The following is a 260,845-nucleotide window of genomic DNA, read 5'->3' as shown; positions in this document are numbered from 1 at the left end:
AAATTTGATATTAAATTGTATAGGAAGACGTATGAAATGGCTTGTCGTCTAATGTTTACGAAAGTGGATATGAAGAATCGAGATTTAGACTGTTGTTGATGAAAATTTTACTGTTCCATTTGTCTAGATGTCATGAAAGATGCCAGAATGTGCCATAATCAACACAGTTTTGTCGTGAATGTATTGAAGAACATCTACGAGTTAATGCACAAAGATGTCCTCAATGTCAAGATGATTTAAGTGTGCACGCTTCATCCAGCGCGTGTTATAAATAATATGATTTCAAAGTTAAAGATCAACTGCGACTACGCCAGTCGTGGTTGTCCTGAATTATAAATGTCGAAGATCTTGAAAGACATGTTGAAAATTGTGGCTTTGCTCCAGTGTTGTGTTCTAATGAACGTTGTGGTCTGAAATAAACAAACGAGACAAGATTAAACATGAAACTGAATTATGTGAATACAGAAAAGATTGCTTCTCACGACTTTCGAGAGATTAGCGAAATGTTTCAACAAGTTTTGAAGACAAAATGGAAATGCAAATGAACAACTTAAGCAGGAAAATAGACGAAAAATTTTTGAAGCGATAAAAGATTTAAAAGTGGAAACCGTTGACATCTCAGTATAAAAGAAATGATGGAATCAAGAAGAGAAATAGAAAATGTTGAACAAAATCTTTCTACAGTGACCAAAGAAATGATGGAATCAGGAAAGAAATAAAAATGTTCAACAAAATCTTTCTACAGTGACCAAAGAAATGAAAAGAAATAAAAGCCATGATATTTCAAATATTGGAAAAGATGAATATAAATGAACAACATGTTCAAACATTGACATCACCAACTGAAATGGTGATGAACTCTAAAAAATGTGATATTTTGATTGCTGGAGGTTAACACGTGGTTCCTTAAAGTGTTGAAATATTTTCATGGAAGGAGGAGAAATGGTTTAATATTGCATCAATGGAAAATGAAGACACAGGGGCTTCATCATTTATTTATAATGATAATTTATTTGTTGTTGGAGGATGGGCCTGCACGTCAATGGAGACATTGAATTTTAAAAAGTTTCCTTTGACATGGACGGTGTTTCCTGAAAAGGTTCCTTATGGATGTTATGCTAATCAAACTGTTGTTTATAAACAACAAATCTTTCACATTGGAGGATACATTGCTGGTAAAGGAACATCAGATTTGATCAGTGAAATAAAGATTACAGGTGCAACATCTAATGTTTTGAAGAGTTGTGTCATATGCCTGAACACGCGTGTACCATGGAGCTGTTGTTGTTGATGATAAAGTTCTTATTTTTGGAGGACAGGAAAGATGAGAAATTTGTCCAGTGTTTTGGAATTTGATCCAAGGACTCTTACATTTGAAATGCCTCCATTACCTCATCCATGTAGAATGGCAACAGTTCAATGGAGAGATCAAGTTGTTCTTCTTGGAGGTTATGATGGAAGAAAATATTTGAACAGTGTTATCATGTATGACACTAAGACAGTAAGATTACAGTCTTACCATCCATGTTGGAAAAAGAGATATGGGTGTTGTGCAGTTATAACAGATGATACAATTGTTGTCATGGGAGGTGTGAATGATAAAGGTAATGTAATTGTGGAGTGTTTCAAAATGGGATGTAGTTCTTCATGGAAATATCTTCCTTCAATGAACGAACCACGATATGTCCATAGCGAAGTTTTACCTTTTGGACAAAAGTATGTATAAGTAAGCGTGCATCAAACGTTATAACTTACACTAAAATTCTTGTAGCTTACACTGGATGATAAATATGTAAAGTTAAATGTGTAAACCTTTAAAGCCTGTTGAAATTATTTCTCCACTGATTCACTTTAATGATATATATATGTATATTGCAAGTTGTATCATAAAATACTATATACAGCACATGTCTATCACAAACTTTGGTCACCAATTAAAATTATATATTTACATGTTATTTATATAAATGGCATTTTTTCAAATATATTACATGGCTTTGCTCACATCATTATTAAATTATCGTTGAATTTGTTTTCTATTTTTAGTATACAAAAAGCAATTTGCTTAGAGACTATTTACATGGAGTACGGTAACCCAGCAGAAGGGTTATCCTAGAAATGAGTCACCCTACGTGAATATGTTTTATAAGTAGCGTTCACACATGCGCACTAGGGGCACCTACTGTGGTGGTTTACCCTAATAACACCGTCAATTCTATTTAAGACTACACCAAACTGGATATCAATTTTCGTTAGTACTGCCATTATTATTATACGCAACAAAATTTAAAACGTGACATACTTTATATGCATGGTAAAATTACAAGAATGAAACTGCACCATTAGCTGTTGGTGTACTGTACTTTGACCATCTACGACGAGTATACTCGTTGAAGCTTATGTCATTTCTTGCTTTTACTGGCTAAAATGACATATGACAAATTGTTGCCTTCAGATTGAAAATTTTGCCACCTTTCCAGTTTCTCTCAGACAACAAAATAACGGAAATTTTATGTCTGGCAACTGTACTTGAAGAACGTGACGTCATCAATAATACAGTCGCCATGTTTAGGGTTTGTAACCTGGTTTTGTACGTCAAGTACATTTTGGCTTTTCATTTTTTTTGCGTTTTGGCTGCATTTGATATTTTTCATTTCAATGGACTGTAATTTTCTGTCATTTAAACCATTATAAGATAGTGGGACAGTCACAATGATTTGTGCTACACAGTGAAATTTAATATTCCTCGGACGAAAAGATTATAACACACAAATATACCAGCAAAATGTCCCTCAGTTTAGCAAGTTAATATTTAATAATAATGAACAGTTATTAGATGAAGTTGAGCATGATATCTAGAATTATTAAGACCGAGGTCAATGTCATCTGCCGAAGCAAAGCTGGGACGGATAACGTTGACAGAGGTATGAATAATTGTTGATATCATGCGAAAACTGAAATGAATAATTGTTTATCATTCACCTCAACAAACTGAAATATTATTTACACTCATCAATGTAAAACATTTGAAACCTGCCCTTAGTTGTAATTGTCAAACGGTTTTTCGAGTTCTTCTTGTTTAAATATGCTGTAAATATGTTCGAAAACCAGCTTCGTCGCTTTTTAGTGTTTTCTGCATCAATTTTGTTCGAAATCTTTCGCTTATTGTTTTTAGAAACTGTGGTAAACATCACTTTATTTGATTTTTCAAATTCGGCTTTTAATGGCGTCAGTCAATAATGGTAGAAAAAATTTTCGTAGTAATGACGTCATATCTACAGATATCTAGAATTAGAACACAGCCAAAGTCACTCGGCCAATCAGCGTCAGTATTTTGATGTTCCATATGGCATAGTGGCTAAAGTTCAAGAAGTGATGTAAGCTTTAAAGCTCAAAGGAAAATGCGAGATAAGTGAAAACAATGGAATACAATTAAAGCAATGGTATTCACTAAATCTCATTTTTAATCCTATATAGAGAATACTAACAAGATATTGTTTTATTGTTCACTTCCTTATTAGTATCCTCTAAATAGAAAATTAATGAGGTTAAAGGATACTAATGACTGTCGTAACTCCACATTACATTTCATCTCTGAATAACTAACAAGGTGATGAAATTTAACGCGTTTCTAACGCATCTCGATGATGTAAATATATTCATGTTAAAATTAAAATATCTCTTACGAAAAATTGGAAAAACTAATAATTGCTCACAAAGTTAAAAGCAAACACATGTGTATTACATAAAATGAAACAACATACGTGTTTTCCCATGTTCAATAACTTTTAAAGTACGTCGTGTATTTGTCGTACTAACGCTTCTTCTTCTTATCTACCTCAATTTTCTTTGGACTTGAAACATCCACTGGAGCAGGTTGTTGAAGTGCTTTTAAAACTGACATAACCAGAGTAGAACTTGGCCTTTGCATCATCTAACAATGATGTGCTTCGATAATCAGTCCGAGACATTATTGTTTGTTCATCAATGAAAATGTTCCTTTCTTAGGGTTGTTGGGCACGTAACCTTTCCAAAATCATTTGAAAATCTTCAACCTTTCATGTCAATGTAATCTACCTCGCACATTGCTGGTAAATATTTATAGAACGTGTTAAAATTAACCGGTTGTGAGTTATACCAATCCAATGTCCCCTGGCTTATAACTTTCGAGAGGTTTTGAACTAAAACCTGCCTTTACATGGAACACATCTCAAATACTCGTTGAAAACAATCATCAGCTGTAAACTAAAGATACTTGTATAAGAATACAGCATCTTAATTAAGTACCATAAGTAATCCCTTTTTGCTTTGGCCATGCATTGTTCTAAGACGGTGCCCGAGTAAGTAAAATTTTATCTAATGAGGGTTTCTCAATCCCATAGAGCACATGATCGTGCTCTACCCTTACTAATTTGCAGGTAGTTGACCAAATCACTAGCAGTTAGTCATCTAAAATATTTCATTCAAATTCATGTAGGTTGGTATGAAGAAATGTCTAGTACTTATATGCTCAATGATTAGGTACGGTGTCAAATTTTAGAATTCCCGTGTGTATGAGAGTCTTTGTACTTCTGTCATACAACGGCGGTCTTTCATCAAACATTATAAAATAAACACAATGAAACACGTGTGCTGATTGGTCTAGAGCTGTGTTTGCATTAGCCTGTGCAAAACACGTCTAAGCTCTACCAATCAAATCAATCATAACAATCAACCAGTCAATGAGAATGCAATGGATCATGAATACATTTTAGAGGAAAAATTAAAATGTTCGTCTGTTTTGCAATATTGTTATTATATAAAGAAATAAAGATATTTTCCGTGTTTACACTGACGTGCAAACCTAGAAGACGTTTGTAAGAACTCTCGAGCATGTGCAACTCTCGATCTGATGCCGGGCTTGCACTGATCTGCTTCAAGTTCTCCCAAACAGATCTTCGGTTTGCATAAGCCTGTGCAAGCACAGTAAACATCTTTTATTTCTTAAATAAACACAATTCATACTAGGAATCAAAAGGTAGCCACTAAAATGAAATCTTAACCTTACCACCTGTTAATACTATTGGTATGGGGCAGTACATTGTCAAGGCACTTAACATCATTGGTGGTGATCAGTCATGGTATCACTCTAGTAGAACGGATAATGAAAATGAGTAATGTGGATAAAGGACGTGGTGAGGGGGTGATTTGGATTACAGTAATGACGGTTTGGGATAAAAATGATGGTGAGGGTTAATGTGTGATAAAGATAATGGTGGTGAGGGTGATTGTGGCTATGTGAGTTTTGGATAAGAACAAGACTTTACGTAACATGAATGACAAACCTCTCCCCAGGAGCTCTCATACTTTCAACACGAACAATTCACGGCGAAGTTTTTGTGGTTTCATAGCAAACAGCTTTGGATTGTAGTAGAAGTTTTGTTGGCTCATATTTCAAAATCTATAAATAAAACTTTTTATGATCCATACTTACGTTCCCTGATATTACGATATTTACATAAAGAGTATGAAGAAGAATTTTTGCAATTGGGATATCAAGAACAAGTATGCGCGGGTTATGGGGTGACTGGGGAGCAGGCTTTACTAATTTAATTATTGACAATATCTTCAACTACTTCATAATCTTTATAGTGTACTTTTAGCTAAAAACGCAACTATGACAACAGATCGTTATTTAGATTTCTGTATTTTATTGTTACGGAGATAGCTGTTTGCTATGGTGTCTTTCCTGTGTGATAACTTAATAAAAAGATAATGAACACAGTTTTACTCTTGCTTTGAGGCATGTAGTAAGCCACTGTGGTTATCCTACCTGAGCTATTGATTTTACAAAGAGATTTGACAAAGGCAATCTAAAAGTAAAAAATAAAACTCTGTGTTTATAAACAAAAAACAAACTTCTTAAAATCACATCTTTATATGATTGGTTGCTTTATCATGGCTGCTTAATGTATCGAGCTTAATTGTTGTGGGCAAACCATGTCGATCAATTTGGTCAAATGCATAAATCTTGATGATATACACACTCAGTTTAGGGTGTACTCCAAATTTCTTCGAGAATTTACAAAATACGGTTTGAAAATAATAACAACATGGGAGGTTTGAATTAAATCAACAGCTGATTTCAAATTTTATTAATATTTTATGTATCATTACACTGAACAGTCAATGATAATACACAATTTCGTTCACAAATTTACCTTTGGAGTAGAAAATCTGCTATAAATCGTTCAATTTATTTTCTTGCTCATCAATCGACATGGATGTATTTTATGTAATAGGGCAATGTTGCATTCAAATGCCTGCCAACCTTGGACTTCTCGCTTTCTATCGGTGCCATTCACCAGCCTACAACTCTATATATCTGTATATCTTTAACATAGGCAGAAATTTTGCTCCGATATTCAAAATTTGAAGTGAAGTAACAAATATTTCAAAACATTGCTCCTTAAATTCTCAAATTTAGCGCGGTCATAATCAAGTCGTTTTCAGAATCGTGACTAAAACACCACACGAGTATATACGAGTACATGATGTACGCTAATATACGAGAATGCATACGAGTAATGCAAATCAACATACGAATACATACGAAATGGCATACCAGTACATGCGATAGCCATTTGTACGATGACGTCGGCTATTTTCTGGTCAACAAATGATAAACGCTTACAATTTCTTCCAATACATTGATATTTGCGTTTTATTTGCTTGGACTTTTGGGACGTACCTTCGTGGATTTAAATACTGAAAAGGTATTTTACTTTCATAAAGTACATTCATTTGTATGTTTGAGTTGATTTGGTATGATATAATTTTTGAATTTGCAGTGTTTTTGACGCATACTGGAATACATGTTGTAAACGATTAAATAAGAAACGTAAAATAATGTTTTTCAAAACGTTTATATAGAAATAAATGTACATTATATATATTTGAATCAAAGAGAGTTGCACTGTGTTACGTATCATATTATTAAAGCGCAATTTCAGCTTACTTTTAATGTTTTAAAGTTCTAGCTGATATAATTTGAATCTTTTAACTTCGAAAAATCAGTATCTTAAAGACCAAAATGAATGTATAATCGCTTTCATAAATATTTTGGGTGAAAGTGTGTCCAAAAAGCTATCCAAATATTGGCAAAATTTAAGTGACGAAATATCTGCAGCAAATTCAACTAAAACATACAAATCAATGTGATATGAAAGTAAAAATACCTTTCAGTATTTAAAATCCATTAGATGGTGCCCCAAAGAATGCCACCCACAAATACAAAATAAACGCAAATATCAATGTATTGAAGAAATTGTGTTGTTTATCATTTGTTGACCAGAAAATAGTCTATGTCACTCGTATGTACTCATGGTATTGCCTTTGTATGTTACTCGTATGTTACTCGTATGTATGCTCGTATGTATAATGTGTTACTCAATGTGCTTTCATGTATATAATGCTCAAAATGTAACAATGGCTCAAATGTTTGCTATCTATGTATAATGGCACATATGTTACTCGTATGTTACTCGTATGTACTCGTATGCTCGAATAGTTTACTCATGTACTCGTATGTGCTCGTATGGTGTTTTGGATGCAAGGAAACCTCGACTTGTGATTTGAAACATGTTTCCTTGTGGTGCAATATGATCATCGTATCTAAAATGATTAGAAATATTGACAATCAAATAAACGAATGAAATGAACAGGATTACCCAAAACCGAGCAGTTTCAGAATTTCAACCAGTGATTTAGACTAAACAAATGTAGTTTTTGAACTGAAAACGTAACAATCGTCTTGGATTAACGTTAATTCATTATAAGAAGACGTAATTTATTTTACTACAACAAATAACCTTTAATTAGGATGTTTTCACCGAGAACGAACTGCCTTATGTGATTCATCGCCTGACCGGCAGGCATCGTTGTTTTTGTTGATGTGCTTCATTGCATTATTTTGTTTTATCTTTGTCTTTGTTTTTGCTTAACATAAGTATTTAATATAAAACTAGGCGTTGTTTTGCTTTGCTTTCAGCTTCCGTGTTTATCAAACGTCGACTGAAAATTTTAACCTATCTTTTAGCTTGAACTTTTAGTGATAAACAAAATTTCAAATCAATCACACTGTATTAATTTTGGCATTAAATTGTATAGGAGCGTATGAAAATGGCTTGTCGTCCTAATAATGTTTACGAAAGTGGTATCAGTCGAGATTTAAGACTGTTGTTGATGAAAACTTTTACTGTTCCGAACATTGAATGTCATGAAAGATGCCAGAATGTGCCATAATCAACACAGTTTTTGTCGTGAATGTATGAAGAACCTCTACAGTTGTGCACAAGATAAATCATAAATGTCAAGATGAAGTTTAAAGTGTAGCTACGCTTCATCCAGCGCGTGTTATAAATAGCAATTTCAAAGTTAAAAGTCAGCTGCAACTGCCAGTGTTAAAAGTTTGTCATTCTCGTATAGAATCTTGAAAGACATGTTGAAAATTGTGGCTTTGCTCCATGTTGTGTTCAATGAACATTGTGGTCTGGAAATAAACAAACAGAACAAGATTAAACATGAACTGAATTATGTAGTCACAGAAAGATGGCTTCCGACTTTCGAGAGATTAGCGAAATGTTTCAACGAAGTTTGAGATAAAAAAATGGAAATGCAAATGAACAACTTAAGCAGGAAAATAGACGAAATTTTTGAAGTAAAGATTCGTGAAACCATTGACATCTCAGTATAAAGAAATGATGGAATCTGTGGTAGAAAATGTTGAACAAAATCCTGCAGTAAAGAAATGATGGAATCAGGAAGAATAAAGATGCTCATAAATCTTTCTCCAATTAAAAGAAATGATGGGATAAAGGGAAAAGAAATAAAGATGCTTTGAATCCTTCTACAGTGACCAAAGAAATGATGGATCAAGAAAATAAAAAGATATTCAAAAACAAAATCTTTCTACAGTGACCAAAGAAATGATGGAATCAAGGGAAAGAAATAAGATGTAACAAATCTTTCTGGTGACCAAAAGAAATGATGGAATCAAGGAAAGAAATAAAAAGATGTTCAACAAAATCTTTCATGACCAAAGAAATGAGTAGGATCAGGGAAAGAAATAAAAGATGTTCATAAAAATCTTTCTACAGTGACCAAAGAAATGATGGAATCAAGGAAAGAAATAAAAGATGTTCAACAAAATCTTCATAGTGACCAAAAGGAAATGAAAGCCATGATGTTTCAAATGTTGGAAAAGATGAATATAAATGACAACATGTTCAAATTGACATCACCAGTGAAATGGTGATGAACTCTGTAAATGTGATATTTTGGTTGCTAGGTTTTGTGGTTCCCAAGAAGTGTTGAAATATTTTCATGGAAGGAGGAGAAATGGTTTAACATTGTGAACAAACGTGAGGCTTCATCATTTATTTATAATGATAATTTATTTGTTGTTGGAGGATTAGGCTGCATCAATGGAGACATTGAATATAAAACAGTTTCCTTTGACATGGAAGACATTTCCCACAAGCTTCCTTATAGATCTGTGAGGCATCATCGAACTGTTGTTTATAAACAACAAATCTTTCATTGGAGGATACATTTTGGTAAAAGATGTCATAGATCTGATCAGTGAAATAAAATTACAGGTGCAACATCTTATGTTTTGAAAAGAGTTGTGTCATATGCCTGAACCACGTGCCATGTGAGCTGTTGGCTTTGATAAAGTTCTTGGAGACAGGAGAAAAAGATTACAAAGTTTGTCCAGTGTTTTGGAATTTGATCCAAGGACTCTTACATTTAAGGAAATGCCTCCATTACCTCATCCATTGAGTGCAATGGCAACAGTTCAATGGAGAGATCAAGTTGTTCTTCTTGGAGCTCGTGAAGGAGAAAATTTTGAACAGTGTTATCATGTATGACTGTAATAAAGGAAAGACTACAGTTTTACCATCCATGTTGGAAAAGAGATCCTGTTGTTGTGCAGTTATAACAGATGATACAATTGTTGTCATGGGAGGTTCGAATGGTACAGGTAATTATCTTAATTCAGTGGAGTGTTTCAAAATGGGATGTAGTTCTTGGAAATATCTTCCTTCAATGACGAGCCACGAATGCGTCCATAGGGTTTTGGACAAAAGTATGTATAAGTAAAAAACGTGCATCAAACGTTATAACTTACTAAAATTCTTGTAGCTTACACTGGATGATAAATATGTAAAGTTAAATGTGTAAACCTTTAAAAGCCTGTTGAAATTATTTCTCCACTGATTCACTTTAATGATATATATACTGTATATTGCAAGTTGTATCATAAAATACTATATACAGCACATGTCTATCACAAACTTTGGTCACCAATTAAGAATTATATATTTACATGTTATTTATATAAATGGCATTTTTCAAATATATTACATGGCTTTGCTCACATCATTATTAAATTATGCGTTGAATTTGTTTGGACTATTTCCCATGAAATATACAAAAGTTTGCTTAGAGACTATTTACATGGAGTACAGTAACCCCAGCAGAAGGGTTATCCTAGAAAGCGAGTCCCCTACGTGAATATGTTTTATAAGTAGCGTTCACACACATGCGCACTAGGGGCACCTACTAGTGGTAGGTTTACCCTAATAACACCAACATTCAATCACTTCTTAAGACTACACCAAACTGGATATCAATTTTCGTTAGTACTGCCATTATTATATACGCAACAAAATTTAAAACGTGACATACTTTATATGCATGGTAAAATTACAAGAATGAGGAAACTGCACCATTAGCTGTTGGTGTGCTGTACTTTGACCACCGACGAATATGCTTGTACGAAAGCACGTGATAAATTTCTTGCTATTTACTGGCTAAAATGACATATGACAAATTGTTATTGCAACTTCAGATTGAAAATTTTGCCACCTTTCCAGTTTCCTCTCCAGACAACAAAATAACGAGAAATTTTATGTCTGAGAACTTTGTATTCTTGAGAGGAACGTGACGTCATCAATAATACAGTCGCCATGTTTAGGGTTTGTAACCTGTTTTTGTACGTCCAAAAAGTACATTTTGGCTTTCATTTTTTGTTTTGCGTTTTGGCTGCATTTAATCTTTTTCATTTCAATGGACTGTAATTTTTATCATTTAAACCATTATAAGATGGTGGGACAGTCACAATGATTTGTGCTACACAGTGAAATTTAATGTTCCTCGGAAAAACGATTATAAAGCACAAATATACCAGCAAAATGCCCCTCAGTTTAGCAATTAATATTTTAATAATAAACAGTTATTGGATGAGGTTGAGCATGATATCTAGTTATTCAGACCGAGGTCAATGTCATCTGCCGAATCATTGATGGAAGAACTTTGATCTTTTTGGAATCTTTCAGCATGGAAACAATGGTAATCGCTTTAACCCTCTAGAAGCCGGACATTTTTCGAAAGTTTGCACATCTCGTTTGGTGAGTGCTGCTCGTGAGCAGCGGTTCAGAGGGGTTAAAAAGTGATTTCTGTTTCATCGTTATTTCAAACACCTTGCATCATTTCAAGTACTTCATGTTACGCAGTTTATGGTACCAACTTTTTTAAGTATAGACTTCATATAACAGTTGTTTATCTATCTGCGATAAAATTACCGCTGTCATGACTCACGAGGGTTTGTCTGTATTGTTAGTTATTCATATTGAAATTACTATTTTGCTATGGGCAATATCTGGTGCTCTTTATGAAATGCCGAAATATGCGACACGTTGGAAAACGGCGAAACGGAATTGGTATTAAAGTAAATGACTCTGAAGATGACAACCTTTAAGGTTGTCGATACGTCAACGGCAAAAGCAATCTTCTGGACTATACCAACCTGGACAATCTACATTTACAAGCATGGAATTCATATTGTTTTGCAAAATGTCACCTCGTAACATTTAGATCAATGAATGTCCAGATCAAGACTGCCGCATTTTTCAAGAATAATGTTGTTGAAATTTTGACGCTCTTTATCAGTGATGAATGGAAGCAAAGCTAAGTTTGAGATCAAATAAAGCGCTAAGTATTGAATGATTTCGATTCGTGCTTCTTTATCGTTAACTGGTCTCTTGTGACCGTTCGACATTTTGTAGCCATATGTGGGCATTAAGAATAAAAAGTTCCTGCTCGTCCAAACGCTTTCTTCATCACTTTATTAGTTGTTACGCCATCTGCATAAATGGTTAAGCATGGCATAGTGGTTATTTTTACTTTACATGGTATAGCTACAACTAATAGTTCACCAAAGTTTGAGACTCAAAGGATAAATATTTTTGAAGATATGGAGGTTTAAAGTTGATGCTACTGATAACGTATTGAAAATGCCCGACGAGCTAGCGACAGCTACCGATGTCGTTGTGACGTAATAGTTGACATTAGCTAAACGCGGTCAATTGCGCGCTTCGTTCAAAAATATATTGGTAACTTAACAACACGACAATTTAGCATTGAAAATATGGTTTGTATTATTCATTGTAAAGCGGTTCTTCTAAAACCACAAACACAGCAAGGTTTCTTTTTTTGTTTCCCGAAAACAAGCGCATTCAGGATATTGGAAAAATCCCCGCAAAATTAAACCAGCAAAATGTTAACAACATTTCGAGTTCGTGAGCTGGTACAAATTTACGTTAATCAGTAGGATGGACAGCAGGACGACTAAGAAGGATGCTGTATCCACGATTTTGAATACTCATTGGAACCCACAAGTGTAATATCTAAAAGGGAAGCAATAACAAATGTTAAGAACTGCATTTGAGAAGAGGCCGAAGGCAAAAGAGCCAAGGAGATGAATATTATAGTTATAGTTAGCAATATTTGTTTACATTTATCAAAAGCTGCTATATAGCATTACCAAATTGAGAGGACAATTCTATAATTTTAGATTATTAACATTACGTTCTTACAGAGAATATGACGACTTTCTTGTGGACGGCTTGACCGATGTGTTAGAGCAATGGCTCAAATATTTTGACGTTTACCTCAAGAATTAGGTCGAAAGTATAAATATGACAGCGAAACCTGACTTTCTGTGGTGGCATTCAATAATGTCGTTTGATCTTTCTTTGTTATTTTAACTCATAAAATTCCTAACATTTTGCCGAAGCACAATGAAATGCAGCAGCTGTAACAATCCGTCCGCAAAAACACAAAGGTCAAGAACCACTCAAACAAAGTGCCAAAATATGATAGAAACAGAAATTATAGACTTTCCATTCCGGCCGTTTTGATTTTGTAGAAAAAAATCAGCAATACGATAATTTTATGCTAAGGTACGGAGGTTGAGGATGTTTAAACAAAAAATCGACAGACGACGTCATGTGAAATTGAACATTTTGAGGATAGCGCTGTATGGTGTGATACAGAAAACACGTCGACGATGAGCAATAGCAACAATGGATCTGACTCAATGTTCAAATGAGTTAAGCGAAAATGAAAAGAATCCATGGAGGCAATACAAGGCGGTGTGTATCAGATCACCTGACTATTCTTTACATTGCTTTTTCTCTGTTATTTTCTCAGAACGTTACGTTTATCTCTCTCTGATTCTGATGGTAATTTTTTATGTTATAGGAAGATGTTCAAAATGAGAGAAAATACATAGTGTTTGATAGTTGCCTGAGACAGTGAGTCAATGCCCATGTTGTGGTGAAAGTTGTTGGGCAAACAGGCTGGTAGGCATGGTTAACATGTAAATGTCATTGTGGTTATGTTCGAGACTGGAATAGCCAACACTCTGCATGGGCAAATGCCTTTGGGTAACTTGGTCTTCTGCCAACATCTTGTTTGTTGTGGTTTGTAGCCCAGCAAAGTTCTTCAATTCATGTTTACTCAAAGCATACAATTTCTGTCGAGCGCAAATGAAATGAGCAATGTTGACATGTTTCTGTAGTATATGTAAGCATATACAGAATCAATCAGAAAGGTGTTAGGAATAACGATACATTATATATGTGTATTAAACTGGACAGATATAAGTCATAGTGCTAATTGGGATGGCACTATGTGCTATTGTTATCTTCTGTTCTGCTTTGATACCGCATGGTTTTAGGACAAAAGCTCATTATATAACCCAAATAATTAAATATATGTTGTTTTGTTTTGCACAATAATAAATTAACAAAGAAACATTAACTTAACGGAAGATGAAGATGTGATTTGCAGTTATGTGCCAGATATGGTTAAATAAGCTGACGGTTTGGAATCTAACAACATTTTGAACCCAGCAGTTCAGGGTAAGCAATTCTTTAACAAATCATGAAAACATAGTTAAGAATATCACATAATTATGTTAAACGAAGATAAGTGACCAACTCTGGATGGAACAAAAAGATGTCAGGCAGTTTGAACATGAAGTGAGCACAGACATGGCGCTCAAATCGAAATCCTACATTCATCACAAGAGACCAAAAATGAAACACTACTTTGATGTATGGCATGTAGCAAAAATTATAGATTGTAATAACAAACCAACCTTTTACACATTTCATCAATAATCAAAATCAACAGGAATTAAAAAAGAACATTTGGGCGCTCGAAAAGTGGTTTGCAAATTGATTGGGCCCAATCAATTTCCAACCATGCATACTGGTGTGCTGCTTCCAGCAATGGTTGATGAAGAACTTGTCAAGGCAAAGTGGTTGTCAGTTCTCAACCATATATCTGACATCCTGAGGGACAGTAGTGATATTTAAAATATGATGAACATGTATTTAGGCTAGAATGTGGATAAAAAAAGGAATTATTGTAAGCAATAAATTTCAAGGTAACATCAACATTCTTTTTTTTTACGGTATTCATGCAGTCACCGGTTGAAAAGCTTATATTTGGTTTCTCTTTGATTGTTCAGTCGATATCTCATGACAGATCAATGGAAGAACTCAGTTATAAAAGTTTATCCATCAGGGTTTCCATGGGCAGTAATTCTTTTGCACCAAAACATACTTAATTTTTTCTACAGATCAATGTAAGCAAAAGATAATATCAAAACAGTTGTGTGATTTGTAAAAGAATGTCATGCAAAAGCAATAAGTTGCAATATTGTGCAAGCATAAACAACATTCATTTGTGATTGTTATTGCTTCATCACTTCATTTCGTAGGAATGAAACAAAACTCTGAAAACAGAATAATTGAAGACAGAATTGATTTGGAGGTAAACTTATGGAATTCAAAGCGAGGGATATATCAAACCAGTGAAAATTGAGCAGCACTTAGCATGGTTAGCACAGAAAAATAAACACTTTAATTTGGTGAAATAGCATAAATGTTTGCTTTGCGGACGGGACTTGGTGAAAAAGAAGTTTTGTACTGCAGACGCATTAATCCAACACTGTCCAAAGAAGCTCTTGATGTGGCTGGAGTGAAAGATCCTGTCCATTGAATAAAGTAAACAAATGAATGATAAAAGCATGATATGGCTTCCTAAAGAAATAACGTTCCGCAGAAGGGCATAATTGATGAACGGGGCTTTTCGTAGCAACATAAAGCCCCTACCATTCAGTAGTGTTGAGGATAATCAAATCCTTTGTATGATATCCGAAGGCGATAACGGTTCAGCACAAGAAGGTCGCGCTTTTTCCCCGGCACAACCACCAGACCGTCACTGTCGGTGGCAAATATTGCTTTGATAAAATTTTGTCTGAATGTATCGGCGTGCAACTTCTCGACATACACGTAATTATACTTCTAAAAGGTAATATTTACTCGTTTTGTTCTCTGGGCATGGTTAAATGTCATGTGTGTATACGACCATAGATGTTTTTAAGCATTTGTTGCTGTGACTCTTATCTGGTATGAAATATGATCGCCATGTATCAGAAGGATCAGTGTTGCTTACCTCTTGGCAACATATACTTTCCGTCCTGTATCCATGACCACACAAAAAGCCGCATAAAGATAAAACATTCGCTTTTACTTTTGGAAAAATGAACATCAATAAATTAACTAACCATTCAACATTTCCAATCTTATGAATATTCATCTTCGATGACGGAGAATTGTCATTACATGACATGGGTGGCCGAAACTCAAACAGTTGTACCTTAACCATTGTTATTGAAAATATCATAATCAACTTTATTTCGAAGAATTCATTAATTTTTTAATTAAATAAAAATAAATAACTAACAAACTACCTAATAACAGAACACAAGTTGTAAATCAGTAGGCGTCCTCGAAAGAATAACATTTCAAACCTAATTGCGTCATCATTCCCAGTTCTGAACTTTAACAATCTCACGGCGTTTGTAATGGTCATCGAACATCGATGTTTTTATCGATTATAACCTAAATATTTGGATATTTGGACGACTTTGAAACTTGAGCGTTTTATTTTCACTGTAGAACGTATAAAATCAATTTGTCTTCTATGCATGTGCTTATTGTAGAATATTTCAGAATGTTTCCTCAAAAGCAAAAGTTGTAATATAATTTTTTCTATCGTCTTTAGCTGTTATATGCGGATGCGATGACTCAGACTTTTGTTTTTACTACTTAACGTCATCAAACACGACATGCGCAGAACGCGTTTAAAAGTAAAATATGGGGTTATTGAGTCTTATAAAGACAATTGATAGCCTATCAAAATTTTGTCTTAAGAGGCAAGGTAAGACTATAAAAGTTTTACCCTTGTATCATTCAAGTGAAATTTTCTCATTAACAACTGTACTACAATTTATTAAATTGTATAGGAAGACGTATGAAATGGCTTGTCGTCCTAATGTTTACGAAAGTGGATATGAAGAATCAAGATTTAAGACTGTTGTTGATGAAAATTTTTACTGTTCATTTGTCTGAATGTCATGAAAGATGCCAGAATGTGCCATAATCAACACAGTTTTGTCGTGAATGTATTGAAGAACATCTACGAGTTAACACAAAGATCCTCAATGTCAAGATGATTTCTGTAGCTACGCTTCATCCAGCGCGTGTTATAAATAACTTGATTTCAAAGTTAAAGATCAACTGCGACTACGCCAGTCGTGGTTGTCCTGAATTTATAAATGTCGAAGATCTTGAAAGACATGTTGGTGGCTTTTGCTCCAGTGTTGTGTTCTAATGAACGTTGTGGTCTGGAAATAAACAAACGAGACAAGATTAAACATGAAACTGAATTATGTGAATACAGAAAGATTGCTTCTCACGACTTTCGAGAGATTAGCGAAATGTTTCAACGAAGTTTTGAAGACAAAATGGAAATGCAAATGAACAACTTAAGGGAAAATAGACGAAAATTTTTTTGAAGTAAAAGATTCCGTGAAACCATTATGGTAAAATATCAGTAGAATGTTTCGCTGAATACAGTGACCAAAGAAATGATGGAATCTGTAGTAGAAAATGTTGAACAAAATCTTTCTACAGTGACCAAAAGAAATGATGGAATCAAGGAAAGAAATAAAAGATGTTCAACAAAATCTTTCTACAGTGACCAAAGAAATGATGGAATCAAAGGAAAGAAACAAAAAGATGTTCAACAAAATCTTTCTACTGTGATTGAAATGAAAAAATAAAGCCATGATGTTTCCAATTTGGAAAAGATGAATATAAATGAACATATGTTCATGAATTGAAATGGTGTGATGTAAGATGTGTGCTGGTAACTTTCAAGGTGGTTCCTCAAAGAGTGTTGAAATATTTTCATGGAAGGAGGAGAAATGGTTTAACATTGCATCAATGGAAAATGAACAGTGGGCTTCATCATTTATTTATAATGATAATTTATTTGTTGTTGGAGGAGTGTTCTGCAAGTCAATGGAGACATTGAATATAAAACAGGACATGGACATTTTGAGCTTCCTATGTATGTAGTGGTCATCAAACTGTTGTTTGTAAACAACAAATCCTTGTCATTGGAGGATACATTGGTAGTAAAGGATATTCAGATCTGATCAGTGAAATAAAAATTACAGGTGCAACATCTTATGTTTTGAAAGAGTTGTGTCATATGCCTGAACCACGTTATGGCCATGGTGCTGTTGTTGTTGATGATAAAGTTTTTATTTTTGGAGGATGGGGAAAAGATGGCAAAGTTTTATCTAGTGTTTTGGAGTTTGATCCAAGGACTCTTACATTTAAGGAAATGCCTCCATTACCTCATCTATTGACTCAAATGGCAACAGTTCAATGGAGAGATCAAGTTGTTCTTCTTGGAGGTTATGATGGAAAAGAAAGGTTGAACAGTGTTATCATGTATGACTGCAAAGCAGAAAGATTACAGTCCATCCATGAATCTGGTGTTGCATTATGCAGAATGATACAATTGTTGTCATGGGAGGTTGGATTGATAAAGGTAATTATCTTAATTCAGTGGAGTGTTTCAAAATGGGATGTAGTTCTTCATGGAAATATCTTCCTTCAATGAAAGAGCCACGATAGCATTCATAGCGAAGTTTTACCTTTTGGACAAAAGTATGTATAAGAAATTGCATCAAACGTTATAACTTACTAAAAATTGTAGACACTGGATGATAAATATGTAAAGTTAAATGTGTAAACCTTTAAAGCCTGTTGAAATTATTTCTCCACTGATTCACTTTAATGATATATATACTGTATATTGCAAGTTGTATCATAAAATACTATATACAGCATGTCTATCACAAACTTTGGTCATTAAAATTATATATTTACATGTTATTTATGGCATTTTTCAAATATATTACATGGCTTTGCTCACATCATTATTAAATTATGCGTTGAATTTGTTTGGACTATTTCCATGAAATATACAAAAGCAATTTGCTTAGAGACTATTTACATGGAGTGCGGTAACCCCAGCAGAAGGGTTATCCTGAAAGCGAGTCACCCGTGAATATGTTTTATAAGTAGCGTTCACACATGCGCACTAGGGGCACCTACTAGTGGTAGGTTTACCCTAATAACACCAACATTCAATCACTTCTTAAGACACACAAACTGGATATCAATTTTCGTGGTAGTTATTATTATACGCAACAAAATTTAAAACGTGACATACTTTATATGCATGGTAAAATTACAAGAATGTGGCTGTTGGTGTACTGCTTTCTTCATCTGCGATGTAGAACGTAAATTTCTTGCTATTTACTGGCTAAAATGACATAAATCAAATTGTTATTGCATTGATTGAAAATTTCCAGTTTCCTGGAACAACAAAATAACGAGGAAATTTTATGTCTGAGACTTTGTATTCTTGAGAGGAACGTGACGTCATCAATAATGTCGCATGTTTGGGTTTGTTACCTGGTTTTGTACGTCCAAAAAGTACATTTTGGCTTTCATTTTTTTTGTTTTGCGTTTGGCTACATTTGATATTTTTCATTTCAATGGACTGTAATTTTTCTATCATTTAAACCATTATAAGATGGTGGGACAGTCACAATGATTTGTGCTACACAGTGAAATTTAATGTTCCTCGGAAAAAACGATTATAAAGCACAAATATACCAGCAAAATGCCCCTCAGTTTAGCAAGTTAATATTTTAATAATAAACAGTTATTGGATGAGGTTGAGCATGATATCTAGAATTATTCAGACCGGGTCATGTATGTACCGAATGTTGGAAGACTTTGTTTTGGAATCTTAGCATGGAAACAATAAGTGAATTAACGCTTTAACCCTCTAGAAGCCGGACATTTTCGAAAGTTTGCACACATCTCGTTTGGTGAGTGCTGCTTGACGGACACAGTTTTCTGTTAAAAATCTTTATTATATTCAAACACCTTCTATCATTTCATGTACTTCATGTTACGCAGTTTATAATTTCCACACTTTCTTAAGTAGACTTCATATGTGATTATTTATCGTCAAATTACCTTATCATGATACGGGGTTTGTCTGTATTGAGTTATTCATATTGAAATACTATTTTGCTATGGGCAATATCTGAATGCTCTTTATGAAATGCCGAAATATGTGACACGCTGGAAAGGCGAACAGGATTGTGTGCAATGAAACTCTGAAGATGACAGCGCCAGGTTGTGAACGTCAGTCAACAATGCGTCTTCAGGATATACCATCAGAATAACGCTTTAACCCTCGAAGCGGACAGGATTTTTGCTTCGTTTGGTGAGTGCTGCTCGTGACGCGTTTTGAAGGTTAAACGATTTCGTTTCATCCTTGTTATGTTATTCAAACACCTTGTATCATTCATGTACTTCATATTACGCAGTTTATGGTACCACTTTTTAAGTGTAGACTTCATATAACAGTTGTTTATCTATCTAAGATAAAATTACAGCCGTCATGACTCAGGAGGTTTGTCTGTATTGTTATTCAGTATTGAAACTATTTATGGTCAATATCTGGTGCTCTTTATGAAATGCCGAAATATGTGACACGTTGGCAAACGGCGAGCAAATTCTTATTAAGTAAATGACTCTGAAGATGACAACCGCTAAGGTTGTCGAAACGTCAGTCAACAACAAAAACAGTCCTTCTCAGGACTATACCAACCTGGACAATCTACATTTACAAGCATGGAATTCATATTGTTTTGCAAAATGTCACAGCGTAACATTTAGATCAATGAATGTTCCAGATCAAGACTGCTCGCTGCATTCTTTCAAAGTCAATGTGCTGAAATTTTTGACGCTCTTCATCGGTGAATGGAAGCAAAGCTAAGTTCGAGATCAAATCAAAAGTACGCAAGTATTGAATGATTTCGATTCGTGCTTCTTTAATTAACTGGTCTCTTTAGTGACCGCAGTTCGACATTTTAATAGCCAATGTGGGCATTAAGAATAAAGTTCCTGCTCGTCCAAACGCTTTCTTCATCACTTTATTAGTTGAGTTACTTGCTCATCTGCATCATATATGGTTAAAGGACATGGAACATAAAATTCGGATTATTTGGTAAAGAGGTACGCTGTCGTAAGTTCACCAAAGTTTGAGCTCAAAGGATAAATATTTGAATATGGAGGTTTAAAGTTGATGCTTTACTGATAACGTATTAATGCCCGACGAGCTAGCGACAGCTACCGATGTCGTTGTGACGTAATAGTTGATGGCTAAACGCGGTCAATTGCGCGCTTCGTTCAAAATATATTGGTAACTTCTTAACAACACGACAATTTAGCATTGAAATATGGTTTATTGCGCCGCATTTAATTGTAAAACGGTTCTTCTAAGAACCACGAAACACAACAAAAGGTTTCTTTTCGTTTCCGAAACAAGCGTATGCAGGATATTTGTGAAAAATCCGACACAAAATTGGAAACCAACAAAAGAGCTCAAAATTGTGCTCGCAACATTTCGAGTTCGTGCTTCGTGCAAATTTCAAGCTTGATGCAATCAGTAGGATGGACAGCAGGACGGCTTCGCCTTAAGAAGGATGCTGTACCCACGATTTTGAATACTCTGTGGAACCCACAAGTATAGCATCTAAAAGGAAGTAGCCAACAAATGTTAGAACTGCATTTGAGAAGAGACAGAAGGCAGAGGTGAATATTATAGTTGTAGTTAGCAATATTTGTTTGTTATCAAAAACTAAAGCTATATGAACATTTCTATAATTTTAGATTATTGACGACGTTCTTGGAACGACGACTTTCTTGTAGGACGATGTGTCAAATCGGGATGTTTGTTGCCTCAGGAATCTAAGATGAAGACAAAAATATGAACAGAAACACAAACAAATACAGTGGTAACTAATTCAGACTAATGTCATTTAATCTTTTCTTTGTTATTTTAACTCATAGAAAATTCCTTATACCTTAGAAGCACAATGTGAAATGGTAAGCAGACATAACAATCGTCCGCAAAAACACGTAAGGTCAAGAACCACTCAAACAAAACTTACAAAAGTGCCAAATATGATAAGTAGAGGTATAGACTTTCCATTTCGGCCGTTTTGATTTTTAATGAAAAATCAACAATACGATAATTTTATGGTAGGGAGGTTGAGTTAATTTAAACAAAAATCACAGCACACAGACGACGTTATGTGAAATTGAACATTTGAGGATAGCGCTGTATGGTGTGATACAGAAAGCACGTCGACGATGAACAATAGCCACAATGGATCAGACTCTCAATGTTCAAATGAGTTAAAGTGCACATACAGCCTTTTCCAAATTCGTTGAACTTTTAAAGTTTAGACTGTGGAAAATATGATTCGAAGAAAATTTCATAAAAAATAAAAACAAAGAATTTTTGGCGGTTTGAATTGAAACTGCTTTTGAGCTCTTGTTCGGGGACAAAACGAGAGGTTTGTGACGTCATTTAAGGAACGTATAAATGCGCTGCACAAAACAACGTGAAATAACAATTCTTTATATATTGCTTTTAGAAATTAATATAAAAATTGTACGAAAATGTCGACATCCGATTCATCGATTATTTCTCCTAACGAAAGCTTGCTCGTCGTTAAAAATGGTATGCGATGAAGTGAAATGCCTTTCTCCGAACTGGCTACGTTAGAACAGCCAAAAACTGCACATCGATGGCTGTGTTTGTTTGTATAAACTTGTAAGTTGTTTTGGCAGTCAGTCTGTGTTCCTTAAATGACGTCACAAGTAAGTCCCATACCACGGATTAGAGCTCTCGACATTTTTTTACAAAACGTTGAAATTCAGGTTTTATTCGAAATTTGCCGAAGATAAACAAAAACGAAAAAGTTAACTAAATTCTGTAGCGGCATTTGTATTATTTATCAAAATCTATTTGAGAATAAAAACTAAAATAGTTGTATGTGCACTTTAAGCGAAAATGAAGAATCCGACAATGACAATGTGACGTTAGTACCAACTATCCAGTCACCTGACTATTCTTTGCGCTTTTCTCTGTTCTATGTTTCTCAAGAACGTTACATTTATCCTCTGATTCTGATGGTAATTTTTTATGTTATAGGGAAGATGTTCAAAATGAGAGAAATACAAAGTGGTTGTATTTTAATAAAGTTCTGTTCTTTGATAAACAAACTTTCATTTCTGTCAGAGCACATATAGCTATATTCAATGTTTGGTACACTGCTGTGTTTCAAATTGTTTGTATGCCAAAAGCATCTTCTAGAATCAATCAGAAAGGTTTTAGGAATAATGATACATTATATATGTGTATTAAATAAGTAAGATATCTGATCATAGTACTAGTCACATGATCTGGTAGCACTTCTTATTGTATGCTAATTGATATCTTTTGTTCGATACATGGTTTAGGACAAGCTCATTATGGAACTTAAATAATTAAATATATGTTGTTTTGTTTCTGCTTCAATAATAAATTAACAAAGAAACATTAACCTTGGAAGAGAGATGGAAGATGTGATTTCCTGGATATTGTGCCAAGTATGGGTCATATAGCTGCATGGATTTGAATCTAACAACATTTTAGACACACTTGTTCAGGTAACAATTCTTCAACAAATGTACATAAAACATGGTTAGAATACTCACATAATTATGTTAAACAGTCCAATGAAGTGACCAACTCTGGAGCAATGGAACTTGAGGAATTAAAAAGATGTCTGGCAAAGTTTGATGAAAGTGGGATGAAGGTGAAGTCAATGACCACAGACAGACATGCTCAAATCAAATCTTACATGAAAAAACAAAGACAAAAAATCTAGCACTACTTTGATGTATGGCATGTAGCAAAAGGTATAGATTGTAATAACAAACCAACCTTTTACATTTTCATCAATAATCAAATCCAACAGGAATTAAAAAGAACATTTGGGCAGCATCAAAAAAAGTGGTTTTATTGTCAGATTGGGCCCAATCAATTTCCAACCATGTATACTGGTGTGCTGCTTCCAGCAATGGTGATGAAAGAACTTGTCAAGGCAAAGTGGTTGTCAGTTCTCAACCATATATGTGACATCCATGAGGGACATAGTGATGTATTCCCAAAAGTGAATATGATATGTTAGAGCCTAGAATGTGGATAAAAAGGTATTGTAAGCGAATAAATTTCAAAGTAACATCAACATTCTTTTTTTTTGTTAACTAACTTCTGATCTTAGGTTGAAAAGCTTATGTTGAGCTGTCTTCGATTGTTGAGTCCAAGTATCTCATGACAGATAATGGAAAACTCAGTTATCAAAAGCAGACTTCATCCATCAAAGGTTTCCACCGAGTGGTAATTCTTTTTGCACCAAAACATACTTAATTTTTTCTACAGATCAATGTAAGCAAGGTAATATAAAAATGATTTGTGTATGATTACTTAAAAAAAGTCATCATTGCAAAAGCAATAAGTTGCAATAGTTGTAAACATAAACTTAACATTCATTTGTAGATTGTTTATTGCTGCTCTTCATTTCAATGAGAATGGAAACAAAGCTCATAAAATGAAGAATGATGGGGAAACAGAAGAGGAATTGATTTGGAGAGTGGCTTATTCAAATTCAAAAGAAGGGCAAGGGGATATCAAACCAGTGAAAATTGACAGCACTTATGGTTAGCACAGAAAAATAAACTTACTTTTCTCAAAGTGCAATGCAAAGCCAACATAAATAATGATTTGCTTTTCAGGATATGTTAAGGACTTGATGAAAGAAGTTTTGTACTGCAGACGCATTAATCCAACACTGTCCGAAGCTCTTCATGTCTGGAGTGAAAAATACCACCTGTCCCATTGACTTGCCACAAATCAAAAATCAGCAAAGCTGAAGCCATTTAAAACATAAATGTCGCTTCTATATATAAAAGATAATAGAAATAGCGTTCCACATGAAATAAACATAATTACAAATGAACAGACTTTGTCATACGCCATAAGCCCTACCATTCAGTAGTGTTGAGCATATTCAAATCCTTTGTATTCTCCAGAAGGCGAAGGAAATGCTCGGATTTTGTCTCCAGCACAAGAAGGTATGGGTAGTCTGTACTTTTCCCAACTTGCCATGCACCCAAGCCGTCCACTGTCGGTACAACGTGTAGCGTTATGTTTCTTGAAAGATACAAAATTTTGTCTAAGATACTTATCGGCATTATACACTTCTCGACATACACGTAATTATACTTCTAAGGTAATATTTACTCGTTTTCTTCACTCTCAGGTATAGGTCCAATGTCATGTGTGTACGACCATAGATGTTTTTATGACGGCTTCGTTTGTACACACTGTGGCAAACTCTTCCTCTTGTGTGATGCAAATATGATCGCCATGTATCAGAGGATCAGTGTTGCTTACCTCTTGGCAACATATACTTTCCGTCCTGTACTCATGACCACACAAAATCCACACTCGCACCTAAAAGATAAAAACATTCTTTTTACTCTGGGAAAAACAATGAAGCATCCATAAAATGCAACTAACCATTCAACATTTCCAAATCTGTGAATGTATTCATCTTCCGATGACGGAGAATTGTCATTACTATGACCACCTTGCGCGTTGGCCAAAGGCTCAAACATGGGTTTTGTTATTGATGAAAATATCATAATCGGCATAAAAGAAGAATCCATTAATTTTTGTTAAATAAAAAACAAATAACTAGCAAACTACCTTAATAGCAAACTACCGAAAGTTGTGCTAGTTGTAGAACGATATAAGAAAAATGCTTGTTTATGTCAACTATTACGTCATTCATTCCCAGTTCCCAGACTTCAACAATCTCACGGCGTTTTAGCAATGGTCATCGAACATCGTGTTTTATCGATTATAACCTAAATATCTTTTGAAATATTTGCGGACGACTTTGAAACTTGGTACGTTTTATTTTCACGCCGTAGGCATTACAATAAAATAAAGTTGTCTTCTATCTTGCATGTGTCCTTTAATGTAGAATATTTCAGAATGTTTTCCTCAAAAGCAAAAGTTGTAATATAATTTTCGTCTTTAGCTGTTATATAAGAATATACGGAGAAATTGCGATGACTCAGAACTTTTGTTTTTTACTACTGTAACGTCATCAAACGACATGCGCAGAACGCGTTGTAAATGTAAAATGGGATAGCCCCATTGAGTCTAATAGAACTCAATTGGCCCTATATCAAAATTTGGAGGCAAGGTAAGACTATAAGAAAGTTTTACCCTTGTATCATTCAAGTGAAAAATTTTCTCATTAACAGCTGCTACAATTTTGATATTAAATTGTATAGGAAGACGTATGAAATGGCTTGTCGTCCTAATGTTTACGAAAGTGGATATGAAGAATCGAGATTTAAGACTGTTGTTGATGAAAATTTTTACTGTTCCATTTGTCTGAATGTCATGAAAGATGCCAGAATGTGTAATCAACACAGTTTTGTCGTGAATGTATTGAAGAACATCTACGAGTTAATGCACAAAGATGTCCTCAATGTCAAGATGATTTAACTGTAGCTACGCTTCATCCAGCGCGTGTTATAAATAAAATGATTTCAAAGTTAAAGATCAACTGCGACTACGCCAGTCGTGGTTGTCCTGAATTATAAATGTCGAAGATCTTGAAAGACATGTTGAAAATTGTTTTGCTCCAGTGTTGTGTTCAAATGAACGTTGTGGTCTGGAAATAAACAAACGAGACAAGATTAAACATGAAACTGAATTATGTGAATACAGAAAGATTGCTTCTCGACAGAGATTAGCGAAATGTTTCAACGAAGTTTGAAGACAAAATGGAAATGCAAATGAACAACAAGCAGGAAAATAGACGAAAAATTTTTTTTGAAAGGAAGTAAAGATTCCGTGAAATATTGACATCTCAGTATAAAGAAATGATGGAATCAAGGAGAAATGTTGAACAAAAATTTCTACAGTGACCAAAGAAATGATGGAATCAGGAAAGAAATAAAAGATAACAACAATCTTTCTACAGTGACCAAAGAAATGATGGAATCAAGGAAAAAGAAATAAAAGATGTTCAACAAAATCTTTCTACAGTGACCAAAGAAATGAAAGAAATGAAAACCATGATGTTTCAAATGTTGGAAAAGATGAATATAAATGAACAACATGTTCAAACATTGACATCATCAATTGAAATGGTGATGAACTCTGTGAAAGGTGATATTTTGATTGCTGGAGGTTACTCAGTTGGTTACTCAAAGAGTGTTGAAATATTTTCATGGAAGGAGGAGAAATGGTTTAACATTATCAATGGAAAATGAACACAGGATTTGCTTCATCATTTATTTATAATGATAATTTATTTTTGGAGGAGTGTTCTGCAAGTCAATGGAGACATTGAATATAAAACAGTTTCCTTTGACATGGAAGACATTTCCCACAAAGCTTCCTTATGATGTTGAGGTCATCAAACTGTTGTTTATAAACAACAAATCTACATTGGAGGATACATTTAGGACAGATTTGATCAGTGAAATAAACATTACTGGTACAACATCTCATGTTTTGAAAGAGTTGTGTCATATGCCTGAACCACGTTGGTGCCATGGAGCTGTTGTTGTTGATGATAAAGTTCTTATTTTTGGAGGATGGGGAAAAGGTATGAAAGTTCTGTCTAGTGTTTTGGAATTTGATCCAAGGACTCTTACATTTAAGGTGCCTCCATTACCTCATCCATTGACTGAAATGGCAACAGTTCAATGGAGATCAAGTTGTTCTTCTTGGAGGTGATGATGGAAAAAGATTGAACAGTGTTATCATGTATGACACTAAGACAGGTAAGATTACAGTCTTACCATCCATGTTGGAAAAGAGATCCTGTTGTTGTGCAGTTATAACAGATGATACAATTGTTGTCATGGGAGGTTGGAATGATAAAGGTAATTTCTTAATTCAGTGGAGTGTTTCAAAATGGGATGTAGTTCTTCATGGAAATATCTTCCTTCAATGAACGAGCCACGATACTTGTCCATAGCGAAGTTTTACCTTTTGGACAAAAGTATGTATAAAGTAAGAACGTGCATCAAACGTTATAACTTACTAAAAATTCTTGTAGCTTACACTGGATGATAAATATGTAAAGTTAAATGTGTAAACCTTTAAAGCCTTGTTGAGAAATTATTTCTCCACTGATTCACTTTAATGATATATATACTGTATATTGCAAGTTGTATCATAAAATACTATATACAGCACATGTCTATCACAAACTTTGGTCACCAATTAAGAATTATATATTTACATGTTATTTATATAAATGGCATTTTTCAAATATATTACATGGCTTTGCTCACATCATTATTAAATTATGCTTGAATTTGTTTGGACTATTTCCCATGAAATACAAAAGCAATTTGCTTAGAGACTATTTACATGGAGGTACGGTAACCCCAGCAGAAGGGTTATCCTAGAGCAAGTCACCCTACGTGAATATGTTTTATAAGTAGCGTTCACACATGCGCACTAGGGGCACCTACTAGTGGTAGGTACCCTAATAACACCAACATTCAATCACTTCTTAAGACTACACCAAACTGGATATCAATTTTCGTTAGTACTGCCATTATTATTATACGCAACAAAATTTAAAACGTGACATACTTTATATGCATGGTAAAATTACAAGAATAGGAAAACTGCACCATTAGCTGTTGGTGTACTGTACTTTGACCATCTACGACGTGTATACTAGTACGAAAGCACGTGATAAGTTTCTTGCTATTTACTGGCTAAAATGACATAAATATGACAAATTGTTATTGCACCTTCAGATTGAAAATTTTGCCACCTTTCCAGTTTCCTCTCAGACAACAAAATAACGAGGAAATTTTATGTCTGAGAACTTTGTATTCTTGAGAGGAACGTGACGTCATCAATAATACAGTCGCCATGTTTAGGGTTTGTAACCTGGTTTTTGTACGTCCAAAAAAGTACATTTTGGCTTTCATTTTTTTGTTTTGCGTTTTGGCTGCATTTAATCTTTTTCATTTCAATGGACTGTAATTTTTCTATCATTTAAACCATTATAAGATGGTGGGACAGTCACAATGATTTGTGCTACACAGTGAAATTTAATGTTCCTCGGAAAAAACGATTATAAAGCACAAATATACCAGCAAAATGCCCCTCAGTTTAGCAAGTTAATATTTTAATAATAAACAGTTATTGGATGAGGTTGAGCATGATATCTAGAATTATTCAGACCGAGGTCAATGTCATCTGCCGTCATTGATGGAAGAACTTTGAATCTTTTGGAATCTTTCAGCATGGAAACAATAAGTGAATTAACTTTAACCTCTCTAGAAGCCGGACATTTTCGAAAGTTTGCACACATCTCGTTTGGTGAGTGCTGCTCGTGGGCGCAACGGTTTCTAGAGGGTTAAAAGTGATTCTCGTTTCATCCTTGTTATATTCAAACACCTTGTATCATTTCATGTACTTCATGTTACGCAGTTTATGGTACTTTTTGTGTAGACTTCATGGTTATTTATCGATGAACATAAACGCTGTCATGACTCACGAGGGTTTGTCTGTATTGTTAGTTATTCATATTGAAATTACTGTTTTGCTATAGGAAATATGCGTGCTGGATAAATAGACACGTTGGCAAACGTGAAACGGAATTCATTTTAAAGTAATGACTCTGAAGATGACAACCGCTAAGGTTGTCGATACGTCAGTCAACAACAACAAAACAGTCCTTCTCAGGACTATACCAATCTGGACAATCTACATTTACAAGCATGGAATTCATATTGTTTTGCAAAATGTCACTACTCTCGTAACATTTAGATAATATTTCCAGATCAAGACTGCTCGCTGCATTCTTTCAAGTCAATGTTCGCTGAAATTTTGACGCTCTTTATCAGTGATGAATGGAAGCAAAGCTAAGTTTGAGATCAAATCAAAAGTACGCAAGTATTGAATGATTTCGATTCGTGCTTCTTTATCGTTAACTGGTGCTTTAGTGACCGCAGTTCGACATTTAATAGCGAATATGCAGGAAAAAAGTTCTGTCGTCCAAACGCTTTCTTTATCACTTTATTCGTTGAAGTTACTTGCTCATCTGCATCATATATGGTTAAAGGACACATGCAACATAAAATTCGGATTGTTATTTTTGTACTTTACATGAAGGTATAGCTACAACTAATAGTTCACCAAAGTTTGAGACTCAAAGGATAAATATTTTTGAAGATATGGAGGTTTAAAGTTGATGCTTTACTGATAACGTATTGAAAATGCCCGACGAGCTAGCGACAGCTACCGATGTCGTTGTGACGTAATAGTTGACATTAGCTAAACGCGGTCAATTGCGCGCTTCGTTCAAAATATATTGGTAACTTCTTAACAACACGACAATTTAGCATTGAAAATATGGTTTATTGTGCCGCATTTAATTGTAAAAACGGTTCTTCTAAGAACCACCAAACACAGCAAAAGGTTTCTTTTTTTTCGTTTCCCGAAAACAAGCGCATGCGAGATATTTGGATTGAAAAAATCCGACGCAAAAATTGGAAGCCAACAAAGAGCTCAAAATTGTGCTCGCAACATTTCGAGAGTTCGTGCTTCGTGCAAAATTTTGAAGCGATGCAATCAGTAGGATGGACAGCAGGACGGCTTTGCCTTAAGAAGGATGCTGTACCCACGATTTTGAATACTCTGTGGAACCCACAAGTGTAGCATCTAAAGGAAGCAGCCAACAAATGTTAGAACTGCATTTGAGAAGAGACGAAGGCAAGAGGTGAATATTATAGTTATAGTTAGCAATATTTGTTTACATTTATAAAAACTAAGCTATATAGGCATTACCAAATTGAAGACAATTCTATAATTTTAGATTATTGACGACGTTCTTGCAGAACATGACGATTTCTTGTAGACGACGACCACGATGTGTCGACATCGGCTCGAAATGTTTGTGCGTTTTCCTCAAAGGAAGTTTGTCTAAGATGAATGATGTCAAAATATATGTAGACAGCGAAACACATACAGTGGTAACTAATTCAGACTAATGTCGTTTGATCTTTTCTTTGTTATTTTAACTCATAAAAAATTCCTTAACGTACCTTAGAAGCGCAATGTGAAATGCCAAGCAGCCATAACAATCCGTCCGCAAAAACACGTAAGGTCAAGAACCACTCAAACAAAAGTGCCAAATATGATAAGTAGAGGTATAGACTTTCCATTCCGGCCGTTTTGATTTTGTGAAAAATCCAGCAATACGATAATTTTATGCTAAGGTACGGAGGTTGAGTTCATTTCAACAAAAATCACAGGCGAGGACGAACATTTTGAGGATGGAGCAGCGCTGTATGGTCTGATACAGAAAGCACGTCGACGATGAGCAATAGCAACAATGGATCAGACTCTCAATGTTCAAATGAGTTAAGCGAAAATGAAGAATCCGACAATGACAATGCAACGTTAGTACCAACTATCCAGTCACCTGACTATTCTTTACATTGCTTTTCTCTGTTATATGTTTCTCAGAACGTTACGTTTATCTCTCTGATGATTCTGATGGTAATTTTTATGTTATAGGGAAGATGTTCAAAATGAGAGAAAATACATAGTGTTTGATAGTTGCCTGAGACAGTGAGTCAATGCCCATGTTGTGGTGAAAGTTGTTCCATTGTGACCAAAACGACTGGTAGTATGGTTAACGTACTAGCAAAATGTCATTGTGGTTATGTTCGAGACTGGAATAGCCAACCTCTGCATGGGCAAATGCCTTTGGGTAACGGTCTTTGCTGCCAGCATCTTGTTAGTGGTAGTAGCCCAGCAAAGTTCTTCAATTCCTTCGTCACTCAAGCATACAATTTCTGTCAGAGCACACATATAGCTATATTCAAACAGCGTATTTGATACCCCTGCTGTAATTGTTTGGCATGCAAAAGCATCTTCTAGAATCAATCAGTTTAGGAATATGATACATTATATGTATTAAACTAAGTATAAGATATCTGATCATAGTACTAGTCACATGATCTGGTAAGCACTTCTTATTGTATGCTAATTGATATCTTCTGTTCAGCTATACATGGTTTAGGACAAGCTCATTATGGAACAAATAATTAAATATATGTTGTTTTGTTTCTGCTTCAATAATAAATTAACAAAGAAACATGGAAGAGATGGAAGATGTGATTTCCTGGATATTGTGCCAAGTATGGGTCATATAGCTGCATGGATTTGGAATCTAACAACATTTTAGACACACAACTTGTTCAGGTAACAATTCTTCAACAACTGTACATAAAACATGGTTAGAATACTCACATAATTATGTTAAACAGTCCAATGAAGTGACCAACTCTGGAGCAATGGAACTTGAGGAATTAAAAAGATGTCTGGCAAAGTTTGATGAAAGTGGGATGAAGGTGAAGTCAATGACCACAGACAGACATGCTCAAATCAAATCTTACATGAAAAAACAAAGACCAAAAATCGAGCACTACTTTGATGTATGGCATGTAGCAAAGGGTATAGATTGTAATAACAAACCAACCTTTTACATTTCATCAATAATCAAAATCCAACAGGAATTAAAAAGAACATTTGGGCAGCAAAAAAAGTGGTTGCAAATTGTCAGATTGGGCCCAATCAATTTCCAACCATGTATACTGGTGTGCTGCTTCCAGCAATGGTGATGAAGAACTTGTCAAGGCAAAGTGGTTGTCAGTTCTCAACCATATATGTGACATCCATGAGGGACATAGTGATGTATTCCCAAAATGTGAATATGATATGTTAGAGCCTAGAATGTGGATAAAAAAAGGTATTGTAAGCGAATAAATTTCAAAGTAACATCAACATTCTTTTTTTTTGTTAACTAACTTCTGATCTTAGGTTCAAAAGCTTATGTTGAGCTGTCTTCGATTGTTGAGTCCAAGTATCTCATGACAGATAATGGAAAACTCAGTTATCAAAAGCAGACTTCATCCATCAAAGGTTTCCACCGGTGGTAATTCTTTTGCACCAAAACATACTTAATTTTTCTACAGATCAATGTAAGCAAGGTAATATAAAAATGATTTGTGTATGATTACTTAAAAAAAGTCATCATTGCAAAAGCAATAAGTTGCAATAGTTGTAAACATAAACTTAACATTCATTTGTAGATTGTTTATTGCTGCTCTTCATTTCAATGAGAATGGAAACAAAGCTCATAAAATGAATGAATGATGGAAACAGAAGAGGAATTGATTTGGAGAGTGGCTTATTCAAATTCAAAAGAAGGCAGGGATATCAAACCAGTGAAAATTGACAGCTTATGGTTAGCACAGAAAAATAAACACTTTTCTCAAAGTGCAATGCAAAGCCAACATAAATAATGATTTGCTTTTCAGGATATGTTAAGGACTTGATGAAAGAAGTTTTGTTACTGCAGACGCATTAATCCAACACTGAAACTCTTGATGTCTTTGGAGTGAAAGAAATACCTGTCCATTGACTTGCCTAAATCAAAAATCAGCAAAGCTGAAGCCATTAAGCAACATAAATGTCGCTTCTATATAAAAAAGATAATAGAAATAGCGTTCCACATGAAATAAACATAATTACAAATGAACAGACTTTGTCATACGCCATAAGCTACCATTCAGTAGTGTTGAGCATATTCAAATCCTTTGTATTCTCAGAAAGCGAAGGAAAATGCTTTCCGGATTTGTCTGCTTTGAAGTACTGGGTAGTCTGTACTTTCTTCCCAATAACTTGCCATGCACAAGCCGTCCACTGTCGGTACAACGTGTAGCGTTATGTTTCATATTTGTTAAATAAAACAAATAACTAGCAAACTACCTTAATAGCAAACTACCGAAAGTTGTGCTAGTCGAAAACGATATAAGAAAAATGCTTGTTTATGTCAACTATTACGTCACTCATTCCCAGTTCCCAGACTTTAACAATCTCGGCGTTTTAGCAATGGTCATCGAATATCGTGTTTTTATCGATTATAATCCTAAATATCTTTTGAAAATTTTTACGGACGACTTTGAAACTTGGTACGTTTTATTTTCACGCCGTAGGCATTACAATAAAATAAAGTTGTCTTCTATCTTGCATGTGTCCTTTAATGTAGAATATTTCAGAATGTTTTCCTCAAAAGCAAAAGTTGTAATATAATTTTTATTGTCTTTAGCTGTTATATAAGAATATACGGAGAAATTGCGATGACTCAGAACTTTTGTTTTTTACTACTGTAACGTCATCAAACACGACATGCGCAGAACGCGTTGTAAATGTAAAATATGGGATAGCCCCATTGAGTCTAATAGAACTCAATTGATAGCCCTATATCAAAATTTTGTCTTTTGAGGCAAGGTAAGACTATAAGAAAGTTTTACCCTTGTATCATTCAAGTGAAAAATTTTCTCATTAACAGCTGTACTACAATTTTGATATTAAATTGTATAGGAAGACGTATGAAATGGCTTGTCGTCCTAATGTTTACGAAAGTGGATATGAAGAATCGAGATTTAAGACTGTTGTTGATGAAAATTTTTACTGTTCAATTTGTCTGAATGTCATGAAAGATGCCAGAATGTGCCATAATCAACACAGTTTTTGTCGTGAATGTATTGAAGAACATCTACGAGTTAATGCACAAAGATGTCCTCAATGTCAAGATGATTTAACTGTAGCTACGCTTCATCCAGCGCGTGTTATAAATAATATGATTTCAAAGTTAAAGATCAACTGCGACTACGCCAGTCGTGGTTGTCCTGAATTATAAATGTCGAAGATCTTGAAAGACATGTTGAAAATTGTGGCTTTGCTCCAGTGTTGTGTTCTAATGAACGTTGTGGTCTGGAAATAAACAAACGAGACAAGATTAAACATGAAACTGAATTATGTGAATACAGAAAGATTGCTTCTCACGACTTTCGAGAGATTAGCGAAATGTTTCAACGAAGTTTTGAAGACAAAATGGAAATGCAAATGAACAACAAGCAGGAAAATAGACGAAAAATTTTTTGAAGTAAAAGATTCCGTGAAACCATTGACATCTCAGTATAAAGAAATGATGGAATCTGTAGTAGAAAATGTTGAACAAAATCTTTCTACAGTGACCAAAGAAATGATGGAATCAAGGAAAGAAATAAAAGATGTTCAACAAAATCTTTCTACAGTGACCAAAGAAATGAAAGAAATGAAACCATGATGTTTCAAATGTTGGAAAAGATGAATATAAATGAACAACATGTTCAAACATTGACATCATCAATTGAAATGGTGATGAACTCTGTAAAATGTGATATTTTGATTGCTGGAGGTTACTCAGTGGTTCCTCAAAGAGTGTTGAAATATTTTCATGGAAGGAGGAAAAGTGGTTTAAGATTGCATCAATGGAAAATGAACACAATAATGCTTCATCATTTATTTATAATGATAATTTATTTTTTGTTGCAGGATATCGCTGCAAGTCAATGGAGACATTGAATATAAAACAGTTTCCTTTGACATGGAAGACATTTCCCACAAAGCTCCCTTATGAATGTTGGTATCATCAAACTGTTGTTTATAAACAACAAATCTTTCACATTGGAGGATACATTAGTGGTAAAGGAAGATCAGATTTGATCAGTGAAATAAAAATTACTGGTACAACATCTTATGTTTTGAAAGAGTTGTGTCATATGCCTGAACCACGGGATGGCCATGTAGCTGTTGTTGTTGATGATAAAGTTCTTATTTTGGAGGATGGGGAAAAGATGGAAAGTTTTGTCCAGTGTTTTGGAATTTGATCCAAGGACTCTTACATTTAAGAAATGCCTCCATTACCTCATCCATTGGTTGGAATGGCAACAGTTCAATGGAGAGATCAAGTTGTTCTTCTTGGAGGTTGATGATGGAAGAAAAGGTTGAACAGTGTTATCATGTATGAAACTAAGACAGGTAAGATTACAGTCTTACCATCCATGTTGGAAAAGAGATAGGCGTGTTGTGCAGTTATAACAGATGATACAATTGTTGTCATGGGAGGTTCGAATGATAAAGGTATTTATCTTAATTCAGTGGAGTGTTTCAAAATGGGATGTAGTTCTTCATGGAAATATCTTCCTTCAATGAACGAACCACGATACTTGTCCATAGCTGAAGTTTTACCTTTTGGACAAAAGTATGTATAAGTAAGAAAACGTGCATCAAACGTTATAACTTACTAAAAATTCTTGTAGCTTACACTGGATGATAAATATGTAAAGTTAAATGTGTAAACCTTTAAAGCCTGTTGAGAAATTATTTCTCCACTGATTCACTTTAATGATATATATACTGTATATTGCAAGTTGTATCATAAAATACTATATACAGCACACGTCTATCACAAACTTTGGTCACCGATTAAGAATTATATATTTACATGTTATTTATTATTTTTCAAATATATTACTTAGCTTTGCTTACATCGTTATTAAATTATGCGTTGAATTTGTTTGGACTATTTCCCATGAAATATACAAAAGCAATTTGCTTAGAGACTATTTACATGGAGGTACGGTAACCCCAGCAGAAGGGTTATCCTAGAAAGCGAGTCACCCTACGTGAATATGTTTTATAAGTAGCGTTCACACATACTAGCACACTAGTGGTAGTTTACCTAATAACACCAACATTCAATCACTTCTTAAGACTACACCAAAGTGGTAGGTTTACCCTAATAACACCAACATTCAATCACTTCTTAAGCTACACCAAACTGATATCAATTTTCGTTAGTACTGCCATTATTATATACGCAGCAAAATTAAAACGTGACATACTTTATATGTATGGTAAAATTACAAGAATGGGGAAACTGCACCATTAGCTGTTGGTGTACTGTGCTTTGACCACCTACAACGAGTATACTCGTACGAAAGCACATGATAAGTTTCTTGCTATTTACTGGCTAAAATGAGATATGACAAATTGTTAATGCAACTTCAGATTGAAAATTTTGCCACCTTTCCAGTTTCCGCTTAGACAATAAAATAAGGAAGACATTTTATGTTTGGCAACTTTGTATTCTTGATATGAACGTGACGTCATCAATAATACAGTCGCCATGTTTAGGGTTTGTAACCTGGTTTTTGTACGTCCAAAAAAGTACATTTTGGCTTTCATTATTTTGTTTTGCGTTTTGGCTACATTTGATATTTTTCATTTCAATGGACTGTAATTTTTCTGTCATTTAAACCATTATAAGATAGTGGGACAGTCACAGTGATTTGTGCTACACAGTGAAATTTAATATTCCTCGGACGAAAAGATTATAACACACAAATATACCAGCAAAATGTCCCTCAGTTTAGCAAGTTAATATTTTAATAATTAAAACATGATATCTAGAATTATTAGACCGAGGTCAATGTCATCTGCCGAAGCAAAGCTGGGACGGATAACGTTGACAGAGGTATGAATAATTGTTGATATCATGCGAAAAACGAATTGAATAATTGTTTTATCATTCACCTCAACAAACTGAAATATTATTTACACTCATCAATGTAAAACATTTCGAAACCTGCCCTTAGTTGTAATTGTCAAACGGTTTTTTCGAGTTCTTCTTGTTTAAATATGCTGTAAATATGTTCGAAACCAGCTTCGTCGCTTTTTTAGTGTTTTCTGCATCAATTTTGTTCGAAATCTTTCGCTTATTGTTTTTAGAAACTGTGGTAAACATCACTTTATTTGATTTTTTTCAAATTCGGCTTTTAATGGCGTCAGTCAATAATGGTAGAAAAAATTTTTCGTAGTAATGACGTCATATCTACAGATATCTAGAATTAGAACACAGCCAAAGTCACTCGGCCAATCAGCGTCCAGTATTTTGATGTTCCATATGGCATAGTGGCTAAAGTTCAAGAAGTGATGTAAGCTTTAAAGCTCAAGGAAAATGCGGAGATAGAGTGAAAACAATGGAATACAATTAAAGCTTAATGGTATTCACTAAATCTCATTTTTAATCGATATATAAAGAATACTAACAAGATATTGTTTTTTTATTGTTCACTTCTTTATTAGTATCCTCTAAATAGAAAACATTAATGAGGTTAAAGGATACTAATGACTGTCGTAACTCCACATTACATTTCATCTCTGAATAACTAACAAGGTGATGAAATTTAACGCGTTTCTAACGAATCTCGATGATGTAAATATATTCATGTTAAAATTAAAATATCTCTTACGAAAAAATTGGAAAAACTAATAATTGCTCTCAAAGTTAAAAGCAAACACATGTATTACATAAAATGAAACAACATACGTGTTTTCCCATGTTCAATAACTTTTAAATTACGTCGTGTATTTGTCGTACCAACACATGCTTCTTTCTTCTTATCTACCTCAATTTTCTTTGGACTTGAAACATCCACTGGAGCAGGTTGTTGAAGTGCTTTTAAAACTGACATAACCAGAGTAGAACTTGGCCTTTTGCATCATCTAACAATGATGTGCTTCGATAATCAGTCCGAGACATTATTGTTTGTTCATCAATGAAAATGTTCCTTTCTTAGAGGGTTGTTGGGCACGTAACCTTTCCAAAATCATTTGAAAATCCTCAACCTTTCATGTCAATGTAATCTACCTCGCACATTGCTGGTAAATATTTATAGAACGTGTTAAAATTAACAGGTTGTGAGTTATACCAATCCAATGTCCCCCTGGCTTATAACTTTCGAGAGGTTTTGAACTAAAACCTGCCTTTACATGGAACACATCTCAAATACTCGTTGAAAACAATCATCAGCTGTAAACTAAAGATACTTGTATAAGAATACAGCATCTTAAATTCAGTACCATAAGTAATCCCTTCTGGCTTTGGCCATGCATTGTTCTAAGACGGTGCCCGAGTAAGTAAATTTTATCTAATGCGAGGGTCTCTCAATCCCATAGAGCACACATGATCGTGCTCTACCCTTACTAATTTGCAGGTAGTTGACCAAATCACTAGCAGTTAGTCATCTAAAATATTTCAAAATTCAAATTTCATGTAGGTTGGTATGAAGAAATGTCTAGTACTTATATGCTCCAATGATTAGGTACGGTGTCTAAAATTTTAGAATTCCCGTGTGTATGAGAGTCTTTGTACTTCTGTCATACAACGGCGGTCTTTCATCAAACATTATAAAATAAACACAATGAAACACGTGTGCTGATTGGTCTAGAGCTGTGTTTGCATTAGCCTGTGCAAAACACGTCTAAGCTCTACCAATCAAATCAATCATAACAATCAACCAGTCAATGAGAATTTGCAAATAGATCATGAATACATTTTAGAGGAAAAATTAAAATGTTCGTCTGTTTCGCAATATTGTTATTTTATAAAGAAATAAAAGATATTTTCCGTGTTTACACTGACTTGTGCAAACCTAGAAGACGTTTGTAAGAACTCTCGAGCATGTGCAACTCTCGATCTTCGGTCTCGGGCTTGCACTGATCTGCTCTCAAGTTCTCCCAAACGAATCTTCGGTTTGCATAAGCCTGTGCAAGCACAGTAAACATCTTTATTTCTTAAATAAAACACAATTCATACTAGGAATCAAAAGGTAGCCACTAAAATGAAATCACTAACCTTACCACCTGTTAATACTATGATGCCCTTCGGAGCATTGTTGTCCAAGGCGCAACATCATTGGTCAGCGGTGATCCAGTCATGGGTATCACTCTAAGTAGGAACGGATAATGAAAATGAGTAATGTGGATAAAGGACGTGGTGAGGGTGATTGGGGGATTACGGTAATGATGGTTTGGGATAAAAAATGATGGTGAGGGTTAATGTGTGATAAAGATAATGGTGGTGAGGGTGATTGTGGCTATGTGTTTTGGATAAGAACAAGACTTTACGTAACATGAATGACAAACCTCTCCCCAGGTTTTGGAGCTCTCATACTTTTAACACGAACAATTCACGGGCGAAGTTTTGTAAAGTTTCATAGCAAAATAACGACACAGATTGTAGTAGAAGTTTTGCTGGCTCATATTTCAAAATCTATAAATAAAACTTTCTATTTGATCCATACATACGTTCTCTGATATTACGATATTTACATAAAGTATGAAGAAGAATTTTTGCAATTGGGATATCAAGAACAAGTATGCGCGGGTTATGGGGTGACTGGGAGCAGGCTTTACTAATTTAATTATTGACTTAATATCTTCAACTACTTCATAATCTTTATAGTGTACTTTTAGCTAAAAACGCAACTATGACAACAGATCGTTATTTAGATTTCTGTATTTTAACCATTACTTGAAGATAGCTGTTTGCTATGGTGTCTTTCCTGTGTGATAACTTAATAAAAGATAATGAACACAGTTTTACTCTTGCTTTTGAGGCATGGTAAACCACAACTGACAATTATCCTACCTGAGCTATTGATTTTACAAGAGAGATTTGACAAAGGCAATCTAAAAGTAAAAATAAAACTCTGTGTTTTATAAAAAAAAACAACACTTCTTAAAATCACAAACATCTTCAGCGGATGATTGGTTACTTCATCCATAACAACACTTAATGTATCGACTTAATTCTTTTGCATTATTTGTAGACAAAACCATGTAAAATTTTTTTAGGTCAAAGCAGACGTAATCTTGATGATATACACCTCAGTTTAGGGTGTACTCCAAAATTTCTTCGTGGGTACAAAATACGGTTTTGAAAATAATAACAACATGGTAGGTTTGAATTAAATCAACAGCTGATTTCAAATTTTATGAATATTTTTATCCTTAATAATTACATGAACAGTCAATGATAATACACAATTTTGTTCACAAATTTACCTTTGAGTAGAAAATCTGCTATATAATCGTTCAATTTATTTTCTTGCTCATCAATCGACATGGATGTATTTAATACCGTAATAGGGCAAAATGTGCAGTTTAATTCCTTTGATTCTGCCTGCCAACCTTATTTGGGACTTCTCGCTTTCTATCGGTGCCATTCACCTTCACTGCAACTCTATATATCTGTATATCTTTAACTTAGGCAGAAAATTTTGCTCCGATATTCAAAATTTGAAGTGAAGTAACAAATATTTCAAAAACATTGCTCGCTTAAATTCTCAAATTTAGCGCGGTCATAATCAAGTCGTTTTCATAATGGTTTCCATCCATCAAAACTACATTTATATCACAGTATACGGGAGAAAGACTAGGACCTGATCAATTTGGCTGCATACCATGTGTACACATCGGTAGCAAAATATCCAAAATTTTTATAAAATGTTACTTCGAAGAATTTACAGTTGCTGCATGGTGAAGATTTAAAATTAAATGGATTCATAGTGTTGAATCTTGTATCATTTTGTTCGTCTAGTGGAATCAATTCTAATGTCTTTAAATGACATCGACTTTGTCAAATCCGAATTTGTGATTTGAATTAACTATACTGCAAATATGGAATTGCTATCAGCAATTGCTATCATTTCCCTGTAATGAATCTTTTAATAAAAAGTGGAACTCGTATAGGTAGGGGATAACCTTAGCAGTTTATTTGAAAAATCTTTCATTTAAGATAACGGACTTAGTTCATTCAAGTTAGCAAAAACTAAAACTGAAAAATTTGCATATTTCATAATAAATATGACGTTTACACAGCAGTTTCATTTTGCATACCACAAACATGCAGCTAGAAGCACAAAGTTTATCAATTGACAATTGAGTTTACTAATGACTTTATTATTGTCACACACATACATAAATGCTAATCAACTACATATTCATAGTTACTGCTAGTTTTACGCAAAATGCCATAAGGATTTTGCGACGTACTTAAAGTAAGTTTACAAAATACATCTCGTGTTTATACATGAAACTAAGCTTTCATTTCTTCACAGAAACATTATATTGTCCATTTATATTTATGATACTAGAAACTACATTAGCTGTTAATAAATGAGTGGGTGTTGGCAATGAACGTTTTACATTAGATGAAAAGAAAAACACAGAGTATGATAAAACAGAAAGCGAAATGAAAATTTGGCCTGTTACTGATGTTGTGTTCGTCATGGAAACATGACCTTTCTTTATTACATAATCTATTCCCCGAGCAAATAGTACCAAACTTAACAAATTTGAAGTCTGTTCCGGAACAGTAGTATGACTGATTTCCAAAACTAATTGTGGCTTTTCTATATGAGCAAAACGTATATCCAGCAGGTACGACAAAGTACCATTTCTCTTGGTACTCATAAGTGTGTACGATTTTTTGTGTCCTTGATGCAGAAAAAGATATTTTGAATTTTGCTACGATTTTCAGGGTCAATCCGACAGATACCTGAGATACTTTAGTTGTTTTTTTGTTAATTGTTAGTTCATAACTGCAAGGATGACTTTTTCCTTCTATCCCAGGACACGCATAGGAAAAACTTTCGTCGTAACAAACACTTTTACCAGCTGTAACACTGAATTTTTTAGACTTAACCTGGGGACAATCTTCAATGAATATTTCTACGTCTTCATTTTTTCGATAATACACTCGTGCTTTATTTGCCGGTTTGTCCAAAACCACTTCTCTTCTCGAGCTTCCACAATACCAAGAGAAATTTTGTCCACTAGTCTCGAATTTAACATCGAGTTCGCCCTTAAGAACAATTTGATTTTTGACAAATATAAAATCAGGATTTTGACACTTTTCTTTAAATGATGTAATATTTTTGCATGTCTGAGCAGAAAGTGCACTGCTTTCATGAAGAAAAGAAGCTACCAATAATAATGTCCAAGCTCCTGATACAATTCTGCCCATTTTGTTTTATCTACGCCAATAATCAGGAAAATATGATTTCTTTTGCTGTTATGTTCCTTTTTATTTATGATGCATGGAATTATGGGAATGAAGAAGACTATTGTCTCAAATAATAGATACGTAATTAAGAATGAAAGAAATCAAGAAAAATATACTCTGTTCCGAATTGTTACAGAACACCAAACTCCCGTTGTTACAACAAATATTTATTAAACAAAAGACATTGTACAAAAAATACGCTCTTCACTTTTTGCACCTCGGGGCTCAATTCATGCCTTGTTTTATCCCTGTTTCCCGAGCTTATGCATATAGCCTGCAATCAGGCATAACTTTATCAACACAACACTACAGAATAGGTAGAAAAAGCCAAAGAATAAAATTCATGACTTACCACGCCAAGTGTAAAATTAGTTGAAGAAATAGAAGGATCTATTTGATTAATTAAGTTTGTATGTATAGGAGAATGGATACGCATCTAGAAAAAAGATGGAGAAGAAGATATTGCTGTAATGCACATAAAAAACATTAAAATTATTAATCAGTTGTAATAAGGTAAGATGTTGTAATAAAAAACAGCGATATTGGAAACAGAGTTATAGTCAAATAAACAAAATAATACGAGAAGGTATGGACAACCGATTGTACGTCCGAGATTAAAATTCGCATTTTCTCTACAATAGCAAAATAGACGTCTGATAGACGTCTTGCAACTAAATGAACTGCTTGAATGCTAACTAAAAACGCTTCTTAAGTCAAATCCTCTACTGAAACTTTTGCTAAACATTCACCTTATCTTCAGCTTTATAAAATACTTTACAAGGTGAACCAAAACACGTCATGACATCCTGAAATGGAAAATTTTGTACAAAATATTCTTTTTCAGTAGCTATAAAAGTTTAGACCCCAGTCTTCCTGGTTCCACTTGCAATAATAGTGTTTTTCAAAGAAAACAGACAAAGAGAACTTTAAAAATGTCTATTATAAAATGAAGGGATCTTTCACGGGTGGCAGAAGAGGAGGGCGATAACGAATAAAATATATATATAAAGTAAATGGTTTGAACCCGGAGTATCGTTACATGTTTGTAAACGTCGATCGTCCAGGTTGGTATATTCCTGAGAAGGACTGTTTTTGTTGTTGTTGACTGACGTTTCGACAACCTTTGCGGTAGTCATTTTCAGAGTCAAAATGGCTCTGAAGATGACTACCGCTAAGGTTGTCAAAATTACTCTGAAGATGACTACCGCTAAGATTGTCGAAACGTCAGTCAACAACAACAAAAACAGTCCTTTTCAGGACTATACTAACCTGGACGATCGACATTTGCAAACATGTAAAAATATATATATATCTCGTTATCTTTGTCGTTCCAGGTTGTGGTGGCCTATTCTAGCACACTCCCCAAAAACACGTCAGTTCAGTATATTTATTTACCTACCTACAACAGATCTATACTATTGGAATAAAAGAAGAAACATTTGTTGCAAAATCATTAAGTCTACGTACCTGACACGTGTCTCCAAATTAAACCGTTCTTTCAACAACTTTTTTATTCAGGTCTGGTAATGTACCGAAGCTGTTTCCTGAAGGAAGAAATTTTTAACGTATAGAAATGGGAAAAGGTGATGAAAAATGTTTAAATGAAAAGTACTGAAATATATTCACTGAACAACGTGATGGAAATTAAATAATGACTATGTAAGAGCGAGGTGATATTGAGTAAAGGAGGTGAGGTAATGAGCAACGTTGAGTGAAGGGGTGGACAATGTTGAGTAAAGGAGATGAGGTAATGAGCAACGTTGTGTGAAGGGGTGGACAATGTTGAGTAAAGGAGATGAGGTAATGAGCAACGTTGGTGAAGAGGTGGGACAATGTTGAGTAAAGGGGATGAGGTAATGAGCAACGTTGAGTGAAAGGATGGGACAATGTTGAGTAAAGAGGGTGAGATCATACTGAGTGTTAGCGTCATCCATACCTTCTGAACAAGTTTAAACAGAAGACCTGTTACTTTTCCTGATTCCCTCAAAACTTGAACAGATTCTGCATAGCAGTTACCATAGAAACATTGAATCGCATTGGAGGGGCTCTATATAAACAAAGAACATTGAACTGTTTATGGTGTGTGATGATAAGTTTGATGTGGACAGGTATCACAAAAATATAAAAACACCAACGCAAACATCAGGGATGAATTTAAACAAGAAAGTTAATGTTGTCTCACATAGAACTTTCTTACCTATATCAATTGTTGGACACATCAATAATGCTGGAAAGTTGCCATGGAAACACTTCTTTATCACCCCCCCCCCTCCCCTCGGGAAACACAACCTGCATGCAAATTGCAAAATCCATTGACCCAACAAAGGAAATATTTATACAGATTAATCATGACAGGTGATAACATTTGCCAAAGGAAGTAATCAGATTGTGTTCTCCAGCTGAAGATTTATAAAGATAAAATATTAGAACTTAAATAGATCATTATGTCAAAGACTATTATGGTTTTTCATATTCACCTTGTATCTTTTCTACCCAATTCTAAAATAAAGTTAGCCAGGGAGGGTTATGTTATAAGTTGAGTTTACTAAGTATTTGAAAACAGCAATTTCAATGACTATTGGATTTCAGGAAACATCAAACATTGTATACTTATTGCGTTACATTGTTTAGTTTAGCTTTGTATTCTATTACCATTAAGGAATTGTTCACCTTTATATTTTGTTCTTCATTTCAAGTGCATGTTGTAGCACCATACAGAAATGGTTCACCATTATATTTTGTTCTTCATTTCACATGGCTCAAGTGCATGTTGTAGCACCATACAGGAATGGTTCACCATTATATTTTGTTCTTCATTTCACATGGCTCAAGTGCATGTTGTAGCACCATACAGGAATGGTTCACCATTATATTTTGTTCTTCATTTAGCATGGCTCATGTGCATGTTGTAGCACCATACAGGAATGGTTCACCATTATATTTTGTTCTTCATTTTACATGGCTCAAGTGCATGTTGTAGCACCATACAGGAATGGTTCGCTATTAATTTTGGTGCTTTCACTCTGCTCATGTGCATATTCAACCATCATATAAGAATGGTTTACCATTATTTGTTTGTTCTTCCATCACTTGGAGTGTTTGATTGACTTAATAATAAATGATTTTCCTTCAGTTGGTACAAAAACCTTCATTAGGCTTTGCTGTTGGTCATGCTTTCTTTACCAAATGAAATACATCATCTAACCCAATATTGTTAGATTTCATAAGGTAAGCAATGACAACAGTCGAAGACCTGGACACTCCTGCTTTGCTGGACATTTAAAGGAAAATCATTTCATTGGCTACAAAATTTTTGCTGCATAAGCAACAATTTTTAGTTTAATGGCCATCATCTTTAAGTTACGTATGCCTCAAATGTGAAACACAGCCTTCAATTAACATTTCAACAAGTTAACAGTGAACATGCTGATTCAGCATTTGGTTTTTTGTAATCAAATTAATATCCTCCATAAGAACATAAATTGTGTTGACAAGCCTGTAGCAAAACCTACATGTTTGTATGTGTTGATCATTCAGGTTAATTCAGTTGATGTTGACTGATGTTTCACATCCTCAGATGTAGTCATATTTCAAGCCAAGTTCAAAGTAAATAATTATTGCTAAGTATGTTAAAACATCAACATGTACTAATAAAAATATTCAAAGTTTAATTCATTCAAATGAAAACCTAAAAACTTACCATAATAACCTTCACAATACACACATTTAGAATATCAATGGCCATCGCCATTTTACACTTACCAATGAACCAAAACCTTTCCATCCTCCAGTCCTTTTCAATGAATGAGGACAGCTCAGCAAAATTCTGATCTATTCTTGTGTCAGGTAAATCCAAAATTTCTACCATTTTGTACTGAAACCCTGAGAGAAAATCAAAATATGACATAAACACAAGAGCCTAGACTAAAATTTGAAATCCAGCATCTAAGTTATACTCACATTTGGAAATTGATTTACAATTCCTGTGGCAACATTAACAATATGAGTAATTTTTTGCAGCCTTAAATGTTCAAGATTACAAGCTCCACCTTGTGAAGAAATGTACAAGTTGTCTGCTACATGATATATCTTGTCGTCAATACTTGTATCTATGCAATAACCATCAACTTTACCAATTACTACACAGACTTTGTCCCCACAAGTCAAGTTGCTTGTTAAAACCTGAACAAAGAAGCGAAAAGGTTTAAATCTACTTTTATTAATCAAACACACTACCAAGTACATTCATACAAATTAAAAACTAATACCTTTGTGCCATCAGTATGAGTTAAACAGTCGAGAAGTGCTTCAGTTGCTGTCTTTTAACAAATATTTCATCAGCAAAACTCATTCTCACTCCCCAGTAATAGAAAATTTGACCCTTATGACAATTTTATCCGCACATTTGATGAATATTTTAAGGATAAAGTACGAATATACAATGTATAATAATTAATGTGAGGAAATCGTCTGTATCCGTTCTCTTCTGAATTAAAGATGGTATGTAGTATGTAACTATATGAGTTTGTAATTATGCATGTTTACGTGAGCATGTTCATTGTTTGAGAGTTATAACACGTAGAAATGACATCGGTGTACCAAATTTGTTTCAATGAAATGAAGATATATCGAGGTTTCAGTAAATTAACCTAGGTCGAGGAATAGGGTAGTAATTCGCAACCAGAAAGTTTAAAGGAAGGGGGGGAGGTGCACATTAAAGAAAAACAAACTCGCACTGTTGATATTATAGGCAATTGAACAAACGTTAACATTTTGTACAACACAGAAAGCACAAATATAGAGCCTACCTACCTTAACTTTGCCAATGCAGGTAACTGAGACATCGAAGTACAAAGAAACAAACACGTGATTCAGTGACAGTTAATAACATGGAGACCTTATGGATGTATGGGCACATGGAGGTGTAGTGCACTGGGGTGGCTACGGCCTCTAGTTCCTGCCACTGACCTGTAATTCAATATGAACCCATTAGTTACGGCCTAAACTATTTTAAAGATTCACTACTTGTGGTCTGGGACAAAGGAAGAAACTTGCAGACAAGAAAGTCTAATAAGTGGCCAACTGCAGGCTAACTGCGAAAAGGAATCTCTCATCACCTAAGGTATTCTTAACATGGTCATTTTTCCCACTCTTGCAACCTTTTGTCAGTTCCATTTAGCATTTTGAATGTTATCAATAATTTGTTTGTTAAAACATAGTAACAAAAGATGTCTAAACTTTTAATTTGCAAATCGGATTCAACAGTCTTTGTGAAATATGTTTTACTTGTGTCCTGAAACATGTTTCCTTGTGTTATAAATATATGATCATCGTATCTAAAATGATTAGAAATATTGACAGTCAAATAAACAAATGCAATGAACTTAGGGTGCCACCCAAACCGAATGAGTTTCAAATTTCAACCAGTGATTCAGACTAAACAAATGTAGTTTTGAACTGAAAACGTAACAATCGTCTTGGATTAACGTTAATTCTGCATTATAAGAAAAGACGTAATTTTACTACAACAAATAACCTTTAATTAGGATGTTTTTCACCGAGAACGAACTGCCTTATGTGATTGACTAAAGCTCCACTTCTTTGACCTTAGAAACTTTGACCTCAGTTGTGTTTTTGTTGATGTGCTTCATTGCATTATTTTGTTTTATCTTTTGTCTTTGTTTTGCTTAACATAAATATGTTAAAATATAAAACTAGGCGTTGTTTTGCTTTGCTTTCAGCTTCCGTGTTTATCAAACGTCGACTGAAAATTTTAACCTATCTTTTAGCTTGAACTTTTAGTGATAAACAAAATTTCGTCAACTCCTGGATTAATTTTGGCATTAAATTGTATAGGAAGACGTATGAAATGGCTTGTCGTCCTAATGTTTACGAAAGTGGATATGAAGAATCGAGATTTAAGACTGTTGTTGATGAAAACTTTTACTGTTCAATTTGTCTGAATGTCATGAAAGATGCCAGAATGTGCCATAATCAACACAGTTTTTGTCGTGAATGTATTGAAGAACATCTACGAGTTAATGCACAAAGATGTCCTCAATGTCAAGATGATTTAAGTGTACGCTTCATCCAGCGCGTGTTATAAATAACGTGATTTCAAAGTTAAAGATCAACTGCGACTACGCCAGTCGTGGTTGTCCTGAATTTATAAATGTCGAAGATCTTGAAAGACATGTTGAAAATTGTGGCTTTGCTCCAGTGTTGTGTTCTAATGAACGTTGTGGTCTGGAAATAAACAAACGAGACAAGATTAAACATGAAACTGAATTATGTGAATACAGAAAGATTGCTTCTCACGACTTTCGAGAGATTAGCGAAATGTTTCAACGAAGTTTTGAAGACAAAATGGAAATACAAATGCAAATGAACAACTTAAGCAGGAAAATAGACGAAAATTTTTTTTGTAAAAGAATCAGTGAAACCATTGACATCTCAGTATAAGAAATGATGGAATCTGTAGTAGAAAATGTTCAACAAAATCTTTCTACAGTGACCAAAGAAATGATGGAATCAAGGAAAGAAATAAAAGATGTTCAACAAAATCTTTCTGTGACCAAAGAAATGATGGAATCAAGGAAAGAAAGAAAAGATGTTCAACAAAAATCTTTCAGTGACCAAAGAAATGATGGAATCAAGGAAAGAAAAAAGATGTTCAACAAAATCTTTCTACAGTGACCAAAGAAATGATGGAATCAAGGAAAGAAATAAAAGATGTTCAACAAAATCTTTCTACTGTGACCAAAGAAATGAAAGAAATAAAAACCATGATGTTTCAAATGTTGGAAAAGATGAATATAAATGAAAAACATGTTCAAACATTGACATCACCAATTGAAATGGTGATGAACTCTGTAAAAGGTGATATTTTGGTTGCTGGAGGTTACTCAGGTGTTTCCTTAAAGAGTGTTGAAATATTTTCATGGAAGGAGGAGAAATGGTTTAAGATTGTATCAATGGAAAATAAACACTGGTGTGCTTCATCATTTATTTATAATGATAATTTATTTGTTGTTGGAGGATTGGGCTGCAAGTCAATGGAGACATTGAATATAAAACAGTTTCCTTTAACATGGAAGACATTTCCCACAAAGCTTCCTTATGAATGTTGTGGTCATCAAACTGTTGTTTATAAACAACAAATCTTTCACATTGGAGGATACATTGAAGGTAAAGGAACATCAGATTTCATCAGTGAAATAAAGATTACTGATACAACATCTCATGTTTTGAAAGAGTTGTGTCATATGCCTGAACCACGTTGTTACCATGTAGCTGTTGTTGTTGATGATAAAGTTCTTATTTTTGGAGGAAGGGAAAAGATAAGAAAGATTTGTCCAGTGTTTTGGAATTTGATCCAACTCTTACATTTAAGGAAATGCCTCCATTACCTCATCCATTTGTGCAATGGCAACAGTTCAATGGAGAGATCAAGTTGTTCTTCTTGGAGGTTATGATGGAAAAGAAAGGTTGAACAGTGTTATCATGTATGAAACTAAGACAGGTAAGATTACAGTCTTACCATCCATGTTGGAAAAGAGATCCTGTTGTTGTGCAGTTATAACAGATGATACAATTGTTGTCATGGGAGGTGAGAATGATAAACGTGAAGATCTTAATTCAGTGGAGTGTTTCAAAATGGGATGTAGTTCTTCATGGAAATATCTTCCTTCAATGAACGAGCTACGACTTGGGTCCATAGCCGAAGTTTTACCTTTTGGACAAAAGTATGTATAAGTAAGAAAACGTGCATCAAACGTTATAACTTACTAAAAATTCTTGTAGCTTACACTGGATGATAAATATGTAAAGTTAAATGTGTAAACCTTTAAAGCCTGTTGAGAAATTATTTCTCCACTGATTCACTTTAATGATATATATACTGTATATTGCAAGTTGTATCATAAAATACTATATACAGCACATGTCTATCACAAACTTTGGTCACCAATTAAGAATTATATATTTACATGTTATTTATATAAATGGCATTTTTCAAATATATTACATGGCTTTGCTCACATCATTATTAAATTATGCGTTGAATTTGTTTGACTATTTCCCATGAAATATACAAAAGCAATTTGCTTAGAGACTATTTACATGGAGGTACGGTAACCCCAGCAGAAGGGTTATCCTAGAAAGCGAGTCACCCTACGTGAATATGTTTTATAAGTAGCGTTCACACATGCGCACTAGGGGCACCTACTAGTGGTAGGTTTACCTAATAACACCAACATTCAATCACTTCTTAAGACTACACCAAACTGGATATCAATTTTCGTTAGTACTGCCATTATTATTATACGCAACAAAATTTAAAACGTGACATACTTTATATGCATGGTAAAATTACAAGAATGAAACTGCACCATTAGCTGTTGGTGTACTGTACTTTGACCATCTACGACGAGTATACTGTACGAAAGCACGTGATAAATTTCTTGCTATTTACTGGCTAAAATGACATAAATATGACAAATTGTTATTGCACCTTCAGATTGAAAATTTTGCCACCTTTCCAGTTTCCTCTCAGACAACAAAATAACGAGGAAATTTTATGTCTGAGAACTTTGTATTCTTGAGAGGAACGTGACGTCATCAATAATACAGTCGCCATGTTTAGGGTTTGTAACCTGGTTTTGTACGTCCAAAAAGTACATTTTGGCTTTCATTTTTTTGTTTTGCGTTTTGGCTGCATTTAATCTTTTTCATTTCAATGGACTGTAATTTTTCTATCATTTAAACCATTATAAGATGGTGGGACAGTCACAATGATTTGTGCTACACAGTGAAATTTAATGTTCCTCGGAAAAAACGATTATAAAGCACAAATATACCAGCAAAATGCCCCTCAGTTTAGCAAGTTAATATTTTAATAATAAACAGTTATTGGATGAGGTTGAGCATGATATCTAGAATTATTCAGACCGAGGTCAATGTCATCTGCCGAATCATTGATGGAAGAACTTTTGAATCTTTTTTGGAATCTTTCAGCATGGAAACAATAAGTGAATTAACGCTTTAACCCTCTAGAAGCCGGACATTTTCGAAAGTTTGCACACATCTCGTTTGGTGAGTGCTGCTCGTGGGCAGCAACGGTTTCTAGAGGGTTAAAAAGTGATTTCTCGTTTCATCCTTGTTATATTCAAACACCTTGTATCATTTCATGTACTTCATGTTACGCAGTTTATGGTACCACTTTTTTAAGTATAGACTTCATGTAACAGTTATTTATCGATCTGCAATAAAATTACCGCTGTCATGACTCAGGAGGGTTTGTCTGTATTGTTAGTTATTCATATTGAAATTACTGTTTTGCTATGGGCAATATCTGGTGTTCTTTATGAAATGCCGAAATATGCGACACGTTGGCAAACGGAATTCCTTTTAAAGTAAATGACTCTGAAGATGACAACCGCTAAGGTTGTCGAAACGTCAGTCAACAACAACAAAAACAGTCCTTCTCAGGACTATACCAATCTGGACAATCTACATTTACAAGCATGGAATTCATATTGTTTTGCAAAATGTCACTGCTCTCGTAACATTTAGATCAATGAATGTTCCAGATCAAGACTGCTCGCTGCATTCTTTCAAGTCAATGTTCGCTGAAATTTTGACGCTCTTCATCAGTGATGAATGGAAGCAAAGCTAAGTTCGAGATCAAATCAAAAGTACGCAAGTATTGAATGATTTCGATTCGTGCTTCTTTATCGTTAACTGGTCTCTTTAGTGACCGCAGTTCGACATTTTAATAGCCAATGTATGGGCATTAAGAATAAAAGTTCCTGCTCGTCCAAACGCTTTCTTCATCACTTTATTAGTTGAAGTTACTTGCTCATCTGCATCATATATGGTTAAAGGACACATGCAACATAAAATTCGGATTGTTATTTTTGTACTTTACATGAAGGTATAGCTACAACTAATAGTTCACCAAAGTTTGAGACTCAAAGGATAAATATTTTTGAAGATATGGAGGTTTAAAGTTGATGCTTTACTGATAACGTATTGAAAATGCCCGACGAGCTAGCGACAGCTACCGATGTCGTTGTGACGTAATAGTTGACATTAGCTAAACGCGGTCAATTGCGCGCTTCGTTCAAAATATATTGGTAACTTCTTAACAACACGACAATTTAGCATTGAAAATATGGTTTATTGTGCCGCATTTAATTGTAAAAACGGTTCTTCTAAGAACCACGAAACACAGCAAAAGGTTTCTTTTTTTTCGTTTCCCGAAAACAAGCGCATGCAGGATATTTGGATTGAAAAATCCGACGCAAAAATTGGAAGCCAACAAAGAGCTCAAAATTGTGCTCGCAACATTTCGAGAGTTCGTGCTTCGTGCAAAATTTTGAAGCGATGCAATCAGTAGGATGGACAGCAGGACGGCTTCGCCTTAAGAAGGATGCTGTACCCACGATTTTTGAATACTCTGTGGAACCCACAAGTGTAGCATCTAAAAGGAAGCAGCCAACAAATGTTAGAACTGCATTTGAGAAGAGACGAAGGCAAGAGCCAAGAGGTGAATATTATAGTTATAGTTAGCAATATTTGTTTACATTTATCAAAAACTAAGCTATATAGCATTACCAAATTGAAGACAATTTTATAATTTTAGATTATTGACGACGTTCTTGCAGAACATGACGACTTTCTTGTAGACGACGACCACGATGTGTCGACATCGGCTCGAAATGTTTGTGCGTTTTACCTCAAAGGAAGTTTGTCTAAGATGAATGATGTCAAAATATATGTAGACAGCGAAACACAAACTTATACAGTGGTAACTAATTCAGACTAATGTCGTTTGATCTTTTCTTTGTTATTTTAACTCATAAAAAATTCCTTAACGTACCTTAGAAGCACAATGTGAAATGCCAAGCAGCCATAACAATCCGTCCGCAAAACACGTAAGGTCAAGAACCACTCAAACAAAAGTGCCAAATATGATAAGTAGAGGTATAGACTTTCCATTCCGGCCGTTTTGATTTTGTGAAAAATCCAGCAATACGATAATTTTATGCTAAGGTACGGAGGTTGAGTTCATTTCAACAAAAAATCACAGCACACAGACGACGTCATGTGAAATTGAACATTTTGAGGATAGCGCTGTATGGTCTGATACAGAAAGCACGTCGACGATGAGCAATAGCAACAATGGATCTGACTCTCAATGTTCAAATGAGTTGCGAAAATGAAGAATCCGACAATGACAATGCAACGTTAGTACCAACTATCCAGTCACCTGACTATTCTTTACATTGCTTTTCTCTGTTATGTTTCTCAGAACGTTACGTTTATCTCTCTGATTCTGATGGTAATTTTATGTTATAGGAAAACGTTCAAAATGAGAGAAAATACATAGTGTTTGATAGTTGCCTGAGACAGTTAGTGAGTCAATGCCCATGTTGTGGTGAAAGCTGTTCCATTGTGACCAAAACGGCTGGTAGTATGGTTAACGTACTAGCAAAATGTCATTGTGGTTATGTTCGAGACTGGAATAGCCAACCTCTGCATGGGCGAATGCCTTTGGGCAACTTGGTCTTTGCTGCCAGCATCTTGTTTAGTGGTAGTAGCCCCAGCAAAGTTCTTAAATTCCTTCGTCACTCAGGCATACAATTTCTGTCAGAGCGCACATATAGCAATATTCAAACAGCGTATTTGATACCCAGTGTTTCAAATGTTTGGCATATGAACCAAAAGCATCTTCTAGAATCAATCAGAGAAAGGAACATTAACCTTGGAGGAGATGGAAGATGTGATTCGCCTGGATACTGTGCCAAGTATGGGTCATATAGCTGCATGGATTTGGAATCTAACAACATTTTAGACACACAACTTGTTCAGGTAACAATTCTTCAACAACTGTACATAAAACATGGTTAGAATACTAACATAATTATGTTACATAGTGCAATGAAGTGACGAACTCTGAAGCAATGGAACTTGAGGGATTAAAGAGATGTCTGGCAAAGTTTGATGAAAGTGGGATGAAGGTTAAGTCAATGACCACAGACAGACATGCTCAAATCAAATCCTACATGAAAACAAAGACCAAAATCAAGCACTACTTTGATGTATGGCAGCAAAAGGTATAGATTGTAATAACAAACCAACCTTTTACACATTTCATCAATAATCAAAATCCAACAGGAATTAAAAGAACATTTGGGCAGCATCAAAAAAGTGGTTGCAAATTATTGTCAGATTGGGCCCAATCAATTTCCAACCATGTATACTGGTGTGCTGCTTCCAGCAATGGTGATGAAGAACTTGTCAAGGCAAAGTGGTTGTCAGTTCTCAACCATATATGTGACATCCATGAGGACATAGTGATGTATTCCCAAAATGTGAATATGATATGTTAGAGCCTAGAATGTGGATAAAAAAAGGTATTGTAAGCGAATAAATTTCAAAGTAACATCAACATTCTTTTTTTTTGTTAACTAACTTCTGATCTTAGGTTGAAAAGCTTATGTTGAGCTGTCTTCGATTGTTGAGTCCAAGTATCTCATGACAGATAATGGAAAACTCAGTTATCAAAAGCAGACTTCATCCATCAAAGGTTTCCACCGAGTGGTAATTCTTTTTGCACCAAAACATACTTAATTTTTTCTACAGATCAATGGAAGCAAGGTAATATAAAAATGATTTGTGTATGATTACTTAAAAAAAGTCATCATTGCAAAAGCAATAAGTTGCAATAGTTGTAAACATAAACTTAACATTCATTTGTAGATTGTTTATTGCCGCTCTTCATTTCAATGAGAATGGAAACAAAGCTCATAAAATGAAGAATGATGGGGAAACAGAAGAGGAATTGATTTGGAGAGTGGCTTATTCAAATTCAAAAGAAGGGCAAGGGGATATCAAACCAGTGAAAATTGACAGCACTTATGGTTAGCACAGAAAAATAAACTTACTTTTCTCAAAGTGCAATGCAAAGCCAACATAAATAATGATTTGCTTTTCAGGATATGTTAAGGACTTGATGAAAGAAGTTTTGTACTGCAGACGCATTAATCCAACACTGTCCGAAGCTCTTCATGTCTGGAGTGAAAGAAATACCTGTCCCATTGACTTGCCACAAATCAAAATCAGCAAAGCTGAAGCCATTCAAGCAACATAAATGTAACTTTTATAAATAAAAGATAATAGAAATAGCGTTCCACATGAAATAAACATAATTACAAATGAACAGATTTTGTCATACACCATAAGCCCTACCATTCAGTAGTGTTGAACATATTCAAATCCTTTGTATTCTCCAGAAGGCGAAGGAAATGCTTTCGGATTTTGTCTCCAGCACAAGAAGGTATGGGTAGTCTGTACTTTCCCAACCTGCCATGCACCCAAGCCGTCCACTGTCGGTACAACGTGTAGCGTTATGTTTCTTGAAAGATACAAAATTTTGTCTAAGATACTTATCGGCATTATACACTTCTCGACATACACGTAATTATACTTCTAAGGTAATATTTACTCGTTTTCTTCGCTCTCAGGTATAGGTCCAATGTCATGTGTGTACGACCATAGCTGTTTTACGACAGCTTCGTTTGTACACACTGTGGCAAACTCTTCCTCTTGTGTGATGCAAATATGATCGCCATGTATCAGATGATCAGTGTTGCTTACCTCTTGGCAACATATACTTTCCCGTCCTGTACTCATGACCACACAAAAGCCACACTCGCTTAAAAGATAAAACATTCCTTTTACTTTGGGAAAACAATGAAACATCAATAAAATGCAACTAACCATTCAACATTTCCAAATCTGTGAATGTATTCATCTTCCGATGACGGAGAATTGTCATTACTATGACCACCTTGCGCGTTGGCCAAAGGCTCAAACATGCAAGGTTGTACCTCATTGTTATTGATGAAAATATCATAATCGGCTTATTCAAAAGAAGAATCCATTAATTTTGTTAAATAAAAACAAATAACTAGCAACTACCTTAATAGCAAACTACCGAAAGTTGTGCTAGTCGTAGTTGTGCTATGGGAAGAGCTGTATTGATGAGCCTTTAATCCAGAGATTACATCGTGGTGAGTGCGTCGTAAAAAACTCTGAGCTGTAGCCATTACGCAATTTTCCGTCCCTCTGTCAGTTCTTATGATTGTTGGGCAGCTTTGTTGTTCTTTTACACAGTTTAGAAACAAGTTTGCAATAACATTAGGATTATTATTGCTTTTTGTGATCTCAAGCCACATGATGCGTCGACTAAAACCGTCAATGCATCCGTGAATTGGGAATCAAAAGGTTTCAATTTATCATATCCGTCAGCGTGCCAACAATGATTTGGCCCTGGATTCAGGTATACTCTCTTTGGAAGTCGATGTGCTCTGCGTAATCTTGACCCTTCAGGGTCGAGTTCCTGAAGGATTGATTCTACAAATTTACGAGGAACACACATTTCGTACTTTCGTTGTAGCAATCGCCACATTGCTCGATACCCAAGCAGTTGACCACAACCATCTAGTTCGCGCTGAATGCATTCCCTTACCTGATCTCGAGAGGCATTATAATTCCTTTTACCCAATCCAAACTGGTACAATTTACTTTTAAGTGTTCTCATACACATTTTTATGCCATGAAACTTCTCCAAAAACTCTAAAATAGTTCTATATTTGTAGTTTTTCTCATAGTAATATCTTATGGCTTCCTCCATATTTGCGACACGGCAGATGTTATTAATGATGCACTAAGCATGTTTTGAAAATGTCGAGTTGCATTTGAGTATTCAATTTGTTTGTGTGAATTTGCGTATGTGTATTTGAATTTGTGTTTGTGTATTTGAATTTGTGTTTGTGTATTTGAATTTGCGTTTGTGTATTTGAATTTGTGTTTGTGTATGTATTTGTGTTTGTGTATTTGAATTTGCGTATGTGTATTTGAATTTGCGTTTGTGTATTTGAATTTGCGTTTGTGTATTTGGTTTGTGTATTTGATTTGTGTTTGTGTATTTGAATTTGCGTTTGTGTATTTGAATTTGTGTTTGTGTATTGATTTGCGTTTGTGTATTTGAAGTTGTGTTTGTGTATTTGAATTTGTGTTTGTGTATTTGAATTTGCGTTTGTGTATTTGAATTTGCGTTTGTGTATTTGATTTGCGTTTGTGTATTTGAATTTGCGTTTGTGTATTTGAATTTGCGTTTGTGTATTTGAATTTGCGTTTGTGTATTTGAATTTGCGTTTGTGTATTTGAATTTGCGTTTGTGTATTTGAATTTGCGTTTGTGTATTTGAATTTGCGTTTGTGTATTTGAATTTGCGTTTGTGTATATGAATTTGCGTTTGTGTATTTGAATTTGTGTTTGTGTATTGCACTTCTGGGCCACCGTAGGAATCCAAAATGAAAACAAATATACTTTGATTTTTCACGGTCAGTAATCATTATCGTCTTTGTATTTTTGTTATATAAAACAGGCATTGTTAACATAACAATTTGATTTTAAAGAACCATCAATGCTGATGACTCCTGAATCACCAGATCTTGCAAACCTTACAAAATCTACCATAAAAGGTGCATAAAATTTTTTATGTGAATTATATTTAAATAAGTAGTAAGTTATGTTTCATTAATTGAAAATGATTTTTTTTTGTAACACTTGTTGACGTGATAAATTTATTACCAGTTTACAATTTGCTTTAATAAAGCAAAAAAATTTTTCATCAAATTACTTATCTCTCAAGTTTAGATGGTAACAAGGAGTCGAAGATGAAGAATACTCAAAATGATAATGAATCAAGCAGTTTTTCACGTCCTATAAGGCAGTCTGCTGAAAATGCAAGACAATCATTACGTGATATGGTAGAAGATATGGAAAAGTCAAATGATGAAAAAATGAGTGAAGATAGTGCTACTGATGATGAAGATAATATTGATGAAAGAAATGTAGAAAGTACAAGTGAAGACACAAAGGTAGTAACTAGTAGTGTCTCGAGCAAAGATATTTATGTCAGTAAGTTTTATATATATATAAAAATGGCCTCTACTTTAAAATTAGCAAACCTTTGTAGTTGAGAGTAAATTTAAAGTAACTTGTGGTTCATATGACTCATAGTTTTGTAAAACATCTATTGGTGGTGATAAAGTATTTTACCTTATCCCAAAGCAATTTATCTACAGTCAATTGATGAATTTTTATTTTGAAGTAAAGACCTTTGAGTGTGTGTTTTACCTTGAAGAATATAAATGTTCTGTTTCTGAAGAATCTTTGACAATGTGGAAGGAGGTACCATGGCATGTTATTTTTATCAGCAGCACATTTTATGTATCGATTGATCACATGCTGAATGTTTTGTGTAGATTATTACACAGAATTCAGGAATAGTGTCTGATGTTTACTGTGATAAAGTTACATATTTTTTGTGTCCTCATCATCATGGACTTTATTACAAACAGGTACAAAAACTAATATCTCAATTTCTGCTTGACAGTTAATTATGCAATTTTGTACAATAAGTTTTAAAACAGTCTGTGGCATAATTTACGTATTTGGTTTGAATTTAGATTATCAGAAATAAAAGTCTTAATTTTCAGCATGTAATGTATTCTGAAAGAAATATGATTTCATTTATTTCGTTTGACTTTTGCCAATTTTTTTCATCTCCAGGCTCTTTCTGAAGGAAAACGAATAGTCACGTGTCATTGGTTGAATGATGTAATTCAAGGGCAGAAACTCATTCGTCCAAAATATCCAATTCATTTACCTGTTCCATTTAAAGATAAGGTTCAACGATGTCGAAGTATGGTATGTATTGAACGTATTTTACAAAGGTCAGCTGCGATATTTCATTGTTTTGTGATTATTTTTTCATTGTATTGTGTACTCATCTTAACCTAAGATCTTTAACATATCTTTGGCGTTTAGATCATTTCTCTCACTGGATTTCAAGGCATTGAACGAGAGAAACTGAAAGATATGGTTGATCTTGTTGGTGCTAAGTATTGTGGATACTTAAGTCGATCTGTCACACATCTTATATGTAAAACGTAATCGTCTCAAAATATGTTTTAACAAACTTTAACTTTAACTTGAACAGAAGCAAACTTCAATCTTTATTAAGTTTTCACGTCTTCAGAAATTTAATGCTTCGTTTGCGCATTTTTATAGTGACAAATCTTTGAAATATGAACGTGCTAAGGATTGGGGCATAATTTGCACAAACGCTGCTTGGCTCTGTGATATTGTTGCTGGTATTTTATCTCATATATATTATTTAATTTTTTTCGGAAATTATTCTCTGTCCATCAATTTATAGGATTTCACCCAATTACTTTTGTGCTGTATCTTTGCGAATATATTTCTGCTTATTCGCCGCAAAAATAATGAATAAAATTAAATTTTCTAAAGAAATACATGAAAATTTTCTTTGTATGAGTAAAGTGGGTTTTGTTTTGTAAGTGTCGCCGTATAAAGTCGCTCATTGTGGATTCATTTATTCATTCATTATTTGTTAACCGTCATGGCTAACTTCTAAAATAAATGTCGATTTCTTCTTTGGAAAGAACGCAGGAAACCTCGGGAATAGCACTCCTCATTTTCACAGACCATTCCTTCGTGTTCTTTTGAACTTCTTTAACACGATTCTATGCGAGGAAAGCAAGTTCAACTCTTTTACGATTTGCCATTTCAATAAAAACCACGAGTTTTTCTTTTTAATTCATTACAACACAACAAAAATACAACGCATGCGTCGATTGGTTTGCTTAAGTTTCATTAGGGAGCTTTAGCAAAGAGTACGAATTACGTCATTTTGGCGCGAAAACATTGTGACATCAACAACTCGTAGCCGTCATCAATCTGAGTACGATATCTATGATGTCTTTTAAAGAAACGAAAGTAGGTATATTTATTTATTGTGCAAGAACTTAGTTTACAATACTTTTTTTTTGACCTTCCAAGCTTTATTTCAGTACCTTTTTATGAACGCAGGTTTACAATAAAAACGAAAATACGACCTGCAAAACTTCCATGTATCTGGGACGCAAAGTGAATTATAAAAAGACAATAAAGTAATGCAAATATACAATCCATAAAAGGTAGAATAATGAAGATTTTTCTCTCTAAACAGTCCTATACCAACGCTAAATCAGTATTACGAATTCATCGATATTATTATTAACAAATAGAGCCGTAGCTGCTTCTCAAAATGCGGTGTTTTTCACAGGAAAAAGCTCGTTCTGTTGTTTACGGCTAAAACAACCATTTGACGACGCGACAACGACCACGAACTTCCTCGTGCCATTCCCTTACACGGTCAAACTTCGTACACGTAGTCGTACTCTTGCTAAAGCTCGCTATTAAGTTGAAGATTTTAAGTTTCAGTTGAGCAGATTAAGTTTTCATTAGTCTGTGCAAACCAATCTGTGATCAATCAATTAAATTAATTAAAGAGAATGTTGCAAATCGATCATGAATACATTAATGAGGGGGTTAAGAAATTTCCTTGAAATTTTGTTTGGCATTATTGTTATTTTATGAAAGAAAAGAATTTTTCCATGTTTACACAGGTTTATGCAAACCACAGAGACGTTTGTAAAAACTCTCGAGCAGGTTCAAACACGGCAAATATCTTTTATGATAAATAGAGGTGAAAAAAAACATTACCTCTATTATAGTCTTGTGTTTCAGAACACGCTCACACCCATTACGTAAAAATGATTTTAAAGATTCTTCTTCTCGCTTCAACTCTACTTCTGTTGATTTTAATCTTTACATAATTGAGGTAACATAAAAAATGAAAATATCACGATTATTTGAAGTGAAATTCATGATGAAATCCCGTAACAGTCAAAATGAAACATGCTCATAATTACTTTCTCCTCAAAGTACCTTTCTTTGGCATCCTCGAGTTTCTTTCGTTTTCCCGACATTTCTGTTTGATTATCCAATCTCAATCGATCTATCAGATTACGCTGATCTTCAATTCCGTCGGACAAAATTTTTAATTCTTCGTCGTATTGCTGAGAAGAATCAATGATCAACATTCACGTAGAGATAAAGTTTAGAAAGTTTCGATGCACGATAAACGAGAAGTAGCCAGATTTTGCAATACAGCAAGTATTTCAGGCAGACGTTAATTTTCAAAGGTAAACAGTTTGAAAATCCTGTACCGAATTGAAAATTATACGAAAAACATTTTCCGAAAGTGGATTACTTTGGAATACGCGATCAAAAAATGTAGACAAATGGAACGCCAAAATGTTTCAAAACTGATCAAAGCGCCACATTCCATCGGAAGTGACGCTGCCACATAATAATTAACATCATTATAAACCGCGTTCGTGTGCAAGTCACTGATCTGATAATAGACTGGATATAGCTTCTACAGCAAAAGTGAAGCCTAATTATATATGCAAAATTAACTCCCGGGTACCACGGCGAGATACACATTACTTTAAAAATGTATGGCGGATAACGTTTACAAACATGGATTTTCGAATATTTAAGACCTTTCGCGACTCCTTACTAACCTCAAGTATTAGTCATGGATATAAAGGTTATGCGAATCGATTTGACATCAAAATGATTCCTATAGCTGTAGAATATCGACGTTAGTGTTGATTTAAAAGTTGTACATGCGAGAATGTATTTTGTCCCATCGTTGCCAATGCAAGATAGTTCACTGCTCGCTTTCCAATTTCTGAGGCATTTATGATCTAGTATACGTTTCAGTTCTTTAGAAATGAGGCGAGTTACTTTTTTTATCATTCTTTCTTTATGTTGAGAGATTGTTGACATTTTATTTTTACTGTAACTTCATTTTTCATGAGCAAAGTACTACTGATGCTTAAACAAGACAAGTTTATTTAGTTTCTTTCGCACTTTATCTTTAGTTTCCATTTCTGTAGTTGTTTTCTCAAATGGTAAACTCGCAATTTGCGCTTAATTATTTAAAGAAGTATGATTTTCATTGACATTAAAATCCCACAAATGCGTTCTACACACATTAGGACACTTTAGTAAACTGCTTTTGAAACATCAAGGTAATTTAGCCAGCCAGGTATGAATTTGGAGGCCCTTTAAGAGTGCAAAAGCTGGGTGCATTGTTTAATCTTTATAATCATCTTGGTTTTGGTTTGTCTCTTAAGCAGATTTAAATTATTAACAGCAACATAAGACTGTGTCCACAGTTTATAATTATAAGTGTATCCAATTGTATCCAGTATATCAGTTTCACATTGTCTTGTGCTAATTCCTTTACAGCCATGAACACTGCTTCTCAGCAATAGTTTATTGTCTACAGCTGTAAATTGTTCAACTTATCGATTATTAAAGTCACACTTTACAAGTGGAATAAAGTTCTTGTCTTTCTTATTACTACAAGACTTAAGACTGATGATCAAACTATTGCTGAAAAGGATTCTAATGTCAACTGCAATTCATATTTATACCATCTCTAACTACATTCATATCTTAAGAATAATTTTAATCTTTTGGAAAATATTTAAGGCATTAATATTACATTCATACGAACTATGATCTTCTGGAATTTGCTTAGCACTTAGAAGAGGAAAATGAAATTTACTGAATGTAAAAAGGCAGTAATATCGTACATGGCTGGCTATATTGCCCAGATGGTGCCAAAGAAAATAAACTGTCCAGTTTGTCATGAAGCAGTCGGTTAAGAAACCATAAAAATGAGTCTGCTTTCTTGACTTTAAAAGACAGGGGTAATTTGTTTAAGCCAACAGCAAGTGTTATAGTAATATGCAATGAAACAGAGAGATGCCTTCAGAGAATGTTAGCAGCTACAAATGGAAATTTACTGCAAGGGAAAGGAATTCCTGATGGTATTGCTTTGTCTGTAGTAAATGGTATAGATTTGAGGACCACATTCAAGGATCTCGACGCAGACATGTTGAATACTACTGTTCACGAAAATCATATTTACTCATTAAGACCATATATAAATGTTACAGCAAGGTGCGAGTATACCATTTGAGAAAAACAACTACAGAAATGGAAACTAAAGATAAAGTGCGAAAGAAACTAAATAAACTTGTCTTGTTTAAGCGTAAGTAGTATTTTGCTCATGAAAAAATGAAGTTACAGCAAAAATAAAATGTCAACAATCTCTCAACATAAAGAAAGAATGATAAAAAAAGTAACTCACCTCATTTCTAAAGAACTGAAAGGTATACTAGATCATAAATGCCTCAGAAATTGGAAAGCGAGCAGTGAACTATCTTGCATTGGCAACGATGGGACAAAATGCATTCTCGCATGTACAACTTTTAAATCAACACTAACGTCGATATTTTACAGCTATAGGAATCATTTTGATATCAAATCGATTCACATAACCTGTTTTATCCATGACTAATACTTGAGGTTAGAAAGGAGTCGCGAAAGGTCTTAAATATTCGAAAATCCATGTTTGTAAACGTTATCCGCCATACATTTCTCGAGTAATTTGTATCTCGCCGTGGTAACCGGAAGTGAATTTTGCATATATAATTAGGCTTCACTTTTGATACCTGCAGAACCTATATCCAGTCTATTATCAGATCAGTGTTGCCAGTCCATGTACACAGTCGTACCTATTTTTAGTTTAGATTTAACCAGTTTTCAAAACAATAAATTTGCTTAACACTTCTGCCGGCATTTATATTTTCCCGCTAAAGTTTTCGCCATTATTGAAGAGCAACGCAGACATTCAAACATCAATTTTCAACGTCAAAACTGCAGTCGAAAAGCGAAAATATTAAGCGATTCACTGATAAAGAACTCTTCCCGAAAAACCACCATTTAAGTTCGGATCATCTGCCTGGTAAAACCATGAATATGGCAATTTATTTTCTTTGTTGTAGCTGAGAATTGTAAATGAACAGTAAAACGGCTATAGCTTTAGTATTGACCTAACATACGAAATACAACAACGCCTTTGGTAACTCCCACTAACTAGCGCTGTGTGCTTGAGCCGGTGTTTTGATGTTTTTCCAAACTGAAACAAAAAATACAGCAAACATACGAAGTTATTGTTGATGAAAAAGCAAAAACTTCAAAAAAATCGAGTATTTTATGTATTAAAAATAACATGACGCCATTGTTGCATTGGTAACAAGATAGTCCAAGAATGACTATTTTTTTACTATAAATCGATGGTGAGCCAGGCCGCAATATCTTCTTCATCATCAAAGACGTCAAAGCGAGTTACAGAGAAACGGTATCCTTCGAAAAATCCGGCAAACAAACTTTCTAACGGAGCCTGTTTTAACAGCAGTCAGAGCCGGATTTTGCTTGGCCGGAGCGCGAGGTGAAAACGCGGAGTTTTACACAGTAAGACCGCTAAATCAAACGAATTTTCGTTTCGTCTAACAGTTCGAGTTATCGGGGTCTACTGTATTTGCAGAAACAGACAGTTAGGAGAAACACTTCCCTTACTCATAAACACACCTGTATGTTCCAGGCCAATTCTTTTTCCACGGTGGCAGTCTTATCATTCGAACATTGTATATCGTATTGCTTTTCGCTTATTTGCTCCTGCACCTATGATTATTAAATGTTAGGATTTTTTCATAAAGTCCAGCCAACTTCATGAAAAATATGAAAAATAAAGAAGCATGAACACATATATTGACAAGAATACCAAGTCAAGTTTTTCCTTAAGCTTCAATGTGTCTGCGTCGTAGCGAAACGTTTCCTGCGTAAATTGCTGCTTCACTCGAAACAATTTGATCTGAAAAAAAATCCATGGATGGTCATTCGCCTCTTCCTCGATGACGAAAGAACGGAAACTTTTCGTAATGGCCAATGAACGGCGAGCAGATCTGGACATGAGAACGCCCGCCGTTAGCAGGCTGTTTTGGTTACCCCAAAAACCAATTTTGGTTACTCAAAAACCACAGTAACGAGTTTTACGCTAATTTTACATAGAGATTTCAGACCTCTTACCTCTAAATTTCTAATAGGTATTTAGTACCTAGATATTGTTGAAAAGAAACCAAAACCAAAATTTCATTGAAACCAATTCAAAGCAAACATACTGAGCTATAAAAACATTGCTGTAGTTCAACAACGTACATTTCTACACCACTGAATTAAATATATCAATCGTATAATTCTACTGCACGTGTAAGCCACGTGTTACCACAAAATCTCTCGCAAAAAATCGCGTCAGGTTACGGCAAAAGTTCCTTTGCGGTAACGCAGCGGTAATATGGTTTTTTTTTACCACAATTCCGGAAAGCCAGGTCAGCACACCGCAGTATTTAGACAACATGACACAGGAAGAAGCATGCCATTATTAGAGATGTACGTTTGCAGAAGAAACAGCTCAATTTTTTTCTTATTATTTTAACCTAATATGTAATTGATATAATCAGGTGTAGACATTCCTAAAAGCTGGTTTGAGGACGAACTAGAATTCCAGTGCACGCAGCATGGCTTTTGATCGCGTCAAACCGTCCACTCGCGTAAGTACAATGTAATTGCAATATTGACAAACCGTTAAATGACCTCGAACATCCAACGACAATCTACCACCGCTCAACTGCAGCTCGTAATCATTGCCACAGGCGTTTTCAGCTGAGCTTGGGATTAGTTTTACCTGACGACATTTTTCGTTATAATGCTCAACTTTTTCAAGAACCTGCCAAAAGGCAAAACTAACAGTCGTGAGACTATCACGAAACAACTCATTTCAAACAGAGAAAACAAAAAGGACAAATAATCTGTTCTAAGCGGTTTCCCAGTATGGACGGAGTGATGTTGTGGGGAGGGAGCAATAACTTTTAAAGACTAAAATGCTTGCCTCAATTAATAGATATGAAACCTGCATAATGTACACCTTCTGTCGTTCTTAACTATGACTATTTGATAGAGTTCTGTACTATTACGGTGTTAAACCTTGACTGTTTTGCAACTTTTGTTCTGGATAGAATGTGATGGGAAATCTCATGCTATAGGGAGAAGGCACCTCGATATTAACCCCTATATAAATTTCCCGCCAGTGGTTGTTGTCAGTAAATTTCAAATATACCTGCTCGTATCTGCGCGCATAATTCATTTCGGTCGCCCATATGTTTTCATCCAGCGTATCTCTTCTTTCATGGAGTTTTTGTAAAATTCTCCTTTGCTCGTCAGCTTTATATTTCATGCGTTGCACATCAGCCGCACTAAGTTCTTGCTTTGCAAGCACTTTCTAAAAATTCCAACGAGAGAACGAAAACCTTCTTGATTCATACGATAAAAGCCTGCAATACAGTAAAAGATAAGAATATTGATCAACTGTGCAAAACCTCCAACTGCTCTTTCTCTCTTGATGTTGCTGTGTACTCCAGATCTAAGATATCAAACTTCTGTCAGTCGATATATTTTGTCAGAAGAAAATAAGTACTATACCCTACCCTTAGCCTTCGCATAATTTACAAATGGACTTATACATGGACGCTAATATAGCGGGGGAGGGGGAGAGGCAGAAGTATTGCATGGACTATATTATACGTACGTACGTATTGAAGTGATCTATAAACATTACACAAGTAAATGGGCTTATCTACGGGTCAGCGTATAAGCGGTAGGGTTTTCTGTGAAAGTGAGTTGAGTTTCACGATTGGGGTGACCTAACTGGACATACTCAGGATAGGGCTTGTACATGAGAGGGGTAGTTCACCCTACGCAAGTGTAAGAGGATGCCTCAAGACACCACACTGCACTTACTGAGATCATTCAATTTTTGTTTGTTCTGAATTTTTCTTTCCTCAAGTTTGAGACGATGCTTCTCGAGATCAGTGATGTAGGTCTCGAATTTAGTCCTAAGAATCGAAAACATCCCCAGTACATGTTTCCACAAATTAATACAACGTAGATGGTGGAAGCAAGATCACGGTAAATCTTCGCTTACTTGTCGAGACATAGTGTTCTCTTTTGTTCCACTAATGCTTCAAGCTTTGACTAGGTTAAGTATGAATATGTTAAGACTGTTAGCTACACATCTATCAACTGTGAAAAGATGGAGATAAAGGGGAGGTAAAAAGGGGGAGGGTAATTTCAAAGATAATATGAAATACAAAAGTATGTATTTATAAAAGCGGAAGCGACCCCCTCCAACCAAAAGGATGCATGACAAATTTCAAACACGTAGCTCACTTTAACAAGATGCACCTTTAAAGGGATGAACGTGTATGGGAACATTTGTGGAAAATCCTTTAAATTAATTTTGCACAAATGAAGCTCCGTGCAAGAAAAATCACAGTACGAGTTTTGGCCAAATAATCTGAATGAAAATCGGAAAACCGAGCCATTCCTAGGATCGAGCCAAATTATGTCATAAATTATGTCACAGTAATTTTTCACAGTGATGGAGCTTCACCAGTGGCCAAAGTTTTGGCTCTGAACAATTTATATGAGCGATTTTCCAAAATGTTCACACATGTACGTAAAAGTACCCAACCGTTTGCGATTATTTTGCTCACACTCACATTTAGAAATAAGCAATTTGAAGTTCTCAAAATTTCACGACACAATATCTTTCCTACCGGTTCACTTTCAAGTCTCGCCAGTTCTTCCTCCAGTAGCTTGTTTTCGTGACTCAGCTCTTCGTTTTCTGGAATATGAAAATCATAAAATTGTACATTACAAAGTGACGATGCACATAATTTTTCAACAATACACATTTACCAGCAATAAGTGGAGCATTCTTGTTTCCTACATTAATAGAAACAGATACATGCATAAATCTTGTAGGTCACTACCAAAGGTTACAGGAATTGATGCAATGACAACTTCACTCACTCAGTTCTTCATATAGTGCTTCTGTGTACTCATCCAGATTATCTAAGTCTTGACCGTAAATAAACGCTTCGTACGCTTTCTCAAGGTAATCAAAATACAACTGCGGTAACAAGACAAAGGTGTACATAGTGAGACATTAACAGTGGCAGAAACATCTGCTGAATACAGAGATGGATCTGGAATGATTTAGTAGTGGTTGCTTTGGTTTAGATTAGATTTTCTGAAGATACTTTGCAGGTTTTGCCCCATCATGTCAGACATTTACATTTCGCTTAATTGTTTGGTATATTAATACAATTCATTGGAAAATCAAGCATAAACATCCCATATATCTATGACTGTCACAGCCATATTAAACTAGGTACATTTGAAACACATGTTATCACATGTTATGGCATTCAGACTGCAAAGACATTTTGATAGAGATAAGAACTTACCTTGTCCTCATCATTCATGGGAAACAGACATTCGTCCATGGTGTCATTAACATTTTGAGCCAACTGAAAAAAAAAGAAGAAAAGGAAATTACGCTTTAAAATGTTTGGGCAAACTCATCAATCTTCAATTTCAATTTGTACAAAATTCAACCTTGACAAGTTCCATAAGCCAGTGAAGTGCACCAAGGAGCACTGGCCATGTGTGAGGTGAGCCAACATTTGATAACAATGTTTTGTGAATGGTAAAGGGGTACCCTAGAGTCTTTAAAATTCTTGGTACTTCCTCGTCAGGTTTTTGTTTCAGTTTTGTATAGTTTTCCTTTGGACTGATATGGCTATAAAGGAACTGTAAAATACAACTGCAAAGTAAATTGCAAAGTTCATAGAGATTTCAGGCTCGGTAGGTCACAAACATTGTGTGAATTATGTTATACATTGATTACTAGAATGCAAATTGGAATATTTGTCATATGATAGCAATATGATGTTTTATATCAATGCTGCATCATATTAATGCTGTATTTGTTTCGATTGGATGCCCAGAAGCTGCATATAAATACTAGTATCAATTTGATTGTGAGACAGGATGTATGTTTTTCCAGAAAAAATTTGAATATATTTTCTCAAATAATACACACACTGGTCACCAACGTGAAATGATTCAACAGAGATCAACATACTAACGGAAAATACTTTCAGGAACTCTTTGCTTGTTGGAATCGTCATTGTCTTCATGGAGATTGGATGCTGGTAATCGTTGACCGAAAGAAACTGAACAGACAAAAACAATTCAAAAAACTACTTTTACCATATTGCCGACATTTTAGCAAATACCTGCAATATGTCTTGTATTTCTTGATGCTGATAAGCTGAAAGATAAATGGCAATACAAGTAACTTAACTGATGAAAATTGCTGTTTGTCAAATTGAAGATAAAGCATAATCTCACATTTATCACTTAGCGGTCTTGTTTCTTTTATCTGCATGTACGATTCACGTCCATATTGACTTGATTTTCTGCTAAAATTCAAATGAAAAAAGCACACATAACTCCCACAGTATTCACAAGTAGAAGTTCCTGTAGCACCAAGAGATAGTAAGCCAACAAAACAAATAGTTATGTTAACAACGTACTATACTGCTAATATACGTTATGGTACAAACATTTTAAATCCCATAAAGCAAACCTGCTAGCTCCAAAAGATGTTTTCGGACGCGATATGCCTGACAACCTTGCACCAGTATTAGAAAGACGACCGCCCTGACTAATCGACGATCTAGATTGCTTTTCTTTGGTCGGAATTCGGCTTCTATTGCCCTGATTTGTCGAGCCAGAAGTTGAACTCCTCATTTTATAAATTTTTCGTATGATTTGCTGAAGTAAAAAGCCAGATAACCGTCTCTCATGTACCTCGATAAACAAAAATTTCAAATTCCAAAATGCCGCTCTTTTTATTTAAATAAGTTGTCGTCACCAGGCCACGACCAGGCCTTGGCTTGCTCGGAGTCTCGGACGTTGGAAGAAGTCAAGGTCAGAGCAAGGGTCGGCACTAGATCGGTTAGCACTATTTTCCACCCAGCAAACCGCCCTTTACTTTGAAATATAATATTTTACACAATATAATATTTTACGCAATCTAATATTTTACACAATATAATATTTTATATAATATTTTACACAATCGTCGAAAAACGACATATTTTCCAGTCTGGATTATAAGTTTATAACTTAAGGTGGTTGCATGAAAATTTATACTGCAACATTTATCTGTAAATATTTCCATATATTGATATTAAAAAACTGTATTATGAAAATATAAAATTACTCGCCATCTCAAAACGACCTAGCACCAGTGCATGCATGGTTTCCTTTTAGCTTTTGGTTCTTTCCCATTAGCCGCCATCTTTAATTTATTTCCGATTGTGTAAAGTAAAGGGCGGTTTGCTGGGTGGAAAATAGTGCTAACCACGAGGGTCTGTCTGTATTGTTAGTTATTCATATTGAAATTACTATTTTGCTATGTGCAATATCTGGTGCTCTTTATGAAATGCCGAAATATGTGACACGTTGGCAAACGGCGAAACGGAATTCGAATTAAAGCAAATGACTCTGAAGATGACAACCGCTAAGGTTGTCGAAACGTCAGTCAACAACAACAAAACAGTCCTTCTCAGGACTATACCAACCTGGACAATCTACATTTACAAGCATGGAATTCATATTGTTTTGCAAAATGTCACTACTCGTAACATTTAGATCAATGAATGTTCCAGATCAAGACTGCTCGCTGCATTCTTTCAAGTCAATGTGCGCTGAAATTTTGGACGCTCTTCATCAGTGATGAATGGAAGCAAAGCTAAGTTTGAGATCAAATCAAAAGTACGCAAGTATTGAATGATTTCGATTCGTGCTTCTTTATCGTTAACTGGTCTCTTTAGTGACCGCAGTTCGACATTTTAATAGCTAATGTATGGGCATTAAGAATAAAAGTTCCTGCTCGTCTAAACGCTTTCTTTATCACTTTGTTAGTTGAAGTTAAATGCTCATCTGCATCATATATGGTTAAGGACGCATTTGAGTTGATCTTTACTGGGTTTTAACAGGTTATTTTCATCAATTTGACAGTAAGTATCAAAAAGTCAAACAATGGCATTTAATAAATAAATTGTTTACTTCCCAAATTTAAATAACATTAACGAAACTGTTTACTTTCCAAATTTAAATAACATTTCACGATTCACTGAATCTCGACGAGCCGCACTCACATTCACAACTTTAAAATCATCCAGGCTTAATTTTGGACGCTTTTAACAGGCGGATTTGGACTCGATTGCTTATGTTTTCTGGACGCTGGTAGATTTTGAAATTAATCCTCAATACATCTTTCCACATATGTCGTGTCAAAGCTTTTAAATTAGGCAGTCGCTGTTAACAATACATATGAGAAGGAATTCTTACAAAGTTAACTATATTTGCTTACCCGTCTTAACTTGAATTATTCAACTAACGACCCAATAATTTTTGTTTGTCTTAAATTAACATACAAAACTGTTCTAGAGTTATCAGTTTATGAAACAGACACCTAGAAAGAAAGAATTTTGTTTTCCTCCTGTCGGAGTTTGCTTAATTTTTGTAGCACGAAATATTTCATCGCACGAGTTGTAGGGGGTCACCATACATAAAGTCTACCAGTGGATTTTTACGTGTTTTTAAAAAAGATCAAGCATTTCGTTGAAGAGAAATTTATTGATATTTAATTCATTGATTTAATTTATTGAGTAAAGCTATTGCAACTAGGTTGGAATGAAATATTTGCACGACATTTCTTGACGATTACATTCGAAGCTGTCCCATTTCCTGGTCAAATGTAAAGTACAGAAGCTATAACTATAACATTATCCGTTGCCATCCTTGAATATATATTTGTACTAATTGATCAATTCTACATCATAAAACGTCGGTCATAAAGTAAACGGTTTGGACTCGGGAGTATCGTTACATGTTTGTAAATGTAGATCGTCCAGGTTGGTATAGTCCTTAGAAGGACTGATTTTGTTGTTGTAGACTGGCGTTTCGACAACCTTAGCGGTTGTCATCTTCAGAGTCATTTTGACCTGGACAATCTACATTTACAAACATAAAACGTCAGTCTTTGAACTATTAACTGATTAACTGGAGTACTTATCGTGATAGAGCTCCTGCCTTGGTGAAACGCTTTCATGTTCCTGGGCTATACCAAACAAACCTCAATCACAGCATTATAACACACATTATATATACAGGTGAACCAACATTGTATGAACGGGAAATTTACATCACTTTGAATTATTGGCAATTGAAGTGTCATTTTGCGTACACTTGTCTATCGATACTTATGGATAAAGTGAATAATATATGTAGACTATAAAGTAAATGGTTTGAACCCGGGAGTATCGTAACATGTTTGTAGATGTAGATCATCCAGGTTAGTAAAGTCCTGAGAAGGACTGTTGGTATTGATGACTACACGAGGCCCATTTGATTTTTCCAATGATCAAATACCAAACAAAATATTGAGAAAGCGTCAAAACCAGAACGAGTGAAAATTGTTTCAAACCTAACCTATATATCTTTTATTTAACAGCTTCAATTATAAGATGGTTAAAAACCTTCGAGCAATTTGAAATTCCATACGGAAGCCCGAATGCCAGCTTTTGAAGCAAATGACATCTCGGCAAAACAGTTATAGCGAGTTCTAGAACATCGTTGTTTTGACACCGTTTAAGCAACCCTCTTACGAATCATCTAATGTAATGTCACGTGGGATTCTCACATTATCAAGAGGTATCTTAAAAATTTGGTCTCGGAGATCATTTTGTATAAACTCCTGTGAAGTTTAATCAATTTTGAGTTCCACGCTACCTGATTGGCTCATGTGCAAACAGTAAGCAAAGTTACTGATTGGTCCGCAATAGAAAGGCTGTTATGTCGCAACCGAAAAAATGTGTCATTTTTGATACGTGCCACACTTTGAAGAGTCTTTCGAGGTGTAAATGTTACATTTGGAGAGCTGATTGTCACATCGGAGTTTTGTGAAGACAATGGATCGTTGCGTCGCGTTAAAGTTTTATTTTTGCGGTAAGTTCCAGTTTCAGGTACAAAGTCAACCCGTACAGTTAATTAAGCTGCTTTAAAGTTCCTTGATACCTTGCTACATCGTGAGTTAACCATCTACGTGAACAAAGTTTAACATTTTAATAGCTATTCTATGTGCACAAAGAGTTGTAGTTGTACTCGTCAAGACGGTCTCTTTAAATTGGTTGATGTTGCTGTTGCGTACCTGCACCGACTGTTAAACAATTTTGGAAATGCTTATAATGTTTCCCCATAAATTCTAAGCAGTTCAAACTACAATATTTTTATGCGAAATTTTTCTGCTATGACGTTTATAAGATAAATGTGATATGAGATGTATGATTTAAAATCTGACAAATTTACATAAACGTTTTACGAAAGTATCGCTTCTAAGTGTGAATAAATGATGGTTTATCTTTATCAATTTGAAAGGCATCATTGTGCTTGATAAGGTATATCTTTTCATTATTCAGCATAATTTCGTGTCTAATTAGTGTATTTAACAACCATGAAAATTATTTAAATAGTTTTGCACGCTCTAAAGCCTAGTGGGTTTGGACCCCCTGCCAAAACCCTCTAGCAATTTTTTTAGATAATGAACTCTCCCTGTCTCAAATACATTTCATTGCATATATCGTGTCAACAAGATTTAAATCAGTGATGCTCTCTGCTATATTATATGAAAAAATTTCTGCAAATTTAAACGAGATTTTCAATTCATAGTCTTAACTTAAATTATTCGACAATAATGCTAGAAATAACTTGATTTTGTCATGAAGTAATTAGTAATTTCTGCAGAGACTGCTATATAATTATTTTGTACAATTTTTAAGGACAGACTTAACAAAATGAACTTTTGTTTTGTCTGTTTTGATGTTTACAGAATTATTCAAACTCACACTTGAGAAATTAAAACGTTGCCTGAACGTAAAAGTATGGTGTATTCATTCAGTATTTGTTGTCATCAGAATACGAGGATCTAGCGATTAACTGACTACAGGCAGCATTTCATTCTCTATGGATGAACTAGTCAATGAGAATATTTACTAAAGTCAAAACTCCGTCTGCAATACACAGTCCCATTGGTCTAAATGAAAACGGACCTCTAACTTGTCGAGAATAAAATTCTACCTTAAAAAGACACTCTGTAAATTCTACTTTCGTAACTCGTTACTTAGTATGTCTTAAAACACAGAACGACTATGCATCAGTTACTCTTACACAAATCAATAATGTGTTATTGTTACAGTAACTTTATATGCATCAATACTTAAAGGATTCTTGATATTTTATATTTTTCTTTGTGTTAGGTCTTTCCACAGTTTTTCCTGGAAGCACCAATGCTGCTGCAGTACAGTCACCCTATAACGTGTTTTATGTATTTGGCGGTGATTTTATTTATATCATTGAACCGGAAAGCAGAAGGTTGATTGATACAATAAGCAATGTTTCGTCACCAGGAATTTGTACAAAGGGTTCAAACCGAGTCTCGATGTAAGTCTTCTTTCAAACTTCTTCTTCGTTGATAAACTTAAAATCATTTACTAGCTGCGATATAAAATACGGTGTTCGATAGTATCCTAATGATACAAACACAATAGAGACAGTGTTTTATACAGTTTGATAGTTTACAGATAAAATATCATGTATCTTACTTTAGACAGTAAATCACAGTGATTTTATAGCTGCAAGACGCCACTTAAAAACATATATCTGCGTTTCATTTCTTTCTTTCTATGTTTTTTTATGTGTTTTCAGCAACGAGTGCTGGTTTAGTGGTGCGCAGGTCATCGACGGACATGTTTACGCCTTGGATTATTTTGGAGGTGCAGTTAAAGTAATTGAGGCGAAGACACGACAGTTAAAGAACACCATTAAAACAGATGCATTGCCGGTTGGTGTGTATGATCTGCGTTGGCTGCGGGAAGCCTGGGTCCACTCGTGGAGTAAATCTACACTTGACGTCATCAAGACGGATGTGGGCATTCGTACCCATAAAGCTATAAAAGCCCACGTCGACCCGGGTAAGAAAAAGTTGTCGTTTTGGAAAGTACATATGGGAAGTGCAAGATGTCTTCAATTTGGTCCATTCTGATTTATGTGATCTAAAATGCCTCTTCATTTTCGAAATCTTTTGCCCATTTCACCTTATGATAAGCATGATTATGAAACGCTTCTAGAACATACATTGATCTTCATAAAGTTGATGAATGATGTAATACAATTCATAGTTAACTTTCCTATGTTTTGACTCTCTCGTTTACCAAGTTATCGCCTGCTTCTTGATTGGACAAACATGAAAGTCAGCTACACGACACTAAAATTTCTTACATCGAAACTACAACAGCAGCACTCCTTAAGACCTGCGTAACACTTGCATGTGATGCGTATGTTTTCGTTTGTAGAACAAAACAACGCAAGTGCAACAATGTTACAATGGAGAAATTTTCGTGAGATGGAAATGATACCTAAATATAACATCACTTATAACAAAGCATTATGTGATTAATAATGTCTTTTTAGGATGGACCCACGGTGATATGATGGCCCATGAAAAATTGTTGGAAGGTCACTATGGTTACGTCACTCACATAACCAACACGGGAATGCACAAGGTGAATTTGGTTGACAAAACATACGTCAAATTCCTCAATTTCACAGGACATGGCTGCACAGGTACATGGAGAATGGCCTTCTCGCCAGTTAATCATCGTATTTACGTCGAATGCAGATTCGGTCGCTATCAGAAGTCAATACTGGAACTCGACCCTTCCACTGACAAAGTAACATCAATCTTTCCATTTCCTGGTCAACCATACGCCTCCCCAAATGGTCATTATATTGTCACACTTTATCGCAGTGGAGACATCAGTCGAGTCAACATAATCGATCTGTCTGGACAACATAGCAAGATATACCATCAACGTGATGTCCCAGGAGGTGTAACAGACGCAGTTTTTTATCCCAAAAGTACAAATCCCGATTCTTATTATGTATTCATGGCACTTCAAAACACAAATAGGATGGCGGTCATTGATTTGGAGTTGGCTTCGCAAAGAGACAACAATGCTTTGAAATACATCAATGACGTTGATTTTGCGGACACGACTCGTTTCCGTCGTTCGCGAAAGTTGTTCATAAACGGAAAATGGATCATTTCGGCCGCGTCGAGAACGAACACAGCTGTCATCGTTAATGCTGAGACCCAAAAGGTTCATGGGAAGATTGTAAATATTGATCACGGAGATGAAGCTATTTGGGTTCATAATTCAGGACCAAGTGGTCCTAGGTCCTTCTTGGTGATGATTTGGCTTTGTTTGTTCTTGAAATTTTTCTTTTAAAATGTGAAACTTTTATACCTGTTGCAATGGTTTTTGTCGCATCTCAATTCGTCGCCAAAGCACTGTATGCGAGTAAACGACTATTGTTTATAAGTTTGCAATTCTGTCAAAAATGTTTTATTTTGTATAATGAAACATCCGTCATTTTAGTGTTTCTGTGTTTATTGAACATGCAAGCTTGGTATTCGTATTTCAACATTTTTACTCTAAAACAATAATTTTATTCAATAAATTGTACTACTTTATATAAAAATGTATCAATTATTTTTTCTCGACCAATTGGATCAATTAACGAATTTTTAATTCGCTTTAATGAATGTGAACAAGCAAAAAAATTAATTCATATTGCCCGCATATTATTTCTAATTGCCATATTGAAATAAGTCGTTATCATTGTTTGTAGCAATAATGAAGATCCTACCCTTGCATCAATTATAATAATCATTTTTCAAATTTACGGTAAATTGTAATGAAGTAGTAACAAGCACATTCTTCGGCAATGCATTTGGGAGAAAAACGATATGGGGGCATATATATTTTCTTCAAATATCGAGTTCTTTGGATAGCTTGTACCAAACAAAGAATTGAAAATTTATTTTCACAGAAGAATTTAAAGTTTTTTTTGTACAATTTTCTTCTATCATGAACAATAAGGATTGTACGATGGAGATTTGATCGACACCAACGCCGCAGAAATTAACGTAATGCTCTACTTAAAAATTACTTTTGGAACCATGGAGGAACATCAAGTAACGTATGCCTGGAGAGGGCACGTAGTCCGGGAACTCGAGCATAAGGATCATCAAAATTCACGGTAGATATGCAAATTTCAAATTAGTCACTGTACTTCAAGGACTTCAAAGACTGTACTTCAAAGACTGTACTTCATTTTGACAGGAAAATTTGTACAGGAAAAGTTCTGGCGTTTAGTAAATAAAGTGTTTCTTTCCATATTTCAAAATTATTTCACAATTAACTAACTCCGTGGAGCCGCACTCGTGATGACAGCCCCCGCAAAACAATTTAGCATAGCTTAGATGCAAAAACCACGGGAATTTGGACCCTGCAGTCAATATTTTCAAGTAGATGTTGAAGTCTGTCTTAAATACATCTTGTATCATATTTCTGAGTTATGAGACAGACAAAGTTCTGCAAACTTTATTGACATTTTTGATTCGTATTCTTTAATTTGAATTATTCGACACTTAATGCCTTAATTTTCAATATGAACATAAATAGCCCAACATAATGCTTTTAAAAAAGCCATCACAGTAATAAAATAGATAAGGATTTATTAATAACGTTTCGTCTTTAACCTTAAATCCTTATTAATAAATCCTTATCTATTTTATTACTGTGATGGCTTTTTTAAAAGTCTTATGTTGGGCTATCATGTTCATATTGAAAATTCGCTTTCCGCCTGGCAAATCTCTGGCCACGATTTTAAATAATGCCTTAATACTATAAATCATGAAAATATGTAAACAGTGCATGGTTTTTTTAAATAGTCCGTCAGCAACTTTTGTTAGCAACATAGTTGGCAACAATTGCAGAGTAGAACAAAGCTCTTTGTAATAAGTAACCTCTGATTAAAATAGACATATAAAAGTTCAAAAATGTATTTTTCAATACAGGGAATGAGCCAAAATAGGCAATGGAAAACATTGAAAACAATACAATCAAAACATATGGTTTATGGAAAATTCACAGTGATTCACAGCCTGTGATCCTTTTGCCTTTTAAGTTTAGCTATGCTGCCTTGCTCGCTCACTCAAGGCTCGCTTCTGAGGTAGCATATTTTATAGAAAAGTGATGTGGAACACAACGATAAGAAATAGGTACAAAGCGCGTTCATGTGAGTAACCTGACAATAAATTAGGTGGCTACAGAATAAAGTAGAGATGATTACAGCATATCATTCTACTAGAATCATCAAATGATAAAAAGTACACAAGAAACCGCCAAGGCTCTTTTCATTTACGATATTTCAGTATTTAACTTCAGCATTTTGGAATTCGCCATTGCACTTTTTGTGCATCCAAACTCAATTCAACGTTGTTGCATCCTTTTTGCTATATTCAAAAGTCTTAGCTTATTTAAAATTCAAATGATCACAATGTGTAATTCTCACGTGTAATTGTCACATTTTAAAGAAAAATCATAAAATTTTGTTCACCGCTACCTGGTTGGCTCATAGGCAAAATGTAAACGCGAAAAATGATTGGTCCAAAAGTGGTTTCCTGTGATTTCGTAACCGAAAGCAATATAAGCGGTATCATTCTTTACACATATCCCAATTTTAAGTGTTGAACGAAGTGTAAAAGGAATTTTGCATTCGGACTGTTAATTATCTCGAATCAAAGCTCTTTGCATCACCTTAAGGCAATGGATCGTTTCGTCGCGTTGAAATTTTTAATTTTTTGCGGTAAGTTGTAAGTTGGTCAAACCAGAACATGCGCAAAGTTAACTTATATTAGTTGACGCTCAACTCGAACGCAAGCAAATGGTGCATTGCTTTATGTCATCTCGCTGTATTATCAACTCGCCACATTTGAGACTAAAGTTGACATAGGTGTTCTTTGTACATAAAGAATTATGGCTCTGCTTGTCCAAGCGATTTCCTAACCATCAATTGACATTGATGTTGCGAGCCGGAATCTTTTTATTGACGTGCATGAAGGACTGTTTACATAAAATTGGCCAACGTGGCGGTTGGGTTACTTCGCAAATGCTTATAATGTTTTCACAATAAATTATTAACTGTTCAAACAAAAATATTTTCATATGTTTTTGATAATACGTGATGTAAGCAGATATAGAGCTCCATTTAAAAGATCTCTTATCCCAAACTACTTCAACTTTCTATATTTAACAGAAGAAGTGGAGATCCAGTTCGATGAATGCAGTTCGTTCATTATTAATTCTCGAGACGTAGAACGACTATTGGCTATTTTAAGTTCTATCTATAAATAACTTTGTTATGATGACAATAGCTTATTTGTTTGTGTATTTTTATTTGAAAGCAGATCACGGGAATATTTAAATGTTTTTTTCTTTTTTCCACTATTTGAGGTATTGTCACAGCTTTTCAGGGAAGCACCAATGCTGCTCGAGTACCGTCACCCTACAACGTGTTTTATGTATTTGGCGGCAACTATATATATATCATTGATCCAGAAACCAAAACAATGATTGATAGTATAACCCATACGACGTCACCAGGATTTTGTGCAAAAGGAGGTCCCGGATTTTCAAGGTTAGTCTAAGTTGAAACTGATTGAGCTGCTACCAGCTGCGACAATAACACAGTACTTAAAAATATAGCTGCCACAGCAGATGCATTGCAACATTGCAATTGATGTTAACATATATAGAAAGAGTAATGTTAAGGCTACAATTGACGTCACATTGTTGCCATGTTAACGTAGAATGCGATTCTTACTTTCAACCATGCCTTTGAAATGTTTTTGTGCGTTCGTTTTTAGTGGAGAGTGTTGGTTCAGCGGTGCACATATTGTTGGTAAGCATATGTACGCTTTGGATTATTTCGGAAACGCCGTTAGAGTGTTTGAAGTAAAGACAAGAAAACTTATCGAAAGCATTAAAACCGATGCCAATCCAGTGGGTATGTATGATCAGCGATGGCGCAAAGAGACCTGGATTCACTCCTGGACTCTGTCCACACTTGACGTCATCGATACAGATGAACGCAAACGGACTCACACAGCTATAAAAGCTCACATTTCACCAGGTAAGAGTAAATTGTGGTTTTTAGAAAGTGTGACGTGTTGCCAAGCAGCTATTGTCGACATGACCCTCGTCACTTTAAAAACTTAATATGCCAACAATCTGTTGATGTACACATTGTAAACGTAAGTGTTCAAATATAAATAGTCCAGAATATTTCCTGAGCATTTTCAAATGTCCTTTTAGGATGGACCCACGGTGATATGATCGCCCATGAGAAATTGTTAGGAGGTCGCTATGGTTATGTTACTCACACAACGAACGAAGGAATGCACAAAGTGAATTTGGATGACAAAACATACGTCAAATTCCTTAACTTCTCGGGTTATGGCTGCACAGGCACATGGAGAATGGCTTTCTCTCCTCATAATAACCGTATTTACGTTGACTGCAGGCAAAATCGCCGAGAATCGAAGACACTCGAATTCGACCCTTCAACTGACAGAGTGACAAGAGTCTTTCCATTTCGTGGATATCCCTACGCATCTCCAAATGGTCATTTCATCGTTTCGATTTATCGAAATGGACGAGACGTCAGTGTTATGAACATAATAGCCATATCTGGAACGACGGTTAACCGTTACCCTGAACATGCTATTCCTGGAGGTTTGACAGATGTAGTTTTTTACCCAAAGCGTGAAAATCCAAATTCCTATTATGTATTCGCCACTCTTCAGTACACAAATAGAATGGCTGTGGTTGATCTGGATTTGGCCTCGAGAAGAGACGACAATGCTGTAAGATACATCACTGATGTTGATTATGCGGACACGACTCGTTTTCTTCGTTCTCGAAAGATGTTTATGCATGGAAAATGGATTATTTCGGCCGCTTCTCAGTCAAACACTACGGTCATTGTTAATGCTGAGACCCAAAAGATTCATGGGAAAATTCCTAACATCGATAAAGGAGATTATGCTCTATGGGTCCCTGATCCTAATTCCGGAACAAGTGGTCTTAAGTCCTTCGTGGTAATGATTTGGTTTTGCTTGTTCTTGAAATTTTTCTTTTAAAATTTGAACCTTTTCCCATTACAATGGCTTTTTAGCCGCATGTTATAATTCGTTTGTAAAGCACCGTATTCGAGTAAAACACGATTGTTTTAATATAACGTTGTAAATCTGTAAAGTCTTTTATTACTTATAATTCTAACAAGCATTTTGCACTCAGGATTTAGCATTTAACATTCATGTTTTTGAAATGGACATTCGAACTTGTTAAAATATTGATACATTTATATGAGTTGTTAATATTGCCTGTTGCTATATAAATTCTCTCCGTCATATTAAACAGTTTCCACTCTTTATAGTTTCAGACTTCAATATTTTCGATCATTTCTTGTGGCTATGGACATGGGAAGATCGATAATTGGGGAGGAGGCTCCTATTCATATACGCATGTTATAATCCGTTGAGAATAATGGATTCCAAAGGGATTTGAAAATGCATATCATTTTTAAATGCATATCACTACTGATTTTCATCGCATGAAATTAATCATCCAATTCTAAGCGTCCTTAAAGTCTGAAGTCTGTATGTCTGCTGAATATGCTGGTTTAAAGTATGGACGCACGAAGATGGACGACGTTTTGAGGGGAGGGCTTTTGAAGAGCTTTCATAAATAATTTCATCGAGTTTTCGACTCGAGTCTGCTTCGAGCCTTCTTCAGAATATAGGAAGGTTTGTTTTGTAGACGTTCAGAGACGTCTTATTGTAAATTAACTTAAAAAAATTAAAAAAAAATAACAAAAATAACAGCCTATACTTTATATTCGCGCTAACTACATCTGCAACTTTTTATTGCGGAAAAGATTATTAAAAATTAGAGAAATAGGTAAATTCTGGAACGCTTATTGAGTTTTATCCCTGTAGAAACCGTTTTGTTAACAGACGAAAAAATAAAAAAGCAACGATTTTTCAGACTGTGACATGTATTTCATATACATGACGTAATCTATGATTCAAATTGTAGTACTGCCTGAAGATTGCAGGAAAACGCAAGGCACAAAAAGAATTTTCAGACTTTGTCAGTCAAGACAATGGTCACAACAGGTCCGTAGATGTCGACAATAAAATTCATTTCATTCTTCTACAACATAGACCAGGAATTTAGCGGACAGCAGTTTATAAATTTGAAATGAATTTTAAAATTAATACTGAGGGTGGCGTTTAATAGAGTGTTTCCTTTCTATATCTCAATTTCTTTTAACGTTTCACTGAATACCGACGAGCCGCGCTCCTGTTGACAACCCCCGCAAAACATTTAAGCATATTTAGATGCACAAGTCAAGCAAATTCGGACTCCCAGTCTATATCCGTTTTACCTTAAACTAACTTATAAGACCATTCTATAATGATAAGTTTTATCGAACAGACACCTAAGAAGAAGGAATGTTGTCATTGACAAATAAGATTTTTGTTCAAATTTTCAACTCCAAGCCGATCATATCATACGAAATTTACGTCGTCAGGTCGTCAGTCATATAGGGCAAAAGCTAGCATGCCACGGTACTGCCTATTACTTACTGGTGAAACACATTTTATCTAAGGTTTGTAGAGGCGTTTTCATTTTTAATCATTAAAATAAAATTCCCAAGCACAACATTATAATGTAACCTATTTGTCTGTTGCAATGTTAAAGAAGTCTTCTTTCTGGGAGAATGTGAACCAAAATCATTTAACTAAAAATTTCTACCTTTGTAGAAAATGCAGACAAGCGAAGCAATATCATTTGTAATGCTAAAATTAGTCTATATGGAATATTTGCACAGCCATATATGAAAGCCTTAAACAATTAAAACCTATATTTATGGTATGAACCTGACCTACAAATTGCCACATCATGTAAATATGCAAGTATAACTTTGTATTGTCTGCATACTCATCAACCAACTTCAAAGTACATCAAATGAAATATCTATCGTATCAACCTAAAACCTACAAATTATTAGCAGTTTATTTATAAAAGGTCCAGTGATGTGGCTATTTATATGGAGAGAACATTTTTGCTATTATGAACCTAAGCAACAGGTGATTTTCTTTGTAACATTTCGCAATTCGAGACACGTCGACAAGCGGCGAAACGGAATTTATATTGTCTTACAGGATGTTAAAGCTCTCTTTCTATTTTAATCATTCAAAAATATTTCACATCAAGACTGGTCGCATTTATAGAAGTCGATGGATCCTTTTCTCGCAGTTTTGATTTCTATTTTAAGTTTAAACTTAGACAAGCAATTTAAAGAATCTTCATATCAAAGGAGACGCTCATTCTGCACTGTTTGAGCTCAACTTGAACGCACGCAAGTATTGAAAATTTTCATTTCATCCTTTTCTATCGTTTACTATCCATTTGGGTGGCCACCGTTTAACATTTTAATAGCTTATGTATGCGGATAAAGAAGTATAGTTCTTCCAAACAGTTTTTTCCCATTAGTTGATGTTGCATTTGCTCATGTGCATCAACCATGTAATCTGCATTGCTCGTCAGAAGACTTGCTCATACGAAAGTAGCTTAAAGGGTTCTAATAGATATTCACCATTAACTGGAAATTTCTGCAAAATAAGTTCAAGCACTAATTAAATAAAGTCTTCCTTTCCATGTCTCAATATATTGTCCAGTATATATACATTTACCGACTCACCAACTCCCAAGAGCCGCGCTTTTGATGACAGCCCCCGCAAAACACTTTAGCACAGCTTGGATGCAAAACCTACATCTGCACGCAAATATCAAATTTTCTTTTAAATACATCTTGTTGGATTTTTGACTTGTCAAACTACTGAAACAAACGAAATTCAGGAAATTGAACATTTCGAAATCTCGATTTGTAGTTCTGCAAGGTATTTTGTTCATTTTCATTTAACTTACAAAACTGTTCTATGATCAGAAATTATATCAAGTAGACACCTAAGAAAAGGAAAATTGATTTTGATATGGAATAATCAGAAGTTTGTTTAAATTTTTGGGGTTAATTAGATCAGATAGCATGAAATGCCTCATCGCAGGAATTGCAGGGGGGCGAACAAAAATGAAGTTTATACATGCATTTACACGAATATATTCGAGTTATTGCTTTAGAGGAATTCATCTTTACATTGATTTGTTGCCTTATTCTCCAAAATGCAATGACATGTCAGAATTCGATGTTTACCTAAGTGCAATTCGAACTTTGTCCTTTGAAAGGAATATTGGAACAATTTCCCAAACAAAATAGTTGATTCTACAGACATTTACTCCTGAAAAAAATCAACCTTACGTGGGCAAATAATATACTTGCGCAGAATAAAACCAAAGTGGGGGGTACAAAACTTGACAAATTGTGCTGAAATGACACTTTAAACAATCTGATTTACATTTTATGGTCTAATGCTTCGACGCCTTGAGGTTAAATTAACATTGCTCCCATTTAGGTTGCGTGAATTTCACAAAGCTTTCTGAATCTTTCAAACACTGGTTGTTAGGTGATGGCGCTAAAGATAAAATGAAGGACCACTGCCTTGAAAGACACGCGCATAACACGATTTCGCGATTTTGTTCGTTGTTGCCACGTTTCCTTGCCAAGAGAAGGATAAAGATTATTCGCGAATACAAAAGGAGAAAACTTTTATACTATCCATTGCTGTAATAATATTGTTTGATTTATATTTGATTTGGAATTGTGGATAACATTGCGTCTAAGAAGTTATAAGTAATTGATTTGGACTAATTTACAGTATATATTGTACATATGGTCAGTGATTTGGGGCATTAACTAGTGTATCTATCGTCATGGAATTGCTGCCTGTAATTTTGGCATAACTTGGTATTTCAGCGATCTTTTTGACGAGATATTTTCATTCACTTTCAATTGTGATAAGAGGCAAATTCCAAACACAACTTCATTATGCACCGCGTTTGTTTGCTGCAATGTCAATAAAGAAAAATCAAACGAACAAACGACTACAAAATGGAGCGAATCGATTCAGTGGCGGATCCAGAGTACGTCAAAATACATTACTGCAGCACATTTTGGCGTATATTTCCATTTTAAAAACCTTAGAGGCAAACCATTAGTAAAACTATATTCTTTAGAAATTAAAAACCAATATTGTTTTCCTGAATGTAATTTGAATTTTAAAATTGAGGAGTTATAATTTATTTTGACGTACACTGAATCCGCCGCTGAATCGATTCATCGAATCATTCTACAGATTAGAGCGAACTCAAAGATACTCCTTTTAAAATATCTGCCACCGTGACGATTTCATAGTAAACTTTTATTAATTTTAACCCTTTATTGCCATTTTTTTACTCCAGTTTTAATGTACATAGAATCTTGCTCGGGGTACATAAATATAAAATGCTTATATATCAAGACGTGAAAATTAACAACCGCTGTCATGAAAGACTGCATGTAAAAGTTCTTTGCATTCAACGCAACACAGACAAAAAATCTTTATATAATTCATAAGAAAGTACTTTAAGCCAATAAAAACACAATCTGTGCAACGACATCTAGAAAAATCTTGGGAGGACATTGTAAGAATACTATAAATAAATCTTTTCATCAACACCTGTTCATCAATTTTCAATGCTAAGCAATTTGATTGGTTTAAGAAAAATGTAAACAAAATTGCTGATTGGTTCAAAATATGAATAATTCTTTATGTTGCAATCAAATGTAATATAGGTGGCCTCATACTTGATACGTTTCACATTCCAAAGTATCTTGCAAGGTGTCAAACGGTTTGTTACATTTGGATTATTAACTTAAATCAAAGCTTTGTGAAATAATTAAAGACAATGTATCGTTTAATCACGCTGTCGACGTTTTTGGTTTTTTGTGGTAAGTTATTAGAACAAGTGCAAAGTCAACTCGTACAGCTTAGTTCGAGCTAAATTCGAACGCAACCAGCTTTTCATACCATAAACGGTCCACTTCTGTGTACACAACATTTTAATAGCTTTTTATGAGCAATTTAGAATCATAGTTGTGCTTGTCCAAGCGGTTTTTTAGCATTAGTTGATGTTGATGTTGCACCTGCACCAACTGCTAATGACGCAGTTGTAACATGAATATTTTCATATGACGTTTTAGTTGTCATGACGTAATGAAATGTGTCGTAAGCGGTGCGATTTAACATATGAAAAAGTCGCTTCAACGTTTTATACCGAATTCTTGCTTTTATTTCTTCATGACGTAAGAATTTCAGAATCTTATCTTCGTCAATTTAAAATTCAGTACAGAATATATCATGGTGCTTAATAAAGAGTTTCTTTTTCGCTTTTCAAAATGATTTCACGTTTCGTTGATTTACAAGCAGCCGGAGTTACGTTTAAGAACTGAAAATAATTTGCACATTTCCAAACATAGATTAAAGACGAAATATTATCGACTCTGTTTCAAAACTGTTGTTTTTTCATCGTGAATATCAAGAAAATTAAATGTCGATATTTGTTTATTTATTTAATTTTGTATTTCCTAAAGTTTGCTGCTTGTTTTGGTGTTTGGTCTTATTTGCTTAGAGAGAGAAATGTAAACAAATGAATGATTAGTCAAGAACAAACTTCCATCTGGTTGAAACCTCCATTTGGGCAAATGTTCTTCATTAATTTATGCCTGTATTCTTTCTGACAGTAGGTCATTGGAAAATATAGTTATTAGAAATATTTTAAAGCAATTAAAGAAATATTAGATAGTTCTTACATTTTATATTTTTTCGATGCCTTTTCACAGTTCTTCAATCAAGCATCAATGCTGCAGTAACACCGTCACCTTACAATGCATTTTACGTCTTTGCTGGCGATCATATTCACATCATCGAACCAGAAAGCAGAACACTTGTTGGTACAATAACAAACATAACGACACCAGGACTTTGTGTGAAAGGAGGAAGCAGGTTGGTCATGTCAAACTTATTAACTTTATGAAATTAAAATCTTTTATTAGCTCAGCTCCAATACAAAACAGTATCTGCAGAGTATAATTAACAATAAAAACACAGTTAAATGAAGATATGATCTTCGCACTTTGCTGGACAATTTAAGCAATTGTCTCATGAACCTGAAAAATGCAGGTGACTCAATGGAACAATAAAAACAATAAAAACACAGTATTCTTATTGTTTTGTGACAATGTTTTACTGAACTAGTTTGATTGTTGACATCACTTAATTGTGATACAATATCATTTGTCGTTGAGTAGAAAGTAAATCACGGCTAAAATTTTATGCTAACTAAATAAAACCACAGTGATTATGTGGCTACATTACGCCACATAAAAAACATACTGCTGTCATGTTAACGTCTGGAGTGTGATTTTCGTGGCAAGCTGTGGTCAACGGTATATCAATTCGACAAGATATATTACGTAATAAAGTTTCGAAACCAGGGAACTCGCATATAAAGTAGATGTAGAAAGTAGATGTACTACCTTCGTCAATAATTGGCCTTTGTTACCTTTGACAAAGTGCATATCACAAAGATGTTAAATCATAGATGTCTGGTCATGAGGTGGCCAACTGAAACCAGTAATCTGTTTAAATATACAGAACCGAGCCAAAGCAAAGTGGTGCGACTGTTTATTACATTTACTGTGGTTCTTCTGAAAAACATCACGTAACTTCATCAGTTTCTTCTCATTTGCACAGAAATTAAAATTTCTACTTTAGTTACTTGCACACCGCATGTACGCGTTGCGTACCTATTTTAGGTTATCAGGTACACTTCTGCTAATGCTTGTCTATAGTTTGTAATGTGTTTTTTTTATCTTAGCAACGCGTGTAGATTCACTGATGCCAGAGTCATCAACGGACAAATGTATGGCTCAGATTATTATGGAAGTGCAATAAAAATCATCGATTTGAAAACACAAAAAGTCATAGAAAGAATTCCAACGGATACTACCCCCAGATACATGTATGATGTGCATTGGTACAATGAAATATGGGTACACTCGTGGACTCTCTCTACATTTGCCGTCGTCAAGACGGACAAGCGCATTCTTACCCACAAAGCTGTACGAGCTCACACTACCCCAGGTGAGGAAAATTGTGTCTTAATACAACTTCATGGAGACGCATCGTGTTAAACTGTCATCCTAAATGTCTCTTTCGATCTACATTGTGTCTTCATTTCTGTAAATCGTGACGATGCATTCAATTAGATTACTGGCAGCTCTACACCTTTAACCGCATCATTGTTCCTACTGGTTGGAAAATACCATTTAATGGGATGCGCTACACAAAAAATTTAAATGAATAGCCCTGCTGTATGTTCTCTATACTGTGTTGACGTGTTTACAAATCTTTACAATGTCGTTTTAGGATGGACCCATGGTGATATGTTGGCAGATGAAAAGTTGTGGGAAGGTCGATATGGCTACGTCTCTCATTTTGGAAACGATGGAATACATAAAGTAAATTTGGTAGACAAATCGTACGCAGGATACGTGAATCTTTCAGCATACAACTGTACAGGCACTTGGAGAATGGGTTACTCTACTTATAATCAGCGTGTTTACGTCGACTGCAGACAGAATCGCCGCGAGATGCGAACACTTGAAATGGATCCAACAACTGACAGAGTAACCCGAGTCTTCCAATTTCCAGGAAATCCCCACGTTTCTCCAAATGGTCGTTTCATAGTTTCGGTATACAATCGTTACGGCGTCAGTACTGTCAACATACTCGCTCTGTCCGGAATGGACGTAACGCATTACCCTAAACTTTCTTTCAACGCTGAAGGTGCAACAGATGTAGTTTTTTACCCCAAGAGTACAAATCCCGATTCCTACAATGCATTCGTGACTTTTCAAAACACAAATAGAATGGCAGTCATTGATTTGGATTTGGCTTCCGACAACAACAATAATGCAGTGAAATATATCAATGATGTTGGTGAAGTAGACACAACTCGTCGACGTCGTTCGCGAAAGTTATTTATTAACGGAAAATGGATCATTTCGGTGGCATCGAAATCCAACGAGGCCGTCATCGTTGATGCCGAGACCCATAAGGTTCATGGGAAAATTCCAAACGTTGATACAGGAGATTTGGTACTTTGGGTCAATTCAGGGTCCAGTGGTCCCAAGTCCTTTGTGGTGATGACTTGGCTTTGCCTGCTCTTGAAATTTTTCTTCTAAATCTGACACCTTTTTCCAGTTACAATATCATTCTTTTCCTGTCCTAATTTGTATATCAAACACTGTATTCTACTAAATACACACATAATGATGACAATTGTCGTCATGTTTTCCTAATTACAATTTAGCATTGCTATGATCATGTTTTTGATATGGACATCCAAACTTGATCATTTCGTTTGATTAAATTAATGGACAAGTAGCTTAAAATGCAATCCTATATTTCATGATTACTGTCAGCCATATAAAAAAGTATGAACTTATGACTATTCATGTAGAATTCATCTGATATTAAATTATTTCTTGTGGTAATTTTGAATCAATTTGATCCGGATTCTATTCTGTTGGCGTTGAATTGCTTGTGTATCTAGTTCAGTTTTCAAAAGCATAATTTCTTGTGGTACAATCGTCTGTATCTGATATTGCTGAATTTATCAATCAACACTTTACCATTTAGCATTCCGCCACTGTCTTCCACTACATAAAATTAAACATCATATTTTCTCATTCCGCTTTGAATTTGATGATGGCCGAAGTGCCATTATTAACTAAATTAAAGAATAGCTTTAAAATTAGCATATGAAATTTGGTCGCTTTTACCAAAATTTGTACTTCTGCTGGTTATTTTTAACCAATGTGTAATTTTAGAATCTTGTATAGGCGATCGAATATTGATCACTGAAATCGGTGGCAAAACAATAAAAAGTGTTCTAGAGTTTTCTAAAATCTTTCTAGCAAAGGTAGTCTGTTATGTTAATCAAGGTTTGTTCGACAGGCTAATCAATTAGTATCCAAAGGCATGGAAATGGATGTAACGTTTTCTTCGTTAACTAATTTTTAACAAGGATCCATGAATAAAAGTGGTGAAGAAAAGATGCAAAATTTGATAAAACAGCAGGGTTTTTTAAAACTATTGTATCAACACACAATTTATATTTAATTGCACGCTGTACTTCAAAAAATCGTGTTCTGAGCACGTTTCTCCAGCTGGATAAGACATCTCTCCGTGCGACTCCCCCAAATCGAAATTGACATATGATAATTTTTCTATTTACTATTGCGGACTAGAAAGAACTAGTTTCATGATGTCTCTCCTTTATAAAATATTCTAAAATTTGTTTCGGCATAAACAAAATTTGTATAAACAAATTTGTCGGTATAAACAACACATAACAAAAAGACTGCTTCTAATTTTCATTTCAAATTGTAAATCGAGATCAAATATATATGTTCTTTCAGTTTAAGTTGTTGGCGGCTCAATTAAGAAGGTTTTAGTGAACTGTGATTCATACTGAGATTATTTTTTTGTTGTTTTAATACAAGCAAAGGTGTTTGGTGCCTCTCTTTGTGACATGTCGAAATATGTGACACGCTGGCAAACGGCGCGGGGAATTCATATGTTGTCTCGTAAAATGTCGAAGCTCTCGTTAAATGTTGAATACTAAAAATAATTTCATATCAAGTCTTGTTGCACTGATAGAAGTCAATGGATCGTTTTCTTCAAGTTTTCAGCGTTTATTGGTAAGCTTTATAAATTTCAAATGATATTCAAAACAGAGGAGGCGCTGTTTCAGCACGGTATGAGCTCAACTTGAGCACACGCATATAGTATAGTTTCATTTCATTCTTCCACAACATAGACCAGCAATTTAGCGGACAGCAGTTTATCAATTTGAAATCAATTATAAAATAAATACTGAAGATGGCGTTTAATAGAGTGTTTCCTTTCTACGTCTCAATATCATTTAACGTTTCACTGAATACCGACGAGCCGCGCTCCTGTCGACAGCCCCCGCAAAACATTTAAGCATAGTTTAGATGCACAAGTCAAGCAAATTCGGACTCCCAGTCTATATTCGTTTTACCATAAACTAACTTATAAGACCATTCTATAATGATTAATTTTATCGAACAGACACCTAAGAAGAAGGAATGTTGTCATTGACAAATAAGATTTTTGTTCAAATTTTCAACTCCAAGCCGATCATATCATACGAAATTTACGTCGTCAGGTCGTCAGTCATATAGGGCAAAAACTAGCATGCCCATTGCGGTGAAGTTGCTGCCTATTAGTTACTGGTGAAACACTTTTATCTAAGGTTTGTTGAGGCGTTTTCATTTTCAATCATTAAAATAAAATTCCCAAGCACAACATTATAATGTACACTATTTGTCTGTTGCAATGTTAAAGAAGTCTTCTTTCTGGGAGAGTGTGAACTAAAATCATTAAACTAAAAATTTCTACCTTTGTAGAAAATGCAGACAAGTGAAGCAATATCATTTGTAATGCTAAAATTAGTCTATAAGGAATAATTGTAGACCCATATATGGAAGCCTTAAACAATTAAAACCTATATTTATGGTATGAACCTGACCTACAAATTGCCACATCATGTAAATGTGTATTGTCTGCATACTCATCAACCAACTTTAAAGTACATCAAATGAAATTTCAGGTTATAAAAATGAAATATCATTAAAATGTTTCAACATTACATTATATCGTTGCCTTAGTCGGCAACAAATCGCGTGAAGAGTACAACAAATTAAGGCATTACCAAAAAAACGGAAGCTTTCCTCCTGAGAATAATTCAATTTTTGTGAGAATTAACGCTTAGACGAAAGGGGTGTTATTTTAAATAAAATCTGTCGAAGAAAGTCTCACAGTAGAGATTAAAGAATTTCAAAAACCTTTTAAAGCACACTGACACTAACAAAGCACAACTGAAGAACGCATACATGAAGTATCAAAAGCTTCAACTATATAAACTGTTTAGTCCTAATGCGTTAAATTTGTTTTTATTTCACAATTTTACATAAAGCTAAGCTTTCCACACATTGTAATTTAAACATAAAGACCTTCGTAGAACTTCAATAAACTTTTCACCGTTCTGAAAAGTTGTTTCTCGTTGTGACATTTTTCTTTAACTTAAGCCACTTTCACAATAATTGCCAATATTGAACTGGCAGAAGTCTTTGAACATGGTAAAGCAATTATAGAGGAATAAAGGGGAAAGACTCCTGATTGAAAGGAACGAAAACTACCAAAATAAGATCTTCATTGTATTTTAATTTACCAAATTCAGCGATAGAATCCTTAAATATGGTTTAAACCATATTTACGCACATTTAAACCATAGGTCTTGTATAAACAGAATTCACGTTGTCTGTGAACCCTTTAGTCTTATATACAGCCCCCAACAACTGAACAATTTTAAACAACAAAACACTTAAAATAAAAACTACGTGAAACTGTAAAATACTTTTTCGTAGACTCATTCAAAGTTCGAACAAGCCAATTCAGCGCAAGTTACGTGATGGTACATTATTATTGAGAAGAGTATATAATAGATCAAAACTGTTGCCTCGCTTGCTCGCTCCTCGCTTGCTAGCAAGAAAGGAATGCCGAACATAACGAAATAGATACGCAGTGGATGTTTGTGCTCGGCCTGACAAATGAATACGCGACTTCAAAATGCAGTGAATCGATAACTCAAATCGTTTCTGAAAATACGAGCGAAATCATAGATACTCTTTTCATGCTTGCGTATTCGCTGGCAAATGTCTTCCACTCGTGACGATTTCATTGTAAGCTTTTATTTATATTAATCTTCAGTGACATGCTTGTGCTCAGTTTTAATGTGCACAGGACCTGTTTAGCCCAACATGCATAATATACAGTGCATATAGACACGTAATAATTGATAACTATTGTCATGACAGTTGCGAGTGGTGTATAGTCAACGCAGCAAGGACGAACAATCGTTTAATCCTTTATGATTAAGTTTAAAATTGATAACTCCTCAAAAACACGATCTGTGGAAAAATCTATGCAAGGAAATCGAAAAATCTTTGGAGAATATTCTACAAACACTTCAATACAAAATGTCAAGTTTCTTTCTATTATCTTCTGTAATCTATGCAAATTGCTAATACTAAGCAATTTGATTGGTTTAAGAAAAATGTAAACAAAATCGCTGATTGGTACAAAATATTTTGCTGAGATGTCGCAATCAAATGAAATATAGGTGGTGTCATATTTTATACATTTCACATTCCAAAGTATCTTGCAAGGTGTCAAACAGTTTGTTACATTTGGATTATTGATTAACTTAAATCAAAGCTTTGCGAAATAACTAAAGACAATGTATCGTTTAATCACGCTGTCGACGTTTTTGTTTTTGTGGTAAGTTATTAGAACAAGTGCAAAGTCAACTCGTACAGCTTGGTTCGTGCTCAATTCGAGCGAAACCAGCTATTTAGGATTTTATGAGCTATACCATAAGATGCACTTTTGTGTCCACAATGTAACATTTTAATAGCTTTTTCATAAGCACAAAAAATTATAGTTGTGCTACGGTGCTTGTCCAAGCGGTTTCTTTAACATTACTTGTTGTTGCGCACCTGCACAAACTCCTAATGACGCAGTTGTAACATGAATATTTTCATATAACGTTTTATAGTCATGACGTAATGAAATGTGTTAGAAGCGGTGCGATTTAACATATGAAAAAGTCACTTCAACGTTTTATACCGAATTCTTGCTTTTATTTCTACATGACGTAAAAATTTCAGAAGCTTATCTTCGACAATTTAAAATTCAGTACGGAAGACATCATGGTGCTTAATAAAGAGTTTCTTTTTTATTATTCAAAATGATTTCACGTCTTGTTGATTCACAACCAGCCGGAGTTACGTTTAACAACTGAAAATAATTTGTACATTTCCAAACATTGATTAAAGACGAAATATTATCGACTCTGTTTCAAAACTGTTGTTTTTTTCATCTTGAATATCAAGAAAATTAGATGTTAATATTTGTTTATATATTTGATTTTGTATTTCCGAAAGTTTGCTGCTTGTTTTGGTGTTTGGTCTTATTTGCTTAGAGAGAGAAATGTAAAAAAATGAATGATTAGTCAAGAACAAACTTCCATCTGGTTGAAACTTCCATTTGGGCAAATGTTCTTCATTAATTTATGCCTGTATTCTTTCTGACAGTAGGTCATTGGAAAATATAGTTATTAGAAATATTTTAAAGCAATTAAAGAAATATTAGATAGTTCTTACATTTTATCTTTTTTCGATGCCTTTTCACAGTTCTTCAATCAAGCATCAATGCTGCAGTAACACCGTCACCTTACAATGCATTTTACGTCTTTGCTGGCGATCATATTCACATCATTGAACCAGAAAGCAGAACACTTGTTGGTACAATAACAAATACAACAACACCAGGACTTTGTGTGAAAGGAGGGAGTAGGTTGGTCATGTCAAACTTATTAAAGTTATGAAATTTTTCTCATTTTTATAGATATTACACTTTTTATTTTGGTTACTACTGCATGTACGCGTTGCGTACCTATTTTAGGTTTTTAGGTACGCTTCTGCTAATGCTTGTCTATAGTTTGTAATGTTTCTTTTATCTTAGCAACGCGTGTAGATTCACTGATGCCAGAGTCATCAACGGACAAATGTATGGCTCAGATTATTATGGAAATGCAATAAAAATCATCGATTTGAAAACACAAAAAGTCATAGAAAGGATTCCAACGGATACAACCCCAGATACATGTATGATGTACACTGGTACAATGAAATCTGGGTACACTCGTGGACTCTCGCTACATTTGCCGTCGTCAAGACGGACAAGCGCATTCTTACCCACAAAGCTGTACGAGCTCACACTACTCCAGGTGAGGAAAATTGTGCCTAAATACAACATAGTGATGAAAAACTACACAGGTTTAGGGAGACGCATTGTGTTAGACTGTCATCTAAAATGTCGCTTTCGATCTACATTGTGTCTTCATTTCTGTAAATCGTGACGATGCATTCAATTAGATTACTGGCAGCTGTACACCTTTAACCGCATCATTGTTCCTACTGGTTGGAAAATGCCATTTATTGGGATGCGCTACACAAAAAATTAAAATGAATAGCCCTGCTATATGTTCTCTATACTGTGTTGACGTGTTTACAAATCTTTACAATGTCGTTTTAGGATTCACCCACGGTGATATGTTGGCAGATGAAAAGTTGTGGGAAGGTCAATATGGCTACGTCTCTCATTTCAGAAACGATGGAATACATAAAGTGAATTTGGTAGACAAATCATATGCAGGATACGTGAATCTTTCAGCATACAACTGTACAGGCACTTGGAGAATGGGTTACTCTACTTATAATCAGCGTGTTTACGTCGACTGCAGACAGAATCGCCGCGAGATGAGAACACTTGAAATGGACCCTACAACTGACAGAGTAACCCGAGTCTTCCAATTTCCAGGAAATCCCCACGTTTCTCCAAATGGTCGTTTCATAGTTTCGGTATACAATCGTAACGGCGTCAGTACATCAACATACTCGCTCTGTCTGGATCGGACGCAACGCATTACCCTCAACTTTCGTTCAACGAGGAAGGCGCGTCCGATGTAGTTTTTTACCCAAAGCGTTCAAATCCCGATTCCTATTACGTATTTGTCGCACTTGGAAACACAAACACGATGGCCGTCATTGATTTGGATTTAGCTTCAGTAAAAGACAACAACGCTGTGAAATACATCAATGACGTTGACTCAGTTCAACCAAGTCGTTGGGGTGCTTCGCGATATTTATTTATAAATGGAAAATGGATCATTTCGGTGGCGTCAAAATCGAAGACTGCCGTCATCGTTGATGCCGACACCCATAAGGTTCATGCTAAAATTCCAAACGTTAACTCCGGAAGATTGGCGATCTGGGTAGACGATCCTAATTCTGGGACAAGTGGACCTAAGTCCTTCGTGGTGATGATTTGGCTTTGTCTGTCATTGAAATTTTTCTTTTAAAGTGTGAAACTTTTTCCATTGCAAATTACATTACCTTTTGTCGTCACATCTTCACTTTTTCAATGAAGCACAGCTTCGATTTTTTACACAATTGCTATTTATAAAAAACGATTTTTAGATTTGCCTCAGCGACAAAGTCTTTTACCACTAAACTTTATGTAACTCTTCGCTTGGTGTCGGCATATAAATTTCATTTCATTGTTCAACATTGAGACCAAGCCGACCCAAACTTTTACTCTTAAAATGTAAATTTTTCAAAGAAATTATAATTCATTTCTTTAGAAAATTACTTCCACATTACATTCATTATATTTCAAGAGAATGAACACCAAAATGTTAACATTTAGGGAGTACAAAACGGGCTGCGTTTGTACATTCTTTTACTTCAACTTGTTAGCAATTTAATGATAAAACCTTGCATTTACTAGTATAATCATATTGATTACTGTTTTGCTGCTGTGATTTATAAGCAATAGGTTGTTGTTGGTTTTCTTTGTGACACGCAGGCGAACGGCGAAACGGAATTCACATTATCACGATGGGTGTCAAAGCGCTCGTTAAAATTTGATGACTAACAAAAATTGCACGTTAGGTTCGTAGCACTCATAGAGTCGACGGTCATTTTCTCGCCCTGAAGATTTTCATTGGTAAGTTCAAGTCCATGAAAGCAGTTAAAATCAAATTCAAACCAGACAAAATGCTGTTGCTGCACTGTTTGACCTTAACTTGAAAGCACGAGAGAGAAATATGAAATGAAATATGAAATGAAATCATTATTCAATGATTTCATTTCATATTTCTATAACATGAACTTGTAACGACAGTTTAACATTTTAATAGCTGTTCTATGTGCACAAGAATTGTTATTCTGCTCGTCAGTCCAAACGATTTCTTCTTCAATAGTTGATGTCGTTCATGCTGTTGCTCATCAGCACCGACCATGTCGTCTTCAAAGCTCCCCTGAGATGTAGCTAATATGAACATTTATAATAGGTCACGTCTATCAGTTTGAAAAAAAATGTACAGAAAAAGTTCTGGCGCTTAAATAACGTGTTTGGTCACTATATCTCAATATTATTTAAGGATTGACTGAATATCCGCAATCATGTTGACAGCCCCCGCAAAATATTGGATGCACAAACTGAGCGGATTTGGACTGTACACAGTCTATATCTGTTAGTAAATATTCTGCAGTTGAACTTTAAAGACATTTGATCGACAATCTTAACAAGAATTGTCTACAATTAACGAAATCATTTTTTTGTTTTGTCATAAAGTAAGAAGCCAACAAGATTGTTCTTTGATCTCGAATTCCATCAAATAGACACACAGGAAGGGGGGATTTTGACCTATGAAAAGTTTGTTTGAATGTTAGACTACTAAGCCAATCAGAGAGCTCCAAATGCTTTATCGCAAGAGTTGCAGGGGTCAACGAAAATAAAGTCTGCACGTGGATTTTCACGTTTTTTTTTAAAAAAATCCAATTTTGTTGTTTGACGCAAAAAATCAATTCACCATTTCGCTAAGATGTAATATGCAACAGAACCCGCCATACGAAAGAGTTGGCACACCGGAAGTAAAATTGCCAAGCGTCCGCCATTTTTGTTTCGAAAGCTAGGAACAATGAAATGACTAATTCCAGCCAGAAGTCTAATTGAATATACAAAATCCTACAGCATAGCAAAGTGGTCCCACCGTTTATTCTCTATACTATGTTTTGACGGATGTTTCCCTCATTACTTCGGTTACTACTGCCTTACCACATGTACGCTACACGTACCTATTTTAAATTACTCGCTACATTTGCTGATGTCTGCTTGTAGTTTGAGAAGTTCGGCGTATTTTTGTAGCAACGATTGTCGGATCAGTGATGCGCAAATCGTCAACGGAAATTTATACATAGCAGATTATTATGGCAATGCTGCTAAGATTATCGACTTGAAGACACAAAAAGTAAAGGAAAGAGTTAAAACTGACACCGCACCAAGATTTATTCATGATGTGCATTGGCTAGGGGAAGCTAGGGTCATGGGAAAATTGTAAATGTTGACACGGGAGATTCGGCAATATGGGTCAATTCCGGACAAAGTGGTCCCAAGTCCTTCGTGGTGATGTTTTGGTTTTGTCTGGTTTTGAAATTATTCTTTTAAAATGTAAAACTTTCTTCCTGTCACAATATCATTTTTTGTGATATCCTAATTTGTTGAGGGAGCACTGTATTTGACTAATGCCTAAAACCGTGTCAAATGACGTTTCATATCCTTGAAAATGTTTTTACTGCACATAATGACAACAATATTCATCTTTTTAGCGTTAAGTATTTAGCATTTCGGCGTTCAACATTCATGTTTTTGAACTAGATGTTCAAACTTGTAAAAGCATTCGACTTTTATGATTTTTTTCTCGGGATTAAATCACTTCGCTTTGTTGCTAAGCGATAGTCTATTTTTCTCATGTTATTCGACTGGTTTGCGAGAAATTGATTAATTTGATTTTGAAAGACTTTGCGCGTGGGCAAATCAATTTTCCATCATTTTACGACTTTCTATAAAGTCATTTCTTTTTCCCATATTAAAATATAAAAAAGAAGCTAAACTGCAAACCTGTTACCGCCATTGCAGCATTCAGTAACTTGTACCAAACCAACGATTGACAACTGATTTCGGCAGAAGAATTTTAAGATCTTTAACCACAGTCCGTCCATCGTCTTCCATCTGAAGATATAACAAAGATTTGTTTGACTGACATTTAATTAACATCCAAAGGCAGAGATATGAATGCAGCGCTTGTTCCTCTCGTAAACGAATTTTCAAACCACGAATAGTCATCAACAGAGGTGGAAAAAGCATGATATTTTTGACAAGAAGACACTTATGCCCGTAATCTGAAAGCTCACTCAAACTAACACTCACTGAGTGCGGCATAAAAATCACTTCTCACTAATCAACGACAAAACCATTTCTCCATCAACGGCAAGATTTTCGCTAGAATATTTCAAATCAAGCAATCAGTGAGTGAAAACATCGTCCTCGAAGTATTACGAGGTGATGTTGAAGCTCCATTGCACTCAGTGAGCGTAAGTGTGATTATACAGCACAGGCGTAAAATCTTCAGACGACAGAACGGTTTGAAAGTTTCAAATCTAAACAGTACAGTTAGTCCGGCATAACGACTGTAAATAAAGATTGAGGAGTGTTTTCTTTGGCACCGAAAAGCGTCACACTTTCTTGAAGCGTGGATGCACTTGGGAAAACGACGTGAGGAACTTTCGCAGATGATCAAAACTCGTGTAACATCAATGATCATCTCATATCGACTATATTTAAAATGTCTCGCGACAACACATATAATATCCACAGTAATTTTATTATATTCTTCTCAACTGCACTAAAAACTTGTCTGTTTTTAATGAGTAAAAAATTTTTTCGAGAAGAAAGAGCAGAAAAAAGTGTAAAACAGTGACACATTAAGTCCCCAATGTCTGTTTGTACAGAGTAAAAGATACTGTCGAGAAGAAAGAGCAGAAAAGAGTGGTAAAATAGTGACACATTAAGTCCCCAATGTCTGTTTTACAGAGTAAAAGATACTGTCGAGAAGAAAGAGCAGAAAAGAGTGGTAAAATAGTGACACATTAAGTCCCCAATGTCTGTTTTACAGAGTAAAAGATACTGTCGAGAAGAAAGAGCAGAAAAGAGTGGTAAAATAGTGACACATTAAGTCCCCAATGTCTGTTTGTACAGAGTAAAAGATACTGTCGAGAAGAAAGAGCAGAAAAGAGTGGTAAAATAGTGACACATTAAGTCCCCAATGTCTGTTTGTACAGAGTAAAAGATACTGTCGAGAAGAAAGAGCAGAAAAGAGTGGTAAAATAGTGACACATTAAGTCCCCAATGTCTGTTTTACAGAGTAAAGATACTGTCGAGAAGAAAGAGCAGAAAAGAGTGGTAAAATAGTGACACATTAAGTCCCAATGTCTGTTTTACAGAGTAAAGATACTGTCGAGAAGAAAGAGCAGAAAAGAGTGGTAAAATAGTGACACATTAAGTGCCCAATGTCTGTTTTTACAGAGTAAAAGATACTGTCGAGAAGAAAGAGCAGAAAAGAGTGGTAAAATAGTGACACATTAAGTGCCCAATGTCTGTTTTTACAGAGTAAAAGATACTGTCGAGAAGAAAGAGCAGAAAAGAGTGGTAAAATAGTGACACATTAAGTCCCCAATGTCTGTTTTTACAGAGTAAAAGATACTGTCGAGAAGAAAGAGCAGAAAAAAGTGTAAAATAGTGACACATTAAGTAGTAAATGAAAGAGTCTTTTAAACATATCCTTTAACACCCCAACATGTCCATGAGTTGGTTTCATTTGTCATCAAGTCTTACCCATATCAATTTCATCCCAACTAATCCCCTGTCATCCTTGTATTCGACGCAAGAATGTACTCCACCACAGTCAGTGTAATCAACTACATAGCGAAAAATAAAATGATCATGGAGATACAGTGAAAAAAAAGATTCGTGTAGTTTTCATTCTATGAAATGATACTTCTTCTTTGGCCAATTTGAACCTTGCTTTGTCTTCTCAGCATACGGCACACAACTATTACATCTTACCTTCGGTTTCTTCAACTTTCTTTATCTTGACAGCAGAGCTAAGAGAAGGAGATGTCCTAAGATTTTTCTCATCGTTTTGCTCTTTTAGGCTTTGTACATTTTAACACCGAGTTTTATTATAAAGCTTAATTTAGAGAGGCAGACTGAAGTTTTACATGTTTGTAGATCACATCGTCCAGGTTAATGCAGCCCTGAAAAGGACTGTTGGTGTTGGGGTCGACCATTGAACTATAATACATAAAACCAAATCATGTATTTCTTGAGGCCAAATCTTACACCCAAACAGGCGTGGGTAGATCGATCAATTTGCACTCCGCGAGAGAATTTCGAAACACTAAACACGCGTGTCTGGGTGTAAGATTTGGCTTCAATTATTTGCTTCAGGTAGCGTTCCATGTATTTTAGTTCAATGGTACTGTGTACTGCCATTTCGACATCTTTAGTCATATGACTCTGAAGATAACTACTGCAAAGGTTGTCAGTCAACACACACGATCACCAACAGTCCTTCTCAGGACTCTACTAACCTGGACGATCTACATCAACAAACTTGTAACATGTAACGATACTCCCGGGTTCAAATCATTCATTTTGGACAAGAGTCTTCACACCTTCGGAAACCGTTGATACGTTTTACTTCAAATACCTGACAACCCACAATGGTCTTTCATGTTCGTCCATTAAAGTCAAATCCAAAATGACCACATCCTTCAACAAAAAATTAAACACAAATGATCGCGTGATAATATGTTTTCTTGTTTTGAAATTGTACTTGTCACACTAACATTTAAAATGTTTTTAAACAGCGTCGTTTTCCATGGGAGCGATGCGTGCATGTCGAATACACCTTCTTCATCTTGCCCGCTATGTAACACCAAACCTTCGTCTTTAAATGATTCTTTAAATTAAATTGATATTTATAAGATCAGCAGGGATTTTGACTTAGAGTTTTCTCTACACGCTGTCATTTACAATATACGAGGAATATTTTCATCAAAAAATACCGGTTCAGTTCTACTCATTACTCACGCTAACCTCTATACAATTCTCTGTAATGATTGGACCAAATGATTTTCCGTTGATTACGCAGCTCTACCGTTAATGAATAACGTCTTAGTCCTAAAAATCATGGCACAAATCAAATGTGCATACCATGTGTGGAAGTTCATCTTACAAGTTAGTGAAGCACTCAAACGGACGGTTGCTGATAGTGGTAATGAATGAAGTTTTGACATTCTCAACGGTGGTCCAGTTAACATTAGAGAGCTTTAGCAAGAGTACGACTACGAGAACGAGTACGAAGTTTGACCGTGTAAGGGAATGGCACGAGGAAGTTTGTTGTCGTTATCGCTTCGTCAAAATTTTGTTTTAGCTATAAACAACAGAACGAGCCTTTTTATTTTGAAAACACCGACGTTTGCGAAGCAGCTACGGCTCTATTTGTCAATAATGATATCAACTAATCGGTAATACTGATTTTGCGAGAACATAGGACTTTTAGAGTGAAAATCTTCACTATTTTAAATTTTATGTACGATATATTTATGCTGTTTCATTGTTTGTTTACCTTTCACTTTGCGTACGAAATACATGAAAGTTTTCAAGGCGTAATTGACGTAATTCTTACTCGTAGTCGTACTCGTAGTCTTTGTTAAAGCTCTCTATTAAAACTTGGATGAAAACCACAAATAAAAAAGACACCCAGTACAGCTATCATTAGAAGTTTTCTTGATCGATGAACGTGGACAATGAACTTCGATAAGTTTTGGAGTTTACTCCAAGGTTTAAACCGTTTACTTTTATGACAATACCATATTGCGAATCCAAGTCATCGTAGATTGGCTTGTGAGGAGTGGGTACGTGGGGACTGGAAACGAAAGAAATTGGTCACGTGACGAAAACTTATAATGGAGCAGTACTATCTCCGGGAGGGGGATCGTATTAAGGTAATGGGGATCGACTTTATTACCGAGTAACTTTGACAAACCTTTCTTTCGTGGCTTGTAAAATTTTCTCCATAAGCTGAAAGTATGGTAAACAGATCGAGATCCAGGCGAGATCACCACCATTCTGTAAATGACAAAATAGATATGCGCTATGGCACCAGGCCTCTCAACAACATTCACGTGACATTCACGTGACATTCTATACGTGCGAGACGAACGCACGTTGCATTGAAAGTTTATGTAAATGAAAGGCTATTCAAAGGTATACATATATACGTATGTATAAGCTTGAAGATTTGTAATCCAGGCATATTTATGGTTAACAAGAGTTTCTCCAGATTTTTTATGAGCTTTCGACTCGGTGCTTCGAGCCTTCTTCAAAATAGAAAGTTATAAGTTGTTTCCAACTATCAACGTATTTACTTTTCATGATGCATCCCAGATTCCGTTTCGTTTACTTGAGTTACATTTTGTAGCCAAGTTGATAAAGCTTTTTTACAAAGGTTTCTCCTGTCATACACCTACTGTGCTTTTCACATTTGAAAAATAGCACAGCCAGAACTTCATTCCTTTCAATTTACAGTTTGAAAGTCTCAAACTGGGTCTAGTATAGGAAGGGCTACATTCCAATCAATAAAATGCGTGTTGTGTATACCTGCCAAGAGTCGCTCCAAACGGCCAACATTAATCCAGGCTGGATGGTATGAAGAGTGATCAGAGTTGTGTCGCTTGTGGCATTATTCCTCGAGAGGTAAAGATCTGAAAAGTTGAACTTGCTATAGTAAGCAACAGTCATGAACAAAATGACGTTTAACTCGCCCCCAACCAAAGTTTGTTTCGTGTCAAGCAAACATTTTCCAATTGATTTCATACCTTTGACTCGATAGGAAAGTAACAAAGCTTGTCTTCTAGCACTAGATAACGTACAGAAATCAACAGAAGTAGATACAAACTCACTTTTAATAATGGTGGCCTCACTCAGTAGTGGATCAACGGTAGGTCAGAATACGTAACTGAAAATATACTTCATTTATACAATTCTTTGAAGCAGCGTGCGAATTAGTTCAGAAAAAACGATGTGCAATTTTTTTGACTAAAGTGTTTCTTTATAGGCATAATCAAATCGATATTACGTTAATTATTATATAGCGCCAATTGCTAAGTTAATAATTTTAAACGTAAACAAATTCATATGATTTACGACAGTGTTTTTCGTTAAAACCGCTGATTTTTGCACATCGTTTGAAAAAGTGTTGTGCAATTGTTTTCATTTTAGCTAAAACGATGTGCAAATTGCACATTGCACACCGTTAATTCGCACACTGCTTTGAGGCTTATCATATTGGAAGTGTCTTAGTCTTAGAGCAGTTTCAAATATGAGCCGAACGCACTTAAAACAAAAGAATTTTATAACATTTTCTTTTTGTCTTTTGTCGGCGCTTGTACAATGCAAGGTATGTAAAAGGCTTTAAATATTCTTTAGAAATTTCTAAACAGCAACACAGTTAAAAAGTCCTTTAGCTTTTAGAAGTGAACTTCTATAATTTATTTTTACACAATCCCCAGATCCGCTTCTGGTCAATAATCAGTAAAAGTTTTAAATTGCGTTTAATATTTAAGAGGCGAATATGGGCAAATTTGACATTCTTTTCACCTCAAATTTTGCACAATTTTTGTGAGTGAAACTATGTAAAAATGTTGCAATATTGATTACTTAAAGGATAACAATTAAATAAGCCGAGTGATGAACAAAAAAACACTTGAATTGCCTGGAGACTGGGTTAGAGTTTAATAGGCCACGAGTATTCTGGGTAAAATGAATTCCGTCAATACCTATTCTTCTGTGGTGTCCAGTCTCTGTGATAAAACACGGCCGTGCTAGCTGAGATCGAAAAAGATTTCAACTTTGATATGTTTGGAAGCTGTAAATTAAACCAACGCGCAGTCAAAGAAGAGGTAAAATAAAACATGTCGTCGTGATGAAATGCGTGGGAGCAGCCATCTTTATCGATGAACTCCAGTCGCCATTTTAGCGATAGAAATCTAAAAAGACAATTCAATATTGCCAAAATACACCTTGAGAATACTCCAAAGAAATGAATTATAAAAACAAAAATCCTGTAGTGGTGTAGATAGCCAAGAAACTTGTTTATGCTAGGTAAAATTTTATCATTAACTTAATCATTTGTTTAGAATCCTATTGCTTTAAAAGTGAGTGAACATAAAAATTCACATAACGTAACCAAACTTCCGGTCTGGTTACGTCACTGGACTCTTGTCATAATTTCCAAGAAACTTTGAATTGTCAAAATGTTTGATAAGGGTGATAGCGGTGTTTTACAAACATGGTGATCTTACTTGAAACATTTCTCCATGGCTGATGACACACGTGATCCGAGTTGTCCAATAAACGGTCGAGCTTTCTTCAAGAGAGACATTGCTTTTTTATCACGGTGGAGCACGGTTCTAAGAAAGTTGAGAAATTTTAAAAATTTGAACGTATATCAAAGCTTGAGATAAGCAGAAGATGGGATATAAAATTTCGTGTAGTGTTGTCTTGGTTTCACGTAGTGTTGTCTTGGTTTCACGTAGTGTTGTCTTGGTTTCACGTAGTGTTGTCTTGGTTTCACGTAGTGTTGTCTTGGTTTCACGTAGTGTTGTCTTGGTTTCACGTAGTGTTGTCTTGGTTTCACGTAGTGTTGTCTTGGTTTCACGTAGTGTTGTCTTGGTTTCACGTAGTGTTGTCTTGGTTTCACGTAGTGTTGTCTTGGTTTCACGTAGTGTTGTCTTGGTTTCACGTAGTGTTGTCTTGGTTTCACGTAGTGTTGTCTTGGTTTCACGTAGTGTTGTCTTGGTTTCGGGTAGCTCGCTCTGGACGTGATATCAACGAAAAACGATTTCACATCTGCCTAAAGGATTACTTTAAAAAAAAACTGTCTTGCCTACGAATGATTTCACGTTTCCACAGAAATATTCCCGACTTTCTTTCGTCGGGAAGAAGAGAATCTCGTACACATCGAGGAAAGTTATTCAAATGATTCAGCCATAATGTGCTATGAAACAAAGTTCAAGTTGAAGATGAGAGAAAAAACAACTCTAAGGAGCTTAGATCAAAACAAATCAACATAAAGACGACAGTATACTGACGATTCATCACTGATAACCCTCCAGCTCTCGCAAACACGGGCACATGTCAGGAGTTCGGATGGAGTGAGAAAACGAAATATCTTTGAAATAATTTCGGGAGGTAAAACTCTAAAGAAAAGAAAGGTAAATAATTTGGTAGTTTCGTTAGGGAAAAAATGGATTTCTTCTTGAATTTTAAACTCAAAAATTAATTATTGTAATGTACTGGTCACAGTGGGATGGTAAACTCTGAAGTTTTGAGCTGTCGAATTGTGAAGGCTTGAATCTCTGCAGGGAAAATAACGAGTTCCTGAGTTTCTGTAGTGAGATTTTGCATAATTTGTTAGAAAAATATTTAGTCAAATGGAACTATAACTATAAGTTATCGCCCCTTCGAAATTTCACCCAAATTCAATCTTTTCAGGAGGCAGTTCTTTAGCCAATTGAGGAAAGGAGAAGCCTCTTCTTTCACCCCTCCTGTCTTTGCCACAAACTTGTCCTACCTTTTAACATTTCGCTTCGTTTTCCCCTCATGAACTGTCGAATTTTTCGCTACCAAACTAGAAGTTCCACCATTTGCAGGAAGATTTTTCAACTTATTCCTATTGCCGTTGGTGTCTTTACGTTTTGTTTCAAATAGGAAGAGAGATGGTCGTTATGGCGGGACATTTCAGTTTCATTTGCTGAAAAATGATTTTCAAAATCCAATTGATGGATTCATTTTAAGCGCCATCTTCGCGTCTCCTTAGATACGAGATCTCATTCTCATTCACCAAATGGCGAAACCATGGGCACAACGGAAAACAAGAAAAACAGGAATAACCATTTCAAGTCTTTATTTTTCAACGGGTAAATGAGGTTGAGTCTAATATGGTGTGTTCAAAGTTCTGAAATCATTTTTATGGCTTACTGAACTTTTTCCTTTTCATATTGTCGTAATACTTGTTAGAAGGAAGTTTGAATTCAATTGTCATATAAAATCCTTTGAAGGATCACTGTAAAAGATCCATATCAGCCTTTTGGATAGTTAGAACCTAGTCTACCAGGCCGCGTGAGAAGTAAACATTCAACAATATATGATTTTAAACTCCATTTCTCGCCAAAAAAGGTAGAAATTTGTGGAACTCTTGTACATTTGAAATGTCTAAGGTAAATGTAAATCCACCCGATCAGGAAAAAGCGCAAGAGATGATCGTACCCAATGAAACTGGCGAACCTAATGATGTTAAAGACTTGACAGTATTCGTAAGTACTTGTCATACAGTAGTTTCGTTTCCAGATGATGTGAAAATTTTTGTTGATTCTTAACATCATTACGATTTGATTCGTTTTTATTTCAGGTGGAAACGCTGTTGCAACAAATGGTAAGTATTGAATTATTGGGCGGAATTTCTTATTTTATAGCTCAAAGATTCAAGTACATTTCTCGGTTGTACAAAACAGACACATAAAACTCATTTCGTTGTCAGACAGTCAAATACTACATAGCTACCACTTCCTTCATTCTCCTTTTCAATCTTTTCAGCAAGAGAAGTTCCAGAACATGTCTGATCAAATCATTAACAGAAGTATCTTTTTAAAACAATCTGTAAGAGGGAGGTGTTAAACTGCTTTGGCCAATGCACAAATTTTGACTTTTCACAGGATGAGGAACATAGTTTCTGTGTGGGGCATAAAATTCAAAACATATAGCTATGTTTTGAGAGATTTTGGTTTCCCTTGAATGGATCGGTAAATAAAATAAGTACATAATGGAGGGCAATTGTTGGCAAAGTGCTTTAGCTTGCATGCATTGTCCAGTGACATTGGATTACATCAGGGGTCTCCAAACTTTACAGCCAAAGGGCCACATGAGCTTTCATCCAGCATGTTGAGGGCCGACGAACCGTATAATGCTGGTCAAAGAACGAATATTTTAACAAAACGAAGTACATTACACAAGCTTCATTAGTTAAGAAAATATTTATTTAAAATTTAAAGGTTAAATTTCAATGAAGAGTAATATCATAACTAAATCACAATTAGTCTGGTCAGTTTTCTCAATGTGAGTGGTGAAATTGGCTTTCTTAAGTGTCTCTGGGCGGATTGAGATTATATTGGAGACCCTGGATTACATCATTATATTTTTTAAAATGTTGCAAATGCATTTCTTGCAGGCAAATTATTTCAAATTAAGCTATACAATCTTTATGTGAATATATATTGTTGATAAAATGAATACTTTGAATCCATGAGTTTTGTTAAATGTATGCAGACATAGATCCTTCAGGTTAGTTGAGTACTGAGAAGGACTGTTGGTGTTGTTGTAAAAATGTAACAATTCACTCTCCTTCTCAGGACTCAACTAACCTGGACGATCAACGAAAACATGTAAAACATACATACTGTTCATAAACAAAACATATGATTGCAACTAAAGGCAATGTTCTATATAGTTTATGAATCCTTAATTTATGTCTCAGTTGATGAAATGGGATCAAGAATAGATGATCTTGAAAAGAATATTGGTGAGCTTATGTCACAAGCCGGTGTTGATGAGCCAGAAAAATGACCTGATATTAAAGTAGGCGCTCAACATTTTTTATGTTATATGTATTTATGTAAAATGTAGTCAGCAAGAAGGCTGGATTGTGTGAAAAAAGTAGTCGTGGATGTAGGAACTGGGAAGGTTTTAAATTGAAATGCATATATAACTGCATAAGTAAACATTGAGAAGGCGTGTAAAAATTTTCTTTATCTTTATTTCACACCATAATTTTAAATTCACTCATGCTATAGACACATATGATCTTGTTTGTATAAATTACAATAAAAATTATTTTGTAACATCCCTAGGTGCATAATCTTCTTAAAGTGTGAATATTGTTACACCTTTCAGCTTCACAATAACCAACTTTTGTATATTTTCTTGAACACAACTTGAGCAGATCTGAACTCCGAGGCACTAACAAATAAAATTTTCTGATATATGAACTTTGTTAACAATACATTAGAATACAATACAGTACAAAAATTACAATTGAAAAGAATACAACATAATACAATACAATACCATACCATAATGTACCATACCATACCACAATATACCATAATATACCATACCATACCATACCATAATATACCTTACTATACCATACCTTACCATACCTTACTTTACCTTACCATACCATACCATAATATACCATACCATACCATAATATACCATAATATACCATACCATACCATACCATACCATTTGCCATACCATACCATACCATACCATAATACCATACCATACCATACCATACCTTACCATACCATACCATAATATACCATACCATACCATAATATACCATAATATACCATACCATAATATACCATACCATACCATACCATACCTTACGAAAATATACCTTACCATAATTACCTAACCATACCTTAACCATACCATACCATACCATACCATACCACACCACACCATACCTTACCAAAATATACCTTACCATAATTACCTAACCATACCTTAACCATACCATACCTTACCATAATATACCTTACCATTCCATACCATACCATACCATACCATAATATACCATACCGTAATATACCACACTATGCCATACAATACAATAATACACCATACTATAATATACCATACTATAATATATAATGACCAGAAGAATTTGAGCAATTTCACTGATTGCCACGTTACCTGACTAATGAGGACTTGAATTAATGACGTAATAATCATGTCCGTACATCATGAATGCGATTGGTTGGCCCATAATGAGGGATAGCCACACAACAAAATTACCATATACAGTGTTCTTTGGTAGCAGACCAGTTAAGGTTGCCAATGGTATCTGCAAATGACGTCATAAGGTTCAGGCATGCGCACGACCAGTTAAAAATTCTGGTATTAATTACCTGAGCAGTAATACCAATGAATGCCCACGGTCTGAACATCTGTAAAGGAATACTAACCAGGAACTATGAAGAGAAAGTTGGTCGAATTTTGCACGGTCATTTTTGGTTACTTTTTACTGTCTATCAGAACAGTGACGTCACCATGTTGTTCAGACTGGGGGGGGGCGATGCACCCGTCAAAGGTGTGGGACTAAAATGAAGGTTCGCAGGCATGCCCCCCTTAAAAAAATGTACGATCGTATGTTTCCTAAAACGCTGTTTCTCTCGGGCAAGTTTTAAAATAATCTGAAAGACAAACGCTTTTTGAAGAACAGCTTTCTGCTAAACATGTCAACAAGTGTATTCAAGGCAATCTTATAGACGACGACGCTTGAGGATTGCTGTTTATTATACCGACTTTGCTGTATGACCGATTACAGATTGTTTTTATGCTGTTTGAAATTGGATTCAATGCATACTCCCCTACATTTCTTTTCATATTTTTTAAACCTCATAATTGGTGTTTCGAATAACTGAGGGGGTACACGCCTCCCCCCCAGTTCCCAACCTGGCGACGCTACTGAGTCAGATTATTGTCACGTTCTGTAAATCTTAATAAAGTTACCCTTGAATGCAAATGTAATGAACTCGACCCAAACCCTAACCTCTTGGCCAAACCCAATTTCAATAAGTTGTTGATTACAAAAAAATAATGGCTACAACGTTCGGATTGGGTGATACCAAAGCTCGCTATACTTTTGTGTTTCCACTTCAAAATTTTGCCATTCAAATGAAAGTTTTGTTCGTAAACAATTTTCACGAAACATGAAAATTTGCAATGTCAAGTGGAAGTTGGACAGCTTTGTGAAATACATTACCTCGTGGAAAAACGCGGATAGTAAAAACACGAGAACACTTGAGGTCAGTGGGTTATAACCACGTCGTCTTAACGGGAAGTAAAAATGCCTGCAAAAATTAGTGATTATTCATATACGTGGTCGAGAATTCTCTAAACGAATGTAGTCTTGTATACCGTTGTGCCCATCGATGTACCGGGATGTTCCACGTTTTCCAAAATTGTTGAATCGTACTGGCGTTCCTTAAAACAAAAATATAAACTCGAAATAAATAAAAAATTCAGCTAGAGCTTCTTGGTTTATCCATTTCACCGGAAAACTGAATCGATCTATCTATTTTCATATTCTTAACTGCGCATGCTCTAGGATACGTAACACTGCACATGCTCAAAGATAGGTAACACTGCGCATGCTCTAGGATACGTAACACTGCACATGCTCAAAGATAGGTAACACTGCGCATGCTCTAGGATACATAACACTGCACATGCTCAAAGATAGGTAACACTGCGCATGCTCAAAGATAGCTAACACCGCGCATGCTGTAGGATACTTAACACTGCACATGCTCAAAGAAAGGTAACACTGCGCATGCTCAAAGATAGGTAACACTGCGCATGCTCTAGGATACGTAACACTGCACATGCTCAAAGATAGGTAACACTGCACATGCTCAAAGATAGCTAACACTGCGCATGCTGTAGGATACTTAACACTGCACATGCTCAAAGACAGGTAACATTGTACATGCTGAAAAATAGGTAACACTGCGCACTCTCAAAGATAGGTAACACTGCGCATGCTCTAGGATACGTAACACTGCACATGCTCAAAGATAGGTAACACTGCACATGCTCAAAGATAGCTAACACTGCGCATGCTGTAGGATACTAACACTGCACATGCTCAAAGACAGGTAACATTGTACATGCTGAAAAATAGGTAACACTGCGCACTCTCAAAGATAGACTACACTGCGCATGCTCGACGTAACAGCCAAAAAAAGGGCAAGATAGAAATGCAACGTTTACTACGTCTTTGTCGTTCATCTTACCACCAATCTTTATAAAATGTTCTGTCGCCAAATTTCAAAATTTCAGCGAGAATATTCAGAAATGAATGAAAGAAACAGTAAAAGAATATAAGCCACATCATGTGGTTGGGAACCTAAAATAAGTAAAGAAAAAAATTAACTTATAACTTTACGTGCTGCTTGAGTTGATTGTAGGAAGCATGGATAAGGGCAATTCAACGGATGGCAATGTTTTTGATCGTTCAAAAACTCTCTTTAAAGGATTAAAATTACGATTGAAATTGGACAAGCGTTCGATTAAAACTTCCCATTCAAGGAAACCTAAGTTTCATTTCTGTGAAAAAATTTAACTACTTTTTTATATACGCACGAAAAAGTGACCCTATGATGGAAAAATTACCCTTTGGTGGAAAAAGTTACCCTTTGGTGGAAAAAGTTACCCTTTGGTGGAAAAAGTTACCCTTTGGTGGAAAGTTACCCTATGGTGGAAAAAGTTACCCTTTGGTAGAAAAGTTACCCTTTGGTGAAAAAGTTACCCTTTGGTGGAAAAAGTTACCCTTTGGTGGAAAGTTACCCTATGGTGGAAAAAGTTACCCTTTAGTAGGAAAAGTTACCCTTTGGTAGAAAAAGTTACCCTATGGTGGAAAAAGTGACCCTATGGTAGAAAAAGTTACCCTTTGGTAGAAAAAGTTACCCTTTGGTAGAAAAGTTACCCTATGGTGGAAAAAGTTACCCTTTGGTAGAAAAAGTTACCCTATGGTGGAAAATGTTACCCTTTGGTGGAAAAATTACCCTAAAGTGGAAAAATAATCTATAGTGGAAAAAGTTACTCAATGGTCGAAATCGCTATTCGTGATCTGTCTAAATACAACTTATCCTCTCCCGCGCCCTTCAAATTGTTTTCTTTGTATAATAGTTAAACGAGTCATACCGCTAATTTCATTATACGTTCAACTACTCGTGGATAATCCATTTCCTAAAACGACAAATGAACATATATCTACTCAATAAACACTCAAATTGACTTTGTGTGGAACAATGCTCCATTTTGAAGCAAAGCCTCTAAATACAACACGTGGTTTTAGTTTGGAGATGAGATCTCCGAGACTGTGTACTCTCAAAGTTAGTGTTGGAGACAAGGTCATTGAGATCGTTCACTCTCTAGGTTTTTCTTGGAAATTGTGTGAGAGATTATGTCTACGAGGCTGTGCACTCTTTATGTGTGTTTTGGTAATTTAAGTCTCCGAGATCTTGCAATCTCTAGATTTGTATTTTCGTCACTGCGTTTCTAACACCGTTCACTCTGTAGGTTTATGTTGCAGACTAGGTATCTAACACTGTTCACTCTGTAGGTTTATGTTGCAGACTAGGTATCTAACACCGTTCACTATCTAGGTTTATGTTGCAGACTAGGTATCTAACACCGTTCACTCTGTAGGTTTATGTTGCAGACTATGTTTCTAACACCGTTCACTCTGTAGGTTTATGTTGCAGACTAGGTATCTAACACCGTTCACTATCTACGTTTATGTTGCAGACTAGGTATCTAACACCGTTCACTCTGTAGGTTTATGTTGCAGACTAGGTTTCTAACACCGTTCACTATCTAGGTTTATGTTGCAGACTAGGTATCTACCACCGTTCACTATCTAGGTTCCTGAGATTGTGTACTCTCATGTTTCGCGTTGGTTGTCTCTGTGACCGTTAACTCTCAAGGTTTGCGTTGGAGGTCAGGTCTCTCAGAATGTAGAATTAATATTGATGAAGTCACTTCTTCCAACTCAAAAATCAATGAATTGCAACTTTCCACTTACTCGAAATGGTTTCAAAGAGTTGGTGATCGTTGGAATCATCCACTAAAAAAACACCAACATCGGTAAATTGATGTAGTCAAAACACGGTTTTAGTTCATATATAAGCTGAAATTTGTTGTGTTCATATACCTGTTGAATAATTGCCAAAATAACTCCGATGAGGAACAGCTAGAAGCAATGAACGAAAAAAGTGCATAACATACGTTAGAAGCTGTGGAAAACAGGCTCACTTTGTAAACTATACCGTCAACAGTCAATCTAACACCAATTCAAAAATACAACAGAAATCAGGCGTTGAAGAATTCTAGTTTTACAATCTACAAATATGACAGCCCAACATTTAATTTTTAAACCATTATGGAGAACCGTGGAAAACAGTTTGAAGCCAATCAGTTATTTCATCTAACGAGACCTCTTCAGTGAGAAACTGACATAATCCCTAAGTGTGTATGTGTTATAAACAATAGCTTTCTTCATTTTAATTCACATAAAACTTACAAATTCTGCTGTTCTTCGCAAAAGAAAACGTATTCGTATTCTTTTGGTTCTTGGAAAGTTTAATTCGTAGCACAGCGTAGGAGCGGCCAAAAAATAATACAAATCTGTCGAAGAGTGTTTAGGTTTGATTTATTGTCGTGCTTGGGATAGACGATTAATTTAAGAAGACAAGTTTCTTTAACTAAACGTGTTCTTTCATTTCTACTTTATGTTGTCGAACGTTTCAATATCCTTAGCTGTAGCCATCTTCAAAGTCAAATTACTAACACTTCTTCACGAGTTTAAACTATTTACTAAGAAAGATTTCGAAGAAATGTTTTTGGATACTTCCTATGGTCTTGTGTTTGCAACAAACACCTCCCCCTTTGTTCTTCTAACACAAAGTACAAGGTTTCTTGTCGAAAAGCTGGGATGACTTTTCGACAAAGCTCGGGGACAAAAAAAAATGGTCGATATTCTTGGAGTACATACACGCGAATAGAATTTGTCAAAGATAAACATGCTAGTCTTTTACAAATAAAAGAAGCCTGCGTGTAAAGGTTTCGTGAAAAATGCCTACAATACCTTTTTGAGTTAAATTTTCAGGATACTTAACAAGATTTAACGTGTGCGTCCTTCCATTCTTTGCCTTTTCTATATCGAAAACCATTACAAAAGAACTTTATCGACTTAACACTCATTGGATATTCCATATCTTTAATTATCATTAAAATTAACAAAAAATGTTCAGCGAAACACTGTGAAAAGAATTAAATTATCATCGTCAAATAAGATACCTTCAGTTGGACTATCCTCAACCGAAGAACGCAATGGCGGCGGATTTGTCATACTCCCTTCTCTTAACCATTTATTCACAGATATATATGAAATGTATTTTAACCATAGAATTGTGTACCAGATTAGCGCGATACTGGAGTACCCTAAAAGTTTGGCTTTTTTAGATTTTTAATCGTTCAAGTAGAACAATGAAGAACTTCTTAAAACTAAATACATGAAAATTAAATTGTACTTTTAAACATCCTCGAATTTTAGTAATTTAAATGTAACGAAAATTATTCCTTTCGGATTAAACATTATCTTTCCTCTGACATTTCTATGACTATTGTAATAAGAACCATTTATATATTAGAAAGTTTACAAACGTCTTGCTTACATGGCGGAGGTTGAAATAACAGGACAATAGTAGCTGGTACGATCAATAAACAAGCAAGATTCGCTGTGTGAATGATGCTTCCAAGATACGTAAGTTTACCCTGTAGAATTATATGATAATAATGTTTAAATCAAAGACTTTTAGCAAAACATTTCAGACGCTTTCCTTCGTAAACATATTTAGTATTTTGTATATTTGAAAATTGGTAACCCAGGCATATTATGATAATATTAAGGATTCTCTGGTACTTTGTATATATTTCTAAGTATTTTGTAGATTCTCTGGTATTTTGTATATATTTCTAAGTATTCTAAGTATTTTGTATACATTTCTAGGATTTTCATCACAAGCTACGCATTATTAAATTGCACAACTTAATACACTATCCCAGTTTCTATTTTTGACAAATAGCACTTTAAAACGATCAAAATCCCTCGTTGACAAGGTTAGAAAAAATGAAAATAACCAAATTTTTTGCATTCGCTGACGTATTCTCTCTTGCGCCGTTCGAAAGTGAAGCCTTGTGACGTCACAAATCTTTGTTTAATCATGCCTTGTATTTGTAAGCAGAGAGTTCAAAGTGTTTTGGATTTTCTTTAAATAAATTTGATTTACATGCAAAGGCAGTTAATAAAATTTGACTTTATGATTTTTTGAATTATCAACTGCCGACAACTGTCATTCATTATCAAGGCATAATTATCTACATAGTTACCGACCTTTGACATTAATTTCTCCACAAGGAACATTACTTGGATGTTAATGTTTGATGCTAAGAAAGGGAACCTCATGTCAATTTGAAGCAAGCATGATAGTATGTATGTAAGTTCAATATCATATACCATACCCAAAACTAAGCAAGCCGAGGGCCACTTTTGTGGGTGAGCGAGAAAGATTACTATGCCAGGCATTGGATCAAAGAGTATTCCATATCTATAAAATCAATTTGTCATATATATCAATGAATGTGTTTCAATATGAATGTATATAAGAAAAGCTTTACGAAATTAATCTGCATCTTACTTTAATAAATTATCCAAAGCCAATCGGAAACTTGATAACACCTGAAATTTTGCATGAAAGCTCTTAAAAAAAGTAAATTCCTGACTGTTTGACCATGCTTGATGTAATCCCTAAGGTGTAAATACATTCCACCCCACTCAGTAAAGCAGGAGGGAGCTCTCTTCACTTAAAGGGAAGTTCCAGGTAAATTGTTACCTTCCAATTCACCTCCAATTAGCTACATTAACTTAGCGAATTTTTTTCCTTATTTGACGCGAATGCGTTGATGAACGCGATTACAAACTGGGGAAGATATAGCTTCTACCTAGCAAATCTGCATCATTGATATTGATGGTCAAGTCAATGATTCAAAAAGCAGCAAAAATCCTATGGCTGAAGCAAAAATACAAAACAGAAAAACAACATTATAGATTTGAGACAATTCTAGCAATTAATGGAAGCAATTAGAATAAATAGCATTGACAATTGTCGCAATTATTTATATTTGCAATATATTTAATTGACGAACCTTACGTAACAAATATTCAGACGAAAATTTTCCACGAGCTGAAAACTGACATCTCTCGTATGACCTAGCTAACAACACTACTATTCTATCTCTTACCAATAGAACGATACAATTATTCAAAAGGCCTCTATAGTTTTGAAATCCACTGCTGAAACTCAGTAAGGACTCCGTCATAGAATGGATTCTAGGTAAATATAAAAATTAGAGAAGTATTACTCATAATAGAAGAAAGTAGCTGACACATGAGAAATTGGCAGACATGTATTTGGTCAAACACAGGCTCGAAGAGTGCATTGTAAACACATTTTGTCACCTTTTATCGTAGTCAGCTTTTTGTGCTTGTACATTGTTGGTGGTCGTCGTCACATCATGAGGTTTAGTTGCAATATTTACATTTCTTTTGCGAGTGGTTTTATCAGTTTTCGACATTTCAACAGTACCCCGAAGGCTGAGCGTGAAACAATGTCCTCTGAAACTATTTTCTTTTCATCGATAAACCGAGCATTTATCTTACTTAGCAAGCGAATATGTCAATATTCGATTTATTTTTACCGGAAACGATTTGACCGATGTACACGTGCACTTCACGTGTACACGCTCGCGAGAGATGGGTTTTCTCTGAGCTTGAAATTAGAAAATTTGTTTTTCTATTGTTATAGCTACGTTTACATCTAGGGTTCCGAGTTTCAACTGCACACTGGTGAATCTTTTTACCTCAAATATTTAAGGTTTTCTGAAGTTGTGTGTAGCACTGTGTAGGTGTTTCACTTGTGTGAATTGTAAAGTTGTCTCAATATCTTGGTATGCGCAAGGGGTGGGAAGAATGGTACAGAGGTTTTAACAAATGTAGTATCAGATATCTGTGTCTTTATTTTATCTATCAACCCCTTCTTAGTTAGTCCTTTCATTAAAAAGACGTATTGGTCTAACCTTTTAATGTCAAAGCTCTTTTGGACGTTATTTTTCATCGGTTTTGGCTCAGTTCTTGCCTGCTGTGTTCGTTTATCTCGTTTTCGGACGCCCATAGATGATGTTGAATGAGTTTGTTCGACGAATGGAAAAGGCCATGTTATATTGATACTGTTCGTGGCGCTTGCAGTCTGCATTTTAATACCTTCGTCGTGAAAAGTTTCATCTAATGATTCTCTAGTTGCTTTTGTTGATATTTATGATCTTATTTCACGTGAAGAGCAAACAGTTTGCACATGTCCAAACATTTTGACCTCGTGTGCACTGCATGTAATCTAAGAGATTTTTCACGTGACTGCATTTTATGAGCAGTTACATGACGTCTAAATTTTGTTCTACATAAAACTGCAGGCTCATATATCGTGATGTATTGTTTGAATTATAAAATGTAACTACATTTGCAAAAGCTTCGGTCCAATCATCTTTTTTATTTTTACCATGAATTGAAATGGGCAAGAAACATAAGAAGCATCATAAGAAGACATCTGATATTGGGAAAGGTGTGTTTATTTATTAACTAGATGGCTGGAATGATCACTTTGGATGAAATGGCTTGACTATAACTTTACTGCATGGTCATGGATTCATCGTGTTAAGAAATGGTTGTTCTGCTTCATTTACTTAATTTCAGCCTTCCAATTCGTTTAGCATCAAGTAAAAGTGACGAACCACCAATAAAACTGGTCTTGAAAGTTGGAGCACCGGAAAAGACTCCCAGTGAATCAAAATTATCAAAAGAAAAGAATTTCCAGAGAGTTGACGTGCTGAAAGGTAAAGATCATTCCACAAAGAAGAAAAAGAAGAAGAGATCATCTTCTAAAGAGCGCAAAAAAAGAAAGCATGCTGAATCCATTGATGAACAGGTAGTTTATGGTATTTTTATCTTGCTGTTTGGGGGATGTTCAAAATGTACTTGCAATATATTGTAAATACTTAAATGAACCGGAGTGTAAAGCTTGTGTTGTATTCTCTGATCTAGCTGTGCAATTTTTATCTATGTGGGCTCTTGACCATCTAAATATCAAATCTGGGTGTGCAGTTTAAAAACTTTCCAATCTGGTGGTCAATAGAGACCAAAATTTTGTATTCTGCTTGGAGAACGAGAGTATTTTTATAATTTCTTGTATGTTCATATAGCTGTTTCTTCATACAAAGTTATGCGAATCAACTGTGATGTTGGATTATGTGTTATAACTGTATAAAAACACTATTGCTGATGTGTGTTTAATGAATATGAAAAGTTTTTCAAAATATGCATTGTTGTAATAGTTTTGCCTGTTGCCATGATTAACTTTGCTAGGGATTTGATTCATTAAAATTATGTATTGTTGTAATAGTTTTGCCATGATTAACTTTGCTAGGGATTTGATTCGTTAAAATTATGTATTGTTGTAATAATTTTGCCATGATTAACTTTGCTAGAGATTTGATTCATTAAAATTGTGTATTGTTGTAATAGTTTTGCCATGATTAACTTTGCTAGGGATTTGATTTGTTAAAATTATGTATTGTTGTAATAGTTTTGCCATGATTAACTTTGCTAGGGATTTGATTCGTTAAAATTATGTATTGTTCTAATAGTTTTGCCATGATTAACTTTGCTAGGGATTTGATTCATCATCCACGGTTGAAAGTAATCTTGACAAACCAAAGAAAAAAGCCAAACTAGACGGACAAAGACTTGATGAAAACAAACCAACCATTCCAAAAATACACATTAAACCCATTGAGCCTCCCAAGTAAGTTTTTTTATCCATTATAGATTATTTGTGATTATTTAGATTTTATAATATGGTATTTTGGTTTCAAAGGAAACATGACAGAAAAATTGATTTATAAGAATTTGTGTCATGATAAAATGAAAGTGAATTGAACCTCTGAAAGTTTTGCGGTTTCATCCAGTTTTTTTTATCAACATGATTATGAAATGGTTCCTCAAAAGTAAATTGCTAACTTTTCCCGTAATATAATACTTTCATGTTGTCGTCTTCTGTTTGTCTCAACAAATGTATTTTCAAACTCGTTACATCACTGATTATTATCTGCTTGTGTGCCCTCTACAAACAAAATAACCAGTGGTGTATAGCCAGCCTGCAAATTTGGTCCTGCTATGTTCATTTTTCTGTGTTCACTCATTGTAGAAACAACAGATTTCTAAAGAAATGAATAATGTTACTCTTCTAAAATTTACATAGCAGAACAAATTTGCATGCTGCTACGGTACGGATAGAAACCCAGAGTTTGTTTAAAAAACGAGAAAGACAATTATTTACAGGTTTGCATCATTAGTCGTTCAACACTTGCGGGCAACACTTAGCACGACCAAAACTTGCGGGCTGCTTACGCTTGCACACTGGCTACGCCACTGTAAGTAGCTTTTACACAACCATTGATATTACATTGTAGAGAAAAAGAAAATTCAATGATTGTTTGAAGCTAAAAGTATGGTTACATGTTTATAGATGTAGATCGTCCAGGTTGGTATAGTCATGAGAAGGACTGTTTTTGTTGTTGTTGACTGACGTTTTGACAACCTTAGAGATAGTCATCTTTAGAGGCAAGCTGGGAATACAAGTACAAGTTACTCCTCGCTTGACTCTGAAGAGGACTACCGTAAGGTTGTCAAAACGCCTGCCAATACCATCACCAACAGCCCTTCTCCAGCTCCACTAACCTGGACGACATGACAATATAAACTTGGACACTTCACCGTAAGCCAGCGTACGCTTATTTGTATGTATTTTAGCAGACCCGTGATTTTACTATACTCTGTACTGATTGCTTTCTGACAAAGTAGTCATGGCAACGCATATTTTTCTGTTAAACGCACAACTTTAATGAGACTTTTCCCAAAGTAACTCGTAGTCAATACCGAAAGGTAATAATTTTCGCCGTGTTTTACTGTGGTAATTCGTGGTTAGAATTTTGTCAAGGCAACTTGTAGTCAACGTCAAAATTTAATAGTTGGTGATGTAGTTTTGTAACAGTAACTCATGGCTAGAATTATAACGATAAAATAATGTTAAAATATAATAGTTAGTTGGTTAATTTTTGCAATGGTAACTGGCAGTCAGAATTATACGTAGTGAGAATTTTATCGTGATAAATCGTGGCCACCATCAAAATTTATTCATCCAGTGGGGCAGTTTTATATAATTGATAACTTGTTGCTAGAATTACCAGGAGAATTTTACCAAGTCAAACATGGCCAGGTGTGTTAATGAGAAATGAAATAAATCTATGAAATCTTTACGGTTGATTCAAATTGCGTTTTTGAAACTTTGCACCGTCCATCGATCCGTAGTTATTTTGTAAGTGCAAATAACTGTTTTGTAATGTTTCATCGAAGGATTTCTTTTAATTACGAGCTTTTCGAGTTCGATTACAATTTTGGAAGTTTACAATAAGTGCATTGTTTTGTTTTTAGATTTAAAGAAATCAAAAGCCAAGACCGCAAGGTAAACAAATGCGCTGAACTGGAAAATGAAGAAACTGAAACGCATGGTGTTTGTTCGGCATGTAATCTGTGCAAATACATTTTTCGCAAGCGATTCTAAGATTTCTCATGTATATCAACGGCAGGATAAGAAGCCTGCTGATTACTCTCTTTTTATAATCAGTGAGCAGTAAAATAAGCATTTATGCTTGTGCTTATTTGTTTTAAATAATCTGTTTGTATCGGCAGTAGGCTTCTCTTCAGGGTAGCCAGTAGCAGGTTCGCAGAAGGCTTAGTAGGCTTCTCTTCGGGAAACCAGTAGCGGGTTCCCAAAGGCTAAGTAGGCTTCTCTTCGGGGTAGCCAGTAGCAGGTTCCCAGAAGGCCTAGTAGGCTTCTCTTCGGAATAGCCAGTAGCGTGTTCCCAGAAGGCTAAGTAGGCTTCTCTTCAGGGTAGCCAGTAGCGGGTTCCCAGAAGGCTAAGTAGACTTAGGTACCTGCAGGCCCGGGCATTCGAGAGTCTGTGGCGTAGTATCTAGACATAATTTGTTTTAGTTTTTGCTATTTCAGACCGTTTATATGCTGTCGAAACTGTACGAGTTATTGAATATTGATGAAAAATGGCTTTTGTACTATGTCCTGTTTAATTGAAGTAGTGGGTTTTCCCAGTTCCGCCAATCATTTCCATGATTTTCGAAACTTTTAACTTTAAAATGAACTAGTTTTTATATTATGAGTTACAAATACAAGGAAGGCAAACGTCATCAAGGGACTAAACTTAGTGGGAAAAAGAAATATGACTTACAAGTTAAAGGTCCACAACTTGTCCTAGCCTGCAGGCCCGAACTGGGGATAGCCCACCTGCTTTTGCCTGCTTATACCCCTTAGTACCTATTTTTAAATTTACCTGTTTAAAATCTACTGCTACTGTAAAGCTACTTTAATTGTGTTCTTTTGTAGATTTTTACGATGTGGAACCAACTTCTGTGTTGTTATGTCTTGGAAACCTTCATCAATCATTGCAAAGGTAAATTTTTATCACAGATTCCAGTTTTGACGGATTTTTCCTGTTTAATTTATTCTTGCAGGTTTTCTTCTGTACCGTTGTTCTTGTCTGCTCCCAAAAATCTTAAGGTGTATGCGTTTTTGCAGGAAAGATGTGAATGGTTTCTTTGCTTATCCTGTGAATGACGTCATGGCACCAGGATACTCCAGTATCATATCGAGACCAATGGATTTTAGTATGATGAAATACAAGATTGATACTCACGCATATACGTCACTTGAGGAATTTCGGGTTCGTATCTGTGCTGTGTTGCTTTGCTTATTACCAAATATCTTTTATCTTTTTTATCGTGTGTCTTCTCATTTATCTGTATAGGTTTGTAGATGTTAATCGTAAATAAGCATGCATGGTTATGAAATATATATTATATATTGTTCCATTAGTGTATGCATAAAATCAACTGAATGTCTAATGTATCTTTTTAAAAACAATGAGAATAAAGTAAATGATAAAAACTCTAAGAAATAATAAAATAATTTGGTCTCGGGCTTGCACTGATCTGCTCTCAAGTTCACCCAAAATTGTCCTCGGTTTGCATCTAGCCTGTGCAAACACAGTAAACATCTTTTATTTCTTAACTTGCGAACGAAATATTCAACAGATCAGTTTTTTCAAATACAATACAGCCACTTTGTGTAGGGATGAAATTATTTTGTCTCTTTAGGATGATTTCAACCTGATGTGTAACAATGCTATGATTTACAACACAGCAGAAACAGTTTACTACAAAGCTGCAAAAAAATTGCTCCAAATTGGTGCGAAAATGATGAGCCGGTGCGTATTGTGTAATACTTCATCTTATCTAGAAATATGAACATTGATATGTGGATGCTGTCTGTGCCAAGTTTTTTTAGCAAAAACTGAAATTTTTGAATTTTTTAGCATTACTTTGCCAGTTGTTGATCAGTTTTCGTAAACTTGCTGTTCATTATGATGTTGGGCAATTGCTGGAATTAAGTCTAATATGTAGATATATCTATTTCAATTTAAATATGGACTATTCGAGGTTTTACTTCATGTATTTTTCATTATTTTTCCTTTGCAAAGTTCGTGTAATACTTGTTTAGAAGACGTTGTAAACTTCCATTTTTGCGGATGAGAATTTAGAATTGACATGAACTTTGTTTATCGACTACAGGAGAAGTTTCGTAGAATTTAGACTTGACATGTACTTTGTTTATCGACAACAGGAGAAGTTTCGTAGAATTTAGACTTCACATGTACTTTGTTTATCGACAACAGGAGAAGTTTCGTAGAATTTAGACTTCACATGTACTTTGTTTATCGACAACGAATTTAGACTTTGTTTATCGACAACAGGAGAAGTTTCGTAGACTTCACATGTACTTTGTTTATCGACAACGAATTTAGACTTCACATGTACTTTGTTTATCGACAACAGGAGAAGTTTCGTAGAATTTAGACTTCACATGTACTTTGTTTATCGACAACAGGAGAAGTTTCGTAGTCTGTATCGTGCGATTGGATTGGATCCGCCAGCTGAATCGATAAGCTTCAAGCGAATCGAGGAAGATGCGGTGATAGATGTGGATACGGTGGATGGTATAGGGACACCATTGCTGACCGCGAGCAAGAGGAAGGATCATATCAAGTCAAAGTAAGATGAAGTGCTAGGAGTTTGGAGCTTTTCAGTGTTTACCACCGGGATTGATTAGGAGGAAACAGTGCATAGCCAATTTACGAAGTTTGCGTTATTGATTGCGCTGATTGCATTTCATATAAAATGGTTTGCCAACTTCCTGCTAAATATTCTTTGTTTTCGAAGAGTGTTCAGGCCTCCTATGAAACTTCCCTTTTGTGGAAGTCAGTTTGCAGACCCTGACAGATGATTGGGAAAGTTCGGGCTTTGCTTGACTGCATATATTATCGTGTTCAGTGACGTTGTGTCATGTAGCATAAATTACTCAACTATGGCGGTTCTTTGCTTATCTTATATATACTAAAGCACAAAGAGTGGTTATTTCTTAATCGAAGGAAAAATTGACGATTCATCGCATGTTTTGTTTTTTAAGTGATGGAAAAAACTTACGAATGATATTTGGTAGCATTGAAGTCAAAATTCAATATGAAAAACTCGTTGAATAATCTTGCTTGTACTGAAACACTGATTTGTTGTTGAATTTTTTCTTCTCTGCTTGCAGGAAACGGGCAACTGCCGGTCAAAGAATACAAGCAAAGGCAGAGGAAGCCGCGCGAAAAGCTGCCGAGAAATTGGCAAAGAAATATTCAAACAGCAACGTTAGTATATTGACAATGTTATTTTGCTAAAATTACATGTTGGTAAATGTAGATCGTCCAGGTTGGTATAGTTCTGAGAAGGACTGTTTTTGTTGTTGTTGACTAACGTTTCGACAACCTTAGCGGTAGTCATCTTCAGAGTCAAATGAAACCTTAGCGCCACTACAGGAAATGTTTGGGTGTCAATTGTGTATTGACGTAAGAACCAGATAACAAATACGGCTAACCTGATGTTTACTCCTCATTTGACACTGAAGATGACTACCGCTAAGGTTGTCGAAACCTCAGTCAACAACAACAAAAACAGTCTTTCTCAGGACTATACCAACCTGGACGATCTACATTTACAAACATGTAAAAAGTCTATCTTCTACTTAATGTTCAAGGAAAATAAAGTGCAAATGTTGCTTGGGAAATTATAGTATTGAGATTAAGATTGAAATGTGAATTTTTTTAAAATATACTACTGACAACCCTTGGTGTGTTACGCAATCATATTTTATTGATCGTCTCACACAATTATAGATCGGATTCCTTCGTACAGACTCGGAAGGCAACACAAGTCTGGCTATTTTGAATCCATGCGCCGATTTAGGTAAGTTTCAGATGCTCCGATGCATTCTGTGGCGGATTACTAATTGGGGGCTGTAAGCTAAGACAAAGTTAAGGGCCTTTAAGTGGTTCCGATGCATTCTGTGGCGGTTTACTAATTAGGGGCTGTAAGCTAAGACAAAGTTAAGGGTCTTCAAAGTTAAGTGGTTCCGATGCATTCTGTGGCGGATTACTAATAGGGGCTGTAAGCTAAGACAAAGTTAAGGGCCTTGAAGTGGTTCCATGGCGGATTACTAATTAGGGGGCTGTAAGCTAAGACAAAGTTAAGGGCCTTCCAAGTTAAGTGGTTCCGATGCATTCTGTGGCGGATTACTAATTGGTAAGCTAAGACAAGTTAAGGGCCTTCCAAGTTAAGTGGTTCCGATGCATTCTGTGGCGGATTACTAATGGGGCTGTAAGCTAAGACAAAGTTAAGGGCCTTTAAGTGGTTCCGATGCATTCTGTGGCGGATTACTAATTAGGGGGGGCTGTAAGCTAAGACAAAGTTAAGGGTCTTCAAAGTTAAGTGGTTCCGATGCATTCTGTGGCGGATTACTAATTAGGGGCTGTAAGCTAAGACAAAGTTAAGGGCCTTGAAGTGGTTCCGATGCATTCTGTGGCGGATTACTAATTGGGAGCTGTAATCCATGCGCCAAAGGTAAGAAGTTTAAGTGGTTCCAATGCATTCTGTAGCTGATTACTAATTAGGGGCTGTAAGCTAAGACAAAGTTAAGGGCCTTTAAGTGGTTCCGATGCATTCTGTGGCGGATTACTAATTAGGGGGGACCTGTAAGCTAAGACAAAGTTAAGGGCCTTGAAGTGGTTCCGATGCATTCTGTGGCGGATTACTAATTAGAGGGGTCTGTAAGCTAAGACAAAGTTAAGGGCCTTTAAGTGGTATCTATTCCTCTCACTGAGTTCAGTTTTTCTTTGCTTTGCATTTCCTGTTAGTAACTCATAATGTAGAAAATGGGAAAAATTCTTTTTAAAGTTAAAAAAATTTCAAAAATCATTGACATGGTCAGGGAAATAGGAAAAGGCAATAATTCACGAGTTCTGAGCATTTAACATTTGAAAAGTAGATAATACGAAAGCCATTTTCCTCTGCATTCAATTGCTCGTAAGGTTTCAACAGCGTAAATTATCTTAGTTAAGCACATTTAGCTAGCAGCCTAGCCAGGAAAGTAAAAACTTCAAATCCTAATTGTGTCCAGATACAAAGGGCCTTTCGAAAGCCCGGGTCTGTAGGCCTAAGCCCGGGTCTGTAGTCGAAAGCCCGGGTCTGTAGGCCAAAGCCTAATCAGCCAACTGGATAATCCGCCCCTGGATGCATTGTAGGAAAATATCTCCAATATGCATCGCGTGGCTCTCATAAAGTGCAAGAGATATCTGTAACGAAAGGATTTTTGTAGACACATTTGTCTTTACACAGAGACCGGAAGTTATTCAATACCAGTAAATCTGGCTTCGCTCACCGGAAAGCTGACCACCGGAACTTTCTCAACGAACGTCTTTAAGGAGGACAAGAAAAACAAGATGTCCCCAGGTACTTCATGTTTGTTGCAATGAAACTTCATATTGTAGACTATCTTCATTGTTATTGCTATTACATAAAGTATTTTGTGTGATTCCCCGTCTTCAACCTCTAAAGATAATTGAGGCCTGTGTTTTATCAATTGTATATTTCTTGCGTAGTGACTTATTTGAAGTATGGACCATTCAGCTCATTTTCACCAACGTTTGATTCATCAATGGCAACCATAACAAAAGAGGATTCAGATCTACTTTTTAGTGTATATGGGGATAGCACTGGGGTATATTATGCGCAGAGGTAAGATTTCTACATCAGATCACTCCTTTTGAAGGCACTAGATAGAGGTATATAAGCACTAGACTGGAGTATATTGGAACTCAAGTTTCAACATCAGATCACTCCTGACTAAGACACTAGACTGGAGTATATAAGGACTCAAGTTTCAACATCAGATCACTCCTGATGAAGACACAAGACTGGTGTTTATAAGAACTCAAGTTTCAACATCAGATCATTCCTGATGACGACATTAGACTGGAGTATTTAAGAACTCAAGTTTCAACATCAGATCACTCCTGATGAAGACACAAAACTGGAGTATATAAGGACTCAAGTTTCAACATCAGATCACTTCTGATGAAGACACTAGACTGGAGTATATAAGGACTCAAGTTTCATCATCAGATTACTCCTGATGAAGACATTAGACTGGAGTATATAAGGACTCAAGTTTTAACATCAGATTACTCCTGATGAAGACATTAGACTGGAGTATATAAGGACTCACGTTTCAACATCAGATCACTCCTAATGAAGACACTAGACTGGAGTATATAAAACTCAAGTTTCAACATCAGATTACTCCTGATGAAGACATTAGACTGGAGTATATAAGGACTCACGTTTCAACATCAGATCACTTCTGATAGACAATAGACTGGAGTATATAATGACTCTAGTTTCAACATCAAATTACTTTCATCGAATCCCAAAGAAGTGTTATGTTAACCTAAAACGTCTGTGTTGATGTGTGTTTAGCCTTCAAGCTTTCGTGAAAGATAACGTGTTTGCAAAAAACTATGTCGATTGCGTTTTGGACGGATTGACGGATGGTGCTCATTCAAAATTGATGGAGAAACTTAAAAAGGTCTGGTTCTTCTTTTTTGCAGTAGAATATCAGAGTAATCGATATAATTGATTAACTTTTTGAGGAACATTTCACTAAAATAATTATAGTATTCATATTTCATAAATATCTAGTCATTGGTACAGTTTTCATGAAAAGGTTTCTTGTGTTGAGAAAAATTCAGATGAATTTTTTTATATATATAGAAGTCTTCCCGTCTAAGTTAATTTTTGCGCGTTAGTGTGAAATGACTGTAAACATTGCGATCAGTTGCATCCATGCACATGCGCACTTGTAGTGTTTGCTTTCGTCATTTCCGTTTGTTTTTGTGCTTTTGTGGTATGCTGAAAACAAACTTTAATGTTTAGCAACTTGAAGACGAAGAAGAAAAAGAAAAAGAGCGTATAAACGAGGCGAAGACGAAAGAAGAGAAAGAGAAAAACGAGGTAATGTTGTAACGTTAAACGTATTGTACATTCTTATAATAGAACGGGGGGGGGTCAATTATTATACGGGCGATCTCACTGGTTTACTGACAGACTTTTACTTTCGGAAGTGAAGGTAAAAGAACGATAACATCGATCGTAAGTGAATTGATGAAATGCTTTTCTCGATGTTTATATATTTAAAAATGACCGAGTGTTTACCGACCATTTTTCATATCATGGGGGGGGTGGTAAGGTATTCAGATTGATGGAATTCAGTCGTTTGAGTATTACTTATTTCAAAGAGTGACTGAAGTCGTAAAGTTCCATGTTACAATCGGAATTATAGTCTTGTGTTTCTCTTCTTTTGCGGACCATCTTATGATGTTATATTAGGTTTAAGAAAGAGAAATTTTAAAGGATAATGAATTTGTTAATAATGTATTAAATTTATGATTCATTCATATGACCATACAAGGAATTAAATTTAAGGATGTATTTAATTATGTTAATAATATATTCAATGTTATAATTTACACAGATGCCCATAAAAGGAAATACATTCAAGGAGTATTTAATTGTTTCAATGACTTATTCAATTTACAATTTATTTAGAGAAACGCAAAAGAAAATGAATTAAAAGAATTGTCAAGTGAGTTTATCCGTCTTTACTTAAATTTCTTCTGTGTCTACAGCTCTCTTGCTAACCAGCATGTGATGACACAAATGTTTATAACTGCACAAAGGAATGTACTTGTAGAAAAAGTCAATTTACCAGTGTATAGCGACTTTTCAATGTTTTATTTGCCTTTTGAGACAACGACTTTACCTCGTTCAATCAAAAAGGAAACGCAATATGTTGAGGACAATTTTGTGACTCTTGTTCTTCGAAGTTATAAATCGCAAACTGTTTAACCAGGCCTGAATTTAAAGTTTTTTGAGCGAATGAAGATTCAAATGCACTTAACGCACTTGACAATCAAATGTTTTCTAATGAGTTTTCCGTTTCTTTTCAGCGGTTGATGTCGAAGCCCTTCTGTCTTTAGAGAAGGAAGGAATTGATGTTTCATTTTTGAAACAGAAACATAAGACATCAGCTAACCAGTAAGTATAGCTGCTTAACTGGCTTCCTACATCGTCTGTCATGTCAAGCAGGGGCCAGGTGCACGAAAATCGAATAGCGCTATCCATTGGACAGTAAGTTTTATTGAACGTTTTAAAACCTCCCAAAAGTGAAAAATATACGACTTGGACTGAGCAATCACTTAAAGAAAATATTGCTTCTAAGATTACAAAATTTCTTTGTCATAAGAAAAATATAAACACCTTCTTTATAAAGTTGAAAATTTTACCATCCAATGGATAACGCTATCTGGGCTTCGTGTGACCACCCCGGGTGTCTGCCGCCAGAGCAGTAGATTAATAGTTTTTATTTTAAAGACGGGAAAGAAATTTCTGAAAAATATTTGTCTTAGTTTATCAAATCACAATAGTTCTTGTGCGTCGCCAGTTCCTCAATATTTTACACATAAAAACAACTAACATCTTTATTAGTTCTCTTCAAGACAATCTTGACCGGGCAGCTGATCTCATTGCCAAACTGGATGCAGTTCAATCGGAGAGATTAAGCCAAGTGAGCAAAGACGGTGTGACACCTAAATCTGCGCTCAAGCCTTCAGAAAATGAGCAGAAAATAGGTATGGTACATTTGAGGATAACTGGGGCTTCTTTAGCTTGCGTGCAGACCCAGACTTCCCGAGAAAGTTTGTAGGAGTCGGGGTCTGGGAACAAGTTAGGGATCATGTGTTTTTTGTCTCGGGAAGTTAGTGTGATGAAGTCTATAAAGTAAAAGGAACAATGTCTGGTCGATCCCAGTCTTTCCACGCGTCCCCGAAAAAGTTTATCGGCCATTTTGTTTGGAAATATAATTTATTTTTGTTGGGTTGAGATGAAATTTTCATATGATGAATATTTTGCATTATTAGCCGAAGAAGTGACGCAAGAGCTAACAGATTTAACATCAAAGGTTTGTTTACTTTGCTCAGTTGTGCCTTGTCACTGACCTGTATATAACTACCTGGACGAAGTAACTCTTATTACCAGAGTACTCGTGGTACTCAAATAAAATATTGAACTGTGCCATGTCACTGACCTCTATATAAAATCTCCATACCTGGACAAAGTATTTTATCCAAATTATAATTAGCTTGTTTATTAGCTTGCGGTTTGCTGCCAAAAATGGCAATAGTTTCCGTTCCTTTCTCCAATCTTAAAGAAATCGATGTACCTTGTAGGTTTACCCTAAAGATGTCGTGAACGCTGAATGTCTGCGCAAGGCAACCGGCATTGGAGATATATCTGAAATTGTCCGGAAAGGAAAAGAGCAATCTGAAATGGAAGTACAACTGGCTGCTGAAGCTATTGAAACTGTTTTTAATGACGCAACAATGGAAGATTTAGATAAAGGTAGAACAAAGCTGTATAATTATCTTGTTACTACAGATATCTGATTACATCACAACAACGTGATGTTATTTTCTATGATATTAAGATATGAAAGAAACTGGAACTGTGTTTTGAAATATCATCATAGTCTACAGTTGATCTTGTAGTTTAGTTGGTAGAACATTGAAGACAATGATTATCTTGTTACTATACCTGAGTATATCACAACAACGTGATGTTATTATCTATGATATTAAGATATGAAAGAAACTAGAACTGTGTTTTGAAGTATCATCATATTCTACAACTGATCTTGTAGTTTAGTTTGTAGAACATTGAAGACATTGATTATCTTGTTACTATACATGAGTACATCACAACAACGTGATGTTATTATCTATGATATTAAGATGTGAAAGAAACTAGAACTGTGTTTTAAAATATCATTAAAGTCCACAGTTGATCTTGTAGTTCAGTTGGTAGGACAGTGGGGACAATGATTGTTACCTATATATAATCATTAGTCGCTTTGAAAGCTCTGCTTTTGATCATTAAAAAATCTTACATGAAGTTATTTTCTGTTTCATTTTAGTGATATGCGAAGCGGCCCGCGAAGTCGAGGGCTCGATGGGTCTCGATGTTCTGGACGAGTTAACTGCATCACTGGACGACGTCAAGCAAATGGAAGGCATATAAAGAGACGCGCTATCTTAATCGTGCATCTAAAGACGTTGTGCAACTTAGTAAATCGTGCATGTAATCACAAAATAGGGAATATGCAGTATGTACTGTGCATGTAATCATCTTACGTATTATATTAATTAAAATTGCGCAACTGAAGACGTTACATAACTGGGTAAGTTTTACATTTTATAAACAGTCCTAAGGCATTGCATGTATTTATTTATGTAAGAATTAAATTCGATGAAAAAATGAGCTAGGACTGTATTTTGATGGATTTCCATGTAATCGAGTTCAATTCACCTTGTAACATTTCTTGGATGATACACTTCTCTGCCTTGTTCGACTTAAGACATTGAAGATTTTTCGCGCTGATGTGCGGTATTGCACGTGATTGTGGTATGGTTTTGTGTTGTTTACTCGTCGCTGGCTATTTCACAGCATGACCGAGGTATGACATCTTAAACAAGCGATAAATGCTCTTTTAATATGCGGAAATATGTTTGCGTTTAAAGATTTGTCATTCGCATCTTTTTGTTTAAAGATATCTTTGATACATGAGGCAATAATTGTTGAGATGTTTCTCCATACACTTTCATAATTCAAATGTTTGCAGTGATTGTTTTATATTCTCAAAGTAACTTTTCAACTATGTACAACAACAAGCAATGAAATTTCTTTAGCTAAGTATAATTCTAAATTAATGATTCTTTATTCGCGCCAAGTATTATTCGACATTATACATCGTTCTTTGTACATGCATGTACAAGTATGTATAAGTATGTATATAAAAATGTATAGGTATGTTGATATATGTACATGATTGATAAATTGTGGTATTGTACGATTCTACAACTTGAAGAGTTTTTTGTCAGTAATATTCTGAAATAAGCTGATTAGTTTCAAAATCTATTTTTCTATATGTACAACCAAACGCCAATAAGCTACAATGAATTTCTATTCAAAGCAAAATGAACAAAGCTTTTGCGGAAACTTCCTTTTTTGAGAGTCCCTCGAATACTTTGACGCCTTCGTATTCATACTCGTCATAAAAAACTTCTTCCATAACATGCATACCGTGCCTTCTGATCAAATGATTTGCCCACCTGTTCGCCGTCACCTGACAGTAAACCGCTGTATTTTCTTCTAAGCCCGCACGTAAGAGGTCCGTGAGGTTTTCCACGATGCCTAAAGAACGATAATCTGGATTTGTAGCCGTATGTGAGACGAAGAAAATAGAGTTTGTTTTTGCATATTCGTCTAGCAATGGTTTCGCTTTCTTATGAACGGACTGCATCAAGTCTAATCCCAACTGACACATTGCATCCCCATCATGAATTTTGTCTTCTTCGTAAACCTTGCTTTTGTATTCTTCTGTAAACATAACGCTCACTACTTGCTGTGGGTCGTTGTCTTTAACAGCGACCAAACTATAGCCTTGCTCCATCTTCCTGTGCAGGGTTTCGTGGGGGAAGAGAGCACTGAAACTCTTTTCCATCAAGGGAAGACGCATCGAAGTTGGGAAAGATGGGTAGAAAATATCGCCCAGGACGTTGATAATTGGCTCATTGTTCACGACGAAAGCCCGAGCGAGTAGTTTTCTGATTTGCTTCAAACAGTGTCGTTCGTCCAGGATCTGAAGACTGATTTCTCGTGGAATTTGTCTGGCCTTTGCTGACTGATCCAAGATTTGTTGCATCGAACTCGCCTTCCTTCGGAAATCCGTCCTAGCGAAGCGGTTCATGGCCTGTGTTAGTTTCGAGAACTTACTAAACATTTTGTTATCAACACCTTTTGCTAGCTTCGAATTGTCGAGTTGTTTGCAGTCCACGGAGAGAAATGTAACTAATGGTTTGGTCCGCTCTCAAGGTGTTTTATTTATAACTGTGCTATGAGAGATTTTTTTATGGAACCCTAACGCTTTAAACAAAATAAATGCTTGTAAAACAGCACTCTTTCAACTTGCCTCCCTCGCTTTTACTGTCAATTGAACAGCAGGAGAACTTTTTGCAACATCGATAATTATGTTCATTTTAAGATCCAGTCGTTCCCGGTTCAAACTACATTTACGTTTGGCCAATGGAATGTTGGGCTTTTGTTGGGACCGAACACATTTCATGAATGCCTACACGAATGTCAGCTTTTCAGGGAGGGAGGGGAGGGTTGAACTTTTTGTATAACTCGATTACTGTGTAAAGCCTAGTAAAGCCAGAGACTTGAAAGTTTGTGTCCCGTGATCTGAAAGTACTCACGCGACAAACTGAGCAAATGAGAACTTCTCTCTCTCACGTGTGGTGTCTCGTTGCTTCTTCGAACTTTAAAAGTATGTATCACAGTTTTCCTTGCATGACGAGTGGGGGTGGGGGGTGGAACTAGTAACTACAGCAATCGGGGCTCATTGTGAACAGGAACAATTAGCGAGCGAATTTAAGGCAACTAAAAAAAAACCAATAGAATTTTTGAAGGCCGTGGAATTCCCCAAATTAATATAACAGCATGTCCATTTTTCCTTTTGGTTAAAAAAAATGATCATCACGTTTTTTGCACGTGTCTCGTGAATGTCCGTGTGAGAGTATTTGTTATGAATATTTTCCAGATGCCTCTATGGATTCTTGGCTTTGTTAGTGCATTTCTTAAATGTTTTAACGACCTCCCCAAAGCAAAAAGCCATGATTTAAACTGGAGAATTGATTGACGAAAATGTTGATTCGTTAAAAGAGAGCTTTAAGTTACCTTTTTTGTGAGGATAACATGACAATCTTTTTTTTCGACGCTTTAAATTTCTACACGCAGTGAACTGATTTAGTTAAATGCTGTTTTTATTATCAAATACTGTTGTCTGCTGTTTACAATGTAATTCATTTCACATCTAAACGTTAAACATCGATGATTTGTATCTTAAATTATTTAACGTCCAGCTATACATAATCCAAACTGGCAGATATCCAAAGTTTCATAGCAATACAAAGAAGTAACGATTTCGTTCATATGTTTTTGTCAAGTGAAAACATCTCTGCTTCCCATAAGAACAAACATGTACCTATAACACGTAAATGGTGTTGATTTCTTTCGACAATTTACACCGATTTGATTTTAAAGGTTATTTTTATGGGCATTGGTTTACAACTCAGTGTAATATCTTAAGAAAGCATCAATAATGTCTGCACACAGCACGATGCCATCTTAAACGTAAAAGTGGTCATTAAATGGAACGCCTTTTCGGCAAGCATGCAAGTAATGCAACAATGTAAATTTAAGTGGCTTGTCTGGCTTCAAAGACACCCTCGAAGAATCAATGTTCATAATAACAAAAGCGTTTTGTATAATTGTTTTCACGAGGCGAATTCACAAGCCTATTCATAATCATTTATTGATTGAAATATTTGCCATTGAAGTTAGTTCGTAACTTCGTATTTTAGTTATATTTCATACATTACAACTGTTGGCAATTTAAGAATTCTTGAATGTTCCATGTGGACTTTAGTGGACTTTATTTGCAACCTTGTTGTCAAAACGCTTTGCTTGCATAAAGGTCAATGTCGCCTGCGTTTGAAACAGTTAGAAATATCATTGCTTTATCATGCTGCTTGTGAAAGCTAGTGTATTTCACTTTTCAGGCTAGTTTTCCAACAAATTTCCTCTTTAAGTAGCTATTAGTAAAAACTGTTGTACACTACAGAAGTGTTACACGGTGAATTGAACTTGATGAAATGGAAACTATTTTTCTGAACTTTACTTTATACGTATAGTATGCTGCCTTTGTCAATGGTAAACGTTTATTTCGAGATTTTCTAGCTAGAACTTTCAAAAACCAAGAATGAAGAGGCGCGTCTACGCAATGGCTCGAGATATAAACAACACTAAAATGTCAAAAAATCTTTTGCTTTCTCAATAATGTCAGTAAGATAACCTGCCACTGATAAAAACAAAATTACAAACACATCAATCTCACACGTCAATCTCTCGCGTGAGGTTTGTCTGACTTGTCTGGCGAGTTTGATTTAAGAATGTTTATAATAAACTCGTTGTGGTCTGCCTATGACAACACAGGCAGGCGTCGTTAAGTCTTGCGTTTAAAATAGCTTTTGCTTTTTTACATTTTTTCTTTCCTAATCGCTCGCTATTTTTGAATAACAACTAAAGCCCACTGTTGTAGGAATTTGACGTCAATCTCTCGCGTGACGTTCGTCTGACGTGTCTGCCGAGTTTGATTTAGTAATTTTAATGATAAACTCGTTGTGGTCTGCCTATGACAACACAAGCAGGCGTCGTTAGGTCTGGCGTTTAAAATAGCATTTGCTTTTTTACATTTTTTCTTTCCTAATCGCTCGCTATTTTTGGATAACAACTAAAGCCCACTGTTGTAGGAATTTTCCATTTTTTAGCAAACATTCGGTTTTTTTATAGAATTAAAAGTCATTATTTCACCTTGATGTTTTTGTGCAACAAAATATGTAACAGAGTTATGACAATTCAATGTCAAGTTCACCTTGACAAACATTCTTATGAGTATATTTTTTTCGGACTTCACAAAGCGTTCGAAAATAAGGCAACAGCACGAAAAATATCACTACTCCTGAATAGTTTTGCTGTTTTGAAATTATTTTCCTCGCAAACATGACAGAAAGGTCATTTTTAGGAATGATTTCACCGGATAACATTGTCAAAAACAAGGTCAAGGTGAACGATAATGATTGGTTGGCGGGTCCGCAATTTGACAATTGGCGGGTAAAACAGACTTTTTGTCGTGAGTCTCGATCACTTGGCCTTCATCTTTATCAAAAAGCGTTGGCAGTCTTTGTTGTTTGGTAAACTTTCATAGTTTTTATGGCACACAAAGAATCTGTCATGAAGGATTCGATTGAGTTCCCGCGAAGTGATGTCAGAACAGCACAGCATTGTGCCCAATGCACGGCTCATGGTAAAATCGCTCCCCTGAAAGGGCACAAGAAAATATGTCCTTACAAAGATTGCACTTGCGTTCCTTGCATGTTGGTGATCACCAAGCGAAGGATAATGGCGCAACAAGTGAGAATGAAACGATTACAGGAGCGAAAACACGGCATACGACGCACCAAGAGGAGACGAGACTCCACACGAAGTCAAACGATTCAGGTGCCGAAAGCAAGAGAAGCCGAAGAACTTCCTTATGATGTTCATGTTGATATGTGTAAGTAGTTAGATTTCGTAAGAGTTTTTCATGATTTGAGACACGTGTGCTTCAATATAGCGACAAAAAGCGTTTTTCTCACGAATAGATTTGTTGTTGTTTTTTAATAAGCAACTTTGGTGACACCTTTTACATTCGGATGTGTTTCTACATTTCTTCATTTTTTTTCGCTTTATTAATGAAGATGAGAAAGATGAACATGATGTGTGCTCAAAAATGCCAACTTTTGACGAGATAAATGGTTGGACAACTGCTTCTGGATCTCCATTTCATGAGGAAAATGCAAAATGCCCAAGTAACAATCATCAATGGTGCCCCATCAGTCCCATGCAGTTTTCACACATCCATCCATTACAACTTCAACCTGTGTCATCTTTTCTCCAGTCGATGTCTCCATCAATCACCATGGCAACAAATTACATGCCATCACCAATGTCCGATAGTGAGATACTGTCTCTGAACCACATCCAAACGCAGCCTGTGTATTACACGCCATCCAGTTATGCCTATGGTCTGCAACAAAGCAACCAGCTTTCTCCGTACTCTAATGAAAATGGCTATTCGCCTTTGGATGTTTTGCCTGGAATTAGGAAAGGCTATCCGTTGTCTATGGATGCGGCCCAAGCATTGCTGACTCTTCATACTGGAGATGAATAGTTTTTACTTACTCTAAAATGTTTCAGTTTTCACAGTTTTGAAATGAATTATGTAATTAATCAATCAACTTATTGATTATTTGTTCAGAGAGACAAGGGGTTTTTGAGACCAACATGTTTTCAAGCAGTTAGCCAGTTATAACTTTTTTATGCAAAGCAAAAGAAGACAGTTTTTTATTTATCAATTCAATGTTGTAATTTTAACTTTCGATGGAAGTGATTAAAAAGTTTGAAGTTTGAATTGTTTTATTGTTTAAGAATTTAGTTGAGGAAGGGGGGTAGACCCTTCACTTTTGAACAATGCATGATTTTGATGGATGGAAACAAATGATTCAACATGGTGGACTCGTGCTTGCAGATCATTAGGCTTTCGTCAGTTTTGTCTTCTTTTTAGCGATGTTTCTTCAAATATTTCACTGCTGCTATGGCTAAATTTGAAAAGAAAGCCGTACGCGATTACCTGTCAAAGTTCTTGGCGTTTAGTCAGCTTTCCAATGAAGAAACTCGAACGAAAATCAACTTCGTTTTGGATCAGCTGAACGCATCCGATAACTTGGAAAAATTAATTTCAAATCCTTCCGTACGTTTAATGGTATTTTAATTATCCTTTTACGAAGCCGTATTTCTCAGTTCGTGCTTGTATTTGTGTGACAACCTTTTCAGGATATATCAGCGTTGGTTATCAAAGGATGCAACATTATCAATGGTGAATTTTCAAACCAGCATTTGTTAGTGAAGTTTTTTCGCATCGTTGGCAGAATATTATCGAAACAAGAGACCGTTCTAGAGGAAAGAACCCTGAACTTATTGGTTGAACGTGTTCTCACTTCCGCAGCAAACTGCTCAACTCTTGATTTGTACGAATATTTGAAGTTACTCAGCTCACTGTTGCATGGAAACGGGGTCAAATGCAGACAGGTTTCTGTATAGTCATGTTGATTAATCCATTAGTAGAAGCCTTGGTACCATAAATGCTTGTTTTAACATTTCTCCCATTTAACTGCAGCACTCGGGATAATGTAGTAAGCTCAGATTTTGAATTTTCCTGCTAAAGTTCCCACACCTGGGAAAGGTTAGTGTGGTGCTTAGTTCGAAGTAATAATGAGTTACTAAGTTTGAGGCTTAATGGACCTGTGGTTGTTGTTCTTTGCAACATAATAGGGACATAACACTATTTTATCATGAATGTCAACAGCTATTGTTAGTTTGTTATTGTTTGGGCAATAAAAATATTTTTGAGAACATATAAGGGATCAAGACCTCTCTTGTTTAGGTGGGAAAATTTCATAAGTACTGCGGTGCTAAAACAAGTATTTTTGGTACATTACATTGAACTTGGGTTAATCCTCTTTCAAATTATTTTCACGAAATATGCATCATTTTTTTTGTAGAATTATGATGCACTTCTCAGCGAGCAAGGATTTCTTTTAAAATGCGCAGAATCAAGAAATTTTGATGTTGAGACAAAAAAGATGGCACTGAACTGCATTAGTAATATCTGTATGAAGTACGTAAGATTATGGATTATAATTCTGCATTGTATAGCTTTTTGCTAGTATCGTGTAGCTTTTCATTGTGTTCAATGTGTTGTACAATTTTCAACGTCCAACTATGAAAAAATGCTGAACTTTGTTCCATCAACTTGAATTATTGTTTGATGTAGTTGACCATAAAATCAAACTGCATCATAGCATGTATATTGCAAACATTTCAACCTGATAAGTGAAGTGAAGGGTTTTGTGCAGTGTTACCATACCTATGTGCAAATCTTAACTGGATTTGTTTGATGAGCATAGACTCACCCCCCTGGCTTTAACTATTTGCAAAGTTCAGAACAGGGAGGGAGGGTTTTTGACTTCATCCGACCATATCTGTTAAAAAAAAATGAAAATATGGTCACTCTGATAGTGTGTCACATAGAAAGACCATTGAGTTATGACTCCTTGTAGGACCAAAATTGTGAGCCACAAAAACCTGAAATTAATATTTTATTTGTCAACATTTACCGTTGATCTTCAACTTATTTAAATTGTTCATTTGCTGCAGTCAACTCCTCCTGGGGGAAAGACTTTTGAGTTACGACACTGCACTGTTTTAAGATTTTTATTCTATCCCAATTTAAGGGATTCAAACGGTTCCTGTATTCCAGAAGAATATGGACTCATTGCGTTGTCAACCGTTCTTCGCATTATGCAGACTCCCCGGAGCAAAGATATGACAAGAGACGACCATTGCAAAGTAGGATTTGCATTTTAATGTTATGTTATTGTGAATGAATCATCGTGCAAACGGAAGATTCGAGTTATTAAAACAACAAAAAATATGGCTGTTGTTTAATGTATGCTTTTATTTTCATTGCCCTTTACGTTTGTTTTGGACCAATAGAAGAAATAAAAGATGGTTACTGTGTTTGCACATGCTTATGCGAACCAAGGAGACATTTGGGAGAACTCTAGAGCAGATCAGTGCAATCTCCAGACCGAAGGTCGAGGGTTCTCAAAAACGTCTCCGAGGTTTGTCTAAGCCTGTGCGAACACGAAAAACATCTTTATATCTTTTATAAAACAGCATTAATAAATTTGAAAAACGTTTTAATTTTCCTCGAAAATTGATTTGACTAATTATACAATATAAACTTATCTGAGTTTGTACAAACTCAAGGGCAGGTTGCGAAGCCTGGATAGTGTTATCCATTTGATAGCAAGTTTTTTAAAGCTTTTATAAAACTTTTTAAAAAGCAAAAAGTGTAAGATTCGAACTGAACAATCGCCGAAATAAAATATTGTTTCGAAGATTACGAAATTTCATTGTCTTAAGAAAAACATAAACCCCTTCTTTACAAGTTTGGAGATTTTTGCTATCCAATGGATAACGCTATCCAGACTTCGTGCTACCGGCCCCAGATGTGTCAATATTGTATAATTACAAATATATCAGCAACTTTACTTTATTAAATGTTGTGTTTGCAAAATGGTGTCATGATTGCGTCGAATGTTATTTTATCAAAATTTTCTGCTTCAAAGAATTTGCATAGAGGGGACACCCTTCGTGCTCGTGTGCTTCTTTGTCTGTAAACTATAATTGGTATACGTATTTAAATGATCGAAAATAAATTAAAAGCGATGTTGAAATGATTATTTTCTCTTATGTAGTTGATTGAAGTTTGTTTAAAAGCGATTCAAGATATTCTTCCTTGCATAAAGACGAAATTAAAACGTCATCTGGGTCAGTTAATCTTCGCAATTAAGGTAGTTGATGCTATTTAAACTGTATTCTTGGTGCATTGGCCTGAAGGCTTGGCACAGTGTATCAGAACAATTCTGCGTGAAGATTTATCGCAGCCAGTCGTGTAGAGAAAGTGTCGTCAACACTTACATTTAACAAGAAATTTGACTCGTCTCCAGTCCCCGTTGCTTTGATCGCTTCCATTTTAAAACTTGATATTTCCATTTCAGAATTTCATGTTTTACGGTTTTCCTGATCATGAAACCTCCTCGGATTTCCTGTCGTCATCTCCTCGGGAATCTTCGTCGGATATTGAATCGGATGATCTTTCCTTACTCCAAGTATCTCTAAATCCTGTGAAAGAAAGAGCTTTTCCCGCTCGTGCAGCTTTGAAGAAAAAAACGCGGCAAAAACGACGACAGAAAAACGCCGACAAAAATGACGCTCTTACAGTGAACATACAAGCCAATGAAACTCTCAGGAATGCTGAGCTGAGCTGGCGACTTGATAATTCTATGAATTCAACTCTGGTCAATCCAGCTGCATCGAGCTCAGAGTCCGACTGCTCCGATGCGGAATACGGCCAAATTCGACGTTTAAGGTACGCAATGACGAAAATATACTAAATTATTGTCTAGTTTTGGTTGCAGTTTTTAACTGTTCTTTAGGTCTTCTTCAGCTCGTGTGAGATGTTTATCTCTGATGTGTTTACAAGCTATTATAAAGGTTAGTACAGTACCGACCTCGAGTAACATGACATGACTCGCGAGTATCGAGTGGCGAGTGGGCGAACGACTCGCGTGTAAATTGCGAGTCACTCGAGAGTGACGTGTTGCGATTGAGCGATTGTTGCGAGAAGTTTGCGAGTGAATAAGTGACTCGCTGTTTGCGAGTGAATAAAATAACTCGCAAAAATTTCTTTCTCCAGTATTTGAAATTGACAAACTTTTCCATTTACTCTCTAAGCGCGTGTCATTTGTTCACTGCTCACTCGCAAAATGTAGCGCTCCAGTTATATATTTAGTTCAATAGTTTCTCTAAATTGCCCATTGAACTAAAATACATGGAACGCTACCTGAAGCAAATAATTGAAGCCAAATCTTACATCAGACACGCGAGATTTTACCCAGACACGCGTGTTTAGTGTTTCGAGATTCTCTCGCGGAGTAAAAATTGATTGACTACAAACGCGTGTCTGGGGTAAAATCACGGCTTCAAAACATTATTGGAATTTTGTATTACAGGAAGCGTTCCATGTATTTTAGTTCAATAAAATTGCCTTAACTGTGGTGAAAACTTGTTTTGCGTTGCTTAAATGGATGTTGCTAATGGCAGAAATCTTTTATTTCAGAATTCAGAGAAAAAAGATCTTTTTGGCTTTTGGTCGTGTTTTTTTCCGGATTCCGACAATTCTCGATCTTGGTCATTATTTACCATCATTCAATGCGATGCCATTACAAAGGTTCGTATCATATCGACATTTTACGACAATTCTCGATCGTGGTCATTATTTACCATCATTCAATGCGATGCCATTACGAAGGTTCGTATCATATCGACGTTTACAAACCTCCTCCTACGGGCTCGGTCTCTACAAAAAGACCTCGCGCTCGGTTATTAATGGCTTATCATAGAACCATTGTTTACCGTTTGTTTCTTTTTTTATTTAAGAATCGTATGGCAGCGATTTCAGTCGTCATGGATCTTCTTGATGGATGTAAACCATTCTTGAGCGCCGCGGATGATAGGTACGTACTTACATCAAGTATCATGATTCATTAACGAAACGACTATCCCGAGTATGAAACGTTGAAAATGTTATAGTTGTTTGTAAACCTCCGGAAATGATTGCTATTGGGGGGAAATCAGTGGGGATAGGATATTTAAATTTATAAAGCGTGATATTTTATGAAAAAAAACCATAGGGCCGGTTGCGCAAAGGTAGAACAGAGCTATCCATTGGATAGAAAATGTTTTTGAACGTTCAAAGACCTCTTAAAAGGAAAAAATATACGATTTGAAGTGAGCAATCACTGAAAGAAAATATTTCATCTGTGATTTAAAAATTTTTTGTCACAAGGATAGCATACAGTGTAAACATCTTTTTTACAAGTTTGAAATTTTAACAACGGATAACGCTATCCAGGCTTTGTACAAACGGCCCCTGATTTGTACTGGTTAGAAGGTGAGCCCCCATATTTTCAAAATATATACACCAATCAAAGCCTTTGTTAGTAATTCAATGGCTATTTCATTTTAATATATTTTCATTCACGTTTCAGTGACTATAAACAGTCGTCATCCCGTCCATTTACATCTTTCTCTTCGCGTCTTGGTTCCATGATACACGAACTTCACAGACTTGTTGATTTCATCACCGTGGAACAATCAGACGCTGTGAGATGTCTGCTTGTCAAGGTACGCTTTTCCTTTCCCAGATGACGTCATGATTTACGTCATGATTTACGTCATGATTATTTACGCAAGTAGAACGCGTATTTTACATATTTACAACCATACACCACAAACTTGCCGCAAATTTTTCCAATTCTAGTTACATGAATATATATATACATATATAAAAATCCCCTGAAGAGCGAGCAATCACGAAAAAGGCTTGTCGGAATGAATCTGTAGTTTTGGTGATTTTTTCAACATCACTACATATATGTATAAGTTTGAAAATTGGTAATCCAGGCATTTAATACATAAAAAATGAAAGTTTCTTCGGATCGTTTAATTATTTTATTTTAAACAAAATATATATATATATAAAAAATGGTTTCTCCGATCGTTTTAAAAATTTTGAACAAAGTATCATCTTAAGGATGACTAACTCTGAAGATGACTATAATGGTACAGTCCCTCAGGGGATCATCAATATATATATATATATAAGTTTGAAAATTTGTAATCCAGGCATTGAATACATAAAGATAAAAGTTTCTCTGATTTTAATTGATTTTATTGAGCTTGACTCGTTGCTTCGAGAATGAGCAGCTCGAAACTTCACATGTTTATTCTGATGAAGTCTCGAAGCAACGATTCAAAAGCTCAATGAAAATCAAAACAAACCAAGAATCTTTATTTATCTTTAATATATATATATATATATACAAAGTGTATTACAATGTGCCCTCCCGGCTATCACCATAGTAAAATGGTGACTCCTGCACTTGGGACATAGGACGTACGGTTACACATTGTATGGATTGTATTGTAGAGTCACCACAGTGCTCAAACCTATAAAGGTGAGCTTTGCATATCGCGAACACGGTGAACGTCTCCGTATGAGACTCTCTACACAATCCGACAGTGCTCAAACTACGCACGCGCAGTGAAAGTTTTGTTTTTTGATTTTCCTAATATATACGTATATATATAAAATTTCTAAGCTATCTTTAACTATAATTTCCCATTCTAATTTCATGATTCCGATTATTGGTACATGATTTCATTTATACGTGGTTACACGATTCCAGTTTTAGTCGTACAATTCCTTTTATAGTTGAATGATTCCTGCTATAATTCTATGACACCAATTATACGTATAGTTACACGATTCCTACAATTTATTCATTTTCGTGTTTGTTTGTTCTTTATCCAGTGTTTGGCTTTGCTCATTCTGAATTCTCCCTATCATAAACTACAAAATGGCATGTTGACAAAAATAGTTACCACAATCCGACCAATTTTGAAGGAAAACGGTAAAGACTGAAGCGTGTTTACTTTGTAAAATTTAGCGCTTGGCTGTCTGGATCTATGGATTCCGGACTCTAAAACTTAGGGTTCTAGCCACAGTATAGAAACAAACAGAAGTCCCACTCTGTAGAAATTTTTTGTGTAGCGCATATCTTATTACGCATGTGATTACCATAGTGGCAGCTAGTCAATTGCTTTTTTCGGCCAGTAGGAGCGCTGAGATGGCTAACCGCAGCTAGTAATCTAATTAAGTATACAGCACCAAGTTGCACAGTGTAGTGAGACTACTGTATGTTTCTATACTGTGGTTCTAGCTCCTAGGGTGTGGATTCTTCAATTCATCGTATTGAATGTTGTTTTATAACGATTCACCAAATCATATGTGTGGTAATTATAACGTTGTTCTGTTGTTGTTCATGGCTACAAGCTTAGACAATAGTTAAGGCCTTACATTGTATAGGATATTTTGTTGTGTCTTAGGGTGATTTTTTCTAAAAGCTTTTGCTGTCAAAGTTTTTCATTGTTCTGCTCGGTGTTACAACGGCAAATGTGCTGCATCACTTTTGTGACTCACAAAACTGACATCACTTTTGACTACTCACTGAACAAGTTGCAAAGCATTGGTTTTAAAATAATTCATCGTAGTTTTAAAATTAATTAACATCGTAGTTTTAAAATTAATTAACATCGTAGTTTTAAAATTAATCAACATCGTAGTTTAAAATTGTTTTCATGCTGGCTCTATTTCAGAGAGTTGAGCTTTAATGGTTCGTTGTACTCTCCTTCCTAGACTTGGCGCAAAAACAATCGTGTTTTGTGTGTCTCAGTGCCGTCCTAACTGTCGACGCTCCACTTGAAGAGGTCATACGAAACATGCAAAAAGATGATGTCGGTCAAATTCGGGTGACACATCAGGAAAACCCACTGTTGACATGCAAATTTTAAACGAAACATGTAAATCGACGTATAATGTTTCAGCAACTTGTAAAAGAGATTCCGAACTTTTGTCGAAACATGTCGAAAGGACACCGCCGTGCTCCGAAAGTTCTTTGCCCTGGCTTTTAGTGGAATGTTTTGTTGTGCTTGAAGACAGTTTTGAAGAGCGTAAGATCGACGATGAAGAGTCAATTATGAGCATTCGTTCTGAGGTTCTGCTCTTGTTGACTGTGTTCGTGCGAAATTATTTCATGTTGCTAAGGTTTGTGTTTATGATATCTTCCATGTCGCGACGCGGCCTTAAGAATTTCAGAATAATCAAACTGACGACATAAGACTGGGGTGTATAAGAACTCAAGTTTCAACATCAGATCACTCCTGATGAAGACACAAGACTGGTGTTTATAAGAACTCAAGTTTCAACATCAGATCACTCCTGATGAAGACATTAGACTGGAGTATATAAGGACTCAAGTTTCAACATCAGATCACTCCTGATGAAGACATTAGACTGGAGTATATAAGGACTCAAGTTTCAACATCAGATCACTCCTGATGAAGACATTAGACTGGAGTATATAAGGACTCAAGTTTTAACATCAGATCACTCCTGATGAAGACCCCCAGAGTATGTAAGAACTCAGATTTTTACTTCAAATCGCACAAATCCTAACCCTTAATAATTTTTCTTTACGTATTTATGTAACTTAGTGCGACCTTTCTATTTACATGCAGATCATTTATTGCCCCTATAACGATGGCAAGTCGGCAATGTATCCAATCATCCAGTTCTACACTCAAGGTTAATGCTATCAAGTTACTACAGGAAGTGGCACGAATTATGTACAAAACATTGACGACAGATGGCGTGGAAACAATGGCGACTGAGATTTTTGAGTTTTGGTCCAATCTTCTTGAAGGAGAGCTTTTAGAAATCTTGCAATCACAAGATCCTTTAGAAAAGAAGGCGAAGTCTGCAGCTTGCGATTGTTTATCTGATATTGGTTCGACGGTACTCGAAGGGATTGCTTTGGATAAGAGAATTTTGATCATTACCATCTTGCTTGGGATTGTCCATGACGATGATGGATATGTAAGGGTACGAATGAAATTGTTTCGAAAATTTATTTCTTTTATGTGTAGTTGGTTTTTTAATTTTGACATCGTTTTTGAGAGTGCGTACGATAGTATCGGTATGTGTGGTGGATGTGTGTATTGAAATGAATATTTTAGTATACATATGTGTATTGAAGTGGATGATTCTGTATAGATATGAGTATAGAAGAGGATAAATATGTATAGATCTATGTGCTGAAGTGGATAATGTAGTATACATATGTGTATTGAAGTGGATGATTCTGTATAGATATGAGTATAGAAGAGGATAAATATGTATAGATCTATGTGCTGAAGTGGATAATGTAGTATACATATGTGTATTGAAGTGGATATGTATAGATATATATGAAGTGGATATGTATAGTATATGGATATGTATTAATTGAAGTGGATGAATAGATATAGTATAGATAAATATGTAGAGATCTATATGATGAAGTGGATAATGTAGTATATATGTGTATTGAAGTGGATAATGCAGTATAGATATGTTTAATTGAAGTGGATAATTTAGTACAGATGTAAATAATGAAGTGGATAATTTATTATTGAGTTGAAGATAATGTATAGATAATTTAGTATAGGTATGAATTATTGAAATTGGTAGTTTGGTGTCGATATAATTATATAAGAGAAGGGATCAGTTTGATCAATGTTCCTTTCTGTTTCATAAAATGTCTTCCTATTTACTCACAAAAAAATTCTGTAATGGCCACACACACGAGTGGATTGTTTCGAAAACCATTCTGTATTTTAGGCGGCGTCAATTCGTTGTCTTGGAGTGTTTGTTTCGTACCCACTGCTACGGGATGATGTGGTTTTTGTTACCGATGCAGCCAGCGTTGCTTTGAACGGCTTGAATGATTCTGTGTTGTTAGTCAGAATGCGAGCAGCATGGGCTCTGGCAAATATCAGCGATGTATTGGTCCTAAATAGGTATGTGAGGGAGGGGAGGGAACGTAGCTTCTTATCTTGTTGTAACTATGGAAACATTGTAGAAGTTTTGGATTTACTAAACAAGATGTATTAAAGAAAGTAGACATTTTTGAAATGCTTAGGCTATTGTTGACTTTAGTCAATTTTTGTATTAGTATGGGTACTAGCCCTTAATAACCGAGCGCGAGGTCTTTACGGAGAAATATCGGACTGAAGTTTTTTTGTACAGACCGAGCCCATAGAATGAGGTATGTACAAAAAGATAGAGGTCCAATATTTCTCAGTAAAGACCCAGAAAGCGAGGTTATTAAAAGGTTTATTATAGAGCATTATTTGACCTGAAAAACGAAGCTTGCTTTCTTTCTCGTCTTTGCTGTTTTGTGCGGGTTGACTTTCACTTTTCTAGTTTTTGTCAGTAAAAAATAAATCGTTTCAAATTGTATCGTTTGGATAGTTAAACTGTTTTCCAAGTGTTTTTCCTTAGAATCACATTCGTAAATTGTTTTTTGTTTCGTTTTTTTTCTCGTTTTGCTGTTTGCATTACGAAGTTTGTTTACATTTGACTGTAAAATTACGCGAGAAAATAATGGACCGGCAAAAATGTTTCCAATCCAATAAAAGCGCGCCATTTTGCCAGAAGTGACGCTTGCCATATAATAATAAGAGATAATCTTTACTTGATGAGTTAGAAAAACTTCTTTCCTTTTTTTAGAAACTCCGAGGACTCGACGTTTGTTTATGGTTTTTCGGAATCGTTGTTTTTTCGTTTGGTTGACGGTTCTTTAAAAGCGAGCGAGGATAGCGAGAAGGTGCGCTGTAACCTCGTGCGCACGTTGGGGAATCTTGGGAGATATTTTACTGTGGAACACATGAAGGAGAAGATCATGAAAGAGGCATTGGAAAAAATGTACACTGTCTTGTCTAAGTGCATCTCGAATTCTCAAATGAAGACACGGTGGAATGCTTGCTATGCCGCTGGTAATTTATACAGTAATATATGTTTACCTAACGGACAGACCGCGGGCTCAATCCAGCTACTGGATTCGCTACTTACCAGTATATCGACGTGCAAAAATTTCAAGGTATGGTCTTGTTGTTATGGTAAACGACTTTCATTTTGCTAATGGCTGCACAACGCCGGTCATTCTCGTTGCCAGGTACGGATTAACGCCGTCAACGCCATAGCTGTACCTAGGTCACGTGATTGCTATGGCAGCGAAGAGCAGTTCCAGAAAGTCTGGTGTTGCCTTCTCGAAAGTCTATCGGCAACTGAAACCATTTCGGATTTCTCAGAATTTCGTTATCGTGATAACTTAAGACATCAGGTAGGTCTTGGCACGGATTTTATGTTACTTTAATGGATCTCAGTCTATAATCTGGTCATCAAAGAAACAATGTCACAAAGAGCACCTTTACTACTACTGTCTTCTTCAAAAGAATTGATACATTTAATTTTGAAATAATCTTTTCCTGAACACATAAACTAGTTTAGCTGATCACGGATAGACTTGTTATACAGGGTGTTTGATAAAACGGAACACACCAATTCACGAATGCATGTTGAATTTGTTTGCTGCTTAAATTAAATCGTATTTTCATGAAACGTAAACCACTTTCATACGTTTACAAAGTCATCTTCTCCCGTGGGAAAGGAATAAGGCCTATTAAACTTGTCTGTATCAAAAATACTGTTTAATATCTTCTGCATAATTCTGTGTGTTCCGGTTTTTTTGAGACGCACTATATATTTTGAAAGCCTTCATCTTCATTCAACATGTTAATCGTTCTTATAGATATGTTTAACTCTTTGTCACATAACAACTTTAATCGAGACGGAAGATATAGAAATGATTGCTAGTACCTTGAAATCACATGAAAAAAACGTCATCAAGCATCTCACAAATCATTATAGAGATCAGGTGGGTGTAGAGCATGACGGTATATGTTGTGGGAATGAAGGATGTCTGGATTTTTTTGAATTTCATTTCAAGAAATGAAACGTCGCTAGGCTGTTTTCAATCTGTAACGCAGGTTGTTTTCAAAGAAGATGTTAAACCTGTAATCCGTAGACCATTTTAGGTTTAGCTTTACAGCTATTTCGTCGTGTGAACTAGCAATAGAATAAGCTTCAGCCTTTAAGATATTGAAATTAACTTAAAAAATAAAATCGTTTTGGCAAAGTCCAGTCGCATTGTTAAAAAGATTATTGCCTGAAAAATTAATCGTTGTCTTTGAATGTAGTTATCAAAGAGTGTAGAAGAAGGTTGTTCCAACGAGGCAACTTCTTGCATCGTACGCACTGGTATGTTTATATTTTATTTTGCCGACTTAAATTGTGTACGATTTAATTGTTTCCGCCTACATTGTTTTGCAAGTGGCTGGAGTGAACTTTCGGTTGAAACATTAAAGGATGTTTTTTTGAAAGGGATCTATTTAGAACTGTTTCGTTCCTGAGAGTTTTAGCTTCTTCAAATATGCTAAAAGGTCAAGAACACTTACTTCCTCAGAACTACCAAGTCCAAGAATAAAAAGAAATGAATATTTTCACCACTACATATCAGTTGTGTTTATTATTTTTCCCTACAGATTGCGCCTTTCTTGTTGCGTACGAACATGCGATGACGTTCGCATCAAGGGCAGCGGTAACAGTTCAAAATGTTTACGCCGAAGCGAAACTCAGTGCAGAAAGACATTTCAGCGGGGATGAGCGATAGCAGGAGTCGAGGTTAGTTCTTGACGATATTATAATCTCTGTGCTGGGGCTAAAAACCTGTAATGCAAAGGGTTACGAGTTTTCAGTCTGTAATCCACAGTAACGGTGTTTAAAATGCGGCAATTTCCAATACACTGTGGTAAAATCGCAATGTTTAAGTTCTCGTTTCTTATTCCCCGACATTTTTTGAATATCGGCCGCTTTTACCTTGATTTTACCTTGATGCAATGCGTGGTTCTTTTCGGTCGATTTCAATTCCAAATTTATTATCAAAGGAAGTTTGTTCGACGGATCTTCTCAGTCTGTATCAGAGTGGAATCAATGATCGTCTAAAGGTTCTTGCCTTTCAGAATTTCCTAAAAATCAATTCTGTATTTGTCAATTACCGACGTTCAGTAAGCTTGCTCGTGAATGATTGAGCGACTTCCAATTTTTCACTCCAAAAACCAGCTCGCCTTTTGTCAAACGGCTATGTAAAGTGGGCTTACTTTTTATCCGCTGACCGCTTAAGGTTTGTGGGCTCACTTCTTTCAAATGTCCCTTCAATTCGCGTACGAGCCGTAGTTGAACTTCGCCATCTTTCGTCGTCAATATCGGCCTGTACAAACACAGATGTTCATTTTTGGACAAAGTTTCTAAAACTTGATCTCCGAGTTTTTTACAACGTTGTTTTCGTAATTCGTCCATCTCTTCTCTGTTTTTTGATATTTTCTCATTGACATTTTGATTGTTTAAACTGCTTGCTCTTGAAACTGGCGGATTTTTATAATCGAAGTTTGCTGGTTTCACGCAGCGTATTTCCCCACTTCGTCTTTTGTCTTCTTCCTTCTCCATTGGCAGTAACTCGCTTCGTGTGACTCTCCTTATTTGTACTTTTGTTACGAAGGGATAGTGTGTTTCACTCTTTGCGTTTTTCAACTCAGGTTTTTCAATTGGTTTCAATCTTTTAGCTGTTGTTACTGCTCTCTTTTGTATAAGTGTTTCACTGGCCATAGTTTTTCTTCGGATTTCTTAAAGAGATAATTTATTATAACATCCCATGATGCATCACATTTCACGAACATTACATACTATTATAAATATTCACGTATTATTATATACATTTGAACATTTTGTGTTGTGAATACATCAAAAGACATTTTCACAATTTAATTATCTTCTAGCTTTGCCACTTGCTGAGTTAATTTTATCAAAGCCACACGAATAGCTACATCCTTGCTGTGAATGTATGAAATTTGTCTCAGGTCATCAAATACACATGAAGCTATAAAAAATTCAGTTTAAACACCTGCTTTGAGAGTTTTGATAGTTTGAAAGCGTTTTGTCGTGACCATGTACAAAATTTATATGTTTGATGAAAATGAAATGTTTATTTCCTAATGTGAAAAACACTAGCAATAAAAATGGATGTTCACTTTCGTATCACAGCTCAGGCGATAAAAAATTAAGTCCGACACTGTGGCATTGTGTGTTTTCATTATATTTATACCGTCTCAATAAAAAATCGCTCGCAGTTAGAAGTTTGGAATGTTAAAAACATAACTTACCTTGATTTTAAGCACTTCAAAGTGCAAACATAAAGTCGGAATTCGTTTATTGAAAGAATTTAATCTGCTAATCGTCGTCGTCGCTTCTAGACAAGTGGACTCGTATAATGTTTCTGACGGCAAACAGTCTCAAACAATTATTTAAATAATACAAATTCATCTCGCATACACCTGTAATTTTTGCTATTTTAGCAAAAGACAATCGTTGCATAATTAATACATGAAACAAAAACAGTAATTGATCGAAATTTAATATTCTTTGTCCTGTAATTTAACGTTCATCGTACGTCGTACATTGGTTTAAGAAATTGTAGTAATCTTTAGCTATAGAGCTGTTATTAGTTTGGTTTGTTTTGAGTCATGTTTTTGGTTTTTGTTCATAATTTATTCATAGCTGTTGAACAGCCAATACGCCAAAAATGGGAACTAAACACGCATGTCTTAAAGAGTGGGAGTCAACCATCATGCTTTGCGCGCGTTTTTTTATGATCGTTTGGGAGTTTTGCTGCATTTTACGCTGACTCAGATATTTTAGCTCCGTGAAGCGACTCTAGTTTCTTCATTCCACTAACTTTTTGCGTTTGTTTCATGGAATTTATAAAATTTTCGATGTTTTTGAGAAACGCAGCATTTGCAAAATTTCCATCTTTACCTGTTCGCAAACGTCAGTTGTACATAAATTAAGATAGATATAATTTATATATTTCAAAGTATATTTATATTGATGACGAATAGATTAATTAATATGTCGAATAATTAATCCTTTCCCGCCATTTTCAACCATAAACTTTCGTATCAATGATTATGGATTCTGGGTTATATGTTAGTATCAGATTTAATTCCTTCGTGCTCTTCCATGTCCCAAGTGTGTGTGTATATTTCTCTTGCATTCATATGATGCTTCGTTTTCTCGATTTTCATCCCTGTATAAAATGAAGTATAACTTGAGTTACAACATTCAATGTGAATCCGAAAATAACACACCGCTGAATAATACTGATACTTCATGTTAGACTACCTTGTTGTCTATCTCAAACTCACCACAATTTGTGCACATTTCCCCCTCTGAAAACGTATATTGTCGACAGCAATTTTGCCTGTGTAACTTCGTGATAGAGTTGCCTCGAAAATAATCTATATAAAAACGGAAAAGGCGCGTATGTTCAGGGATTTTTACCGTCTTATATGAATGGATCTTATTCAATATAAATGGATCAGTAGTTGGAGATTCTTATTGAAACTCCAGAGAAATCTCTGCCAGCAGATAGACAGAGTAATTTTGAAACTCCAGAGAAATCTCTGCCAGCAGATAGACAGAGTAATTTTGAAACTCCAGAGAAATCTCTGCCAGCAGATAGACAGAGTAATTTTGAAACTCCAGAGAAATCTCTGCAAGCAGATAGACAGAGTAATTTTGAAACTCCAGAGAAATCTCTGCAAGCAGATAAACAGAGTAATTTTGAAATTCCAGAGAGATCTCTGCAAACAGATAGACAGAGTAATATTGAAACTCCAGAAAAATCTCTGCCAGCAGATAGACAGAGTAATTTGAAACTCCAGAGAAATCTCTGCCAGCAGATAGACAGAGTAATTTTGAAACTCCAGAGAAATCTCTGCAAACAGATAGACAGAGTAATTTTGAAACTCCAGAGCAATCTCTGCCAGCAGATAGACAGAGTAATTTTGAAACTCCAGAGAAATCTCTGCCAGCAGATAGACAGAGTAATTTTGAAACTCCAGAGAAATCTCTGCAAGCAGATAGACAGAGTAATTTTGAAACTCCAGATAAATCTCTGCAAGCAGATAAACAGAGTAATTTTGAAATTCCAGAGAGATCTCTGCAAACAGATAGACAGAGTAATATTGAAACTCCAGAAAAATCTCTGCCAGCAGATAGACAGAGTAATTTGAAACTCCAGAGAAATCTCTGCCAGCAGATAGACAGAGTAATTTTGAAACTCCAGAGAAATCTCTGCCAGCAGATAGACAGAGTAATTTTGAAACTCCAGAGAAATCTCTGCCAGCAGATAGACAGAGTAATTTTGAAACTCAGAGAAATCTCTGCCAGCAGATAGACAGAGTAATTTTGAAACTCCAGAGAAATCTCTGCAAACAGATAGACAGAGTAATTTTGAAACTCCAGAGAAATCTCTGCCAGCAGATAGACAGAGTAATTTTGAAACTCAGAGAAATCTCTGCCAGCAGATAGACAGAGTAATTTTAAACTCCAGAGAAATCTCTGCAAGCAGATAGACAGAGTAATTTTGAAACTCCAGAGAAATCTCTGCCAGCAGATAGACAGAGTAATTTTGAAAAGAGAAATCTCTGCCAGCAGATAGACAGAGTAATTTTAAACTCCAGAGAAATCTCTGCAAGCGATAGACAGAGTAATTTTGAAACTCAAGAGAAATCTCTGCAAGCAGATAGACAGAGTAATTTTGAAACTCCAGAGAAATCTCTGCAAGCAGATAGACAGAGTAATTTTGAAACTCCAGAGAAATCTCTGCAAGCAGATAGACAGAGTAATTTTGAAACTCCAGAGAAATCTCTGCAAGCAGATAGACAGAGTAATTTTGAAACTCAAGAGAAATCTCTGCAAGCAGATAAACAGAGTAATTTTGAAATTCCAGAGAAATCTCTGCAAGCAGATAGACCGAGTAATTTTGAAACTCCAGAGAAATCTCTGCCAGCAGATAGACAGAGTAATTTTGAAACTCCAGAGAAATCTCTGCAAGCAGATAGACAGAGTAATTTTGAAACTCCAGATAAATCTCTGCAAGCAGATAAACAGAGTAATTTTGAAATTCCAGAGAGATCTCTGCAAACAGATAGACAGAGTAATATTGAAACTCCAGAAAAATCTCTGCCAGCAGATAGACAGAGTAATTTCGAAACTCCAGAGAAATCTCTGCCAGCAGATAGACAGAGTAATTTTGAAACTCCAGAGAAATCTCTGCCAGCAGATAGACAGAGTAATTTTGAAACTCCAGAGAAATCTCTGCCAGCAGATAGACAGAGTAATTTTGAAACTCCAGAGAAATCTCTGCCAGCAGATAGACAGAGTAATTTTGAAACTCCAGAGAAATCTCTGCAAACAGATAGACAGAGTAATTTTGAAACTCAGAGAAATCTCTGCCAGCAGATAGACAGAGTAATTTTGAAACTCCAGAGAAATCTCTGCCAGCAGATAGACAGAGTAATTTTGAAACTCCAGAGAAATCTCTGCAAGCAGATAGACAGAGTAATTTTGAAACTCCAGAGAAATCTCTGCCAGCAGATAGACAGAGTAATTTTGAAACCCAGAGAAATCTCTGCCAGCAGATAGACAGAGTAATTTTTAAACTCCAGAGAAATCTCTGCAAGCAGATAGACAGAGTAATTTTGAAACTCAAGAGAAATCTCTGCAAGCAGATAGACAGAGTAATTTTGAAACTCCAGAGAAATCTCTGCAAGCAGATAGACAGAGTAATTTTGAAACTCCAGAGAAATCTCTGCAAGCAGATAGACAGAGTAATTTTGAAACTCCAGAGAAATCTCTGCAAGCAGATAGACAGAGTAATTTTGAAACTCAAGAGAAATCTCTGCAAGCAGATAAACAGAGTAATTTTGAAATTCCAGAGAAATCTCTGCAAGCAGATAGACCGAGTAATTTTGAAACTCCAGAGAAATCTCTGCCAGCAGATCGACAGAGTAGTGTATACAGCTATCGGCAGCAACATGGAAACAAATTGTATCAACGTAACTTATTAGAATGAAAAATATGCATTTTGTAACGCTAACCGTGGCCTGTGTGCAGCCTGAATTTCCTTAGTCAGCAACGGCTTGAATTTCAACACACTGAATTTACTGTTTCTGGGTAAAGAAATTCAGCCTGCGTGCAGGCTACGTTCAGGGTGTTTTGCCAAAGGCTCAGGTAACACCGTCCATTGGATAGTGTACTTCATCTAAGAAGTGTTCACGCCAAAAAACCCTTAAATTAATACGGCGTGATTCTACTCAGTCTTCTACTTGAGAAATTATAAATGTCTTTTATTTGTGGCAAAAGGACTTGCTTGTATATCAAAATGTTTTGTGTCGAAAAGGTACAGACCGCCCAGTTTCGTTTTCAACATATAGTGATAGCATATAAGTAATGTTTGAATGAACAAAAGCACATTTAAAACAAAACTTATTACCTTATAAGTTCTTTCGCTTCTTATTTCAATCCTTTCCTTTTTCCATTTTGGGCTTCTCGTCAGGAATTTTTTGGTACTAGCATGGAACATCTTGCTGAACTTTTTCGCTAATTTTACTCGCATTCTACCATAGCCTCCCTTGCGATTTAATCTGTAGTCAAACATTAGGCACGCCGTGGGCTCTGTTATCTCTGGGCTTATTATAGATCCAATCTTAATGCCACCTTTACCATTGTGACGTAGTCGTAAATAGTATCCTGGGGGGAACAAAATGGAGGTCGAAGGGTCTGTTTGTATGTAGTTCTTGTCTATACGGTACTTAGTGACATGTTTATGTGGTGCTGAATTTGCGGTAAATATTTTTTCAAGTTGCTAGCTTATTTGGGGGCCAACTTACCGGTTTATGTGGTACGCAGTTACCGGTCATTGTCGTTTTGAATTGATGGTTTGTATGGTGCTCAGTTTAAGGTTTGTATGGTGCTCAGTTTGAGGTTTGTGTGGTGCTCAGTTTAAGGTTTGTATGGTGCTCAGTTTAAGGTTTGTATGGTGCTCAGTTTAAGGTTTGTATGGTGCTCAGTTTAAGGCTTGTATGATGCTCAGTTTAGGGTTTGTATTGTGCTCAGTTGAGGCTTGTATGGTGCTCAGTTTGAGGTTTGTGTAGTGTTCAATTTGAGGTTTGTATTGTTATAAGTGTAAGGTTTGTATGGTGCTCAGTTTAAGGTTTATATGGTGCTCAGTTTAAGGTTTGTGTGGTGCTCAGTTTAAGGTTTGTATGGTGCTCAGTTTAAGGTTTGTATGGTGCTCAGTTTATGGTTTCTATGGTGCTCAGTTTGAGGTTTGTGTGGTGCTCAGTTTAAGGTTTGTATGGTGCTCAGTTTGAGGTTTGTATGGTGCTCAGTTTAAGGTTTGTATGGTGCTCAGTTTAGGGTTTGTATAGTGCTCAGTTTAAGGCTTGTATGGTGCTCAGTTTGAGGTTTGTGTAGTGTTCAATTTGAGGTTTGTATGGTTATAAGTGTAAGGTTTGTATTGTGCTCAATTTAAGGTTTGTATTGTGCTCAGTTTAAGGTTTGTATGGTGCTCAGTTTAAGGTTTGTAGTTTAAGGTTTGTATGGTGCTCAGTTTAAGGTTTGTATGGTGCTCAGTTTAAGGTTTGTATGGTGCTCAGTTTAAGGTTTGTATGGTGCTCAGTTTAAGGTTTGTATGGTGCTCAGTTTAAGGTTTGTATGGTGCTCAGTTTAAGGTTTGTATGGTGCTCAGTTTAAGGTTTGTATGGTGCTCAGTTTAAGGTTTGTATGGTGCTCAGTTTAAGGTTTGTATGGTGCTCAGTTTAAGGTTTGTATGGTGCTCAGTTTAAGGTTTGTATGGTTATAAGTTATTTGCTCCTGTGGTTCATGTGATTAGGAGCTATTTGCTTAAATGGTCTCAAGTTACTGGCTTACGTGGTGCCGAGTAACTTATTCATGTGAGGTCGAGTTACTTGTTTATATGGTGTTGAAAAACCCAAAATTTTTACCTTTTCGTTTTTGTCTCTGTCTAAACCAGTTAAGTTCATTACCATATACATTTTGTCGGCTTTTGGGCGCCATGTTTCTCCAGTTACAAAAATTTCGATTGAAGTTGCAGTTTATTCGATCATAGTTCATTGTCGATGCCGTTGTTCTCGGCCTTTGGAGCGTTACTCTTGCAGTTGTTCTGACTCGCCTGTTGTCGTTGGATGTCCGTGTGCCGCTTTGGGTGTTTACGTTCTGTTGTTGCGTTTTCGTTTGCGTGCATCTCTTGCTTGCACCGTTCGTGAGAACGCTCCCACAGCCAATATTCTGTTAAGTGGAAACAATGACAGTGTTGGTATTGGTGACATTTTGAGATCTTTAGCGGTATCAACTATTCATCTTTAAACTCAGTTTGAAAGCTTGTTTCTCTTTCGAAGACTTTTTCGGAGTTTTTAGAATTTTTTGAAGCTGACTTTATCGTCCTTATTGACAAGACAATGGCCTTGGGATCACTGTCTTTTTTAAATGTACTAAGCCGTAAAATTGTTCTTCATGTATTGAAAGTAAATGGTTGAAAACAGATAAAACTATAGCTATTGTATCCATTAACATGCCCAATCCCCTACCACTCAACTCTTGTTGTATCCATTAACATACACAATCCCCTACCACTCAACTCTCGTTGTATCCATTAACATGCACAATCCCCTACCACTCAACTCTCGTTGTATCCATTAACATACACAATCCTTCACCACCTATCATTCGTTTTATCCATCACCTTACACAATTCCGTACTATACATACTTCTCTTATCCATTACCCTACCAATCCCCTGTAGCACACTTCTTGGGTGAAGTTGATAATCCATAAAGGAACCGTTCCTTGTACTCTACGATCCCCTTCCGTCCAACCATCTTTGAACTCATTACCTTACACACTCCTTTGTAGCAAACACCTTTTGGGATAGTCTTGCTGGAACAAGCGGCTCCATCAAACGCCTTTACTCCTGTCATAACCTTTGCCGGTCTTTGATTGTCTACTGTCTTACACGATAGCTGACATGACGTTGATATGGACTTGGTATTTTTCCGCTGTCCGGGTCTGGAGCAGGCTCCTAGTTTGACATCGATGTCATCTATGGCGATGTCGCTTTTATATGAAGAACCTTCTTTCTTTGCGTGAAACGAGAGCTGAAAATTTGACAAACTATAAGCGTGGCTTTCATTTCGGATAAATTGCTACAAAGAAACTCTAATCAGACAATCTGATAAAATGCTACAAAATAATTTTGTTGAGGCAAATTTTTGTCTTTTCGATGATGGTTTTAAGCAGTTATAGTACTACTTTTTAAGCGTTTTGTTTGTTTGGCCTACGTGTTAGATGGAGAATGTGCACATTTTTAAGCAGTTATTGTACTACTTTTTAAGCGTTTTGTTTGTTTGGCCTACGTGTTAGATGGAGAATGTGCACATTTTTAAGCAGTTATTGTACTACTTTTTAAGCGTTTTGTTTGTTTGGCCTACGTGTTAGATGGAGAATGTGCACATTTTTAAGCAGTTGTTGTACTACTTTTTAAGCGTTTTGTTTGTTTGGCCTACGTGTTAGATGGAGAATGTGCATATTTACTCAACAAAGTGGTTGAAAAATTAACGGAAAGCGAAGGAGTTTGATTCTTTGCTCAAAGTTTGAACGATATTTCTGGTGTGTAACCGTGAACTTTGCCTCTAAATGATTAGTTGTTAGGATACCTTTTGACCAACTAACGTTAATATGAATCAAAGCCATCATTGTGTTTAACTGTCAGCGAATCGTTATTTCCTATCTCAATGACGTATCGTTACCCACCAGGGAATGGACGCGAAAATTCATCATATTTGTAATGGCGATTACGGCTATAGCAAGTAATTACTGACGTAAATGATACAATTGAACAAATGCCGTTAATTGGCAATCTTGTGGTGCGATCTGCGTTTTGTAAAATAGGGAGTGGGTCTCTTCTGCCTTATATTTGGTGCTTATTGTCACCTTTATCGTCGTCATTAAAACTATGTAATGTTACTTTCAATGTATGAAATACTTAAAAAAACCTACTCGATATGCAGTTGTGGTGCGTATGTTCATTGTGTGACGATGCCAGCGGTTTCTTCGGTTACCTAACATCCTCCACAATGTTGTCTTAACTCTACCACTCTCCTTGACGAGTTTCAGCTGACCCATGTTACCGTCACCCCACATGTGGTAGGAAAAGGAAAAACACATTTCACGATACTTGATCAGCGGACTTCTCAATTCAGCTTGTGCTGTACTTCGTGTTGACGACTCGAAGTAGACGTACTGTCCTAAAGTAATGACTCAGCGTATTTCTATGAAATGTTGTGCACATATCCCAAAACTTTTTACTGACCTTTGTTCGTCTTCAACGTGTAATCTACGGAAGGTCCGGTACCACGTGACGGTGTCCTGCCCTTCCGTAACGTCCATTGTTTGAAACCTGACCGGACGACGTCTGTCCAAGAGCATTTGTCTTTTTCAAACGAGCAGTCAAGTCCTGAAAGAAATTACTTCCTTCTTAGACTATATTTGAGATAACTTGTACTTATGTGTGTGCTGAGAACACGGGAGTGCTGAAAACCCTTTCGCATGAATTTTACATCATTCAAAGATTTCTTTTCTTACTATTTAAGTTATCATTATGTTTCCATTTACGGCCTGGGTGGGACCGTGCGCCGACTTGTGCGCATGCGCCATCTTTGTCTCCAATTGGACACGCCTGTAACAAACGATGAAATGAAATTACTAAAATCCGTATCCACGTTCGTGTTTCATGTAATTACAAATTTACCCGACTCGTATCACATGTCTTTACTTCCCAACTGGATCCCACGCAAACTTTATTCATATTTTTCAGACTACAGAAAGGTAAAAAGTATAGATATGTTCTCTGAGGTACAACAAGGGACAAACTAGTACTTCTGATGTGCAAATTTTCCTGCAAGAGTATTATTCGTTTCTTTAATGACTTCACGTGTTGTTGTGAATGAACAATACAGAAATATTTGTATAAGAGGAGTAAAGTCTACCACCGGAGATAGTGTCCATATTATAAAGTCTACCACCGGAGATAGTGTCCATATTATGCTCTGGTAAAGAAATGTTTAGAAGTTTCGTGTTACGCCCAACTACTATGCTACTGAAAAACTGTAGTAATATAGTAGCATACCCAACTACTATACTACTGAAAAACTCTAGTAGTATAGTAGTACACAACTACTATATTACTGAAAAACTCTAGTAGTATAGTAGTATACCCAACTACTATATTACTGAAAAACTCTAGTAATATAGTAGTATACCCAACTACTATATTACTGAAAAACTCTAGTAGTATATTAGTATACCCAACTACTATACTACTCAGAAGCTGTATTAGAATAATAGTACATCCAACAACTATACTACTAAAAACTGTAATAGTACGCCTAATCACTATTTTACATAAAAACTTTAGTAGTATGGTAGTACACCCTTACTATTAACTATTAATAATTGACAATATTACCTTCTCGTTGTACACAGTCTTCTGCGAATCTGGACTCCTCTATTGCACGTTCGTGAACATTGGGACCATTTTCCCCAGTCTCCCCAACCCTCTCTCTTCCGGCGAGTTACAACTTCCGGATTATATTTTGTTTGTGTGGTGTGGCTGATGGGTTTCACCCTGCAATTTCCCGACATGCACCACTAGGAGAAAAGTAAAGAAAATGTCATGATGGTTTTTACCCTGCAATTTCCCGACATGCACCACTCGGAGAAAACTAAAGAAAGAGTCATGATGGTTTTACCCTGCAATTTCCCGACATGCACCACTAGGAGAAAACTAAAGAAAGAGTCATGATGTTTTTACCCTGCAATTTCCCGACATGCACCACTAGGAGAAAACTAAAGAAAGAGTCATGATGGTTTTACCCTGCAATTTCTCGACATGCACCACTTGGAGAAAAGTAAAGAAAAAGTCATGGTGTTTTTTACACTGCAATTTCCCGACATGCACCACTAGGAGAAAACTAAAGAAAAAGTCATGATGGTTTTTACCCTGCAATTTCCCGACATGCACCATTTGGAGAAAAGTAAAGAAAAAGTCATGAAGGTTTAAGATTATTGCGGCTGTTTTTCGCTTACTTGACGGAAACGTACGGATGTGCTATCTCAATGAAAACCTACTTTGTTGTGCCCACATTCTGTGCCGTCCAGCGGTTGTGATTTTATTGGTCTTGAGAATTCCGTTTTTGGCGGTGGCATTCTGCATTCAAGGTTCGCACATGGATCCTTGGAAGGACAAGAAACATGTTGATAATGCTTATGCATTTCTTTTCTCGTTCTTTCCGAAGTTTTTTTTTAAAGACGCAGTAAATAATTCAGTCATCTTACCCTGTCTCTTCTGATCTTTACTATGTAGTCTTCATCGAAGTGCAGTTGACATTGTCGTGAAAGGGAGTAATCCACGCCAGGATACTTGTGTACAAATGGGAGATTTGGCATAAGCCTCGGTTTGTTCCTCACACAGCCAAAAGACCTGAAAATTTTGATTAAGATAACAAAGAGATGAGCAAAGTCTCTTCTCGCAAAGTTTACTTTTTAATGAATGATCTATAGCGGCACTTTGTAAGATTCTCCGTATCCAAAACATGCCTCGCGTCCTCAAAAGAAACGAAATGATGCCGGTATACTACGATCAAACGTTATTACGTGTATGTTTACGGTTTTTCCTGGCTATTATCGCTTTTGTGTGTTTGGTTACCTTATAGGCTGCAGGGTTTTCAAAACATACCATACCAATTTAGAAGAAGTTAAGAAACAAAGGATGTTTAGTGCAAACTCAGCTATAGACCAATCAGCGCATGCGTTGTATTTCTATGATATCATTTCGATAATTACCTGAAATATGTCAAAAGTTCCACTTGACTTTGTTGAGACCAACCACATCTGCCCAAACCGCAGTCGACAATTTCCGACATGACAAAGCCAGAGTTTCTGCCGAATGGTTTGTCTGTCAAAGCGAAACTGTCAAAACAACGATACAGTCATATGTTTATTTACGTCATTTCTCCCTCAGAAACTAGACAAAAAAAGGCTTCATTAGAATATTCAATATTTGTCATATTTGTTGACGACGGGAAAAGTGATTCGGTTTCTTTTCTTAGTTTCGCAGGGCCAAATCGCGTGTTTTAATAATTGTTTTTGTTTAAAGCGAAAAGTTTGATAGATCTTCACGTAAACTTCAACAAATTCCATAAAAAATTACGTTTTATGAAAGGCTTCTCGTTTCAAAGTTTATGTTGACGATGCAACTCTAATAAAATAACTCTTTATTAAAATTCACTAGCTCAAACAAACGCATTTGTTTGCTGCGAGCTCCCGTGAATCCAGAAATTAGTCAGCGGTCTCTGCAAGTACAAAAAATCCTAATTCTTACCCGTGGGCGATTTCATGAGCAATAATGAACGAGCCTTTAAAACCGTAATCATTGACGATTGAACAACTGTAGTTTTGACTGCACATTCCTCTCAAATGAGCATAACCTAAAAATTCAGGATGAAAAGTTTAATGAGTTTCAGTTAAAAATCCTATGAAATTCTTCAAACTTTTTTTTACCTGCGCGGCCAAACTTTTGCCTGTAACAAAAAATGCGTTCTGTGTAGTTTGTTTATTTTATAAGGATTGTGTTTTTTTATCGTATTATAAAGGCAGTTTAAAAAATGACTTAATGACTTCTTCAATGGAATTGTTTTATTACTTTTTGTAAATGACATCGTTATGACATCACATCACATAATTAGCATCGGTAAATGGCAGTTTTTGTCGACAGTTAGGGCCTGTTCATATGAGCCCGGGTAGCCGGGATTTAGCGAAGCGCTTAATCATTTTAGCCAATGGAAAAGATTAATTCCTTCACAACAAAAAAGTTATTTAAGCAATTTCCCTATGTTCCGAATTTGCAAATTCACAAAACCTTTAAAATGAAAACAAATAATTAGGCCAGATTTGAAAATTACAACTAAAATGACTCGTGACTTATAAGAAAGATTGTAAGTTTTGCGTTTAAAGTTTTTACTCCTTTCAATATCTCAAAATCATTTCACGCCTCGCCGAATCCCGGTTAGCTGGGCTCATGTGAACAGACCCTTAGTCGAGAAATATCTAACTTTTCCATCTTGACAAATATTCATCTACGCACGTGTTCTTTAAACTGTCGTATTTGTGCATAAAGTCTTCTAACAATGTGGAAAATTGATGATCTTTAAATTTTTATTAGTTTCCGTGATGTCATAGCGATTTCATTTACGTAATGAATAAAGTTAAGTACCTCTTGAAATAAAAAATAAAAAATAAGTGAATTCTCCTGCAGAGATTATTAAGTCATTTTGTATATACTTTGCAATACAATCAAATTAATTTCGTGTAAAAATTTCGTGTCATGAATACTTTGAGCGCTTTTTTCAACTGACGTGAATATACTTTATACGATGTAATAATTTTGTAATTGATTTCTTTAAGGGATGGCGATACAGCGATGGACGTTTTGTTTGACTGTTGTGCATATAGTTTAATTCCCTGTAATTAACCAAAAGTAGATCTCCATTTAGTTACGAAACGGAACTTGTTGGGGGGGGATGAAGTTGCATGAATCTATCTTGTAGTCCCCAGTTCACCGGACGGGATGAATTTCGAAAACATGGAGGTAGCAATGTCTTACGTCTTAACCAGATAAATTATTATACTATTATCAATTGTATTTCGTCAATGATAATTCAATTTCGATTTTATGACGTCATCGTTACGTAAGTCTTAACTTGAATGCCCTTCAAAGTCCCAACGCTAATCTCAGCGATGTTAAGTCACGGGGTACATTGTACGAAAATGTCACAGGTGCAGGGTTATCTCATTTCTATTATTATTCATCCTTGGCGTAAGAACTAATCACTTACCTCGTTATAAAAAGTTTATGGTCATATCTTCTTCCATCTGAGTTGCCAATGTTGTTCATGTATCTACAGGCTTTCAATAACGCGTTCTTTTCATCTCTTGGTTGTAATTTCACTTCGTTCTAGAATAAAAACATTCACATTTCTATAAATTTGGAAATGTTTGATTGAACTTTTTCCTTAAACGAACAATCGTTGTTTATAAGCACAAACCTACTGTTGCCGTTTTTTTCTAACTACTAAACCCTTTCCTTCCTATTTTTTTTTTTCGTCAATCGAATCTGGGTTTTTTTCATGATTGTCGCCACATGGCGACAATGTGAAAGAAAGTCTTAAGCCGATAGAAAGTGTTTCATAATGGTTCCTTCGCGATTGGTCGAAAAGGTCAAATTTGCTTCCGGGTTAACTTTCCTTTTGCTGAAATATAACTTTCTCGAAGGTGACAAGTGCCGGTGTGTTTCTTGGCACTCGTAAACAGAGATTTATTGGACAGATTTTGATTATCATAATTTACTACTATTTTTCAGTCACTTTGATAGAAAAGCGATAGTAAATATTGTCTGATGAATGAACCAAAAGTAATATTGAAAAACAAATGTAGATATTGCTGTGAACAGCGTATTTGTCGTGGTAAATGACGATTGAGCAGTTCTTTACAGAAATGTTGAAAAGCAAAATAAAAATAGCTATAAAATTAAATGATGCGATGCATTTTGGCAAACTTATCATCAGGTCTCACGTCTGCTTTGATGAAAACCATATTGTAAATAAATGCATTTTGTCATTTAATTATATAGCCATCTTTGTTTTGGTTTTCGACAGTCCCTTTAAAGACAATTTAATTGTCATTCACCGCGATAAATACACTGTTCAAAACAATATTTAAAGGTTTTATTACACGCTAACGCCTGATGTTTGAAAAATTGCCATTGGATTAGGGCCAAAGCTTTCGAGCAAGTATTATCTACGACTTCGATAAATTTTGCATGCGAACTTCACCTTCCTATATTAAATGGTGTTGACAGATACATGAATAAGGTATTCTTACCACATCCCTGCGTAGCACGAGCAACTTTGCGAGGGCCAAATGTATTTTTATTCCGTGCTGACTCAGATCTTTGTGTTGGTAGATCTCTGTAGCCTAAAATGTTAGAATGACAGCACAATGAATGAAGTATAGTGGCATTTCATAGTTGGTTGTTTTAAAAAAGGTCGAGTTCGGAGACAAGACCTTGGATACAAAATCAAACAAATCAAACGGAAATTTATGTTTTCAATTTTGAAGTTTCCTATGCTTTTCTAGAGGATTCGGGTCATTTGTTGGTTTTGACTTGGTAATCACTTTATTAGGTAATCACCAACAGTTAACCTAGGGGGATTTAGGTCACGTGTTGATTTTAACCCGGTAATCACTTTATTACGTAATCACCAATAGTTAACTTAGGGGGATTTAGGTCACGTGTTGAATCACCAATAGCTAACCCTGATACGCAAGAAATGCAACTTCTTAACATGGAGCTTAACTGATTTTTTATGAAGATTTTCCGAAATTAAAACAGCCGGCCAAAACTTGCCAACTACCTATGCTACCAATCACAATGTCGATTCTGCGTGTTCGATCCAATATGGAGTGTTTTTACTCACCAATCTAAACAAAGTTGTGACGTATTTCTGAGCTTCTCTTTCAGTCCTGTGCATTGCTGCCGCGCTTTTGTCCATTACTACAAATACCTCGACGTAGAGATGCTCGTCTTCAATTGTCTTCTGGCCTAAATAGTCGTTTTATTTGGTAGAAAGGACTGCAAAAATGTACTAAGCTATCTTTATTAAGACTATGGATGACCCTATTTGTTCTGCTGAAATCACAGTGAGAATCGTCTTTTGTAAATCGAGTGTTACTTCGGAGAAAACCTATACTAAGCTAACTTTATTTATATCCAGGATAGCTTTTTCAGTTTTGAACTGTGGTTTCCGGAAATCCTGTTAGAATCGTCTGTTATTTATTAAGTGTCACAACTGGAGGAAACCTAAACTAAGCTAACATTTCTTACTCTGTTCAATTTCAACCAACCTTGGTTTTTGATAAAGAATATACTTTTTGTCGTTTCTGTATTCGCTACAGGAACCATGCGAGTGCCATTCCCAATGATCATACTTCTTCCTTGATTATCCCTCGCAGTCCATTCATGTACTGTTCGGCTTGTGATCGTGACCGCTTGCTTCGGAAGGATTTTCGTAAAGTACGTCGGTCTCCCAGAAGAACTTACGTCTCTCCAGTACAACTGTAAGATAACTAGAGTGTGAACCATTGAACTATTTGTGTACTGGATGGGTACATTGTGGACAGTTGTGTTAAACATGCCCGAGCTTGCATAACGGTAAATATTGCGTTGGCCTCAATGTGTTGACTGGAGTGTGAACCATTGAACTAAATATACAACAGTATATTTTGTCGCATCGACCAATGGGCTCACTGTGCCTAAAGTTTTTATTTTGACAACGAGATTGAATTTAAAGAACAATAATAAGATACGAAAACCAATGCAGTTTACTGTATTTAATTGCCATCGCAAAGAATTTATTGTTTGAGGGGAGAATCTTTACGCCAGCCAATGCAACTTGATAATGTTTCATTATTGAAAAGTCATTGTTGTTATATCACTTACACGCTTCAATTGATTGAAAGCTTAAAGTTACATGCTTTGAGCCTTCTCAGTCATAGATTAATACAAATGCAACTGTCGAGAAAATGTGAAGCAAAAATGAAATCCGCTAGCGTAGTGTAAAATAATGATATGGGGGGCCCAAACTCTGTAAGTGCTCAGGGGCCCAAAATACCTCAATCTGGCCCTGGCTGTATGGCTACCTTGTGGTAAACATGCTCTAACTTGCGTAAAGCCAATTATCGCGTTCAATGGTGTGAGCCATATTATCTCAGTGTGTTAACTGGAGTGTGACAGCGGTAAGCGAGGTTTTTTACAGTCACGCTGTGTACAGGAATGTAAGATAAATTATGAAATTATGGAAATGAACATTTTTGCCTATTTGATAGTACATTTTAGTGCAGGAGAATAATAAAATGGCAATGAATGCTGGTCATGTCTTTGTTTAGATGGTTTACGCTTTTAATGTCAAAAAGGGTTCTTGCGGGCGGTTGTGACCATGTGTGCCTTGATGAAAAGAACTTTTACTTCAAGAACAGTGTTAAAATGTGATAAGGCCTTTCTCTTTCTTTAAATTTCCAGAAAAATTTACGTGAAGCTTCAGTCGCTGTTGAAATAATACAAGGACTGAATATATTGATTTTAGTTTGACGTGAATTGTCACATTTTCCCCCCCTATGGTGCATTATTTTTCTAATATAATTGCAAAGACAGTTATAAACTACGGGGTTTTTATGGCAAATGAAACCGACAGTGCCACAGTAAGATAATGACGGATGTTGTCGTTTTTGTTGGATTTTTCGTGCTGTGATTATATTTACAATTGTTTTGTTCAATAATATGTTTGAAAAGCTTATTAGAAAAGACTTTGAAATTCAATCATATTTTTAGAAAAGACCTCCTATGTGTGACTTTGAAATTCAATCATATTTTTAGAAAAGAGCTCCTATGTGTGACTTTGAAATTCAATCATATTTTTAGAAAAGACCTCCTATGTGTGACTTTGAAATTCAATCATGCTTTCAAAAAAACACATCCGATTTCTCTCTATTGATGTTCTTAATTGATATGCAATGCAATGCCCTACGCTTGCCTTAAATATTTTGTATTATATTTGCGAAAAATAGGAAAGACAGTTATTGCTTTTCCCATCCAAGAGGAACCCTAAAGTCTTTAAAATTCTTAACCTTAAAGCCCTTACCGAACGTTCAAAGTGAGAGAGAACATTCCAGTAAAAACATAGGTGTAAAGTGACATGTAAATACCGATGATTTTATTCGAGAATTTAATCAATCATTTGGTTCTCGTTAATTTTTTTAAATCACGTGTTCTGCTTTGTATTTTTTTTCCTGCATTGTGTTTGACCTTGCTGTTATATGCATCTTTGTTGACCTTCCCTCGTTTGCCAAGGTTTCCGGTTCATTTTGACGATATTGGCTAAATTTAATTGGCAAAATGACAAATCGAGGCAAATCTAACTGCACCTTACAGACTCTTATACTTCCTGTACCTTCTCAGAAAATTATACTAGAGGACATTTAATTTCACAGACCCTTACATTTGCTGTTTGCTTTGTTTGTTTGTTTTATTTTGATGGAGAAGAGAAAAGACACCATTTTAAAGCCGTGTTTTAAATAAAACAGGTCCACACGCAGGCTATTTACTGCAGCTAGAGAGCCAAGTCTCTGACCACTTTGGCAAGTGGATCCATTGTTAATTTCCCGCTTTGAAAGATAGTTTAATTGTTTTCAAACCCACCTTGGCTGTCTTTCCACTTCTGTTATCAAAGAAAATGTAACTTTTCTTTCTGTTTGTCGATCTTTTCGTCCTTGAGATGGATTCTTGCGCTAAAAGTAATTGTGGTAATAACTGTTTGTGATTGGCTAATGGGCACAACTCGGGTTCGTCTACATTACATCTCTAGACTGCAAACAGTAAAAAATCGATGAAAAGCTTTCTTGGACATCTTGCAGTAATACAGGCTCGATAAGAGATGATCTACTGGATATACAGGGATATCTTGCTGTAACAAAGACTGGATAAGAGATGATCTTTACTGGATATTTAGGAAGAACCGTTTAGAACTAACAAAGTCATTAAAAATAGAAAACTTAGTTTAGTTTGGGTTTTATTCTTCTGTAACACAGGCTCAATAAGAGATAATCTTACTGGATCTTTAGGAAGAACAGTTAACAGTTGTTAACTGTTATCCAACTTGAAAGAGCTAGCTTATTTTAGCTGTAGAAAGACAGACTCAATAAGGGATGATCTTCAGCGGTTTTTAGGAAGAACTGTTTTAGAAATGATAAGGTTACTCAACTTTAAAAAGCTAGTTTGGTTTAGGTTTGTTATGTTGTAACACAAGGCCAATAAAGCTGATCTATGCTGGATCTTTATGAAATACAATTGTAAACCAACAGAACTATCCAGAATAAATAAAGTTAGTTTGGCTTAGGTTTATGCTTGTGTGCTAGTGCAAGGTCAACGAATGATAATCCTTCCTGTCTCTTTGGCGAAAATAATCGAAGAAAATTGTGCAGCCTAAACTAATCAGTTTTTGTTTCCTGGCTTTATAAACAAAAGATTATCCGGGTAGAATGCCAGGATGTCAATACAGACAGTAGATTATAATTGGTTATTTTTGGAAATAATTACAAAATCGCTCAGTCACTGACACACTTAAATGCTTAATAATCGCGTATTCTATCTTCGGTTGCAAAAATCTTAGAAGATGCCTGAAACACATCCTAGAAGATTTTGCGAGTTGTGATAACTGACCGGCAATACCGACACATATAGCTTGAACTGAAATACATGGAAGTTGATCTCTCATACTTCCAAATTTGAGTATGGATATTATACAAAAAGGCCATATTGTTGAAACCACTTTAAAAACGGCCTGTCTATGGCTCTTCAATCACTCATCTCTGTTTTCAGGTATTTGACAACGGTTGAACTCGCATTCTTAAAATGCTGATCTAATTACATAGACTTGTGCCAATCATTTATTGCAGACGTGCGCATCTTATGCTAATTAAATTGCCCTATGGAAGTGAAGAAAGTTCATAAGCATTTAACAGTCGCTTGAGTTTGCTGTTCACTTACATTGCTCGACCGTTTCCATTTCGACTCTTCTTATCGCCTAAAAAATATACCAGTTAAATTTAAGTCGCACGAGAATGCGTTTAAGAAAGAACTGTTTCACAAATTTTTTTTTCAGCGCTTCTCGAATTCTCAATGTGCCCTCACTCATACCATTGTACTCGTGTCATACTCTACATTTACCTTTGAAGCTGAAATTTTTTCAAGTGTGAGAACAAGAGAAACTCTGACGAGTAGGAACACAAACAATCTCGCCATGATTGTCGTTTGCCAACGAATACTTGAGGTTACCGTCCGAACTCTTATGTAGAACGGAGGTGGTTGTACATAATGACGTTATCAACGAACACCGCCGTTTGTGTATATTGTGTCTTTTGATGGATTAATTTACGCGTGAAGATGTGATCACCTGTCATCAAAATCAGTCAGCACAACCTCGTTAATGCCACGAATGTTTATACTGTGGTGGAAAATACTTCCGCTGAAATGATAAATGTCGGTGAAATGCGATCCGAACAGAGTAAAATGGTAGCTTTTTTTTGTCTTTGGGAAATGGCCGACTGGAAGTGCGCGCATTTGGAAATATTGTTTCGTTTATCAAATAGTTACTTTAGTCAATTTAACGCCCAATTTGTTCGCACCACTGTTTTTGAGAGACTTGTCCGACACAAGCTCTGCGAGAGGTCACTTAAATGTTGCTATCTTTAAATTCTATTTTCGAACAGACCGGTAAATTTATCGATTGTTCTTTAAGCTAAACGCAACAAACTAAGCCCATCAAGGTCGAGGGTTTGGTAATATCCTGTAAATACAATACATTAAATACAATACCATATTGTTAAATTCGATAGATTACTATGGAGGGTATATCCAAATTTTGTGCTGAGATAATTTCAATAATCTCGGACACATCTCTGTTATTTTGTGCAAAATCTTTTCTGCTTTTTATGAATTTTACAAAACTTCTAATAGCAAAACATGCATAGTAATGTACCAATAGGATTAGCATAGTGTACACTACAGTAAAATAGACAATATAATAAAATAGACACTGCAATAGAATCTACAGTACAATAGAATAGACAATACAACATATGCAATGGAATATACAATACAGTAAATTATACAATACAATATAATAAAAAATATAATACTATACAATACAGTCAGTAAAGTTTGTATGCTTTCTTATATTATGAGGAGAATCGTAATGAAGCTTACTACTTTCAGGGTCGTACCTAGAACATTAATTGGGGGTGTATAATCATACATTTAGTTGTACTTAAGTGATTTCTTTAGAAAGCCAAGTCCTCTAGACATGACCGACTGAAAAGTGCGCGCATTCGAAAAGATGGTGTTTTGATCAAATAATGACTTTTATCTATTTAACGCCTCATTTGTTCGGAAATCACTTTGAAAGGAAGTCATTCGGACACAATTGAATATATGAATTACCTCCCACCCCCACCCACCCCTCCCCCTCAATTATAGTTCTAGCTACGGCCCGGGCTATTTTATTATAAAATAATTTTCACCTTAATCTTTTACGTGTATAATCTTTCACGTGTAAAAAATGCGAACTGCTTTGTTCTTAAGCGCGTTTTGATAGCAGTAAATAATCAGCTCGCAAATTTCAGTCCCAGCTGTTATGTAAATTTTAGAACATCGCGATTTTCTTTAGAATTCCCGTTGTTTCTACTGTAAGTGAACAATGAAAAATTTTGCATAGCAGGATTAAATTAAGGTGCTTGTTACGTCACTTGTTAACTTTGACGTCTTTTTTATTACGAGTTAGGCCTGTGTCAAACGTCGCATTTTACATGAGCCGAGTGCAATTAAAACAAAAGATAATGAGGAATTTTATCTCATTTTTTTTTGTCTTTAATGCATTCGACGCATATAAAATGTGACGGTTGAAACAGGCTTTAACAAAATGATGGTTTGTTTATTGTGAGCTTCGAAGGCTTTTTATGGTGATTTAGCTGCAAGCCTATGACGTTCAGTCATACATTAGTTTCGCGCTGCTTAGACACGTCATTTTCATGTGACATATCTATTTCCTGCGCTTGAAGATCCTGAACTTATTTTTTGTTTTTACTTATAATATAAAGACATGTGTCATAGATTGGTTTCCTTTTACGTCACTGGCGCCATGTTGGTTGAAGTGAACAAAAGATTTTTCACGTTTATGATTCAAATTTCAACCAAAATTGCCAAAATCTCTTTATCACCTTGTGGTGCAAAATCTTTTGTGGTGCAAAAGTGATTTTGCGCCACAAACAATCAAATGACTCCTTGCGAAATGGTTGCAAATCATCTATTGTTAGATCATTTGAACTTCATCTCATACTTTTAGCTTAGTTTGTTTTGAAACTTAGTTTGCTTATCATAAAGTATGATTCCGTTGCATTTTATTGCATTTCGTTTATTCTTGTTCAAAAAAATGCTGACAAAAGAGGTTTCTTTAACATCCTGATAGTGAGAGAAGAAATTATCAACGAAACTTGTGTGACGTCATATCGTCAAACTCGTCTCATTTCGCATCCTGTGAGCGTGCGAGCAACAATGGTCAGCGGATTATGTGTGACGTCTTGTCATGAATCTCTTCTCGTGCTTTTAGATTAAAATCATGTAATTTAGCATCAGAAACGTAGCTATGATAATTTTCGGGGGGTGGCAAATTTTCATAACATGAAAAATGAATTTTTGCACCTCAAACAATCAAAGTGAGCGTGAACATAGTCATATTCTTACCTTTGATGAGTGTGTGTCAACCATGATGCATTGCGGCGCGATGTTCCTTTAATCCAGTATGCCGCAGGCTCAGGAACTCAAGATATAACCATAAACAAAAGCGCGAAGTGTATCTTGGAAAACAATAGATTTATAAATATAACGACTGGCAGAAAGTATTTCAATAAAACACAGCAAAACAATTGACAATCCGTATAAAGTAAACATTTTAATTTGTTTTATTTTATTTTATTAGTTTATATTATTTTATCGTCGCAATTATGTCATTTGATTGACTGTTCACCATGTTTATAGGAAAAAATTCCTTGGATTTAAAAGCATTTATGATTATTTATGTTCAGTTCACCTCTAGTTCTCGGAGTAACGTACAAATATGGCTGCTTTGACATCACACGAAAACACATCTGTACTGAATAAACACAAAACATGAAACTTTAGGTTTTACATGTATAATTAATTTAATACGTTTTGCAAATATCTGCAATACTTGCGGTATTCTTTGCATACCCAACTCTTATATGAATGAAAGATAGAAATATTTACAAGTCTTTTATACGTGGTATATTCTCAAAGTATCTTTGTACAAGTTTTAACTTAACAATTTTGAGTATTATTAACTATAGGATTTGTTGTCTCTGTTCTTGCTTTCTTTCACATCTTCCTTTTATGCACCACTGAAATTTGAAAGTACAAATAAATTCAGTATAATCACTGATTTCATATAATGTGCAAACTCTATCAACTATTCACTACACGCACTTTATAGAAACTTTATACTATTTAAAGATTTATCTTACTATGCTGCTCTAATGTCTTCATTAATAATGATCTGTTGTGGAAACTTCATTCCTTACATATTCCAACATAGTGTCTTCTTTATGTGTGATCTAATGTTGAAACTTGAGTCCTTTTATACTTCACTCTAATGTCTTCATCAGGAGTGATCTGATGTTGAAACTTGAGTCCTTATATACTCCAGTCTAGTGTCTTCATCAGAAGTGATCTGATGTTGAAACTTGAGTCCTTATATACTCCAGTCTAGTGTCTTCATCAGGAGTGATCTGATGTTGAAACTTGAGTCTTTATATACTCCAGTCTAGTGTCTTCATCAGGAGTGATCTGATGTTGAAACTTGAGTCTTTATATACTCCAGTCTAGTGTCTTCATCAGGAGTAACCTGATGTTGAAACTTGAGTCTTTATATACTCCAGTCTAGTGTCTTCATCAGGAGTAACCTGATGTTGAAACTTGAGTTCTTATATACTCCAGTCTAGTGTCTTCATCAGAAGTGATCTGATGTTTAAACTTGAGTCCTTATATACTCCAGTCTAATATCTTCATCAGGAGTGATCTGATGTTAAAATTTTAGTTCTTATATACTCCAGTCTAATGTCTTCATCAGGAGTGATCTGATGTGCAAATGTTTGACCACTCACCTTATTAATACCACAGGACGTACCATCCAAAGCTGGCGAATCGGGGGATTGTGTGAACCCAGACATTTCCCCAGGCATGTTGCATACTAGCCTTCCACATCGGTCGTTACTCGGGTTCTATTAACAAAAGGAAAGAGTGTTTTATAGCTGATTGTTTGTAAACTGTTTATGAAATCTGCCCCCTCCTCTGACCTGTCTCCCGCTTTAAATTAAAGCTTATGTTGAGGTTACTTACCTCGTATTCATCAGGGATGAAAGCAGTGTAGCCAGAGTTGTATTCCAAATCACATTGGTCCTCGAACGTGAAAATTTCGCCTGGATATGTGAAATTTTTTGCTTCTGTGTCTCTTGTTATATTCTTTAACGTTGTCTCTTTAAGGCATCCAAATTCTCTGTAAGTAAATTTTAGTACATTAACTCTAGCTTTAGGCTCTTCCCAGACCTCTTGCCTTAAGCTGTTCCTAAACCTCTTGCTTTAATTTTTATTTAAGAAATTTTGAAAAACAATTAAGAATATCATAGCGGCTGCCATGTTGATCAAATAATGTAATTGGAATCTTTGTGCAAATCATTCTGTATAGATGGTTTCATTTCACGTTAGCCTTTCAAAAAATGGTTTTATGAACTTTAAATTTAAAAAACGACGACTTTTAGAAGGACAGTTTCTTAATGAGATTACACAGTAACCAAGGTGGATATTAGTGGAACCAGTTACGGCCTGGGACCGAGTAAGGTAAAAAGGTATATAAGTTACTATGTTTGAGGAAAGTGGGTACTGTCCAAAGTATACGAAAGCAGAGCGTGGAAAATATTTTTCTCGACATTTCTATCGAAATATTCGATGTGATAAGGTGGAAGTATGTGGTGGTCATGTGGAAGTACGTGGTGGTCATGTGGAAGTATGTGGTGGTCATGTGGAAGTATGTGGTGGTCATGTGGAAGTATGTGGTGGTCCTGTGGAAGTATGTGGTGGTCATGTGGAAGTATGTGGTGGTCATGTGGAAGTATGTGGTGGTCATGTGGAAGTATGTGGTGGTCTTGTGGAAGTATGTGGTGGTCATGTGGAAGTATGTGGTGGTCATGTGGAAGTATGTGGTGGTCATGTGAAAGTATGTGGTGGTCATGTGGAAGTATGTGGTGGTCATGTGGAAGTATGTGGTGGTCATGTGGAAGTATGTGGTGGTCGTGTGGAAGTATGTGGTGATCAGACCCAGAATGCGAGTTATAGTTGGGACCTGAACCACCTGAACTCCAAGTGACCCAAAACGTGTTCCTGGTTGCTCATGCTAGTACGTAACCATCCATGTGGTAAGAATGATAACGATGGATATTAACATAAATAAATAATACTTACGTTGTATATCGAACAAGATCGTTTCTGCTTTTTGCCGACCAATGGTGGTTGCTGATCGTAGCATCAACGATAGGGGACATAATTTCCTTTGAATGTTGAACAAATTCATCATGATCAGCTCCGAATCTGAAAAAATGGTCGTTGAAATTGTGAATACGAGTTTGGACATATTTTATTGCTGTTAAACTCCTCCCTCTCTCCCAGAATTATTGTTAAACTCTCTCCCCCAGGATCCCTGATAAACTCCTCCCCCCTCCAAGGATCCCTGTGAAACCCCTCCTCACTCCCAGGATCCCTGATAAACTCCTCCCTCCCTCCCAGGATCCCTGATAACAAAAAACGCGTATTTGAAGACACAATTTCAATTTTGATAACAGTTTCAGGAAGATTTCTATTGTATGTGTCGAGTCTCTCAATAAAACAGGAGTTGTTTTGTTGCTATACGAAATAAGCTTAGCAGCTTATTTAGTGTTTCGTTTGAGACGATTGTTTGTGCGTTGTTTCCCTTATTCGGAAGATGTTTTTGAAGAACTCTAATTTGGTTTGAGACGATTGATTGTGTGTTGTTTCCCTTATTCGGAAGATGTTTTTGAAGAATTCCAACTGCATAAGACTTGAGATTTGAGTGTGCTCAAAGAAAGCTCTCAAAGTTGAAGTGCTGCTTCAGTGCCGGCCAAAAAAGGGTTTATAATATTCCGCAGATTCTGATCCATCCACAAATCAAATTGGTGATTTTGGTGCTTAAGTAGCGAGAAATTCTACTCATTTAGTTGCTGTTCTCAAGCAAACTTTATAAGCTTTTTAAATGATTTGATTTCCTGAAAAGTTGGATTGCAAAAGTGATGCAAGTATACGGAACGCTGAACAAAAGCGTTGGCTCATCTTGTCGCCATATTTGCGCAATGTTCGCTATAAGATACAAACTTACAAATGTGCTATTTCGTGAGCAACCGTCATTGAGGATGTAAAACCACGATCCCTAATGATGGAACAACCGACTGAACGACACATGCCTTTCCAGCGGGCAAAACCTTGAAAAATAGAAGATATGATGTTTTCCTAGCTACAAATCGAGAAGCGTTTTGAAGTTTCTAAAACAGCTATTCCCCGTCGTATGAAGATTTCTTTCGGAAAAAAATTCTCACCTCCTGCTCCAAATCATTCCTAAGAAAAGATGGAGAATTTCGAATTGGTTTGGTTTTGTCGTTTGAAAAGAATTAAAACATATCTTTGTTCTGCATGACAAGTTCTTTCTGTACCTTGTCAAGAATAGTTTGTTATCGAATTTTCGTTTTTTTTTTTCAATTTCATTCATGATTGGACAAACAACGTTAAGATTATCTCCTCTTGATGGGTCCTTGAACAAAATTTCTTCCTAAAACGAGGATTTTTTTAAAAATTGAGTTAGAAATTGTTTAAATCTTAAAATTGTTTTATTTGACAATGTCATCATGCTGCAATTTTCTTAATCCAGAGATTGATGTGAACAACCTTTAAAAAAACTCTTTTTATCAAACTTACCTTTAAAATGACGATCTGACTTGTAAGTAAGTTGATCCTCAGATGATGTCGAGTTAAACTTTCGTGAAGGAAAGCTTTTGAAGCCTAAAACCATAAGAAATGAGAAATTTTATTTTCGTTAGTTCAGTTTGAAGTCTGAAAATTTTTGTCAGTGTGTTTACACTTACGAAGTCCATCATTGTTTTAACGTAAGTTCGCGTTTTAAAATCGCTATCAAACAGATCACGAACTGATTTGTCGACTACCACCAACGTTTCAACGTATACATTCTTCGTAGAGATCTCTCCTGTAAAACAAACAAAGAATTGTATCCATTCTTTATGCACCGTTCAAAGTTTCGCCGAAACAAAACACCGCGGACTCAACTATTCGCGATTTAGGTAGCTATTCTGAGAAAACATGTACAGCATACCTTTTCTTGTGATGATGTAAAGATCTCTGGCCGTCGGCTTACTTAGCTCGGTTCTAATTTTTTTCTTGTTGTTAATGTCCAAGCGTTTGTTCCTTATATCCCTAGCCTTCCATCTGTCATTGACGAACGTGTTCACTTCCATAAACTGGTCTTTCTTTAGTATTAGAAAGAACCTCCATTTTTTTTTGTTCTTGCCCGTTTTGTCTTTATAGTACAACTGTAATAGTATGACATTCATCAATATAGGTCCCACACTTGCACAGCAAGATGCTTCTTTCGGACATGTTAGACATGCATATGTTTTTTGTTCGAGATATATTATGGAAAGGGACTTAATTCTGGAAATTTGCGGTAGCATTTATCCAATAGCAAAAACTTGCGCTCTTAACTTAGTACCGTCGCAATTAGCTTATAAAAATCTTTTTTGATAAACATGATAGCAATCGCAATCTTAGGTCATCACAATTATGCATCAGCAACGACATCAAAAATGATTCTAACAAAATCAGATAAGATCCCGTACTTGTTTCCCTTGCACTATTTTTATATTATCAAGTGTTTATTTTGTCTTTTTATCAATCTTCGTGCGTCACCGCAAAAAAACTTCAACATCTGTTTTGTAAAAGCTCGCTCACACTCACTGAGTTCATGGGACTTTAAAATCACCTCATAACTATTTGCATGATGGTATTTTTACGCTGCTGATTGCTTGATTTGAAATATATCAGCAAAAATCTTATCACCGATGGAGAAGTAAGGTTTCCATTAATTAGTGGGAGAACATTTTCTGTGTCGAAATATGTTGGTATCATGTGGCAGTGTGAGTAAGCTGTTAGAAAACAGGCGTTAGTAGCAGACTTTTCAACACATTTTTTCACATGTCCAAATATTGCATCACTTGAGAAATAAAAGATGTTTCCTGTGTTTGCACAGGCTTATGCAAACCGGGGAGAACTTTGGGAAAACTTGAGAGCAGATCAGTGCAAGCTCGAGACCGAAGATAGAAGGTTGCACATGCTCAAGAGTTCTCACAAACGTCTCCGAGGCTTGCCTAAGCCTGTGCAAACACGAAAAACATCTTTTATTTCTTTTATAAAATATTAGTAATGCGAAACAGACAAATTTAAAGTAAACATTTAAATTTTTTCTCTAAAATGTATTCATGATCGGTTTGCAAATTCTCTTTGACTGATTGATTGTTATGATTGATTTGATTGGTTGAGCTCAGATGCGTTTTGCACAGGCTTATGCAAGCACAGCTCTAGACCAATCAGCGCATGCGTTTCATTGTGTTTATTTTATAATTAGTTATAAACATCAGACGAAATTTGATGATGTGAACAAATGTTCACTTTGAGATAGAAGTAAGAAAGTCATGTTATCATCTCAATGCCGAATATGCAATGTATTTTTTACTTTGATTTGATTGTGTTAGACTTGTTTCCTTCGACGCATTTTACATGAGACGAATAATGTATGCCCAGTCTGAATACACATAGCTAGATTCAAAGTTATTAGTTTTCACAGTCACCTACCTTAACATCGCCACCGCTGCGGTTGTCGAAAGCTATATAACTCTTTGTTTTGCTTGTCGATCGACGTTGTCTAGAGCGAGCTACACCTGTGGAATACAATCATACAAGTAATCTATCCATCATAAAGAAATTGCTTTTTAAGCAGTTTACAAATGCCATTTTACAATAACGATATACGTCAAAAGACCTTTCTTCTTTTGACAAGTGATAATTTTGGATACGTTTGCATCATGATAGGTGAGCATAAAAACGCGTGAATAGGAAGAGTATATTTACAATGATGCTCTAAAAACTGCAGCTGGGTATTAGCCTATGAACCGAGGAATGAACAGAGAAATGTCCGGTAGGAGGCAAATCAACGTACACGATGCGTATTAATAAAAAAAAGCGATTAAGTATTCTTAATGCGAATATATTTGTGTGTTCATTGCTCTTACACTAAATCCATCCTTGTATCCGTCACGAAGTTAATTTCATTTGGATTTTTCAACAAAATTTATGATTTGCATAGGTCATATCTAATTGCTGTTGACATTTTTAGGAAACGCTACACTGAATAATAAATGGTGATAAATAAACAATGTTTTTACAAGAATCTTTTGTCCATACAAAAGACAGCACTTTCTAATAGCCGTCCGGTTTATCATTTCTACAGCTGGAGGGCATGTTAACGCAGATTATTCAAATGACATCGTGCGTCTTATATCTTTGATTGATAACATATGTACATCTCGCACGGTCCTACTTAGTTATCTGACATGATTTCTGACATACCTTTTAGTAACTTCGGACACAACGGGCACTTTATTTCCCTCTAGAAATAAAAGATTCATAGCACAGTTCAGTACCAGAGCTCTGCACTGTTTGAGATTCTGACACTCCTCGAGTTAACTACTACCCCTCGCTGTGAATTGTTTGTACAATATATTAGCTCTGAACTATTTCATGAAAAGCATTGCGTTTTTTCAATCATAACCTTGTTGTCTAGCCAGTATAGAAGTCAACATACTAGCGATTGCATGCACCATCTTAGATGTATAATTAAGTTGCGTTAGTCGCCATAAAGCATTTATAATCAACACGTTTATGCGCACATTATCTGGTGCAAAGATTTTGCGGCTTACTGATCTATACGCAAGAAAGTATATTAACCTTTTCCAGATGTTCCGTAAAACTGCGTCCGTTCGCCCAACAAGATATTGCGCATATAAAAAGCGCCATAACCATGATGCAATTCATCTTTCTTTCCTGCTTTTAAGTCGACACTTACTTGTTTCTTTAACTCAATTGCTTGTGAATATAATTCCACCGTGGATTGAAATCGTTTAAATAGCCACCACGCTGTTGCTGTCGTCATCGGAAGCGTTGCGTAGCAACACCGTAGAAAGGAAGTAAAAAAATGAGTACGACTCCAGGAGGCCCTACATGGCGAGGGTGGAAGCCACCAGGAAAGAAATTTCACCGTAATTAAATGAAACAATATAAAAATACACTCTTTGTAGTTGTGTATTGTTGTCTAACACTTTTTGTTGAGAAAATTCATTGTGATTCATAAACTGGTTCGAAAAATCCTGTACTTTTTGCGAAACTGTTTTGTGCTTTTTCACAAATGGCATCTTATGCAACAAATTGCAGTGTTTTCCGTTTTTGTTTTCTCATTAAAACTCCGCTATTTTTCACAAAACGATCAGCGTTAAACCTTCTCCTCTAACAGTTGATGACATTTCAATTATCAAACATTTATCATTGCCAATTACAGGACGAAAACTTTGTTTAGCAATTACAAATTCTTTCTTTACTTTAAATTTCTTCGATTGACGTTTGGATGTTCGCCATGTAGCTATGTGATGTCTTATACAAAAGAATAATTTATTAATGATATTGCGAGTTCCTTCAGACGTGGGCGAACATCATAGCTTTGTAAATGTTACGAAATATGTTGCAAATTAAAGATAGTGCATGATTCAGCATTATGCAGTCTCTCTAAACACACATCAATTTCATGCCACAAAAATTCCTAGGCATTTCCCAAACACGAACTGGAATACATTTCATTCAACAGCCTCAAAGAAGAAAGAAGTTTTCTCAAAGTTACTAGTAAAGGCTCTTTGTTTGAAGTATTGGGTCGCGAGACAACTAGGTACTTCTTGAAAATTAGACAACTACGTTAAATGTTATCTTTTGGCGTCGCAACACCGACATATTGAGTTTTTTATGTATCGTGGTTGACGCTTTAACCTCAAAGTGTTTTGTCACAAGACAAAGTGTTTTGTGTTTTGTTTGGGCTAACTCCGGGCACTCCTGTTTCCTACGAGTCGTTATTTTAGGATAATTTAGGGCAGGCTAATAATTGCAAACAATTAAAAATAGCACTATTTATATGTAAATGCTTATGACAGCATAAATAGTTTAAATATGAATTACTAAAAAGGAAAATTGAGAATGTTGATACCATCTAAAGCTTCGTCTACATCGAACTGTATTTAGTTTCATAAAGTTTACATTGTATCAAAGTACGTTTCAACTATGGCGTAGCAAATTCTTTCATTGGAGTACCACGAATTCATATATAGACGTCTTAATCGGTAGAGAACAATGCATTTCGAAGGCATTTAACAATGCGGAATATGAATATATGAATAAGTCCCCCCCCATAAACACGCACACACACAAATCATCGAGAAGAAAATGCTGAACAAATTTCTGATTTACAGTTTCGCGTTTGTTAGAACGCTCAGTCTTTGTGAAGATTGCTTGCAAAATTTTAATTTGATTTGTTCGTATAACTGGACACAAATACTTGTTTGTGTCGTGTAAAGTTTCTTTGTTTTGACGTTGATTTTATCAACACAAAGCGTCAAACAAACAGAGGGAAACCACGTTGAATGACGCGCAAAAATGTCACAAGATCATAAAATCCTAGAATCATGCATCAAGTCACTCTGGAGTTTTTGTTATTTATTATAGAGGAAAAATCACAATATGATAAATGGTGTATTTTCTCGAGAGTTCATTAAGTCTTATTAGCCAAGTTAATCTTTTCAGCTGTCACAGATGTAGAACGAATTAAGAATGCGTAACGATTTTGTAAGGATTATAACTGAAATAAAATCGGTTTTCTTTTATGAGTACGTTGCCATAGAAGCTGTACTACATAAACATCATGAGCTGCGAGCAACAACTAGAAGCTGTACTACATAAACACCATGAGCTGCGAGCAACAACTAGAAGCTGTACTACATAAACACCATGAGCTGCGAGCAACAACTAGAAGCTGTACTACATAAACACCATGAGCTGCGAGCAACAACTAGAAGCTGTATTACATAAACACCATGAGCTGCGAGCAACAACTAGAAGCTGTACTACATAAACACCATGAGCTGCGAGCAACAACTAGAAGCTGTACTACATAAACACCATGAGCTGCGAGCAACAACTAGAAGCTGTACTACATAAACACCATGAGATTCGAGCAACAACTAGAAGCTGTACTATTGCACACCAACTGGAAACTTGTGGTTACGTAATTGCATTAAATAAACTTGTGTTTCATTTTTTTTAAGACAGTTGATAACGAGATTAACACACTCTTAAGAGTTATTCGTCTCTTCGATTTTTTTTATGCTGGCTACCATCAGCTTGCAAGATTATTTCCTTCGTCACATACTAAGAATTTTCAACACAAACATTCTTTCCTAGAAGATACAAATTTCACTAGTTGGAACATCCAGAAATGTTGAGATGAAAATTATATTCCTCAAAGCGATGGTAAACACTTTCCAAAAATCCTGCTGCTCTTGAAATCTCTTATTCTTTGGCTTGTATACGTACTTTCGATGTCTAATAATGTGGATTAAAACAGTTTACATCGATGACACATATTGTTAGGTTAATGTTCCTTGACGTAACTCAAAAAACAATTAGCTCTCCCATTGCGCAATTATATATTTAAGAAAATTTTTAAATTCAGGGCCTCTGGATTGTCCAAAACAGCCTTTTCAGACTCTCGTTCATTCATCTAACAAATTTTCCCGAAAAAGCTGTTTCCTCACATGTCAAGGCTTATTCATACCGAACCTTTTACGAGTGAATACAAATGATAATTTCCTTTCACCTTCTAAACTGGCTATACCGGTCACAAGCCCGGGACTTGACTATGTCAAGGACAGTGAGTGGAAGAAATAAAGCAAATGGTTTGGTATGATTGTATGTTATAATTTAGTACTTGTAAAGTTTTTTTCTCTAAGATTATTAGCATATCTTTGAGTGGAATTTCAAACACCGACATTAATGTAAAATGGTCACGATTCCGGTATGGACAACCTTGTGCGAAGCTGAAAGGGCAGCTTAGTTTTCAGGCGCTAGACACTCGCCATATTTACACCTTTTCAAAAAAGGATTGAAAAGTTATCGTTATTGTTGACGAAACTACACTTAGTGATTGATATAATTTTCATCCTTCATGCGTAAGTTTTACAAAAAGCACGCTAACAACGAAACATGGTACTTTATGATAACGGCATATTGTTGTTGACTCTTGTTGTCACAAAATTCATAAATATACAGTTTAGTTGCTAGTTTCAACTGTCGCAGAGTTTAAAGAACCTTTGGAGGAAATATACTACGTTTGAAACTAACTGAGGGAAAATTGGTTTTCGATTCCTAACTTCTCTTTAGACGAATTAAGAAATGCCCTAATTGCATTTGCGTTTCAGTGTTTGTGTCGATCCTTTGGAATTATTTTAAGATATTTTAATGCCATTCCGACAGTCCATTTAGCCCAACGAGACAGTCTATTTGTAAATCATCGGGTAAATTATTATCGTACTTCTATTTATGTCACACTGATGAAACTTTTTTCTTCAATATGACGGAGGGTTTTGATCTGATCATTATATTTGTTTCCATTATTAGAGTAGTATGGCAAAACGTTAACATATACGCGTAACATATGACGTAATGATTCAACTGTACATTAATTAACCAATCATTGTATCGCAATCAAAATGCTACAATTTACTAGTGTTTCTAACACTTGTTATTTCCTTGAGGAAGCCTTAAGCCTTGGATAAACTACTTACGAGTTTTTAATATTTCTAATCCTATTATATTCGAAACGCTAATTATTTAAAAAAAAACAGCTTGTATTTCTTGTTAATTTGCTTATGGTGAACAAGAGCTTACAAACAATGGTTTTATGATCGATTTAAGTATTCGACGCGTGAATTTTTGATTTCCTGAAGGACATTTTACTAGTCAGTCATAAAGTTCTTTACGAACAGCAAAGGGCTCAATGATTTCTAACAAAGTCCCTCTTTTAAATTGAAAGATATAATGTTTTCGTCGACAAAGAATGTCAAGCTTGCATTAAAGCTTGATATTTGATTCTACAAAAACGTTGACCTTGAAAACTGCTTTATATAATGGCATTTTTAATGAAACATAAGCATGACGATAGCTGTTTGAAAACATTGCTATTTTTCTCGCAGTTGTTTTATTGTAAAAATATTGTAAAAAAAATTCTTACAAATATCTTCTGTAGACCAATGGCTGATTTGAAACTGATCAGACGTTTATTTGATCTAAGTGTTCGAATACAGAACACTAAAGTCTCGTCGTATGAACATATGAAATATTTACATGTCTTTTATACGTCGCGTATATTTATGTACAAGTTTTAATTTAACAATTTTGAATAATAATAACTATAGGTTTTGTTTTCTTTGTTCTTGCTTTTGCTGACACTTTCCTTTTATACACCACTGAAATTTGAAAAATATAACTATAGTCAGTAGTACTTATATACTTCAGTCTAATGTCTTCATCTGGAGTGATCTGATGTTGAAACTTGAGTCCTTATATACTCCAGTCTAGTGTCTTCATCTGGAGTGATCTGATGTTGAAACTTGAGTCCTTATATACTCCAGTCTAGTGTCATCATCAGGAGTGATCTGATGTTGAAACTTGAGTCCTTATATACTCCAGTCTAGTGTCTTCATCAGGAGTGATCTGATGTTGAAACTTGAGTTCTTATATCCTCCAGTCTAGTGTCTTCATCTGGAGTGATTTGATGTTGAAACTTGAGTTCTTATATACTCCAGTCTAATGTCTTCATCAGGAGTGATCTGATGTTGAAACTTGAGTCCTTATATCCTCCAGTCTAGTGTCTTCATCAGAAGTGATCTGATGTTAAAACTTGAGTTCTTATATACTCCAGTCTAGTGTCTTCATCAGAAGTGATCTGATGTTGAAACTTGAGTCTTTATATACTCCAGTCTAGTGTCTTCATCAGAAGTGATCTGATGTTGAAACTTGAGTTCTTATATCCTCCAGTCTAGTGTCTTCATCTGGAGTGATTTGATGTTGAAACTTGAGTTCTTATATACTCCAGTCTAATGTCTTCATCAGAAGTGATCTGATGTTGAAACTTGAGTCCTTATATCCTCCAGTCTAGTGTCTTCATCAGAAGTGATCTGATGTTAAAACTTGAGTTCTTATATACTCCAGTCTAGTGTCTTCATCAGAAGTGATCTGATGTTGAAACTTGAGTCTTTATATACTCCAGTCTAGTGTCTTCATCAGAAGTGATCTGATGTTGAAACTTGAGTCTTTATATACTCCAGTCTAATGTCGTCATCAGTAAGGATCTGACGTGAAAATGTTTGACCACTCACCTTATTAACACCACACGACGTACCATCCAAAGCTGGCGAATCGGGGGATTGTGTGAACCCAGACATTTCCCCAGGCATGCTGCATACTAGCCTTCCACATCGGTCGTTACTCGGGTGCTATTGGTAAGAGGAAAAAGCCGTTTTTAAAGCTGTTTATTCGTATTACCCCCTCCTCTGCCCTGTCTTAAGCTTTGAATCAAAGCTTATGCTGAGTTTACTTACGTCATATTGATCAGGGAAGAAAGCAGTGTAGCCAGAGCTGTATTCCAAATCGCATTGGTCCTCAAACGTGAAAATTTCGCCTGGATATGTGAAATTTTTTACTACTGTGTCTTGTCCTGCATTCTTTAACGTTGTCTCCTCTTTAAGACAGCTGTATTGTCTGTAATTTAGTGAACGTTTTAGTTCGTTGACTTTTGCTTAGAGCTCAAGCTTCTTTTGCTCGTATCCCTTTCTTTGAACGTGTAGTAGGAAATTTCCGAATATTTTTACTCTCAAATTTCACAGAAGAACTGAAGAGTGTCAGACACAAAATCATGCAGATTCTGCAGATTCTAAGCTTTTCAAATATACTGCATTCTTCGAAAGTGAATAATTAGTCCATGAGATTTAATATTTGTGCTGCGAAAAAATGACGGTCTTTTCAGAGGCCGCCATGTTGAAATATTAATGTAGCTTAAACAAGGCTTTTAACGACTTTGTGAATTTTTTATTCGCGGTGATCAATTTAGTTCACCATGCTATTTCTGAAAATGACATTTTTGCTTTATCTTTAAAAGTTGAAGAAAGGTTGAAAAAGATACGAGTCGCAACCACCAAATTGAGAAGTTTCTAAATTATCTAGCTTATACCTTGCGTATCGGACAAAATCATTGCTGCTTTTAATGGACCAATGGTGGTTGTTGATTGTTGCATCAACAATTTGTGACATGATTCTCCCTGAGTGTTGGACAAATGGATAATCATGGTCCACTCCAAATCTGAAAAGTAATAAGGTCATAAAATACCAAAATATTAAAAGTTGCGTGGAGCAATACAATGGTGCCAAATCATAGAATTGTGAAAACAGCAACTTTTATCACTTTCCACCACCCACCCATCTTTAGTATCCCGGATATCGGAAAACTTGTACTAAAGAACGGGGGTTCAATGTCGATCACAATTTCCATGATCGATTCTGTATTTTCTCTCTAGTTTGGAAGATGTTTTTTGAACAATTCTATCTGCTTGAGCCCTGGAAATTCAGTGTGCTCAAAACGAAAGTTCTTGTAGTCAATGTGCTGTTTCCATGTTAGTAAAGAGAGAGTTTATAGTTGTCTACATGTTTTGATCCATCCACAAATCTCAGTAATTTTGTGAGCTAACTTAAGCGTCAATAATGAACCGTCTGTTTTTTTGTTTTCTTTGGTTCATTTAATTGAGTAAAAAGTTTGAATGAAGAAGTGACTCTAGCTTAGGATCAAGGTGGCACAAGAGTTAACTCATTTTGTCACCATGTTTGCGCATTTTTTACAATAAGATACAAACTTACATGTGTGCTATTTCATGAGCAACGGTTATTGAAGAAGTAAAGCCACGATCCTTAACAATAGAACAACTGAGAGAGTTGCTACACATACTTCTGGGTTTTGCAAAACCTTTAAAAATAAGAGATAACATTTTGTCTTTTTAGCCACAAACTTTAAAATGGAAAAGTGATTTCTGAAAATAGCTATTTCTGCGATGTCGAGATTTCTTTTAAAAACACAAATCTTACCTCCCGATCCGAATTCGTTTCTGCGAAAAAATGTTGGATTTTGAATTAGTTTGGGATAATCGTTTAAAACCATTTATCGCAAGTTTATTTTGTACCTTGTTAAGAATAATTTATGATCAAATCTTCGTTTTTCCATTTTCTCAATTTTATTCATGATTGGGCAGACCACGTTAAGATTGTCACTTCTCGATGCGTCGAACGCTATTTCTTCCTAAAAGGAGGATTTTTTAAAATTGAGTTGAAAATCTCAGACATTGTCATCATCCTGCAATTTTTTAATCAATATATTGCGTTGAACTGCCTTTAAAAAAATTCTTTTTATCAAACTTACCTTTAAAATGGCGATCTGACTTATAACTAAGTTAATCCTCAAATGATGTCGAGTTAGGCTTTCGTGAAGGAAAACGTTTGCAGACTGTAAAACCACAAAACATGAGAATTTACAGTTTACTTTGGTTTGAAGTTTAAAAATTTTGTCAGTGTGTTTGTACTTACGAAGTTCATCATAGTTTCAACGTAAGTTCGCGTTTTAAAATCGCTGTCAAACAGATTACGAACTGATTTATCGACCACCACCAACGTTTCAACTGAGAAGTCTAGGTCATGTGTCTTATCTGTAAAAAAAAAATTTAGAACTGTATCCAGTCTCCCAGCAGCGCTCAATCTAACGCTGACGCAAAATAGCGGGCACTCATTATTTATAAAAATATAAATACTATAAAAATACGTACTTTGTCGTGTGATGATATAAAGATCTCTGGTGGTTGGCGTGTTAATCTTTGGGTAAAATTCGCTCTTGCCATTAATAAACAGAGGTTTGCCTGTGATGTCAGAAGCTTTCCATTTGTCACTGATGAATGTGTTCATATCCATGAACTCATCCTTCTTTAGCACCAGAAGGAACACCCATTCTTTGTTCTTGCTGTTCTTACTTTGATAATACAACTGAAATGGAATGGCATTCATGGATAAGTTTCTGTTAACTATTGATTTTGTTTGAGAGCAAGGTGCTTTATTTCTGTTTGTGTGATATTCTTTTAGGAACAAAATAAAACTGATCACAATGCAAAGTGCACAGCATATTTTTTACTTTGATTTATTCACGTTGTCTTTGCATTTACTTGTTCGATGACATAAATTATTGTTGAATATTGAATAATCAATGCCCTGTCTAAATATCATATATTCAAAGTTCTTAGTCATTGTCACTTACCTTAACATCACCACCGCAACGGTTATCGAAAGCTATATAACTCCTTATATTGTTTGTTGATCGACGTTTTCTAGAGCGAGCTATGCCTGTTAGCAACAAGTGAACTATCCATTACAAAAAGCAATTCAAACAAATGCGTTATTACAATGTTGATTGCCCGTTAAGTGGCGTATATTATTTTGAGAAGAGATTTCGGGATGATGCCAGAAATGAGCGTAAAAAAAAACGTGAATAAGAAGGTCGTGATAACAGAAATGCTGCAAAAACGCTGATGGGGATTAGCCTAAATCTAGAATTAACGAGAAGAGTCTGTTTTGGAAAAACTTACAAACAAAATATCGTCATTCTAGGTCCTTATAAAAATGAGTTAGGAAATATTTTTCCAAAATCGCTTATTACTTGTCGATAAAAATACCGCGTTTTCTAAGGATAATTTTTTGTCCTGCTGCAAGGCCAGTTCTTAATTCATTGAAAATATGGCAGTCTTATACTAAAATTCTTTCGTATGTTATACCTTGGAGTACAGAACTTCGAAGGCAACGAACTCTTTACTTCCCTCTAAAAATAAAGCATTCGAAGGTTGAGTACGAGACCTCTGCACTGTGTGAGATTTTTATATCCTCATAATTAATCACTCCCCCGCCCTCCCTCGTATTAGTTGATATAGAAATGGATACAACACGAACGGCGCCGAAGGGGGGTTTGAGGCCAAAGTAACGCGCAGTAAATTTAGTAAATATTAGTCGTAGCCTCCAACCGCCCCCCCCTCTCCGCTGCATATAATTTCGTGGTGCCATCCCTGTATGATATTCTGGTAAGCATTGTGTTTTTAAATAATCTTGTAGTCAATCCAGTTTAAAAGTCAATATACTAGTGACTGCATGTACGTTCTTATTCGTCATACTAAATGTATTAAGTAACGTTGATGAAACTCGATATATAAAGCATTTATAATCAACACGTTTATGCGCACATGATACAGTGTAAAGACCATGCGGGTTGTTGGTCAATACCCAGTGAATTATATTAACCTTTTCCAGATGTTTTGTAATACTGCGTCCGTCCGCCAAACAAAATATTGCCCATATAAAAAGCGCCATAACCATAATGCATTTCATCTTTCTTTCTTGGTTTTAATTCGATGCTGTTTAATAAAGTCTTCTTTGTTTCTTGAATTGAATTGCTTATAAAATAATGATTGTGCGGGTTGTTGACGTTTATATAGCGACCTCGCTGTTGCTGTCGTCATCTAAGGCATTACGTAGCAACACCGTAAGTAGGAAGTAAAAAAAATTAAGTGGGCTTGACTCCAGGAGGCCCTGCATGGTGGTGTTGAAGGCCATCAAGGAAAGAAATTTCATTGTTGTTAAATGAAACAGGGTAAAATTTATCCCTATATTTGTGTGAAACCTTTTCCGTTGTAAAAATTCATTGAAATTCTTAAACTGCTTTGAACCACCTTGTACTTTTTGTGAAGCTGGTTTGTTTTTCGTCTTCAGTAACTTCCAGAACAGTCTTTCTTAGAGCGAAACTCAACTGCGTAAATGTATAATATGACGCAATCAGATTTATAAATAAAAGAACGAAAGCTTTGGTTTGACATTCAACTGTTGCAAATCATTTGTTTGTTTATAAAATCATTTAATAGTGAGTCAGCAGTTGGTCTCAGTATTGATCCACCCCATTGACGAAAACATACTGTGCTCTTTGCTAGCTCTAACAGGATTAATCTATTGCAAGCGTAACAGCTTGAAAGATTAAAGGAGTGCTAGCAATGTTAGAGTAAAGGACCTTCGTTAACAACAAATTCCGAAGAAGCAAGACATCTTGAGATTGGAAAATATGAATCAAAACAAGACGAGAAGTAAACTGTAAATTTTCGACATTATTTCAAAGACAGAATTCTGTCTGAGGATGACTTTGAAATAAAGTCGAAAATTTACAGTTTACTTCTCGTCTTGTTTTGATTCATATTTTGCAATCTCAAGATGCCTTGCTTCTTCGGAATTTGTTTTATATTATACTTCTTAAAATTGTCGGTTGGTCATGGTTTTTGTTAACAACGACGATTGTTTTTGTCGTAAAAATTGGCTTCGGTATGTCTGCGGATATTTTTACCTGAGTCAGAGATTGCCAACACTTTTCTGAGAGTTATTGGTTCATTCCGGCCATTAGAATTTCCATCAATGAAACGTTAAAGGGTGGAGTTAGGATTTATTTTGTAGGATGAGGCTAACCATGACGGGGAAAGAATATATCACTGCCAATTAGCTATGAAGAGTATTTGATATTTTTGTCTTGCACTATGAAAAAGTAGTATTGCTGGTGTTATTTTTGATAGTATTATATTCTCAATACTATGTTGTTCGCTTCTGGTTACTTTGCCTTTGTGATATACAAATCTTGAATACATCTATAGTTGCTTCAAGTAATGTGAAGTATAGCCTAATTCACCCAAGTTCGAATCAACCTAGGTTATTTTTTTGCGTGTAAACACTACTAACCCAGGATTAGCCAGTGTCAAACTCCGCGCATCTCAAGAGCTAGGATGAATTAATAAACCCAGGTTAAATCTAGATTAGTAGTGTTTACTCGGAAAATATAACCTGGGTCAACTTGAACATGTGTTGAACCCAGGTAGTTTTCGTCGTCGTGTGAATGGGGCTTATTCCAAAGTATTTTGGTATTTTGTATTTTGGATGGTTTCTTCCATGTTGCCACGGCAACGCTGGGAGACAAAGGGTTAATGTCAAAGTTCATATTTGGAAATGTTCAGCTACTGTCTGGCTTAGAGTTTCGTGTTTGTTTTTAGTACTCGTGGTTTTGATTAGTTTGGATGTTCGTAATTTGATGTACATGTTTGTTTGTGTAAAATTGCTTTGTGTTGATTTGATTAACGGGAAATGGAGCAAAACCACGTTTATTCACGCCCAAAAATGTCACGAAATCATAAAATCTGAGAATCGTGCTTCACATCATTATCTCGTTATTCTTTTTTTATGATTGACAGTGCATTTTTTGATTGTGTGTTAAGTCTTGTAAGTGATCTTGCCTGTCTGCATGATCAGACTCATTGTGGATTTATGGGGAAAAAAATGTTAAAAAAACTGCCGTCCGTGTGTCTTTTCACGGCTTATCAGCTGAATCATATTTTAACAATTCCATGTTTACAGTGTTTACATATATGGTTTAGCCGCTTGGTTCAACTCTCACTAACTTTGAAGGGCCATTGGATGACTTAGGCTGGTTTCAAAACCCTATTTGTTAAAGATTGTGTTTGATTCTTAATATTTCCTTTAGATGAAATGCGAAAATTCAACTTATTACTGTTGCGTGTCAGTATTCGTACATATCCTTCGGAATTATTTAAGTTGCTCTGGACTTCTTGTACCATTGCGACAGTCGATTCAGCTGCATTGGACAGTTTATTTTCATTCATCAGGCAAATTTTCTTTATGCCAGTATGTGCGTAAGACTTGTAAAACAAATTTTACCAAAGGATTTTTGACCTGATCGTTTCAGATATTGCCAATGTTTCAATTGCATGACCGACCTCGGACAATAACTCATTGCATACGTCACGTACTTAACAATGTGACGTATTAACTCACGTGTGCATTATCAACAAATCATTGAATCCCATTTTTTGATACCATTTCAGCAGCTAACTTTGTCTTGTGAGAAAGCCTCGTCTTTAATCATCAAATAAATGAACGTGTTTGAATGTGCGCCAAATGGATTAACTTTTTTTTGGAATATGACAGAGAGTTTTAACGAAGTTGCAAAGTGACCAAGGTTAATACCGAGAGGAAATAGTGGCGGTCTGGGACAGAGGAAGTCGTTTGCGGTCAATGACATAATGACTTATGTAAGAGGTTAAGTGTGAATAAGCAAGTCTTTTCCAGGGTATTCATAAGAAGATTGTCAACTTTTTTGAAATATATCAGTCAACAAAAGCAGAGTGCAATCACCGACATGACGCAATTGCTCTTCTGTTTTTCTCTTTTTTGACAGCAATTTAAAAGCACTCTGTTCTAGATCAACAATGAAGCGTACTCATAGTAAAATCTCTTTATGTGAAACGAGAAATGGATTTTAAAAGGGCTTTTGTGAAGTGTCTGTAAGTGGGATGTCGGGGATGTTGTTGTAAATGTTGGAACAGCTAGTGCATGTTTTTATATAAAGGCAATTCATAATCTGCAAAGAAGATGAACAGTAACTTCTCTCTCCGACCTATTGTTGACATTCTTTGCTACCTATATGATTCATTCAGATTGTAAACCGAAGAACGAAAGTATTGGGTTGTTATCGGTTATACCAATTATTTGTCTCATGCACCTTAAATAAACTTGTCTACCATTTTTTTAAAGACAGTTGACAACAAGATTAACGCATTCTTATAAATCATTCGACTCTTTCCTTTTTTTATGCTCTTTACTATAAGCGTGCAAGATTATTTTCTTCGCCACGACGCCACATACCAAGAATTGTCAACACAAACAGTCTTTTCTAGAAGATACAAGTTTCACTTGTTAGAAACATCCAGAAACGTCGAGATTGAAGTTATATTTTGTCAAGACGATGCTCAACACTTACCGAAAATCCTGCTGCTATTGAAATCTCTTCTTCTTTCACTTGTACTTACTTTCGATGTAAAACACAGCATGAATGTAAATTATCCCAAAATTTCCTGTTCTATACTTATGTTTTACGCCTAATGATGTGGATTATAACATTTTACATCAATGACACATATTGTTAGGTTAATGTACCTTGGCGTAACTTAAAATGGCGCAATCACACATTTCAGAAAATTTTAAATTCAGGGCCTCTAGATTGTCGAAAACAGCCTTTTCAGACCCTCGTTCATTCATCTAACAAATTTTCCTGAAAAAGCTGTTTTCTCTCATGTGTCAAGGCTTATACATTCATATCGAACCTTTTACGAGTGAGTGTAAATGATAATTTCCTTTCACCTTCTAAACTGGCTATACCGGTGACAAGCCTATACTACACCTCTTCCGACTCTGCTTTTGTAAATATCACACTATTTAATTTTTATTGCTTACTTCCGTTTACTTAATTCGTGCGTTGTAAATATATATGTGTATGTTTGGTTTTAAATATCATTCTGTCTGAGGATGACTTTGAAATAAAGTTGAAAATTTACAGTTCACTTCTCGTCTTGTTTTGATGCATATTTTGCAATCTCAAGATGTCTTGCTTTTCCGGAATTTGCTTTATACTATATTTCTTTAAATTGTCGGCTGGTCATGGTTAAAGGCATTTTATGATAACGGCATATTGTTGTTGACTCTTGTTGTCACAAAATTCATAAATATACAGTTTAGTTGCTAGTTTCAACTGTCGCAGAGTTTGAAGAACCATTAGAGGAACTATACTACTTTTGAAACTAACTGGGGGAAAAGTGGTTTTCGATTCCTAACTTCACTTTAGACGAATTAAGAAATGCCCTAATTGTATTTGCGTTTCAGTGTTTGTGTCGATCCTTTGGAATTATTTTAAGATATTTTAATGCCATTCCGACAATCCATTCAGCCCAACGAGACAGTCTATTTGTCAATCATCGGGTAAATTATTATCGTACTTCTATGTATGTCACATTGGTGAAACTTTTTTCTTCAATATGACGGAGGATTTTGATCTGATCATTATAGCTAGATGTTGCCATTATTACAGTTATATGACAATAGTATATAGGAAACGTTGACATAATACGTGTAACGATATGACGTAATAATTCGTGTATTAATTAACCAATTATTGTATCGAATTCAAACTGCTTCATTTTACTAACCAGAGCTTGAAATGCATGGTATTTTCCACGAGAAAGCCTTTTAAGCCCGCTTGATACAATATATTTGAATTTTGACATTTCTACCTTTGAAATTCGAAACGCTAATTATTTGAAAAAAAACAGTTTATAATTCTTTATCTATTTGTGATCAGCAAGGCCTTAAGCCTAGTTCCATATAGAACTACAGTTCGCGTGACTACTAAGACCTACGAGCCTCGTCCTTTCGGCGTCATTACCCATAAGGCTTATTAATGAAAGACCATATGTCGCTCATTAAAACAACACCCGCCATCCACACAGCAGCATATAAGTGTTTTTTAAACTGTTTGCTCATGCAAAAATTAGCAGACTATTATTATCGAAACGAAGTTACTCGAGAAGATTGTCACACTTAATGGCAAAAATAATAATACTCAGACACATACTCATGTATAAGAATATTTAACTATGCACATGAAATAATTAAATATCCAGAATAATAATAGCAAAAATAATAATACTCAGATACATACTCATGTATAAGAATATTTAACTATGCACATGAAATAATTATATATCCAGAATAATAATAGCAAAAATAATAATACTCAGATACATACTTATTTATAAGAATATTTAACTATGCACATGAAATAATTATACATCCAGAATAGTGGATCGGAAATGCGAATTGTCCCTTTGTTCATTTCTCGTTCAATTTTCATTATCATTGGTGTGAGAAAATGGCTATTCACTGGATGGGTCTTAAAGTGCTTATGCAGTGAAATTTTTATAAATTGTTTTATTTGCTTATTCAAAAGTACTTGCTCTCAGCATTATTTTTATGGAAGCAGAGTAAATTTTGTCTTTTCAGAATTTATAGACGTCAAAAGTGACGGTTTTTCGTTCTTTTTGTGCGAACTTTTTTGGCTGCCATGTTTGCTAATTTGACGTCATAAGTAGTACACATTTTCAACATGGCAATAAAAATTACTATTAGTTTGGCGACTTCCGTACAACTTATGACGTCAAATGAGCAAACATGGCGTCAAAAAATTCACACAAGAGAACATTGAAATTAGTCAACTTCCACTCAATGTAAAATGGACATAAATATATTAAATTGCTTGAAAACATCTGATAATTTCATTAAGGCTATAAAAAAGAATATAAAAATTTCACTGCATAGAAACTTTAACAACTAAACGAATACAAGGGACTAAGAGCCTGCGAAATTTGTATTGATATAACTGACGAATGAATGACAAATTATTATGTAACAAGCCTATGCTATAGTTGATACATTCAAATAAAGAATATTTTTGTGGAAGAAATTTTTACTATATAAATCACATTATACAATATTATCATGAAGTAAAAATTTATTGCATAAGGAGTTCATAACTTTGTTTTTTAAATATCCTTTAAGTCCTATATCAGTTAAATAGATCATAAATTTTTCAGCTTCAAAATTATCAGACACATCGACATGAATAGTGAAATTTCCAACAATTCTGAATTTTCAACTAATCTTTCTGGGATTAACCAAATGATAAAATGTACTAAAATCAACAACGCCATTTGGAGACCAAAAAAGCATAGAAAAGAAATATATATGTTATTTGACGGCTGGGATGTCCGTATTGGAAAAATATTTTCACGAGGTCTCCATAGCTGCCAGAGGTTAAAGATAAAGAAAGGACTTTTAGTGCAAACTCTACTTTTAGTCTTATAAATCTCTGTATTTCAATCATTAACGTTTGATAATTGATTTTATAAAAACGTCGACCTTGATAACTACCATATAAAATGGCAGTTTAGTGACATAAACAACACTGAACGTTGTCGTATGATTTCTTACAAATGACTTATTTAAATACTGTATGAAGTTTATTGTTAATATTGTTGAAACAGATACAACATTTGTTTATTATGAAAATACCTTGCACTCACATGAAAGTCTCAGATAAATGAAGGAATTATTTACATTTCTTTTATACGTGATATGTACTTAGAGTATCTTCGTGCCATTTTTATATTAAAAATTTTCAAATTGTTATGAACTAATGCAAGGATTGTTTGCTCTAAAGGAGTTAAGTCTTTGGTTTTTGTCGTTTTAGTTGACATTTTCCATTTATGCACCACTAGAATTTAAAAAATACAAATAAATTCAGAACATTCACTTATTTCATTTAATATAAAAATTTTACTTCTCATATTTACTTCAGTTTAATGTCTTCATGAGGAATGATCTGATGTTGAAACTTAAGTCCTGATATACTCCACTCTAGTGTCTTCATCAGGAATGATCTGATGTTAAGTCTTAACATATATCGGCTCTTTGTTAATTGTCTCTAACTACGTTAATAGCATCATGCTCAAACGTTTCGACTACTTACCTTATTAACACCACAGGACGTTCCATCCAAAGCTGGCGAACCGGTATTTTCTCTGAATATTCCTCCTTGCTGATAGCATGTTAAAATTGCACAGCAATCTTTTATCTATAATTGAGAGATAGCAGTGTTTTTTTAAGCTGTTCACTGGTGCAACTGTTTCTCAAAGTATTTCATTCAGAACATCTTAATGCTTCAGTCTCACCCCCACTCCCCCTCTTCTCCTCCTCCTTTCTCCCTTTCCGCCACTGCCTTCACCTCTAACCTGCCTCCACCCTACCGCTAGCCTTCATTCCTGCCTTGAATCAAACTTATGTTGAGTTTACTTACATCTTCATCAGGCTGACAAGCCGTATAGTTACGATTGTATTCCAAATCACATTGGTCCTCGTAGGAGAAAATCTCGCCTGGATATGTGAAATTCTTTGTAACTGTGCCACGTCCCGTATTTCTTAACTTTTTCTCCTCTTTAAGGCAGCTATATTGTCTGTAATTTAGTTAACGGTTTAGTTGAACTCTAGCTTTAAAATCTTTCTAAGCTTCTTGTGGTCGTATTCCTTTTTCTACACAACTAATGGGAAACTTCCAAATGTTTTAACTCTTAAATTTTAATTAAAGAATTTTCATAAAATAAAACAATGTCGGAAACTAGATAAGATTCTATGCTTTTCAACAACATAGCATTCGTCCTATTTGGGTGATTTGTTAAGATCGTCGTTTCCCTTTGAAACTTTGCTAATTTCACTGCTAATAAAGTGAAAATATCATTTTCTGAAATGGCAAAGTGAGCGAAAACGACCTCAAAAATTAGATGATTACAGCAATAATTTAAAATGGCGGTCACATATTGGACCATAATTATTCGCTTATTGAAAGAAACGCTTTGAAATTTATAAGCATACCTTGCACGTTGAATAAGAGTATTTCTGCTTATGACAGACCAATGATGATCACTGATTGTGGCATCAACAAATTTTGACATGATTTTCCTTGAATGTTGAACAAACGGTTCATTGTGATTCACTCCGAATCTGTGAAATAAAGAGTAAAAAAATATTTAAAATAATTTGAGCACCTAAACATAGATTTTTTTACAATTATGTCAATGTAACAGCGATTTCTAACATCGACATTTTTTAACGCTAATAATAAATATACTCGAAGAACACAATTTCAATTTTTATCACAATTTCAATTAAAATTTTGCTCATTAATTTTAAATCAATCAATGAAACACGAGTGACTTCGTTGCTGTATTCAGCAAAGACGTTTGTCTTGTCACTTGGTTGCAAATTATTGATTCTGTATTTCCCTCGCTTTTGAAGAATGTTTTAAAATTTTCTCCGAAGAAAAATTGTTCGTGCAAAATGGCTGCTTTAATGTTAGGGATATTTAGTGGCGCAAGGGTCAAACTCAATGCCTTCCCCAGGGGAGTTCGATCATTGGTCAAGTAAAAACTTGATCTGCGATTGGGGGCAGCTTAATATGAGATGAGTTAATCGACTCTCAACTAAAGGCTGAAACACACTAGGCAGTCGCTTTAGTCGCGCGTCTAAAACTACCGCTTTGCGTGGTTACTAAGCTAGTAGCGTAGTCGCGTCAGCTAGTCGCTTTACCCTGATTGGCCAATAGATACATTTTAACTTCCTAAATGCATATCATATTTCCTGTCATAGGCATCATACGAAATTTATAGATTATACCTTGGAAAACGAAGGCAATATATGGTGAATTATGGGAATCTTTCAGTTTTTATATGACTTATCAAATAGGGACAATAGGAGCTACAAACTGGAACCCTAATGCACAACCTAAGTGCAAAGAATAAGATTATCCATAATATACGCGTAATGGACTATGATCATATTGGCGTGTTTTAACTGGCTTGTTCTCTTTTCTCCACATAGTAGTTTGTACTGAGTAAATATTCATATATTAGTAGCTATAATAAAGGCCAATAAAGGCCAAAATAAAAAGTTTAAGTGATATCTGTGTCTGTAACAAACTAAAATCACCGCCATGTGCAATAGACGCCACGGTAAAAGTCGCGATGGTCGCTGCATGTGCGTTTCTAGCGTTCAAGCGACTGACGCGTGCGCATCAATTCGCTTTGGACGCGCGACTGAAGCGACTTGCAGGTTTTCTCCGTTTGCTTCGGTTTCCTCCCGCAGTGAAAAGTTGTGAAAGTGGAGATGAATATATAAATATAGCTGACCTCAAGGAGAACAGCTTTATTAGTTGATGTGGTTAAACGGGGTAAACAAATTTTGAAAAAAAACGTTTCTAAAAAGGAGGATTTATAATCGTCTGCACGTCAGATCCATACACCAATTCAATCAAAGAGTTGCTGTTTGTAAACGAGTTAATAATGAACTGACTGACTATTGTTCTTTTTACTTTAATTAACTGATTGAAAAGTAGGAATGACCCATGTCGTGGCCTATACAAATGTCGCTTTAAAGTAAAAACTTACGCATGCGCTATTTCGTGAGCAACGGTTGATGAAGATATAAATCCACGATCCTTAACCATGGAACAACTGAAAGAACGATCGCACATACCTCCCAATCGTGCAAAACCTTGGAAAATAAAAGATTTGATGTTTTTATTTCACAAATTCCTAAAATCAAGGAGGAAAGTTGTTTTTGCTATATTGTGAAGATGCAAGCTTCCTAATCTTACCTCCCGATCCGAATTCTTTTCTGTAAAAAAATGAAGGATTTTAAATTAGTTTTTTTGTTTGTTCTTTCAATAAGAATTAGATACAATTGATCTTTGTTTTAGATGACCATTTCTTTTTGTACCTTGTTAAGAACAATTTATGATCGAATCTTCGTTTTTCCTTTTTCTCAATTTTATTCATGATTGGGCAGACCACGTTAAGATTGTCACTTCTCGATGCGTCGAACGATATTTCTTCCTAAAGGAGGATTTTTTAAATTGAGTTGAAAATCTCAGACATTGTCATGATATTACACTTTCCTAATCAATACATTGCTTTGAACTGACTTTAAAAAAGCTGTTTTGTCAAACTTACCTTTAAATGACGATCTGCTTATAACTAATTTAATCCTCAGATGATGTCGAGTTAGACTTTCGTGAAGGAAAACTTTTGCAGACTGTAAAACCACAAAACATGGGAGTTAATTACAGTTTATATTAGTTTAAAGCTTAAAAATTTTTGTCAGTGTGTTTGTACTTACGAAGTTCATCATAGTTTCAACGTAAGTTCGCGTTTTAAAATCACTGTCAAACAGATTACGAACTGATTTATCCACCACCACCAACGTTTCAACTGAGAAGTCTAAGTCATGTATCTTTTCTGTAAAAAAATTAGAATTGTGTCCAGTCTCCCAGCAGCGCACAATGTAACTCTGACGCACGATATTGTAGACTCGTCAAAGAAAAAATCATATCGATTCATTCATTCATTCAACACTTTATGCAATTTTATTTATCTTAGCACTAAATTCACAACTACTAACAAAAAAAAGTCAAAAAATACGTACGTTTTGTTGTGATGATGCAAAGTTTTCTGGCCTTCAGCTTATGGAGCCCTATTCTAATTTTTTTCCTGCTATTAATGTACAAACGTTTCTTCATTATGTCTGTGGCCATCCATCTTTCATTGAAGAACGCATTTACGTCCATGAACTGGTCCTTCCGAAGTGCCAGAAAGAACCTCCATTTTTTGTTCTTGCTGGTCTTATCTCGATAGTACAACTGAAATTGTATGACATAAATCAATATAGATTCATTCAACACGCTTGAAATTTGTTAAATGTTAGACCTGCTTTAGTTTTGGATGAAATAGCCTTTCAAAGGAGCAAAATGATACTAATCACAATGCCAAATGGGTAACATAAATTTTTTACTTTCATTTAATCGCGTCAATTTAATCGATTAAATTGGGGAATATTAAAATGTGTCACCTACATAAACACCGCCACCGCTGCGGTTATCGAACGCTATATAACTCTCTGTTTTGCTTTTCGATCGACGTTTTCTTGAGCTAGCAATACCTGTACGATATAAGTGTACGATCCAAATTACGGTCTTTTTTAAGCAGTTTGAAAACACGATTTTACGACATCAACTACACGTCAAACTATGAAGAAAGATTTCAATACAAATGCAAAAATCTTTGCATTGTGAGCGTAAATAACCCATAACAAAACAAAGATACTGCAAAATGCTGTTGGGTATTAGCCAACAGGTAGAATGAACGAGAAATATTTTAGTTAACATCAGAAAACAAAGTATCGTCTTTCTTGCTAATTATAAAAATTAAAAAATGGCTTGAAACAATAGAAGATACCGCGGTTTTTCAACACCTGTCCAGCTAATCATATGTCCTGTTATATAGCAATTCCTTGTTTCATTAAACATGTAGAGATCGTACTATTGCCATTTATCTGACATGATCTCTGACATACCTTTGAGAAACTGTGAACGCCATGGACTCTTTATTTCCTTCTGAAAATAAAGCATTCGAAAGTTGAGTACTAGAAAACTACACTATATACGTGAGATATTTTTATCGACGTATTTAATTACCTCCCCTCGTCATGGTTTATATGATATTTTCTGGAAAGCAGTGTGTCTTTAAATAATAACTTGACTGTCTGTTCAATATACACTAGTGAACGCATGCGCGTTGTTTAAAACGTTCTCATTCACCATCGCATATTAATACTTCAGTAAAGCTGGATATTAATCATTTCTAATAGACAAGTTTATGCGCTCATTATCCGAAGCAAAGAAATTGCGGTATGCTGATCTATACGCAATAAAGTATATCAACCTTTTCAAGATGTTCCGTAATACTGCGTCCGTTTGTCCAACAAGATATTGCGCATATGAAAAGCGCCATAACCATGATGCAATTCATCTTTCTTTCCTACTTTTATTTCGATGCTGTTTAATAATGACTTCTTTGTTTCTTGACCTCAATTGCTTGTGAATACAATTCTACCGTTGATTGAGATCGTTTATGTAGCGACCTCGCTGTTGCTGTCGTCATCGAAATCGTTATCTACGTGTAGCAACAACGTAGAAACAAATTAAAAAAATGTGCCATTTGTCTGACTCAATGAGCTAAGAATGGTAATCCGTCAACGAATAATTTGATTGTAATTGATAAACCAGTCTAAAATACGTGCTTTAAAATGTTTCAAATTTTTTCCTTCTGAGAAATTCGCTCAATTTCATAAACTTGTTTGAACCATCTGTATATTTATTGTGCAACTGACTTTTGTACAACTTTGCTTTTGTTATGTGCAAGTCTTGAAGTACATGATTAACTACAATCATGGTATCAAAGTTTATATCTGAGCAAAACCACGCTGAATTGAAAAATATTGTCAAGTCATGTAGATTCCTAGAATCATGCATCTGGTCATAGACGAGTATCGTATTGATGGAAACATAATGAATCTGTATGACTATGAGCTACTAACATAACATACATCGTTGAGAACTTCGGAAAACCTGTGATTCTTGCATGGACAAACTTTTACAAAGCTAAGGCGAGCAATCTTGTTTTAAGGTGCCAGACACACTTTTGCAAATAAGGATTGACAGGCTATTATTAGTGTGTATGAAATCAGTTTAGTGATTGATTTAATATACCTCCTTCATCTGTGAGTTTTCCAAAATCACGTTAGCTAAAGACAAAAAAAAACATCAAAAAACCATAAGATATCGACTCGTTTGCGTTGATTCTCACCGTGGCGAAATACGTTTGTGTAAACTGTTTCATATGTGGCTTAGTTGCCACTTTCAACTGTCATAGATCAGAGTTTAAAGAACCGCTGGATGAGGTATTCTAGTTTTGAAACTCAATTGGGGAAAAATGGCTCTCAATTCTTAACTTCTCTTAACTTCCCTAAACTTCTCTTAGCATCTCTCAAAAATCTCCGTATTGCAGTGGCGTTTCAATGTTTGTAGCAATCATTTGGAATTATTTTAAGATATTTTGGTACCATTAAAACCGTTTCAACAATCGAGACAGTTTGTTTGTCAATCGTCAACCAAATTATCTTCGTACGTGTCGGTGTGTGCGTCAGACTGATGAACCATTTTCCTGAACGTGAAAGACGATTTCAGAGCTGGTTATTACAGATGTTGACAATATTTCAGTTACAAAGCAGAAGTCATAAAATAACAAGACATTCGTAGAAATATGACATAACAGAGCAAATATCATGATGAATGGTAAAGATAATATTGTAATAGTATCTTTAAAAAACTGTTCAAAATCAGAACACTAACCCAAAAATCTATGAGGACTTTTTTTAAAGCTAAAAGACTCTGCATTTCGGCAGTTCTCTTTTAAAAACAGTTCTCTTAGAATTGTTGTGTTAGTGATCTGGTTTTAAACAATTCTTTTAAGAACCATTACGATATTATTTTATCATTCACCATGGTATTTGACCGTTTTAAAACAATTTTTATATTTGTCAACACAACAAAGTCTCTATTTTACTACGACATAATAACTCACGTGTTTTTAATTATAGCCAATCATCATATCGCATTTCTGGTACCATCCCTACAGTCAATTAAGTCCCGTGAAACAGCCTCGTCTTCAATCATCAGTTAATTTATGAACGTGTTTGAATGTGCGTCAAACGTTTGAACGTTTTTTTGAATATGACAGAAAATTTTGGCGTTAAGTTGCAAAGTAACCAAGGTTAAATATGGGGAGGAATTAGTTGCGGTTTTCGACAGAGGAAATTCGTTACAGCAAGTAGAATAAAAACATACATAATTAGTTCAAAAAGCGGGTCATTACCTCACTTATTCCTAAGAAGATTGTTAACTTTTTTGAAATTTAACAGTCATTTGACGTACTACCCATCTTTGTTTTAATCATCCAATCATTGTATTGTGTACATCTGCTATTTTACTATCGCATGACCGTTTGTTGAAAATTTTTTGTGGAAAATGAAGCTCTGAAACCTTCAACATCTTTTTCAAATGCCCGTGATGAAATATGTTTGTGATTGTAACGGTTCAAAACTTTAAGTTCAAAACGGTTTTATTAATCTTCTTATATTTGATAAAAGCTTTTAAACAATGTTTTATGCTTCATTTATTTGTTATTTGACGGGGGGTCTCGATTTTTATTCAACAAAATGCATTAATTTTAGTTTGTTCTACTATAATCAAGGATTCTGAACACACTGAACATTTCAACTTTTGTCTATTGATTGATTTTCTATCATAGACAGAGTTTTGTATTGCTTCGTAATTTGATAGGTGACTTTATGAAAATGTTGATCTTCGCAATTGAAATGACATTTCGGTAAATGTGGCTTAATAAGTGTTTAATAAGCCTAGTTCCCATATAGTTATAGCTGTTGTAATTCTATCGGCGATGAAGGTTTACAACAATTACAACGAACATTATCGGAGATAATTAAATGGCAAGCGTCACTTCCGGCAAAATGGTGCGCTTTGATTGGCTCAGAAACATTTTTGCCCGTCCATTATTTTCGCGTAATCGACCACGGTCCAAAACGCATAATTTTACAATCAAACGTAAACAAACTTCGTAAAACAAACAGCAAAACGCAAGAAAAAAACGAAACAAATAATCATTTGGGAATGTGAGTCGAAGGAAAAACACTCTAAAACAGTTTAACTATCCAGACGATACAATTTGAAACGATTTCTTTTTTACTGACAAAAACTAGAAAAGTGAAAGGCAACCCGTACAAAACAGAAAAGACGAGAAAGAAAGCAAGCTTCGTTTCAGGTCAAATAATGCCATATAATAATCCTTTTAATAAGCTCGCTTTCTCGGTCTTTACTCTGTCTTTTTGCACAACACCTCGCCCTACGTGCTCGGTCTGTACAAAAAAACTTCGGTCCGATATTTCTCAGTAAAGACCTTGATCTTGGTTATTATACCAACGTGTGTTTAGTGTCATCTGTGTAGAACATTATTGATGAATGCTTGAGACAATGAATTCGAAAGGACCTTATTTAATATTTTTTGAATTAGATTTGGAGATCTATCACCTAACCCGAAATGGATTTCTCATATGAGCAAAATCTTTATTACACATTTCTTGCGTACGTATTTACATAAAGTATCAAATAAGTTGTCCATTGACAATTTTATTTATCACAAGTTTTCCCTTTTCATTTGACATATCTTCCATTCGTGTATAACTGAAATTGGAGAATACATAAAGTCAGTACATTACCTTAAGTCTACATGTGAACTTGAGCCAAAAATCTCTCACAAGTCTAGTGTTTACATCAGTAATAATCTGTTCTTAAAGTGCATAAAAACCTTATAGGATTTTAGTATAGTTTGAAAGAGCTGTTATCGAAAACTACAAATTTAAAAAAACAAATGAATTGAGATCAAAGCTTTCTTTGCAATTATGGTTTAAAAGTCCAGATCTTTACTTTACTACATTTATTTCCCAATGGGGTCTGGTATCCAGTACATGTTGTGACTTCATGTAAGGAATACAGTCGCATTATTCAAAACGAGTTACTTGGTTTTTAAAATAATGAATATTTTTGGCGATATTTCGAGTTTTACGTCGTTTTTTTTGAAAATGTCTTCATCTGGGTCGGAAACATCTTCAGATTCATCAGAAAATGCAAATTATGATATAGAGTTGGAGGGCAGTGTTTTAGTGGTGTCTGTCCTTACAACTTGGTATATCGCCTTGCGAATACATGGGCATTTGGCATGATTTGACAGTGGTAAAGAAAATAGCGTTTTAAATTACTATAATGTTCAGGAAGCGATTGCTTGCATGACGTCACCCAATCGTGTAGGCCCAGTCCTTTAGCGGTAAGACCGATCGATTAAAATGGTATATTTTTGCAACTTTGATAGACTGTACAGAGCTAAATATTCGTCCGACTACATCAAAATTTTGGAATATGGCTTTTGACACAACGTACATTGGATAATGTTAACAACCACGTAAGATTTATGTGCACTTTAAAATTTGCGTCCATATATATACTCCAGTCTAGTGTCTTCATTAGGAGGGATTTCATGTTAAAACTTGAGTAATTATATACTCCATTCTAGTGTCTTTACCAGGAGTGATCTGATGAGGAAACTTGAGTCCTTATATACTCCAGTCTAGTGCCTTCATCAGGAATGATCTGATGTTGAAACTTGAGTTTTATATACTCCAGTCTAATGTCTTCATCAAGAGTGATCTGATGTTAACAATTTTATACATCCTCTTTTTAAATGTCTGTAGCATTCAGAGACGGCGGAGCAACATATAAAGTGTGGGGGCTAAGTCTTCAATTCTACTATTGTGTCTTAAAAAACACTTCTTAACAACAACTTCAGCTAGGTCTAAATATCTTTTTTGCTTTGCTATTACATAAAGTGGGGAGGGAGGGGGCTTCAGCCCTCACAGCTCCCTCCTCTGGTTCCGGCGTGCATGAGTCATTTGACAACATCTCACGCATATTTTCCATTTTACCTTGATGTCACTAGATATTTAATCCATCGTTGTTATAGTGCCATCCATTTGACGTTTTCGTCTTATCAATGCAACTGTAACGTCTACAATTAAGTCAACGTATGAATCAAACTTTAAGATCTCTTTATAATGCTGAATAAATTTACTGTCAAGTTTTGGAAATGTTAGACCATACTTTGCAAGTCGTATCAGGGAGTTTCTACTTTGAATTGACCAATGAGGATCACTGATTCTGTTGTTAAGTTCCGGGGACATGATTTCCTGTGAGTTTTCAAAATATTTATCGTGATTAACTCCGAATCTGCAAAATAAAATGTAAAAAAAATAAATGCTTAAAGTGAAAACCTGACCTCCCAGCGTCCAGCGCCCAACGTCGCCTGCTTTTCAGTTATACTGAAGTGTTGAAATCGGACGATTGTAAAGTGGAATGGAAACATCGACACTTTTCATCCCTAAAATCCTCCGATATCCCAGATAGTGAAATATATGTTGAAAATGTTGAAATCGGTACGATTGTAAAGTGGAATACGTTGTGTGGGGACTTTGTAAGTCGACAAATATCTGTATGTTGAGAGTACGTGAAAAGCCCCGGGAAGTCTTTACTGCATGTGTCTGACAATTGCAATTCATTTTCAAACTTTTTATTCTTGCCTTGCAAAATTGCTTTCCATTGCCTTGTAGAACGAGTGCTGGAGCATATTGCCGCCATGCACTAAAGCAGATCCAGGAATGGCATGAAGATAAATCATAGCCATAAGTTTCAAATTCGAAATACCTCTACCACATTCATGTACGTTATGAATTTCCGAAGAATAAAATTCAACCAATCAATTGGTTGTGAATGTAATAATTTATTTTGATTTTTGTTGCATCCTGCGTTGATTGCTGCTATCTTAACTGCGCATGGCAACCAATCAGACTATGGGAATGAGACTTAAGACCGATTTCCATTCAGTGCATATTGTCACGCGATCGACTCTTTCCGATCACTTTCTTTTCAATTGTAAGCTCTCGACCGTAAGCATACGATTCAAAAAAGTGAGCGCAAAAAGTCGATCGCGCGACAATTTGCACTGAATGGAAATTAGGCTTTAAACTTACGTATGTGCTATTTCGTGAGCAATTATCACTGAGGAATAATCATCACGAGCCATTGAACAACTTTGGTTTCGATCACACATCCCATTTCCTCGTCCCAATCCTTCAAAAATAAAAGATTTCCTTAGAACGTTAGAAGCGACTTGAAGCTTATGAAAAATACCTATTCGCCCGTATACGGGAGTTTCTTTTCAAAACAAAGACCAGCCAAGCTTACCTCCCGATCCAAATTCATTTCTGTAAAAGATCAAAGCATACGGATTTGTGTAATTTATCGTTTCAAATTACAATGAAACAAAACAGGTCTTGGAGCTAGTAGTTAACTGTTGATCAGTATTTATTTCTGCACCTTGTTAAAAATAATTTATGATCAAATGTTCGTTCTTCCCTTTTCTCGATGCGATTCATGATTGAGCAGGCAAAATCGAGTATGCCTTCTTTCGAAGGATCGAACTTTATTTCTCTCTATAAATAGCGGATTTGTCGAATTGAGTCATGACCTGTTGCCTCGCTGTATTTCATTTTGAAAGTCCACAAACTGGGTTCGACTTTTTACTTCATCAGACATACCTTTAGAAGGACAATCTTACTTAGAACCAAGTGAATCCTCAAATGATATCGAGTCAGGCTTTCGTGAAGGTAATGTTTTGCAGCCTATATAAACAAGCAAGAAATGTTAGCGCTTTGACCTTAATGGTCACTTTCTTATATAGTGATTAACAAAAATGATGCCAGGTTTGCTGGGGTACAGCCCAGTCGTCAAAAACTTTATCCAACCCCACTCGAAAAATGGAAAGGAAAAAATGAAATTTCCCGAAAGTTGTTGCTCGCTTGTAGTTTTATAGCCTCCGTATCAATTTGTTTATACGCATGTCAACAATGAAGAATGAAATCTTTTTAGTTTGTCATCAATAGTTTTAACAATAAGTAAACCATATGCTTTTTGAGATGTTGGTGATTAAATGTCCCGCAAGCCGAGGAGATTTAGTAGAAGATAGATTTAGGCACAGCCAGAGGTACTTCGACTAAACCTCTCAAAGTTTTAATGTTAAAACTCTCAAAGATTTTCACTACCTCGTGAACATTTTGATGAGTGACATTTTGAAGTAAACTTTTGAAGGGAAATATATCAGTAAATTGTGGCAAAGAAACTGGGACAACCATGTCATTACAAACATTAAATATTGCTGCTTCAAAGTGTGCGTGTTTCAGTGGCTGCATTGCATAGTGTCGATTTTTGACAACTGCACTCGACGCCACCTCGCATTTTACTCGACCCGCATTCCTGTGTTGATGAATTACTCCTGCCCTCTTTGGGTTTTTAAGTTGAAACTTACAGATTTCATCAAGGTTTTAACATGTTTCCGCATTTTGTTCACGCTGCCAAACTGATTTCGAATCGACTTGTCGACAACAACCAACGTGTTTATATATAAATGTATGTCGTGTATTTTTCCTGTAAAACAAAAGAATGGTGTCCAGTCCTTCTGCGCCGTTCATTATACACTGTTATTTCAGACTCATTTCAGACTCATCTATTCGCGGCATGGGAAAGGGAAATCTCATCAATTTAAATTACTCTAAGTAAATCTATTTCATCTTCGCACTCAACAACTTTGTTATGACAAAAATAAAAGAAAAAAAAATGAAAACGCACGTTTTCTGCTGATGATGTAAAGATTTCTGCTCAATGGCTTGTTGCTGTTAGGTTTAATTTTTCGCTTTCCGTTCATGTACAAACAAATGTTTCTGTCATCTGTTGCTTTCCATCTGTCGCTGACAAACGTATCGACATTCATGTACTTTCTTTCGGCAGTTCTTCAAAGAAGATCCATGTTTTGTTTTTGCTGGTCTTATCTCTATAGTACAACTAAAATAGTATGATATTTATCAATAGGAGACGGTCAATACTTTTTGTTAAATTTGCTGGCTGTTAAAACATCTTTTGTTTTTGATCTGTTACGATGCAATGCGTGCAGTATACTTTTTTACATTAAGATGCTCAAGTCGTTTTTGCATTCAGTCATTGCATAGCAGGAACTGTCTTGTTAAATCATGTTGAGGAGAAACTAAATGCATTGGATGAAGTCACACACCTTGACTTTATCACCGCTACGGTTATCGAAGGCAATATAACTCTTTATCGAGTTCTTTGATGGTCTTTGTCTTGAAAAGGCTTCACCTGTTCGAAATTAATGTCCGATTCGTATTTCCTACTGTTTGCAAGCTGAGCATTAAGAGAAGCGGATGACAAGGTTATTTATGATGATAAAGATGTATCTAAAACACACAGCAGTTAAAAGCAACGAGAACAGTGGGTGTTTTAAGATAATATTACAGGCAAATTACAGTCGGTTTTTTCCTAAAAACAATAGCTAGCTTTGATAGAAAAACCTCGAGAAATCAATGGACGATAGCCAGCTATATATTAATCTTTCACGCTTAACTTCGTTACAAATTAATAACGTATTTTGGAGAGGTCACTTGCCATTGTTGAAACAATTTTTTCTCGGTTAAAAAAGTATTAAATGGATATACAAATGAAAAGAGAAGTCTTGGAAAAATAATTTCACAAGATTCATCCACTTGTCGATTTGAAATATCACGATTTATCAACATCTTTCAGCTAAACATTTTTCTACTGAAGTTTAAGTAAAGACGCAATTTATTTATGTAAGATATCTACATAACGATATCTTACACATCAACACATATGAAAGTATAATGGATTTTTTTTTACATGCCTTTTGTAATGTACATACCTTCGAATATTTTCGAAGTAACTCCAACTAAAAATAAAAGACATGATATCTTCTGAATAGCAGTGTGTACTTTTAAATAACCTTTCCGTACGAGGTAAAGATAATTCTGACGGCATCTATAGACTGCGTTCTCAAACACAGTCTAGACGCGTAAAATTAATGATTAGACTAAGGTTGTTTAAAACACATTTTTATGTACTTTATACGGTGAGTTCTCTCTAAATTTGAAGCAACTCCTTTATGATGATGTTAGAGCTAAATATCACATCTATCATGAATCTTGTGAAAAAAACTGAAGTAGCTTCATCAGCATGTGTAATTCAGATGATCTGATGGCTCGATTCTCAGTGATTCAAAGCAAAAAAATAGGATGTAAACGAAAGATTGAAGTGCATGACATACCTCTTTCGAAACGTGCAATCGTTGATCTGCATAACAGCACATTGTGCAAAGGAAAAGCGTTATCAACATGCCGCAATTCATCTTTCTTTCTAGATACTTCGTCGATAGCAGATCTGTATTGTTGTCTCAGTTCTTTGAGCACAGTGTTTCCAGAAAATACGAATGGCCTGGGTTTGAGATCCTTTTAATATAGCGACTGGTCTGTCTATGTCATCATTGCATCACGTATCTGCAGCAAAAAATGGGAAGTAAGCATGACATGTTAATTATATGACTGCATTGGTGAAGACGGATTTCTTTTATGAAAAAAATTTCAATGTATTTAAACATAATTTAGACAGTTTTAATTACTTAATTATGTCTCAGCTTTTTCGGTGAACAATTCATTCAAGCGAAAATATCTATAGATTCAGTCGCTTGACGCAGACCGTTTAAAGTTAAAGATATAGCTCAATCTGTATTGAAATATTGGGCTGACTCTTGTTTTGTTGCTGTCTGTGTCTTGTTAATAGAAGCTAGCGACGACCGTCCTGCTGAGTAAAGGCTATTATTGTATAAAAGTCTCTTAGACAGCTCTCCCATGCTGTTGTCATCTAAAACTATGGCATGTTTATGTAAATATTGCAAATATCGATCTTTTAAGAACAAAACATGAAATTTAACCTGTGGGAAACTGTCTCTGTTTTGTTTTATAAACTGCACGTACATAGTATTTGTAAAACAAACATGATAAAATTGAGAATCAGAGATAAGTCAAAATTGGGGTTGATGCAGTCAATTGTTTTAGTCCGCTGTGAAATTATTTAGTGTTTACTTGCAGCAAAAAATGCTTTCAAAGAAAACAATAGTAAAAGTGTAACATGTTTGTAGATGTAGATCGTCCAGGTTGGTATAGTCCTGAGAAGGACTGTTTTGTTGTTGTTGACTGACGTTTCGACAACCTTAGCGGTAGTTATCTTCAGAGTCAAAAAGGCTTTTTTTACTTTTTTTTCTTTTTTTTTGAACGCTATACCTGGGTTCAAACCATTTACTTAGTAAAAATATAAGTGAGACGATTTTAATTAAAAAAGTTTTGTCAAAGATTTTGGTTCAACAAATTCAATCACAGTTAAGAAATGAAAGATGTTTACTGTGTTTGCACGGGCTTATACAAACCGAGGAGACCTTTAGGAGAACTCGAGAGCAGATCAGTGCAAGCTCGAAACCGAAGGTCGAGGGTTGCATCTGCTCGAGAGTTCTCACAAACGTCTTTGAGGTTTGCATAAGCCAGTGCAAATATGAAAAACATCATTTATTATTTTTATAAAATAAAATAATGCGAAAAAGACAAATATTTTAATTTTTCCTCGAAAAATGTATTCATGATTGATTTGCATATTCTCTTTGACTGATTTATTGTTTTGATTGATTTGATTGGTTGAGCTCAGATGCGCTTTTGACAGGCTAATGCAAAGTCAGCTCTAGACCAATCAGCGCACGCGTTTCATTGTGTTTATTTTATAAACTTGTATGAAACACCTTTTTTGAAAATGATTTTGGTGTTTCCTTTCGGTTCACATTCATTGTCCTTCTTTTGTGACGTTGGACACAAGCAAAAAACCTAAAGCAAGATATGGCCATTCATTTATGTAGTGTCATACCTTGAAAAGCGGGAGGCCATATGGTTTAGCTCATAGCTCTTTCTCTCTTTCTCTAAAACGTTGAAAGATCACAGGGGAACATAACTGGCTGTAAAAATTTAATTTGTACCTAACGGATAGAGTTGTGCCTAACTGTTATCGCAGCTGTTTGTCACGGTAATAGAAGCTGACCCTGGCGCACGTTTTATGTCCTGCTAAGTTTCAGAATTTATGAATTTATTGTTTTTACAAATTAAAATATGTACAGAAAAATTTTTTTCGCTGAATAACAGCAACCGTTTGAACTTCTTCCAGACATGTTTTTGTGCTGAGCTCCCCCCTGATTTTGTCAATCATCAGTTAAAGCAAGCACGCGTTGTCTCTGCATGAGGCGTACGATCAGTCTAACCTTAGCAAATTTTTATAATCATCACAGATGTTGCGGATTATCACGGGTTGAGTAAGACGAGGCCATAAATTAAACAATATTTACAGTGCCACGTACTTAACTATTTTTCTTCCAATTAGTTTCAGATGGCTTCCTTTAGTGTAGTTCCACATTTGTCTCACCATTGTAGTATCATTAACTTGCTGTTCATTCGCACTCATTTTTTCTAATTTTTCTGCTTGTCTTGTGATTGATCGAATCGAGATCATTTCTGATATTTTTCATGATAGAGAAGCTGCTTGATTTTTATTTCGAATCAGAGAAATTCTTGTTAAAATCAAATAACAAAAGCAACCATTATGTAATAAGAATAGAATATATTTTACTTCTTTCTAAAGGACTCATATTTACATTTATAAGATGGGCGACTCATTTTTGTTGTGTCGTATCTTGAAAAGCGGCAGACCTTGTTTAAAGTTTAAGGTTAAATAGCTTAGCTCATTGTCCTCTCTATCTGTCTCTAAAATATTGAAATATTGCAGGGGAACTAAACTGACTGTAAACCTTGTTTTGTTCATAACTGCTGGAGTTCTCTCCAACTGTTATCGCAGCTTTTTCTCGATGTTAATAGAAGCTAGCCCTGACGCACATTTTACGTCCTGCTGAGTAAATTGCTAAACATAATCATTATTCGTTTCTTTATAAATCTTGTGGAGTCTCTTCCAGACATGTTTTTGTGATGAGCTCTCCCATGCTGTTGCCAATCATCAGTTAAAACTTGTATGTGTTGGTTATGGCATGTTTATGTAAATATTAGCCTCTCCCATCCCAAATATCGATCTTTCCACGCCCATAAGCTAAAAACAACCAACATGAAATTTAACCTTGTGGGATGTGATTTTGTTGGTGTACTGTCTCTGTTTTGTAAGTAAGAGACAAATTAAAAATGCTGTTTAAAAGATACGTACATATTGCTCTGCCGCTGGTATTTGTAAAAGCAAACATTACAAAATTGAGAATCAGAGATGTGTCGAAATTGGGGGTTGATGCAGTCAAGCGCCTTTTCAGCCAGCAGGTTTTAGTCCCGCTGTGAAATTATTTTATTGTTTACTCGCAGCAAAAAAATGCTTTCAAAAGAACCAATAGTAAAAATGTAACATGTTTGTAGATGTAGATCGTCCAGGTTGGTATAGTCCTGAGAAGGACTGTTTTTGTTGTTGTTGACTGACGTTTCGACAACCTTGGCGGTAGTCATCTTCAGAGTCAAAAAGGCTTTTTTTACTTTTTTTTCTTTTTTTTTTGAACGATATACCCGGGTTCAAACCATTTACTTAGTAAAAATGTAAGTGAGACGATTATAATTACTTAGTTTTGTCAAAGATTTTGGTTCAACAAATTCAATCACAGTTAAGAAATAAAAGATGTTTACTGTGTTTGCACGGGCTTATACAAACCGAGGAGACCTTTAGGAGAACTCGAGAGCAGATCAGTGCAAGCCCGAAACCGAAGGTCGAGGGTAGCACCTGCTCGAGAGTTCTCACAAACGTCTCTGAGGTTTGCATAAGCCAGTGCAAACATGAAAAACATCATTTATTATTTTTATAAAATAAAATAATGCGAAAAAGACAAATATTTTAATTTTTCCTCGAAAAATATATTCATGATCGATTTGCAAATTCTCTTTAACTGACTGATTGTTTTGATTGATTTGATTGGTTGAGCTCAGATGGGCTTTGCACAGGCTAATGCAAAGTCAGCTCTAGACCAATCAGCGTACGCGTTTCATTGTGTTTATTTTATAACCTGGTTTGAAACACCTTTTTTGAAAACGATTTTGGTGTTTCCTTTCGGTTCACATGCATTGTCCTTCTTTTGTGACGTTGGACACAAGCAAAAAAAAACCTAAAGCAAGATATGGCCATTCATTTTTGTAGTGTCATACCTTGAAAAGCGGGAGGCCATATGGTTTAGCTCATAGCTCTTTCTCTCTTTCTCTAAAATGTTGAAAGATCACAGGAAACATAACTGGCTGTTAATTTGTACCTAACGGATAGAGTTGTGCCTAACTGTTATCGCAGCTGTTTGTTGACGGTAATAGAAGCTGACCCCGGCGCACGTTTTATGTCCTGCTAAGTTTCAGCTTTTATGAATTCATTGTTTTTACAAATTAAAATATGTACAGAAAAAATTTTTTCCCCGAATAACAGCAACCGTTTGAACTTCTTCCAGACATGTTTTTGTGCTGAGCTCCCCCCTGATTTTGTCAATCATCAGTTAAAACATGCACGCGTTGTCTCTGCATGAGGCGTACGATCAGTCTAACCTTAGAAAATTTTTATAATCATCGCAGATGTTGCGGATTATCACGGGTTGGGTAAGACGAGGCCATAAAGAGAAGAATATTTACAGTGCCATGTACTTAACTAACTTTCTTCCAATTAGTTTCAGATGGCTTCCTTTAGTGTTGTTCCACATTTGTCTCACCATTGTAGTATCATTAACTTGCTGCTCATTCGCACTCATTCTTCCTAATTTTTCTGCTTGTCTTGTTATTGATCGAATCGAGATCATTTCTGATATTTTTCATGATAGAGAAGCTTCTTGATTTTTAGTTCGAATCAAGAAATTCTTGTTAAAATCAAATAACAAAAGCAACCATTATGTAATAAGAATAGAATATATTTTACTTCTTCTTTCTAAAGGACTCATATTTACATTTGTAAGGACACATTTCTGATTTACAACGACGCTTTGCGTGTAAAAACACACTTATTTTAATGCTTGTATTTGACATTACAAAATTGGGCAGAAAACGAAGCTGACAAAGTTATTATAATGGCCATGCCTTATCAATGACCTCTTCACTTGCCAAACTGTACAAACTAGCAGACATCAGTAATTATTCGATCTTTTAAAGGCTTTGTGTTTTTGGTAGTTTATAAAGACAAAATCCTTTAACATCGATCAAAGTTTTGACGAAAAAACTGACTTTAGTGTGAACACAGGATGTATATTTTAAAAACAACTGAAAACATCGACCTAGATTGATCGATTATTGGGGTGGTGGGTGGGCTGTTGATACATGCATGAAATGCCGTATTCAGTCTATCACAAAATGTTATTTTGCCCGAAATAATGGACAAACTAAAATTCAACAAATACGATATAAAATTGTTCAGCCATACAATTATCAAATTGAACGACACACCAAACAAGTCTCTACAAACAAAGACGTGAAAATTTAAAATATGACAGGCACATGTAACTGTATAGGCATGCAACAGCAACACTGTTGCGTCCTGAAATGTATTGGTCTGGGTCAAAGTCTGTATGGACTGGGACCGAAAATTTAGGCCAATAAAGACGGAGAAATTTTGTCCACGGTTTGACGCATGCGCAATGAGTTGAAAACAAGAACCCTCATTGAAATTTTAATGGCGGGTTTCAATGAAATGACCGACGAAAATTGTACCAACAAACGCGTATCTACAGAAGAGACACTAGCGAAAAGTCCCGAAGCTGAATTTGAATCATCCAGTGAAAATGTAAAGCAACCACCAGGAAAGAAAAAAAAGAGTTTGTTTGGAAAAACACTGACAAGATCAAAGCCTTTGCAGGCGCCTGCGCCATTTTCAACCGAGCTGTACTGTATGTTTGTGAAGGCGATAAAAAATGGTGGTGCTTCGTATCCATCCTCAAGGCAACTGATTAACCTCAAATTTTGGTCCGGGCCTGGTACGTCTCACAGAAAGCGCTTTCGACGAGTACTACCGAAGCTAAGACTTCAGCGAGTGGAAGGCTCTGTTGTGTTCAGTGCTAATCTCGAGGAAGATGTTCTTGTACTTGAAAAGTCGAGAAAAATCATTCTTCCGAACGAGCTGGTTGAGAGGGCTATACTTAGAGCTCATCACTATGGCAATAATACAGCTAACGAGCATTTGCCACAACGTACAACTAGTCTGCACCTTGGTGTTTTGAAGACTTTTCAAATTGTATGTATGATTCCAACATTTAACTATGAATTACCCAAGGGAGGGAGGAGTAGAGTGTACTGGGTTCTAGCAGGATTGACTAATTTGTGTGCAGATTTAATTCATTACATCATTAGAGTCACTATTTCACCCCCCCTCCTGCTAAGCTTAACCCTTTGCAAACACCCTTAATCCCCAATATTTATGAATTGTCAACAGACATCTGTCTTATGTTTTTCGGCAAACTAACATTTGGTTATGTAACCTATGGTTGGGTAAACTTACTAAATTGATTGATTGTTAATTACGGTTGAATGGTAATATATATTTTATAAACATGTTAGGTTCTTCATAACTGCATTTGTTTGATTTAGCTTGAGAAAACTTTCACGACTGTCAAGAGAGAGTATGGCATTGATTTAAGCACTGTGCAAGATGTGATTGCTTTGTGTCCAACATGTGAGGAATTTCATCTTGTTTCTAATTGTTCTAATTCTAATAATACTTCAACAAATGAAGTGGATGGACAGCATCAAGAAAATGGAAGTGCTGTTAATGAATCACCTACAGATACTGTGACATTTGATCGACAACTCCCTTCAATGGTTATTCATGTGCCAGATGCTAAATGTATCTGGTACGACCAGACAAGTAAGTTTGTGGTTATTTTGTCTATGGTCACATGTTTGAGTTTATGGTGGTGTAGTCTATGGTCATACATGTAAGTTTATGGTAGTGTAGTCTATGGTCATACATGTAAGTTTATGTTGGTGTAGTTTATGGTCATACATGTAAGTTTATGGTGGTGTAGTTTATGGTCATACATGTAAGTTTATGGTGGTGTAGTCTATGGTCATACATGTAAGTTTATGGTGGTGTAGTCTATGGTCATACATGTAAGTTTATGGTGGTGTAGTCTATGGTCATACATGTAAGTTTATGGTGGTGTAGTCTATGGTCATACATGTAAGTTTATGGTGGTGTAGTCTATGGTCATACATGTAAGTTTATGGTAGTGTAGTCTATGGTCATACATGTAAGTTTATGGTAGTGTAGTCTATGGTCATACATGTAAGTTTATGGTAGTGTAGTCTATGGTCATACATGTAAGTTTATGGTAGTGTAGTCTATGGTCATACATGTAAGTTTATGGTAGTGTAGTCCATGGTCATATATGTAAGTTTATGTTGGTGCAGTCTATGGTCATACGTGTAAGTTTATGGTGGTGAAGTCTATGGTCATACATGTAAGTTTATGGTAGTGGAGTCTATGGTCATACATGTAAGTTTATGGTAGTGTAGTCTATGGTCATACATGTAAGTTTATGGTAGTGTAGTCTATGGTCATACATGTAAGTTTATGGTAGTGTAGTCCATGGTCATATATGTAAGTTTATGTTGGTGCAGTCTATGGTCATACGTGTAAGTTTATGGTGGTGAAGTCTATGGTCATACATGTAAGTTTATGGTAGTGGAGTCTATGGTGATACATGTAAGTTTATGGTGGTGTAGTTTATGGTCATACATGTAAGTTTATGTTGGTGTAGTTTATGGTCATACATGTAAGTTTATGTTGGTGTAGTTTATGGTCATACATGTAAGTTTATGGTGGTGTAGTCTATGGTCATTCATGTAAGTTTATGGTGGTGTAGTTTAAGGTCATACATGTAAGTTTATGGTGGTGTAGTCTATGGTCATACATGTAATTTATGTTGGTGTAGTCTATGGTCATACATGTAAGTTTATGGTGGTGTAGTCTATGGTCATACATGTAAGTTTATGTTGGTGTAGTCTATGGTCATACATGTAAGTTTATGGTAGTGTAGTTTAAGGTCATACATGTAAGTTTATGTTGGTGTAGTTTAAGGTCATACATGTAAGTTTATGGTGGTGTAGTCTATGGTCATACATGTAAGTTTATGTTGGTGTAGTCTATGGTCATACATGTAAGTTTATGGTGGTGTAGTTTATGGTCATACATGTAAGTTTATGGTGGTGTAGTCTATGGTCATACATGTTAGTTTATGGTGGTGTAGTCTATGGTCATACATGTAAGTTTATGGTGGTGTAGTCTATGGTCATACATGTAAGTTTATGGTGGTGTAGTTTATGGTCATACATGTAAGTTTATGGTGGTGTAGTTTATGGTCATACATGTAAGTTAATGGTGGTGGACTCTATGGTCATTCATGTAAGTTTTTTAGCTAAAACATCATCAAAAGTTTTTGATTACTATGATGTATTTTACAGCCATAGCAAATGAAAGAGATCGTTTAAAGAAATTTCTTATGGTCATTTCTGAAATGAGAGGGGAGCTGGGCTTGGCTGCGCGTGGTAACTGCGATGCAAAGCATAGATTTGAAGCAAGTATGAAATTGTTTTTTTGCTTTTACACACATTTAAAAGTTCTTCCTGAACAAAAATGTTTCGCAACCAAGATTGAAAATGTTTCACAATTATCTTTTAAACATGTTTGAAAGACAGAATCGCAGCAATGTTGGTAAATATTTTCAATCTTTATGAGACGAAATTTCATCACGATATTGTTTGATTGCACTGCAGAGAACATACAAAATGACTTTATAGCGTCTAGGAGAAATGGCTTATTTTCGTTTTTCTAGAGTTATTCGACTTTATTTATTTTACAAATATAATCGTTATGACATCACAGAGCATAATAACATTTCAAAGATCGTCACTTTTTTATGTTGTTAGAATGTTTTACAAACAAGTACATCGATTTCATGATTGCGTTTGTAGATGAAGATTTGTAAAGATGCCAAAGTAACTGTTGACAAAAACTACAATTTTCCGTTACTTTGATGCCATAACAATGTCATTTAAACATTGAAGAAAAGTTACATATCGCCAAAAAGAAATAAAATATTTGCATTAAAAAAGTTATAAAGTCATTTTTAAATTGCCTTTAAAATGCGACCAGAAAATACTATAATACCGTTTGGTGTATTATAAACACTTTGAAAAAAACTATGAAATATAACAACATTAAAATTATATGCCAAGATTCAAGCGGTTTGAAGAAATAATTCTGTAGTCACATTAGTTTTCTGTTCGGTTTTCCAATAGAACTCTATTGTGCTCAAATGTTGATCAAAGAACACTCAAAGGAGATACAGAAGGCTTTAAAGAAGGATTGTTCGCCAAAGGTATTTAGGCTTGGTCTGGACGAGCTGAGATTAGAGTACGAGCGAAGTCGTCGATTGTCAATATTTCGCAGCCATATTATCGAACTTTTGAAGTATGTTCGCGAGCGAAAACTTCAACTGTCGCCACTTATTGTTAGAGAAATTGAACATTACATTCAACGACTAGACGACGAAGGATGACGTAATGTTTGTATAAAAAATTTTCAAGAAATATTGACAATTTCAACCATTCGATCGATCAAGCAAGTATACTTGTATATATTTGCGTTGAAATCCAGGGAGTACAAATATATCTTAGTGGGTGAGGTTCTTTGCATACTTTTATACCAATATTCGACGAAGCATGACGAAACGTCATGCACGTCGCGTGCACATCACGTGCATGTCACATGGACATTACAAAACATGCAAACAAAGAACAAATAAGGTGGAAAGTTTGTTTTGTGTGGACTGAGTTGCAAGCAAAATGTGAATCGCTTTTTGGACAAGAGCTTTTTTGTCTTTCACATTTGTTTTTGCTCAGGATGTTTGAGGATATATCGGAATACATGGGGATGATTGGGGATATTTAGAGTTTTTTTGGATATTTGGCATACGTAATAGCAATTGTGAATATTTGGGGATTAGTTAGGTTTTGTGAGGCGGTTTTCAACAGATTTTAGTCTTTGTCAAGAGTCAGTAGATTTAATGGATGAAGGATGTGCAATGCAAAGAATCTGTCAAGAAATCAAGAAACAGTAGACTAAATAGATCTAGAATGTTGTGCTATGCAAAGAATCGTAGTCGTTTCTTTTTGTTATCTGTTATTTGTAGTCAAAGGAATTAGAAGAACTTTGAACCATATGAGCAGGGGGGTAGTTGGTATTGTTGATATATTTTGTTCGTGATATGTGAAATGGCCATGTTTCGGTTTCTTTTATAAAAAACACTTGTGTGAAGTAGCTCTTTGCTGTGCAAAGCATCTTTACACTTTAACCAACACAATTTCAGAGAATAAATGAGCCCGGTGCCCGGTCAGCCGGGGCTCAGCGAAGCGTTAAATAATTTTAGCAAATAGAAAAGGTTAAATACTTCACAACAAAAAAACTTATTTCAGCAATTTCTCTACGCTCTGACCTTGCAAATTCACGAAGCATTTAAAATGGAAACAAATAATTTAGCAAAATTTGAAAGTTACAACTGCAATGACTTATAACGGTTAAGAAAAGTTTAAGTTTTGCGCTTAAAGTTTTTACTCCTTTCAATGTCTCAAAATCATTTCGCGCCTCGCCGAATCCCGGTTAGCCGGGCTCGTATGAACAGCCCCTTAGTTATTCTTTGATGTTCAAGAGGGTTTTTGATAACATATTACTGCATGCGAACTCTGATAACTTTAATCTTTCGATGATTAATTCCTGTTTATGTCACGAGATGTGACGAAATGTAACGAGCATGCGCGAACGATTTGTTAATGTATGTAAATGTGCTATTATTGTTATCAGGTGTTGAACAGGTGTTTTGACTTATTTGCATGAGAATGCTTATTGTTAGTCCGACTTGAATTTGCTTCGGCCTTTTAAGAGAATCATCGTGCACTGAGTTGGATTTCACATTTAAAAGTTCGTTGCTTTTGTTTGCTGTTCTCATATATGGTCATTCGATCGTTTGAAGTTGGATAAAAATCTACAACCTGAAATAAAAAGGCGTTGCGTTATTTGTGAATGAATTGAAGAAGAAGAACTCGCGTTTTTAGTTCTCTTATAATCATTTCCAAGGAATCGAGGGAACATTTTTAGAAGCCATCAATTTGCAAACGAATTTTTTTATGAGAAAGTCATACAAGTGATATCACGGGAAAAACAATTCAAAATCTACGTTATATTTACGGCTTCAGACCAGTTTCCCAAGTCATCTCGAGGGCGGCCAGAAAGTATATAATATCATTTAATCTGAAACCTTTGAATATGCTTCTCGATGCTTGTGGTTTGAACGAAGGTTTAAAGAAGGAAAATGGAGAAATCTTATTGGCTGCTGAGACTAACCACAGGAATATGAGAAGAATTTCTGGAGAAGAGATTCGTGAAAGGTCGAGTTTGTGGCAATATATGAGGAAGAGACGACAGGCCATTTGTGGAGAAGGAGAAAAATGTTTCGTGAGAAATGGTGTTTCTTTAAACCGTTATCGTAAATGGCTTGTCGAAGGACAATAGTCTGAGTTTCTCGAGACTCGACAGAATCGTCATCTGTCGACGCCTGTTGATTTTTCTCAATTAGCCTATGCAATTTCTGCTCATGCGTGATTTCAGACTGGTGAATCACTATTGTTTATTGTATACTCGTATGGTCTTGTACAGGTTTCGTGCAGCAAGGTCCAATTGCACCGAATTTGAATAACTTCATTTACTGAATAGTCAATCACTGACTTGATGGAGCGGCTAAATTTAGAAATACTAAAATTGTTATACCAAAGAACAACTACGTTTACATTGTATATCAATTTAACATATACATTGGATGGTGCTATTCCTAATAAATCAGATCATGTGATTTACCTAAAACAAACTGCTACAGCACGCATATTTTTTGATTAAAGATTATCGATGAACGATCTTTTAACCGCGATACATTCAATAGCTCAAACTATTATCTTCTTGCTTACATGCTGGCTGATCAAAAGAAGGAAGACCTTACGAAATTGTACTATTGTGAATTTCAAAGTTTGATCACAATGCTAATGCCACTAGTGCATTACTGTGCATGTTTTGACGTTATACAAGTTTTGTTTAAATTTCATAAAGTTTGTCTGATATGTCATTTATTTATATATGAACTTAAAAGAACTGTTTAGCATACTGATACCACAGTATAGGAACCATACAGTAGAGCCACTGTATTAATTTGTTTTCGTCACGCATATTTTAACGCGCATGTGATTACCATCATTGCAGCCAGTCAATCGGCTTTTTTTTGACCTTGATAGGAATGATAAAATGGCTAACTAACAGCAGCCAGTAATCTACTTTTATGTAGAGCATCAAGTTTCTAGGTAAAGTGGACTTATACTGTTGGTTCCATGTACTCTATGGTGATAAACATTAAAATCATCATGTCTGTTTTTTTTGTACAACCTGTTGTAAATGTTTATCTCGTAGTCAGTTATTAATTTTAGTATTAGTATTATTTAATATTTCAACAAAAAGCCTAATCAGTAAATACACGCTGTTATTAACTAGGGTTCTGTATCTGAGATAGTTACAAAATATACTAATTATTAAGGAATAAAATATAGCTACGTCATAAATATACTAATTATTAAGGAATAAAATATAGCTACGTCATAAATATACTAATTATTAAGGAATAAAATATAGCTACGTCATAAATATACTAATTATAAAGGAATAAAATATAGCTACGTCATAAATATACTAATTATAAAGGAATAAAATATAGCTACGTCATAAATGACAATGTCTGAAAACGGTAGTCGTCCATTTATTTTCCGTCTCAGAGGTAAAAGTGATGTTGGGTGTTGATGGTTAATGTAGTCTAAAAAGAGAGGAACGTGATCAAGTGATTTAAAAAGGAGGAAGCAATCATTTTGCCAACATATTCATGTCTTTCCATGAACAAAACTGGCTGAAAAACTGCCCCCACAAATTCAAACTTATTCTCTACAGACGATATGTCGATGATTGCTTCCTCCTTTTTAAATCACTAGATCAAGTCCCTCTCTTTTTAGAATATATCAACCATGAACACACCAACATCACTTCTACTTAATAAAATACGTATACGCCATTAAGAATCACCATATTATCAAAGAAGTTCTGTAAGTTGTTTTGAAACCGTCCAAGGATTCAACATTTCGATTTTCAATACGTAGATCGTTAAATGTAGAAATTTTTTCACATTCAAGGCGTACTTTGGCAGCCTTATTAAGCCCTTATTATCGTAGCATGCTTACTATCAATAATTTCAAAAAAAAATTTCAAAGTTTTCACACTGGTTCTTTTTGAAACATCTATACATCAATGTACACCTTTTTTTTCACTTGACTACGAGCTATTTCAGAAATATTGACTCAGTTATCTTCAAAACTAGAAACTTAAAAAGATGTTAAAGTTTGATTCTAGCTGTGTTGAACGGCTAATGATGCAAACCTGTAAATAATTGTCCTTCGTTTTTAAACAAACTCCGGGGTTTCTATCAGTACCGTAGCAGCATGCAAATTTGTTCTTGTTATGTAAATTTCAGATCATTATCATTATTCATTTCTTTAGAAACCTATTGTTTTTACAGTGAGTGAACACGCACAAATTAACATAGCACATCAAACGTGGCAGGATGGTTTTATGCTGCTGGCTTCGCTCTTTAAAGTTTTTTCTTTCCATATTTCATAACGAAGTCACGTGTTTTCCACTTTGTGAGTTTGAACAGGTTGCTTGAGCAAGTTATTTATTAATAAGTGATAACCTCGTGTATTGTTCTTTAACCTATGACTTTGTTTCAAAAATATTTGTATTTACTCTCTTTCCTTCTGAGCTCATCGTAAAAGAATTTATTGTGACGTTGCCGAAGTTGTAGAATTGCATCGCGTTGGGAAATTTGAAATACTTTTACAGTGAGGTAAGAGTTGTGTGCAGTTTTGCTGTTTTAACAACTGGTTAAACTGCTAACAGTGATTTTGTTTATTTTGTATTTTAACAAGTAAACATTTCGATTCTGTCTTAATATAAGATTTGAATTTTACATAAAAACACTAGATTATAGCATTTGATTGTTATTCAAGGATACATCAGTACATTTATTGTTAACTGTAGATAATGAAATGAAAGCGGCTAGATGTTCGACGAAGACCCTTTAAATAATTACATCGAGGGTCGTTCCCTATACTTTAAAATACGTTTCCATTAAATAACTGGGACTTTTGCACTGTCGTATTTAGGATTTTCAAGAAATTGAGCGAAATTTCCGCGTCATCTTTAGTTAAATGCACTTGGTTCTTGTAAAAAGTTTTGAGAAAAGGCCTTACCCTTCAGGGGCAACCGTCTAAGATTCTTGAGAAGATTCAAGAAAATCTATTTGATTAGTGTTCTGGTTTTGAACAGTTCTTTTAAGAACCTTACGTTATTATTTTGACTATTCACAATGCATTTACTATTTTCAAAACAATTTTTACAATCTGCTTTATTTATATATTTTTTCATAATGGATCTCTCAAACTTATGCACTTAATTCCCTTTCATGATCTTGCACTTGTCCTGGGGCCGGTTTCACATAGCCTGGATAGCGTTATCCATTGGATAGCAAAAATTTCAAACTTGTAAAAAGGTGTTTATATTTTTCTTACGTCAAAGAAACTATGTAGTCTTCGAAGCAATATTCTATTTAAGTGATTGCACCGTTCAAATCTTTTATTTTTCTCTTAAAAGAGATTTATGAACGATCAGAAAACTATTTTATCCAGTGGATATCGTTATCCAGGCTTCGTGCAACCGGCCCCAAATTTACAGTATCTTTCTCGTAATTTAGGATAGCGTCTATTTCCTAGGTGGGCAGTCCGACGGAATTGATCAATATGAAAAAGACAACTTGCATATTTTTGATTTTTCTTCATCTGGTTTATGGTGCAACCGGTGAGTTTTATTGTGACCATACATATTGAAGTTGATCTTATTTCTGAAACTATTTGACCAGTAGCGGTATAGTAACAAGATAATCATTGTCTTCTATGTTCTACCAACTGAACTACAAGATCAACTGTGGACTATGATGATATTTTAAAACACATTTCTAGTTTCTTTCATATCTTAATATCATAGATAATAACATCACGTTGTTGTGATGTACTTAGGTATAGTAACAAGATAATCACTGTCTTCTGTGTTCTACCAACTGAACTACAAGGTCAACTTTGGACTATGATGATATTTTAAAACACAGTTCTAGTTTCTTTCATATCTTAATATCATAGATAATAACATCACGTTTTTGTGATGTACCAGGTATAGAAACAAGATAATCATTGTCTCCAATGTTCTACCAACTGAGTTACACGATAAAATGTGGATTACGATGATATTTCAAAACACAGTTCTAGTTTCTTTCGCATATTAATATCATTGATAACAACATCACGTTGTTGTGAATTTGTGATGTACATTGGAACCGTAACATGATTAATCATCGTATTTTTTGCATTTCAAAGTCTGCGTGTTACGGAATCGTGTCTCTTATACTAGACTGACTCATATTTTAAACTGGTATCTTCCTGTTAAAATGGACAAGGGACTTCAAAATTTCGTTTTCATTTAGAGTATCTTGGTTGCTACAAAGACGGTTCCCCACGTGATCTGTCGCAGCGATTACATCACAATAATATGACTGCAGACAGCTGCGTCAGCGGTTGTCGTGAACAGGAGTACGAGTACGCTGCCCTTCAGTTTGCTTATTTGTGTTTTTGTGGCGACCATTATGGGACATTTGGTAAACTTCCCGATGAGATGTGTGACAGCGTATGTAAAAGTCCTGGGGACCAGTACTGTGGCGGGGACTGGAAAAACTCTGTGTACGCAACAGGTAGGAAAAGGAGAGGGAGGGCTGGGGAGAGGTGCTTTTGCCTAATAATAGTTGAAAACTTGAGAGAAGATTTTGGGGAACTCTTATGGTATAAATGTGGAAGGAGGAGGATTATAAGGACTATATTTTAACGGAGTATAGTTGGAGTAGTGACCTGGAACCCAATCTACTGTAGATATCTGACTCCGCCAAAATTCTATAGTTAGGGCATGGTTACGAGTGAGGCAAGCCGCCATCTTGAAATTTGGCAAATGGCAAAATTGACGATATTTAGACTCATATCTGGTTTTCTTTAGTTGATAGACAGTTGCGGAGCTGATAGTCTAGGTTTGGTTTTTGAAATGTTTCACAGAATTAGTTTTTAAACTTTCTTTTAACCTAATTTTCGATGGAGAATTTTGCCTTTTGCCATCTTTCAAGAAGGCGTCCTTGCCTTACGTTGATAAGGTAGTTAGATATCCAGGGTATTGGGTTCTAAAATCATTGGCTTTAAGTAATACGTTGTATATCTATAAAAATCTTATCGAGAGAAACTTTACAATAAGAATTAGCGGTGTAAAATCCTAATGTCTGTCATCAGAGGGAGAAACAAAAAAATTGATGATTTGGTAACGACAATCCAATCAATAGAAATTTCCACTAACTAAAAACTTTTTTTCAATTAAGTGTTTTTCGTGCAATTTTTAAATATCAAAATCGCTTTCCTTCCTTTCAGGATTCAAAAGCAAAAAAAGAAAAGACAAAGAAACAACGAAAACGCGACCAAATAGTATTATTCGATGGACCGAAGGAAATAAAAACATCTGGTGGGTTTCGTTTGGACAATCCATGAAGGAAATTTACATATGATGAAGTATTTCATTTGTGAAATTTGCCTTTTTCCTTTCCTCCGGTGTTTCCACTTGATCGTGGTATCTTTTAAAAGTGGACATTTTCCGTTGTTTTAAGTTTCACCCCTATGTGTTGTAAGGTGATATTTGTTTTGATGTTTAAATTTGAAAATACATGTTGTTAAAAATCATTTTTCATTCCCGTCTCCTTGAATACAGGATAAATCATTTGCACTCTTCCTTTGACATTACGTAATCAGATGACGTAGACAGCGAGCCCGCAATTTTGCTCATGCTATCTACGTCATGAGTATGAACACCAAAAAGCTTACATAGCACAAGCGCAGTTAATAAATCGAATCCCTAATCCAGATCTTAAACCACTCAGGGGTGGATTAGGAATTCGTTGTTTAGGCTATTATCCCCAAGATTATGTTTTTCCGTGAAGTGAATCACAACTCTGGTTATCTTAAGAATTTATCAAAGACGTTGACAGTGATGACGTTGTTGGATCGGAGAAATCTGACGTCACGACATTATCTGCTCACGCGCGGTCTGAAATTCCAAATCCTTTTGATGCACCACATGTTCACATCAATCCCATCGAGTACAACACGGAAAACGTCCCAGGATCTCCGGGTGAAAGCATCAGTGCTTTTCCTCTTGCCACAAGTTCCCCACTCGAACAAACCCCAGCCTGTCCCGATGAGACGGTGTGCGCCCAGATGCCCCCACAACAAAATGTGGGAGTTCCCCCTACCAATTTACCTTTGGAAACGACGCCTATGGGAATAAGTACATACCCGGACATTTACCATCACCGGTGGACGTCGCCTCTGGAGGAAGTGTTCCGGTAGGACAAACCATCGATAGTGCTGCTATACCACCTTCACTGGGAACCAGTCCACCGATAGTTACTCCCCCCGTTGTAAATGCTCCAATGAATCAACCTTATCCTCCTGCCACAACTTTGGAAAACAAACCAGGACCTACTATCGTTGTTGTCCCCTCGTTGAATGCAGGAAACATTGATAACAAAGGAGGAAGCGTGCTTGTAAAACTGCCTTCAAAAGATTTACTTTCTAATGATGTGGAAAGCACCGAGTTTAATTCAAGTGCGAGCAATGATACAGTTTTGAAAATCAATGGTACACTTTACCTTTTAAAAGGTTCACTTACTAAGCTTCCTCAAAGTAAACCAGCTCGCGCTAATCAGCTTGTCGGTAGTCTTTTGGCCGGGGTGGCACCCAAGGAGTCTGGTGATGACTTGATTAATGGATCAGAAGTCGGGTTGACCCAAGGCAAACTGATGAGTTATGAAGGAAAGACATCGACTATCCTGGATGACGATTTGTCTAGTGTTAAAGCTCAACGTAATAATTCCAATACCGATGATTTTGGTAGGTGCAAAAAGTAATAGTTGAATCTATCTTTTTGGAACTTAAGTTTGCTTTTCAATATCTAAATAATTTGTGATTAGTATATAATTAATATCACTGCTGTCATCTGCGTAGGAAGTTTTGAAATATATGTAATGAGATATTTTCCCCTTTTTGTAGATGAAAATCGTTTACGATTCGACAATTTTCAATCAGTTTTCAATCCCACTGTTTCGGAAAATCTTGTAGCAAGCAATGATCTTCCTCCACCTCCACCGCCTCCTCCACCACCAGCTCACCCACCACCTTCTCAATATCTTACTCCACCTCAACCGCCCCCTCCACCACCAGCTAACCCACCACCTTCTCAAGATCTTACTCCACCTCAACCGCCCCCTCCACCACCAGCTAACCCACCACCTTCTCAAGATCTTACTCCACCTCCACCGCCCCCTCCACCACCAGCTCACCCACCAGCATCGCAATATTATCCACCATCGCCCCTTAAAGCTCCTGCAACATCTGATGAGGATCGGTTGATGAACAAAGCCATTGCTTCTGAAGCTGTTCAATTTCAAGACCTATTATCACAAGAGCCAGTGAAAAGTTAGAAAATTACGTTTTCCTTCCTAAAATCTCTCATATATCTTAGGATCGTGTGATACTAGTTTTCCACAACGATATTTCTCACTTTTCTAGCGTCGGCATGTCTCGTAGAACGACAGATGGCGATAGACACCGAAGATAGTTTTATTCCTGAATGTGAAGGCGATGGAAACTATTCCCCAGTGCAATGTTTTGAGCGTTCCGGCTTAAGCAAGCAGTGCTGGTGTGTTAACGCTAAGGGTGAAGAAATTGGAGGAAGCAGAACCACTGATGGCAACATACCAGTTTGTGAGAAAAGTGAAAATGAAGGCAAGCCAATGTTTTGCTTTGAAGGACTATCTATAATTAACATTACATGACGTATGTCGTATGTAGTTTTGATTTACAACCCTATGAGAATGAAGGCCTTCGAAAAGTAGCCTTCGGTCTGTCTGTCAGTGCTTAAACATCCTAATCTTTGTTTTTTTCTGTGTTCGTGTTTTTGAAATTCACATATATTCATTCTTTCCAGACGGTTTGTCAGCGTTAAAGTCGTGTTCGACGTCACAGCATGAATGTTGTACAGACAAAGAAAAGCTCGAGACAAACGTAAGCAAATTGTCGAAGTAGACATTTTCACTGCTTGATTATTTATAATATATTCGAAGATTATTATGAATGGCAGTTTTTTTGAAAGTTTTATAAAACCTTCTAAAGCAAAAAACACAAGATTGGAACTGAGCAATCACTGAAATAAAATATTGTTTCGAAGATTACAAAAATTTCTTTGTCGTAATTCACCTTTTTCTCAAGTTTGAAAATTTTTGCTATCCAATGAATAACGCTATCCAGGCTTCGTGCAACCGGCCACTGTATATTATCTCATACCCGTATACTTCAATAAAAGAAAAATTGCATAAATATAGATTGGTTTGTCAATGGTTAAGTACGTCAAATTTTTTTTTGTGTTGGGGAGGACCACAACAGCATGACAAATGCAGGGGCTAGCAATCATTATCGACGATAATTACTGATCGCAGCACCTATAAATGCGTGCGCATGAAGAATGTGTCGGACAAAATATGGGTAAACAAAAGTCGACGTCAGGAGTTGACTTATAAAGCTCGTCTACGAAGTCCTTTTTTATTTTTTCCATTCTTGAAATATCTAAAAAAGTTCCCTTTATCATTTAGGAATCAAATTTTACAAATTGTCCAAAGGAAGTAGAAGAAAATTTGCCTTGTACCAAAATGTCGTGTGGTTGTTGTCCAGATGGTGTCAGTGATCAATCACGATCCACAAATGTTCCTCCCTATATCCAACAATCCCCATCCAATGTATCTACTCCTACCTATATCATTCCAGATGTTCCTTTCTTAACCCCAACACAGAAACAAACTCTTACTCCCTCACTTCAACCTACAACTTTATCTTCACATCTTGAAGCATACCTTACCCCTCCACCTACGATATCTCCTCCTACGATATCTCCTCCTACGATATCTCCTCCTACGATATCTCCTCCTACGATATCTCCACCTACGATATCTCCTCCTACGATATCTCCTCCTACGATATCTCCACTTACGATATCTCCACCTACGATGTCTCCACCTACGATATCTCCACCTACGATATCTCCTCCTACAATATCTCCTACGTCATCGTTTAAGTCGGTCCTATTCCCTAATTGGGACTTCCTTGCCCTGTACTTTACCTTTGATAGTCACAAGTTCCCATACGTCATCGATGTATCGGGTCACAATAACGTGGGGGTAATGTCCGCTGGTGTAAATATTGTAGGTGTTCAGAATGGTTGCGGACTCGCGGGCTCGTTCATTGGTGGGTCAATTTCGGTAGATGGTCGTCAATTTCAACCCAAACCTATTGAAGCTGTGACGATTGCATTGTGGGTGAAATTTCAGAGCGTTCAGGACGAACAGACTTTGTTTACAACATCAACTTATACTTCAAATAAGTCCAATTATTATTTGGGATCCACTGATGGGAACATCATTTGGCGGCACCAGAACGAAAACGAGGAGACTTTGTTTGATTTGACTACAGATGAGCCTTCGTTTGCTCCCGGCCAGTGGACTCATGTTGCAGTAACATACGACAAAAATAAAGGTTAGAGGTCAAAACTCCTATACTAAAAGATACCGTGAAAATGGTTGTTCTTGATGCATCTTTCAGTTCTTATATTTCTGTTATAGAGATATACTAAGATTTTCAGTTATTGACTACATTTGTATATTGAATTAAGATTTAAGGCTATTCTTACTTGTCTAAAACAAATAATATGGATGAAGACAACGAGCTTCTCGTTGCATTGAAAATACATCATGGCATTCCTTGCAACCAGTGGGGTAGCTAGCCCTTAAGTTTTGGTCCTGCTATGAAAATTTTAGAACAATAACATTATTCATTTCTTTAAAAATCTGTTGTTTCTACAGTGAGTGAACACAGAAAAATTAACATAGCACGACCAAATTTGCGAGCCGGCAACGCAACTGCTTCCATTTGTACACTAGCAATTTTCATCTAACACTCTTAGTCCTTCGATGTACTTTTATGTACTTATAAGGAAATTTCAATATTATAAATTCCATCTTAGTCCTTCGATGTACTTTTATGTACTTATAAGGAAATTTCATTATTATAAATTCCATCTTAGTCCTTCGATGTACTTTTATGTACTTATCAGGAAATTTCAATGTTATAAATTCCATCTTAGTCCTTCGATGTACTTTTATGTACTTATCAGGAAATTTCAATGTTATAAATTCCAGTGGAGATGGATTTTCCAGGCGGGAAAACGTAATCTTATAATAAAAATAAGATTATAAAAGCCTAGCTTATTGCAGGAATATGAATTGCCGTCATAATAATATGAATTGTTATGAATTCCTTTTGTAATTTCTGTCTTTTTAGAAGAGGCTGCAGTTTATATTAACTCAAAGCAAATCAACAAAACCAAAGCGACGGGAAATTTGACTCAAGATTGGGGCGGACAAACAGAAATAGGTTCCTGCAATGGCCACTATCAATTTCAAGGCTCTCTCGATGATTACACCATCTATACGATTGCCTTAAATGTGGAATCTATTACAAAGTTATCCTGTACTTGCACAATGAAACCTGGTAGTCATTTTGTTTCGTTTTCGAAATTGAGTCATGTGAGCGATGGAATGCAGTTTATAATAATATCTTTGTTTGTTTTTAGGTCCTCGTCTTGAAGTAAAGTATACGAACATTGCCAACGTGGGTTGATTCCCTTTAGTCCTTTGACGACAAAAGCAACTAGCAATGTACCAGCAACGTCATCCTCAACTACACCCTCTCCTTTACCACCTACATCAACTACACTTCCTCCTTCAAAACCTCCATCTACTACACCCTTTCCTTCACAACCTCCATCAACCACACCCTCTCCATCACAACCATCATCAACCACACCCCCTCCTTCACAACCATCACACACCCTCTCATCACACATCTCCTTTCACAACTTCTTTAAATCCCTTCCATTCTATTTTCACACTTTCAAAACTTCCACACTACCCTTCAAAACCTCCATCAACCATAGCCTTTCCTTCAAATCCATCATTAACCACACTCTTCCATTAAACCTCCATCACACTACACCCTCCTTCAAACCTCCATCTACCACACCCTGTCCTTCAAAATTCCATCTATTATAGCCCTTCTTCAAAACGACATTAACCACACCTCCATCCAAGCCTCCTCAATTCACATTCCTCCTCTACTACAGCCCTCCTTCAAAACCTCCATCAACCACGCCCCGTCCTTCAAAACCTCCATCTACTACACCGGCACTCCTATCACACCACAGTGAGTATCCAGACGTATTCCTTGCTTATCAAATTTCAAATTTCATTACATATGGTCCCTAGACAAAAACTTTTGTCTGGGGGGAGGACAGAACCTTACAAAATGGCATTTATATTATACATTTTCTTTGACCACAATCGTGAAAGTATTCAGGGTGATGTAATATTGCTCTCCCCATTTCCTCTCATTTGCTGGTGCCAATGATTGCTTTACGAGTTGGTTTGAAAAAATTTCATCGAAGTAAATGTGCATGATATCATCTTTCACGTAATGAAGAAATGTATACTCATGTATCCCTTAGCATCCCTGTCAATCCAATGTTTGCTCTACATCGTTTTCTTTAGTACACCAAGTGTCATGTATCCCTTAACATCCCTGTCAATCCAATGTTTGCTCTACATCGTTTTCTTTAGTACACCAAGTGTCATGTATCCCTTAACATCCCTGTCAATCCAATGTTTGCTACATCGTTTCTTTAGTACACCAAGTGTCATGTATCCCTTAGCATCCCTGTCAATCCAATGTTTGCTCTTACATCGTTTTCTTTAGTACACCAAGTGTCATGTATCCCTTAACATCCCTGTCAATCCAATGTTTGCTCTACATCGTTTTCTTTAGTACACCAAGTGTCATGTATCCCTTAGCATCCCTGTCAATCCAATGTTTGCTCTACATCGTTTTCTTTAGTACACCAAGTGTCATGTATCCCTTAACATCCCTGTCAATACATTGTTTGCTCTACATCGTTTTCTTTAGTACACCAAGTTTCATGTATAATTCTACTCACTTTTTTACTAGTGTTTTTTTCTATTACTGCTGTTGCCTTACACATTTTGACGATTATCTTTTTGATTATGTAGCCATTTGTAAAGAGGAATGCTTCAATAATGGGGAGTGCGTTGACTCTTTGAAGAATCTGTGTCGTTGTAAACAAGGATTTTGTGGAAGTCGATGTGAAAAAAGTAAGATCCTTCTCTTCTCTATGGACTATGCAGAAGATATCACCGACTATTTTCGGGGAATTTACTAATCAAATCTTTTTTCTAGGCGGGGAAGCTTGTGAATATTTCGAGCTCTACTTCCGCATTACGAACTTGGCGAGGCAAAGCGTCGTATTATTTTCAAGTGATGGCATTCCCGCTCGGGGATCTGAGATCGGAGCGCGTCGTATCGTAGAGATTCGTAAGAAGACGTCGAATCAAACTCCTGTGACGTTTCAAGTCAAACGAGGCAACACTTCGTTTCTTCTCAACACTAAACCCAACGTAACATTACTTCCAGAAAGACGAGTAAGACAGCCGACATCTTTGACTATTATAGGTAAGATCAATATTCTTTGTTTTTTTTACTTACAAACATAACTTTTGTAGGGGAAATTGTCGTATTACATTGATTGTTGTTTAACATCCCGGGCAGGGGTGGATCAGTGTTCATCTGACTTGAGGTGTCAGTGAAAATTCCCAAGACGAGGCATCTATGTGTTCTCAGAAGGTTACACAAGGTCTAGGGCTATTGTATGTTCTTAAAGAGAGCAATCTTACTCAATCATACTGTACAACTTTCCAGTGTATAATAATTCTTCAAAAATAACCTATCGTATTGACGCCATTTTAATTCTTAGTGAAAAATTTTCTTCTAATTTTAGGTAAAAATTTGAGTCCATTTCTATGTCGTTATTTATAGCATTTATCACCTGTTGTTCACATGTTGTTCATATGTTGTTCACATGTTGTTTACATGTTGTTCACATGTTGTTTACATGTTGTTCACTTTTGCTTACATGTTGTTCACATGTTGTTTACATTTTAAATCCGTGACAAAGCAACTAGCATTTTCTGTCATCAAATGCATCTCAATTGTCCTTTTTCTCTATTCAAGATCCCATTCCATCAAAACTCTACGTCATAAATCTTCGCGTTATTAATTTGGCAAAAACAAACATAACACTCAAAGCGAGCGACGGAATTCCAGAGATAGGCTTCAACATCAAGTCTAACGTTATTGTCGAGATTACGAAGAAGACAGATAATTCGAATAATATTGACTTCGAGGCGTACGATACAAGAACGAACAAACGACTTTTGGTGAATGGAAAACAAAAGTTTAGTGTTACACCAACGGAGACGAGAGGACGGCCTGTCTCCTTGACGATTAAATCAACTGGTTGGTTGCTATTTTATGCCTTTTTTTTCAATTTTTGCAATCGTTTGATTTAGTTTCTATTAAAGATTGCCCACAGCAAATAATTCATTCCAATTTCTTTTTTTATCAACTGTCCTCTCTTTTATACCTTACCTTACCTTACCTTACCTTACCTTACCTTACCTTACCTTACCTCACCTTTTGTACCTTTTACCTTTACCTTACCTTACCTTACTCCATCTTTTGCCTTACCTTACTACCTTTACCTTTACCCTTACCTTACCTTTTACCTTTACCTTACCTTTACCTTTTACCTTACCTTACCTTACCTTACCTTTTACCTTTTACCTTTACCTTACCTTACCTTACCTTACCTTACCTTACCTTTACCCCTTACCTTACATTACCTTACTTTACCTTTACACACCTTTACCTACCTTTTACCTTTACCTTGCATCTTACCTTACCTTACCTGCCTCCCACCTTACACATCTTTACCTTTACCTTACCTTACCTTACACCTTTACCTTACCTTTTACCTTACCTTGCATCTTTACCTTACCTTTACCTTACCTTACCTTACTTCATCTTATATATCACCCACCGCACCACTTACCTTTACCTTACATACCATCATCTTACCTTACCTTATACATTACCTTACCTTACCTTACCCACCACTTACCTTAATTCCTTCCTACCTTACTCCATTTTACCTTTTACACCTTACCTTACCTTTACCTTTACTTTTACCTTTACCTTACCTTACCTTTACCCACCTTTACCTTTACCTTACCTTTTACCTTACCTTTAATCTTTTACCTTACATTACCTTTACATTACCTTACTGTATTCCACCTTTACTCCACTTTTACATTACCCACCTTACCTACCTTACCTTACTTTACCTTACATTACCTTACCTTCCTTACCTTACTTTACCTTACCTTACCTTACCATACCTTTCAAGCAATCTTGAGCTCCTTTTTTTTAACTTAAAACTTCACAGCACTAAACAACACTTTAATTTAACAAGTTCTAATAAGGATTTTCTCTGTAGCACCTTCAGTAAAGAATTATTACTTGACTTTTCAAGTCACCAATCTTGCACGATCTGACATCATTTTATTCCCACATGATCCAACTTTGAAAGAGGCAGTCAATATCAGTAGAAACACGATCGTGAGGATAAAAATGACGATTCAAGTATTTTCAGTTGTCACTTTAACGGTTCTCGATGCTAAAACCAAAGAAGAACTGTTTATAAATGGAACGAAAACTTTTGAAGTTATTCCCCAACCTGTGCTTGGAGCTCCTGTGCCTTTGACCATTACTAGAACACGTATGGTTTTTGATATTATAGTGATGTTTGCTGCTTTGCCATTTTAGATTATTTTGTGCTTTCATAATGTGCATTAACTCATCACTACACACAGCAAGCAAGACACATCTTTTCATTGATCCAGAATTACAGAAGAAGCAAACCTGTACTAAAATCTCGTATAAAATCCTTTTTCAGAAGGCTTTTTCATGAAGCATAGCGCAAAGCCATTTCCAAATTACAACATCATCATTGCTGATAATAATAACATAAAACAATATTGTTAATATTTTAACTTTGTTTTGAAAACATCGTCAGACCAAACTATTCTGAATAATTGTATTCTCGTTATTTTAATAAGTCGAAGCTCGATTTGGCAAAATGGTGTTAGTTAGTGATTTCTTCGCACAAATTCCTTTTTAAAAGCTAAAGAATTACAGCTTTGAAAACCGGCTTTAAACTCCCTTTATTTATACTAAATGTCTTCACTAGTTTAATTAATTTGACGAGGATTTAATGCATTGTCTGTTTTTCTATTTCAGCAAATGAAATCCAAGCTTCTACAAATTACATCGTGGTTCTAGTGCTCAATAAAACACCCAGAAAGATTGTCTTAAAATCAAATGACAGCGAACCACCGGAAGGCATTGAGTTTGCTCCGAAAACTATCTCCCTCCTTACAAAACCCACGCGCTTAAAGCAGCCAATCATTTTCACGGCAATTGACGCAGAGAGTGGTATGGATCTGCTCATCAATGATGGAGCGAATGTCTCACTTGTTCCCAGTTCCAACAAAAATAACACTGAGAGCTTGACAATTTCATCAGGTATGTGTATACTCGTGTAACCCCTTACATCCCAATCAATCCAATGTTTGTCTACGTCATTTCTTTAGTAAACCAAGTTTCATGTATAATTTGTTTCTTTTACAACAAGTGTTTTTTCTGTATGAAATTTTTGAATGCGAAGAATCCGAGCATGTTTCTCTTCTAGCAAGCAAAAATTCATTGTAGTTTATCATTATTTATTCAAATTTTTGATGAAATGCTAGGATAACAAGGTTGCTTCTCACAATCACATTTTCCTCGCGCGATATAGGCTCTACTAAAATCAAGCCGTACCTTTTTTGGTCATTTTCCACTATCATAAATGGAAGCATTCCTGGTCACGTGCCCTTTCATGTTCATGGTCACGTGGTGTTGTCCGACGGTGTATTATACTTTGATGGTGAATCAGATTACCTTTCTGCTCAACAGAAATCAACTGATATCCTTGTTGATCCCACAACAGCCATACAAGGACTGGCGTTTGGGATCAAGTTGAAGATGGAGGGAGCAAAGAAATTTTTCGATACGCCAAGATTCGTGATGGATACTGGAGCGACTAGTTCAAAGACAACAGGTGTGTCTCTTTACATTCTCAATGGCCACTTGATCGCAGAAGTTGCCACGTCGACAAAAAAATGGAAGGTGAGATTTTAATGTTTATGTTTTCGCCTGAAAAGTCGGTCTTGCGCCCGCACTCTAAAAGGTTGATTACGCTCACTGAGGGAAACACAGAAATCATTCTCTCGTCAATCAATGGAAAAGTTATTTCTTCTTCGATGGCAAGATTTTTGTAGAAAAATCTTGGCACGAATGCCCAAGAAAATTGCATGTTACCTTTAGGAGTTAAGATGCTATAGAGGGTTATCGTGCCTCTAAAATCTATTAATATTTTTGAATGTTTGTTAATTGGTACAATGTAACTATTTATGTATACATTTGTAGACGTTCATCGACCTTGTCTATGACAAATGGCTATATGTTATCGTAAACTGGAACTCAACGGCTGGCCTCTATATGGCATTGGATGGTTATCCAAAATCCTATGATCTCAATGGCGCTTCCGTTACTGGACTATTATCTCCGTCAACGAATCCCAGTTTGTACATCGGTCGTAATGCCTTGGGGCCTGGTTTCTACTATACCACGTTCTATCTCGAATCTTTCGTGGTGTTTGACAAGTTCCTCTCTGAGGCACTCCTCCTTCCTATATATTTTCACTATAAGAATAATGGTAAGACAGTAATTTGGTAGGAGAAAGACATTAGAGCCCTCAATGACTGATTGTCATCATGTCATGAGGTTATTGTTGCCTTGACGTCACGTAAAGATAAATTGTTAACTTCTTAGAATGGTCTCTATTCAAAAGTAATCTCTGCATCAGGAGCTGGTTGCACGAAAGCCGAATTGTGTTATCCACTGGATGGCAAATGTTTTTGAACGCTCAAAAAGCTTTCAAAAAGGGAAAAATAAGCGATTTGAACTGAGCATTCGCTTAAAATAAATATTTCTTCTAAGATTACAAATCTTCTTTGTCGCAAGGAACACTCTTTGAAATTTTTAAATCCATTAGATAACGTTTTCCAGGCTTCGTGCAACTAGCCCCAGAATTCTAGAATTCAATCTAGAGAATTCTCTCGTCAAGTTAAAAACCTATTTTCTCTCTCTTTGTCACAGTCTTGGTTCAGGCAAGCAAACTCTACCACATAAACCTCGTTGTCTTCAACAAGTTTCACGGTCCTGTAGACATAAAGTTCAGTGACAATATTCCACCCGAAGGCTTCCGACTGCGAAGCGATGTCATAGCGAGGATAAAGAAGAATACAAGCAATCCAAAGGCTCTCTGTTCATGCTCAAGATTCTTTATCAAGGAAGACTCTTTATGTCAATAATTTACCAAAGATACGAGTAACGCCAACGAAATTTGACGTAGAGGATATCAGTGTTGTCATCTCTGATAAATCGAACATCAAAGGTATGAAAATCAGCTGTAAGTTTCGACATAGTGAAACATCTTCAAGCGAGCTCATCATATATACGATGTTTGTGCTTGCTTTGAAGTAGCGATGATATTTTAGTTTTTGCTTGTTTTTGTTATTCTCAAGATTATAGCTGCATGTATTTTTCAGAAAATTAAAACAACTGCTAAAATCACTGAACGAATAAAGCTTTTTTAGTACTTGCTATGTTTGTAGCAGAAATAGTTGCGTGAAAGACAGTATACATTCTTAGTTTTGCTTTAGGAACTTATAATGCTGCATTGAAAATGTAAAAGTTATTCTTCCATTTCTAATATCTCTGTATTTATATGTTCCCAGGTATGTCTTCCTTCGAAGCAATTGGTTGTTTCAACGACAAGGAAAATACTCCACCGTTTACCGAACTGTTGGCTGACTTCAATGTCTCAACAGAAGACGTTTCAACGAACAGGAATATCATAATGAAATGTGCCCTACTCGCCACAAGAAAAGGCTACAACTTGTTTGGTGTCCAAGACGCTGGTAAGTGCTGGAGTGGTCCTGGTAACGAGTCCAGTTACTCCAAAGGTGGAAAATCGTTAAAATGTGGCGATGGTATGGGGAGAGCCGACGCGTTTTACGTGTACAAGTTTAGTGATGAAGGTTTGTTTTTCTTAGTGATTTCATGTTCATTAAATTTTTTTAAAAGACATTATTTCAAAGGATTTATTAAAGAGCATTGCAGTGAAAGGTCTAAACGTCAATTTCGGTGCTCTACTTTATTTCTTATATTTTTAGTACCAGAACTTCGCGCAATGTTCTATCTTGCTGCTAATATTTACAACAAATACGGAAAACCGGTGATATTAAAATTGTCTGACAGTCAACCGGTTGATCAAGTTATACCGGTAAATGGCGTGGCTCAACTCACGAAGGATGTTCCTAACCAATTCCCAGTCCTTTTCGAGGCGTTTGATGCGAACATGCCCACACTAAAACTGAGTTTAAACAACAAGAAAGGAGTCAGTATTACACCATCTATTGTTAAAGGGGCTCCACACACTATTGTCATCAAAGACGGTATGTTATGGTTTGACCTGTTAAACCCCCTTGTGTCAATGACTTTCAACCTCCCCCCGTCCCAGTCTTGTGAGTGAGTTCTATTAGGCAAAAGGCGTTTATGATATGAAGGAACTGGGTCAAGATTTTTTGATTGGTAAAATCTCGAATTTACCATGAAAGAAATCAATGTTATCATTATCTCCCACCTACACAAAGGACCACTTAGTACTTTGCTTGAAAAAATAGGATATTTTTGTGAGAGTGGTTTTGTTAACTCGTTGTAGATTTGTTTTATGTAACAGTAAAACACGTCATGATGTTCTTTCTCAATTTTTTAATCAACAAGTTGGTTGCTTTTTGTGCGCTTTTATTTTGCCTGTTACCTGGCAATAAATTAAGCATTATTCTATTTATATACTCATGATTTTTTAAAGTCACTATCCCTTCTTCACCATCCCTGTACCTATCCCACCTTTCTCTCAATCCCTTCCCTTCCCTTCCTTACCCTTCCATTTTATTTCAACATTAAAAAGTTTCAAATGCTTCTGACCTTGGGACCTGAAGAAAACCTTTTCTAATATGATCGTGATGTTATGGTCAATGATTTGATGACGGGAGTGAATCAAAGAATGTTTTTGAATGAACTGTATTTCTTTTGTTGATCTTGCATTGAAGATTATGGTCTTTAATGGATACATAGGGATATAATTGTGTAAATGACCATCATTTATGATGTTATAGGTGAAACAGCACATGGAATACAAAGTTTTTCATCAGCAATGGGTTTGTCATCCTTGTTTCAATAACTTTTCCTTCGTAAATTGTATTCAAATGTAATTTACTTTTACCTAGGTACATCTTTGTCGACACACACGACAGGTATGTCAGACATTCGCCCATTTTTTCATGTTCACTTACAGTTGAAACACTATGCTTTTACAGAGGGACTAATGTTTAAGTTAACAAAGTTGCATAGCACGATCAAAGCGTACGAGCTTAGTATGTTATAGATACCAATTGTCGCTACAATTAGATGTTACGATTTAGTTGTGGGTAAGTTGAGCCCAAAAGATGATATTTCAAACTTAAAGCCCTTCTAGAAAATATATCTAAGACAAAGGCTTAAATAAGATGACATTATGACAGTATTGAGGTTATTTTGATTTGTTGAATTCTGCAAAAGAGTTAAAAGGAGGGAAAATTATTGCATGCGGGATCATATATGAAAATTATATGAGAACACACTTTGACCTGTCGGTTCTGTACACGAAGTAAATATAAATGTATTTTCTACTTTTTGTACTCGATGAACCAACCATAGCGTAGCAAGAAGTTCTCATCTTTTCATTTGAAAGTCTAAATTTTTTCCCTCTTTAGATTTCATGCTTTCACCTTGGACCATCAGGTTGAAAATTACCAACAAAGTTCACCGTGATATTATCTTATTTTCCGACGACAATGAGCCGCCTCAAGGTTTCAAGATCAAAGCAAAATATGAGGTGACATTGACTAAGGTACTCAACAGCAACCAGAAAATAAGATTTCATGGCATCGAGGAAAAGAGTCATCAGTTAGTGTTATTGAACGGTCAGACGTCAATTAAAGTAGAAGCAAAGCAAAGAACACCGATGGCTGTTTCAGTCACTATAACTGGTATGGAATATGTTTTGGAAACGTGCAGAACAAGCCATATTTTTTGAGTAACATCTTCAAAATTTCCATGTACTAGAATTTCTTTAATTCGGAAAGCTTTTTTGGTAAAACGCTTTTTATCCTTAGCGTTTTCTCGCCTATGTTCAGGGTTCAGGAAGGGCTTGGAGCGCCGTGTGTGTGTATGTGTGTGTGTGTGTGGGGGGGGGGTGGTCTGGAAACCTACAATTTTTAGAATGTGGGTGTACTTTACAACGAGCCTTTTTACCTGACGTCATGGCCGCCATGTTGGTGTACCAATTGTAAAAAATTTTAATAATGTTCTTTGTTAGGAACACCGATATGGTCATTTGTCTATTGTAATGTTGACTCCTAGGAAATGAGTGAAAGCGCTCTATAGGAAGAACACTCACAAGTTTAGTTTCTCGCTTAAATGTTTATGATATAACGGATGCCAGTTTTTTAACAAGTGTACCAAGTTTTAATATCAGTAAAATTATCTTTTCGCTTCGATCTGATGAAAACAGACAAAGGAAAAGAAAATGAAGAAAAAACTAATATTAAGCAGTTTCACAACTGGTTTAACTACAGTTTGTGATCACAAATTGTGTACAAAAAACGCACAACTTATAACAGCTTCCAAAGCCTCTGCTAAGTTCACTCAATATTTTTATACTTTTGTAGAATTGAAGGGAGAAACGTCAAATATAGGTGAGTGAGGACGAAGTATATTTACATGTTTGCAAATGTAGATCGTCCAGGTTAGTTGAGTCCTGAGAAGGACTGTTGGTGTTGTTGTTGACTGACGTTTCGACAACCTTAGCGGTAGTTATCTTCAGAGTTAAAAGTCTTCTTCACATTTTGACTCTGAAGATGACTACCGCTAAGGTTATCGAAAAGTCAGTCAACAACAACAAAAACAGTCCTTCTCAGGACTATACTAACCTGGACGATCTACATTTACAAACATGTAACGATACTCGCGGGTTCAAACCATTTACTTTATTAGGAAGTATTTTGTTAAAACATCTTTTCTTTCGTTTTCATAAGGGTCATAATAACGTTGGGAAAGTACTTCCTGTATTTAATTTTGTCTGTTTTTCTATAGAGAGTAACGAAAATTCAAGTGAAGAAGGCAAGTGCATAATCTTGTACACGGATGTTTTTAGAATTAATAAAATTATAGTTGATACTAAATGATATTTGAAATATTTAGATGTGATATTCCTTCCGTCGAATTTAACGTTTCGTTGTAAAAACGTTTATTATAGTGAGGAAAAGCGTTTCAATAGAATTTCTTGAAAACTATATTTTCTATAACACTATTCTATATACGATAGTGCAACCTTCGTCATATGAAAAGTATTTCTTTTCCTAACACAAAAATTCCATGCTGTGGTTGATGAAATACGCCGGCCTAAAACAGACTTTGCTCATTTTGTTTTTTGAAAAATTATTTTAATGATACACCTATAATATCTGATCTAATTTTTAGCTCCCCCCGTGCCAGCAAAGCATTCGTGGTTCTTTTCCCGTATTGTGAATGACAAAGTTCCCGGGGTTGTACCGCTTACCGTCCATGGAAAGACAGTAGTTGAAAACAATAGTATAATCATGGATGGTTTGAGTTCGTGGTTTGATGGATATCTAGATGAGATAGATTGTCTTCTAGCGCCTGAGAACTGCCCAGATGGATTGTCCGTTGCTTTCAAAATGATGTATAAGAGTCTAATAGTCTTTCCAGACAAACGCTATGTTTTTGATACTGGTGTGCTGAGTAAAGGATTACGTGGGATCGCGATATACATTCAAGAGGGACAATTGTTTTGTGTCCTTAGAACGATGTCTGGACAATGGAAGGTTAGTCATGTTTTTATTGTTAAATCAACAATATGTTTGTAGATATAGATTGTCTAGGTTAGGGCATTCCTGAGAAAGGCTGTTGATGTTAGTGTTGACTAGCGTTTTGACATCCTTCTGAAGATGACTACCACTAAGGACCACTAAGCACTTTGACATCTTTGATTCTGAAGATGACTACCACTAGGGACCACTATAAGTACTTTGACATCCTTGATTCTGAAGATGACTACCACTAAGGACCACTATAAGTACTTTGCCATCCTTGATTATGAAGATGACTACCACTAAGGACCATTACTAAGTACTTTGACATCCTTGATTCTGAAGATGACTACCACTAAGGACCATTACTAAGTACTTTGACATCCTTGATTCGAAGATGACTACCTCTAAGGACCACTAAGTACTTTGACATCCTTGATTCTGAAGATGAGTACCACTAATGACCACTATAAGTACTTTGCCATCCTTGATTCTGAAGATGACTACCACTAAGGACCACTATAAGTACTTTGACCAAAAACCATGATCAGCCGACAATTTAAAGAAGTATAATATAAAGCAAATTCCGAAGAAACAAGACATCTCGAGATTGCAAAATATGAATCAAAACAAGACGAGAAGTAAACTGTAAATTTTCGACTTTATTTCAAAGTCATCCTCAGACAGAATGATATTTAAAACCATACATACACATATATATTTACAACGCATGAAATAAGTAAACGGAAATAAGCAATAGAAATTAAATAGTGTGATATTTACAATGAGTTGGAAGAGGTGTAGTATTACAAAAGGATGAATTGAAACTGCCGACCCGACTGGTAGAATGAGTGTGTTATAAATTAAGAAAAGAGTTGTAATTCTTTGCTAGCCTTAAGTCCCGTGTTTAGAAAAGGTTTGTTATGTTTAATGAGTAGTGCTTCAAGAAAAGCAAGAATGTGGTAGTTGTTAGATTTGGTTGAGTGAAGTATTTTATAGTTGTTGAATACAAGGTTTCTATAGAGAGGGAGTTCTGGGAGGTGGAGGGAGATCATTGAGTTGTGAGAACTGGTTTTTAGAGTCGCCAGGAATTGAGCGTTTTCGCACTCAGAGAAATGCTGGCCAACTGCACTAGAAGAGAGTCTGGTTGCATGTTCTCTGAGCCGTACAGACAGGCATCTTTGTGTCATGCCGATGTAGGTTTTACCACAGCCAGGGCAAGTTATTTCGTATATAAGATTACTGCGAGAAAGTGAAGGAAGTTTGTCCTTGTTAGAGACAAAATAGGACAGTTTTTTAGTAATAAATAGTAATAAATTTCACCGGTTGTACTTTGAGATCCTTGATTCTGAAGATGACTACCATTAAGAACCACTAAAATCTATTTCAAACTTGTAAATTATTGTCATTTGAGAAATAAAAGATGTTTGCTGTGCTTGCACAGGCTAACGGAAGCCGAGAAGTGCAAACGCAAAACACATTTTATTTGTTTTATAATTTAAAGATTGCTCAAAACATATAACTTAAGGACGAACGTTTTCATTTTTCCTCTTAAATGTATTCATGATTGATGTGTAAATTCTCTTCGATTGATTTAGTTGATTGAGCTCGGATAGTTTTCACAGGCTTGTGCACAATTCAGTTGTATACGAATCTGCGCACGCGTTGTATTGATGTTATTTTATAATAGTTTATAATTTATTTTATCTTTCTGGTCCTTTTTTCTTAATCTTTAAAGCTCGGAATGTCTGTACAAAGTGAACGACAGATATATGTGGGTATCTCTTGGTCTGAGAATCGAGGCTTGTTCCTATTCTTAAACGGGAAACTTATCAAACATACTAATGTCAAAGCGCCAAAAACGACAGTGCCAATCGGTGCTACATCGCCAAACATCGTATTTGGTCGGTCATTAATCGGCACGGGACATGGAATGTTTCAACTTGCCTCGTTTTTGACATTCACAACGTTTCTAAGTGAAAAAGCGATGGGTCAAGTTTATAAACATTATTGGCGGATTGGTAAGCAATTGTTTTGTTTGTTGGTGACTATACAAAACATGAAAGCGTTGCTCCTGCCATAACGGTTTGAATCTTTAAAAACTTGTGTTCCATACGTAGAAATCCCAGCTACACATTTCTGTACATATAGTCTCCAGTTATTGTGCTTGACATGTGAAGAAACTGTGATTGGCATGACCGAAAGGCAGTAAAAATTGTCCTTGAGTCTTTCACTATTTATCTCATCATACTGGTCATATTGCTGCTGTATGGCTTTATTTTTCGTTGGCTTTATCTGTGTTAAAGCTATTCTACATCGGTTATAACAATTTAAGCATGACTACTAGGTAATCTAAATGATAACACATCTATATTAATGGAAAATGAAGGTTTATTTCTAACTTCACGATTGATTTTCGTCCTTAAGGTGGTCCTGAAGGCAGTAAAGAAAAGTCGTTCATGGATATAAAGATTTCAAATCAAGTTGCGGCGGATATTGTTTTGATGTCGAGCGATAAAATGCCCTTGAATGGAATCACGATTCTCAAAGGCGTCACCTTAAGCTTTGAGAAACAATTCCTTATGGAGAAAACGGTTACGTTAACAGCAAAGAATGTTGTAAATGGACAGACTGTTTATCTTAATGGGAAAAAGGAGTTGATGCTGAATTCTGCCCCATTTGGCGAGCATGCTTTAACAATCGTTGCTTCTGAAAAATCTGTACAAACAGGTGTGCCATCATCATTTCGAGCAAACCCAGATATTCCTACCTCTTCTCTTGTTTTGTTATATTTCATATGGTATATGAAGCTCAGATGTATCCTGCAGTCCTAAATTGTTGTCTGTACTACTTCTATATTGTTACCTGCAATCCTGTGTTGTTAATTTTATCCAATATTGTTACCTAAAGTCCTACATTGTCACCTGCAATCCTATATTTTACCTGTTATTCTTTATTCTTACCTGTAGTCGTATACTGTTACCTGTATTCTTATACTGTTTCCTGTAGTCCTATATTGTTACCTGCTATCCCATATTGTTGCCTGTAATCCTATATTGTAATCTTCTATCCTGCATTGTTACCTGTAATCCTATATCTCATTTGCAGGGATCTTGCATTATTACATCATGTTAAAAGTGCTCAATAAAGCCGGAGTTGATATCGTTATGAAATGTTCAGACGAACAGCCAAAACATGGATTTTACGTTAGCAAAGGTTTTATTGTCGTCATCACGAAACTGACCAATAGTGTAACACCTGTCGTATTCACAGCCAATGACATTCATGGAAATGTCGTCCTACTAAATGGTACTCCTGAACTTAAGCTCCGTCCAAGTGTTGTAAAAGGCTCGCTTAAAAATATCACAGCTGAAACTACAAAAGGTTTGGCTTTAGTTTTTCTTTTATTGATACATCCTGTAAATAGGGTACACAAGGTGGTAATTTTGGCTTTAGCTTTTCTTTTTATGGATACATCCTGTAAATAGGGTACACAAGGTGATAGTTTTGGCTTTAGTTTTTCTTGTTATGGATGCATCCTGTAAATAGGGTACACAAGGTGGTAATTTTGGCTTTAGTTTTTCTTCTTATGGATACATCCTGTAAATAGGGTACACAAGGTGGTAATTTTGACTTTACATAAATTGTGGCTCACGTTTAAATTGAATTTTCGTTAGTATATAATTATATTTTTCTGCATTCGGTTCCGTATGTTTCAGCTGCATCAAGACCACGTTATTACCTAAGCATAAAATTGCTGAACAAAGTTGGCTCAGATGTCGTGTTGAAGACTAGCGACAACAACCCGACGTCTGGATTCACGATCAGACAAGGATTGATTGTTCAAATTACCAAAACAGTCTCTTCAACCCAACCGATTACTTTGACAGCATTGACGAGCAAAGGAGATACGGTTGTTTTGAATGACGCGAAAAATATCACCATGAATCCTTCTTCATTTAAAGGACAGCCGTTAACCGTTGTCATGAGCCCAATCGCAGGTACGATCGCTACAAGTCTTATAGAAGATTAATGTAATTTTTTTGACGCTCTCGTTTCCAGTCCCTTTAAGAAATATTTAATCAAACAGCAAAAAGCATGAAGAGATAATTTAGGAGTAAAATTACGGTTGGCAGTTTTGATGCTTGAAAGTCAAAATTGCGCGAAAAGTTTAGCCACCAAATATTAACAAAGACTTTAACTAGGATTACAGTTACGTAGATAGTAGAGACTGGTGACTAGCCTCCTTAGTCGATAGTGAGACTGGTGACTAGTCACTTCAGTTTCGGGTATTTGTTTATGCATAGCGACATTACGTTACAGCAGACTGTTCTAAGATTGTTTACATGATTGTTTACATTATTGTTTGATGATTGTTGACATGATTATTCATGAGATTGTTTACATGATTGTTTACATGATTGTTTAGATGATTGTTCGCATGATTATTCATGAGATTGTTTACATGATTGTTTACATGATTGTTTAGATGATTGTTGACATGATTATTCATGAGATTGTTTACATGATTGTTTACATGATTGTTTAGATGATTGTTGACATGATTATTCATGAGATTATTTACATGATTGTTTACATGATTGTTTACATGATTGTTGACATGATTATTCATGAGATTATTTACATGATTGTTTACATGATTGTTTAGATGATTGTTGACATGATTATTCATGAGATTATTTACAAGATTGTTTACATGATTGTTTAGATGATTGTTGACGTGATTATTCATGAGATTGTTTACATGATTGTTTACATGATTGTTTAGATGATTGTTGACATGATTATTCATGAGATTATTTACATGATTGTTTACATGATTGTTTAGATGATTGTTCACATGATTATTCATGACAATTATTTACATGATTTTCTACATGTTTGCTTACAAAACTATTTACATGATTCAATGGCAACACAATCAGCAGGTCATTTACCCATCTACTATCTGGTCATGAAAATTGCAAACAGAGCGGGATACAGTGCAACAATTATCCCTAATGATCTTCAACCACCCCAGTTTCAAGTTCGAAGAGGTTATCTTGAGATTGTAACGAAGAAATCTCACAGCGGCAAGGCCGTTGTTTTCAAAGCTGTGAAAACAGGCACAAATGAAGCTTTGAGCATAAATGGAAACGATAGCATTACGATTACTCCAAGTTTAGTGAAAGGAAACCCCGTCCTGCTGAATCTTAAATCAAAAGGTATAGATGGCTGTTTTGTACAAAAAAACGCTTGATCACACTTGTTTGTAAATAATCACTCAGCTTGACGATGACTTTGAAATAAAGTCAAAGTATTGCTTTTCATAAGACATCATGTCTTTCACATCTTGTTGTTTACAAGATGTTTTGGAGTGTGTATTGTAATTTACTTCTTTAGATTGTGCGCTGGAAAAGGTAATTGTTTGATATTAAAGTAAAAAATTTTGATTTAAACGACTAATTTCTTTATTCATGTTCATCATGAAAGACACGATGTATAAATGAGTAAACATAATCTGGAATTTTTCATATGTTAACAGAGGGCAAAGTAAAAGATGAATATATGAAACACGAAGCTGGTAAGAACATCATTTTCATTGTTGTTAGTTGACCAAAAAAGAAAGAAAAAGACAGAAGGAGTTTAGCGTTGAATGAAAAATAATGGATGATTTATCATTTAGAATAATGTGATCAACAAATGGATGATTCAAAGTAAAAACTAAAATTCTTTAATTTCTATTTTGTAGAAATCCCATTCTACATGAACCTTCATGTTAGCAACCAGTCTCCTGTCGAGACTATCTTTTTCCCGGCCAAAGAAACCCCGGATAGCGGGTTTCATTTGAATCCCAGCAGCGCAATTAACGTCAAGGAGACTTTGAACCGTGACATACCGCTGACCTACTTGGCTTTGCGCGCGGACAATCATGAATCTCTGATGTTGAATAACGTCAGAAAATTGACCGTAGTACCTTCTCGCAGTAAGACATCAATTTCGACAATCAACGTAACGGTGCCGCAAGGTAAGATGGGATGGAATATTGTTTATAAAGTGATTCTTTGATTTTTATTTGAAATGAACTCGAGTTCAAATCTCGTCCAAGTCACATGTTTTTCATGTGCATATAATAAACCGTGTCAGGATTAATATTATGATTAATATAATTTATGGAATATTTTATATTTCATAGTGAATTCTGGGAAATCTTTCAGTCCAGCGAGTTCGTTCAACCAAAATTGCAGCAACACACTTTGCAATGGTACGTTTAAATGTAGTTTGGTAAATTCTATTATTCATGAACCATTTCTTTGAAACAGATTAATAGAATTCGAATATAATAAAACTGGGAATTTATTCAACAATATCTTTCAGCTACAGTACCCGACCGTTATATAACTCTCATTCTTCATAACGAACTGGGGCGAGCTGCAAGGGTTTTACCCAGCAAAGGCAAGCTGAAAGAGAAAGGATATGTCGTTGAACCGTTTGGTTTCGTTCAAGTGAATATTATCATCAAGGAAAAGATTTACAACGAAGCAATCACATTTAGAGGAGAGGACCAAAAACTAAAATGGACCTTTTGTTAAATAAAGCCACCTTACCTCTCTCACTAGCTCCTTCTACTACACCAAGTTATATTGACAAAGTATCTATTACTGCCGAAGGTATTTTGTTAAAGATTTGTTGTTAAACATATGTAATTGAATCTATATTTGTTGCTTTGGATCAGTTGGTTATTTCGCTATTTTCGTTGCATTGACATGGACGGTTAGGAGGGTTGACAAGTTAGGAAATTAAATTTACCAATGTCTGTGATTATTAATGTGTCTACAGCACGAAATATCAAAGTAAATGGGAGTATAATATTACATTCATTAGTAAATTAAAATTCAGACACATCTAACTACACGAGAGTAATTGTCAGGAATCTTATAACAAAATCCTGATATTTAGCTCCAGATGTAAAACCTATTCAATCGTGGTCATTATCGTCCTATGATGGAACTATGGTTAAAGGTAGTCCCAGTCTCTTGGGCCACGGGAAAATCGGAGCAGCTGAAGAAGGCTTACACTTTGACGGAGCGACATCATCTATGGATGCATATATCGAGAGATCACACTGCCTTCACGATACAGAGATGTGTGATAAAGGTTTCAGCTTTGGAACCAAGTTGAAGTTTGACAGCATAACGACTGGCTTTACTGAGCCGATGTTTATACTGGACAGCGGTGGACATGGAAAAAATACTAGAGGGTTTCACTTTATATCGAGAACTCAAAACTAGTTGTTGAAGTGTCGACAGCCGACAAGAAATACATCGTAAGTCTTTAAGAATTTATTATTTTAATAAAACTGGGTTATTTTGTGTTCAAGCGTTTTCGACGCCAGAAAAATCATCTTTGCTTTTCCCTGCAAATAAGACACTGTGTTTATGTACATCCAGGCCTCGGCGGCTCTTATAATAGATCAGTGGATCTACGTCATCGTCACATTCCAAAAGAACAAAGGTGTACTGCTGTATTATGATGCAAAGTTACGTAGTGCGAACAAGACTGGGCTACCTGTGTCTGATACCCGGCCTGTAGACACAGACAAGAATCTTTTGATTGGTCGAAACATTGAAGGACCACCCTATCATTATGCAGCATTTGATATGGCGTCATTGACGATATTTCCCGAGTCCTTGAACGAAAATGATGTAAACAAGACGTTTTTATTCTTTTGGACAGGAAGTGAGTAAATGACGGTTTCATGCAGAAAAACAAAAAAACGATGTTTGTTGATTAACTAAAACGACAGTCGGTTTAAAGCAAAACATTCCGGTGTAATTCTTTGTTGTCATAGAATAATTTATTCACAATGAATAAATTATTTGTAATTATTCATTGTGAATTAATGATTTAATGAATTCGTACAATTCCTTTAGAAAAGAATTTCATTTGCCAAGCAATGGAAATGAACATAATTTTACCATCACGTTTTAAACTCTCGATATTTCCAACGCGTTTCAATACCCTGATACTTCATGTATGCCTGCTATTACATCCTATTGTGCTTTGTGGTTGAATTATATCAAGCCTTCAACTGAAAAAAAACGGCTCGTGGCTGTTCTTAATTGCTTGTGTCACTTTCATGAAAGGTATCTGAAGCCTTATTTTCTTTATAGAAACAGCAAAAATTCACTATATGATTCTACGCATCATTAATGGAGCTGGTCGAACTGCACTATTAAAACCTGACAAAGGGAAGGACGATGGTTTCGTTATTCTGCCAAACAGCACTCAGCAAATAACGATGATGTCGATGAGTACGAACGAAGATCCGATAGAGCCTGTGACATTTCACGCCATCGACATTGAAACTTCAACAAAACTTATGATTAATCACTTTATTCGACCTTTTGTTGTCGTGCCTAAAGAATCTGGAAAAGATTTGAAGACGGTCTTGATAACTGCACCTGGTAATGAAACTTCACTTTATGATTTTACAGAAAATAAGTATGTGAGTGTGGACTAATGTCAGATCAACGTACATTGAAAAAAGTTTCAACACCAGAAAACTCTTGATAAAAATGTTAGATCGGAGTACAGAAAGACTCAAGTTTCAACATCAGATCACTCCTAATGAAGACACTAGACTGGAGTATATATGAACTCAAGTTCCAACATCAGATCACTACTGATGAAGACATTAGACTGGAGTATATAAGGACTCAAGTTTCAACATCAGATCACTCCTGATGTAGACATTAGACTGCAGTATATAAGGACTCAAGTTTCAACATCAGATCACTCCTGATGAAGACACTAGACTGGAGTATATAAGGACTAAAGTTTCAACATAGATCACTTCTGACGAAGACACTAGACTGGAGTATATAAGGACTCGAGTTTCGACATCAGATTACTCCTGATGAAGACACTAGACTGGAGTATATAAGGACTCAAGATTCAACATCAGATCACTTCTGATGAAGACACTAGACTGGAGTATATAAGGACTCGAGTTTCAACATCAGATTACTCCTGATGAAAACACTAGACTGGAGTATATAAAAACTCAAGTTTCAACATCAGATAACTCCTGATGAAGACATTAGACTGGAGTATATAAGGACTCGAGTTTCAACATCAGATTACTCCTGATGAAGACACTAGACTGGAGTATATAAAATCTCAAGTTTCAACATCAGATAACTCCTGATGAAGACATTAGACTGGAGTATATAAGGACTCGAGTTTCAACATCAGATTACTCCTGATGAAGACATTAGACTGGAGTATATAAGGACTAAAGTTTCAACATCAGATCACTTCAGATGAAGACACTAGACTGGAGTATATAAGAACTCAAGTTTCAACATCAGATCACTTCAGATGACGACATTAGACTGGAGAATATAAGGACTCAAGTTTAAACATCAGATCACTCCTGATGAAGACATTAGACTGGAGAATATAAGTACTCAAGTTTAAACATCAGATCAATTCAGATGAAGGCATTAGACTGGAGTATATAAGAACTCAAGTTTCAACATCAGATTACTCCTGATGAAGACACTAGACTGGAGTATATAAAAACTCAAGGTTCAACATTTGGCTTCTTTCACGTAAAAATTTCTATTTTAGCTCCATCCACACTTCCCAAATATTTATGGAATTTCAAAAACGTGGACAAGGGAGTGGTCAGCGGTAACGAACCCAAACTTTTGGTACACGGTGCTTATAAAATTGAGGAACACAGTCTTCGTCTTTACCTGGTGATACGTGGGTGGACGTTGGTGATTATAAAGGTACTGCATGGTGTTTGGATGGATAATGTTAGACGTGTAGGTGGATAAAATGGTACACTACTCCCGGCATACTAAAACTTTTGCAATGCAAGCTATGAATAATTTGCCTCAGTTTTAAACGGTAAAAGATAAATGCAAGAAATGTAGGCTTTTATATAACTGAAAGTAAAATCGTCATTATAATTGGTGAATAATTACTTGAATGTAATTCTGTATTTCTTGTTGACTTCGTTCTAGGTTCTTGTATCAGTGACCCTCAAGTCTGTGAAGAAGGCATGGCCGTAGCGTTGAAGATCAAGATTAATGATGAAGCTATCAAATATATTGACGAGCCGGTGTACATTCTGGACAGCGGTGGTCACGATTCACAATCACGTGGTTTTACTTTACATCATCAAAAAAGCAGATTGTACTGCGTTGTTTCCATCTCGAATTCTGAATGGAAGGTGAGAAAAGTGATACCTTTGTTTGCCTATGGCCAAATTTAGACGATGCAGTTAGTAATTCAGACATTGGATCAAGAGAGTTTATACACTAAGTTTCTTTATGATTCTACCTTACATATCATGTATTGTTTCTAGGTATCCTCTGATATCCCATCCCACAAATGGACATACGTCATGTTCACGTGGAAGAACACTGAAGGTTTGTCACTTTACATTAATGGACAGTTGAAAGATCATATGAAACATGCGATCGACACACCTGGGATGCATCACACAGACAATTTTACCCGCTTTGAAATTGCGCGAAATACCGCTGGTCCTCCGTACGGACATGCTCAATTTACTATCAACTCTCTCGCCTTCTTTGACCAACACCTCTCAAAAGCTGAAGCTCTTCGAGAATATATTTACTATTGGGGAAATGGTATGTTATAATAGGATATATCTTGTTAAAAAGATATTGAGTACCTTAATGTACCTATCAATTTGTCATCATCTATGATATTTTTTACCAGCTGCATCGACCTTGTCCAATCGTTACATTAAAGTTCGTTTTGACAACAAAGCTGGCACGAATGTCCGTATAACTCCGATCAAGGAGACTGCAAAGCATCATGGTTATTCAATCAAGCCTCATATGTCCCTGGAACTATCTTTCGTTGCTAAGGAAGCGTCCTCGAACATTCCAGTCATATTTCGTGCAGAGGATGAGCTCTCCGGCGACTTGCTCCTCATTAACTCCTCAGAGGAGCCGTTCATCGTCAGTCCCAGTGACTCAAACAGTCACGTGACTATAGCAACTGTGACGTCATCAGGCATGTTATAAAAACATTTCCTCTTCTTATGATGATTGTGGTAACTTTGTCATTTAAATGGTATTGTGCGCATCATCTTTGATCTAGCTCACTACGGGAGTAAATCGGAATAAAACTGACATGTTTTAACCCTTTTATTTGTTTAGTTAAATGCTTGTCTCCAAACGGCTTGTTTCCAGATCCCACGAACGAGTTCGGTTACATTAACTGTACTGCGGGCTCAGCAAAGCGAGCTCCTTGCCCAGTTGGGGCAAAATGGGACGAGAGCACGAGATCTTGTGAAGTTGAAGGTTTGTTTCATTGGAACCTCGTCCCCAGTACTTTATCTAACTCTATACATATGACATATTAAGGTCAGTTGAGGCCAAGAACGAATTTTTACTTGTTTAACATCATACATCAACTCAAATAATTTTACTTGTCATTCTTTTCAGCGACGTGTCAACAGGTCTGTATAAATGGTGGAGAGTGCAAGAAAGGAAAGTGTGTTTGTCCTTCTGGCTATTCAGGAGGATATTGTGAAATTGGTAAGTGCGCATGTCTATATGATTTTACCAACAGGTTAATTTTCGTCACATTAAAGTTGGATTTGACGTTTTGATAATTCACACGATCCGAACATTGTAACGAATACATAGCTAAAAAACTATTCAGAATTATCAAGCATTGTATGTAATAACTTTATTGGGTTACAGCGTTAGAATTGGCTGGATATTCGCTTATCATTCTTAACTCGAATATACGCTGAGCTTCCACTTGAATTCAGTCCATGTTTACATGAATTATAACTCTTACCTAGAACATACGTGTGAGCTTCCACTTGAACTCGGTCCGTGTTTACATGAATTAAAAAAGGAAATTATGGAAGGAAAAGCGGAAGAAAGAAGCGAAAATTGCACAACATTTCTCCGTGAAGTTTTTAACGGTTGTCCCACCCGAGGTCCAACCTACACGCAGGCTGGATGCGAAACACACTGTGGTGAGTCTGATGGAAAGTTGAGTGATAGATCAATTTTGTGTAAAAGGAAATTTTACAAGACTTATGTAAATATTTTTTCATGTTTGTAAATGTAGATCGTCCAGGTTGGTATAATCCTGAGAAGGACTGTTTTTGTTGTTGTTTCTGTTGTTGAAAACGAGCAAACAAGGCAGAGACACAACACCAAATCAAACATCAATATTTTTCATTTGCTAGATCCGACGTTCCATAACATCTGCGCTAAAATTTGGAATCCATCGCATTGTGAAACGGACACTGAACGTTTTCGGTTCAATGCGCTCACTCGAGCTTGTGATCGGTTCATCTATTCTGGTTGCCTAGGAAACAAAAACAATTTTATCTCTGAAACGTCATGTAACCAGGCGTGTTCCATTGGTAAGTTTTCTACATCGTAACATTTATGACGCAAACAAGTTTAACAATTTCGTGATACATTAATTGTTGTTTCTCAGACAGCCGAGTTTGAGAAGGAAAGCCGAGTTTTCTTTGTTAATGCAAGGAGAAAGTATCATTACATTTACTTGATCAATTCTTTTTGGCTCCCAGTGTGTTGTAAAGGAAGAATGAAACACCCTTTTCTTTGGTGATGTGAACGAGAAAAATACACAAAGCTTATTTAATTCTTGATTTATTATCTAGCCCCTGCTTATTTCACTTTGTCATATCCCCTCCCCTCTCATTTCACTTTGTCATATCCCTCCCCTCTCATTTCACTTTGTCATATCCTCTCATTTCACTTCATCTTTTCTCTTGTCCTTTGATTTTATCCTTTATCCTTTCATTTTGTCATATCCTTTCATTTTCATATCTCGATCATTTTATCTCTCATATCCCTCTCTCATGCCAAATGTTTTTTAATTTTGTGTCTAGGCCTAAAGCGTCGCAGACGGCAAGGGATCGTGCGATTTTTCTTTAAAAGAACGTTTTGATTGACTTCATTTTATTCAAACTTTGTATAAAAGAAACGAACGTTGCAGGAAGTACATGAATTCAATGATTTCAATGTGCACACATGCATACATAATTGTGTTCAAATTAAGAATATTATTGTTGAGATAGCATAGTCAGGAATATTGATTTTGCAATAATTTTCAATCGTCGTCTTTTGTTTATTTAAGAGCCTATACATCTTTTCGTAGGCCTTAGTAAAATGTTAGTTTAGTCAAATGAAGATTACTCTGAACATGACTACCGCTAAGGTTGTCGAAACGTCAGTCAACAACAACAAAAACAGTCCTTCTCAGGACTATACCAACCTGGACGATCTACATTTACAAACATGTAACGATACTCCCGGGTTCAAACCATTTACTTTAACATTTTTAGATATGGTTCACTGGTTCAGTAAGTTTTATAAACAAAGATGTAAACATTGCGAAATCGGCCCTTATTTAAATAAGCCCGTCATGTCTGGGAGACTGGGAAAAAGAGCCACATTTGCTTATGGTAAATCTTTCCCAACAATGAACACCACAATTCTCCTAACAGATTTACCTTTGCGCATTTTGGAATAAAGTTTCCACGGTGCCTTATGTGTGGCAAAAACAACTTTACAATGTTAAATGTTTTTCAAACGTTTTTGTTCAATGTTTGTTGAAACGTTTCATAAAGATCTTTATATCATTATTTACGCTCGATCACGCTTGCTTCATCAATAAGCAGGATAATTACTTTTGAAACAAAATCGAAATATTGCATTCAAATCTTGTCTCTTGCTAATATAACTTGACTCTCGAGTTAACAAGATGATGTTTTTTGGAGTGTGTTTTATGATTTACTTCATTAGATTGACGTCTGGAAAAGGTAAATGTTTAATATTAAAGTAAAAAAGTTGATTTAAGCGACTAATTTCTAATAATGTCAATCATGAAAAACGCGATGCATTAATGAGTAAACACAATCTGGACTTTTTCATATAGTCCCAAATCTTTATTGTTGTTAGGTGTTTAGTGTTGAGTGCAAGACCAATATATGTTTGATGTTTTAGAGTAGAGATGGAGTAAGGTAGACAAGACTTAGATGGTTTCCTCAGATAAAAGAAATACGGAGGAGAAATCATGAGCATATAAGTTTAAGGATGCTTAGTTTAAAACTGTAAGATAAGAGACTTAGAGGAAGATGAAAAGGAAGTGTATAATGGATTCATTGCAAGAGATCATACGCTCATTAAAAGTAGTGTGATAAACTCAGTTATTTACACGAACTTAAGAAACTCGGAATTTATTCAATGTTATTTATTTTCTATTTTCTAAGCTACAATACCCGACCGTTATGTAATTTTTCTTCTTGACAATGAATTGGAGCGAACTGCAAAGGTTTCTTCCAACAAAGGCAAGCTAAAGAACAAAGTATATGTTATTGAACCGCGTAGTTACCTCCAAGTCAATATTACGATAAAGGGAAAGAATAACAGCAAACCAATCCTATTTAGAGGAGAGGACCAAGAAACTGAAATGTACCTTTTATTAAATAATTCCACCTTACCTCTCTCACTAACTCCTTCTACTACACCAAGTTATATCACCAAAGTGTCTATTACTGCCGAAGGTATTTTGTTAAAGATTTGTTGTTAAACATATGCAGTTGAACCTATTTTTGTTCTTTTAGATTAGTTAATGGTTTCGCACGAAATGATTTTCATCGCTTTGACATGGACGGGGAGAGGGTTGACCAGTTAGGAAATAAATTTATCAATGTCTGTGATTATTAATGTGTTTACTATACGAAATAATAAAGTAAATGGGAGTATGGTCTTGCAAATCATTTTCATATTCACTTTGCCTGTATAAAATACAAGTACTGATTGGCACAGTATGCTTATTAAGATGTGAGTCACCACAAGGAGACCAATTAAAATTTCTCATTTCTGATTCAAAACCAGTGAAGATTGCTTGCTACCAGAAACGTTTGTCAAACTGAAAACGTTTCCAAGTACAGTCTACTAAGGTTCGATGATAAGCACAGATTAACCTCTGGATGTATCTATTCTGTGTCTGGAGCATCTAGTTTAGTTTTTTCGACTGCTTTGACATTCATTGGTAAATTAAAATTCAGACGCACATCAAACTACATGAGAGTTATTGTCACAACTGTTATAACGAAATTCTGATATTTAGCTCCAGATGTAAAACCTATTCAATCGTGGTCATTATTGTGCTTTAATGGAACTATGGTCAAAGGTAGTCCCAGTCTCTTGGGCCACGGGAAAATCGGAGAGACTGATGGAGGTTTACACTTTGACGGAGCGACATCATCTATGGACGCGTATATCGAGAGATCACATTGCCTTCACAATACAGAGATGTGTGATAAAGGTTTCAGCTTTGGAACCAAGTTGAAGGTTGACAGCAGAACGACTGGCTTTACTGAGCCAAAGTTTATACTGGACAGCGGTGGACATGGAAAAAATACTAGAGGCGTTTCACTTTATATTGAGAACTCAAAACTAGTTGTTGAAGTGACGACAGCCGACAAGAAATTTAAAGTAAGTCTGTCTTAGTTTTTGATTTTAATAAAACTGGGTTGTTTTGTCTTTCATTTCAAATTCAAAAAAACTGCACAAAAGCATATTTTAATTTCACTGCAAATGAGACAGGCTGTTTTTATTTACATCCAGACCTCTACGGCCCTTATAATAGATCAGTGGATCTACGTCATTGTAACGTTCAAAAAGAACCAAGGTCTACTGCTGTATTATGACACAACGTTACATAATACGGACAACATTGGACTACCTGTGTCTCATACCCGGCCTGTAGAAACGTTTAGGAATCTTGTGATTGGTCGAAGCATCGAGGGACCACCCTATCATTATGCAGCATTTGATATGGCGTCATTGACCATATTTCCCAAGTACTTGAAAAAAAGTGATGTGGAGAAGACGTTTTTATTTTTTTGGACAGAAGCAAGTAAATGTCGGTTTCATGCAGAACAGTAATAAAAAATAGAACGATGTTTTTAATATCCTAAACCTTTCACGACTAAGAGACAGAATATTTGTTGTTCTATACACTAAACGAAATACATTATAAGAAATTGATACAGTTTTTCTAAATTGTTTGTAAATCAAAAATCTACAAAGCTGCTTCTATACAGAGAAGAGAAATGGTGATTTGTCAATTATTAACTTCTTTGCATTAAAAAGATATGGTGCAGATAAAGGTAGACATAAAGGTAGACATAAAGGTAGACATGAAGATAGACATAAAGGTGGACATAAAGGTAGACATAAAGGTAGACATAAAGGTAGACATAAAGATAGACATAAAGGTGGACATAAAGGTAGACATAAAGGTAGACATAAAGGTAGACATAAAGGTAGACATAAAGGTAGACATAAAGGTAGACATAAATAGACATAAAGGCAGAAACAAAGGTGCAGACATAAAGATAGACATAAAGGAGACATAAGACATAAAGACAGACATAAAGAGACATGAAGTAGACATAAAGGCACATAAAAGACACAAAGTAGACATAAAGGACATACAGACATAGCCAGACATAAAGGTAGACATAAAGATAGACATAAAGGTGGAATAAAGTGGACATAAAGCCAGACATAAAGGTAGACATACAGACATAAAGCTAGACAGGTGAACACAGACATAAAGGTAGACATAAAGGTAGACACAAAGGTAGACATAAAGCTAGACATAAAGGTAGACATAAAGGTAGACATAAAGGTAGACATAAAGATAGACATAAAGGTGGAAATAAAGGTAGACATAAAGGTAGACATAAAGGTAGACATAAAGGTAGACATAAAGGTAGACATAAAGGTAGACACATAAAGTAGACATAAAGCTGCAGACATAAATAAGACATGAAAGGCAGACACAAAGGTAGACATAAAGCACATAAGGTAGACATAAAGGTAGACATAAAGACATAAAGGTAGACATAAACCAGACATAAAGGTAGACATAAAGCTAGACATAAAGGTAGACATAAAGGTAGACATAAAGGTGATAAAGGTAGACATAAAAGCAGACATAAAGTTAGACATAAGGTAGACATAAAGATAGACATAAAGGTAGACATAAAAGTAGACATAAAGGTAGACATAAAGGTAGACATAAAGGTAGACACAAAGGTAGACATAAAGGTAGACATAAAGGTAGACATAAAGGTAGACATAAAGTTAGACATAAAGGTAGACATTAAGATAGACATAAAGGTAGACATGAAGGTAGACATAAAGTTAGACATAAAGGTAGACCTAAAGG

The 260,845-nt window shown here is 35.6% G+C and overlaps 22 protein-coding genes and 12 long non-coding RNA genes across 43 annotated transcripts in view; 17 read left to right on the top strand and 17 right to left on the bottom strand.

Moving 5' to 3' along the window:
• Positions 1-17,817: 17,817 nt before the first annotated feature.
• LOC124435840 (kelch-like protein 12) lies at positions 17,818-27,737 on the top strand. Its single transcript, XM_046985790.1, has 2 exons — positions 17,818-18,203; positions 27,529-27,737. The coding sequence occupies exons 1-2, from the start codon at positions 17,959-17,961 to the stop codon at positions 27,716-27,718; spliced, it is 435 nt and encodes a 144-aa protein (XP_046841746.1). The 5' UTR covers positions 17,818-17,958; the 3' UTR covers positions 27,719-27,737.
• Positions 24,417-24,781, bottom strand: LOC124435847. The gene is made up of 2 exons (XR_006945185.1): positions 24,721-24,781; positions 24,417-24,543 (listed from the first exon to the last, which is right to left on the bottom strand). It is a non-coding gene; the product is annotated as an uncharacterized LOC124435847 (long non-coding RNA).
• Positions 24,829-25,144, bottom strand: LOC124435848. Its single transcript, XR_006945186.1, has 2 exons — positions 24,976-25,144; positions 24,829-24,885 (listed from the first exon to the last, which is right to left on the bottom strand). It is a non-coding gene; the product is annotated as an uncharacterized LOC124435848 (long non-coding RNA).
• A 4,159-nt stretch (positions 27,738-31,896) lies between the features above and the next one.
• LOC124435842 lies at positions 31,897-32,190 on the bottom strand. Its single transcript, XR_006945179.1, has 2 exons — positions 32,050-32,190; positions 31,897-31,969 (listed from the first exon to the last, which is right to left on the bottom strand). It is a non-coding gene; the product is annotated as an uncharacterized LOC124435842 (long non-coding RNA).
• A 1,789-nt stretch (positions 32,191-33,979) lies between these two features.
• Positions 33,980-34,789, top strand: LOC124435843. The gene is made up of 2 exons (XR_006945180.1): positions 33,980-34,092; positions 34,186-34,789. It is a non-coding gene; the product is annotated as an uncharacterized LOC124435843 (long non-coding RNA).
• Positions 34,790-36,959: 2,170 nt separating this feature from the next.
• Positions 36,960-39,677, bottom strand: LOC124435841. Of its 3 annotated transcripts, none has more exons than XR_006945178.1 (4): positions 39,619-39,677; positions 39,329-39,421; positions 38,054-38,510; positions 36,960-37,606 (listed from the first exon to the last, which is right to left on the bottom strand). It is a non-coding gene; the product is annotated as an uncharacterized LOC124435841 (long non-coding RNA). The 3 variants fall into 3 exon arrangements; XR_006945176.1 differs by having other exon boundaries at positions 38,054-38,352; XR_006945177.1 differs by having other exon boundaries at positions 38,100-38,352.
• Positions 39,678-39,684: 7 nt separating this feature from the next.
• Positions 39,685-40,886, bottom strand: LOC124435845. Its single transcript, XR_006945182.1, has 3 exons — positions 40,540-40,886; positions 40,124-40,164; positions 39,685-39,745 (listed from the first exon to the last, which is right to left on the bottom strand). It is a non-coding gene; the product is annotated as an uncharacterized LOC124435845 (long non-coding RNA).
• A 2,074-nt stretch (positions 40,887-42,960) lies between these two features.
• LOC124435846 lies at positions 42,961-45,033 on the bottom strand. 2 transcript variants are annotated; one of them, XR_006945183.1, is made up of 4 exons: positions 44,478-45,033; positions 44,009-44,085; positions 43,291-43,347; positions 42,961-42,977 (listed from the first exon to the last, which is right to left on the bottom strand). It is a non-coding gene; the product is annotated as an uncharacterized LOC124435846 (long non-coding RNA). The 2 variants fall into 2 exon arrangements; XR_006945184.1 differs by lacking the exon at positions 42,961-42,977 and having other exon boundaries at positions 43,285-43,347.
• Positions 45,034-46,506: 1,473 nt separating this feature from the next.
• LOC124435844 lies at positions 46,507-47,343 on the bottom strand. Its single transcript, XR_006945181.1, has 3 exons — positions 46,810-47,343; positions 46,675-46,723; positions 46,507-46,590 (listed from the first exon to the last, which is right to left on the bottom strand). It is a non-coding gene; the product is annotated as an uncharacterized LOC124435844 (long non-coding RNA).
• Positions 47,344-53,725: 6,382 nt separating this feature from the next.
• Positions 53,726-54,666, top strand: LOC124436159. The gene is made up of 3 exons (XM_046986082.1): positions 53,726-53,794; positions 53,903-54,415; positions 54,481-54,666. Exons 1-3 carry the CDS (start codon positions 53,726-53,728, stop codon positions 54,664-54,666), a joined length of 768 nt encoding a protein of 255 aa, XP_046842038.1.
• A 4,102-nt stretch (positions 54,667-58,768) lies between these two features.
• Positions 58,769-59,905, top strand: LOC124436158 (PAX-interacting protein 1-like). Its single transcript, XM_046986081.1, has 6 exons — positions 58,769-58,807; positions 58,882-58,977; positions 59,189-59,326; positions 59,447-59,568; positions 59,690-59,772; positions 59,838-59,905. Exons 1-6 carry the CDS (start codon positions 58,796-58,798, stop codon positions 59,903-59,905), a joined length of 519 nt encoding a protein of 172 aa, XP_046842037.1. The 5' UTR covers positions 58,769-58,795.
• LOC124436908 (kinetochore protein NDC80 homolog) lies at positions 59,611-70,274 on the bottom strand. Of its 2 annotated transcripts, none has more exons than XM_046986883.1 (19): positions 69,942-70,274; positions 69,704-69,771; positions 69,589-69,623; positions 69,439-69,525; positions 68,906-69,100; positions 68,755-68,817; positions 68,318-68,417; positions 68,204-68,230; positions 68,062-68,129; positions 67,428-67,477; positions 67,244-67,338; positions 66,823-66,866; positions 66,564-66,725; positions 66,030-66,173; positions 65,172-65,261; positions 64,979-65,071; positions 61,412-61,542; positions 61,187-61,289; positions 59,611-60,165 (listed from the first exon to the last, which is right to left on the bottom strand). In XM_046986883.1, exons 1-19 carry the CDS (start codon positions 70,103-70,105, stop codon positions 60,046-60,048), a joined length of 1,839 nt encoding a protein of 612 aa, XP_046842839.1. In that variant the 5' UTR covers positions 70,106-70,274; the 3' UTR covers positions 59,611-60,045. The 2 variants fall into 2 exon arrangements, with proteins under 2 accessions (XP_046842839.1, XP_046842838.1); XM_046986882.1 differs by having other exon boundaries at positions 69,704-69,774; positions 69,942-70,273.
• A 2,948-nt stretch (positions 70,275-73,222) lies between these two features.
• On the top strand, positions 73,223-76,963 carry LOC124436791 (follistatin-related protein 5-like). Its single transcript, XM_046986762.1, has 4 exons — positions 73,223-73,372; positions 74,680-74,863; positions 75,128-75,393; positions 75,893-76,963. Exons 1-4 carry the CDS (start codon positions 73,336-73,338, stop codon positions 76,708-76,710), a joined length of 1,305 nt encoding a protein of 434 aa, XP_046842718.1. The 5' UTR covers positions 73,223-73,335; the 3' UTR covers positions 76,711-76,963.
• A 2,036-nt stretch (positions 76,964-78,999) lies between these two features.
• On the top strand, positions 79,000-81,747 carry LOC124436790 (follistatin-related protein 5-like). Its single transcript, XM_046986761.1, has 4 exons — positions 79,000-79,135; positions 79,783-79,966; positions 80,196-80,461; positions 80,644-81,747. The coding sequence occupies exons 1-4, from the start codon at positions 79,096-79,098 to the stop codon at positions 81,468-81,470; spliced, it is 1,317 nt and encodes a 438-aa protein (XP_046842717.1). The 5' UTR covers positions 79,000-79,095; the 3' UTR covers positions 81,471-81,747.
• A 4,422-nt stretch (positions 81,748-86,169) lies between these two features.
• On the top strand, positions 86,170-89,893 carry LOC124437291 (follistatin-related protein 5-like). The gene is made up of 4 exons (XM_046987281.1): positions 86,170-86,284; positions 87,176-87,338; positions 88,213-88,478; positions 88,764-89,893. The coding sequence occupies exons 1-4, from the start codon at positions 86,242-86,244 to the stop codon at positions 89,579-89,581; spliced, it is 1,290 nt and encodes a 429-aa protein (XP_046843237.1). The 5' UTR covers positions 86,170-86,241; the 3' UTR covers positions 89,582-89,893.
• Positions 87,044-88,217, bottom strand: LOC124437292. The gene is made up of 2 exons (XR_006945635.1): positions 87,872-88,217; positions 87,044-87,412 (listed from the first exon to the last, which is right to left on the bottom strand). It is a non-coding gene; the product is annotated as an uncharacterized LOC124437292 (long non-coding RNA).
• Positions 89,894-94,679: 4,786 nt separating the features above from the next.
• LOC124436887 (follistatin-related protein 5-like) lies at positions 94,680-96,700 on the top strand. The gene is made up of 3 exons (XM_046986862.1): positions 94,680-94,844; positions 95,013-95,277; positions 95,586-96,700. The coding sequence occupies exons 2-3, from the start codon at positions 95,154-95,156 to the stop codon at positions 96,017-96,019; spliced, it is 558 nt and encodes a 185-aa protein (XP_046842818.1). The 5' UTR covers positions 94,680-94,844; positions 95,013-95,153; the 3' UTR covers positions 96,020-96,700.
• A 488-nt stretch (positions 96,701-97,188) lies between these two features.
• On the bottom strand, positions 97,189-106,742 carry LOC124436156 (F-box only protein 15-like; the record flags this gene model as incomplete). The annotated part of the gene is made up of 16 exons (XM_046986080.1): positions 97,189-97,382; positions 99,015-99,125; positions 100,788-100,870; positions 101,019-101,056; positions 101,665-101,726; positions 101,804-101,916; positions 102,054-102,137; positions 102,830-102,885; positions 103,006-103,088; positions 103,620-103,723; positions 103,838-103,878; positions 104,798-105,007; positions 105,323-105,430; positions 105,907-106,017; positions 106,112-106,219; positions 106,594-106,742. Coding segments are annotated over 15 exons (1,440 nt in total), but the record flags the coding sequence as incomplete, so codon positions are not given.
• A 397-nt stretch (positions 106,743-107,139) lies between these two features.
• On the top strand, positions 107,140-108,918 carry LOC124436473 (heat shock factor-binding protein 1-like). The gene is made up of 4 exons (XM_046986403.1): positions 107,140-107,335; positions 107,431-107,454; positions 107,616-107,658; positions 108,553-108,918. The coding sequence occupies exons 1-4, from the start codon at positions 107,231-107,233 to the stop codon at positions 108,639-108,641; spliced, it is 261 nt and encodes an 86-aa protein (XP_046842359.1). The 5' UTR covers positions 107,140-107,230; the 3' UTR covers positions 108,642-108,918.
• On the bottom strand, positions 108,812-118,051 carry LOC124436472 (diacylglycerol O-acyltransferase 1-like). Of its 2 annotated transcripts, none has more exons than XM_046986401.1 (18): positions 117,792-118,051; positions 116,958-117,045; positions 116,354-116,394; positions 116,178-116,263; positions 116,050-116,102; positions 115,331-115,430; positions 114,954-115,097; positions 114,742-114,810; positions 114,178-114,281; positions 113,809-113,847; positions 113,680-113,721; positions 112,797-112,841; positions 111,887-111,999; positions 111,009-111,074; positions 110,854-110,941; positions 109,997-110,059; positions 109,782-109,932; positions 108,812-109,034 (listed from the first exon to the last, which is right to left on the bottom strand). In XM_046986401.1, the coding sequence occupies exons 1-17, from the start codon at positions 117,965-117,967 to the stop codon at positions 109,786-109,788; spliced, it is 1,464 nt and encodes a 487-aa protein (XP_046842357.1). In that variant the 5' UTR covers positions 117,968-118,051; the 3' UTR covers positions 108,812-109,034; positions 109,782-109,785. The 2 variants fall into 2 exon arrangements, with proteins under 2 accessions (XP_046842357.1, XP_046842358.1); XM_046986402.1 differs by lacking the exon at positions 117,792-118,051 and adding an exon at positions 117,175-117,595.
• Positions 118,052-118,181: 130 nt separating this feature from the next.
• LOC124436155 (bromodomain-containing protein 9-like) lies at positions 118,182-131,658 on the top strand. The gene is made up of 22 exons (XM_046986079.1): positions 118,182-118,330; positions 118,479-118,693; positions 119,436-119,569; positions 121,258-121,349; positions 122,225-122,291; positions 122,417-122,561; positions 122,995-123,104; positions 123,469-123,530; positions 123,573-123,577; positions 123,665-123,948; positions 124,493-124,589; positions 125,115-125,184; positions 126,613-126,726; positions 126,876-127,011; positions 127,753-127,861; positions 128,209-128,286; positions 128,881-128,917; positions 129,282-129,369; positions 129,820-129,962; positions 130,251-130,291; positions 130,560-130,731; positions 131,303-131,658. Exons 1-22 carry the CDS (start codon positions 118,279-118,281, stop codon positions 131,404-131,406), a joined length of 2,355 nt encoding a protein of 784 aa, XP_046842035.1. The 5' UTR covers positions 118,182-118,278; the 3' UTR covers positions 131,407-131,658.
• Positions 131,659-136,151: 4,493 nt separating this feature from the next.
• On the top strand, positions 136,152-137,458 carry LOC124436800 (protein male abnormal 3-like). The gene is made up of 2 exons (XM_046986773.1): positions 136,152-136,561; positions 136,746-137,458. The coding sequence occupies exons 1-2, from the start codon at positions 136,219-136,221 to the stop codon at positions 137,216-137,218; spliced, it is 816 nt and encodes a 271-aa protein (XP_046842729.1). The 5' UTR covers positions 136,152-136,218; the 3' UTR covers positions 137,219-137,458.
• Positions 137,459-137,560: 102 nt separating this feature from the next.
• LOC124436154 (HEAT repeat-containing protein 6-like) lies at positions 137,561-151,000 on the top strand. Its single transcript, XM_046986078.1, has 20 exons — positions 137,561-137,797; positions 137,881-138,135; positions 138,609-138,724; positions 139,341-139,455; positions 140,370-140,465; positions 140,673-141,043; positions 141,111-141,168; positions 141,794-141,904; positions 142,114-142,190; positions 142,725-142,860; positions 144,050-144,149; positions 144,935-145,036; positions 145,123-145,342; positions 145,816-146,179; positions 146,957-147,135; positions 147,848-148,217; positions 148,293-148,460; positions 148,929-149,054; positions 149,377-149,437; positions 149,722-151,000. The coding sequence occupies exons 1-20, from the start codon at positions 137,642-137,644 to the stop codon at positions 149,847-149,849; spliced, it is 3,309 nt and encodes a 1,102-aa protein (XP_046842034.1). The 5' UTR covers positions 137,561-137,641; the 3' UTR covers positions 149,850-151,000.
• Positions 151,001-152,075: 1,075 nt separating this feature from the next.
• LOC124436183 lies at positions 152,076-170,235 on the bottom strand. Of its 2 annotated transcripts, none has more exons than XM_046986129.1 (22): positions 169,995-170,235; positions 169,815-169,851; positions 168,468-168,556; positions 166,118-166,328; positions 165,691-165,815; positions 165,095-165,187; positions 164,050-164,168; positions 162,716-162,735; positions 162,537-162,642; positions 161,999-162,124; positions 161,492-161,636; positions 161,285-161,389; positions 160,623-160,804; positions 159,906-159,972; positions 159,740-159,833; positions 159,468-159,611; positions 159,155-159,402; positions 157,993-158,253; positions 157,084-157,387; positions 155,571-155,827; positions 152,414-152,529; positions 152,076-152,318 (listed from the first exon to the last, which is right to left on the bottom strand). In XM_046986129.1, the coding sequence occupies exons 1-21, from the start codon at positions 170,067-170,069 to the stop codon at positions 152,422-152,424; spliced, it is 2,916 nt and encodes a 971-aa protein (XP_046842085.1). In that variant the 5' UTR covers positions 170,070-170,235; the 3' UTR covers positions 152,076-152,318; positions 152,414-152,421. The 2 variants fall into 2 exon arrangements, with proteins under 2 accessions (XP_046842085.1, XP_046842086.1); XM_046986130.1 differs by having other exon boundaries at positions 152,437-152,529; positions 169,995-170,233.
• A 2,525-nt stretch (positions 170,236-172,760) lies between these two features.
• LOC124435870 (A disintegrin and metalloproteinase with thrombospondin motifs 14-like) lies at positions 172,761-201,652 on the bottom strand. 3 transcript variants are annotated; one of them, XM_046985813.1, is made up of 13 exons: positions 201,467-201,652; positions 201,099-201,138; positions 200,599-200,684; positions 200,172-200,385; positions 187,752-187,870; positions 187,588-187,671; positions 187,352-187,467; positions 187,257-187,276; positions 187,032-187,137; positions 186,352-186,480; positions 185,723-185,882; positions 185,501-185,617; positions 172,761-173,239 (listed from the first exon to the last, which is right to left on the bottom strand). In XM_046985813.1, exons 1-13 carry the CDS (start codon positions 201,551-201,553, stop codon positions 173,183-173,185), a joined length of 1,335 nt encoding a protein of 444 aa, XP_046841769.1. In that variant the 5' UTR covers positions 201,554-201,652; the 3' UTR covers positions 172,761-173,182. The 3 variants fall into 3 exon arrangements, with proteins under 3 accessions (XP_046841769.1, XP_046841767.1, XP_046841766.1); XM_046985811.1 differs by lacking the exon at positions 185,501-185,617 and adding an exon at positions 174,002-174,118; XM_046985810.1 differs by lacking the exon at positions 172,761-173,239 and adding an exon at positions 184,302-184,588.
• On the bottom strand, positions 176,707-180,239 carry LOC124435871. The gene is made up of 5 exons (XM_046985814.1): positions 179,976-180,239; positions 178,824-178,909; positions 177,289-177,505; positions 177,044-177,162; positions 176,707-176,960 (listed from the first exon to the last, which is right to left on the bottom strand). The coding sequence occupies exons 1-5, from the start codon at positions 180,178-180,180 to the stop codon at positions 176,805-176,807; spliced, it is 783 nt and encodes a 260-aa protein (XP_046841770.1). The 5' UTR covers positions 180,181-180,239; the 3' UTR covers positions 176,707-176,804.
• Positions 188,225-189,970, bottom strand: LOC124435872. Its single transcript, XR_006945193.1, has 3 exons — positions 189,501-189,970; positions 188,984-189,027; positions 188,225-188,555 (listed from the first exon to the last, which is right to left on the bottom strand). It is a non-coding gene; the product is annotated as an uncharacterized LOC124435872 (long non-coding RNA).
• On the bottom strand, positions 191,470-193,486 carry LOC124435873. Its single transcript, XR_006945194.1, has 2 exons — positions 193,066-193,486; positions 191,470-192,978 (listed from the first exon to the last, which is right to left on the bottom strand). It is a non-coding gene; the product is annotated as an uncharacterized LOC124435873 (long non-coding RNA).
• A 3,049-nt stretch (positions 201,653-204,701) lies between the features above and the next one.
• Positions 204,702-210,646, bottom strand: LOC124436980 (A disintegrin and metalloproteinase with thrombospondin motifs 2-like). The gene is made up of 12 exons (XM_046986975.1): positions 210,401-210,646; positions 209,999-210,025; positions 209,333-209,418; positions 208,894-209,106; positions 208,574-208,692; positions 207,807-207,890; positions 207,586-207,701; positions 207,454-207,473; positions 207,240-207,339; positions 206,314-206,439; positions 206,139-206,221; positions 204,702-204,843 (listed from the first exon to the last, which is right to left on the bottom strand). Exons 4-11 carry the CDS (start codon positions 209,033-209,035, stop codon positions 206,149-206,151), a joined length of 780 nt encoding a protein of 259 aa, XP_046842931.1. The 5' UTR covers positions 209,036-209,106; positions 209,333-209,418; positions 209,999-210,025; positions 210,401-210,646; the 3' UTR covers positions 204,702-204,843; positions 206,139-206,148.
• A 5,035-nt stretch (positions 210,647-215,681) lies between these two features.
• LOC124436946 lies at positions 215,682-223,004 on the top strand. The gene is made up of 4 exons (XM_046986933.1): positions 215,682-216,399; positions 216,753-217,029; positions 218,628-218,744; positions 219,465-223,004. Exons 1-4 carry the CDS (start codon positions 215,800-215,802, stop codon positions 219,722-219,724), a joined length of 1,254 nt encoding a protein of 417 aa, XP_046842889.1. The 5' UTR covers positions 215,682-215,799; the 3' UTR covers positions 219,725-223,004.
• A 1,055-nt stretch (positions 223,005-224,059) lies between these two features.
• On the top strand, positions 224,060-227,126 carry LOC124436673 (kremen protein 1-like). Of its 2 annotated transcripts, none has more exons than XM_046986644.1 (4): positions 224,060-224,152; positions 225,078-225,162; positions 225,842-226,105; positions 226,821-227,126. In XM_046986644.1, exons 2-4 carry the CDS (start codon positions 225,105-225,107, stop codon positions 226,952-226,954), a joined length of 456 nt encoding a protein of 151 aa, XP_046842600.1. In that variant the 5' UTR covers positions 224,060-224,152; positions 225,078-225,104; the 3' UTR covers positions 226,955-227,126. The 2 variants fall into 2 exon arrangements, with proteins under 2 accessions (XP_046842600.1, XP_046842599.1); XM_046986643.1 differs by having other exon boundaries at positions 225,059-225,162.
• A 293-nt stretch (positions 227,127-227,419) lies between these two features.
• LOC124436153 lies at positions 227,420-232,372 on the top strand. The gene is made up of 7 exons (XM_046986077.1): positions 227,420-228,335; positions 228,495-228,920; positions 229,014-229,229; positions 229,432-229,508; positions 230,093-231,029; positions 231,834-232,043; positions 232,126-232,372. Exons 1-7 carry the CDS (start codon positions 227,876-227,878, stop codon positions 232,170-232,172), a joined length of 2,373 nt encoding a protein of 790 aa, XP_046842033.1. The 5' UTR covers positions 227,420-227,875; the 3' UTR covers positions 232,173-232,372.
• Positions 232,373-233,471: 1,099 nt separating this feature from the next.
• On the top strand, positions 233,472-256,712 carry LOC124436152. Its single transcript, XM_046986076.1, is given in 39 exon segments — positions 233,472-234,074; positions 234,633-234,917; positions 235,957-236,238; positions 236,760-237,044; positions 237,316-237,686; positions 237,987-238,291; positions 238,913-239,016; positions 239,360-239,662; positions 239,798-240,079; positions 240,803-240,844; positions 240,914-240,940; positions 241,439-241,714; positions 242,396-242,422; positions 242,820-242,846; positions 243,207-243,571; positions 245,295-245,577; positions 245,984-246,286; positions 246,665-246,940; positions 247,276-247,557; positions 248,503-248,781; positions 249,102-249,140; positions 249,309-249,584; positions 249,753-249,821; positions 249,935-250,120; positions 250,123-250,227; positions 250,517-250,816; positions 250,819-250,883; positions 251,008-251,296; positions 251,731-252,024; positions 253,193-253,296; positions 253,299-253,356; positions 253,594-253,802; positions 253,938-254,226; positions 254,318-254,617; positions 254,764-254,907; positions 255,052-255,144; positions 255,417-255,596; positions 255,813-255,992; positions 256,488-256,712. Coding segments are annotated over 39 exon segments (7,974 nt in total). The 5' UTR covers positions 233,472-233,743; the 3' UTR covers positions 256,547-256,712.
• Positions 256,713-260,683: 3,971 nt separating this feature from the next.
• LOC124436501 overlaps positions 260,684-260,845 on the top strand; it is a 281-nt gene continuing 119 nt past the window's right edge. The window contains exon 1 of the long non-coding RNA XR_006945375.1: positions 260,684-260,724. This is a non-coding gene — a long non-coding RNA (uncharacterized LOC124436501). The remainder of the gene's footprint in view (positions 260,725-260,845) is intronic.

This window comes from Xenia sp. Carnegie-2017, unplaced genomic scaffold, assembly GCF_021976095.1.
Source record: "Xenia sp. Carnegie-2017 unplaced genomic scaffold, XeniaSp_v1 HiC_scaffold_16, whole genome shotgun sequence".
NCBI lineage: Eukaryota > Metazoa > Cnidaria > Anthozoa > Malacalcyonacea > Xeniidae > Xenia > Xenia sp. Carnegie-2017.
The sequence above is the reverse complement of the archived record's forward strand: the minus strand, read 5'-3'. Positions and strand labels throughout refer to the sequence as shown.

What these genes read in the sequence shown, in the direction of transcription:
- LOC124436154 (XM_046986078.1), top strand. Translation starts at nt 137,642, where the DNA reads ATGGCTAAATTTGAAAAGAAAGCCGTACGCGATTACCTGTCAAAGTTC. An exon ending in AGTTAATCTTCGCAATTAAG is followed by an intron (nt 140,466 to 140,672) that starts GTAGTTGATGCT and finishes TTTCCATTTCAG; the next exon opens with AATTTCATGTTTTACGGTTT. An exon ending in CGACGTGCAAAAATTTCAAG is followed by an intron (nt 148,218 to 148,292) that starts GTATGGTCTTGT and finishes TCTCGTTGCCAG; the next exon opens with GTACGGATTAACGCCGTCAA.
- LOC124436155 (XM_046986079.1), top strand. Translation starts at nt 118,279, where the DNA reads ATGGGCAAGAAACATAAGAAGCATCATAAGAAGACATCTGATATTGGG. An exon ending in GACATCTGATATTGGGAAAG is followed by an intron (nt 118,331 to 118,478) that starts GTGTGTTTATTT and finishes CAATTCGTTTAG; the next exon opens with CATCAAGTAAAAGTGACGAA. An exon ending in CATAAGACATCAGCTAACCA is followed by an intron (nt 129,370 to 129,819) that starts GTAAGTATAGCT and finishes CATCTTTATTAG; the next exon opens with TTCTCTTCAAGACAATCTTG.
- LOC124437291 (XM_046987281.1), top strand. Translation starts at nt 86,242, where the DNA reads ATGTATCGTTTAATCACGCTGTCGACGTTTTTGGTTTTTTGTG. An exon ending in TGTGTGAAAGGAGGAAGCAG is followed by an intron (nt 87,339 to 88,212) that starts GTTGGTCATGTC and finishes TTTTTATCTTAG; the next exon opens with CAACGCGTGTAGATTCACTG. An exon ending in ACGAGCTCACACTACCCCAG is followed by an intron (nt 88,479 to 88,763) that starts GTGAGGAAAATT and finishes ATGTCGTTTTAG; the next exon opens with GATGGACCCATGGTGATATG.
- LOC124436946 (XM_046986933.1), top strand. Translation starts at nt 215,800, where the DNA reads ATGCGCAATGAGTTGAAAACAAGAACCCTCATTGAAATTTTAATGGCG. An exon ending in TTTTGAAGACTTTTCAAATT is followed by an intron (nt 216,400 to 216,752) that starts GTATGTATGATT and finishes TGTTTGATTTAG; the next exon opens with CTTGAGAAAACTTTCACGAC. An exon ending in TATCTGGTACGACCAGACAA is followed by an intron (nt 217,030 to 218,627) that starts GTAAGTTTGTGG and finishes TGTATTTTACAG; the next exon opens with CCATAGCAAATGAAAGAGAT.
- LOC124435840 (XM_046985790.1), top strand. Translation starts at nt 17,959, where the DNA reads ATGCCTGAACCACGTTATGGCCATGGTGCTGTTGTTGTTGATGATAAA. An exon ending in AGGTTGAACAGTGTTATCAT is followed by an intron (nt 18,204 to 27,528) that starts GTATGACTGCAA and finishes CAGTGTTATCAT; the next exon opens with GTATGACACTAAGACAGGTA.
- LOC124436800 (XM_046986773.1), top strand. Translation starts at nt 136,219, where the DNA reads ATGGCACACAAAGAATCTGTCATGAAGGATTCGATTGAGTTCCCGCGA. An exon ending in TGATGTTCATGTTGATATGT is followed by an intron (nt 136,562 to 136,745) that starts GTAAGTAGTTAG and finishes TTATTAATGAAG; the next exon opens with ATGAGAAAGATGAACATGAT.
- LOC124436673 (XM_046986644.1), top strand. Translation starts at nt 225,105, where the DNA reads ATGAAAAAGACAACTTGCATATTTTTGATTTTTCTTCATCTGGTTTAT. An exon ending in TCTGGTTTATGGTGCAACCG is followed by an intron (nt 225,163 to 225,841) that starts GTGAGTTTTATT and finishes GTTTTCATTTAG; the next exon opens with AGTATCTTGGTTGCTACAAA. An exon ending in AAACTCTGTGTACGCAACAG is followed by an intron (nt 226,106 to 226,820) that starts GTAGGAAAAGGA and finishes CCTTCCTTTCAG; the next exon opens with GATTCAAAAGCAAAAAAAGA.
- LOC124436158 (XM_046986081.1), top strand. An exon ending in ATGGACTTTATTACAAACAG is followed by an intron (nt 58,978 to 59,188) that starts GTACAAAAACTA and finishes TTTCATCTCCAG; the next exon opens with GCTCTTTCTGAAGGAAAACG. An exon ending in TTCAACGATGTCGAAGTATG is followed by an intron (nt 59,327 to 59,446) that starts GTATGTATTGAA and finishes TTTGGCGTTTAG; the next exon opens with ATCATTTCTCTCACTGGATT.
- LOC124436887 (XM_046986862.1), top strand. Translation starts at nt 95,154, where the DNA reads ATGTATGATGTACACTGGTACAATGAAATCTGGGTACACTCGTGGACT. An exon ending in ACGAGCTCACACTACTCCAG is followed by an intron (nt 95,278 to 95,585) that starts GTGAGGAAAATT and finishes ATGTCGTTTTAG; the next exon opens with GATTCACCCACGGTGATATG.
- LOC124436791 (XM_046986762.1), top strand. Translation starts at nt 73,336, where the DNA reads ATGGATCGTTGCGTCGCGTTAAAGTTTTATTTTTGCG. An exon ending in GTTAAAGTTTTATTTTTGCG is followed by an intron (nt 73,373 to 74,679) that starts GTAAGTTCCAGT and finishes TCTTTGTGTTAG; the next exon opens with GTCTTTCCACAGTTTTTCCT. An exon ending in AAAAGCCCACGTCGACCCGG is followed by an intron (nt 75,394 to 75,892) that starts GTAAGAAAAAGT and finishes ATGTCTTTTTAG; the next exon opens with GATGGACCCACGGTGATATG.
- LOC124436183 (XM_046986129.1), bottom strand. Translation starts at nt 170,069, where the DNA reads ATGGCGAGATTGTTTGTGTTCCTACTCGTCAGAGTTTCTCTTGTTCTC. An exon ending in AAAAAATTTCAGCTTCAAAG is followed by an intron (nt 169,852 to 169,994) that starts GTAAATGTAGAG and finishes TATATTTTTTAG; the next exon opens with GCGATAAGAAGAGTCGAAAT. An exon ending in GCACCACAACTGCATATCGA is followed by an intron (nt 158,254 to 159,154) that starts GTAGGTTTTTTT and finishes TCAAATTTTCAG; the next exon opens with CTCTCGTTTCACGCAAAGAA.
- LOC124436473 (XM_046986403.1), top strand. Translation starts at nt 107,231, where the DNA reads ATGTCTAAGGTAAATGTAAATCCACCCGATCAGGAAAAAGCGCAAGAG. An exon ending in AAACGCTGTTGCAACAAATG is followed by an intron (nt 107,455 to 107,615) that starts GTAAGTATTGAA and finishes CAATCTTTTCAG; the next exon opens with CAAGAGAAGTTCCAGAACAT. An exon ending in TGATCAAATCATTAACAGAA is followed by an intron (nt 107,659 to 108,552) that starts GTATCTTTTTAA and finishes TTTATGTCTCAG; the next exon opens with TTGATGAAATGGGATCAAGA.
- LOC124436980 (XM_046986975.1), bottom strand. Translation starts at nt 209,035, where the DNA reads ATGAATGTCGATACGTTTGTCAGCGACAGATGGAAAGCAACAGATGAC. An exon ending in AAATGAATTTGGATCGGGAG is followed by an intron (nt 207,340 to 207,453) that starts GTAAGCTTGGCT and finishes TTATTTTTGAAG; the next exon opens with GATTGGGACGAGGAAATGGG. An exon ending in TCCCTGATACGACTTGCAAA is followed by an intron (nt 206,222 to 206,313) that starts GTATGGTCTAAC and finishes ACTTAATTGTAG; the next exon opens with ACGTTACAGTTGCATTGATA.
- LOC124436908 (XM_046986882.1), bottom strand. Translation starts at nt 70,105, where the DNA reads ATGAGGAGTTCAACTTCTGGCTCGACAAATCAGGGCAATAGAAGCCGA. An exon ending in AGTTCCTGAAAGTATTTTCC is followed by an intron (nt 69,101 to 69,438) that starts GTTAGTATGTTG and finishes TGTATTTTACAG; the next exon opens with TTCCTTTATAGCCATATCAG. An exon ending in GAGAGAAAGAGCAGTTGGAG is followed by an intron (nt 66,726 to 66,822) that starts GTTTTGCACAGT and finishes TGGAATTTTTAG; the next exon opens with AAAGTGCTTGCAAAGCAAGA.
- LOC124436159 (XM_046986082.1), top strand. Translation starts at nt 53,726, where the DNA reads ATGGATCTGACTCTCAATGTTCAAATGAGTTGCGAAAATGAAGAATCC. An exon ending in ACAATGACAATGCAACGTTA is followed by an intron (nt 53,795 to 53,902) that starts GTACCAACTATC and finishes TTTATGTTATAG; the next exon opens with GAAAACGTTCAAAATGAGAG. An exon ending in TAGACACACAACTTGTTCAG is followed by an intron (nt 54,416 to 54,480) that starts GTAACAATTCTT and finishes TATGTTACATAG; the next exon opens with TGCAATGAAGTGACGAACTC.
- LOC124436153 (XM_046986077.1), top strand. Translation starts at nt 227,876, where the DNA reads ATGAATCAACCTTATCCTCCTGCCACAACTTTGGAAAACAAACCAGGA. An exon ending in TTCCAATACCGATGATTTTG is followed by an intron (nt 228,336 to 228,494) that starts GTAGGTGCAAAA and finishes CCCTTTTTGTAG; the next exon opens with ATGAAAATCGTTTACGATTC. An exon ending in AAGAAAAGCTCGAGACAAAC is followed by an intron (nt 229,509 to 230,092) that starts GTAAGCAAATTG and finishes TTTATCATTTAG; the next exon opens with GAATCAAATTTTACAAATTG.
- LOC124435871 (XM_046985814.1), bottom strand. Translation starts at nt 180,180, where the DNA reads ATGACGACAGCAACAGCGTGGTGGCTATTTAAACGATTTCAATCCACG. An exon ending in TTACATCATCACAAGAAAAG is followed by an intron (nt 177,163 to 177,288) that starts GTATGCTGTACA and finishes TTTGTTTTACAG; the next exon opens with GAGAGATCTCTACGAAGAAT. An exon ending in TTAAAACAATGATGGACTTC is followed by an intron (nt 176,961 to 177,043) that starts GTAAGTGTAAAC and finishes TTATGGTTTTAG; the next exon opens with GCTTCAAAAGCTTTCCTTCA.
- LOC124436472 (XM_046986401.1), bottom strand. Translation starts at nt 117,967, where the DNA reads ATGCAGACTGCAAGCGCCACGAACAGTATCAATATAACATGGCCTTTT. An exon ending in TGGAGAAATTAATGTCAAAG is followed by an intron (nt 115,431 to 116,049) that starts GTCGGTAACTAT and finishes ATAATTCTACAG; the next exon opens with GGTAAACTTACGTATCTTGG. An exon ending in GTACATCGATGGGCACAACG is followed by an intron (nt 110,942 to 111,008) that starts GTATACAAGACT and finishes TAATTTTTGCAG; the next exon opens with GCATTTTTACTTCCCGTTAA.
- LOC124436790 (XM_046986761.1), top strand. Translation starts at nt 79,096, where the DNA reads ATGGATCGTTTCGTCGCGTTGAAATTTTTAATTTTTTGCG. An exon ending in GGAGGTCCCGGATTTTCAAG is followed by an intron (nt 79,967 to 80,195) that starts GTTAGTCTAAGT and finishes GTTCGTTTTTAG; the next exon opens with TGGAGAGTGTTGGTTCAGCG. An exon ending in AAAAGCTCACATTTCACCAG is followed by an intron (nt 80,462 to 80,643) that starts GTAAGAGTAAAT and finishes ATGTCCTTTTAG; the next exon opens with GATGGACCCACGGTGATATG.
- LOC124435870 (XM_046985813.1), bottom strand. Translation starts at nt 201,553, where the DNA reads ATGAATTGCATCATGGTTATGGCGCTTTTCATATGCGCAATATCTTGT. An exon ending in GTCAGATCGCCATTTTAAAG is followed by an intron (nt 187,468 to 187,587) that starts GTAAGTTTGATA and finishes TCCTCCTTTTAG; the next exon opens with GAAGAAATAGCGTTCGACGC. An exon ending in CGTCGTGTGGTGTTAATAAG is followed by an intron (nt 173,240 to 185,500) that starts GTGAGTGGTCAA and finishes TTCAAATTTCAG; the next exon opens with TGGTGCATAAAAGGAAGATG.